This window comes from Dermacentor andersoni, chromosome 9 (assembly GCF_023375885.2).
Source record: "Dermacentor andersoni chromosome 9, qqDerAnde1_hic_scaffold, whole genome shotgun sequence".
Taxonomy (NCBI): Eukaryota; Metazoa; Arthropoda; class Arachnida; order Ixodida; family Ixodidae; genus Dermacentor; species Dermacentor andersoni.
Window position 1 is genome coordinate 76,778,106 of NC_092822.1, and position 288,358 is coordinate 77,066,463.

A 288,358-nucleotide genomic window follows, 5' to 3' on the forward strand; every position below is an offset into this window, starting at 1 on the left:
GCTGTTCGTCGTGGAAAAGTCAGGATAACGTTGGCTCATTTCACAAATCAAGGCAAAACTGGCAGAAGTCATCGCATTGTTCTTGGAACGTTCTTGACAAAGACATTACAGTGCTTTTGCGCACTCGTAGAGTTAACGGAGATTGCAGAGTGCACGAACGAAGCTGAGGTCACGACCGAGTTGGGTACCTACCCTCTTGGAAAGAAATTGCACGTTTTTTATTTAGCGGTGTGCGAGTAGGCTCAGCTTTTTAAGCACTTCTAATGACCCTCATTAGAATGTGCATTACCGCTTGTGCGCACCAGCGGAAAAGTACTTACCTCTATATTGCAGGCGACCACAACTGCTACAAGGCAGAGTTGAAGTGCGATGCGGCTGGCTACTCCACCTGCAGCAGTAATTACCCCAGCCGAGCTACGCAATGCCTTTGGTTCCAACTGACGTTGCACTACGTATATTATTGGGAAGTTGTAGTAAACCCCTCGATATTTATTAGTTAGCGCAACAATCATTGGCGCTGTTCTGTGGAGTCCTATAGACGCTTTCGTTCGCTTGCAAGCGCTGCGGATGGACGAACTTCAGAAATTCCCAAAGACACCCGAGGCTATACAATGAAACTTTGCTTTGTGGCTTGCTTTCGCATGCGCAAAGGTTAATTGAACGCTTCCGCGATAGTTCCGCAGTTTCTGAGCATGAAGCTTGTATTAAGGTTGTATCAGATAACATGGCTGAGACTTGGCGGTTAAGTTAAAAAGAGAAATTAAGAAGCAGCTAAACCAGTTGCGTGCATAATACTTCTCTTAAAAGAATGATATTGAAATTCACGACTGTTCTTTCTGAGCAAAGGATGTTTGCTGCAGCACTGGCTGTGGCGTCGTGGCTTGTAGACGGCTTCCCGTTGCTTGAAGGAATGAGAGATCAATTTGTCGGTGTAGTTTAAGGCGGCTGCACAGAAGTCCTGAGCAAGTGTAAGCTTCTCTCTAAACCTAATGTTGCTGGCTGTAGAATGAATCTATTTGTAATAATGCTGTTCAAGAATTTGTGATTTATAAACAGTGCTCCTCATGTTTCCGTTAAAAAAATTGTGAATTGTCAGGCTGAACAGGTCTTCCAGGCTTTCTCTGTTCATATTAAGAATCTGCGCTAATATTCCCAGCCGCGCAGTAGTCTGTTTCTTAATCGAGTCACTGGCCACGACGCGTGTTTAATAAACAAAATCGTAAAAAAAGATATCAAACATGCGCATGCAGCCTTGTGTGATAGAAGCACATCGATAGACTGCAAATTTGTCTTCCGTCCTCCAACAACTATACTACATTATTCGACATCCCTGTTAATCGTGTGGCCAACATCTAGAGTGCCAAGGCACCACTAGAAATGGCGATTAGCATCCATCGCACACATACAATGCGGGCACTTTAGGGCACGTTCCAGATTTTGCGGTTGTAGGTCGCTAGTTTCAGGTGGTAGCAGATGTCGGGACAACCAGAAATCCACCCAAATGATGGGCTTCGAAGTTAAATATCTTCCACCCAGCAAAGCACCAAGCAAAACAGACACACGGTGGTATAAGCACACGTGCGCACCATCGGAACATAAAGTAATGGACGTTGAAGGAATACTTGAAGTCATAATGGAATGAAGCTGGTGGGTCTCCGTTAGAGATGGTGAATGAGCCAAACTCGGCTACGTTTAGTGAACTCCGACTATGTCCATGAATGACTCCGGTGTAACATGGACTCAATGGTCTGACAAAGTTTGTTGAGAAGCGTATAAGGTGGATAGGTGCACCAAGTTTGGTATCTGTGGTAAAAGTTTTTTACAATTGCCTAGCATTTATATACGCGATCTTAATTCAGTGAAATAATATTCCTTTTCTTAAGAGCAGTGTAGCTTTAAGTAACACGCATCCAGGAATGGTTGAATGGTCAAATGTTGAAAAATATTTTTAAGTATGAGGGCGATCCTGTCTTGTTTCTGGAATGCAGATTTCAATGTGTACAAAAAGAATGTTTTCAGAGGAACACTGTTATTCTAGGCAGAGACAGATGTTAAATGGTCCATTAAAAATAGCATACCAGCAACAGAAACGTTTAGTGAAGCACGCATTCAAATATCTTCGTGAAAGCTATTAGGTAAACAACGGAATTATTACCTGCTGAACCAGGGAGGTTCTCGTTGCCTTAGACATAATTAAGCTTGCTCGGCTTGGTTACCTTTCCTTTCCCCTATAAAACAGGGCGGTGCACAAGATCTGGTAGGCTGTGGGCAAAATGTAAGCGTTGATAGAAATAAAGGGGTGCGGATCAAAGGAGCAAATATTCTAATGTGGTTGTGATTGTTGGGATATAACTCGCCTGAATGAAAACAACCAGCCCAGCCATACTGCTGCCTAACGCATGCGTGCCGTGTTGCATGCTTTGGTGCTCCTGACTACTGACATTAAATGTGAAACAGCCAAACTCTATGAAATGACTCACCCGGCTTTTAAAGCTTAAAGAAACTCGAGGAGGACTTTTGGACAGGTGGGCAAGCTTATGTGGAATTAGAACCATGCCAGCGGAGCCTAAACGAAAATAGGAGGAGGATGAAAAGGAAAAAAGGAAAGTTAGGGAGGTCAACCAGACGCACGTCCGGCTTGCTACCTTACACAGGAAAAAGGGGTTAATGGAAGAAAAGAAAGGAGAGGGAGGAGAAAGATGAAGAAAAGAGACAGGCCAGACAGAACGAAAGCAATGACAACTTTCCGTTATGTAATATTAGATTCAAATAATTTCTATTGTAGTAATCACGAACGATAAGTAGCAAAAATAGTATCTGTATGTTTACAAAAGAAAAGATGAGAACTGAGAACGCGGTGTCTTTCCTAACCTTTGCCAGAATAATTTTCAGGCATCATTTTCGTCTTCTTGAGCATAATTTTCTCGTCTGAGAACAGGAATAGCTCAAGCCACCTATAGGCACTAAAATTTCCGTAAATAGTGTAAAAAGAAATATTTCTGCGAGAGTGGAGACAATGAAACAAAAACTCCATCCAGTATTTTCAGTGCATAACACCTACTCGGCTGAACAGAAAACAAAATTTTTCAAACGTCACAAATGCTTCAAAATGTGTTCCTCGATTGCGAGTTTGTCTATGGTTTTCCAAGGTTTTTGCGTGCTGAGTTTCCACGCTAGCCCTCATACAAGACGTGCACGCGGTGTGATATAGATGTGTCGTAGCTGTGGTGCGTAGTCGATTGCCTTGCTTTTTCGCATGCACAAACAGTGCACATAGTGCATTTTTATATTATCGCGCTCACGATGCACGAACGGTAATACTATTTGTTCACCTGCGATACCGATAACAAAGGGAAAGGTCAAGGCAGAAAGTAATGAGAACGCCACGGCTCCTTCGCATAGGAGAGATAACGCATGAAGCTACGTCATTCCGTAATGGTTCGCGTATTTTCCTCGACACTGCGGGAAAGCCCGCGTAGGCTCAGTGCCTTCAAATATCTGCATAATATATATGCAAATGTGGAACTGTCCCTTTTCTGAATATATATACACTTATATATATATATATATATATATATATATATATATATATATATATATATTCAGAAAAGTGGCAGTTAGACATTTGCAGATACATTATGCAGATATTTGAACATATATATGACAGATAAATATAAATGACAGAAAAATGACGGTCTGAATATATATATATATATATAGAGGGAGATATATATATTCAGAAAAGTGGCAGTTACACATTTGGAGATATATTATGCAGATATTTGAATATATATATATATATATATATATATATATATATATATATATATTCAGAAAAGAAAGATTTACCTGTTTGCCATCAACTACACCAAAACAAAATTTACACTTTCGCCAGCACGGCGAAACACTTAGGGCAATAGCAAGGTTTAGCGTTACGCTTGAGCCTGTAGGACGGCGATATAATTATATGGGCTGGTCTAACTAACGCGGACGTGGCGTACGCGGGTGAGCCAACACTTCTGGCACAGCTAAAAGTTTGACCACGCCAAGTAGGACCTGTAATGACATCACACAGGCGCCACTACGCTGACCTTATAGAATCGTGTCAGTAAAATTGGATCACTTTCACGTTTCAGCACTGATATTCTTTTGTACTTTTATTATTGAATAGTCAGAGAAAAGTTACAGTAAAAAGCATGCGCCTCGAATGCTATATTTCGTGACATTTGTGTGTGGGCTGCCGTTCTCAATATTCTGAGAAATAAGTTAGCCAAGAGCTTCAGACCTGCTTCGAGCAACTTTGTTTGTCGAATAGTGTTTCATTTCACTTCATTGTACTCTTCAGTCAACAGGCAAAGGTGTCAATAGAGAAAATCTAAGGGGGGTGTCTCTTCCGGATGCAGTTCGACAGATGAGAAATATACCGTGCCCCGGACAAAAAATGCGGCAATAACATCAATACTCAGCACAAAAAACAAAGCATCATGTAAGATGGATGAAACACGCACGAATAAGTGAACGCAGAAGCAAGTAAAGCAACCTAGGTGACAATAATCTTCGTACTGACAATAGCCCGTACTTAGTGTTTATATTAGAAAAAAAGGCGACAATCAACTAGTGTTTGCAATGTGCGAGACTGAAATATATAAAATATGTGCACTTGATCGTTATGATGCACGTAAAACTGACCAAGCAATAAGAAATCCATTCCAAAATGCAAAGGCAAGATACAGCACCCAGTGCATGTATAGAAGAAACGCGAAAACAGCTGTAACAGATGCTATTTTGAATTAGCAAATCTTTGAACCAACTCTTCGATATTTTCGGTTTCGAACCAATCAGCTGGTCGGCGGTATTTAAAAGAAACGGCACCTGGTGGTCTGACAGCTGTCTTCCATAACATGTTCTTGTCCATGCGGCAATATAAGTTTGCTTCCTTAAAGAATACGTTTCGGATTCTAGTAAAGTTAAGGTTGCAATTTTGTATTCTTTATAAAAATTAAAGTGAGTCTAGTTGGCTTTGACCAGCGAGTATTTGTTGTACAAAGGGCTAAGAGGGAAATCTCGTGGACGTTCAGTATATCTTTCAAACATGCAACACGCAATGTACGGACACATCTTTTAGTAGCAACATAAACCACATATACGGCATGGATAAGGATAGAATTTGCGTAATACAGATATGTACTCGTTCTATTTACATATTAACTAATATAAAATTTGAGTAAAAAAAGAAAACAAAAAGAAACGGAAAAAATTCTAGCGCTAAATTCTCTTATTTTGTCTCGCACGGAAAATTGCGGAGGGCATCACGAACGTTCTTATCGCTAAAACCCAGTTCGGAATCACCAAAGGAAAGGACCACCGGGAGAGTCAAAGGCAATTGAAGCCGCAAAGGGGAACATACACAGTGCGAACGTACCGCAAATAGCAATGGTTGCTCGCGCGGGCACGTCGCGTGCACATTTGTTCGAATCCCAGGAACAATGGGGCGCAGTATTGCTTTATGCGCGCATTAAGGTAAACTCTGGACGTTTGCTCAACGTTTTTGAGCAACGCCTAGCAGGCGGACGCATCGTTGGTGTTACCCCTCCGCAATAAAAACGTTAACCATTACTTTTATTATTAAGTCATTTATGACACCATTTGTCGTTTTCTTTGGGAACTTCTAAAATGCTTCTTGTCATCCGGGGACAAACTGGCTTTTCATATTTATTCTTACCCGTCGGTACTGAACTTCTCGTCCCCGCGGATTTAAGAGCGTTAATACATTTTTCGTATTGTCAAGTCGTAGCGATGGTCACGAACACAGTAGCGGAACTGCTAATGGCTCAACTAACGCTTTATTGGGCGAACCTCTGCCCATAAAAACGGGCTACACTCAAAGCACAACGATAGCGGTGAACACAGACGGCGCTCGTCGAAAATATGATCAGCGGGTGAAGCGCGTCGGATTTTATACAACAGTCATCGAACGTTCCAGAGTAATTGATGGTGCCCGCGTGCCTCCTAAAAGATGCTACGCAATTAGCGTCGCTCATGCAATCAGACTACACAAGGATCGGCCACAACACCACCCCCAGAGAACGGATAGAACCACCGATAACACTCGCGAAACTTCCGATACATACGGGCGCATCCTGCGCTGAGCGATAACGTTTGGCCTGTTAGCTGGTGAAAAACGGTCACCCGAGAAAGATAAAGTACACGTGCCAATTCTGCAAACAACATTTAACCGTAGGAGTTTGCATACGGCTTTCTGCTTTTTTTATATATATTTCAATTCGTGTAAGGCCGTATGGTAGGTTTCAAGGTTTCAGAAGTTACGTTTTCAGGAATAGAAAAAATACCAATGTCAAAAGCCATGAGTCATCAGAATTGCACATTCGCTTTTCAAATAAATAGTATTCAAGGAAAATTTAACGCTGTCCGTATAAAAATTGTTTAGTACAATTTACAATGTCAGGTGTTGGATGCGCATGCAATATATTTATTTAAATTCACGCTGTTGGTCTGACAAAAACGTCAAAATATGCAAAACAATAAAAATCAAGTGATTAGCGGCACAAATTAGCCGAACAGTGCCACTGGTCTCCCTGAAAACTGCGCTGTCCCTACAAAAGAAAGTGGAAAAGCCCGAGGCTTGTGATACTCTAGGTATTCACAGTCGTGGGATTTCACAATAGCACTCCTTCCTGTATACATTTCCGTGTCAAACATCAGTCGGCCTCCACTGACTCAAAAAGGGCCATCTTAAGTTCCTGTCGCTATCTCTTCCCTTGGAAGCGATTCAACATCGGTATCGCTTCATGGGTGCGGTGCTCACACGTGAGTCAATTAGCAGGGAAACACCGTCTATACCGCGCGTTCCCCACAAGAACCGTGAAAAGGTCACGTTGCGTACGCCCTCTCAAGGAACTATTTGCTTAAACTCTTCTGTGACTAGATCGATTTCTTGCATATATAAGCAGGCACTTCACGGCGTTCCGCACATCTGCAGCCTTGCTTTTATTCGGAAGTAGAAGCGGAATGCTTCTTGCCCGTGGGCTCATTTGCATCCCGAACCTCGGAGCGATTATCCACACCCTGAGTGCGTACAAATTATTGCACATAATTGAAGAGCCATTGTAAGGCTTTTATCTTCTCGCACCTTGGTGCAAAGTTCGGCAACCGACACAAGGGCATCGCTGGGCAATAAGGGCAACTGCTGGACATCGACAGAAACGGGAGAGCTTGAGAAGACGGCGAAGAGTTCCATTGAGAGTAACATGGCTTCGCATTTGCCTCGAAGCCTCGCGGATGTCAGTCTCGTGATTTGCTTGGTCCTAATCACCGTGCCGAGGTCCCGTGCAGCCGCCATAGAACGCTTCGAGAAGTCGTGCGAGCCTGAGCCGACAGCGGAGCACCTGGGAGCAAGAGCAAGTTGCCCGTTCGAAAGACGTCTCGACTACGACCCGATGAGAATACCCGCTGTAATACCGACTGTCACGTGCAATTGCCCGAATAGTTTGTGCCGAGACGGGGGTGACTTCCGATGCATCGAAGTGAGGGAGAGCCTACGAGTGTTCTACATCAACGGGACTGCCCCGAGTCTACTCACGCGGGCGATACAGGTGACCACTTCTTGTGTCTGCGCCATCGGCCAGAGCACTCCGGCTGAGCCAGAAATCACGAGGCCGATGTAACTTGATCTTGACCAAGTAGTCATTTGGACGGTAGTGCGTGATGAACTGGTGATACGAGACTCGATGCGTGTTACAAGACCCACAAGGCCCGGCCAGAATGTGCGTGAAGGAAGTTGAGTGCACTAAACTGGAAACAGAAAGTGAAAGCGCACCACCTGGAAAGCGAAGAATACTCACTCAGTTCTTTGTAAATTGTCCAGTGCTAGTGCATATTTATTTGGCAGAATGTTTTGGCAGATAGTGTTGCATCCTATTGTCGCAGTTTCCCGTGAGCTTCTTATTTTTTTTTACATCTCCGTGCGGGCGCCCTCATCTAAGCATCCAGTTTCTTACATCAATGGGGATGCCAACGATATTGGCAATACCATTCTGGGTCTGATTGTTACTCGGACTTCACATAAGATACCACCACTTTACGAGAGCAGCAAATTCAAAGACAAGTAAAGCCTTTTCTGCAGCGACAAGCGGTAGTGGTACATGCAGTCAACGTTTATGATAGCATTCTGGAGGCGTCCGTGGATACCTATTCTCTTTGCTTCCTATACTGCTCTTCTGAGGCCCGATGCTAATCGTTTCCGTAATTTGCTATTTTCCTTCATGGCAGTGATACAAAAGAGGTGGGAGGCTTATGTCTCGCACAACAGGCTTAATCATTTAAGTGTGTGCCGTAATTTGCAATCTCAATTTTTTTCACCCAAGTAGTTTCTTCTATCTATTATCGCCATAAAATATGCTATTAAACTGACAACTCGCTGATATTCAGCTACCCCGCTCATTTTGCTACCAGTTGGTTAACTGTTAGGCTTACGTTGAGTTGGAAGAGTTGCAATAGTAGTTCCCGCCGTGTCAGCCATATTCGTTATGACGAAACGAGAATCAGCTACGGATTATTGTTCACATGACCCATAATGAATAAGAGAGAATAAAAATTTACCGAGCATCTTTTACGCCATGTGACATTGAATGCCTGCAGGGTGTGTTGCATTTTGCAACAAACACGTCAATCGTGAATGTTTTCTATGAAGCATATAATATATTTATTCTTGCTCAGGCTAACCTCTCTGCCTTTCTGTAAAAAAAGTTTTCCCTATATATATGCTTTCTTGTTCAGTTCTTATTTTATGCCCATAATTACTAAAAAAACGTTTAAAATAAACTAAAAAAAGTTAATAGTAGTATTGAGAAAGCCCTTTGGCAGCCTTCCATACCACTCATATTATTTATTAATGACAGTCATAGTAGACAACGCGACAACCACAGATCATTCTTACAATAAATATTGCATACCGTCTCTTCAATTGTCATTAAAGAGATGTTTGAAACTTCAATGGACTCTCGTTAAATGGAACCTCAAGCGACCAGTTAAAGAAGTTCCGCTTATCAGGATTTAGTTAGTTAGTTAAATGTGGTTTAATGGCACAAAGGCGGCTAAGGCTATGATGCGCCAAACACGAGCGGTCTTAAAATCCACACTCTAAAGACAAAGAGAGTGCCGGGCACTCTCTTTGAGGGAGTAGCGGCTTGTCCCATATTTCACTCTGTTTTCGAGAGTAGATCGACCCTCTTTGAGAGAGAGTAGGTCAACTCCTGTTGACAGAGTTTTGTTACTCCACCGCAAGGGATTGCTAGTACTCTTCTGCAGAGTGATAATACTCTTCCCACAGGGAGTGCTAGTACTCTTCCGCAGAGTGCTAATACTCTCACCGCAGGGGTAATGGCACTCCACCAGACCGAGTACTTCTACTCCCCCAAACAGATTCTTAGTACACTTCCCAATACCCTCTTAGCGAAGTCCTGGCCACGCATGCAGGCAGGAAATCAGATGAAATTAGGGTCGCTGATACACCGTTCCGTAGGCGGCTCCTCAGAGTCAGTGGCCCAATTCCAAGCGGCCTTCAGAATAGGCGTGAGCAATGTTATGCAGGATTTTAAAGTCATTTTTCCTGGCTATTTGCTGCCTACCATGAGGCGTGACTGCTCGGAATCGGCCTATGCGTATGTGTCCCGAACGCCACTGCGGAGAAAAAAAAAGCTAATTAACATTCAATCCGCAATTATCTTCGTACATTCCACAATCAGGAGACACATAATCTAATTAGAACACAATAGTCGAGGGAATGACATACTTATAGAGAACCACATTGCTCTATACATCACGTGGATTCGAACCTGCGTACACTCGCATCTATACAATCCAAAGCACACATCCTAACCATTACACCACAGAGCTACCACGCTCAGTCGTGTTCTTTTAGAGGTTATATACATAACAAATGTATTTGAGGAATCGACTGCGGTGTGTGGAGTTTCTCTGCAGTGTGCTGTGCTGTTGTGTACTGGAATACGTTTGCGTTTGCATCATTTCCATTCCTTGCTAGGACTAACGAAGGAATACAACGTAGACGACGACGTGAGAACTATTCACGGCTTGTCGTCACCCCAGGAAAATAACAAATGTGCCGTTCAGCTCACGATCGAGTGCTTTTCCAGTCCATGCATTATATGTTCTCCGAAAATACGCTGATACAAAGTATCGTGCCAACCATCCACGTATGTGAATTTAAGTCGCGCGTATACTGGTGAGCATTTCTGTTTATTTTTTCCGCCAGTTCCATTCGTATGTGGTCAACTGCGACCCCAGTACCAGGCATTTCGACGTGCCTCACGCTGCCGCGTAGGCGTTCTTTTCAAGTGCATTAGTTCAGAGTTTGGTTCAGTCCGCTGTGAGCTGTTGTCCTGCATTAGCAGAGGATCGTTAGCGTTTTGAAGAGCATGCATTCCAGCATTTGGAGACTGCTTATGCCGATAGCCGCGTCACATGCATTGGCACGCATGTTTAAATGACTAATGTGTCCACTTGTTACGCGTGCACTGCTCGTATCCTGTGGCAGTGCTCGTTCTAAAAGCTTCGAAGACCATCTACATTCATACGTGTGTTCAATATATATGCACACGATGCAATTGCCGGCTAGTTGGTTGAGCATTTTAGAAGAAACAGCGCAACACAAGGACGACGCAAAAACATGGACCACACCACGAAGCGCTGGTGTGGTTGATGCTTTTTTTCGTCTTGGTGTTTGCGCTGTTTCTTCTTCCACGATACACGCACACCACAGGTACGCGAAAGTTTAGGAGCATAGGGCGTTAACTTTGTTTTCCCCGTTTCCTCTCAGTGTCAATGGCACAATGCGTTGCCCGGAATTGCGCACGCTTACCCCCATATTCAGAAATGAATCATAACTTGAAGCCCATGCTTGGCTTGATCTAAATGACGCAAGTCGTGAACGCACAAAAAAAAAAGGCAGTGAGCGTCTGGGGGACGTTCGCACCAGGCGTCATTTATATAAAGTCAAGCATGAGCTTCGCATTAATATACATTTCTGAATACGGAGGTTAGTCATCTACTTCTCACAGAAAATGTCGAAGAAACGCCCACCAAAACCAGGCACATTCGTAAACTTAACTAGGCAACACGAAGCTCTATAGAAGAAGAGTAGTATTAAAAGCTTTCAGTATTTTTCTTTACTCCAAATTGGTTGCGCTCTCGTGGCTTCAATGTACAGAGATAGTGCAGTGTTAGCTAAAAAGCATGAATTTCCGAACTCCATGCCAAAATAAGCTTGTAAAATTATTTACGTGCTAGAATCCAGGGTTTGTAGCGATCCTTGAAAACCCTTTATTTCTAAAATGCCGTTTTCAAGGCATTGAAAACCCTGGAATTTTTAGAAGTACTGGAAAGTCCTTAAATTTGTACACTTGGCTAGACTTAGCAGACATTGCCAAGCGTTTTTTTCCCTTCTGTGACACTCTTCGCATGTCACAGAGAATTGTCTGTGGAGGTAATAGAAGGAAAGAGATATCCTTAAAGTTGAAATTACAAAGGAGCTGCAGATACCAGTTTTAGGCACATGGAACCGGCGACAAATGTACTTGGAGGAGCAGAAGCAGGAAGCTCAACAGTTGAGGCATTCAAAGAAAAGCCGTGATGAGTAAATTGAGAGCTACAGACACAATAAAAGGAAATTACAAATGACTATTGCTTATTTGGTGGTGAAAAGCTGAGGCAACAGATGACATCCCATACACTGTCAAACCAAACAGTATTCAAAAACTGCAAATGTTGCAGGTCCAAGTAGTTAATTGTGCTATTGCAGAAAAGCTTTGAGCGCTTTCTTGAAATGCTTCCTTGTGTGCGTTTAGTGATGGGCGGTGAAAGGCAAATTAGCAGTCTTTCAAATGTTGAAATCAGTGAAATGCGATTTGTTTTGTATTCTTTTGTTTGCATTAAAGTTAACGATGTTGTTGAACAAGTTATTGCCTGTCCAAACTACTAAAAAAATCGCACGAGGTCCTTGAAGTTACTGTGTCGGGGCCTCGAAAGTTCTTGAAAACCATTGCATTTTTTTCTTCAATATTGCTACGAACCCAGTAGAACAACTGTCATGGAGTAAAAACCTTGGCTGAACAGGGGCTTATACGAAGAGCACAGGAAGACTAGAAATGCAGTAGTAGGCATGGAGGGCCCTGAAAGAAATGTGCCACATCTGCTCGTCTGCCTTATGTTTCTGCATTGACTGTCACATTTTTAATAGAAGTGCACTTACTGTTCTACTCCAATAAACGCAACATTACCAACTTCAGTGTGGGGCAGTCCTTCAGCCAGTGCAAACTTTTTCTGTACATCCCTGTTAGCTCTGTCATTTTTCCAGCATTGTAGTACAAGATTTGTTAAACTAGTTTCGCCGAATATGAGCAGTATACTCTTAAATTAGTTGTTTATTTGTATGCACAAGTTCAGGTTCTCAGTTTGGTTGCATGACAAATTGCCATACCTCAATAGATACAAGAAAAAATGTTATTAGAGTTTAATAAAATCCAAACAGTAATAATCACAACAATATAATGACATACATTTCTTTTGGTACGTATACAGCCCACGTCTTGACACTGTATAAGTTCAACTGTACATCGCAAGTACTGTGTCCTGACCACTATTACTCACATGTGTAAAACCATCACAGCAATTCTTCAACAAATATCACAGTGATTAGTGACATACACTTTGTAACTGCTTTACATGAGCATAATGTATACAAATGGTCCCTGTGTACCTACACATGACTAGTGCCACCCGAGTACTATTACTCACAGGTGTAAAACCAACAAAGCAGTTCTTTAAAAATATCACAGCGCTTAGTGACGTACATGCTGTAACTCTCTTGTAAAAGCTTAATACAAACACGTGAGCACACAGAAAGCTAGCAGTGGGCCTACATGGAAATACCACCGCCTCTATACTAATTCACAAGTGTAAAACCAACCAAGCAGTTCTTTAAAGAATATCACAATGCTTAGTGACATACATTTTGTAACTAGCTTATATAAGCTTTATACAAACATGAGAACATGCGCAAAGCTATCGGTGCACCTACATAGAAGTGCGGCCACCTGAACACTATTATTTGCAAGTGTAAGCTCAACAGAACAGTTCGTTATAGTGACGCCCGTTTTGTAACTGCCTTATACAAGCTTAGTGCAAGCACAAGAATGCGGAAAAAAATAAATGAAGAACTTGCTCTATGAATACACAAACAGATCAACACAAATAGTAAACACCGCTTTGAAGACACTTGACCGTGACAAAGCGCAGTGCTGTGCCGGTTGAAACTGCCATCCACAAAAGTATTGAGCAATGCTTAAACCACACGCAATAAAGTGCAGAAAGACTGCGTCTCTAATGTACCTATTTTAATTCAAATTTCTTTAATATAGGGCTCTCTTGCAGATAAGGCATCTGATCCAACTGACCTGATTTTACACCTGCTAAATGCATACAATGCACTCAGATATAACTGGTAATAATAATTATAAAAGGCATTTAAAAACTTGATAGTATGATGAAGATGCATGACTAGAAAAGTTCTGTCCCCCTCGTACGTGTTAAAAAGGTGCAAGTACGGCACATGTTCTTTTTTTCCGCAATTTTTGCATTGATGGACACCCGGGAACCTCGAACCCACAAAAAAAGAAGATACTGCTGTGTTAATAGTGTTATGAATAATTTTTTGTGAAAGCTTTTTACAGACAAGTTGCAGTCTCGTTTCTGGAGGTTGAGCTGTATCATGCAAAATAACATGGAAAGTGGTCACATGGGAGCATGACACTATGCCATAATGTTCGTTTCAGTTGACTCTCTTGCCCTACAAGTCGCTGCTCACTGTGACCAGTGATGGAACAGCAGTGTCTGTGTGATTTTCAACACACTTCTGTCCTATGCCATCCTTACCAGAGTTGGCGGCACATAGATACCCAAATTTCGATAGTGTTGCTTTATCAGGTGGTTGTTTTTGATTTGCTCAATACCACTTGGCACTTCAGCTGCATCAAACTTCTTTTTTACCTCTTCAACAACATAAACAACAATCTTATGACACCTGTGTTGTCCTTCTAGTTGCCTACAAAGACCAGTTAATCTAACAACAACACTGACAGTCTCTACTATCTTCTAATGGAGAAGATGTGTGTCCCACCATGTGTTCCACATTGTTGTCGCTATGTGGGCTGGCTGGGGAGGCAGCAACTGTAATATGTTTTCATATCTTAAAGTAATGCTTGTACTGTGTTATAACACTTAACTTAGTCTTGCACTTGCTGCACAAAAACACTGGCTCACAGTCGTGGTGAAAAGCTTTTGTGTGTTGAGCAAATGAGTTGTATGCACTACAAAAAAAGTCACAGTGATAGCACACATGTTGCTCTACCAGGCCTGGTGCGGTTCCTTCTGACACTGCTGCTGATGCTGACACACCGCTGCTTGCCTCGTACACTGTTGCCGCTGCAGTAGACATGGCCGTCTCTGTATCTATTGCTGCCGTGCCACCTGTCATGGTAACTTCAAGTGGTATCGGGCTCACTTCTGCAACAGAGATGTCGTTTGCCCTTTGAGGGCTCTCGTCATCAGGGCCAATAATTTCGTAGGCATTGTCTCCTGCATCGAAGAACCAATAAGAACAGCCTGAATTAATAAACATAGCTCTAAAAAGTACGGACATCAAAACTTAACCACAAGCTTTGCACATCAGTGACCAGGCTTAATGAATAATACTTGCAGGAGGAGTTACACATTTGTGTGTGTACATTACAGTTAAGCCTCATTAGAAGAGATACTCAACAGGCACGGGAAACATGTCTCTCGAAACCAAAAATTTTAAAACACTGAGGAGCCAGACTAGATCACTTTATTATGCATCACCACTAAAGTATGTTTAGATATATCTGAACGAATAATTGCTCAGGGTGGCTTAAAGGGCCCCTAAACCACTTCTCGACATTTTTTGAACATTTCAGTAAACACGCGCATCAAAATCAGAATGCCGTCACAATTGACGATGCCAAACGCCACAGTGCGTAGCACTGTGGGAGCACCACAATATGAAGAAAACGAACCCGTGCGCCTCTCTGGACCTATCCTGCACCCCCCAGTTTGTCCTCGTGACATAAGGAAACAACTTGATTGCAGTAATGGCTGCATGTGATCTGAGTTGATTGAAACAAGCAATACGTAAGGTTTCCCTGTATGTAATTTTATCAGAGTGCTTTTTAGATGTCCTGCTGGCGATTCTGGCTGCACGATGTTTCTCATGCTTTTTGGCATGATTCCTTTCTTTTCCACTCCACTCTTTTTTCTGGTTTTCTCCCCTTTCCCTTCCCCTTTGCGTAATATAGCACACCTGAAGTATCAAATCTGTTGAATTATTGTGTGTATCAAACCTGTTAACATGCGGGCTTCTCTGTGGTCTGTGTTGTATTTTTGCGCTGTACAAGTCAATTCAAAATGAAAGATGGAATGTCCCTGCCTTTAGTTTAATTGTATGTGTATACATATATATATATATATATATATATATATATATATGTCTGTGTGTGTGTGTGTGTGTGTGTGTGTGTGTGTGTGTGTGTCTCATGTTTTGAAATATATGTACATTCAGGAGTGCCTACATGCTCTTCTCCCCTGCTCCAGTGACGAAAAGGAGAGCCTTTTTATGTACCATAGTAAAACATTCACAGGTTTTCGCTGTGCCCATTACATCACTTATCATATGGATCTGTCACAATACAGAGTAGCAGTGGTCCATAATACTAACCCATCCCAACATAACTATAAATTAGCACATACCGACATGCTGTGAAACAGCTGTTGCAAAGACGCTGGTGCTGGCAATTTCTGCAGCACTGCAGTGGTACAGCCGAGTGCCACCTGTATAGTGACAAATGCATATGCATGTTAGCAACTCACTAGTTGCTGATGGTTTCATAAGCTTTACACTACACAATAAAGTAATCTAGACAACTTTGTTGGAACAAATACACATAATTAGGACACCATTTAAAGACTAACACGATTAATTGCCCCCAATCTCTCACTCACTATGGCATAATACTACTGAAACATCGGTGGAGAGCTCAGATTAACATAGCCCATAAAGGACAAGCTTTCTTTGAGGAAAACAGCTATAACAGCGGTTAGTTTTCTTGATCATTTTATGTGCTAGCTTTGATTTAAATGTCATGCAGTACTATAAAATATGAAGTGCCGCATTTCTTGCAGCAGAAGGCGTCGTCAGCCTCATGGTACAACTGATTTTTGCACTGTTTGTGTCAGTGAGCCGACACATACAAAGGGAACCGAATTCACACATACATATACAGTGCCAAATGCACTCCTCCTTCTGAAAACGCAGCCGCCAGTTCCAATGCTGCTGAAAAGAAAGGTTATATAGAGTGCGAGACTCCATGGAACTACCACTTATGACTGTAAGTGTATGATCTGCTGATTGGAGAGGTAGTCACATGCTATTTCTAGTCTCTTTTAGAAGCATTACTAAAGGATGAATTAAAATCTATTCATAAGTCACGAATTTCACGCATCCACAGTTTGGTTAAATAACTTGTGAGAAAAAGACATGTTTACCTGGAATAGCAACCTTTTTTCTCGCTGCAAAATTTTCCTTCGAATTAATGAAATAACTTTACAGCGTCATAATATATTGAGTTTCTCGCAACTACTTGCCGGCAGTAGCGAGTTACAGTGTTTATATCTGACTCATTAGGCGACAATACTGCCAAACACAAATGCTTCACGAACACGAGAACACGTCCCTCGCAGAGTATAGCAACCATATATGCCTCTGTGAGACATGATCGCACCTTTGTGGTCAAAATGTACATTAGCACAACACCACCATCTCATTAAAAAAAAACGCCTCAGTACAAGGCAGCAGCCAACTGCATAATGTGAAATTGCAACTGATGTCCACTTACTGGTGGCCTGTGTTCGAGTCGCTTCTGGCAGTTGACTGGGTGCTGAGAAATGCACGTCCTGGGTTGTCCCTACAAAACATACAGGGTTATGTCAAATGTTGAAAATATATATACACCGGCATTTCATAAGTTGCAAAACAAATGAGTAAACTAATAAACAACTGTAATGTAAACAGAGTACACATGATAAGATAGGTTGTCAACTGGTAATGCATTACGCGAAAAACCTAATGCATAGGAAAGACTATATTTATACACACGAAGCTGACACACAATTTAATTCGCTCTAGGTTTTTCCGTGCAGTATATTCAATTTATTATGTCTTGTGGTTAGAGCAAAATTAGTGTAAATTACGCACTAAATTATGTACCCTGGAAAACTTTTCTTCAATATGCACCTGTGCGCGCTTCGAATGAGTAGCGTTGTAAAATTTACATACATGGCTTTAACATAGTTGCTGAACAAGGATTTCCTTTGCCCTGTGTCGTGTACAGTGAGCTACATATATCGCCCCCCCCCCCCTTTTTGTACTAGCCATACTGCGTGCCATTGCACCTATACGCACGTCAATAAACCTCACGACACAGAAATCAAAAAAAGCGCCGATCACCCATGCCTGCATGTTGTAGGGGGCCTAACCTAACCAAGCATGGGCTGTTGCTTTTTATAGTAAACACAGGCAGCGTGCTCATTGCAAGTATGTATCATGTCACTAAGCAAATATGCAATTTCATTGTACCACTATTTTTTTATCACATGGATGTATCTGCTGAGAGGCAAGACAAAAAGCAGTCACTTCTCAGAACTAATCAGCTTTTTTAAAACACATTTCTAACTTCTCAATGACACTTGCTGCTATGTGTTTGTCTCCAGAGAGCATACTTGATTTGACTTTCCAATCGGAGACATTACATAAATATAGCATGTTAAGATGACTGCCTGGAGCACGTGAGAATTTTCATCTTGGTGTAACATACTGTATCTTGATTTTGCTTACATTTGGTCAAATGGTACATCCAATATACCCACATACTAGTTTTGTTGTCCAAATTGCATGCCAATGTATTTTGATTTTTGACATTGGTTCCTCTGCACTACGTGAAGTCGCGCTGCACTGGCTCTTTCACATCCTCGTGTCCTTGCAGCTGCCTTCTTGCGTTATATAAAGCAGGTGCCTGAAAAATATCGTATGCAAAAGTCAACACAAGGGCATGGTGCAAAACAACATCAAGACAGTCAAGGCCATGGCAATAAAAGAAAGTCTTAGCTCTTAGTCTTCTTAGTGAAATGCATGCAAAACATGCAAATGACTGCAACAGTCAACTGCTAAATTAACTTCAATTTTAGATTTACACAAAAAAGAAATAACGGACAGTTCATCCTCGTTCGGCACGAATGTTCGAATACTCCAGCTAATGAATAGAATATTGGTCATTTTCAGACATCATAGGTCTGTCATGAGTCTGGTGTATCGCAAACACCACTTGTGACACATCCTAAGCACGTGCCCAGTGTGCCCCCCGCACCATCCCTGGTTGTGCCACTGCTGAAGCCATAATTTGAGGATTATAGCTGCAAACATGATGCTCAGTAGGGATTAAAATATTGTCCTTCAGTTCAATGGATATATGGATGTGCCTATAAAAAAGGGCAACAAGGCTTGTTATGGCAAGCTTACCCACATTTCAATACTAACAAGAAAGTTCACTGCGACCTGCATCTAAGCTTACTAAAAGGCATGAACTTATTTTCATGTATGAGGTGCGCAATGGAGTTCATTTTTTACAGACCCGAATTACTGCGGCAGTTTGAAATCTAGCATTTTAGATTCTTGAATGCATGTAAAAGTTGCAGTTAAACCGCAGTTATTAGTTTATTACACCAACCTATTGTTCTGTGTACGACAGACTGGTAACACGGAATTAAAGCAACATCTTATTTTGATATTTTATTTCTCTACTAAAACAGTCAAGCGATAAACACATTTTGATCTGCCATGCAATAGCAAAATGCACACATTACGCCTGTAACCCCCAGAGGAAGGCTGATTTAGCTATTCATATGACATAACTCTGACACGCCAACTCATATTAGCAAATGGAAAGGCATGTCCAAAACAATAAGCGTATGCAAAGCGCCCTTACAATTGTAATTCCACACAGCGGCCGTTATATTCGATGCCGATGCATAACAAGCTGCTCGACAATTCACCGAGTTCGTAGACATAAGCCTCCTTTCAGTTTCGCACCGTGCACGAAAACCGCAACAGGAGACAAAACCAGACGTACCTATAATCACACCATTTCAATACATGAGCAAAAACAGTTCAGTTTTAGGGATAAACACTGTGAGAGCGATTTAGTGCGCGACGGCGACGAGCGACGGCTTCGAGCGACAAAACGGGCCGTCGCTTGAACAGATGGCTCGGTTCTGGAAATCTAGAAATCGTCGCTCGTCGCCCGAAAGTGCTATGAGCGACTAGCCAATAGCGCGAAGCCGGAACTGGATGTACATCGCTCAAATACTACCGATTGTCGCGCGGAACGAGCAAATGATTCAATTTTTATACGTGCAAGGATAAGAACCTACGGCAAGACCTCCGGAAATATTTTATGCTACTTTTTATAGTAAAATACATTAACGTTAATTACTAAAGCACGCGTCACGCGTGATTGCAGCCCTCATGCCGGCAACACCGGGGAGGCGTCGCTCAATATCGTCGCTCGCACGGAGTACGACTTGAGGGCGACGAGCGAACGCGACAGCCATCTCCATCGCGTCGCTTGTAGCTGCCGCGCGCAAGGTCGCTTATATGGGGTTTATATTTTTTTCAGCATAAAACATGGATTCCTCATGCGTTTTCAGTAAGTTCAAGATAACGCGCCCAACTGACCTCTTGCAGCATGCAGCTGAATGCCTGCGGCAAAGTTTCTAACTAGCACTGGTGCTGCACGTAACTTCAGTGGTCGCAGATTCCCCCTGCGCGAGACACCGTGAAGCGCGCGGTTTATTTATAAAAAAAGCTTGCTGCCAGAAAAATGACGCCTTCTGTTATGCGATTCCTTAGTTCAACAGCGTTCCGTACACAGTATACTGCCAAACTGAATAAATTCAAACACACGAAACGCACGCTAATCACGCTCCGCATAGGCTCGGAATCACAGGCTAGTGAGCGAACCATTTTAAGCGTCCTCTCGCCTGGCGTCTTATTGAACATACCATAGTTCTGGCAGCGTTTGCGATCTTTAAACCTCTTACGAACAACGGCAAAGTGATACAATCACATGCAGTTATCGCGACGACTGGCTTTTTCGATTGACATCGAGAGACACAGCGCGTATGCCTAGTCCTTTGTCAATCGCGTCGGCTAAGCGCAGCGACGACTTCATGGCGATAGCATGACATATACGGACAATGTGCACCTAAGTTAGAATTCACTTACCGTGGAAGATTTGCTGTTATATCCAAGGCATGACGAAGGACTGTCGTGTTTTCGTGGCGACGCGAGATGGCTGACATACGATCTCCCTTGGCTGGCCTTTGCTGCTGCTGCGCTGTTCGGCGGACGGATCACCTTTCTCCGGTGCTGTGTTGTTCCGCGATCTTGAGCGCGCGCTCACGCGCGGTGGAGCAACTCCGAGTGAAAAAGTAGAGCGCTCGCTACGCGTTCCTTTGAACTGCGGCGGCCTGTTCTCTTAGAAGCAAAACGATGTGTTCTTTGCTCAGCGTGCATGAATGAAACATTGCCATGTCCGGGGCCAGCCACCTACAGTTGAAGCAGAAGATTACGCTACGTTTTGTTCTCTATTGCCGCAAGAGTAGAACGGGCATTCTACTCTCTCTCTGAAGGGGAGAGTGAAAAGCACATTTCACTCTCTCCTTGGTGAGAGAGTGAACAATGCATTTCACTCTCCTCGACATTTTGCGAGAGTAAAACGACGCTTTGAAGAGTGAACCGGCCGCTTCACTCCTGCGATACTCTTTCTAGTTTTTAGAGTGCAGTTTAGGAAGAAAAAACCTGTGTTAGTAATCTATATTTGATGTAAAAATCCAGTGTCGTCTAGAAATTTACGCACGTGAGATAATGGGATTAGCAGATCATCCCCTAAAATTAAAGCAGGGTGTAAATGTATGTGTAGTTGATCTAAGTTGTGCGAAAGGTTTAGTCTGTGTATTTCAGTGTGTGTACATGTCAGTAATATATGCATAACTGTTAGTGGCTCTTCGCATTTCTCACATGTTGGTGAGCCTTCTTTCGTAAGTAAATAACTGTGTGGGAGGTGTGTGCGCCCAATGCGTAAAAAAATTATTAAATTATGGGGTTTTACGTGCCAAAACCACTTTCTGATTATGAGGCACGCCGTAGTGGAGGACTCCGGAAATTTCGACCACCCGGGGTTCTTTAACGTGCACCTAAATCTAAGTAAACGGGTGTTTTCGCATTTCGCCCCCATCGAAATGCGGCCGCCGCGGCCGGGATTCGATCCCGCGACCTCACCATAGCCACTGAGGAACCACGGCGGGTGCCCAATGCGTAGTCCGCATGGAACTGCTTCGAAGAACCGCTCCTGATGATAACATGACTTCCACTAAAAAACAATGGGTTTAGTGATATATGTAGCTTGTTGTCGGCACAACGGTCCCATTCGTGTTGCCATTTTGACGTTAAGCCTTTCTAGTCGCACGGCTAATACCTTTATATGGAAGTGTTGGGTTTGTCGTGTCTTTGTGCACTGCCATCGATGCACCTCTATCAGCTGCTACCCGGTATCCTAACGTGGCTTGGAATTCAGCAGAAACGAATAGACCTCCCGTATTTGTTAAGCGCCACTATGTTTAAAAGGTCTCCTATCAAGGGTTCCCACTCAGATTTCAGATGTAGAGCCTTCGGTGTGCTTAAGGTATCAGTGTATATGACTGCATTTTTTGGTGTTTATCAGTGATAATCTCTTTAACAACAACCCATATAGCGTAAACTGCGGCCGTGAAAACAGAGGCGTGCTGTGATAATCGAATACTTGTTTCCCAATATAGGGTTACGGCCCCCACACCAACGTGTTTTTTTTTAGAGCTATCAGTGTAATATTTCATGCTATTTTGATATTTCTGCTGAAGAGCATGGAATTCTTGTAGAATGTGCTCGTGTGGAGTGTCTCTTCTCTTTAGATGTAATGCCTAGTCACATATCAGTGTGAAATCGTACCACGGGGACAACCGTTGTGGTTTTTTGGCAATGTGGAGGACTTCATGAGGAATGTCTTAATCGCGACAATATTGCTCCTACCGCAGGACAAGCGGCCTAATTATGTTCCGTTTATTTGTATACTGTAAGCGTGAGTTGCATTGTGTGAGGATATTGTAGCATATGTGTTGCGGTGATGACTGAATTCTGAGTACGTAGAAAAAAGTGAGCAATGAAGGTTCATTACATATAGGGAAGGTTCATTACACTCAACGTATAAACTTAGAATAGGTGATGTTCTGTAGGCACCACTTGCCAGTCGCAGCCCAGGGTTGTGTACTGCATCAAGTCGTCGGATGGAGGACTGTCTGGCTGAGCCGTAAACCACGGAGCCGTAGTCTGAAAGGTTACGCACAAGAGACCGGTAAATACGTAAAAGACAGGTTCGGTTGGAACCCCAGTGCTTATGAGATACAACTTTGAGGACATTCAATGCTTTATTTGCCTTAATCTTTAATGTTTAATGTGCACTAGGAAGTTTAGTTTTTGTCAAAGATTACTCCCAAGAATTTATATTGTTTTACGGGCAGCGCGACATCGTTTAATTTTAAAACCGGGTCTAAGTACAATCACAGTTTTAGCGACAATAGCACTGTAACAGTTCTTTGGGTAGAGAAGCGGAAGCCATTTTTCTGAGCCCACTCCATTAATTTATGTATTGTTATCTGGAACTGGGCCTTTCACATGTAGGTAACTTTGACGCGCGGAAGGCTATATTCCGATCATCGACGTATATGGAGTGTATAACAGAGGAGGGAATGACTTGTTAATAGAGTTCATTTTTACTGTAAAGAGTGTTGTGCAAAGTACGCAACCTTATGGCACGCCGTCTTCCTGGATAAATGTGCGCGAGAGCACAGTCCCTAGACGGATTTCGAATGTTCTGTTGGACATAAAATCAGCGAGACAGTTTAGCAAACGTAGTGAGGTCACGTAAGATTCCAAATCTCCAAGTGGTGTCACACGCTTTTTCTAGATCGACGAACACTGTCAGGCAGTGCTGTTTCCGTAAGAATGCTTCACGTATTTCGTGTTCAAGTCGGACGAGGTGGTCCGTCGTTGAACACCCTTTTCTATACCCGTAATGATGAAAATCAATGAAGTTCTGTATATCTAGCCTGAATGGTAAACTCGCATTTGCTACGCTTTCGTACGATTTCGCCAAACAGCTTGTCAGTGCAATGGGTCGAAAGTTGCTTGGGGATGTGGGGGATATACCTGTTTTTTAAAAAAAAGGCTTAATTATTGCATTTTCCCTACTCTTTGGCATGATTCCAGATTGAAATACCTTGTTGAAAAATTTAAATAGAGCATCTACAGAAGCTTGGGACAGATATGAAAGCATGGAATAATGGATCCGGTGAGGACCTACTGCAGTTTTTTTTGCCAGCACACGGAACCCTATTAAGTTCTTGTAAAGTGGATGGAGCGGTGTATTCGTCCCTTGACATACAAGCAGTCAGTAGTTTCTCCTTTTCTGTGGACAGTTTGTATTTTAAGGAAGTGTTTGTATAATTAGCCGATCTAGAGACGTTATAGAAATGCTCACCAAGTATATTCGCTTGTTCTTGTAGTGTTGTCTGAGTGCCTGAAGGTGTAAGTAAGGGTATCGTGTATGATGAGCAGACCCCCTTAAACTTCTTGACCTGTTCCCACATCCTTTTGGATGTGACGGTGCTATTAATGGTAGATAAATATTTCTGCCAAGAGAATGTTTCCGCCTGTCTCCGAATATATCGAGCTTTCGCTTTGGCTTGTTTGAAATTCAGAAAGCTGTTATGTGCTGGGTATCTGTGTAAGTTTCCAGTTTCTTTGCTACGGTGCATATATGTGTCCATCAAGGATGCACCTTTTTCCGAACAACACCAGAAGATTGTGGAATGGCCTTTACAGCTGCAGAAATAATAGAGTTAATAAACTTTTCATTAATTTTGTCAATGCTTAGGTCTGTTAAAATAAGCTCCTCCAGCCTGGCACTTTCTGTGAAAACAGACCAGTCTGCCATTTGTAGTTTACAATGGCACGGTTTGTGGGATATAATGGGTATTCTTGATGTGAAGTTCATTACAGCAGGTAGATGATCACTGCCATAGGAAGTCTTCAGTAAGTTCCATTTAAAATCGGTAAATATATCCGGAGAGCAAAATGCTAAATCAATGCAGCTAAAATAACGTGAGGTGAAAAATGTGTTGGCGCACCTGAATTCAAAAGACAGATGTTTGTCAAAATAGAATCTTCGATAAGTTATCCTCTTTGGTCATTCTTACCGCAGCCCCAAAGAGTGCAATGAGCATTAAAATCTCCAACTAAAACAAAAGGTTCCGGCAGCTGGTCAATTAAATTTTCCAGGTCTCGAGTTGTAAAATGGCTATGGGGAGGAATGTACAATGAAGAGATGGTGACAGTCTTAACTGACAAAACGGTGACAGATACTGCCTCGTACAGAGTATTTAATAAAACGTTCCGGGAGAGGATGCCACCTTGGACGACAATAGCGACACCTCCTGATAGACGGCTGGAGTGTTCGCGGTCCTTTCTTGCGACAGTAAAACCTTTAAGAAAATGTGTACGTTTGGATCCTAGGTTCGTTTCTTGAAGGCACAAAGCTACTGGTGATAACTTATTTATAATGTCTTTGATGTCACTTAGATTGTGAATTAGGCTTCTGCAATTTCAATGAGGAATGAAAGCCATTTTATTGGAATTGAAAAAAAAAATACTTATGTGTGTGAGCGCACAAGTTGTAGGTAACATGTATTAGAAAGCTTATTACTCTTACGAAGGGCGGTAACCGTTCATGTTACCTGTCCCTTTTATGGCGGAGTTACAAGATATTTCTCCTTCTGGGAGCGCTCCAATGAGCGGGGATCTTTTGGCGTCAGTGACGCCGGGATTTTCTTATCGACCTCTACTGCCTTCTGTGAGGCGCTGGATGATCTCGAGCCAGGCGCCGGGACGTGCGCCTTGCGCCGTGGAGTTCGGTTCAACTTTGGGCCCTGTGGCACTGCGGTCTGCCGGCCCGCCGTAGATTATGATGGAGCAGCTCTGGCTGCAACCACCAAGTGCAGTTTATACAAGGATCCAAGGCGTGGACCCTGTAGGCTCCTGAATCCGGTGTGGCGCTGTCCCATTCCACGTCACACAGGCATATGTCACTTGAGGTAAGTGTCCTAGTCTTTTCGTCGCTTCATAAAATGAAATCTTTACCTTTACAGTTATTGCGATGATTTACGTTTCTCTTTTCCCGCAAGGGCATATCCGCGAGTAAGCGGGATGATCGCCCTTGCAATTGACAGATAGTTCGGGAGCATTGCAGTTATCAGAAGCATGGTCATTGGCACTAGATTTCGTGCATGTTTCTTTGCCTGATTGCATGATTGTGATGCATGCCCGAACCTCTGGCAGTGGGAACACCGCCTCGGGTTCGGAATGTACGGTCTGACGTTCATTTTGATATATCCTGCGTCGAGTGGCACAGTGCTGCTACCAAATGTCAATATCACATGTCTCGTCGGGATCTGTTGGTCATTTCACCGTAGTGGTTTTCTTTGTACCTTAATCACGTTTTGCTCCTGAAATTCTTCAAGGAGCTCTTCGTCACTGAGGCTTAGGAAATCTTCTTCTGATATAACACCCCTGCTTGTGTTTAGTGAGCGATGTGGAGAGATTGTCCCTTTAATGTCAACAATACTGGCGAGTTTAGCGTGCTTTTCTAGTCGAATTTTCTTCGTCAGTTCAATGAGATGGTCTCCGCTAGCCATGTTTGAGGCCTTTTAACCTGGAACAATCGTCTTTGCTAGGCATTTGGAAACTAGAAATGGTGACAGTTTTCTTATGGTTGTGTTGTTTTCACTGTGGAGAACATGGTATTTTGGAAATGTGTCGTCGTTTGGTTTCAAAAAGAACTGGAAAGCTGCTTCGGTCCGACCTCTTTTCAGAGGCCGATCTGAAAGTCACGGGAATGCTTCTGCTGTTGGATGGTTTCGAAATTCGGTGGCGGCGGCAGCCACCCACCACCGAGCCCAACAAGTAGACGCTACAGGTTCCCAAGAACCTGCAGATACCAGCTATACACCGCCAGTAAAACCTAATGTATATACCGAAGGTTGAATACATTACACATGGTTAATCCTCGCCTCCCGGAAATTAGGAAGTTAGAATAAGTGAGTAGAGGACAGGAAAGATTGACAGTGAGAGAGAAACATAAAGATTGAAGAGGGGACAGGAAAAGGCCACTGCCGATTTCCTTCAAGTGGGTCGGTCCGGGGGTGCCTTCTATGTGAAGCAGAGGCCTTAGAGGTCCAAACACCCGGCATCGGCTCAACCCCCAGAATCCCCCTTTCCCCAAGCTTGGCTAAGCCGCGCACGGCTACACGCGGCAGGGTCCAACCATCGTGTGCTGGGATACGTGGTGTCGCAACACACCAACCGCGTGCTGACGCAGACACCCCTGAAGGCTTCATCAGGATTTCATTAACCGAGAGGCTGATCTTAAATGTTCACAAGATCCTCTTTCGAAAGGCCCAGACATTTTACTATCAGCAACAGATAACAGGTGTGGCGGACTGATCATAGAGATTTCTCTTAAAGAATGTCTACTCATTGCAGCCATTGACTCAAGCTCGCAGCAGAGAATTTAAATACACAAATAAAGATAGTGATCAAGTTGTAAAATGTCCCCTTTTAGTAAAGGAACCACTCTCGAAGTAATCGATACCTATAATCGTGGCAAAAGAAAAGGTATCCGAGGACACTTATGCACTTATGAGCTGTGATTGCGAAAGCATAATATCCAATTGAGCGGCGCTAAGCGGTCCTTTGAGCTTTGCGCTGCGAGTAATGGACCATAGCGGTACGTACTTTCCGAGCCAGCAAGCAGCAGCAGCCTGCCGTGCCAACGGCACGTGCCACCAATGCGGCGATGCCCTCTTTCCTTATCGATGCCCCTCTCGATCACGTTTTTCTTTTTGCACACTGTGCACAGGCCTCTTAGATAGCAGAAGGACTGTGCATTTGGATCGGTTACGTCATTCTACTTTGCCTCGGTGATTTTGACGTCACCGCTTAGTCTAGGTGCTGTTGGCTTGACAGCGGTAAGTTTGGTCCAAGTAGCACGACATTATAACTCAAAGTGCACAGGCCTACTATCAAGGAAGGGTTGGCTGTGCTCAGCACCACCTAGAAAATGTTAAGGACGCAACAGTGTTACTGTGACGCCACGAGGTGAATGCGAAATGCGCGCCGTGCAGGAGGTACTACACATGCATTTACGGTGGCAGTAACTTTGCTTAAGGAAGCGTATTGACGCTATTTGCATTTCTTGATATGAGCAAACTTTTGGTGAAAGCGTCGATCAAAAAATTACTCAAACGACGATGAACCGGTGTGCACGACATTGCCATTTTCGCTTCCTGTAGGTGATAGGTCGCCAGGTTAAATTTTGCACAGCTATCTATCTATACAAACGGGCCCGCGATCCTGTTCTCAGAAAGTAGCCTCGGCTATTCTACCAGGAATCGTTTTGCGTGGTCATTGTCCTCATCGTTCGGTGTCGTTCACAGCTTACTGGGCAAAAAAGAAATGGCTTCTGAAATATCTCCGGTTTGTCCTTTCGACGGCGAATACGTGCTAGTTCCCCAAGCCTGCAAACTATCAAGTAATTCCATTAGAGCCCTCAGCGTCTCCATGAAATGGAACGTACTCGTCAAGTGAGCTTTCGAAGCTGAGTATATTATCGAAGGCGCTTCGTATTTCCCGTTGTGGAAAAGCGGAAGATGATCATCGTCCTGAATGCGGTGCCATGAAGTTGACTTTCTGCGTTTGAAGGGGAAAGTCAAGTCTCAAATGCACAGTATTGTGCCTACCTGTTGTTCTAGGCGAGATGGCTCCGCAGATACTGCAAAAGCAACCGCGACTGTTGCTCTTCCAGCCGTTTTTGTTCGGAGTCGGGGCTTTGTCTCGTTGTACGCTCTTCTGAAAAATAAGCTGGGCAGACCGGAAATTTCGACGCAAGAACACCGGGACAAATGCATGGACTTGGAAATGATGCGATCACCGTGTGTCCTGTTTCTTCGTCAACCTACGGAGCCTTTTGAAACATGCCTTTAGATGCGAAGCATATCTCGCAAACTTACAAAAAGGAAATCGAACCCCCTTTAACCGCCATCTTTTCGCAAGACGGCCAATAATACGTTAAGTGCGCGCTACATAGGCTTCCAGTATTATGCGCTCTTTGAAGCTTGTACCTTGCATCCTTTTAACGCGAAGGCATCATATTTCCCATGAGGCAGAAAATCCGGCGTCATCAAGTGATGGCACGAAAAGTGGGCGACGGCTCAAATAGTACAAACACACGTCGAAGAATTTGGAGGGCGTTTAAGCTTCGACTTTAAGAGTGAAACGCGATAACATTCGAAGATCTCTGACTGATTGTCATGCATCCCGGCAGCCGTAGCTTTCGTTTGGATGCGCAGAGGCGAGCGCCACTTGAATGGCGTCCTTGCAAGGAAGCGAGTGGGCCGCGCAGCTCTATGAATGACAGAAACACTAGAAAATGGGTTTGTGTTTCAGTTTCCTCGCAACAGAAATATCTTTGCTGTTATGTTCAAATTACAACTTGAAGCCATCATATCTATAGGTTGTGTTCAGTTTGTACTTTAAGATTTTTCTAACGCATTTTACTTTGAGCTGTTCAATTAGTTCAGTAACGCCTCTGCGCCAAGCGCAGGGCCTGCGTAGTATGGGTTCGGAATGACTTTTCCGCGAAACGACGTCCGACGGAGCGCTTAACATTTTTGCGTTAAAAATGCTTGGAGTAATGTATAATTTAGAACCACTGAGCGGTCCTTAGCGTTATGAACTCCTGAAGGTCAAGCCAACGGGCTGAGATGGTTGGCGCGTTTAGATGTGACCTTTCCGAGGCGCAGTTAGAACGTAGCCGAGAGCTTGCACGTACAGGGTACGCCCGGAAAGAACCGTTTCACCAAAGGAACTATAACGTTTTCGCATTCCAACACGTAAGCAGTCTTAAGTGTGTCTTTCGAATTTCAATCGCACTGTGAATCACGAAGAAAATACTGCAGGATGACTCACCCTGGAATACCGTGAAGGAGTGAAGCTGGCCCGTGGAATAGCGCGCACGCATTTTCTGCACGGCTCCTCGTCTCGTGGAAATCTGAAGACGCGCGCCTTACACTTCGAATCGTAATTGCCACGGCACTGGGTGACACATCACTTGTTCGGCATGACGAATTCAATGCCCCGTCGTGGCTACAGCACGCAGGATGCCTTCACAACTTCTTAGAAACGCCACACTGAGGGGACCGATGCACCACGTGTGGCGGCAAAAAACAAACTGACGTGCCCGGTGTGCTACCGCACTACATGTCCTCCGCCGTAAAATATAGTGCGCTGACTTCAACGTTCTCCGGCTGGATGCTTAAATTGCATTCAGATATTACTGTCGCATGATTATTACAGTTTTGTTCGGACACTAGTCTTTTTTTATTCGGAGGAAGACAGCGAATTTCCAAATGACGATTACTGACGGGTCTCAGGTTGTATCCGCCCGCGCTTGACGTGTTTCCTGACGCAAACTGACATGCTTCAATGTCCTCCTCGCCCACTGCTTCGTACAGGGTGAAGACAACAACCGCCACTCTCACGCCTGCTTCGAGGGACGCCATCGAAAGGCGTTCACGTCTCGACAGGCGACCTGGGCATGGCAATGGCGGTTCTGGCGGCGAGAGCCCCGTCAAAGAATGCCTCCACCCTGTACGAGCAGCGGACGAGGAGGACGTTTAGGCACCCTAACCTAACCCTGTTAAGCGCGCCGCCGCCACTACCGGGTGGTGCCGTCATCCCTCGGCATGCGAAGAGCCCTCTGGCCTTTGGTATCTAGAAGGTGTTGCTATGCCCCGTCGAGGAGCGCTCGTGCCTAGAGCGAGTGTGAGGGTGACGTGCATCGCCGCGGTGCCCTCTCCCACCATGAAACACCTGGCGCGCTATGGCGAGCAGGTGTTCCCTTTCGCCCCCTCTGCTCCATCGAGGCGCAGCTCTTGACGTGGTATTGCAGCCAATGAGAACTCCGTCGAAGCGCGCTCGTTACGTGGCTACTAAACTCGCATGCCATTAGCAATACGAGTTTAGGAGCCATTTCGCTGCCATAAAAGGCAGACGCCGGCTTTCTCCCTCAATGGGTGATTTGACGCTTTGGCACAAAAAAACAAAAAGAGAACGCGCTAACAGCGTTTCTTGTCTCGAAATAATTTTATTTCCGTTTACGCGCAGCTTTAAAAAATAATGTTCCGTTCAAAGAGCGTAATTTTTTCTTTGGCACCGCCTTAATGCCTTAATCCAAGGCCACCCAATAAGTAGGCTGCTGTTCCGTTTTGCCGACAATTCTGTATACCGAGGCTCTACTCATTGAAAATGATTCAGGGAGCTACTTAGCGAAGGGGAAAAAAATGTATGGCGGTTATGAGCGGCAGCTTAGTGTGCTAAAAAAAAAAAAAACGTTGTGAGCAATCGACTCTTGCAGTCTTTTTTTGTCGTGTTACTTTTCCTTACGGCGTCAAAAGGAAGTGTTCCGCACGATTGCTAAGCTCTGTGTCTTGCATGAAGTGCAAAAGTAAGCGACGATGAGGGCCAAAGACGCACTTGTGTCAGCATATTAAAGTGGAGACCCACCCGGCTCGAATGACGTCGACGAGCCGATTGCAGACCAGGGCATGTCCATAGTAAGTGCTGTAGGTCTGCCACCAGTATACTGGCGCTTTGTTCTCCGTTATGCTGCAACTGTGTACAGAGGTCTGATTCAATGTTATTGAGTAAATAGCGTTCTAACATTTCGTATTTCGCGAAAATGTTCGAACTATATTGGAGTTGGAGCCGAGCATAGTGAAGTTAATTATGTTTAACTATAAAAAAAAATCGTTAGAACCAATTTTGATATACCCCAGTTTGAAATGCTTTACGAAATACACTGAAATTTCAGCTAACAGATTCCCAAATTGAGAGTCAAGCAGCTCGGTATGATAACTTTACAACGGCAATGCAATTTTTTAGCATATTTCGGAGACATATGTTCAAAAATTTACGCTAGTCTCAGGATTACTATTAAGCAAACATAATTTCACCAGTAATCGGCTTAAATTTCGCACTTGGAAAATATGCCCTAAAGTTCGTAAATAAAAGTTTGGGGTAGCTTATTTTTCACCTAGCTTAATGAAAATTGCCCTTTGTCGCGCAAATAAGCTCTGTCTCTTCAGGCAGAGTTTACTGGACAGGTTAAATTGGGTGATATGCTGTATTGAATGCTTAGAAAAAATATTCGGACTAAGAGAAACGAACGGTATATTTATGCTTTATTTATTGCGTCAATTCTCGTTCTTTAACGTTTAGACGCTGTTTCTTCCAATAAGAATTCGAGGACACCTAACCACTTCTTATAATTTGTGAATACAAAAGCAAGCTTAACCAATGCCTCCTACGTAGCACAAGGCCGGTGCACTTCAATCCGTGACGTCATGCTGCCTTGCCCGACTGCCATACAATCTAATGAGAACACTCGCCAGTAAGCCGTGGTGATTTTGAAATCACCGCTGTCGTCACAACGGGCTTGGCAACGTAAATTTCGGTCCAAGTAGCATGACGTCATAAAGCGGAGCGCACATGCCTGCTAATAAGAGGCGTTGGCTTGGCGCGTTTTGATTTCGCCTTACCGAGGCGCAGATAGAACGCAGGCGGTATATATATATATATATATATATATATATATATATATATATATATATATATATATATATATATATATATATATATATATATATATATATATATATATATCAACCCAAGGTGAAACTCCTCGAATGGCACCAACTTACTTAGCAACTGAGAATGTTCTCTTGCCGAGCACATGGCATGGCATGGCATGGCAAGAACTTTATTTTAGTCCAGGGAAACTAGGGTCCGAGGGCACAAGCCCCCAGGCTAAGTCGGTGGCTCCGCCCACGTAAGCACCGGTAGGCCAAAGGCTTTCCCGATGTCGTGAGCTCTCCGAACGGCCAGGAGTTGATCTTGGAGGACTTCGCTGGATATGCACCGACTCCAGTCCTCCTCACTGTTGAGATCCGAAGCCCTTTGGTTGGGGCACAGCCAGAACATATGATCAAATAGGCACGAAGTGTGTCCACAACTTTTACATTCCGCGGGAAAATCCCGGTCAATTTTGTTAAGCACAAAAGGTGTGGGATAAGATTTAGTTTGAAGCATTCTTAATGTGACTGCCTGAGCTCGGTTGAGCTTCTGATGGGGGGGAGGAAAAAACCTCCTGCCTTCCCTATAGTGTTAGGTGATCTCGTGAAAAGTAGTAAGTGGGTCTTTGTAGGAGCCGCAGTCATCCTGGAGCAGTTCCTGATCTGATGCGCGGCATGTGAGATCTCGCACAGCAGAGTGAGCTTGCTCGTTAGCATTGCAGCCACTGGGGCTGACCGCGTGGCCCTGATGAGCCGGAAACCAGACTAGGTGTGAGCTACCCAGTTGGTCGTAATTATGAGTATTAATACTGCGTAAAAGTAACTTGTGTGCTTCCACTGAGATGAAGCCGGCTGAGTAATTCCTAATAGCTGTACGGGAATCAGAGAAAATAGTGGAGCCTCTCCTCATTGTAATTGCAAGTGCTATGCTTGCTTCTTCGGCGGCATGAATGGAGGTCGTTCTTAGTGACGCCGCGTTTACTAATTTACCGCTCTCATCGACCACGGCAAGAGCGTAGCGGTTGCCCGATCCATAACTAGTTGCATCGACAAAAAGAGCTGAGCTGTGTTGTTGGTGCAGTTTACCCAGAATGCATTTGGCCCTGGCGTCCCTTCTGCCCTTGTTGTACACAGGATGAATATTTCTAGGTATGGGGTCTACAACTAATTGTGTCTCCACCTCCTTGGGTATTTTGAACTTAGAGACGTCTCCTCCTCGAGGCAGTATTCCGACTTCATCTAGAATTTTACACCCTGGCTTAGTGTTGGAGAGTCTTGCAATTTGTGACATCGAATGTGCCTCAATGAGTTCATCTATAGTGTTATGAAGTCCTAACTTGTTGAGGAGTTCGGTACTCGTTCCGTGCGGGAGTCCCAGAGCCCTTTTGAGTCCGGAGCGTATAAGCGCGTTTAGCTTAGCCTTCTCTCCCTTCCCCCAGTTCAGGTATGATGCAATATACGTCACATGACTGATGAAAAATGCATGATATGCTCTGATGAGATTGTCCTCCTTGAGGCCTGCATTTCGGTTTGAGACCCTGCCCAGGAGCTTTAAAGTACTGTTGGCCAGACCTGTGAGACGGTTTAGCGCCGTAGCGTTACAGCTCCTTGCGTCAATGAGAAGACCCAGAATTTTTATTTGCTCTACTCTGGGTATGACCCGTCCTGTGTTTTCTGTGTTTTTTATTGGCAGAGTTTCTAAAGGCACAAGGTTTCTAACACCTTGTCTCCCCTGTCTGAAGAGCAGCAGCTCAGATTTACTAGGTGATAGCCTGAGTCCGGTGCCCTTAAGGAAGGATTCTGTGGTGTCTATCGCTGCCTGTAATGTCTGCTCTAGTGCTGCGAGTGACCCCCTAGGGACCCACACTGTGATATCGTCAGCATATATGACGTGCCCCAAGCTCGGGATTTTGGACAATTCCTCCGAGAGCCTGTGCATGGCAATGTTAAAGAGGAGTGGAGACAGTACTGAACCTTGTGGTGTGCCGTTGTTGCCTAAATTGTATGGACCGCCTGTGACTATCCCGAGTTTGACCTGAGCTGTCCGATTAGCTAGAAAGGACCTCACGTAATTGTAAAAATTGCTTCCCAGGTTCAAGGTTGAGATTTCATGTAGGATATGTTTATGTGCAACCGTATCAAATGCTTTGTTAAGATCCAGACCTAGGAGGCCCTTTACGTCCCTGCTAGGGTCGTCAATAATAGCCCGTTTGATCATTAGCATGGCGTCCTGTGTGGATAATGCCTTCCGAAAGCCTATGAGATTGTGTCTGAAAAGCTCCTGGTTTTCTATGTGTTCTATTATCCTATTATGAATAGCATGTTCGGCTACTTTGCCAATACAGGATGTAAGTGATATGGGCCTGAGGTTCTCCATTGTTAGTGGTTTGCCGGGTTTCGGTATAAACGTCACCTTGGCCTCCCTCCATTCCGGTGGGACAGTGCCGGATCTCCAGTGACTATTAATTTTGACCGTGATAATGTCTATGGCATCATCGTCCAGGTTTCGCAAAAGTTTATTTGTGATGCCATCCGGACCCGGGGCAGATCTCCCATTTAAATTAAAAAGTACATGCCTTATCTCAGCTGCAGTGAAGTCACTGTCCAAGTCCGGTTGCGATATTCCGGAGTAAGGTTCGCTTATTTCTTCTTCGTTTTCATATTCATTTTTAAGTGGCAGGTACATGTGTGCGAGGTCGTTTGCGACCTCTGTTGCTGTCCGCCCTATAGTTATCTGTTTATTGACGAGCCTGTTTATGGCGAGGTTTGTAGTACCTCTGGAGAGCTTGTCATTAAGTAGGCTCTTCAATAGGTTCCATTTGCCTCCTCTGCGCAATCTGCCGTCTGTTTCTAAGCAAGTTTCGTCCCATTGTTGACATGAACGTTGAGTCGCGTATGTTTCGATATCACGATTAACTTCGGCGACCTTGGCTCTAAGTCTTCTATTGAGTCTGTGACTCTTCCATCTGGTTAGAAGGGCATTTTTCGCTTCCAGCATGTGAGCTAGCTTGGAGTCCATTTTTGGGACTTCGATTTCTGTTGAGACTATTTTAGTAGCTTTCTTAACCGTTGCCTTTAGCTGATCTAAAAGCTCCTCATAAGATTCGTCATCTATGCTGGTTTCCTTACGCAGCTTACGGAAGAGATCCCAGTCCACGTATTCATATTTCCTTAGTGGTGGTGGTTGGGTCTGTAAGATGATTTCAATTATGTAGTGATCACTTCCTAAATTCTCCTGCAGATTGTCCCATGAGCCTTCAATTCCCCGAAGGAATGTAAGATCGGGGGTTGTATCTCTGGTAGTGGAGGTACCAATTCTCGTGGGGAAGTTAGCATCTGTAATAAGAGCAAATTTTAATTCACTTGCCGTGGTTGCTAAAGTAGTACCCTTGACGCTCTGATGACCATAGCCCCATTCTTTGTTGGGAGCGTTGAAGTCCCCAGCCACTACGAGTGGGGCTGTATCTGCCTTACTGGAAATGCGGCCCAAGAGGGTCTTAAAATCCCTTTTCCTATCTTGCGGAGAGCTATAAACGTTAGCTATATACACGTTAGCTGCTTTTTTGTTCTTCAGAATGAGTTCGATCATTTGTGCTTCTAGACCAACCTTGTACTTGGGAAGCTCGTGAGTTTCATAGGAGGTACCCTTTCGAACCAAAGTCGCTATTCCCCGACCCCCTGGAATGGTCAAGGTTTCGGAGTTGTAACCCGGTAGAGAGATATCCTCCTTAGCTAGTGTTTCCTGTAAGAGAATAACGTGCGGCTTAACTTTGGCCGATCTAATGAGCTGCTGCAGGGGAGCCTTGCGCCTTCGGAAACTCGCACAATTCCACTGCCATATTTTAATGTTATTGTTGTCGTTTGAAGCCATTATGACACCACTGGTTGACTACCCGAACCCCTAGAGTCCGCGCTCGGGCTACCGTTTGTGCCTCCGTGGACTGCCGATGCAGCCGCTGCGCTTGCCTTTGCCTTAACTTTGGGCCTTTCTAGTTGACCCACTCGAGCATCTAGATTAGTGATGAGCTCCATGATTTTCGCCAGAGTCCTGTCTATTGTGGCTAACCTTGCGGCTGTTCTGACTTTTTTGTGTTTGGGGGGTGCCTCACTCTCTCCCATCTCCTCTGCCTCAGAGGTTTCTAAATCTTCCTCCTCTGTTTCGCTAATGGGAACGGGGTGGGGGGCTTTACGTTTAGGTTTGCCGGCCAAGGGTTTTGGAGCCGTTGTCTCCATCTGACTATGGGGTGTTTCGGACCTTTCTTTAAAGGATTTGAAAGCCTCCCTGAGCTCAGACAGCTCTTGCCTTAATTTCCGATTTTCTGATTCTAATGCCAATATTCGGGGATTTGACTCACGTTCCGGCTGTGCCCTACCATTAGTACTCCTAGACCTTGTCCTTGTCGGTTGTCCTGGTTTCCCAAGGCCTCCGTTCTTGACTCGATCGGCCCAGGTTGCTCTTGGGGTCGACTGTGAACGGGACCTCGATCTTGCCCCAGGTCCTCGGGGTTGCTGGTCAACACTAGAAGATTCGCCAGAGTTGGGTTGTCCTCTGGATCGAGAACGCCCTCTGGAGCGGGAGCGCCCTCGTGAGCTGGAGCGTTCTCTCGTGCGAGAGCGCAAGTTGGGGTCAATTTCTTGCATGATCCCTTTGCGCTGGGGATTGTCGCTGTCTTCAATGTCGTCGGCCACCTGTGTACAGCGTGCTTGCTGTCGTCGGCGCCTTCGACGTCTTTGCCTCACAATATAAGGCATCTGAAATCTTCGACTGCATTTTCGGTCCCCAGTGTGGTGTGCGCCACCGCAAATAGCGCACTTGGGATCGCAATGGTGATCTTCAGGTGGGGAAGTGATTCCACAGCCCCTACGCTTTCGAATACTTGCCGGATTGGGACACACGTCGGATCTATGTCCGATTTCACCACAGCCGTAGCACACATCTATCTGTCGTCGGTAGAGGTAACAGGGCATGAGTACGTTACCACAAATAACGTGGTTTGGCACTCTTTGTCCTTCAAAAAGTACCACCACCGTTGTAGTTTGCTTGATCCGACGTACCTCGACGAGGCCCGGATTTCGGTGACTGACGAAAAGGGTTTTCAGTTCCGCGTCGCTAATGTCCAGGTCGATACCGCGAACAACACCCTTACATGTATCTTCTCCTGCTGCGGTGTAGGCCGCCACTTCGAAGGGTCCATCCCTCGTATGGATCTTGCGTACCTTGGCGTAAGCTCTTGCGTTTTCCTCCCGCGGAGTCGATACCAACAAGATGTTTTGACAGCCGTTCGGACAGTACGTGTCCTCCGTCGTGTCTTCCGGCGCTAAGGCTGCTGCCATGGCCAGCGCTCTGGAGAGATGTACCAGGCTGAACTTTTTAACGTCGAGGCCGCCACGGGGGCGGACAATTATCTTGATGTGATCCCTCGGTAGCATCGGGATCCTAGAGGCGGTAGCGACGCGCTTAAGCACGTTCTGCGAGGTGGTCGTGCGGCGACTACCTTTCCCGCCATGGTTGGTATCCTTTATAGCCACGGATTTCCCGCCAGCGGCTAATGCGCGTCTCCTTGGGCGAGTGATGGCTGTCATCCATCCGATATCTTCCTCCGAGGTGATCTCCATGCCTTCAACAGCTACGCCGGAGGCCATGCCTACACTCCGTCGTGCGCGTGAGGCCTAGGCCTACAGCGCGAGTCAGGGGCTGGCACCTTTTCTACGTGGCACGCAGAAAACAGTTTTCAACGAGGCGAAAAATGGACCCACCGGCAAAAAATGGGCATCCACGTAATCCTTGTGACACGAGGCGTCGATCGCCACCAGGTTCTCAGGGGTGGCACAGAAATTCGGCGCAAAAACATTGATCGAAGCGGGAGCCGATGTTTGCACGACCGCACTAGTCGGCTTCTTCTTCTTCCCCCCTGCCGAGCACAGAACTACATTTTAAGACATAACTACACAGAAGCTTCTCAGTCACCAATATAAAGGCAGATCGTTGAATGACAAAGCTCTAGAGTCTTGTAATCCGTTTCCTTTCATGGAACCGTACTGCGACAGCGCCAATTGCGCCCGCATAGGTCACCACTCCTATATATATATATATATATATATATATATATATATATATATATATATATATATATAGAGAGAGAGAGAGAGAGAGAGAGAGAGAAACTCTATTTCACAGGAAGAGACTTTAAGGAGGGGTGGTCGAAGCCACCCAGTCCAGGGCCCCACTGGCCTCTGCCGCCAGCCTGGCCTAGATAATTACGGACTTTTGTCCTGCCAAGTCGGAACGGGCGAGCTGTGCCTCCCACTGCTCCATTTTGTCAATTCTGTTTGGCCTATGAAGGCACTTAGTGCACTCCCAGGTTACATGCATTAGGGTGGGTATGCCACCGCACCAAAGGTAGTTGGCCCTATATCGAGTGGGATACATGGCGGTTATCAATTTCAGATGAGGGAATACCCCAGTTTCTATCTTTCACCGATCGGCGGCCTCTCGCCGGTAAGTTGTCGGTAAGGCTTCGGGTATTTTCTGCGGACACCGCGCTGATGAGCAACGATGTCTTTCCCATTTAAATAGATGGGATTTCGATACTGATATATAGTGCGAGTGGTTTCGTTTAGAAGAGGCCACCGTCGCTCGGTTCACACACCCTATATAACGCGTTAGTCTGTTCCCTTCTACCCCCACGTGTCCCGGGCAACAGAGTAGACGATGATAGCTTTCCGATTAAAATGCAGGTGTTGTTTTGTGCATCATGCTAGAGTGACCGCCTTGAATCATTGCGGTTATTTCAATATACCTTCTTCCGAATGATGTAGGGAGGTGCGTAACGGCGGCCACATACATACTGAGGATGATTTCTGGGATACGCAAATATATATGGCAGGAACTAATTTTACGTTCGTGTGTGCGTCACAAAACATTTTTTTTATAGTCAGCTTACATTTCTTTAAAAAGTGGTCATGACTTGCCTACTAGTGCTAATCTGCGTCCTCTCATGATACAAATTGTCCTCGTGTCGCCATTACCAGCATGGAGAAAGTTTGTTTTTTCTATATTTTGCACGGTTTTTCGGCAGACATGTATTTATCTTAATAGTGCTGCTTCTTGGGCGACGTGGAATTATATATTGTGGCGGGGGGCGCTTTGAAGACAGGGACAGAGTCAGGCACAGAAATAAACAAACCGGCTATTCCTGGTTATTTCGTGTTTATTGGATAGTTTTGTACCTTATTCAGCCCCTGTTTTAAAAGCTCCCTTCAGCCCCTCCCCCCCTCGCCCCTGTATCACAGTATATTTGTCTCCTCTGCGTGTTTCTACACGTTCTACGCGTTTTACAAATCGTGGAGAAAGATATTTCCAAGGAAAACCTAATTCGCCTTGTTTGAGCCTCAGCTTAACTTGGAACACGGCTCGGGCATATAGGTATGCGCGGCTCGCGCATGAAGTATTGGGAGGCCCCTAGACATGAGCAGGGAATTTGGCTGCAAAAGCGATGAATAGGCTCGCCATCACGCTCTGCTCAATCAGCTGAATGGAATTTCAAGAAAGTACGTGAACTGTGCAAATGGGGCTCTCGCTTAACTTTGACACACCACGTGGATGGGTTCTACTGAACATTTTTCGCTTCCTCGTCGTTTTTTTTTTTTTTGTAGTAGCACGTCTTAACATCCACGCATATTAACTTTTGCTTGTCTAAGCGTTGTTGGAGTGATATTTTCGTTATTAGCGCTACCTTGCCGTATTATTGCAGCAGTTAAGCTTTAAGTTCCTGAGTTGGTTCTTTGGGATTTTTATAGTGACAGCACGTATTTCTTTATTGTTCTTTCCTGTGTCTTATCTACCATATGTGTGTTGATATAGTAAGTAAATAAAGTGACTCATCATTGCTTTATATTGCCCCGGACCACAGCAACGTGGTCATTGAGTTTGAAATTATCATTATCGTTTTAGCATTACCTATATAAGCCCTCGGCCATCATAACTTTGTCGCAATATCCACTGCGCCCGAGCCACTTCTCGACCGGGAATATGGTTCCGTCAAGCACTCACAAGGCTGTTGCAGATGTGTCAACAGCCTTGTGAGATTGTAGAAGAAACCGGCTCGGGATAAGTGCTGTGGGTGTGTTCATTCGTTGGGCCTGTTTTCTTATCGGTATCAGTTGAGCGCATTTCCACACCCACACGCACAAAGCGCAGAATTAGACCACGGCCAGTGACGTCTCAGCTGAGTAGAGTGGTTCTTCGCAAAGCTCAGCAGTTTATTGAATAACCGTGCGGCCTAGCTTTCCAATATTATTTGGAGGGGATAAGAATGCTATGCTCTTCATTGGTACCAAGGTGGGAACTGACGCAAGCGGCCTGTCTGATATTATATGCAAATGTCAAGGTTAAAATTCTGATGCATTTCCCAGCGCACTTCATTTGCAGCATTTTAAACAGACAAGTGTTTTATGGCGAATAAATAGGTTCAGTAGAGTAAATTTCTACTTAGTGTAGAGTATTTGGAGATCAGATGTTTTTACATAAAACGGGTGTCTATGCCTAGAGTATAAGTTGCAAAGAAACACCCGTCGCAATAAAATTCTCCTCCGTAGTTACCAATCTAACCACCAAGTGGCAACTGAAGTGAAATATGAAAAGCAAGGCAGAGTGAGATATATTAATTTTAATTGACGGCCCATGGCCCACAGGTGGAAGGACATAAAAGGAATTCAGCTACCTACGGCTCACTATGGAATCTTCGCATGCTAAGCTCCGTAGTGATTTATGAATAGCGTTTCTTTGACGTTGCCCCTTAGCCAGACTTTTTCCTCGAACGAGTTCTTCTCATTAAGAGGAAGCTTTACCTCAGGGCCGACTCCAATTTCCTTATTCAAATCCTTGAAAAAAGGCGCACATGCTCTCATTAGAGCACCAGTTGAATTCGAGTCAAAGTTACTTTCTAGCAGCAGGAGGTGGAAAGGAATTGATTTAGGAATCTTAATTAAGAAAGCAATAATTCTTAAAATTTGAAACGCTGAAATAAAACAGAAGCGTTAAATTCACAGTTGCGCGCCCTCCACGGCAAAATTACTCAATATTGGAGTTACGGAACTCGATGTGCTACCGTGATTAACAGTTTGTCTACCGGTGAAAAAATCCACAGGGATGCGCGCCGCATGGACATCCGGAGGACTAAGCGTTACACCGTCCATGGGGTGGCACTTAATCAGGGGACGAGCGCTATGGGTTAGCGATGCCATCAAGACGGCTGCCACGGGCTTGAAGTCTAAAAAAAGTGAAAAAACTTGCTATTGTGTATTAAAACAGAAGCGGTTGAGCATGTGGCGCTGCTTATCACTCACTTACATCTGTGGTGTCTAAACGCCGCGTTGGGCTTCCCTGCGCATTCACAACAACGCGTCTTCACTGGCTGCAAATGGCGGACATGAAGACGTCTTCGCGTCTATGGCTTCACTCTTAGAATATGAATGAATCGTTGCGCGAATCCAAGGCAGGTAAGTTATCCTAGTATGGTATGGTATGAATAACTTTATTTAGGTCCTGAGGGATCAGTCTGGGACTGATGCGCGCCGCTCCCACATCGGTACAGAGAGGCCGAGCCCCTCTGCCGTCACACGGGCCATGTTCTTTTTTTTTCCTGCAGAGACACGCTAGGCGAGTGAAATCTACCACAATAGCCGGTGGTGGTACAATCGTGTTCTGTGAGCACGCCCTGTAGGGTGCGGTCATACACAGCTTTCGCTGTTGATTTTGGTATGGCGCTCTCGCTTTTTGTGTTGTGTGGCCGGTATACTATTTCATGCGTGCGCCCCGTACGAAGTGAAGAGTCGTTCATATCACACTGCTATTTAGCTAGACTTGAAATACACTGAACTCAGTAGGCAAACATTTGCGTCATGTCGGTCTAGTGCGACCGCGCCTTTGGTTCAAGTGCGCTGGTAGCGGATGCAGAAACCACTCTTGGCTGGCCCTCCGCTAAACACAAAAATTACAGGCTCTCTCAAGATCTCTCTTAAGAGGTGAACGGCGAAAGCGTACTCTTTCTCCTCTCATCAGTCGCCTCATTAGTAAGCATCTTTAGTCATTCGTAATCAGTTGTCGTTACAATTGGTCGTTAGACATATTGCTCATTAGTAGTCATTACAAGAGATTACAGTCATTATTAGTCACTACTGCCTGACTAAGCATTTTTAGTTATTTGTAATTCATTGTGGTGATTACAAGCTTTCGTTAGACATATTGGCCATATCATAGCCATGAATAGTCACTACAACTCATTTCAGTCATTATTAGTTATAACTTGTCATTACTAGGCATTTTTAGTCATTTCTAACCAATTGCAGTCGTTAAAATTCGTTGTTAGACATATTGGTCATTTCGTAGCCATTAGTAGTCGTTACAAGTCATTTCAGTATATATTAGTCATTACTGATCATTACTAAGCATTTTTAGTTATTTCTAATCAAATGCCGCCGTTACAAGTTGTCATTAGACATACTAGTCATTTCATAGCTATTACTCCTCATTACAAGTCATTTCAGTCATTGTTATTCATTACTGCTCACTAGTAAACATTTTTAGTCATTTGTAATCAATTGTGGTCATTACAAGCCGTCGTTAGACATATTCGTCATTTCGTAGTCATTAGTAGTGATTACAAGTAATTAGTAGGGCATTTAATGATTACTACTTATTACTAGAAATTTCTGGTCATTTCTAATCGACTGTGGTCATTACAAGCCGTCGCTAGATATATTGGTCATGTCGGAGTCATAGGTAGTCATTAGAAGTTATTAGTAGTCATATTAGACATTAGTAGTCATTGTTAGCCTCTATCAATCTCTATTATAACTTTATCATTACTGTTACTATCAGTCATGTTTCATTCTTTAATCTGTGTTTAATCTGTTTCATACGGCGTGATGACGCCAATACGGACACTCGAGCGGTCAGGTCTGCTGACGCAAACTTCACCATTAAACCTAGAAAGCTTTCGCCTGAATAAATAATGGCTTTATAGGTTGATTTCGACGGCTGTCAAGGACTGGCTATATATAAAGCACGTTTGCATTCATTGTGAGAATTAATAAGTACATATAAAACACAGCTGTTTTGGGAAACGCGCTGTCAGCGCGATATTTTCGATCTGCGGCTGATTTCACGAATACTTGACCAGCGATGGTCGGCAGGCTGGTTTGGTGGGCGTCAGCAACACGAAAGCCTACCACGCTACGCAGACTCGAAGTAGTCGGTTTCGGCAACGGCGTTGTCGGCCTATACCGTGGCCAGCAGGCCCGCTATAGGTCACGACAGCGGTCCCGGGTTCGAGTAACGGACCAGAACGAATTTTTCTTCAACTGCGAGGCTTTTCTCTCGAGGAACCCGTATGGGTTTCCGTTGTAGCAATTGCTACGAACGGGTGGATGTCTGCTTTTCTTTTTATTAATTGCTTCTCTCCACCTTGCGCGTTTATGCAGAACTATTCCGTCCAATTAAAAGAATTAGTCGCGACGTTCTCTCGACGAAATGGGCCGATGCCCTGCACAGCTCCACGCTTTGTGAGAAAATCTGGCCCTCGAAGCGGCGACAAGCCAAGGCCTTGACGTCCCAACGTTGGAGACCCGAGCCCGGGTAATCGTTCTTTGGCACACCCAATCAAAGATTTTACAAACCAGATTAAGTGGTGCACGCCTTTCGCCCCGGGCTCGTGTTGCACCTTATATAGTGTTGAAAGCGTGTCTTGAATAATGCAGAAGATTTCTGTTTAAGGAGGCATCTCCTGCGTTGCTTTTTTGAGAAAGGTTTGGTTATTTGGCAAGCTATCATTTTCAGGGCGCTTTGCGTGGCCTCTCATGGAACGGTACAAAGAAAAATAAAAAAAAATGTTTTATGTCATTTGCAATCACTTTTTGACACACTTTGGTGCAATATGTCTGCCGAAGTAGTAAAGCACTTTGTAGAAATTGCTAGTAGATTTTCAGGCAAAGTGATAATAAGCTTTTAGCCCGCAGTAAAACGTGTTGTAGGACGAACTGTCAAGTATGAGGGCGTAATTTATGAAAACGAACAGTTCATCATTGGGTATAAACAGACCATCAGAATTCGGGATGACTGGATCATCCTCCTGGTGTATCTGTCTGGACAAACAGTTTGTCTAGTCAGATGCAAATTAGGGCTAAATGTTTGTCTATTGAGGTGCAGCTGCCGGGACCAACAGTTAGTTGAAGTTCGGCTTGATGGGGACCAACTGTTAAACCGGGCGCTGTTAGTTTCAAAAAGGAATAATCGTTGTCGCAGCGCTATAAATCCCTAAATGGATTAACCACACACCACTTTGATTATTTTTGCGTTACAGTGTACGTCTGCACCAAAATATATATATATATATATATATATATATATCGCGGCTCTGTAAATTATTTCTGCTCGAGTATCTTCGGTGTATAAGTTCTCCACTTACGCGAAATCGCTGCTATTTTTACGTTTACGGAGTTTTGTAATGGTCCTACTGAAACGTTAGCCGTACATTTGAGAGCTGTTAAAGATATATGGGTCATAGTTTGCATGTCTAGCGGATTAAAAAGAACACCTGTGGCAGATAGCACAATATTTCTGCTTGAGAGGGATAAATCGAAGACGCGGATATGAAAATTTCAAACATTTATTGAACTAATTAACGAAAAACCACTAAGTAGGTTTATAATAATTGATTTATGGCTCATTACTCGTAACCTAAATCTTTGAAAATTTTGCATGTTTGATAAAAAAGACATGGTGTAGTTAAAGAAGGCGCTTTCTACAATTAGTGAATTTGAGCATCTCTTACATGCAAGAAACCTCCGCGAAATTTTAGTGGTTGGCGAGAAAACGATTTTTCCGCGTACCAGTATATGTAAGAGCTCGCGTGTTAAAGCATCATCGTAAGGTGGCTACTTTTATCAGAGAATATCTTTAGCTCTTCTTATTACCACACGAAGTGATTGAGGTCACCTTGCTTACGTATGCGTAGCAGTTCACTTGCACAGGAGAATGCATGGGACCATGTATGCGTTGCCGTCGCCGCTGTCGAAAGTCGATGAATTCTCACAATGTGCAATCTGCAATTGCCTTGGCTAGAAGAACTCGTACCTCTAGGGAAGACACCTTTGGGAAGAAGTTCGTCTCAAACAGAAATCACAGCCAGCGGGTTTTCTCTACAACTTTTCTGGTAGTAGTATCGTTTCTCTGCATAACAATTCATGCAGGCTCTCCTGGGGGGTGAACCGATGCGTTAGCAGTGGTAACAACCATTCAAGGACTGGAATGGAAACGTGCGAGCCATTCTGAGTAATTCGCCGATGTCACTGGTTTACAGTTGTCCGCATGTTTTACTTCTCCAGAAGTATTCTGCGAGGACGCCTTGACCTACGAAGACTGCACAAAACCAATTACCAGCCACCCCCCCCCCCCCTCCTTTCCAACCTTGGAAAATTGCTACGAGGCCATGTTCACGCTCTTCGTAAATGTCTGTGAACAGTTAAATGAGTCACTTGCCACTAGAATTGAAAGGTTATTCGTAATCATTATGCGCCGAAAGTGTAATGTCATATTAGGATAAGAAGGAAAAGTGGGAAAGGTGCTAGCTCTGTCGACCGGAGCTGCAACAGAAAGTATTGTTGAGGCTGTATGGATTTCAACTTCACAGATAAAGTGTAAGTATAACGGCTCAAGTTACGAATTCAGAAATTGTGACAATAAATACCTGGAACTGCTCTTTCTTTGCTGTTTGGTAGTTTCAAATATGTTTTAATATCTTAAATTAGAAACATTCGGCCTTTCTTTAGGTTCTTTGCAGCTAGTACATCTTAGTCGCCACAGTATTGTTCACCTTTACATATAGTCTAGGTAGGCAAGCGATATTAACTTTTGTGTTTCTGCGCTTTCAACCGCAATTTTTCGTGAAGAAAACTCATATTATGCGGTTATAAAAACTGTAAGAGAGTACGAAGAGTGGAATCTAGATATTTAGAGCAATGTATTGGTTTTACCTATTGCTATAAAAATACTGTATTTCTTTCTTCCTGCTGTTCTTGCTAACAAACATTTAGGAAGTGTTCATAAGCGCAAGGATGATCTTATAGCTGGAGAAAAATCGAGAGAAAGAAATCCAGGCTTTAATTATCTCGGAAAATTAGAGACCCCAAGAAGAGAATGCGCATCATTGGGACTACTCACCACCTTTACGGACAGAAAAAGTGTGAGGTATATAAGAAATTCCACATAGTCCATATCTGGCATGAAGGTCAAATGTTTGAGATGCTGGTTCTTGAAGAAAGCGAAAACATAACATGTATGACTGCATTCATCCCTGGCGTGGTAGCTGCCTGATGAGTTGTGAACTGTTCGCATCAACTTGTCCTTTATTCATTTTTGTATTCCTATTTTCTTTACACATTGAAGCAGAGAAGTACCCAGCACTTGTGCCACATGCTAAGAATTCTTAAATAGAATTAAGAATACAGTTTTGATATCGACACCGAAGCTTCTTTCTGCTTTTCGAGATATGCACAACTGACAAGGAAGCGATAGGCGAGAAAAATAAGCACCATTCGATTAATGCTTTCAAGAACGTTGTTTGCCCATGCGATGGCCAGCAAAATGTGAAAACACCTTTAATCGTCTATTGCCCTTGGCTTTAAAGTTCTGTGAATGGGACAGGAACAGTTCGCTATTTGTCATATCTGTAATATTGCACAACACTACTACGTAAATAGTTGCAGGCAGATAATTTTTTGGTCAAAATATGCAGTACGCTTATAGATAGCGCGATTAAATTTCTCCAAAATTCAACACAAAGTGTGTGATTTGTTGTACTGCTTAAGAAGCAGCTACCGGTAATGTTGCATTCAATTTAAGTTTTAGTTAAACTCTTCCGTGTTCACCCCCATATATTACCTGCTCTTGGAAAGCAAACGAAACCTTCATATTAAATCAACACTTGCCATCGCTGACAGAAATTGCAGCTTACCCAGGGAAATATCTATGAACTTTTCACGGAAAGCAAGCTAACCGACGCTGCGGCGTTTTCAAGGTAAACAGAGACACATGATCCCAGCTTTCATATAGGCTGCTCACATTGTTTTCTACCAATGAAGTGCTAACAAAGTTAGCAACAAGTATTATTCTAATATGTTCTGACTCCCCGTTTGCCGGTATTGACATTCCTAAATCGGACAAAAAAATTCTGACAGACAATAAGATAGTTGATGTAGGTACCAAACTTACGTAAAACGGAGAGTATCGCTGTGATGCAGCCGAATGGATTGGAGTAAGTTATAATTAGAAGGACGTAAATTAGAGAAATTATGTTACGCTACTAGCGAGCAGGATGCCACAATTCTGAAGGCTGGAGCACGCCCCCATGCGAGGGTCTGAGAGCGTTTAAGTGGCGTTTGTCAAGCACCATAGCACTCGACTGCTGAGGGGCAATTTTGATTGGCTATAAGAGGATAAAATTTTGTTGGGCGGAAGGCTTTGCTGTCCGACAATGAACCAGGTTGTTAGGTAGCGAAGTGGCATCTAATGTTCAAGTGAGGTAAACGTGACGCAAAATAGAAGTGAGCCTAAAAGGAATGTCCCGTTTTGAACGGCTGAGAGCAGATAGACTACATTCATGCCAACCCAGGAACAACTTCTAACGTTAAATGCTCGGCTGTAATAGCTTCCAATTTATTCAGGAACGTCTGCCACAAATTACGATTAAGTTAATGTGATAGAAGCTTTACCTCCTTGGTCCAAAGAAAGCAGCCTAGCTTTACAATTAGTTGAGCAGCAACTCCTCTTGTTGTTTTTTTTTTCATAGTAAAATTGTTTAAAGAAAAAAATAAAGGTTCGCAGAGCTGGCGAAGAAACGCGTACAGGTTTCTCGGAAAAAAATCTTCGCAGCTGAAAAAATAATTCCTCCTGATTCATGGATGTGACCCCGGCACATCTTTCCAGGTGAGTCGTTCAGTCTTCTCAACTAACAAGAGGCTCCAAATTTCATCTTACATGTTTAACCTTGTTATGAAATAAGGAATGTTTCTTCGGGCAAGAAAAAGACCACGGTCTCTGTCGTTTATGAATCTGGGCTCAAAAAGACATTGTGAAAAACTACAGGCCGATGTCTGCTCTCTTGATATATCCCAACGGATGTAAAAAAAGATTGTGTTTTCGCCTATGAATTTCTATTTTATTATGCCAAAACATTGTTTTCCCTGAATGTCAGCTTATTTTTTTCTGGCAGTGACCGAAAGGACTTCGTGTTAAAATGTTAACAACTTGTCAAATTGAAATCTTGATCTCAATGAAATCGTAATAAAAGTAACCCTGCGAAAACTGTGGCGAGCTTCTTTAGACACTGGAACAAATTTTGTAATCGAAATATTTACTTTAGTTTTTGATATAGAAATTTAACTGGTGAGTGAACTTAAAATTCTTGGTGTATATTTTGTGCGTGTCATTTGAACTGGCGCATTCATGGGCCCTATAATGTAAAGCTATTTTATTTATATTTTTATTCCATTCTCTGGACGTCAAATTTGCAAAACCGCCAACGCAAGCACCGGGCAGTCACCTGCAGGGTTGTCTGAACAGACCAATCAAATGCTTCCCTCGTTCATAGGAGGTCACTCTTGTTTGCTTGAAAAACGAATAACATTGCCCAGCCTGAGCGGTTTGTCTTATCTAATTGGATGACAAGAGGCGAGGAGCACGCTCAAGTGGAGAGGGATTGGATGAGGCCGAGTCACTGCACTAAAAATCGATAACCGGAAGAAAGAGGTGGTGCAGGCGCCTGCGATTGGTCCGCTTTCCCTTACTTAGCTTGCGGTGGCTGGTCAAAAATCACGGCGGCATGCAACGGAATATTACGTTAAACGGATCCTCAGCAAAGGAGAGTTGGCAGAACGACGGCGTAAAAGTGCTGAAAGTGCTAGGAAACGTTAAACGGCCACGCAAGAAGGTTTATTGTGCGTAAATAAACCCATGCTCTCCCGCAGGTGTGACTAGCCCGTGCCTGAGCGATCGGCGGCAGCCATCTTTTATTTCTTTCTGAACGGGGCAGCCTGCGGCTACTCAGAAGAAAATTCAATTTTGATCGGCATATAAATGCATCTTAACGAGTGCGCGTCACTTTGACGCGGTGAGTTTTCGCGGTTTTGTGACGTCGCGTGACAGGCAGGTGAACTGAATGCAGCCTTAAAACTTTTGACCAATAGCCGAGGTCTAACGGCGAAATGGCGTCGAATCTGAAATAACTATTTTTCTTTTGTTCAGTCCAGTCATGCATAATCAGTGTGTACGCGTCATATCAGATGGGGAGTTATCGCGGTTTTCATGACGTCGCGTGACAGACAGGCGAAGTGGGGTGTTTCTAAAATGTTTTGGACCAATCGTGGAGGCCTGGTTGCAGAATTGCAATATAGAAGTTTAGAATAGTTTTGCGTTATAGCACCCCATGTATACCACAACAGCTCTAAGTTATTCGCCTCTGCGGCGATGCTGTCTTCTTGTCATACAATGCCCTCTGAAACTAAAATCTCGCAATTTTTTCCTTTCTTTTTATTATATATAATTTCCTGGAATCTTGTTTGGTCTATATTGACAAAGAAAAATATCAATAACGTCAAGATTCTGCACAAAGCATTTCTGAGATATGTTGATCACATTGAGCGTATATCATCAGCTAACTTAATTCCCAAATACCACCAGGCCGCGTCCAATCTCAAGTTCAACAAATCACTACACATGGCGAAAAAAATCTACCACAACGATGCTAATAAAACAACCAGAGTACCTCCACTTCAAAATATTTCCTCGTTAGCACAATATCTTCCACTAGAGGCCCAATACTGAGCACCGTTTAACCAGCAAACTTTCTTCAGCACTTATCGAAGCGTTTTAATATCATGACAGAGACCAGAAATTTATAATTCCTAATTATACAATGAACTCTCGAGTACTAACTCTTTTATTTTTGTTATCGTAAACTAAAAATAACGTTCAGCATCATGGACGGCCCTCGTTACCTCTGGCCTGGATTTTAAATTATTTACTGTAACGTTCTCTTGTACCGCAGCCACGGATTCATTGGTTCATACGCTTAAGCTGGCTGCTTATGTTGTGCTAAAACCAATTTATTGCGCTTCAATTCTTCGTGTGAAGTGAAGTGTTTGCGAGCATAGATGTAAGTCGGAAAGGTACGTTTGGGTCGTGATCCGTACAGAACGAGTTGCCATCGGAACGGGAAGCGGGCTTCTGCTGTGTCTAAGAACGGCAATACCGGTGCGTTTAACATGCCTGTCTGAATCCTTATGTAATATCCTAATCCGTGTGGAACGAGTCCGCATCGAAACGGGGAGCGGGAATCTGCTGTGTCTAAGAACGGCAATAACGGTGTGTTTAACAACCCTGTCTGAATCGTTATGTAATATTCGTCTCGTTAACGTGCAAGTGGCAACAAGTCAACAATCTCAAGCCTGAGTTATTTTCGGCAGTCAGGGCCATCGGTTATTCTCCCCGAAAAAAATAAATAAATTTTAGTTGCGAATCATCGTCAGTGTTCGACGTCTTCTAATTCTTGTCCTCCTTTTTTGCGCTGTGTGTTCACATTAGGGACACTCCGTACAACAGTTGGTGTGAGATACGCCGCACACTCGCAGCAGGCCATCGTTATACAGGCGAAAGCAATCACGTTATACAATCTCGAAAGATGGAGAGAGAGAGAGAGAGAGAGCGACATTGGAACGCATGTCACACTTTTGATCTGTTGTAGCCGTGGCCTGGGTAATTGAGTAGCTTTGTACATTTTTTGGTGTGCCTGCCGCTGGCTTCTTTCGTCCCCAAAATCAAGATATCGCTTGGGAAATTGAAGTGAAAGTACTGATCTCAATATATTCAACAGTTGCAGGCGTGTTAAATCAACCATATTTCTTACTTGTTTGTTTCAGCTGTTCTTGCTGTTCCGTTTGGTTTATTTTAGGGTATTTATAGTTGCAGTAGTGAAGCGGTGCATCACGTTGGTGCAGTGAAAATAAAAATGGTTCATTACTAGTAGCTTCATGCGTTTCACGGATTTGCTTTTCCAACTAGCAGTCTGATCACATCTGGTCTATGATGTAAATGACATGCATTGTAGTTAGGCATACTTCTGTGTTATGGACAGTAGCAATATTTACTTTTCATGCTGCTTCAAGTACCCTAGGAGAAACAGCTCACATTTGCATGTGTTCTGCAGTCAAGAACGATTACAATGACGCTTAGCTTCTTGCAATTAATATTACAAAATTGAGTGTCTTTTTGTAATTTCTGAGGCAGTTAATATTTCTGTTCCAGACATACAGTGAAGAGGATGGCACCAGTGTAAAGCAACAGACTACCCACACTAGAGAGAAGCTGCTGCCTGCTACAACAAGGACGTTATGTGTAGTTTGGCTGCTACTACAAGGTCTAGAGTGTATGAAGTTCATAATACCCCCCTCCCCCTCCGCGGGGAGGGCGGGAGATGAGGCCTGCAAAAATGACTGCTTAAGTTTGAAGACTGGGCGTGTTGGTATAGAATATTAGAGGTTGGATTGCGCAAGATTTTTCACTAGACACACAGAAGAGAAACACACACCAAAGAGTGATCTGTGGTGTGTTTTTCTCTTCTGCGTGTCTCGTCAGAAATGTTGCTCAATCCCACCTCTAAAAAGACTGCTTAAAGTCGCGCTTGGGAAATCTACCATGTCCATTTTTAGAGAAAGGGGGGCAACAAGTGTCCGCGGCCCATTAGCGACCCCCCAAACAGTAAAATAAAGGAGAGTTTGGAAAAGAGCAATTCTAAAACGCAGGGTATTCCATGTCATTGTGTTGGCTGCGGGGCAGATGCCTGTGTCACCCGATTGCTTCGCAATGCAAGTTGCCCATCTTAAGCGGTGAAGGTCGGTGCGAAAAACTGGGATCTGCTTGCGCTACTGGTTGTCGCTCTTTACACGACCGCTATGCGCGATGTCGCAGGTGAGCCATTTATGAGCTGGCTTGAATGGTTTCAGGGTGCCTGGAGATGCAAATTTTGTTTTCGCTATTGTAAGAGAAGGTGCACTACTTGTCTTCTGTCAATACAGTCACACGTACGGTTCAGTCGCGTGTCGTTTGTTTGTATGGGTATGTCTGCAGAGGCTCTTTGGTCTCCTTGCGATCAGAACGCACCACCTACGCGGTAGTGAGAGCGCTGAGGCTTGCTGCAAAGCTAGCACGGCTAGCACAGCGCGTTCCGGCGTACGCTACCGGTAAAAAGGGACCATATTGAATCTCGCTTTAAAAAAGCTTTCCTTCCGCTGTGTCTTTGCATAACACCATCTGTCGCATTTCGTCGTATGTTCCACGTGCTTTAACTGCTTATTTTCGTGTCACTGCAGAAGCTAGTTTCCTTTCTCTAATGTTGTTCCTTATTTTATGGTATCCACTATGGGGACGCCAGCCGCATGGCGGCACGTTGGTCTGCTCACCAATTATCAAGACATGGGGACCTTAAACAAAATTTAAGAACGTATTGTGCTCATCCATAGACCATTTTTTCCACATATATAAAATGCTGCTGCTTGAGTGTGCTTTATTTATAGATTCCCATTCATTCTATGCAATTTTTTTGTAGCCGCTATATTTTCTCCGCCAGCGTTCCATAATTCCAGACAGAATTATGTGCCCCAGTATCTTCTATAGTACGTTGTTCTCAGATTTATTTTATTTGTTAACAGCTCCTTTTTTATGCTATCCTTAGGTGTATTTTCTTCTTTGAAGCTAGTGAACCAAAGTGACGCATTTGCTATTTTTATTGTGTTCATTTGTTGCTGGTTGTGCAACTTCGGGTAAAATAATATGCTAAATTGTTAGGGTGCACTTTATTTGGCAGGTATTTGGAATGCATTTAAATTGCTTTCTTGACGTTAATAGTGCATTTTACCTTGGCTCCCGTACCTTTGTCAAGCTGCTGATTGCACCTACAGGCAAGGAATTCCCCTAGATGTTTGTGGAACATAAAAGTCGATTTCATTTGATATAATGTGAATGGGGCCAATTATTAGACATCTCGTAAGTGCCTGGATGCCTCGTATATGGAAATACCCTAACCTCAGTGAAAATTCGCCAGAGTTGCCAAGTTTCATAAAAGCAAAAACTGTTGTCTGCCTGACTGTAAATTGAAGATGAAAAAAAAAATACCCCAATTGACGTAACCTCATTTGCGATCCTAAAATCATCAATTTAATAGCATTGTAATGGCGCCTTTTTATCATCGCCGCTCTACGACTTGTAGTGATGTAGACGGCAAATGGCACGAGTTGTCACAAAAGACAAAAAAAGAACATTTTCAGTAGCGCTTATGGTATTAATATTGTTGCATGCATTGAAGACCAAAAATTTACGCTGCATGTTCCATCTCTGCTTAAAAGAAGGTCAGATGCAGCGAAGTCACTATGCACTGAATCACTGTGCTGGCGTCCACTCAGGCGTCCCACCGTGCGTCCGATGCTTCATCAACAGCATATAGACCACTGTAAATAGACACCTCTCATGAAAGTTATGTAAGAAGAAAAATTGAGTTCCCTGAATCTTTGGGCACTTTGCAGATGCTCTCTGTCCTTTTCAGGCAGCCGGCTCACAACACAAATCCAGGGTAGCATAGCGGTGGTTATGAGATCGATGAGAAACGTGCGTGAATTGCAGAGTTCTAGTAATGTTCCTGGTTGACAGTTGATTCAACATTTTCTCGTTCTTGTTTTTTTTTTTTGCGTCTTCGTGCTCGGAAGATACCGGCTGAGATAAAACGTGCCTTGGCGTTGAACTTGACGAGTGCGTAAGATTCGTTGATCAAGCAGTACGAGAAGTCAAGAATCCGCTAATCGGGCTGAGAATCGTGCCTTCTCAACGCCGCCCTCAGGAATCGATGTACAGGGACCAATACACGCAATTAAGCAGGATAAACGACGTCGGGAATATGACGCGGCTGATCTTGTCCACAAGCATTGCCCTTTCACGGCACTCGCTGGCGATGGCCTCTGGTGGCTTGGGAAGCTTTGTACCGTTCGGCAGGGCGGAATTTTCCTGCAACGGTAAGAAAGGGAGGCGGTTGGTCGAGAGGCAAATTAAGAAGCAATGATCTACAATTTTTTTTACGTAATATCTAACGTGCTATGCGTCATTCTAGAATATTTCATCTATCCTGCTGAATCAATGCCATAGTTAGTTCAAGAATCTTGTGTGAGAGATACTTGCTCTTCATAAAAAAAAAATATGGAAACAAATCGAGGATAGTACAGCGAAGTAGGCATAATATAGCTTGTAAAATTTGTAGAAGCAAAGAAGGATTTTCTTCGAACCCAATGTTCCTCCGAGCTACCTTGAAACACGTGATTAAGGAGGACTCAATCGTATTGCTAGCGAATTCATAGAGGCTTTTCCTTCACCACTTTGGCTGTCAGTGACCTAGGAGATCCTGCTGCAACGATCTTTTTGTTTGGCATATTGTAATGTAAAAAGGAAGCAATAACTCATCTCCTTACAATAAAAATGGAGCGGAATTTAGTTCCTATCAAAGCATTTCTTCCCATTTTCGTATAAAAGGAAGACGCTCAGCACTTCGCCCGGCTTTGTGCAAGAAAGCCCTAACTTTCAAAGAAATTTGTATTTTAACGGTGTAGCCTTTTGTAATTCAAGCGTAAAAGAAAGGACAGAATTGCCTCACATCTAGAGCGGTACTATGAGCATAACATTCCTGGTGGCTTTGACGCACTGGATGATGCATGCTTCCACCTACAAACAAGCTTTCTTCACAGTTCTCCCAGAAGCTGTAACGCACACTGAGAAGGCATCATTTCACTAGTAAGAAATTATTTGTTTAATTTTATGGCTGCTTTCGCAGATGGAATCCCACATTGGCATGCAGTATCAGAATTTTAATAAAACTATCACAGGCACTCTAAGGATTTGTAGTGGTATTTGTTAAATTTGTCCTGATAAACAATCTTTATTTCGTCCGTCTTTCCAACACACAGCTTCTCTGTTTTCATGAGTTCATCTGTTGGGGGAAAGAAGGCGTCCCCAAGGGTAATTTTCTGTTCGGAGAAGGCTCCAAAACAAACATATTGTGGGTTACATGCGCGGAGCTGCACGGGGGTTAATCAGTATTCTTTCTATTTGACTGGTGTCTTTGCTAATGGCCTACTTGCAATTTTCAGATATTCGTTTTTGCACATGACCATTCCCAACATTCCCAAGAGCCTCAGTTCATCCACAGAAATATTGCAGAAGTCAAGAGCAATCAGTAATATGCTCTCAAGAGTCTGCGCAGTGAACTAAGAAGCAGTTGTAACTGAAATCTGTGAGCATATACTTCTTGAGTTTGGATAAAGGAGCAATGACTTTGTTGCACTTGTAGATTTGACGCAAGTGTAAGGAGTATTTATAAAAGCGAGATTTAGAGTTTCTTGGGGAGTTGAGACATTCAAGCAATTGACCTCCAGTGTGGACGAAATACTAATGGCGCTAAACCTTCATCCATCGCCAAGACCGATATACAGCAGCACGTACTTTACAAAATAAACCGTGCATGGCAGAGGAGTCGCACTGGTAAATAAACAGTTCTTAAAGCGAAGAAATACAAAAATATTATTTGAATGGTAATGATAGTTATGTTATAAAAGAGGCCTTGTGGTACCCTAGCTATTTTTATTACCAGAACATCAAATTCCGCCAGCGAATCCACCATTCATAATTTCGCGTATTGTTCATCGGCTTGCACAATAATTGCACCTTTCTTCGGGTTTCCATATGTTACAAAAAAAAGGGAGATACATATTGTTCCCGAATACACTTCAGCTAAGCAAAGCTTTCAGTTAGAACATCCTCTGTTCAAAAAAGTTTCTTACTTTCGTAAATATACGGGTCCCATATAAACATATACGGGTCCCAAAGGACTAGTTCTTAATGGAAGCTCTGTTCCGCGGGAATGGTTCAAACAAGGCAATGTCGTAATGCATGCAGTACAATATAAACTGCATTTCTACAACTCGGGAAGTTATACATGTGTGCAAAAGATGGAAGTCTTCCAATAATGAACGATTTTCGTTGAAAAGCAGTACTTAGGAATAACATTAGTCCCAGTAGGGTCAGTTCAACTCATGCGTTGATAATCAGATTTGCACAAGGAATTTCGTTTGAGACCGCAAATAAAGCTGATCCGTTGAAATCTTTGTTGCTGAGCAGGAACTATCAAATCTTCAACCAAGAGATTGACTAAAGGACAAGCAAGTTCGTTCACTGCACGAGTCAATGTCATCGCCCACTTTGTAGACCTCTCTTCACATTCTACGCTTTCTCGCACTCAAAACGCTAAAGGCTCCGTGAATTCTAAAAAAAAAAAAAAAGCGACAAGACAATGACTGCAGTGCGACGTCGTAAATTAAGCGTGCAGCAACTTACAGATATTCGTGGCGACACAACCACAGCTCTGATGCTTCTCCGGCGACCGTCGTCGTCCGGTTGGGCTTCACCCATCAGTATGTTCACAAGGGCGTACTCCATGAGCGAGGCGAACACGAACACGGTGCACGAAGACATAAAGATATCGATGGCCTTTATGTAGGACACGGGTGGAAGAGATTTCTGCGACTGGGCATGCTGCGTCGAAAGAGTCAGCAGGCTGGTGACACAGAGGGTCACCCTGGCGGGCACGGCCTCGGGCTTAATCCAGAAGGAGATCCAAGACATGATGACGATCAGGCATGTCGGTATGTACGTGTGGAACATGTAGTAGCCCAACCGTCGCTTGAGCGTGAACACGAGCTGGATGCAGGTGAAGTTGCCTGTCAGAAAAGGAGACACAATTCTAGCGCCAAGAAATGTAGCGATAGATAATTGGTCTTAAAGGTCTGCCATTTTCAAACAAACTCGCACTGATATGTTCGAGGACCCATAATAAAGAAAAAAACACGTTACAAATAACTAGCTATAATGAACACGCAAGAAAAGTTGTGTATTCGATGGAGAAATATGAAGGGTAACTTTTATTCGATGACTCCTAAACATTATGTTTGGAGCGAATTTATAGGTTGCGATCATGCAGGCGGCGTGGCCAGGTATTTTGTTTGTGAACACGCAGCCGCACTCCTGACGTCAGCCTTCGCTGCAAAACAAAAACGGCCATAGAAGTCTCCCGAACAGCTTCACTGCAATACGTTTCTAAGGAAGGCTGTTCGTAAAAGAAGTCATGTAGCCATGTTCGAAATATGATTAGCGAAGGCAGTGAGCCAATACCAAAAAGCAGCTATGCACTAAATGCCATGTGAATAAAGCAAGGAGCAGCAATGTTCTGTTCCTTCGTACCACATTTATTCCTGTGGCGTCCATGGTTAAACGACTACTCCATTTTTTGTGTGTTTGGTTGAAGCTATGTGCGACACAGTGAAGTTAGAAATGGTGCAAACCACAAAAAATGCAACCTGCGCTCCGTTGACATTACGAAGATATGATCCGCACTTCTTTTCCTTCCGGATGTCCTTGACGTAATTCAATATATCGCGGAAAATATAAAAGAATGAGACAAAATAATGCAAACTGCGTTACGCGAATATTATCGGTCAAGTCGGAAAGCAAGGAGGAAGAAGGAGAATATAAACCAGTTATGAAAATTGTAAAGCATGTCATTTGAGGAACGGTTCTTTCTGGTGAAATAAAGTTGATGAAACAAGACATCGGCACTATCAGTATCGCTCACAGGGCAATTTTAATGTGAAACTTTTTCGTGCACTACTTAGGGAATTGGCACCACAGACATGTCGGAGCATTACTTTGCACCGTTGATAATGTTACAAATGAGATCCTTAACTCCTGATAGAATTCTGGATGAAGATCAGACGCGACTTCGCGGATGCTAACGTTCCTTCCTCCCCTTTCTTATTTTTTTGAGCATCGAAGCGCGCGTGCTTTTTGTCCTTCTAGCAGCAGATCTATTTCTGTCGATGCAAGCGAATGAATTTCCAGCGGACAGTGTCTGGGCAGAACGACTCAGTTGTTCTCGCTGTAACCCTGCGTTCTTGAGTCTGTGCGAGAAATGCTTCTTGTTGAAGCTGCCATTTGAGCTTGAGCAGCTGCATTTATTACAACTAATGCTTCGTCTTGTACTGTTCCTTTACCGTTACAAAGAAAATGGCGCCGCTTCGGCGCGGGCTGGCGCACATACCTGTGGAGTAGACTTGGGTGCAGTCTCCCATGGTGGTGGAGACAAGGTTGTGCTGGGGCAGCTCGATGGAGTCGTCCACCACGAGAGGCACGTCCTCTTCCCACGCGAACACCAGGTCGTCCGTCGTGTACGAGACTGCGGGAGGCAAGACACACGTGGGACTAAACCAGGCCGGAGGAAATTAGGGCCGCGTGTGTCGAGTCCCCCGAAAAAGAATGCATCCCAGAGCAGTGGAATACTGACGTCAACGTAGCTTGTCCGTCTTCGCGTAGAAATTTAAGCATCTATTAATGATCGTATTCGACGATAGTTTGCATTATTATAAATGCAAGGCGGTTATTTTCTGTATTCAGTCAAGAATGGACGCTTCCACAAAGCCTCAAGAAAGACAAGCGTTTGGACAAAGGTGGTATTATAAAGAGAACGACGCCTAGCATAATGACTAATTTGACGATTACTAAACTGTATTTTGGTCACTTATGATAGTGTAACAGTGCTGTAATCATAAAGCACTCATAAACATGCACGCAGCATTAGATGTGTAGCGCACGTTCTAGTTAGAAGGCGAGCGAAAACGACATCGCTTTGAGAAGGAATGGTAAAGTAAACGGGCCAATTTGTTTCAGTGCTCTATTGTAATAGCTTTTTCATACGTTAATCAGACGACAACTAAGCTGAAATGAAACGCCCTTTAGCTTACATTTAATTTTTTTTTGCCACGGTACGTCCACTAGTTTCAGCAATTATTCAGAAGGAAGACACGCTCAATCTGAATGTGCGAAGGTACAATCTGTGAAGGTATGACGATTAAAAGGACTGTAAACTATAAAGGTTAATAAGGATGATGACAACCGCTTGCAATAAAACAGAACTCCGATTATATTTAGTAGGGTCCTACTTGTGGTCCGTTGGCAAGATTCCATGAGGGCGGCCTTTAGCGTAAAAACAAGAAAACGAGGTAAGGAGACTCGACAAACTAAAGCGCAAGCTTTCAAGTCAATTTTATTGTCGAAAGGAGTGGAGATGCATACACAGGCAATGTGTGATCTGCTTTCTGTTGAAAAAAAAAATCAACAACAGACAAGTGGATTACGAAAACAGTATCACATGGGGAATGGATGGAAGGAGCAATGTACACGCCAAGCATACCTAGTTGATGCGAGTTCTTTAGCTGTGGATTGTGCCATTTTTAATCCAACTCTTTTTGTGACAATAGCCAGCTCTCTTGCAGCGATGCAAAAGAAGGGGATGGATCCCCCGCATGTGTTCACAAGGGTGGTGCCCTGGGCGGTTTACGTCCGTATCGGGAACACGGCGCGTGGACAGGAATGGAGACGAATAGGGGAGAAGGGAAAGAGTGTGGTGGCGGCACTGCAGCAGTGGAAACGGCTAGGGGAGAGGGGGAAGTGTGGCAACAGCGCTGAAGCAATGGAGACGGGCAGCGGGAGAGGGGGAAAGAGTGTGCTGCCGGTGTTTGTGTACGTGGCCTGCGTTGCTGTGGTTATTACGTCACGCGCATAGGAGGTGCCGGCGTGGCCGCGATAGATGCACAGGACGTGCGGCGACCGCAGCAGCACTTGTGTTGGTGTAGTGCGGTGCCGTATGGCAAAATATGCATAATTTTATATTGCATGCAGCTCATGTATGCAACCTAAGCAGCTTTGGTGATAATCCACCATAATACGAGTGTTGCAGCCCCAAGATTCTTTTTTTGTTTTTTGGTATCTTGTTTCAACAACCAGTTGCACGTCATACATGGTCGATATTTATAACTTCACCCTTCTAGCCAAGAAAATTTAGTTGGCAGTTTGCAATTGTGTGTCTCAAGACTCGATGTCTTCGTTCTTTAGTTTGTGCGTCAATTCCTGCCGTGATGGATCATTTACAATACTATAGAACTATTTTCAAAGCAAATAAATATAGAAAAGTTCACTTGGAACCAGTAAAGCTTCTATCGCTACGAAGTCTAAATGTTATGCTAGAGGCAGAATAAGTCTCCTAACAGCCGCTAGGCTGAGTGCAAGATCCGGACAGGATTCTTTGGAGAAAGAGATATGGGTGACTTGGGCTTGGTCTGAGGCACTAGTTGTAAGTGTGACTACAAACATCCTTTCTTGCATCCGGCAAGTGGAAGCATGTTTGGTCATTATTCGCAAGGAGATCCCCGTTTGCACCTAGAATCAGCGCATTTTCTCAGGCAACGGCATTTCCTTAAGCAACGGCTTATCTTTTTACAACGAATACAACACACTGAAATGCGTAATGGTTGGACAGAAAGGGCGTTACTATTTCACTGCCTCTGGAAGACAAACTATCCTCACCACCAGAAACGAGGTGGTTAGCACCAGACAGCTGGCACATTTTTATGGCAATATAATTTATAAGGGCAGTATAGGTGTATTTACGCCGTCACCGTCACGCTATGTCGGTATCAACGGCGTATGATTTGGAAGCGCGCGGAGGACTTAGCCTGACTTGGACCGGCTTTCATGCTTGGCTAGCTACTTCGGGCGTCACTGCTGGGATCTGGCGTAGACAGATTTCTGAAATGTCGAGCAAGCGTCGTCGCAGCATCACATTGTCGTTGACGACGCCGGTTGAGCGCCCGCCGGCGTCGGCGGCGAATATTTGTCAGAAAGTTATTCCTTGTGGTAGGAACCTGTTCCTCCCACCTAAGCCGGGGCCACCCCTGACAGTTGGACGTTCAGGTCACGCGCTCCACAGCACGCCCCGTACCCCGCCACGGGTGCAAGTTTTTCGCAGCTAAAGACGAGAAGCGCTCTACAAGCTCTACCAGCTGCTAAGAAATACTAGCCAATAGAGACAGCGAGCACATCACCAGCCACGTTAGCCGACCAAGGGGAAACAGCACTGATGAAAGAAAAGCTTTCTTAAATTGGGCCCCAGGTACACAACAGAATTACTTGTTTACCGATAAAAATGTAGGGTAAAGTCACAGTGGAATATGTTATCACAAATTTTTCCAGTTCCACAATAATAGAAAATAACTCCACTCACTGCTCTCAATCTTGAGCGTGCAGACTTGGGTGTCGTGGGGATAGGTCTCGAACTTCATGGCACACGACAGCAGAAGGGTTAGCCTAATAAAAAAAGACAAAAAGGTTGTTTTAGGCTAATCAGGAGACAGCATGCACCATTGACTAGATTGAATTTTTTGTTTTTTTTTGTCAGGCGACCCGCCAAGAAAGCGAACTTTCAAAAAGCGGATTTCCATTTCGTTGCTGAGTAATAGGTCGCGGGTTCGATTCAAAGCCGCCAAACACACATTTCTAAGACGGAAAAATGCGGAATATGCACTTGTACTTAAATGTAGGCGGGCGTAAAGAAACAATGTCCGCAAAATGAACCGAACCCGTCATAACAGCGTCTCTCAAAACCACTGTGCATATTCGGGAAGTTAAAGATCACAGTTAATTTTGAACTTTTACCTCACAAGTGGTCAGCTGACGCATTTTACGAAATTTATTTATTTATTTATTTAGCTTTTTAAATATATATTTATTTATTTTATATTTGAATACTGAAGCCCACAATGGAGCTATAGCAGGAACGTATGGGTAGAAGTGGATGAAGTACAAAAACTGGTAAGAAACTGATTCAGTCAGTCTGAACACAACACGTAACTTGTAGATGAACCGAATAGAATATTGAGAACAACGAAAATAACATGAAGCAGGTCCCGTGATAAGCTGATGTCATCGACATAATTACTTCAGTAGACAGCTATGCGTTAGAGCCTGCTTGTTAGAAAAAACTAACAAATTTTGTCTTAATATTTAGGGAATACCTGTTGCCTGCCCCTGCAAAATTACCCTGTTCCACCTTTCAGCAAAAAATGCTGCTTCGCAGTAGATTATCTGCATTCAGCTGCTTCTTTACACCCTCCACTCGCCACTTCTCTGTTTATTGTATCTGCGCGCAATTGTGGTGGCGAAAAAGACAAAGCTCGTTTGAGACCTGAATTTACGCGTTCTAAGTGTTTACTGTGAACATTGGCAGGAAAACATCGAAGGAAGTAGACTGACAAGAACTTTCTTTGAACTGCCATGCGTAAGATAGCTATATATATTTCTGATTGTAGAGAGAGATTATACACAAACAATGTTTATCGCATACACTCATGTGGCAGAAGTGACACGAAAATTTGATGAATCTCTCTCTATCTCTGATGAACAATCACGCAGTTAATCGCACTGGCCGCGGTGTAACAAAGGCGAACACGTAAGCTAAAATCGACCTTGAAACTTATGGCAGCTCTTAAGAACTTAAAAATACTACCATTATTTGCAACCAAATATGAAGGAAATTTGCACAATAAGAAGTGTAGCGTCACGCACTCTGGAAGGTAAATTTGAAATAATAATTGCAAATGCATTCGGCTCTATTGTGAGTAATGATTTTGAGACTGCATGACGTAGCCACAAGATTACTTGTATGTCAAATCCAAACAGCGGTGAGCTGAAATAACTCTACGTTCATTACGATAACATCACGGCTCACTAAAACGAATGTCACAAACGCAAAATTAGAATTCCAAGAAAGAAAATATTTGGTCCACATGGTCAAATCAATTTTGCGGAAGCGACAAGGTGGAGTAATATTCATGAAACAAAGAGACTGTCACCTTTGCCCGATTGTCCCGCAGGTGCAAAGAAAACCCATCGGTTTCTTCGAAATCTGCAGTTGTCACTGTCTACTCTAGATTACGGAGTCACTATCAAGAGCGCGGACAAATATTGTCAGAGAATTACAGTTATTTTTAATAACTTTTTGATGCACTGACCAAAAGTATATATTCTGCGTTGTGTGGGTTTCCTTTTTCTTTTTTCAACTAAAGATATTGTTGAAGATATCTCGACTTCTGAACGTGTACTGGCATTGTCTAGCCTTTTTTTTCCTTACTCAACTGTCCTTATTGCTCTGAGCCACCCAGATTTGGTGAACGCTTCATCGCTTAAATACGCATGCGTGGACAACGCATCGTCGCCAATGTGAGCTAAAATAGATTTAGGATCAAGTTTGACGACCACGCAGGTTATGCTATTGCATGCAGTGAGTAAAGTGAATGAAATGCTCTTTAACTTTAGCGTTACTAAAGCATGGTCATGAGAGACTCCCTGACAAGAAGTACCGTGACATCGAGTGAGAGGCAGTGTAAGTTTGACAGTATTTATCACGAAAGGGCTTTTTCTCTGTCGTCCCAATTAAAATTGTCCGCTACGGTGCCGCACACCAAACGCATGTACACCCGTGAACAAAGGTATACGGACCAGGAGATTGCACGATAAAGCCGATATTTCTTTCCCCTGCCTGAACGCAAATTGAAATTGAGGACTGCAGACCAAACTTGGCATTGCGAACTTTCCAGTGTACTCGTCAATTTCAGTTTGTGCATGGTAATCACAAAGAAATTTTTTTTTTTCGCAGACCCTGTCGTACGCATACTTTTGCTCACGGGTGTACTTCCTGCAGGCATGAATTCAACGCGGACAAATGACTGGAGCATAGTGTACCTTTCTCAGTTCATCTGCATTCATAATGGCGGCCGAAAGAGACGTCTAAACATGTGCCTAGAATTTCAATATATTTTGAAAATCGCTTGGCAAAAGCCATTGCACGTCACGCTACGCAGAAATTATAAATAACGTGAACTTTCATGAGAGTCTGCTGGTTCGCGGTTCACGTCGCGATAATGGCGCACCTTTCAGACATTTAAATCTTCCGTATCCATGGAAACCATTATGTAGAGTGGCTAACTGGACGTCACTTACTTGACCATGTAGAGGATGCGCCTGTCGGAGTAGAGCCAAATGTAGTGGTTCGGAATGGTCATCTCCTGGAACGTGACCCGCTTGGCGTTCTTGAAGAAAGAGTCCGGTCGCCACATGCGCTGAAGCCAGCTCACAGGCAGCAGGCGGTACTTGGACGTCATGTTGCGCGGAAGACGCAGCCGGTAGTCGTGCCAAGTTTGTGACATGAATATGTCCGCGACGTAAGTCTGTGCGAAAGATATCGCGCTATGTTGCGTTGTGCGCAACTTGGGAATGCCTAATATTTCTCGATTTCGCTTAGGCAAGTGTGAGCAGTGAAGAAGACCGACATTCGCAGCAAGATGAGACATAATATGAACTCAAGCGCTAGAAAAATAGCTGTCTCTGCGGCCAACGTTTCTGCAAGGAGACGTACATCCAAGACGAGTCTTGAGAAAGACTCGTCTTGGCCAGATGAACCAGATTGGCCAGATGAACCAGATTGACCAGATGAATTGTGGAACCATACTTGACTAATGGTTAAAGAGAGTAAAGGGAGGCAAACTTCCTCAGCCAGTGTGTCGATTAGGTGACTTGCCGAAAAAAGAAGCTATAAATAATATCTGTTCTTGGCAAATTAAAGATATGTATTCCAGCACCAAAATGACAAGCGCGTACGTTCGCTAATTTCCAGTGTCAGTAAGATCAAATTTTAAGAAAGACTGCCAATGACGCAAATGATTTCGAGCAAGCTTGGTATTTTTCATGACGCTCACGGCATGATTGAGGTCCTTAAGCAACGGCTTATCTTTTTACAACGAATACAACACACTGGAATGCGTAATGGTTGGGCAGAAAGGGCGTTACTATTTCACTGCCTCTGGAAGGAAAGCTATCAATGTATATTTTTTTCTTTAAAAATATGGTAGCTTTTTTCGAATCGATGAAATAACTCATGTTTCAGTACCTCCAGGAAGTGATTTATTGATATATCTAAATACTGGTTAGGCGGTCACGTGACAATGGACAATTAACTTTGGTGTGTTTGTGTTAAATATTTATGGAAAAAGAATCGTAGGCTTGACGTTAGGAATGAGGAAAAGAGCGATGTGGACTGGAGAAAAAATGGGGGCACTCAATATTGCGGGATACATTCAAAAGTAATGGAGAAGAGCTTGCCATGTAATGCGTAGCCTGGATAGCCAGTGGTCTATTAGAGCTGGAGAATCGGTGCCAGAGTGTGGGAGGCGCCGTATTGAATTGCATTGAACTAGATGTGATGAAATTGAGAAATTTGCAGGTATATTGTGTCGTCAGTGGACACAAGACAAGGGCGATTCGAGATCGCTGAGAGAGGTGTTCATCCAGAAGTGGGCGCAAGTAGTGTGATAATGATAATGAACTGTGCAGTGAAAACAAAGAAATTATCATCTTACCATTGATCCTTCGTCGATGGAATCTAGGCTGAGCACAGTGACGTGGAAGCTCACGACGGTAGGCTTGCCTTGACGAAGAAAGAAAGGCGAGAAATTCCAAGCATTTGCCGTCAATTCACGAACGCGTTCTCCATAAAAGTGCGTCAAAATGTGAATAAAACTGCCGGTCACAAATTGTAAACTGGAGGCAAAAAGATGCCTGAAAAGTGTAAGAGTGAGAAAATAGTGTATTGGTGAAGGTGAAAGTGTTCGCCAGCTCAATTCGACTTCAGCTTATATGCTTGGCATTGCGGTGACCATAAAAGGTGGTTCCTTTCTTTTGCAATATAGAGTGGACATATGTTGTATTGCGAAAGCTCTAGCTTTAAACATAACTAGCGATTCGTTCTGACCCATCGCTCTTGCTAGAACTTCTGAAGCTGACGAAGCCGAAGGGCTATATCACATTTATTAATTTATACATTTTAATGCCTATACTGCAACATGAGCTTACAATCAGCAAACCACTCGCAAAAGTTCCCAAAATTCTCGGTAACCTTGAAATTTTGCCTGAAGAAATCACGCACTTTTCTATATTCTACCGCCTCTAAACGCGGCCGCCACAGCTGTCAAGCACACGCATGATCACATCTCCTTTTCAGATTTATTGTTTTCGCCACAGTAACGCATTCGTTGAAGGCATCCAGGAGCACTACAAGCAATGTAGTTTACTGTTTATTTTTGTAAATGCAAAAAGAAGATTCTAATCCATGACGAGCAATTAAGAGACGTCATCAAACTGCATCCACCTTATTTTTGGATTTCAGACTGATTCTACCTGGAATAGGAAATTTTTATTTGCCTGGTCTTCCGAAGGTCAGCTCAATTGTAGACGGATCACAAGTTTCATTTCTAGTCAATGACATTTTAAGAATTAATTCGGAATATACCTTGATTCAGTAAAGAAAGGTGGTGTCTACATATATCCGCGAAAAACAACTTATAAATTGCAAAGTGACTGTTCGTGTGCAAGCAGCTACTGGGTGTATGTGATTAGAGTATATAGCGAATGTAACACAATCAACCGTTTTGCAGAATCACACCTGCAAAATGTGGTTATATTGAGAAAACTATCGAATAACTTTGTCATATAGCGAACGAATGCTTCACAAGCAGCACGGCTAGTGGCACAAATTTCAGGGGTCTTGCACTGCTGTGAATCAACCTGAAAGGGCCGAACTTTGGCCTCTTTGCCAGTTAGTTGGCACCATTCAGGCAAGGTGTTGTTGCAAAGATGAGTATCAACGTAAGTTTGGCAAAAATCTATCCTGCCTAAAGAAGGTAACCACATTTGTAGTGCAAGGCAAAATTTGTGGACTCTGACAGATATTACATGCAATGAATAGCCGCGAAGTTGGCAAAGAAAGCAATAAAAAGCAACAGAACAGAAATAACTATTACCATTTTCTTTTGGAGGTTCAAGACTATCGTAGTCTCCGGGATTCTCTGGGAGAATCGACTCCAAGTCCAAAGGCTCTTCTCTGGAACAAAAATGTGCACATTTGACGAAACTTGTAGTAGCCATTGGTGAAAGGCTTCAGCACTTTAGGCTCTTCTCGGAGGTCATATTATTATTAGGAACGCATGAACTTATAATAAATTAGTACATAACTATGAAGGCAGAAGTAGAACAACGATAATTCAAGCAAAAGTGAGATACATATTATGAAGCAACATTCCAAAGAGCAAAAGAAATTAATAGCCCCGAAACGAGATCAAAGAAATAGACGCATAGGGAAGGATCTCGTCCTAAAGAAAACGTGGTCACCGCGTTCTATTTAATAATGATGTGTGCCAGAAAGACAGCAGCAAATATCGTGTGATAAGGGTTTTGCAAGGTCATTAGAATAACCTCTATAGGGGTCTGATATATTTAACACGATTGTCTTACCCCTCATACTTTCTATTAATTATGGGATTGCCATAAAGTATGAATTTGAAGTAGTGTAATAGTAATAGATTTGGAAAGCAGAAATGACACGTGTCGTCATGACCTGGGTAGATGCAATAGGCATTTGTGTGTTTAACCGAAACCGTGATACCAGTCAATAATATTTTCACTCACTGGGGACCTTGCGGCAAACTCGACTGATGAGGTGCAAATAAAGGGCAAATAACACATAATGCATATAGGAAGGACATATTCAACAACTTACACAACTCAAGAATGACAGGCACGCGAGGGCATAGCTGAGGGAATGTGAGAATTACAATGTATAGATTAACAAATCAACAAGTAAGTACATGAAACATAAATAAAAAATTAAAGAAATTAATACACTAGCTTAACTCCTATATAGTAAATTGCAAGTTCTGTTAACTATAATTCACCGCAAGTGCAAAGCCTTCGTTCTGACTTCCGCCCTTTCTTTTATACCTACTTGACGTGACCCTAACCTTTTCTAAGCCCTGAACCATAACAACATACGCAGACTTGCACAGCTTTCCCCGCGCTATCATCCTGGAGAACGCAGGGAGCACCAAAGCTTCCGCCCTTTACAAAATTGCATCTCAAAATTCAATTTCTTTACTTCAAGTTCCAACAATTTACATGTTATTCAAACGCGCAGCAAAATCGACAACAACTCCATATTGGGCATTCAACATTGAACGCTATAGCAGTGACACATACTGAATCCCGCAAACATTTCATAGCTTGTTTCAAGCTTTGCCTTTTAAGCTATCAGGAATATTTGTCATCTGCAGATGCGTTACGCTGGCACTTCAAACAACTTTTCTCTATTTAGCAAATAGACGTCGCCTGGAGCGGCTCGGCTCGTACGCCTTAAACAAAGCGCAGGCAGGCAATCACTCCAGGCCAGACTCAAAGCGTCGCAAGGCAATACACGGATAAAATAAATGCTGAAGTTTTATCCTCTATAGGGAAGTGGCCCAAATTTGAATCGCTCGAAAGCGAATCAGAAATCATTCTATTCAATTTGGACCCGAATGGAAAAGTCACTATTCGCGGGCCCGAATATTTTTCGTACAAATTTCCAATATATGAATTTGTTGAGTGCGCACGTAAAAATATGAAACTGAAGCAAGAGTGACATTTTATTCTTTTATATACAAAATACTTTAGGCCAACATGTGGCCCAGGCAGTAGTGCATTTGTTTACGTTGTTGATAACTTCCGAAGTAAAAAAAAAAGAGCGTTGTCACAATTAAAAATAAAGATGTACACTCGAAGGGATTTCGTAAAGCGCAATCAAATCAAAGATAGCTTTTCCTGGAAAAACGAAGAGAGAAGGAAAAATTTCGATACAAGTAATCTAATCTTATTAAGCTTAACGCAGCTACAATAGCACTGATTACTACTTCTTTTTGCGCGCAGGCTAAGACACATCAAAGCCTGCATGTTCGTGCTCGTTTAGCACAAATGCAGTTTTACTATTGCATACAGTGGACAGGAATATTGGTGGACAGGAATACATCGGCTTGTGGGGTGTCCGATCAATTGAGCCTTCTTGGATAGATGGAAAGCCTAAATCAATTTGGGCGCGATAATAGGGGTTTAGCTTGTGTGGGTGGTGAGTAAGTCTGGCTGATATATGGGATGGAGATGGGATGAACGATCAAGGTGTAATTCACGTTTCCAGGGGAGGAAAAGCCATTTTAAGCATGCTACCTTGTTTCTAAATGACAGGGTGGAAATGTCATTTTCATTCATTAAATGAGAATGGAGATTCATAACGTCAACAAGAATGAAATATAAAGCGGCCGGTAGGTGTGTTTATGTGCTCCAGTTTGTTAATGTTTCTTTTTTCTCATGAAGTGGTCCCAGATGACTCGAGAATATTGTAATCGCGAGCTTACCAGTGTGTTGAATGCTAAAAGTTTCACGGATGTGCATGAACTTGTGCCTTAGCAGGCCGAGTTTAGACCAAGATTACGCACAAACCTTCACATGCACAGACTTGCAGCAGACGCACACACTTTCACCCAGGCCCTATAGTATACATTGTTGTATGTACATAGCGTAAATAAAGTTGTAGAATACGCAGCATCGCTCAAGAAGCCAGACATTTGCATCGAAGACAAGACCAAAGCTGATTTGAGGCGGGTTTGTCATACGTCAGAGCTGCTATAGTCTCGTAACCACTTCTGTTGGAAGAAGCCGACCGGCTACTATATCACCTGACTTGGTGTCTTGAAGATCTCACATTAACATGTAACTGGAATGGAATGATTCCTCACCATGCCAAGAACACGTGGCACTAGTACCCAATGAAAGCATAATGAATAAAGAGTGTAAGTAGTCTTAAAGACGTTATAGCTGCGGCAGAATGTGCGTGCCTGTGCCGCTGTCGTCATTTGCCGCGCAGCCGCCAACTGCCACACGCCTTATTGGGCATGTGGCAGAAACAGAAAACAGAAAAACAGAAAGTGCGAGCCATGTGTCGACGCAAGCCCTTATGAAATACTATAGAAATAAGCTGCCTAATGAGTTACCAATTCCTAATAAAAATAAACAGGAGAGACACAACGCCGACATTTAATAAAGATATAATGATCAAATCATGTGAACCGCCCTGCACGTCCGCATTGCCTTTCTTCAGCGCTGAGAGTTGGTTGAACTCTTATTTTATGCTACGCCTCGATTACTCGCACTGTAATATTCTTCAGATAAGACACGCGGAAATTGTGTTACTAGACACCATATAAGAATACAGAACTTGCGTGAACTCTTCGCATTATATCCTAGTATGCTTGCGTGCAATATTATTTCATTATAATAGTGCCATCTTCCGCAACCACTCCGACCAGTGAAAAAGTGTTCTCCACCGGCCATCACCGCAGGAGATGAGCCGTTCCAGATTAATCTCGAATATATATAGAGCTACTAACGCGTTCTTATAAATTTGTCATCTTCGTTCTCATAATACATGAGCGCGTATGCCTCGCAGATTTATGAGCACGCGAACAAGCACATTGTCTGCAATTCTCCTTATAATTTAATAAATCATTAGTCACACTGATCAATTTAACAGCAGGTGCTTTATAATGCTGTGAATACTAAGGCATGGAAACGTTTCTATACTATTTGTACAAATGGCCGTTTTTATTTTCGAGAACTTTTGCAATAAATTGAATTATACCGTCTTATGCCGCTATTCGATTCGTAATATGATTCGGTCCCAGATACGACTATTCGCGCATACCTAATTTGTGAACCTCCGCATGCCTCTGAATGAGGGCGGCGCTGAATGACGCATTTTTCTGGTAACGAACCTTCTGCTCTCATTGTGAACACATCCTCACTGTTACGACACACACACACTTTTGCATTTCACCCCCATCCAAGTGCCGCTGCCGTGGCCGGGATTCGTTTCTGCATCGTCAGGCTTAGCGTAAGTGACCCAGAAATCTGCGTTTCAGACAATATAGTTTATTTATTGCTTAGTGGATACTTGAAAGGAAAAAAAACTGGCAGCGGCTCAAATTGTAGCACGCAGATAGAAAGGAAACCCATACACGTTTCTCGAAAAGAATGCCTCGCACTTGAACAAAAATTCTTGCTGGTTGAGTAGTCGAACCCGGGACTAACGCCTTCCCTGCGCCGTCGTTCTATCATCTGAGCTAACCAGGAGGAGAAGTATGGGAGAGGCCTTTGCCCTGCAGTGGGCATAACCAGGCTGATGATGATGATGATGATGATGATGATGATGATGAACCAGGAGGATAGCCAATCGCAGACTGAAGGTGAGGCACTAGGACAATGAGCATGGTAAATTAGTTCGGCTGAAGCCCGCAAGGTGCACGGTTTTCCTCCACCTTGCGGAGTTACGCAGAACTGATTTGCCACCTTAGCCGATACTTATTTCGAAAACAGGCAATATGGCTAGTCTGAATACTTGTTTTGCGCAAGCATCTTTTTTCTCGCTAAATTAAGAGATCCGCTTTGTCAAGCCGTCTTGTCGCCACATAGTCAGAGGCTGCAAAAGCACGAAGCGCTCTTTAGGTAATAAAGGCCGAGAAGTGTACCATTTTAGCTGTAAACTAGGAGGAGGAGGAAAGAGAAAAGTAGAAGGCAGGGAGGTTAACCAGAATAACGTCCGGTTGGCTACCCTACACCGGGGGAATGGGAAAGGGAAAAACAAAGATCACAGGGAGAGAGAGGAGGGAAGGAAAGAAGGAAATTGCGGCGAGTTCGCTGACGCGTGTGGTCTTACAGAAATCGCGTTAATAGTCACAGATGGTCGCACAAAGCCGTCGTAAGCTAAGAGACATATAGGTGTACCTGTACAACAACTGCCGGTTCTAAGAGAGTTTTTTTTTTTCTGCTGAGAATGCTTGTTTCGTTATCCTTATTTTATTGTCTATATTTATGTTTTCCTTGTCACGTGCTTCATGATACGATTCACTTTGCCGTCCGAATATTTATGCGAGTTCTGGCTTCCACATGCAAGCGTTTGCTGCAGCCAGTCTTTTTAGTATGCAGCCTTCTGACGGGCATTTGAGAATTTATTCACTGATTTACTACCGTTATTTTCAATCAGGACTTTTTATATCCATGTGCTATTTCAGCTTTGTTTTCCTCACGGTGTGTATTATCGCATGTCACACTGTTCTGGAGCGCAGATCCTTGCAATACTTATAATGGCTCCTTGTCGGTTATGTTCAAGCAGTTTGCCTGATACCAATATTATTGAATGATTGCTTGATTGATTGATTGATTGATTGAGAAATGTTGAAATACCTTGTGAGGTCCACGGTGAGGCATAGCATGCAGTGAAGCAGGATGGCACGCAGGCATTTCATAGCGAGGCTAACCGTAGGCCGGTTCCATTGGCCCCACCAAAGCGTTGCCCTGCATGCATGCATTGTGGGGGAGATACACGTTAGACACTGTATTCTTTACTGCTGCGAGACATACGCTTACATTATATTCAGTCTTTCTATGTTTCGTCTTTAAGAAATTGCACGCTATTTCATGGCACCTTCATTATGCGAGAAGTGGAAGAAATTGTATAGAACGTGCTTGCAAATGCTTGTGTGAAAGCGCAAACAAGCAATTTGCTTAAGAAAAACTAATACTTCGCCATTTCGCTCGTGAAGAAAAAGTATGCTCGTGGCAAAAAACAGAAAGCTAATTGAGAAAAATATTACTCTTCCCTAATATGGCACCTTGTCTCAGTTAAATCACGCTAAACATAACCGTGGAGGACTTGTTTAGGATACTAGTATACGAGATGATTTTCGTGCTATCCAAGAAAGCCTTTGACAAGAATGTGAAAAACGCGTGCAAATTACTCAATAGCGCAGAAAACGTTTGTAATCACTCATGCTCCTAACGCCTTGTTGATTTTTCTCAATAACATTTAAACTTTTGTAGGGGCGGCTGTAAGGTAATGCAATATACTCGTACTATATTATGCGCGCTCGATGAGCTACATTTGAGGGCGATCTAGCCATACCGTAAACAGTCAAGAAAGATTGGAGCCATTGGCCAGTACGGTATAGTCTAAAACTGGATCTTACTCGCTTGTTTTAACAATCATCTTCGATTGCTTCGGCGAAATTTCTCGCATTGACTCTTGCATTTCTGCATCTCGAATGTGGAACTAATCGCAACAAGTGCAGTCTTTCAGAATTCAACCAGAGAAAACATTCAGCTTTCGTATATTTTAGGTAACATTGTGCGCCAATACGTATTGATTCCATCTTTAAAACTTGCGCTTCTAAAAGACACCTTATCTCGTAGAAATTACAAAGAGTAAAATATATCTGCTACTCGAACTGAGACGCGTGCTTATATGCAAAGCACGAAGACGATCGATTTTTATTCGACCTCACGCTTACTTTAAAATGAAGTGCGCTTCAACCAAACTGGCAAGCTGAGCCTGAATATGAAAAAAAGAACAATGCTTCCTTCAACTTATAAGGAACCAAACTGCTTGCGTAAATCTCTAAAGCTGCCGGGAATCACAAAAATGTATTCGTTCTTGTAGGCTTATTTGGCGTCGTATCTCTGAATAAATGCGCAATCAAAAATGAACGAAAAAAATCTGAATTACAAAACCAGTCTTCTGCTTTGTTTGCCCCAAACTTGGAAATACTAAGATTTGTTCAGAAGGCTCGACAACAACGATCTGCTCAAAGGCGGGAAAAAGAAACTCAAGTAAAGGCAGCCAAGCCTTCGAAGCAATAGTGCCTAACTTCGTTGTAGTGCGCAAATAGGCTGACAAGGAGTACCAGCGAAGGCTGCATTAGATCACCAGCCGAAAAAGGAATGTTGCATTGGTGGTCTCAAAAAAAGACGATGCGCCGGAGATGTACATGCCGACAATCGCGTCGTTTGCAAACACTTCTGAAAGAGTGTTTGGGGAGGAGAAGGAGAAACAATGTTTATTCGGGAAAAGAATGCGAAATAAGAACGAAGGCAGACTTGGTTCTTCCTGCTTGCACGCACGAGGAGGGGGGGGGAGGGGAGGGGCTTGCTCCGAGACTTCGGCAGCCTCAGCAGCCTCCCGGATTCGTGACATCAATCTGCGCTTGTAACGCGGGCTTGCATTGATCAGCCAGGATTTCCACGGTTGAGAGTATTTCGGGACTCAGCACGCTCCTAGACTCCTGCCCATGTGCAAACAATTCTGCAGATTGCCTCAGATCTCACTCTGGAAAACGAAAAAAAATGGACAATTTATTTTTCTTTCGGAAACGCCTGCTCGCGGAGCTGAGCATAAGGGGATGAACATGACAACGGCACCTGTGAAGGGTTTTTGTGTTTCTTTTCTTCACGCATACGAGGACTCTGTTACTGGGAAGTTCCTCTTTAGGCGAGTATAGGAACTCAGATGAAAAAAAAAATTACAGCAGCACTCGTCTAACGATGGCTGTTAACGGTAATGCGATTAGAATTCTAGGAATATGGTGGCACGCCGGATTCCCAAAGTCACGTTTATATAACATCCCCCGAGTTCATTCTAAGGCTTCCGATGCTTCGACTTTATCAGACATAATAATTGTCGCACTTTGCTGTTGCACTCACTTGGTAAGGTCGCCCATGAGCAAGGCAGCACGACGACGACGGTATGACGCTGGCGTTGTGACAACGATGGAATGAAGAAAAAGGAACGACGTCGAAGGAGCGACAAAGGCAGTATGACCCCGACATGAAGACAATGAGATAAAATTCTTAAATAATGGCGATCGTATAATGGCGAAAGCGCGATGACGAGGACATCAGGACGGTTGGATGAGGACGAAGGCTTGACGAAGACGTTATTATATATGCCGGATAGCGGAGCTGAAAGAACGATAGCGTCACAACGACGGAATGGCGTCAACGTTATCACAACGGATGTACGATAGCAACTGTACGACGACGCAAGGAAAACCATGGGACGCCAACGGCGGCCTGGATTAGAATAACGAAAAATAAATTAAGTGGATGAAGGCAGTACGTCGACAACGATGGAATTACGGTGATGGGATCAAGTTACTAAAGTGATGTCGATACTAAAACTACGACATGACGAAGATGGCATCGCGACAACGGTATGACGCCTACTGTGTGACAACCATGGCTGACGGCGACGGCTTAACAAGGGTCCGATATCGTAGGCAGAACGAAGATATTGGAGTCATCACGACGGCATCAAGGTGACGGTAGGACAATGAATACATGATGGCAAAACTCTGATGATGACGCTTTGGTGTGACAATCACGGGATGAAAATGTTACGGCGACGAGTGTAGGAGAAATATCGTGTGACGACGACTCTATCCTGCAGCCAGTGGGACGACGATGGTGTGAAGACAACGGCATGACCAGAGTCGAATTTTATTGCTCGAACGAGATCGATGGCACGATCGCGAAGTCACGACAACGGTGGCGCAATCGCGTTTGAATGATTACGGTATGATTACGACTGAATGAAGAACTGACGTTGATGGATAAACGAAGAGCGTATGATGACACTGGGATGACGTTACTGAAGAGACGACGACGGCACGATGACAGTTGTGCGACGATGACTACGCGGCAGCCATGCTCTGATGACGGCATGAGGAGAGTCAGATGAAGGACTTAGAATGACGACAACGGCATGACCGCGAGAGCATTGCGACGACGGCATGACAACGTAGCATGACGACGACTGTATGACGACGATTACATGACAACCATGTGAGGAGGATGGGATGACGACGAGTGAAGGACGGCGATAGCGTGACGACTGTATCACGAAGCCTGCACATGACGATGGCATCACGACGACGGCATCGCGACCTTGAGCACATACCTATTGACCCAAGCTGGCACAGATAGATAGATAGATAGATAGATAGATAGATAGATAGATAGATAGATAGATAGATAGATAGATAGATAGATAGATAGATAGATAGATAGATAGATAGATAGATAGGCTGAAAATGGCAGAAGTAGGCAAAGAATAGCAATCGCATTAATATACGAGTTGTAATTGACATTATTTAACTGCTTGAAATAATGACGGTCCTGTGCAATTACAATTGAAATGCAAGCATAGGAATAATTTCTTTTCTGGCTTGCCCGTTACTTAATAGAATTTAGCGCGACAGCCAAACGAGACCGTAGAACAAGTCAATTTCCCCATTTAAGAAATGTTCGTTGCTGCACACTCTCTTTGGCCATTCCAGTTCCTAGCTAAGGTGTTTAAAGAGTGATCCTAATTATTGATTTATGTCACTAAACTCTAAAGTAATTGCTGTACTGGATATGATATTTTCACGAGGGTAGAATGGGTAATGGAGTTGTTGCAGACAAAAAGAAATATATTGCAGTGGCCAACTAATAATTTCAACAAATGCACAGCACCGAACAACGCCTACAACATGAAAATGGGAAACGAAATTATACGTTAAAAAGTATTTCGGCACTGACGGTAGCCCGAAGATGTGCGATTCGCAAATATGAGACCCGCCACAGCTCGGAGGCATTTGGGTTCTGCTTATTTTTCACAAAAACGTTACGACTTCGGCAACACTCATTCGTGTTCAAAATTTAATTAAAGCAGGATTAGAATATGTTAGAAATATTACAACATAATTTCTCAAAACCAGTGGACTCAGTAGTTATTCAGCTCCTAATTCCCCTTATGATGTGAAATGGCGCGAATTTTGTCCGAACTGAAATGTGACCTTAACTGTACTTCAATATTTGAGGAACAAAACTTTTCGTAAAGGAGCCGGAACATTTAGCGTTCCATCATGCTTTGTTAGTTTAACCCACATCTCTCACTCAAACCAGGTGTAATGTAAAATGTCAGTAAATTTTGGTATGTAGCAACTATAACTCGTAAATAATTATTGTTTACAGCATACAAATATTTTTTACGCTGAACAGCACAAATAACCACAGTTTCAAATGTATTTTAATATTTCCGCATTTTCTGTTTGACAACTTACAATTTTATGCATATTCTCAACCCAGAAGTGACATTTGCACGTCTGCTGCTTGCTTGACTGATAAGCAGAGACTACATTTAAAGAAATCACGATGGTGGTTATTATATAGAAGAAAGCGCGCTCTAACATTGTCTGAGCCGATGACCATAATGAAGGGGACAAGTTGATCAAGTTTCTCCGTCAAGTACCATCGAGCAAATATTCCACGAGCGAATCAATCCCAATTCAATCGATATCATCGTACCATCAGAGACAATCGAAAGCAAGCATGAAGGACATTTCCAATACTGTGAGATAACAAATCAATAGGGAATTTACCATCACCTAGGCAACTGAAGACATACCAACGTCACAGCAGTTTTACAATGAAATTCAGATTTCACAATTAGAAACATCTGTAGATGAATGTTCTGTCCTCGCACATGCAGAGGTTGTTTTTGATGCGCAACCGTGATACCTTTAGAGAGGTTTTTTTTCTACTTTCATTGCGTACCGTTCGGTAAACCAAATCGACTTGAAAAAGGACTTTGTCCTTGAGCTGTCATAGGGGTTTAGGAGGATGGGGCGCAATGAAAACTAATCATTGAAGGCATCGCGCCATCTTTTTCGCAACTGTCCAGTCATTTAGACGTTTCCTGAACCAAATCAAACGCATTTGATTCGTTTGCAGAAAAGTCTCCTTAGAGATAATAGGCACGCTCTGAACTTAGCTTAATGTAATCGAGACTCCCGCTATACGCGTCCCACAGGAACTAGTCTCACAATGGGAGCCAATTAAGGGTGGCCTGCTGTGACGGACGCTCATTAGAACAGGGAGCTAAGAGAATGGACTAACTAGGTCACCCCAGCGGTCTTTCAGTCTTGCTTAAGGGATGAATAAACAAATGTGGAAGGAAAGAAAACGTGCTATGGGGGCCTCGTTGTCTCTGCAAACGTTTGAAAATCAGTGAAACGGTCAGCGCTTGGAGCGAAGGCAAAGAACGGCCACAGTGTGCAAAAGGAGAGAGAATGATTTCCTTATATGACGCATCTTATCTCGTTTGGCAAATGGATAAGAGAAAGGGAGATTGAGCTAAGTATGCTCATTATAAAGGCTTCACCTGCCAATATCCACAACGAGGTTAATGCTTCATTAATGTCACGCTGTAATCTGAGCAAGTCATCGAAGGTCGTCACTGCTATTTTTTCGTCCAACTACAGCCGGGAAGTGCAGAAAATCTTGGAGCCTACAGTTAACAATACTCCCCTGCACATAAGAGATACCAAGCAGTGCTCCTACTGAAAAAAGAGATGGTCATGTCCGTGTGGCAAGACGACGGTAAAATCAATACGGATGTTCAAAGAAGGTGCTGAAGCTGCCATCGAACAGATAATCTTTTCATCTCACAACTGACAATGCGAATAAATAGAACACTTCGCGCTGCAGGGGACGTGATCCTTAAGTCAGCAACGTTTGTTAAAAGCAATGTACACCCGTGAGCAAAAGTATCCGGACCAGGGTTTCCGCAATAAAATTCATTGTCTCATTTGTCTTTGAATGCAACTTGAAATCAAAGGCGGCAATCTAAGCTTGGTATTACAAATTTTCTAGTGCACTGGTGAGTTTTTGTTCACGCATGTTAACTACGAAGAAATTATGTTTCTTCGGTGACTCTGTGGTCCGTATACTTTTGCTCACAGGTGTAAAACGTAGATGCAACATTGACGTCTATGGCAGTCGCCCAATGGCATCGCTGACGCAGACAGAACAAGGTGGTACGTAAAAGACGAAGTATAACAGTCTTAGAACGGGGGACGCGTCAACGAAGAATATTGTGACCGTATAAGCACAAAGAAGTGAGGATGGATGGATGTGTGATGGAAGGAAAACTTTATTGAGAGTCCTGAGATAGGTGATTATCGCGCAGCGGGCCACTCCTACGTTGAGACGGGCAGGCCGAATCTGGCCGCCGCATCGTGGGCTCTCTGGACGGCCCAGATTTGGTCCCCGTAGTCGGGGCTACGCAGTGAGGTATTCCATCTTGACTGGTCGGTTTGATCTGTGCCCCGTAACGAGCGGTATCGCCAGAGCATGCGCTCTAAGTTAGGTGAATGGCCGCACTGAGGGCAGGTATTGCTAATATGGATGCCTGGTAGATCGAGTGTAATAAAAATGGGTGATGTCCATGAAACTATTATTAACAATAAACAACGTACGTGGACCTAAACAGCAAAAGAAAAGCGCAATTCTTTTCCCTTGCCTATTTGATTTTTCAGCGTATCCTGTTTCAGCCGATCCAATACGTGCATATTCCCGACGCAAAAGTGACATTTGCATCACTGCAGCTTGCTTAATTGATAAGCAGAGAATACTTTTAAAGAATACGCGACGGTGCCTATTTTATAAAATAAACGCGCTCCAACATTGTCTGAGCCGATGGCCATAATGAATGGGACAAGTTCATCAAGTTTTTCCATCAGAGTTCCATCGAGAAAGCTTGCCGCAGTCAATAAATAAACAATACTATCGGGCGCTGACATCAAAATCGAGAACTAAGCCAAATACTTCTGAGGCCCTTCATTTGTTACATTGGGCGTTCAGTCAATTCGTCAGAAAATTGCTTAGGAAACAATTTCACAATGCATTCATCTCGCATATAAAACCACAGCATGTGGAACTGTATGAAACTGGTTTCACGTTATTCCACGAGCAAATCAATCCGAATTGAATCGTCATCATCTCGTCGTCAAAAACGATCGAATGCAACCGTGAAGGAGATTTCCAATACGGTGAGATAACAACCAAATTTAGCATCGTCTAGGCAACACAGAACAAACCCACGTCACAGCATTTCTAACATGAAATTCAGATTTCACAATTTGAAACATTTGTAGATGCATATTCTGTCCTCACACACCGAGAGATTACCTTTTTTAGGCGCAACCGTGATACTCAAAGATTTTTTTTTCTACGTTCATTGCTTACCACTCGGTAAACAAAACTGACTTGAAAAACGACTTGGTCCCAAAGCTGTCGTCGGGTTTTAGGAGGATGGGGCGCAATAAAAATGAATAATGTGGAGGTGACACGCCATCTTTTTCGCAACCATACAGACACTTACACGTTTGCTGCACCCAATCAAGCGCATGTGCTTGGTTTGCAGAAAGGTCCCGTTAGAGATGATAAGAACGCTCTGAACTTAGCTTAATGTAGTCGAGACTCCCGCCTGACGCGTCACACAATAACTTGTCACACAATGGGACCCAATTAAGGCTGGCCTACTGTGATGGACGCTCAGTACAACTGGGTGCCAAGTGAATTCGCTAACTAGGTAACGCTAGCGGTCTTTCAGTCGCCCTTAAGCGATGAGTGCACAAATATGCCAGGAAAGTAAACGTGGTATAGCCTCGTTGTCTCTGCAAACTTTTGAAACTGCGTTAAATGGTCCGCGTTTCTGGACTCTCGTGCATTTGTTCTTATTGGGAGCGAAGGCAAAGAACGGTGAGAGTATGCAATACTGCAGAGAATGATTTATTTAGGCGACGGCTGTTGTCTCGCTTGGAGAAATGGATAAGAGAAAGGTAGATTGAGCTAAGCACGATCATTAGAAAAGCTTCACGTGCCAAGCTTCACAGCGAGGTTAATGCATCGTTAACGACACCCTGTAATGAGAGCTTGTCATCGAAGGATGTCGTTGCTTTGTTTTGGTGCGACTACAGCCGGAAAGTGCAGAAAATCTGGGATCCTACAGTTGACAATACCCCAGTGCGCATGAGCGGCGGAGGCAAACGCTTACGTCAACAGTTCCCGCGGCACTCCCGCGCTTCGCGATACATCGGTGAGCCAAATCAGCGTTGGGATATTCGGCGCGGTCGCGTCTGCTCCGTCGCCGTTGCCGATGCGAGGGCTTCTCTGGCCGCGCTGTCATCCGTTATCGTGCGAATGCCAGCTGCGAAGTGATCGCCTTCACGTCAGATATCGTGAGACTCATTCGTCCGACCTGTCACTCCAGCTTTCTCGGCACGGTGGAAGAAAGGGGGAGCAGAACCTCGGCCGTAGATACGGCGTAGACAAGTCGCGCATTCGGAAATGGAGACTGTTCTTGCAAAGGTTTGAGAAATGTTGTATGCAGCTACTTCCTCGGATTAAAAACATGTTTTTTGCCGAAATTAAAAACACACACAAAAGGAAGACACATAAAGACAACACGAGCGGGACTGCCATAAGTGATTCCTTATGTTCATATGGTATCCCATAACCTCAAGGAGGTGACAGGCCGGTATGGCATACCCATTGCTTTTTCTGGCCCCGTCAAACTGGGTCGACTCTGTTCGAGAACCACTCGCGAGGAGACGGGTTCGCAAGGCTGTGGCAAGAAACATGGCACGTCCTACAGGAGTTGAGCTACGGGCTTGGTGTATGAAATTCCCCTTGAGTGTGACAAGTCCTACATAGGACAGTCTGGACGCTGCATAAGTGAACGAGCCAGGGAACACGAACCAAATCTAATGAAAGAAGGCGTGGCACATTTGCCAGCGCACTGCAAGGCCTGCATGTGCAAACAACGTTTTTCTGAGATCAGGATTCTTGGCAGAAGCAGAAATCATACAGAACGTGAGCTATTGGAAGCTTACTATAAAAAAAGAAAGGTTCAAATTGCATTAGCGATACATCTATCGTGCTCTAAAAATCGGAAACAAGATTGTTTGACCGCTGGGTAACGTAAGTTTGTGAACAGCCTGCGCATGCATGTATGCGTATATATATTTTCATGGGTCACAGCCTAAATTAAACCAGTTGTAAGTGCCGGCCGTGTTCTCTTTATGTGCCTTCCTTTTGTGTGTATTTTAACTTGCGGCAAAAAAAAAAACATGTTTTTTAGCAAGCACCAACTAGGCCAACAAGCAGTTCTGTTGCAACATATTCCTCGGATTATACGCGGTGTGTATTTTTTTCCCGGGATGTTGTGATTCGGGGTGCGGATTATACGGGGTGGGGAGTTATACGCACAAGAATGCGATATTTATAATAAAATGGACGTTGCGCGATTCGGGCTACAAGTAAACAAGGCAGCCTACAGGCGCAGTGACCAAGCCTGGGACAGTGTCGCGTGCAACAGATGCCGGAGACATGTGAGTTATACCTGTGCGCTGAGCAGACGAGAAGAGACGAAGTGTCACCTTTCGTCGCAGTGCTTTGCACGCTCCACGCCGCGTGAAGTTGGCACTTGCGCAAGCTGACGCCAAATTTACTGACACCAGACACTTGACACAAGCCACGTATACAACCTGCCACCACTACCTTCTTGACTAAAGTCCGGAGCGATTTCGTGCACCTCAAATACGTTTTCATTGCTTTTACTGTGCTTGTTTGAATCTTTCTGGTGTGAAAACAAGTTGTACGCCAGCAGGTGAAGTATTTCTAGGCAAGTCGCTCGAATGCGTAGGCACACTTGCGATTTGAGAATACCTCCTAGAGCAACTCTCCGGTTTCAACCGCTTTCTGCAAGCATAGGACATTAAAGAATACGACACACATCTAACACTTTCAGTATGTCGATAAAAATACACATTTTTTTGAACAGCTTTTGCAGAGGACTGCAATGGCGTATATATGGTAAATATTTAACAAGCGAGAAGAAGAAGAAGAGCAGCAGGAGGAGGAGGAGGAGAGAAACATGGTGCAATCTCCAGGTGGAGCTAGCCTTGAAAAAGCATGCCGCCTGAGCGTCTCTTACCGTGTGGGGACGAACAAAGGACAGGGGGGGAAAATCACCCTATGGCTGCGTTGTTTTCACTGTCCAAAGAGCCACGGCTACATGATAATACAAGGGCAAACTGTAAACGCCAATGAGACATTGCGAACTCGATAAGTTGAACGCACGTCGTTTTGATGCCGTCGCACTGTGCAACCTTCCGCCAGGGATTCACAACGATAGGGAAGGTCAGCTCATCGCTTGATTGCTCGCATAACAAATTACTGCAACAATTACGTCGCTTTAAGTTTTGTGACTATTTTACCCGCCAAACGGCCCCAGCCACAAAGAACGCTGACGAAGGACAAAATGTAAAAAACGTAATAATCATATCACGTGTCCTATTAGGTTACTTCCTAGGAAGAGGCTGTCAACCAGGCAATTCTCGTCAGGAACACCGGTGACAGGGCCCGAACGCGAGTGATAGTAGCCATTTATATTTTCGCGCCATCGGGCCGGCCACATTATCTTCTTTTCGCGGCTCGAGTAAATGACTGCCGGCCGGCAAAGCGTGACAGGCACTCTTATTTGGTGTCGCTTCTCATTATCCCCTTTTATCGTTCCCGCAGCCTCCAGATTCTGCTCCTTGATGTGTATTTATTTTATCGTTTGTCCATCCAACGACCTGTCAAAGAGCAAAAAGTGCTTTTACGCCTTCGTCAGAAGCTCCACTGCAAGCGAAATATTTATCCTTTCGATTACCGTTCTACCTCAGGCATATTTGTGAGCGACAAATTATACTCGCTCTCTTCGGATGACCCGCGGTCGATACAGCTGCCGACCGATAAGTCTCTAAGCAGCTCTGCTAAAGAAATGCCGCTACGCAAGAATAAGAACAAACTGAGCTATTCAATTACGCTCTTCTTGGTAATGAATTTGCAAGGCTTTTTATTATTTCTGCCGTTTTGTGACAGCCGCTAGCGTCACAAATAATCCAGGGACTGTTCTCCATTTTGCTTCTCCGATCCCGTAAATTCTCGACCACATTGATGTTAAGTGTGAATTGTTTTCCCATAGCATGACCCGTTCATGTAGTAGCAGTTGATGCAGGAACGGCAAGAATGAATGCTTTAAGGCCCCCGCGATTTCATGGTATGACAATACAACAGAGGAAGCTAATTTGCACATACGAAGTACTTTATGTAGTCGAAGTAATGAAGAGTTGAAAGCATGGGAGATAGAATGTGGTCACTTTGTTAGGGTCGACACTCCCCGCGGAGTACTTAGTTGGGAAAAAAACGCCACTACTAGCTCCTGTTTCTGGCGTATGCAACAAAACATCACATATGAAACTCCTTCCGGAAGACGCAGTACATAGACAAATAAATGATTTAGCTCGAGCAACCCAGATCCACGGCTAATTGTCATAATTATTGTGACCTAGAAATAGCAAGATATAGGCCCACTAAGCTGCTTTCAGATGTACGTAATCTTCAATCAAGTAATTTTCAGGGGAATCACGGCAGCCGTTCATCTCAATCAACACAAAAAACACATCGTCCTTAGAAAGGGATGTGAAGCAGTGGATCAGATTCACATCAATAAGGTAATCGAGAATTATGAGGAATATGCACGGCTTTTATAGTATACCTAACTCTCAAATTACAAAAAAGCGCCTTGAAATTTGAAAAGATAACAACGATCACGAAGGCCTTGCGTAGTGAATATTTCAAATAATGTTTGCAGAAATGCGACCGACAACATCACTGTTTCAGAAAAGTGCGGAAGATATTTGATTAAGAACGATGTGAGACAAATAGACACAATCGCTTATTCATATTAGGTGCCTAATTTAAATAAATATTCAAGAGTAAATTTGGAGGAATTAGGTGCGAGCATCCATGAGAAATTTCGTTTATACATGCTCTTGAACTAACATAGAGCTGTTATCAAGGCGTGTTGTGATTTAAAAGAAATCAATTAGAGTTTCAACCGGCAAAGGGTGCCCGTAGGTTTAATGATTGAACAGCAACATCAAAGGCAATGTTAAAAATACTTGCCAAGGCACAGGAGCTCGGGCTCGGTAGTCAACCTATAGAAGCTCTGTGAGAGAACATGCATCTAGACCATGTAATCACGGAGGACTCAGAAAAGAAAAAAGAAATTGCAAGAAAAAAATAGGTAGTTTTAAATGTAGGTTGGAAGCACTTTTTTATTGCGGCTGGCAGCTTCTCCTTGAATACATATCTAATATCTGTGCAACGCATAATATAGTTGAGATTGGAAGAAGGTGTGTCTTTTGGCAGGTCACATGGTGCATTCACCAAATAACCTAAAAGCAGACATCTGGACTACTTAGAATGTCGCCATTTCATGTATTTCCAGCACTTTAACGAAATAGGAAAATTAAGAGAAGAAGAAAGACATTGAGAGAAAGGCTTCTTATTACTCCAGCATACTGCCTGTCCGTTCTTCTTCCTTCTTCTCTTAATTTTACTGTTTTCTTAGAGCACTAGAGATCCATGAAAGACCAAGTAAACGCTAGCGTATGAGAATAATATTGTCGGTGCGACCTTAAAGGAAAGGCAATCAAGCACGATGGAGGATTAGGTGGAAGGATGACTTAAGGATTGACAGTACTGCACTGCACACTAGACAGTAGCCAAATCCTGTCACGCACGAAAGAAGAAACGGCCATGCGTGCAGTACGGGCGTGAGTGCAGCACCAGATAGACACGTCTTATGAGAATTTATAAAAAAATATGCGGGTCCCATGGGGGCGCTGTGGGGATTGGTTTATGCAAAACTTTAATTATTGTTTGCAAAAAAAGATGCTCTTTTTAGCAACTATTTGCAGCCACAAAGCAAAAGAGAGTGTTGGACATATCTTCCCCGAGGTACGCCTAACTCACCCTTAAGATGGGACACTCCGACAAGCGGGTGCAACAAGAGCATGATGTTGCGATGTTCCATGATGACCAAAGGACGAAGACGGTGTATTACCGTGGCTTTATGACGGCAGCAACATGGCGATGAAGCGACGACGACGGAATAACAATGACGGAGTGAAGGCATTGGAATGACAACAACGGCATTACGACGTAGGCAAGATGACTGTGAAATAATGACGATAAATTGACGATGAAGATGTACTGAGAAAGGGATGAATACGGTGGACTCACAACAGTCGAAGGATTACGCCAGAGCAACAATGATGCAATGGTGACCTGGTATGCCGAGGAAGGAACGACGGCCACGGACTGACAATGACGGCCTACAGAACAAACGCATAACGACAATGAAATACTAACGACGGTGGACTGAGAACGAAGGTGTGACAAAGACGCGTCACCTAAGGTGGCATCTTGACGAAGCCATAACGGTTACGAAATGCCGACGACTGCCTGATGACGATGGCGTGAGCACGAAAAAATTACGACGACGGCGCAATGATGAAAATATGACAACAGCGGAACGACGATGCTGGAGTTTCTACGACGAAACAATGACGACGCCGTGGCAACGAAAGAAGGATGCCAGAGTAATGACAACCGAATGACAATGAAGGCATAGTGACAGAACAATGACGACGACGCAATGAAGAAAACATGACGCCAAAGAAGAGGCAACGCGACAGTAAAGACAACGGGAAAAAAACAAGATAGTTTGCCAACGCGTGAAGCAGGACTGCAAAATGAAGGCGAAGAAATGGCGACGTAATGGTGATGGCATAATGACGAAGACATGACGACGATGGAGTGAAAAAGACTGATTGGGAATAACACCGCAACGACGATGCAGCGATGATGACGACATACGCATTTGGAGCACATCGCTATTCAGTTAAACGCCTAAAGACAGCAGGATTTTCGCAACGATTTTCTGAATTAGCTGATTCACAAGCTCACAATTCACAATTTGGGCCTAGGCCAAATCCTCGGCTCTCAAATCGGTGGTGCAGACGGTAGTGTACATTGTTGACTATATTCTATATCTAGTAATTCCAACAAGATTTTGCATTCACGTTGTTTAATTTTACGTCGAGCGTGCATTTCGGTGTGCTATATATGGACCGGAGACTATATTCAGCAACACTAGGACCAAAAAGTGTCCGACGATTACGACGCTCCCTACTGGGAAGTTTGAGCGCAGCTCGATACGTGTTTTCACTTCGCGTATATTGTGGCAACAATTTGAGACCGAAGCCACTGCACCGACAAGCAGTGGGCCAGTACCATCAGCGCCATCGCAGAGGGCGGGAGGGGGTGCGGGCAGTGTGGGAACGCTAGCATGATGAGCGGCAACAGAGCCAGCTGTGGAAGAGGACGACGATGAACGCGCGAGAAGTGGCACGACCGCGATCGCACCGTTACGCCGAACGACGTCGACGCTCAACGCAACAACGGGCGCCTAACAACTGCGCTCTAAAGCATCTGAGAGGAAGAGACGATGGAACATGCAATGCCCGTGTCGCTTTTGTGTTCTCTTCCTCCGTCCCCGTCTTTATTTGCGGTCAATATTATGAGCACTAAACACCAACTAGGCCAAACTAAAGTTCTTCTGTGCACTTGCTTGTGTCTGAAGTTATTGTGATGCACACATGTGAAAGCAACATTTCAGGTTTCTGTACCTCTTGTTTCAGTGTGGTACGTACTCCTTCTGGAGAATTGACCAAGAATGGGCAGTCTCCCGGTGGCACATATCGAATGGCTAAATCAAATCGAATCCCATATAACCCAAGAGTGCGCCAAATATATCACCATTTTATGCATCGCTGTCCTTTACAGATGCCTGTCAGCCGACATTACATGCAGAAGTGTGTGCATTTGGGCTGGTTGGTTCATGGTTACGAGCAGACAACAAAACTAAACAACAGGACGAAGAGAGGGACACAGACCACAGCGCTGTTGTCTGCTCGTGACATTACATGTTCAGGCTTGGTGTAGGAATCATAGCGGGAGACGCCTTTTCTGCAGGTTTGACCAAGAATGGGAGCGCACCCAGTGATAGGTATTGGTTGAGTAAATAAAGAAGTGCGTAACTACATATAGTATTCTGCTAAATATTATTCAGCACTTCATCAACAGATTGGTGCGCTTTAGAGATGACTGTGAGCTGAAATTACGTCTTCAGGCTTCATGTAGGAATTATATCCTAGTTTTTGCCGGTACCTTCGTTCGGCGAAAATATAACCTTTCGATATACATCCGCAAACATATCCGGCGAGATAATGACTGACCCAACAGCACCCAGCGGCCAGACGGGCATAACTAACTCGAGAAAAAAGGGAAAGAAAGCTTCATTTCGAGAACACTTTTCTTGAGAGATTGCTAAGCAAACACGCCTGTCGAATTTCCTTAGCTTCCGCACTGTAGATGTTGGAGGATCACGCGAAGATCCCATCGGCATAATTTTTTCGCCGTAGTGAACGTGAGACTATTCGTTTACTTAGGTGTGCATACTAACCTCGGTGAATTCAACTCATCATCATCATCAGCCTGGCTATGCCCACTGCAGGGCAAAGGCCTCTCCCATACTTCTCCAACTACCCCGGTGATGTACTAATTGTGGCCATGTTGTCCCTGCAAACTTCTTAATCTCGTCCGCCCACCTAACTTTCTGCCGCCCTCTGCTACGCTTCCCTTCCCTTGGAATCCATTCCGTAACTCTTAATGACCATCGGTTATCTTCCCTCCTCATTACGTGTCCTGCCCATGCCCAATTCTTTTTCTTGATTTCAACTAAGATATCATTAACTCGCGTTTGTTCCCTCACCCAATGTGCTCTTTTCTTATCCCTTAACGTTACACCTATCATTCTTCTTTCCATAGCTCGTTGCGTCGTCCTCAATTTAAGTAGAACCCTTTCGTAAGCCTCAAGGTTTCTGCCCCGTACGTGAGTACTGGTAAGACACAGCTGTTATAAACTTTTCTCTTGAGGGATAATGGCAACCTGCTGTTCACGATCTAATAATGCCTGCCAAACGCACCCCAGCCCATTCTTATTCTTCTGATTATTTCAGTCTCATTATCCGGATCCGCAGTCACTACCTGTCCTAAGTAGATGTATTCTCTTACCACTTCCAGTGCCTCACTACCTATTGTAAACTGTTGTTCTCTTCCGAGACTGTTAAACATTACTTTAGTTTTCTGCAGATTAATTTTTAGACCCACCCTTCGGCTTTGCCTCTTCAGATCAGTGAGCATGCATTGCAGTTGGTCCCCTGAGTTACTAAGCAAGGCAATATCATCAGCGAATCGCAAGTTACTAAGGTATTCTCCATTAACTCTTATCCCCTATTCTTCCCAATCCGGGTCTCTGAACACCTCCTGTAAACACGCTGTCAATAGCATTGAAGAGAGGTTTCCTTTGTAGCAATTGCTACGAATGGGTGGATGTCTGATTTTCCCTTTATTCATTGAAGAGATCATATCTCCCTGCCTGACGCCTTTCTTTATTGGTATTTTGTTGCTTTCTTTATGGAGGACTACGGTGGCTGTGGAGCCGCTATAGATATCTTTCAGTATTTTTACATACGGCTCGTCTACACCCTGATTCCGCAATGCCTCCATGACTGCTGAGGTTTCGACTGAATCAAACGCTTTCTCGTGATCAATGAAAGCTATATGTAAAGGTTGGTAATATTCCGCACACTTTTCTATCACCTGATTGATAGTGTGAATATGGTCGATTGTTGAGTAGCCTTTACGGAATCCTGCCTGGTCCTTTGGTTGACGGAAGTCTAAGGTGTTCCTGATTCTATTTGCAATTACCTTAGTAAATACTTTGTAGGCAGCGGACAGTAAACTGATCGGTCTATAATTTTTCAACTCTTTGGCGTCCCCTTTCTTATGGATTAGGATTATGTTAGCGTTCTTCCAAGATTCCGGTACGCTCGAGGTTATGAGGCATTGCGTATACAGGGTGGCCAGTTTCTCTAGAACAATCTGACCACCATCCTTCAACAAATCTGCTGTTACCTGATCCTCCCCAGCTGCCTTCCCCCTTTGCATAGCTCCCAAGGATTTCTTTACTTCTTCCGGCGTTACCTGTGGGATTTCGAATTCCTCTAGACTATTCTCTCTTCCATTATCATCGTGGGTGTCACTGGTGCTGTATAAATCTCTATAGAACTCCTCAGCCACTCAACTAACTAAGACGAGTTAACGCATTTCACGAGCCTGACCAGTCCGAGGACTCGCGCTCCCTGAACAGCAAAACGCTGTGGCCGTGTTCTCAAATGAGAAATCTTTCTCTTGTTTCGAAGATCTCGAAGCTTGTTAGGGCTTGACAAATCTTTCCGGAAACTTGCTGCAACGCCTGGTTCTCGGACGAAATTACTCGAAGCTGGCACTACTTGAGTGCTTACCTGAAAAGACGTTCATCAGCTTTTTTTTTTCCCTTCTCTGTCGCTTTGGCTCAACTGCTTTAAAACGTGGGCGTATTACTTCTGAATGTGTGTCTCAATCAAGTGCGAACCTTTAAGAAGGCAGTAGTTGTATTTGTTTTATTTCAGAGCTGACTCGAGGTAAAAGAGCGGTAAAATTGCGCGACGGCCACTATCACCTGAGCGCCTTAATTAATATCGCGATAGCACGCGCAGCGTACTGCTGACAACGTTTGCATACCGAGAAGGCAGACGTGCGCTCGGTTCTATAACGTGTGCCTTGTGCAACGGAAACTGCAATTTTCGGAGAGAGGCAATCTGCGTCGAAACCTTCGAGCACAATCGAAATGGCCCTGTGACATGATTTATTAAAATCCTACGATGAAAAGTTGCTTGTGTAGTTGACGTGCGGGTGACGTCTGAAACTGAAGGCCCATATAAAAAAGAAATGAGGCCTCTATAAGGGAAAATAAAAGTTGAAAAACATTTTTTATTTAAATTCGGGAAGAAGGTGTTGCATTTGTTTAGTCGTAAGTGGAGCGTAAGCAACCTTCGATCGATGCGTACTGTGTTATAGCTTTCAAGCATGCGCTTCCGAATTTATACACTATAATTGGGAAAGAAGGTACGCCCCTGAAATGGTTTCACATGGGTTTCACTAACTAGGTACAACATATATGGAAATAAATTTCTTGAGGATTGGCTCTTCGTTAGGTGTTGCTTCTTGCCACGTATATAGAGTCGAGTCTAGTTATTCAGACCATTGAGGGACCACCAGACTTGGCCGAGTTATACTGAAAAATCGATGTAGTACACGACTGCAAACAGAAAGAATTCAAATCATTTTCATTGATAGAAGTAGCACACCATGTGTCTTTGCTTCTTGCCCTTGAAGCACGCCTCAACGAGCATTCGGTGATGAGCGACGACATGGTAAAACACTGCCTCGGTGTGACACGACTTAAAACAAGCGGGAATGGATGGATTCAAGGGAGGGAAGAGCATCGGCCAGAAAAAAGTAAAATAAGAAACTCAGCGCCCTTCCACTCTGTGAAGAAGGATGACCAGCGAAGCTGTGTATGTGGGCCCCTTAATGCTCAACTGCACCCCCGCCGCGGGTCGGCCCGGCATTGCACTATCTTCACGATTTTGTGTCTACACAAGGCCAGATCGTGAGGAAACTAGCCCTTAACACCTTCGCTGTAAAAAATCAAAAAAATCACGCTTAGTGAAGTAATAGTGCCAGCTGCTCACTTTCTTGTCTTTTCAAGCTTGCGGTTATTGCTGTGCTCATGAGGGGGCTGCCGGCGGAGGACGAATTACCTTATGCGGCTTGCTTCACGCTTGAGCTGTACCAGTATTTACTTTCATAGGTATCTATGGCTTCTCACCGGGACTATCGAATACATTCAAATTAGACGAAACGTTGAATTAACTGAGGTCCAATCAACAAGATCACCCTTAAAGCTCATTACGTGTAGGTTAAGATAAGAAAATGCGATATCGTAATCTTTCGCAACATAGATTCCGGTGTAAGAAAGTGGAACATAGTATTCTATTCGCATATAGGTTGCAATGAGTAAGTGCAAGATATTTGCGAAAATGCCACACTAAGTGGAATTTACGTTACGCGTAAGTTTCTTTCCATTTGTCAGGTAAATTTCTGCTCAAATATTTTAAAGCGAAGCTTTCTTGTCGAATCCTACCCATTTTCCTGACCTTTGGTGCTTGCCGGGTAGGCCCTGCTGCTGTCTTACCAAAGAGCTACCATGCACTACCATGTTTAGCACCCTTATACGTGCCCAGGCTGCTGGCCTTCTTTCCTGGGAGATTACTCACTGATAAAAAAGAACGAGGTCTAAATACCCTCATTGCAACAAATATACGCCACTAAGAGCATACTTTCTTCCAAACGCAAACATTTATTATCTTTCTACGCCTAGTTTCCTAACCTCTGTGCGACAATCGCAAGTATACTTTCATTGTGTCGACGCCAACTAGCAGTTGATGATGATCGCCGCACGTTGATGAAGATGATGATGATAATGAAGATATCCATATTATCGCCTATACACACAACCGGACACTGACCAAGAAGCAGGTGGTATATTTAAAATAAATAAACAGCAATGAAGAAACCCAAAGCACTACAAGAGTTGTCACATCACGTAGTACGGGTGTACGAGTACTCGTGCGCGCTCTTAGGTTTTCATCGCCCCATAGAATAATGATGGGTAAATTTTGCAGCAGTTTATTAAGCGCTTCAGGAAAGGTTCGCTTCACAAATACTCCAAAATGTTCCTGGTAAGTGCGTAATCTTCGTTCCTGGTACCTGACTGCACTTGAGTGAACCCAGGGCGGCCGCACATCACGTTAGATAATTTGTACCGTTATCGAATAAGCGTCATTGATTAAGAAAGGATGGAAGGCAAAGGTGCGAGGAAATATAACACTGTCGAATTGCTCCATATACATCAAATCTAATTTACATTGGTCAAGTGTGCCCAGAACTGCACTTGCGGCGAGCGTATTCAAAACTATGACAGTAGCAGTTGGAATTGTACCCTGCGCTGTTAGTGAGTTATTACGAGCACTTAACAAGAAGACGAAACGAGACATCCATGAAGCGATATCAAGTTACCCAATTTCACCTTCTTATTTCTGGATTTTCTTCAACGGCAGCGCTGATTTGTAATACACTCCCCATCTTCAACATCTGCGTTATTCGCCGTTCGCACCACTTTTATATCGCAAGCGCTGCATTTAGCGAGTTACTTGCTGCTTCAGTATCTTAAGAACCATTGAGTCCGAGGGCCAGCAGCTTCTCTGTCGAGGTGTTGGCCGGCAGGTGAAGCGCTGTTTTGAACGCTTTCCTTATGATGGCGTCGGCCTGGTCCCGTTCGCCTTTGTTTGTGTTGTAATATGGGAGGGCGTACGTAATCCGGCTGATTATGAGGCTCTTAACCAACTTGACTGTATCTTCCTCCTTCATGCCACTTCTTTTTTGCGAGACGCGGGTGATCATACGTGCCACCTGTGCCGTCGCTTGCTTGAGTAGGTTTATGGTGTGTGTGCAGCGTTGATTGCTCTGCACCCACATTCCTAGAATCCTGATGGCTTCTTTTTCTGGTATTTTTTGTCCTTCTAGGGTGACGCTCATTTGTTCTTCCGAGAGTTTTCCTCTTCTGACTCGCAGGAGCTCTGACTTCTCCGTCGAGCAGGCAAGGCCTCTTTCCCTAACACATTCTTCCACGCATGTTGCTGCGGCTTGTAGTCGTTCTTCTTTTTGGCTGAGCGAGCCTTGGTTAGTCCAGATGGTGATATCGTCGGCATAAATGGCGTGATGTATGCCGTCGATCTCTTCCAGCTTCCGTGCTATCCCAGTCATTGCAATGTTGAAAAGGATCGCAGCTACTCAGACTCCAGCAGACTACCACGGGCAGAGAGCTCCTAAAAAAACTGGGGCATAAAGAAATTGAAAGGGAAGAACAAAGAACGGCAAACCTACCCGATGTGTATCGCAGTACCATCAAGGTAGGGTCCCTGCCAAGAAACATGGACCCGAATTTACACACAGCCAGGCGGAACGCTAGGGCAAAGTATGTAGAAAAATACCTAGCAATCAAGGCGAACACGGTATACACGGACGCCGCGGTATATCCCCGAGAACGAAGGGAAAAAGAACAAAGAGTCGTCGCGGCAGTAATAGGCTCGGACTATAGGGAAATCGCTTGCGCGTCGGCACGGGATTGTACGGTAACCGAGGGAGAGGAAATGGCTGTTGCTCTAGCAGCTGTGGAGGGCTACCGCACAAATAGATCCCTTATAATTCTAACAGACTCCAAGGAAGCATGCCGAAACTACATTAACGGCAGAATCGGTCTAAAAGCGCTCCAAATCTTCCTCCGCGCAGGCCAACAGAATAAACCCATTAGACACACCATCTTTTGGGTACCGGGGCACACTGAAATTGAGGGCAACCAAAGGGTAGATAGGATCGCTCGCGAGCATACAAACCGAGCGGACCTGAACAGAGATCCTGAGGACTTCATGACAGTGATCCCAACGTACTCTGACTTACTAAATTACCATAGAGGGACGAGGATCAGATATCCCCCGCCTCACAATACACTCACTCAAGAACAGGCAGTTTACTGGCGAAAGCTGCAGACAGGAACTTTCCCAAATTTACATAAACTATACAAAATGTTCCCAGGTCAATACAGGGACACATGCCCGTGGTGTGGCGCAATACCCACACTTTATCACGTCACATGGGAGTGCAATACGAATAAGGCATTCCACAAAATAGAAAATCCGAGTGCGGAGCAGTGGGAGAGCGTGCTCTCCAGCGGCGACCCTAGCCTCCAGCGGAGGCTGGTGGATCATGCCCGACGAGCAGCCACGCTCAGTGGTGCCCTGGAATAGGGGCGCCAACCATGCAGGCCGGAGATCGGCATCAACCAATAGAAGATGAAGACATCCGGCCCGACCACTGAATTACTCTTTCTAGGGCAATAAAGTTTACTTCCTCCTCCTCCTCCTTAAGAACCATTGAAAGACGACGAAGTATCTTCTTGGCAGAACACTTGTTTCTGTGCTCTGTGAATTTTTGGTGAAATCGTCGCTATTCGAGGCGCCGCGCCTCCCCGTCTTGCGGCCATGGACGCAGAGCATGCCAGAGGCCCACCTGGCCAGAAGTCATCACGGCCGTCAACCACAAGGAAGCGAGTTGGCTCCCCCAGTGACACCGAAGACACCGAGCTGTACTCTATGTCGGAAGACGACTCATCCGACGACGGCTTCATAACCGTCCGGAGTAAGAGGGCGAGGAGAAAAATCGCCAACACAGCGCCGTCAACTCCTGCGAGCACAACGACTGTGAAGTCAAGGCCTGCGCGCTGGCCACACGTCATCATCTTTATGCCGGAAGAACCGTCAAGCAACCTACGATTGCTGAACAGGCAAGCCCTATCCATTTCCCTGGAATGTGCGGTGCCGGATCAAATTAAAGACATAAGAATCAATCCACGCAAGAATATACTCGCCATAGACGTGTACAACGCGAGTGCGCTTAGAAAACTTCAAGAAATCACAGAACTAGACGGAATCAAAATGCGCCCCTTTATCCCGATCGACGACACATCCATAGCCGGTGTGATTTACGACATTGACATTGCCATTCCCAATGATGACTTACCTAGCCTCATCAAGCCGGCATACGAAGGCACGATCATTACACAAGTGCGCCGTCTTGGGAATACGCGCTGCGCAAAAGTAATCTTCAAGGGGGATTGTATCCCATCCCACGTTAAAGTCAAACATTTCCGACATCCGGTTCGACCATTCATCCAGAAGCCGCTTCAATGCCATAGTGTTTCAGGCTAGGACACGTCAAAGGCCTGTGTCCCAACTCGCTACTGTGTCCCCGTTGCGCTGAACCTCATGCAGAACAGACCTGCGGTGCCACGGTCCTGAAGTGCGTCAACTGTAGCGGCCCTCACGCGGCCTCGTCGAAGGACTGTCCCCGCATCAAGAGGGAGCGCGCCGTTCTCAAGCAAATGGCGTGAGACAATTCGGCCCACAGGGAGGCAGCCGAAGTAGTCCGGCGTCGGCGTCGACGTAGGCGCCATCGTACGTCTTCGAAGAAGGCGCATGCGCGAAGTGACAGTACCCACTCCACTGCCGTGCCAGTTAGTCACGCCGTGAAAAGGCCCACCACTTCCACGAAGGAAGCAGAAAAGACTATCTTTAGAGGAGTGGCCTACGCTACCGAGCCGCTCCCTTGCGAAGGAACCTCAGAAGGTCGGGGCCCCACCTGATCCTTCTCCGGCCATGGATGATTCACCTAAAACAGACCGCCAAGTCTTCTCGATGCTACGTTCTCTCATGGAGGCCATTCGAGCAATTTTAGTGGACATCGGGACACCCTGTGCTCAAAACGCACTTAAAGTGCTGGACGCCTTAAGCCCAGTGCTTGCATCCCTCAACTAGAAAGATGGCTACCCATACCCCATCCTTTCGGAAAGAAGTCAAGGCAGCGTCCGTCATCCAGTGGAACGCCAGAGGGCTAAAATCACGAATTTCAGATTTTCGTCAGTTTGTGTACACCAATCTGTTTCCACTCATCGTCATTTGTGAGCCCAACTTGTCGAAATCAATAAGACTGTCAGGATACGAATTTATCATGTCATCAACAAATGGTGCATGCAGCAAAATCATCATTTTTGTTCGTCGTGAACTCACCTATGTTTTGCAACCAATTGCGCCCCACGACGACAATCAATATTTATGCATCACAGTTAAAAAGAACAAGCTCTTGTTTACTCTCATAGGCGTGTATATATCGCCTTCCAGCAATTTCGATACCAAAAGATTTGCGGATATCTTGAGTGTTTGTCCCGCCTCATGGGTCATCATAGGAGATTTCAATGCACACCATCCAGCATGGGGAAGTACAAGGACAAATGCAAGAGGACGAAGATTAGCAAGCATCGCCCACAACTATGGCCTTACTGTCCTGAACGATGGTAGCCCCACCTTTCTTCGAGGCGTGACATACAGCAGCTGCCTCGACCTTGCTTTCGTCTCCAACTCTCTCGCCAGATGTGTGAAGTGGTTTCCAGACATTGAGACACATGGGAGTGACCACATTCCCACCTATCTGAACATCAAAGGCTTGTTGTCTAGATCAGGCTTACGGAGTACCATTCGGACGATTCATTGGGCCAACTTCAAATCTGAGATGGAAGATGCTTGCCGCGAGGGCCTACCATCTGGGTTAGAGCAAACGATTAAAATTACGATGCAAAACGCCACTCGCATGATGACGATCTCTTCCACGCGAAATGACTTCGACATAGAATTAGAGTGACTTCGAGCGCTTCGTCGCCGGGCGGAACGTCGATATCGGCGTACAAAATCGATGCATGACCTTAGGGCAGCCAGGAGGATGCAAAAGAAGATTCAGCGTCGTATGGATAGATTAGCGTCGGAACGTTTGGCGACGTTTTGCCAGAAACTCGACCCCCGCAAGCCACTGTCTCACATTTGGAAAACGGTGCAAGGTCTGCGTTGCCTTCCGGAACGGCGTTTCCCATTCAAGGCGCTAGCGCTTTTCCAAGGACGGCAATACATCGACGTCGCAGAAGACTTTTGTGCACGGATCGCAGACCAAGCGACTCGTCCAGATCCTCCAGCCCGAGCTGACGTCCCCCATTCCCGTGATTGCCGCATGGACCTTCCTTTTAGAATGGAGGAGCTCGAAGCGGCTCTAGCTCTCTGCAGGCGCTCATCATCTCCGGGTCCGGATGGTATATCATACCGGGCCTTGTGCCATCTCGGAGAGTCCGCACGGATAGAGTTGTTGAGCCTTTACAACTCCTCATGGCAGGAGGGAAATGTTCCTGACGAATGGAAAGTGAGCCGCCTGGTGCCACTCTTAAAGCAGGGCAAATCCCCATTAGAACTCACCACTTACCGCCCAATAGCGCTGGCCAGCTGTGTAGGAAAGATAATGGAACGGATGATCCTTGGCCGCCTGGAATGGTACCTTGAATACTACAAGATTTATCCGATTTCCATGGCTGGTTTCCGACGTGACCGCTCTTCCATCGACAATGTAGTTGATCTCGTTTCATATGTCCAGCACGAAAGGTCCCGTAAGCGTATATCTGCAGCTTTATTCTTAGATGTGAAAGAGGCATACGATAACGTATTACATGAGGCCATTCTCGACGCCCTTGCGACGGTTGGCCTAGGTGGTCAAGTTTTTTTGTGGATTGCAAGTTACCTATCTACAAGATCATTCTTTGTGTTAACTGACGATGGCCCAACTACGCGACGCTATACCAGCAGGGGCGTTCCTCAAGGCGGTGCTCTCAGCCCGACGCTATTCAACCTCGCTCTTGTTGGACTTGCTGAATACTTGCCAACTACCATCAAAATTTCAATATACGCTGACGACATCTGTGTCTGGACTTCGGCAGTCACACGTCCTCAGATACGTGCGCGACTTCAAAGAGCGGCCACTTTGACAGCGAACTACTTGTGTAAGCAGGGTCTCAGCATATCACCAGAAAAATGCGCACTAGTAGCATTTACTCGCAAACCGATGACGCCTTATATCATCTCAATCAATGGGCGGACCATTTCCTATGTCCGAACCCACAGATTCCTTGGCGTAATTATTGACCGAGACCTCTGTTGGAGCCCGCACGTGGCCTACATGAAACGGCGCCTGACAGCAACTTCCCAGGTGTTTAAATACTTGACAGGAAAGACGTGGGGGATGTCAGTAGACGCAATGCCGAAACTCTACAGAGCTCTCTTTCTCGGTTTTCGAAGATATAGTCTACCTGTACTGACCAACACCTGCAAGACAAATATTCGTGTTCTGCAGGCAGCACAAGCTCAAGCACTCAGAGTCTGCCTTGGTTTGCCCAGATGCACGTCAACAGAGGCAACTCTTGCGATTGCTCGGGACCACCCAATGCGAACTCACATTACGGTGGAAGCCCTGAGAATGCACATCAGACATTTTGCACGTGCCACGTATCACCACCTTGCAGCACTACCTTCAGACAGGCACCAATCGTCATGCTCTAAAACTATCATCAAATACAACGACAAACTTCCATCGGGCTTCACCGCTGCATCTAAACCATCGATACCCCCTTGGTGTCTTATCAGCCCCACAGTCCATCTCAGTGTACCAGGAATCGGGAAAAAGTCTGAACTGTCGTCGGCTTTGCTGAAACAACTGTCTCTGCTTCTTCTGCACGAGAGGTACGCGGACAGTGAACACATTTATACTGATGGTTCCACAAACATGCAGTGTTCGTCCGGTGCTGTGGTTGTCCCAGCAAAAGCTATTACCATCAGCTTTAGGACTGACCACCAAACATCATCGACATCTGCTGAACTAGCTGCTCTTCGCGCTGCACTTCGGTTCGTCAATCGGGAGCCACCTCGACAATGGTCAATCTTCAGCGACTCAAGGGCAGCCCTACAATCTGTACTATCAGCTCTGCGTCACGGGCCATTCGAACAGCTCGTATTCGATATTAGATGCCTACTCCATACATCACAGGAGAAAGGACACCACGTGACGTTTCAGTGGCTGCCAAGTCACTGCGGCGTCACTGGAAACGAAGATGCCGATAATGCCGCTCGGGCAGCTCTTGAAGACGCACAAGAAGAGGCCATACCGCTTTCACGATCCGACGCAGCTAGCAGACTTCGAGTGCTTGCACAGGAGATCACGCTATCTCTATGGTGCACACCAAACAGCCAGACCAACCAGAGCAACCGTCAATACCATCTGCCCTCGTTGATGCATCTCTATATGCCAACTGGACTCCGCCGAAGAGTGGCGACTCTGCTTTATCGCTTATGGCTAGGGGTGGCTTTCACGAAATCTTACTCCTTCCGCATTGGAATGGCCGACAACGCTCTCTGTAATGCCTGTCTTTGCGAGGAGACGCTGGAACATATTCTGTGCGACTCTCCTGAATATAATGTTCAGCGACAGTCCCTGGCATCTGTTATAGCGCACCTTGACAGTAGACCATTGTCCCTCGACACGATTTTCACATGCCGCCGACAGAAGACATCGCAGGTGAAGGCGACAAAGGGACTACTTCGGTTTTTGAAAGAGACTGGATTGGACAAGCGGCTGTGAGAGTGATGTCACGTACCATGCCAGATTGATGGACTCCAACGGACGATGTGTGTGTGCTGTGCTATGTGCTCTCTCTCCCTCTCCCCCTTCCCCATCTTTAATCTCCCCCATCCCTCTCCCATGTGTAGGGTAGCAAACCGGTTAAGCTAAACTGGTTAACCTCCCTACCTTTCCTTCTCCACTTTTTCCTTCCTTAAGAACCATTCTTATAGCGGCGCACGCCTACATAATGAACAAAATAGTATGATTGACCCTTTAACTGGCAGCTCAACAATATTGCTGACCTTAAGAAATGACTGCAGAAACTATACAAACGCAAATATTAGTCTGTGGCTTTTAACCTACCCTAATTAATGTACCTGCTCAACAGTGCTAATCATAAAAATTTCGACCGTGAGCCGCAGCATATGTTTTGGTGACAAAACTTGAAGAGCTCATTGGTGTTGTTTTAGCGGATGTGGTGGCCATATCGCTAATGCGAAATTTGTTTCCCTTGTATAAGAAACCTATTTTTTTCCCTTTGAGGTGGATCTCAAGAACGCGCATTTACCTTGTCAAAGCATGTACCAAACAAAATCTTTGGACCATACATTTGTCTCTAATCGACTGCTCAAAAATATTTTCGACCCGCTGTATGTCGCTTAGTTTTCAGAGAGAGAGATAAAACTTTAGTGTGTCCTTGATGGGGTTAAGGGGTGGCGGGGGTCGGGAGACTAACCCCCATTCCCCCCCTTCCTCAGACGGCGGCCAGTCCTTGCTTTCTGGCGGCGTCTTCGGCCATCCGGACGGCCCAGAGCTGCTCCTCGAGAAACCCTTTTATATTTCATTCGACATGTATTTGAACAATATCGAAAAGAAAAAAAAACATTCTAGGTAAGGTCTTTCTGATCTTGCCAGTTAAAGGTTTGATTGCAATGGGCAGTTTCCTTGCAGCCTACATGTTCCGGTTCGCATTGCTAGCTGCTGAGAATTTATTGGAGGGATAGATTTTACGTGTACCATCAAAGCTTACGTCAATTCCGCTTGCGTAGGCTTCTACGCCTATGTTTTTTATGAAAACCGCCCTACAATGCACACTTACGCTGCCGTCACTCCGAAATCACGAGCGCTTTTTTTTTTCTGCTGACTCACTGATTTCTTAGTCTGGGAGGCGAACCTCTCTATACACCACAGCGGTCCGCCCATAGACCAGTTGACTCTGCCTGCCTACAGATATATGTATTGGTGGATACAGTGTTTAACAATTTATTTAGTGACAATATCTCAATGATTCTATACAAAGGATATTACATAAGTAGTGGGTGAAAAAACAAATTAGTTTGTCTTGACTTAAAGGGACTCATTGGGGGCTTCGAAGTCAGCAGCCTTGATATGAAGGACGCGTTGACTGAAGGTGCCTGGCGGTGCGATCTCTGGCAGGGAGTACAGTTGTAACAAAAGCTGATGCGCTGAGAGATACAGTGAGCTGGTTTGGTGGGAGAACAGTTGGCCAAGGCATGAAAAAATATATTTTGGAGTTAAAGCATTAAGATTTGGAAACGTACTTCAAGAGCTGGTAGACGTAGACGCGCTAGGGGCGTGGCTGGCAGCCTAAGCCACTGCAGTACGCAGGGCAAGCAGCTTCTGATTGCGTTTCCCTCGAAAGCCGAAGATAGTTATCGGCCTGCGAGAATGGGCTGCTTTTACAGACGAGTGACTTGCTAACCACCCACGATTACCATTGATAACTGCATGCACGGCAGTGGTCGCTGTGATTCCCTGTTTTGACATTCCGTGGTCAGGAAGTTACTTCAATCTTTAAATTCATACTCCCAGCAAAGTTAACAGTGCCTTTGTTAGTATGTTATACGGACTATAGAAGTCTTTTGTAACAATTGTGCACTTTCCAGACTTCGTTCTTTGCTGGATCCCCTTGTTATGATCACGTGCTCGGGTCAGCGGCGATTTACGCACGTGCCAAGCAAGCGTCGAGTGTGGCTCGTTAAACGCAGGCGCCTGTGCATTGCTCCCGCGTACTACCCTTTACTTGCAGCACAAGCTTGAGCCTCGCTACAGGCATATGAAGTAGTGGTGAGCACTAAAACTGATGCCGGGCACCTTTGGCATGACAAAACTGTGCAAGTGTACTTTCCCAATCTTGGCTTTTTGAACACTGAAGTGAAAGTGGAGTATTAGTGTAGTCATTCTCGTATTACATGTACAACTTGCGTCACTTTCGTTTGACTTGTGACTTGTACGTATGCTGTCATTTTTGTTTGTACGCCTCCATTTACATAACACGTACTTAACTCTTAATTAGATTCCAGTCACCCGAGATCACTCCCTGCGCTGGGGTATTACTATCTATAAACAAAACTGAACTAATCCACGAGTCAAACAATATAGTTGCCATGACCAAGGAAGCAGTATTTAGGAGACTGTGGAACTTCATATTCATCAACAGAATAATCGGTTGAACGTTGAACTGCACCACTGTCAATGTGTTCCTCCTCTCACGCGAGATAAAGGAATGAAACCACACTGAAAACACACATGCCTGTCGATGGTATTTTCCACGTAATTATGCGAAGCATTTGGATTGACACAACAACATGCAAGCAAGCGGCTGCACAGCTTACTTCTCAGAGAATACCCCATAGCCGCAGAAGTCTATACACGTGCCATTTGAAGGGTGCTTAATAAAGCTGGCATGTGTGGATTTGTGCTGAAACAATAGAATCAGATCAAGCTCCTTGTGTTTCTTTTTCTTTGGTTGAATTATAAACCTAAGTGATTCGAATGGAAGTGCCAAGACAACCGTCGTGGTCGTTCAATGGCTGTGGCGTGCGGCTGATGATTGCGAGGTCGCGGATTCAATTGTCAGCCGTGGCGGTCGCGTTTCGACCAGGCCGAAATGCAGAAACCCTCTCGTACTTAGATTAAGGTGCAATTGAAGGATGCATGAAGGATGAATTAATCTGGGGCGCTCCCCAAAGGCTTCTGTCATAGCACCAGAGATCTTTTGGGGCGTCGAACCACCTGAATAAATAAACTTACTTTGTAGTCTCAAAGACGCCTAGGGCGTAGCGCACGTGTCCGTTTCCCAGGCGCTGAGGCCTGGACAACATATGCCCAAGTGCTTGGGCAAACGCCAGCCAGTGTTTGTTCCAGCCCATGAGCTACTTCCTGGGGCTCTGCTAGAGTAGGCGTGTAAACACAAACAACAAGATGAATGAATGAATCAATCAATCAATGAAGAAGTGAATGAGGAATCAAGAGAGCAAACAAAGCCCACAGAAACAGATTTCCAGCATGCAACTTATGAGCCAAACGCAACAGCAAGTCCTGTTGCTGTGCACAAAAACACGAGCGCTCTTTATACGGCGCCACAAACACCTGATTTCTCATTATCTTCCTGGCAACTCGACGTTCGATCGCTGCTCGCAGTTCCCGATCTAGTTACGCGTGTACACCTGGGACAGGAAAGCCTTTGTGCGCTTACATCTTAAGTGCGGTCAAAGGCAAAGTGACGGAAGCCGCAATTTGCGGATGCTGTTTGCCGTGGCAATCAGCAATGCGGGAGTCTGACTTGTCCTCGTAGTACTGACTAGACGTCGGAGCGTTCTTTTTGTCGGCAAAGGAAACATTCTCGAGCAGACTGGGTAGTGTTTTTTATGCCAATGTCGCCTTGCAGCCAAGCCATTACTCCACCAAAGATGCTTTCTCTCTCTCCCTCTCCCATTATTCCATCGTGTTTGCCGTCGGCTACACACAGGGTACCAAAGGAACGCTGCCATACTTGAGGCAGCAGATAGTCAAAAAAGGAGTCGCCACAAACCAAGAGCAATGGCGAGCACCAAAGAAGAGTTAGCACCTCCACCTCCTTTGTGCTGATTCAGTGCGGTATTATTCTATTTGCACGCTAATCAGGGACCCTAAAGCAATCAGATTATAGCGCGGGCCAGCAATTTCCACCCTACGCAGTAAAAAGCAGTTTGCGATGAGGAAGGTGTAGCGTGGCGCACCATACCGTCACGATGAATCATTTGGCAAAGTGATTCCACAAACTCAGGAATAGCGGAGGTTTGTCAGGATTCTTCGGAATCTCAATGGAGAATCAAAAAGTTTATATTTGTGCCATGCCCGCATGTATAGGGCTACTGGGATTCTGCGCTCATAAGCTGCCGTCAGGTTTTCTTGGTGTTATAAACTTTCTGTAAACGCCAAATAAACTGATCACTTTGGCAAATGGGACCTCCACAGAAGGTAATGTTTTGTTTACGAGTCTGCTATTATATGATGACTCTGGAAGAGAAGTGTTTATTGAAATTAATGCACGCCACAACATCGCGCTATGATATGCAATTGGCCGACAAACCGACGTCCAATGGCAACGAAATACGGAAGATATACAAAGTAACGTTGGTGCAACTTTCCTTCGAAATCTGTGTAATTATACGATTCGCCATACACTTCAGCCTTATTTGGCCATGTATTGTGATCTAACTGGTCAAGAAGGCAGCATTGGTTAAATGTGAACGTACGTTCTTGCACAAACATCATAAGAGTCATTCGCAACGTGGTTTCATTTATTAAGAGCCTCAGCTTCCTACAGCGGTCCACCGAGACCCATCGTGCCATCATAATTGCACGCGTGAACCAGGCTTTAGTAAGATTTGGTCATGGTTCAGACTTACAGTCAATAGCCTCAGAGGGTTTGGCGCGAGAGGGATGCATGCTGTCTAGAGCACTTAGCTTTACTCGTGGCAGACACGAAGGAAAATTATTACGGTTTCCTAAGCCTTATTAAGGTTTAGAGAACCTTAATGAGGTTTTGCAAGGCACGTTGCTCTAGCCAACTATCCTGCGCTTGGAACAGATGAAAATAGCGGGGAACAAAATGGCCAAACATGATAATCAAGGAAGCTGTCAACGGACACAACAGCACTCCTACTCTCAACTTAAAGAATCCACGACCGCACCTTTTTGAAAGTCATGTACGACCTCTTAACGATTTATTATAGGCAGCTAAGCCAGCGGGCCAAACATCCTCCGACCCCGGTTCGCTGTCGGAACATGCATGTGTACTAGCCAACCTCAGTGAATCTCATAGAGTGCAGTTGCGTAATTGAGGGCAGTAGCAAGGCACATGCCCTACATGTTTATTCACATGGCACGGCTCACAGTCTGGAAGCTCAGTGCGCTGAAATAAGCACGACGTGTGGATGGTATTCTAAACTTCAACGAGTGCTGAAGACTGGCACTACTACTTTGAATGTTTGGTTCCACCACGGTGACCTACATGCATTCTACCCTGTAGTATCAAATAGGCGCATAACCGAGGCCGGGGCAAATTGAAGATACAGGTGAAGAAACATCTCTTTCGAACAACGTAGCACGCATACGTGGAACCTGTACTAATATCGGGAACTCCATAAATTGCTTCGATATTAATAACAGCGACGTTCCGCTTATGGAGAAGATAGTCTACAGAGCTGACCATTTAAGAAAAGCGAGCTACCATTGGGGAATCGAAATCTCTCAAAGCGTACAACTATGCAAGAGACGTAGGTTTATGCACTGTGTTATAGCCTCAGTAAATGGGTCTTACTTATAGAATAATAATCTTAGTTAATTTAATTTTTGCCATGTTGTGTGATCGAAATTTAAAAAAAAAATCTGTGGTGACGGTATGCGTGGTCCAATGTGTGATTAGATGGCTGGAGGGATCGTAGGATAACTAAAGTGTTTACAGAAGCCGAATGCACTCCTAAATATAAAAGAACGCATGTTGCGAGACATAAGCGAGGCTTTCTACTTTTTTTTTATAAACTAGGATGATGAGAATATGCCCTCTCGATGAAGGCCGATAGCATGTTAGGCGTATTTTGTTTTGCAATCGAATTTCACCTATCGGTTTAGTAATGGAAGGTTCGTTTTTTTCCCTCTCTCTCGTGTCTCTACAGAGAGCTTGAAGAAAAGTGTGGCAAAAGCTTAAATGTTTCATAAAAAAAACAATCACGGTCGAAATATGTTGACAGCAAAAATCATTCCTGCATTTCATATTTGCTTCCGTTTACGCGGCATCCCGCTTTCGGATTTCGTCGGTAATTCCAGACAAACGGAGATAGCGTTACAGAGAAATTGCGGGACGCGGTGGGTTGCATTCGCTGCTGTAAAGTGAAATAGCTGCAGACTCTTGGTCAACATCGCTCGCAACGCGTACGAGTAACGCTCGCGCACAACCACGCACATAAGTACGGGTTTTGGATGTATACCTAAGAATGGCAGTTGTTACGGGTATCAGTTTAAGAGCACAGAACACGGGCGCTAGATACTCACCGCGTGGCATTCAGTTCCACTTCCACACCAAGTAAACTGAACAACAAGACAGCCGGACCTGACACCAAGATTCCTATACTCCATGGGCGCAGCGTTCACTATGAATGTCTCGCTTTTATTTGTATTTTCCGTCCCTTTCTCTTTGCGTAAGGCATGAGATGCCAGCCAAAACGAAATGCCTGACGCATTCACGTGTGGGATTGCCGTTAACGTCATGATTATTTCTTTTTTTTTCATGAACGTCAATAAAGCCGCGCTGCGCAAGTCGTATCCATGAAGTTGAGAGCCTCTTCGATCGCGCAAGCTGAGAAGTTTGCGAGACAGCGACATGTCACCAACAGCGAGAATCCGCCTCGATTCTGGTTCTTTTTGCATTTGTGCAGAGTGTTTGTCTCTTTCAGTTGTGCAACGAATGGTGTAAGCGATCATATATATTTTGGTGCAGTCATGTTATGTATGCATGTGGCATGCGAGTGTGCGCTTGCTTTTGTGTGTGAGCATTATGCCAGAAAAAAAAAGAAAAAGAAAAATATAATCAGTTGAACCGTGTAAACCGCAAACGTACTCTATAATATACAGCAAGGAGGCGACGTTTACTGATTCCCATGTGTGTTCACCGATGCTTAGTAGAGCAAAACCCCTACTGTAGGCATACATATTATCTTATGTGTCCCGCTTTCAAAGCTGGATTACTGGAATCGTCTGAACCAAAATAAGAATCTGGAAGACAAGCTGATACTCAGAGAAAAAAAGAAGCATTATATTATGGGATTTTGCGTACCAAAACCAGGATCTGATTATGAAACACGTCGTAGTGGAGGGCTCAGGAAATTTAGACCATCTGGGGTTTTTTAACGTTCCCCTAAATATAAATACGCGGGTGTTTTTCGCATTTAGCCCACATCGAGATGTGGCCGCCGTGGCCCGTATTTGATCCCACGATGTTGTGCTTAGCAGCCGAACACCATAGCTGCTAAGCAGCGATGGCGGGTTTACTCAGAGAGAGAGTGACAATAGGGGGGGGGGGGGGGGGCAAATTCTGGAAATACGCTCAGGCACACGGCTCCCTTAACTGAACCAAGATGGCGCACGTCAGCTCACAGAAATAGACAAAAAGCATGTGTGCCCATGCTGTTGCCACTATCCTTGATATGATGGCTTTTTTAGAAAATCCTCGCGTTTTGTGAGCCACCCTCATCTAAATGGGGCCATGAGTGGTATATCGGCACCTTGTGTAAGTCAGGCTAGCGTAAAAGCTTACTTTGAGTGTTTTACATATTCTTTACTCACGTGTCCGTATTAACCATCACCAGGACGACTTTCAGGTATAGTATTTTTCAGACAGTGGCAGCAACAGACGCACGTACTTCCAATTATAGGCGAGAACTTATGTTTGACTTCGTGTGCGAGGAATCGTCGACTTCTCCAAGTACGTTACGCATAAAGAAAAGCTATCTCGGTGTAAAGTCAATCCAAGATCACAATAGATTTTTTTTTTAAAGTCCACAAAGGCAGACGCCAACAACCTCTCTTTCATGCGAGCGCTTTGTCCAATGAATCGATAGGACAGACATCGTCTTTCAGTCATTTCGTTTTCCTTCATATGATATGTTTACTTCCGAGTCGCTGTAAAATCCAATGACGTGGTGCTTACCCAAGGCACTCAATACTGAACCTCTGAAGAGAAAAAGCCTTTGCGGAAGGTAAGAAAGACAGAAGCTCTTTGTTGGAATGCAGATATTTGTTTGCGACGTGTTCGGGACCGTCGACATATTGTACTCTGCATAGAAAAGTGGATAAAAATAATGCGTCAGAGATAGAGAAAAACCTCAGGTATAGCTGGGGTGTATGACACCAGCGTCTGCGCTCCGCGTCTTGTAGACGTAAAGGTCCTGTTGAGGAGCAAAGGTTTCTACAGAGAAGGGGTGGAGGCGTCCGGTACCGCGTGCAAGCTAGGGCAAATCATGCGTGAGCGAAGCATCGATTTCTTTGTTTAGCAACGAGGAGAGGCTACGGCGCGGCATGGTTGCAGTTGGGCGTCCATTCCAGTAACTTTGTTACTCTTATTTTTCCGCGTTTGTGTTCGCTGCCGCAGCGACTACTTCGTTCCTGAATACGCACGTGTAAAAAGTGACTTAAGCTGAAGGCTTGTAAGAGAAATAAAGCACTTGAAAACTCATTACAGCCTAGATGTGTTCCTTCGTTTGTTCTTGTTCAGCCATATCTTAAATAAAAAGTTATTATATTTATTTCCCTGAAATAAAGACACGATTACCACCTCGTGAACAAAAAAAAGAAAGAGAAAAAATATTCTGTAGTTTTGCGCGCCGAAATCACGATGCGATTACGATGCACGTAGTTGTGATGCCTGATGTCTCCGGAATGGTTTCGACCATCTGGACTTTTCTAACGAGCCCTCCAAGCATGTATACGCGAGCGCGTGTGCATTACGCCCGCCATGGAATGCGGTCGCCGTGGCCGGGTTCGAACCCGTTACCGCGAGCTGAGCAGGGCAACGCCACAGTCACTGGGCTGCCGCGGCGGCTATATATAACATACCGTCCTGGTATGGTCGCAGAGTAACATGGATAACATGCTTAGATGTATAACATGTATAACATGTATGAACCGCGTGGAGTGAAGACGCGACCTGCATGAATGGTAAGCGCCTATGCCGACCACGAACGAATCAGACAAATAAGAATAAGATTCCTGGCTAATACCGCTTAACCTAAAGAAATGCAAACTATTGGTGTTATCCTGCCGACGTATTTTACTATATACAGCTTACCCATACGCAATAAATACTGTACACATACAAACTGAACAGTGCAAATACCTTGGTTTTATATTTGCTATTGACACGTCTTGTATCGCACGCATTCTTATCGTTATCTCAGCTCCTAATGAGTATTTCGGCTTCTTAAAACGTAATCTGAAGGAAGCCCCGAAGCGTGCGAAACTGCTAGCCTATCAAACCATAATAACACCTGAAATCAAATTCGCATATGCCGTATGGAGCCCACATCAAGCATATCTTGTCAACGCGGTCGTATAAGTGCACAACTACGCCATAGGGTCGATCCACTCAAGATATTCCAGTGGTGTCCACTTGTCATCAGCGGAAAAATAATCCGGTCTACTTACAATCGCTAAACGCCGCCGTATCTCAACCATCTCTCTTCTTCCTAAGTTGTTCCATACCTCCCTTAACCAACCAGCGTAAATTATTGCCGCTGCCAGCATGTCACACTGCACTTAGCGCCGTACTGAAACTACAATTTTTTAGGGTCATTCGCTTCTCGGGCAGCGGCAAACGGAACAACCTGACCCCCCCCCCCCTCCCTCCCCTCCACTTCGGAGTTGCCTCCATAGCCTGTGCACCAATATTCACATAGAGACAACGTGCGCTATCCAAGCGTGTAGAAGTCGCACGTTGACACAATTAACAGCGAGAGCTAGCATGTGCTATCTCGTTTCATTGTGAAGTATTCAGATAGCATTGGGCCTACTTCCCAGCTTCGTTACGTTTCCAACACGTAGGGTACGTGCCCGCCCACATCAATTAAGAAAAAGGTCATCGTGATGGGCAGTGAAGGGACAATAGCGACAAACGTGACTCGGGCAGTCCGCTTTTTAGCTCGTATAAAGCTACTTCCCCTTGACCAAATGCGAAAACCAAGTCGCACTATTGGGCGATACTGACGTATGACATAATCGTACCGTCTCACACAGCCAGCATTGTCGCCAATGCTGGTGGGGTGGTATTTGTGACCCCCCGCTATGGACAACGACCAGTGTCCCTGGCATCCAAAGCACATGCGCGTCCCTCTCAACGTAGGCTATGCCGAATCGCCGATGAAGCTTCGTGCCTCTGCAGGTCAGTTCTCTGACGCAAGAGCGGACGAAATTGTGGGGCCCGATTCCCGATGGCGAAACAAACCACCGAACAAAAAATGCGGCCAACACACCAATGAAAGCTGTCTTAATGGATGCGAAACAAGATCTTAGCAGTAGATAAATATCTCGTCCGTGTTTCGTCCGTGCTAACACGGACGTAAGTATCAATGCGTGTTCCGAGAAAAGGCGACGCTGTTACAGACATCCCGCAGTGGCCCGTAGGCAAAATTAACAAGTGCAACAAGTTAACAAGTGCAAGCGTAGAGCCTAAGCAACGTATCCCAATTCGCATAATCGCGCTTCTTACTTATGCTAGCTCCAAGGTATCGCGCCTGCGCAGCTGGTCCTTGAGTATGAGGCAACCGTTCCCTAAGCAAGGCACCAATTCTAGCACTGCACTCTCACGAATTACGCATAACAGCAAGCAAGGGCCCGACGAGGCATGCGGAGTCACGTTTCGAGTGAGTAGGTGGCAGCTCCGCCTACACTCTTGATATTGAGAGCCTAAGTGGGCCGCTATTACATGCGTGCTATAACAAATGGAAGAAGCACGTGCTCACACGGGTGCGTTACTTGGCGAAATGTCACCGCGCGCTACGGTCGAGAGGGTGTACATTTGCATTTGAGAGAGGTGGCACAGCATATAAAAGAACTTTGAATAACGAGTCGTTGGGATTACGGGCGAAGTGCTTCTGTAGTGCACTTTGAAGTAGCGACTTTAAAGACTACGTGAGAACCTAGTCTGTTATTTTCGCAGTGTAATGCCACACACCGAAAGGCCGCACTACGAAGTCAGATCACTCTGTTGAAATGCAAAAGAAAAAAAAAATGCTTTGAGAATTGTGGCTTTTGACTTGATGTGTTTTATAGAAATTTCAGAACTCAAGCGCGTTGATTTTCTTTAAACAATGGCTGAAAAGCTTATGACACGCACGTGCACACGCAAGAAGTTACTAAGAAGAGTGGTTCTATTTTTTTATCTGTTCGATGGTTAGTGTTCTTAATTATATTCATGTGCGGGATCATTCTAATTATGGCTGGGCCCTAGCTACTGGCCTTCACTGTGAATTGTTTCAATAAACTGAATTGTCCCTGACGAAGAGAGCACTTGCTATTGAAATATATTTGTCCTAAGCCACAATGCCTGCCATATCCTTTTATCTCAAGAGTGAATGGCATTATTCTTTTTCTTTAGAGTTTGGCATTGAAGATACGAGCGCGGTACAGTAAACACAACGAATGTTCAACAATTGGCAACGAACACAGCCAGCCTCATAAAATTCAGCGGTGACCTTCAGCCGAGTAATGTGTTACTTGGGGGGGGGGGGGGCATAAAGTTTGAAATCTGTAGTTTAATTAGGGGCGTTCTGATAAGTTACTATAATTTTGTTATTTCGACTTGAAGCCCAACTTGGTACTACACAATGCGCCGTTTAAGAACTACCAAGGAATTCGACAATGAAGCTTGATGAGATTCCAGTTCCTCTTCCAACTAGGAAACTTCGCAAATGTCAACGTTGTATAGGTGCTTTAGAAGTGCCGCAGTACTGAATGAAATATTCATTAATCAGGATTCTTCTTGATACTATAGGTAAAATACGCTCGCATTTCGAAATGTTGGACCGTGAGATTATTCGCATGAACTGAGTGTCTGCGACGAGAAATTAGTTTTCAAATCTTCAGAGCCATCGGTGCATTGTGGGCTCCGTATGAGTGCCCTAAGCGCACTCGTAGCCGTTACAATAGCCGCAACTTCATTTGGAGATAATTAAAGTGCGTGTTGTTCGAACTCTACATTCGGCTAACTCGCATGTATGTATCACAGCCAAAAGCAACGAATTGGTTAGAATGGGTATTTGGTTTCTTATAATCGGCAATGAACACTCTGTTTACAATAACTAATTAACGGCCTTGCTGTGTTAGAAAGCGGACATAAAGGTGAACTTAAGTCGCGCGGAATCAATATCAAGATTAATTATACCAAGGACCCAAACCAACCTTGCATGCGCTAAAGTGTATTCTTTTGCATTCTTTGACTGCAGCCTGACCCTGTTGTTATTAAATAAGCAGTAAGCTCTAAGAAATAGTGATGGGAATGCTCTTGAGTGCTTTCTATAGACTGAAAGACCAAAATACGCGGAATAAGCATTGTACTTTCAACCGAAGAGATCTAAAGCCTTTACGGGATTTTTGCGTATACAGTGGTCTAATACACTCTCCGTCAGTAGAACTTTATGCTCATTCTTCATTTGCCATATGGTCACATGACGTGCCCATGCCTGTTTCTTGTTATTATACTCGCTTTTTCTCTTTCTCCCAATTTTATTGCTGATGCACTAACTTTGTTTGTAACCGTTTTGTTATTTCGCAACAGACTCATTTTGACGGTTCTTCACAATTTCACTTCTTTTCATGTTCATTCGTCACCACCGATATTGGAATTGCCGACACATTTTTGCAGCCAAACTTGCCGCGTTTCACATCAAATAACGGTGTTGAGCTCAAGCGCATGCGTCTACTTTCACCAAGCGCCCAATTCCGGCGAGTCTGTCGGCGTGATAATGTGCCGTCGCGCATGGTTGTTATCGTGAGGAGGGTTGTGTTTCCCTCTCCCTTCGTGAAGGCGAGGCTCTTAAAAAGGATAGCGGAGCCACGCCGAGAGATGCTGTGTATCTACCGCAGCAGTTATGCCGGATTAAAATAACGTTGTTCGTCGTGCGGCCTCGTGTTCCTGTCTCGGCTTGGAGCCCTGCTCGTCCAAACGTAACAGCTGGTGGCAGCGGTGGGATGGGGGATTCCCGGAGGCTCTGCGGCAGCAGTCGGTGAGGAATTTGGCCTAGTACTCTGGCATGCCGAGCGTTATAATTTCTTGGCATAAGCAGGAAATAGGAAAGGCGGCTAGAGGGGACTTTCGTCGCAGTTGTGGGCAGCCATGGATCAGAAAAGCTTGCCAAATTTATATTTGTTAGCCGTAGCAGAATAACTCGGTGTGGAATGTAGCAAAGCTATTCGGAAACGCGAAATCGTGGGCAAAATTTTAGTTTGCGGGACCAGATACGACGAAATTGCTGAAGCAGTGGATGAAATACAGACGAAACGCCGAGCCAGAGAAAGAGACGTGGAACTTAGGGATTGTCAACTAGAACAAATAAAACAGGCACTGGCAAAGAAGACAGAACCGAGACCCGTCAACTATGACATGAGAAGTTTTCTTCAGGCTTTTTCCATCGGTAGTGAATTGGGGCTGTTTTTGACAAACTTCGAGCGCACTTGCACAAGAATGGGCTTTGAGCTGTCTTCCTGGCCACAGAGGTTTCTGAGTTTGTTGCCGGCGGAAGCCGCCAAATTTCTATCCAGGCTGGGCCACGAAGAGGCGGAGGATTACATGGACTGAAAGGAGCGTTGTTAGCAAAGTATAACTTGTCGCCAGAAGCTTTCCGGTTAAAGTTTAGAAAAACAGCCTAACAGCCAGACAAAAGCTACTAAGAGTTTGCATACAAGCTAGCAAGCTTTTGGCAAAACTGGCTGAAAGGAGCTGAAGCGTTTAATAACAAGGTGAAAATGTTTGAGGAAATTTGCCTAAAGCAGTTTTATTCCACGCTTCTAAGTTGAGGGAATGGGTGCTCGAAAGGCCAGACGTGAAAACTGCACGAAAGGCAGCGCAGTATGCCCATGACTACTGCGCCAAACACCGTTCTGCTAATACCGAAAAAAAACGAACGGGTAGCAGGGGTCTCCACAGCACAGCCGGGATTATTTCGTAAGCCAGAGAACAAAGATGACCATGGACTAAAGGAATCCTTTAATTTACGGTTCAAGTCGTATGAGGCGCAGAAACAAATTGTCGGCTTTAACTGCCAGACATCGGGACACGTAGCCGCGGGATGCCGGGTTCCGAAAGTGTCCCCATTCCAGTTCGTTCTTGAGCCAAACGAAGACCTTGTGATGTGTGTAGTGCGCGACACGGTGCGGTGGTCGGAGAGGACAAGAAGCAGACGACAAGTAGTGCACGCGCCGAGGCGACTTATGTGCTGGATGGAAAACGACAACGCCGAAGAGAGTTCCGCACGTGAACGCGCAGTGCAGGAAAAGAAACAAAAAGAGAAAAAGCCAATCTAATCAGAAGACACCACGGAGCTTCAAGCAGCCAATAAGCAAACGACAAATCGGCCATCCGATTACTGGTATCCTGCCTAACGGAGTTAGGCAGGATACCAGTAAACTATCGCAGGAGACGAAAGATCTGATCGAGAAACACCAATGTATGAAAGCCTCTAACCCTACAGCTAGAATAAAACTGGCAGAACTTTCGAAGTTAATCTACAAGCGTAAGACAGCTGACGTAAGGAAGTATAATATGGATAGAATTGAACATGCTCTCAGCAACAGAGGAAGCCTAAAAGCAATGAAGAAGAAACTAGGAATTGGCGAGAATCAGATGTATGCGTTAAGAGACAAAGCCGGCAATATCATTACTAATATGGATGAGATAGTTCAAGTGGCTGAGGAGTTCTATAGAGATTTATACAGTACCAGTGGCACCCACGACGATAATGGAAGAGAAAATAGTGTAGAGGAATTCGAAATCCCACAAGTAACGCCGGAAGAAGTAAGGAAAGCCTTGGGAGATATGCAAAGGGGGAAGGCAGCTGGGGAGGATCAGGTAACAGCGGGTTTGTTGAAGGATGGTGGGAAGATTGTTCTAGAGAAACTGGCCACCCTGTATACGCAATGCCTCATGACCTCGAGCGTACCGGAATCTTGGAAGAACGCTAACATAATCCTAATCCACAATAAAGGGGATGCCAAAGACTTGAAAAATTATAGACCGATCAGCTTACTGTCAGTTGCCTACAAACTATTAAGTAAGGTAATTGCAAATAGAATCAGGAACACCTTAGACTTCTGTCAAGCAAAGGACCAGACAGGATTCCGTAAAGGCTACTCAACAATAGACCATATTCACATTATCAATCAGGTGATAGAGAAATCTGCGGAATATAACCAACCCTTATATACAGCTTTCATTGATTACGAGAAAGCGTTTGATTCTGTGGAAACCTCAGCAGTCATGGAGGCACTACGGAACCAGGGTGTAGACGAGCCGTATGTAAAAATACTGAAAGATATCTATAGCGGCTCCACAGCAACAAAATCCCAATAAAGAAAGGCGTCAGGCAGGGAGATACGATCTCTCCAATGCTATTCACAGCGTGTTTACAGGAGGTATTCAGAGACCTGGATTGGGAAGAATTGGGGATAAAAGTTAATTGAGAATACCTTAGTAACTTGCGATTCGCTGATGATATTGCCTTGCTTAGTAACTCAAGGGACCAATTGCAATGCATGCTCACTGACCTGGAGACGCAAAACAGAAGAGTGGGTCTAAAAATTAATCTGCAGAAAACTAAGGTAATGTTTAACAGTCTCGGAAGAAAACAACAATTTACAATAGGTAGCGAGGCACTGGCAGTGGTAAGGACAGGTAGAGACGGCGGATCCGTATCATCAGACAAATAATCAGAAGAATAAGAATGGGCTGGGGTGCGTTTGGCAGGCATTCTGAGATCATGAACAGCAGGTTGCCATTATCCCTCAAGAGTAAAGTGTATAATAGCTGTGTCTTACCAGTACTCACCTACGGGGCTGAAACCTGGAGGCTTACGAAAAGGGTTCTACTCCAATTGAGGACGACGCAACGAGCTATGGAAAGGAGAATGATGGGTGTAACGTTAAGGGATAAGAAAAGAGCAGATTGGGTGAGGGAACAACGCGAGTTAATGACATCTTAGTTGATATCAAGAAAAAGAAATGGGCATGGGCAGGACATGTAATGAGGAGGGAAGATAACCGATAGTCAATAAGGGTTACGGACTGGATTCCAAGGGAAGGGAAGCGTAGCAGGGGGCGGCAGAAAGTTAGGTGGGCGGATGAGATTAAGAAGTTTGCAGGGACGACATGGCCACAATTAGTACATGACCGGGGTTTTTGGAGAAGTATGGGAGAGGCCTTTGCCCTGCAGTGGGCGTAACCAGGCTGATGATAATGATGAAATTGGCCAGAGCGGGAGAAAAAGGGAGGCGCGCTGGCAGAAGGGGGAGACGCAGGGAGAGTTCCAGGAAGCGACCCCAGGAGAAGGTCGGCCACCGGACCGGGAGTTGAAGACAGGCCGTCGGGTTCCGGACCCAAGCTACCAGGACTTCACCCAACCGGGGCCTCCTGCCAACGCGCCCCTGTGCGTCGCCTCTCCACCCGATCAACTGCTGCCCGAGGCCGGCGAGCTTCTTTGCCCGTGGGCAGGACGAGAGCAGTCGGGCTACGGGCCTGAGTTCTACGCCCTGCTGCCTGGCCAGAACGCCACCGCCATCTGCTCGTGCCGCCAATCCGCGGACCTTCCCTCTCTAATCTCTGCTCCCGTGGGCAGGACGAGAGCACTCGGGCTACGGGCCCAAGTTCTACGCCAAGCTGCCCGGCCAGAAAGACACCGCCATCTGCTCGTGCCGCCAAACCGCCTGCCTTCCCTCTCCAAGCCAGAGCTGTCGCGCTCTGGTCACCCGATCAACAGTCCAACGCCCCGATCTTGGCGAGACCGGCACTTCTTCTCTCGTCATCTTGTCGCCATTTCTCCACGTTGAGACTACTATTCGCCCTTGCCGTCGTGGTCAGCCTGGACTCGAGTACTGTTAACACCACCCTTCCCCTAAGTGCGTTTCTCACCGTGATGTATCGTAGAGTGTTTATGTTTGATCCTCTTTCTAGCTTTATTAAAAGTTTGTGTGTGTGTTTTTGAAACAAACTGCTTTGTCTTCAAGAGAACCGTCTGAACCCTTAAACAAAAGAACCTGCATCACAGACCTACTGCATCTGTGCCTTCATGACATGGCTGTTAACGGAAAAATGTTAAGCATTGCGTGACACAGGTGCAAGGAATGACGTGGTGCACTCGTACCTCATAAAGGCAGCAGATTTCACGGGGGATTACGTGCGCTTACGGCAAGCCTCGGAAAAATGTACGCTGAGCCTACCAGTAGCCAAAGTAACTTTGAAAGGTTGGTTTGGTGAAATTGAGACCGAAGCAGCCAAGCAGTGCCAAGGCGTCCATATTTGTTATCACACAGAACGGCAAAAGAGCAGCTCGACGGAAACCCTGTTATGACGGTTACTACGTCGATGGCGAAAAAAGCTGACACGTAACCGTAGCTTCTTCCACGCGCTATCGCTCGCCGCGCTGCGGACCAACACCGCAGCCTGGCAAATAACAACGGTGGCCCAAGTTTAGGCTCTCAGGGATGCTTCGACGAAGAAAGCGAACTTGAAACCAGTTGCATCCCCCCCCCCCCCCCCGAGAGCCACCATTTTCAGGAGTTGTCTTCCGTTGGTAAGGGTACGTTGATCGAGGAACAAAAGAAAAATTCAACTCTCGCAAAATACCGTGAAAGCGTCTTCAAGCAAGAAACAGGCAGCGGCTCGTTCGACGAAAGAAGTGGCATAATGCACCGTGTATTTCACACAAGAAAAGGTATCAACGTTGACCAACTTCTGGTTCCTCTTAAGTACCGCGAGAGAATTCTGGAGCTTTCCCATCGGGCAGGCTGGTCCGGTCATCTCGGCATTCAAAGAACAAAAGCAAGGTTGCTATGCGAATATTGCTGGTCCGGCTGCTTTAAAGATGTAGAACAGTTTGTTCGTAGTCGTGACGCTTGTCAGAGTACAAGTAACCGAACGAGAAACGAAAGGCGCCCATGGCCACCGTACCCATTATTACGGAGCAGTTACGCTGAGCCGTGGCAGACGTCGTCGGGCCTTTGCCTGTAACAAAGTCTGGGTTTAAATATCTCTTGACCGTGGTGTGCCACGCAAATAAATTTGCTGAGGCGGTGCCATTGCGTGGCCAGACGTCTGCAGAAATAGTTGATGCACTCCTCTAGATTTTTTCCCGCGTTGGTTTTCCGAGTGAATCCAGTCGGATCTTGGCAGCGTCTATACGAGCGAGTTGACCACCACGTTTCATAACAAGTGTGGCATCAAGGTACACCACAGCTCCGTTCACCATCCACAAAGCAACAGTGTAGAAAAGGTTCCTTCAATAATTAAGAGCGTATTACGGGCCTTCTATTACGAATAGAAAAAGGAATGGGACACTGCGTTGCGAGCTATGCTGTTTTCTTTACGTTCTGTGTCCCATGAGTCTACAGGTTTCCGTCCAGCAGAGCTCGTGTATGGGAGGGCATTGCGCTCGCCGCTTAAGCTAGTTCGTGAGAAGTGGGAAGATAAGGGAAGTGATCCAACGGTAGTCAATACATTTTCAGCCTGCTGCAGTGCTTGTACGACACGCAGATTCTTGTAGAGACTAACATGCTCGCAGCACAGGCAAAACCGAAAAAGCGTTATGACAGAAACAGCAGTATACGCCAATTCTATGAAGGGCAAAAAGTGATTATGCTACGCACTTCAAACACGAACAGTTTGGAAGTACACTGAGAAGACCCCGGGACTGTACAACAAAAGCTTTCAGACACTAACTACGTTATCAAACAACCGGGTCATAAGAAGGAAGTGCGCATCTATCACTGTAACCTCATGAAGCCGTATGTAGAACGAGTGCATATCGTGAACTTGTTGCTAACTGAACTGAAAGAAGTGATAGCCGAACTTCCAGATATCCCACGTAACCTAATTTGTTTTTCTGTTGAGTAGATCCTTGCTTTACCAGTTAACAGAACTGTTCTCACCGAAAGTCAGCTTGCAGATGTGACAGATTTGATAACTGACTGTAAACAAGTGTTCTCAAAGGTGCCCGCTCGAACCACTCTGATGACTCATGACGTTGAGTTAGCCTTTCCTGGCAGAACGAAATGTAAAGCTGACCGAGGTTCACTTCGGCAAGAAACTGATGAGGGGGGCCGTCGAACAGATGTTGACGCTTAAAGTGGCTAAACCGGGTGAAGGAGAATTCATGTCCCCAATGATAATAGTGAAAACTAGCAGTAAAGAGCCCCGCCCGTGTATCTATCACCATAAGCTTAACGCGGCGACTGTTACCAAAGTGTACCCCATACTGCACGTAGAAGATCGTCTTGAAAATGTGAGCAGAGCGAAGTGTATTTCCACGCTCGACTTAGTGCGAGGGTACTGACAAGTGCCGCTGAGTGAACGAACGGGCCACTTAGTGACGCCTTTCGGCACCTTCCGACTTTTGGTTTTAGTTTTGGGCTCACCAATGCCCCCTTTGCATTTTCAAGGCTAATGAACCAAATCCTTGCTGGAGCGGAGGCATTCGCACTACCCTACCTAGACGACATCGTTGTATTTTCAGATTCTTGGTGTTAGCACTTGAACCAACAGCGCGAAGTGCTAGATAGGCTCCGAAAGGCTGGCTTAATTTTAAAAGCTCGGAAATGTAGGTTATGTTGTTCTGAAATTGACTACGTTGCACACAGATTAGGCCACGGCCACCGTAGCCCACTTGAGTTCAAGATTCTGGCGATCAGAGTTTCCCCAGCCGGAAACGAAAACAGACATTCGCACGTATTTAGGGATGGTAGGTTATTACGAACACTACATCAAGGGTTTCTCGGAGGTTGCTATGACTTACAGACGCACTAAAGACGCACTAATCGGGTAGCATGGGAAGAAGCCAAGCAGACGGCATCTGCTTCTTTGGATGCTGACTTCGCAGAAAAGCCTGTCCTCGCAAGCCCGGACTACTCAAGGCCCATTCTTGTGCACTGTGACGCAAGCGAAAAGGAGGTGGGTGTAGTATTAAGGCAGCAAAACGAGCACGGGCACGAACATCCGATTCTGTACGTGAGCCGAAAGATGACTGCGCGCGAACAAGCCGGCACTGCCATAGAAAAAGAATGCGCGTGCCTGCAGTGGACTGTAGAGACGCTCTCGTGTTACTTGTCGGATTCAGAATTTATTTTTATTACAGATGATAGGCCGCTCACATGGCTTCAACATATGTCGAACAAAAACGGTAGATTACTACGTTGGAGCCTCGGTTTGCCATCGTACGCCTTCACGGTTAAACACAGGAAAGGATCTCTGCATGCAAATGCAGATGGCCTGAGCAGGGCCTTCTCTCACTCGGCGTCACTCGGCAGTAATGCAGCAAAGCATTCATTCTGAATTCATTATCGAGCCTGTGCCTGTCAAGGGTCCTCACCAGTCGTCAGTTCTGTTCCTTTAAGAAAGATTCCAAAACCCTCTGTGTATCGCGGTAGGACCGTGTCACATTTGGCGGTTGTTGTGGTGCTTGCGGGGGCTTGCCTTCTTGCCTATGCCCAGGATCGTGGCCATGGACGCCTCCACGAGCAGCCCTCTGACATCTGCGGTCACCTGAGAACCCGGTGGCCGATCCGTCTGCGCTACAGTAGCTCAATTCCAGAACCACTTCACTCCACGGCCTCATCTGTCAAAAATGAGCCCGATTTTGCCATGGACCCCTCCACGAGCAACCCTGAGGTCACCAGAGGTTTTGGCACCCGATCCATTTACGCATCAGTAGCGGCCAGTATACCGGAATCACTCCGTACCCTGGGCCCGCCTGCCGAGACTTCCCCGATTTAACTGCTTAAAAGGAAGCACGAATGTGCTTTTCTGTCAACCTCGACGAACTTTCGAAAGTGCGTTTGTGTTACAGTGTGGACCTTCTTTGAGCCCCCCCCCCCCCTATTTTTCCGTGGGGAGAAGCTGTTACGCTCACGCGCATGCGTGTACCTTCACGAAGCGCCGAAGCGCCGAAGCCTGTCAGCGTGATGTGCCGTCGCGCATGTTTGTTATTGTGAGGAGGGTTGTACTTCCATCTCTCTTCGTGAAGGCGAGGCTATTAGTAAAACGGACAGCGGAGCCACGCCGAGGGATGCTGTGCATCTACCGGCGGCAGTTATGCCGAATTAAAATAACATTGTTCGTCGTCCGGCGCTTCTTCTTCCTGTCACGGCTCGGAGCCATGCTCGGCCAAACGTAACAAAAGCTAGGGCGAACACAGTTAGGACAGACAAAAACAAATCTCTAGAGCTGCTAGATCGCAGCGGAATGTCACAAGTCTTCTTGCCTCAAATCCCGAAGGGACATAAGCATGCGGTCTGCTGCCTAGCGCTTTAATAAAAATGGAAAGCAATCACACTAAAAACAATAGCAAGGTTTGAGCGTATCGCTATAGCTCCTTACAGGGTGTTCTAAAATACTTGAAGACGACATGACACGGCACAGGCTAGAAATGCAGAAACAGTGTCCTGACAGACACCACTCGTGTCACAATCAAGGAGCTTTCAAAACAAAATTCTTTTAATGCGAGAGCACTACTTGGCTCATTATGCTAACCGCACCTTCTTCAGAAGGCCGTGGTAGTAAAACGGCACCAAGCTTACATCATCTAACTAAATTAAAGAAGGCGCCACGGTGAGGATTCAGTCTCTTCCCCACAGCCACTGCTACTGCTGCATAGACGAGCGTGATGGCTACTGCGCTACCACTGCATGCGTCCACCGTTGCAACAGTCGAGAGTGATAAATATCGTTGACGCCATGCAGGTGGTTGGGTGCTTGTCCAGCGTACGAGTCACTAGATGGCGCAGTGCAAGCGCATGGCATATATATATATATATATATATATATATATATATATATAAGCAGTGAAGCATAGAATCACAGGATTCGGCACATAAATAGTTCAAGGAATAGAAGCAGGTAGAAAAGATAACAGGATTTTACTGATGTTTCGGCCGGAGTCTGGAACTCTTGATGAAGGCCGGACCGCGGCCGAATCGTCAGTAAAAGCATGTTAATTTTCCAACGCGCTTGTATTCCTCGAAGTAAGATATATATATATATATATATATATATATATATATATATATATATATATATATATATATATATATATATATATATCGCACCTTGGTTTATCAGGTTTTCAGCAGACATGTTTTATTGTTTGAGCTCATCAGAAACAAAACAAGCATGCTTGATTTCTTTTGTCCTAGCTCCCATGTCGTCCCGAAGCGCAACGTATAAACTATTTCTTTCTTGCGCGCGCGTTTTCCATAGCATCTAGGAAGTGCCCAGAATGGCTAAGTGCGCTTTCATGTTATCAGAAAGCACAGCATTGCCATCTCGCTTTCTGAATTCACAAGTCGTGTTGCTGGAGTCAAATTGCCCATTGAGCGAGAAAGCCGGCGTTTGTCGTATGTACCAGCGAAACGACACCTATACTACATCTCGCAAGCTAGTTGCAGGTGAAGTTACGAGGCGTACACCGGCAATATTCTTGCGAAGCGGTATATAGTTCCAGGCATAACTACCTGGTTATTGGCTACACTAGATAGTTTTATCTTTGCTCAGTGCATGATACGTTACAGCGATACGTGACATGTTAGGAACTTTGAGCATACACATCGTATGCCGAAAATTACTGGGGCAGTTCCCACCGGTAACCGTAATAGCCATCCTAACCGTGGCAACACGGCAGCGCCCATGCACTGCCGACTACACGCTTTGATCCGAAGTCGCGCTTGTTACTGGCTCTGAGCCCTGAGCTCTCAGAGAAAGAAGTGGCAAAATCTGTCATCGCCGGGTCTCATCTCAAGCTGAGGTGAAATCAGTAACCCCCGTATTCAGAAATGCAGCTTAAGTTGAAGCCCATGCTTGACTTGATTGAAATGGCGCCTGGAGTTAACGTGCCCGAAGACGCTCACTGCGTTTCCTTCGGCGCGTTCACGATAGGCGTCATTTATATCAAGTCAAGCATGGGCTTCAACTTAAGTTGCATTTCTAAATACGGGGGTAGGTATGTTTTGTCGTAATTATAGAGTTCGGCTGTTTGTTCTCATGCTGCTAGGAACTGCAGGCTCGGCAGCAAGCCGTAAAACTAATTTGATTTCTAGTTAGCAGATGGCGCCACAGCATTAGCAGTGGTTATGCTTTGACGATGCGGAAAGCTTTAAAAGCCTAATTGTTCACTGCATCATTAAATTATTACCCCGCTTTGGCATTGTAGGCGATGACGGTAGCGAGAAAACACCAAGTCGAGGCCGAGCAGATGCTGTGGCGCAGACATGCATGTAAACGCCGCTCATGGCCACGGAGTATAAACATTTCTTGCGGCAATTATCCACCAATGCAGCATGTAACCGGATGGCAAGCTGACACTGAGAACACGACGTGGAGCGAATTAACACTTCTCGAGTGGTATTCGGCCTACCTATTCGCTAAGAATTCGCGTAGCTTCCATAGTGATACAACCAGATTGTCAGATTGAGCCCAAAATCGCATTGCCATTGGCTGCAACGCCATGGTGCACGTCACGGGCGCGCCTCGACGGAATTCACATTGTCTGCGACGCCACGTCTCCAGCGCGCCTCGATCGAGTTCACATTGTCTGCGACGCCACGCCTCAAGCGCGCCTCGATGGAATTCACATTGTCTGCGACGCCACGTCTCCAGCACGCCTCGATCGAGTTCACATTGTCTGCGACGCCGTCTCGAGCGCGCCTCGATCGAATTCACATTGTCTGCCACGCAACGCCTCAAGCGTGCCTTGATGGAAATCACATTGTCTGCGACGCCACGTCTCCAGCACGCTTCGATCGAGTTCACATTGTCTGCGACGCCGTCTCGAGCGCGCCTCAATCGAGTTCACATTGTCTGCGACGCCACGCCTCGAGCGCGCCTCGATGGAATTCACATTGTCTGCGACGCCACGTCTCCACACGCCTCGATCGAGTTCACGTTGTCTGCGACGCCGTCTCAAGCGCGCCTCGATCGAGTTCACATTGTCTGCGATGCCACATCTCAAGCGCACCTCGACACAGTTCACATTGTTTGCGGCGCCACGTCTCGAGCCTACCATGACGGAGTTCACATTGTCTGCGACGCCAGGTCTTGAGCGTGCCTCGACGGAGTTCACATTGTCCGCGACGCCACGTCTCGAGCGCGCCTCGACACAGTTCACATTGTCTGCGGCGCCACGTTTCGAGCCTACGATGACGGAGTTCACTTTGTCTGCGACGCCGTCTCGAGCGCGCCTCGATCGAGTTCACATTGTCTGCGATGCCACATCTCGAGCGCGCCTCGACACAGTTCACATTGTCTGCGGCGCCTCGTCTCGAGCCTACCATGACGGAGTTCACATTGTCTGCGACGCCAGGTCTTGAGCGTGCCTCGACGGAGTTCACATTGTCTGCGACGCCAGGTCTCGAGCGCGCCTCGACACAGTTCACATTGTCTGCGGCGCCACGTCTCGAGCCTACCATGACGGAGTTCACATTGTCTGCGACGCCACGTCTTGAGCGTGCCTCGACGGAGTTCACATTGTCTGCGACGCCACGTCTCGAGCGCACCTCGACACAGTTCACATTGTCTGCGGCGCCACGTCTTGAGCGTGCCTCGACGGAGTTCACATTGTCTGCGACGCAACGCCTCGAGAGCACCCCGATGGAATTCACATTGTCTGCGACGCCACGTCTCCAGCACGCCTCGATCGAGTTCACATTGTCTGCGACGCCACGTCTCGAGCGCGCCTCGACGGAGTTGTGGGTTCTGGCGCGTCAGGTTGGGCAAATCAATACGCGTGAAGCGTCTGATTGCGCTCGCTTGTCCGCGATGAGTTCGTAACTCGAAGGACCGCTCATCCGCGTTCAGTGGGACAATATTGTTTTTGCATTGACAACTTATGAGTGCTTAAGTGGCCTCGGATTTTCGCTAAACCTCCTTGGTCACAACTCTAGAGCGATGAGAAATGGCGACTTCAGCGTTACCGGTGGAACACATTGATTGACGGAAACCCATTGGCGTATTTCTTATTCATGAATCCTAAAGACTCTTTTACAGGCATAACATAGGGGGTTACGTAACTATACGTAACATATCACGCTGAATAAATAATGAAAATATAGAATCAAAAGGAACGCTATTTACTGAGAACATGATAAAACATACTGAAAAATACACTGCAAACATTGACAATATACTGTAAAAAGTAGAACTACGATGGTAGTCATAACAATAGAGAATAATACGATTCGAAGAGTCGGCACGAAATAAGCACTTCACTTTGCTAACAAAAGCGTCGTTGTTGTAGACAGAAACGACTCCCGCAGGCAGCTTATTCCAATGGTAAACGGAAAGGAACAATCGTGAATGACGCATAAGCTTAGTACGTGCGATCTTTGGTTGTACCTTACAGCCGTGCTCTAATCGGGGTAAGATGCGATGGGCCTGTTTGATATGAGATTCTGTGAAGGCTGCAGGATTGTAATAAAGTCGGTGAAAATAAGATAACAAGGTAACAAGTCATCGCGTTTCCAGTGAACATACGTGCGATTTCATATCAGTAATGCTAGAGTAGCGAGAGTGCTTCCTTGTGACAAACCTAGCGGCCTTATTCTGCAATGATTTGAGTTTCCCGGCAAGGTATGTTTGATGCGAGTTCCAGATGATGGCGGCGTATCCTAGTTGCGATCTGGCTAAAGTTGTGTATGCTAATAGTTTGGTTTCCTGATTTGCGGAATGTGACGCCCAATAAAACCCAGGGTCTCCGACGCTTTGATGGTGATGTAAGCAATGTGTTTATGCCATGTCAGGTCTGAAAAAAACACATTCTATGCGAATGCCAGGGACTAATACAGGACAATGAGAGCGAAGACTCCATAGACAGCTTCAGCGCGCCATGGCAGGCCACGCTGCTCAGCTCAAATCTGGAAGACCAACTCTGGGCAGTTCAGCGTGCCAAGGAAGCCACCGAGACGCAAGAACTCTTCGCCGTAATCTCGGCGGGTGCCCCAGTCCACTAACTCGCCGGACGCGAATCGTTCTGATTCGAAATAAAGGTTTTTCACTCACTCACTCACTCACTCACTCACTCACTCACTCACTCACTCACTCACTCACTCACTCACTCACCTTCACAATGGCCACATTATTGATAGAATAAAAAGAGGACACCGTGAGTTTAGCCGTGGTAATCGTTGCAGCATTTGTTTCGGAAACATTAATCTCCATCTGCCATTGTTCACACCACTTAACGATTTCGTCAAGATAGGACTGCAAGGCATTAGTATCGATAGGGTCAGTGATATTTCTGTAAATACCTAAGTCGTCGGCAAATAGGGTAATAGTAGAAGTAAGGTGGCTGCCTATAACATTAATGTAGATAAGGCAGAGAATCGGCCCAAGCATATAACCTTGCGGAGCACCATACTTTCCACGGCTTAGTGCAGAACAAGGTCCATTTGCAGAAACTAACTAGTGTCGTTTAGTTAAAAAATTAAGGATCAAGTTCAGGACATTCCTGTTTATATTAAGATTTGCTTTGCACTGGTGTCAGTGCCATTGTGCTCACACCAGTGTACGCAGCACTGCGTGCTATGCGTCTGGCTCCTAGCTCAGCAGGAACGATAATATGAAGTTGCGCAAAGGCCATGCCAGCAGCGGAAGCAAGAACACTGACCTAGATCCGGTAGAGACAATTAGGCAGTGTCTGATAGTGCGTCCACTTCGTCGTTTTTGCAGCCGGACCTCCAGGGTGGTTATGGAGGTTTTCTAAATATCCACGCGTGGGCCACGCATGAGCCGTTCATTCCTGGACAGCACGACGACTGTGGCAGCTATGGTAAGAACGCACCCCGATTGCAATTACAACGCCATGTAAAGAAGTATGGCTAACAAACTTTAGAAAACATCTGTGACTGAAGTTTTTATACTAAGTGCCTCTACGAAGACTAAGTAACCGTCATAGAAACACTTGGTATAAGCTCTTCAGTCGCAGATGTTTTCTAGACTTCGTTGGCAGCAGGCCAGCAGATAACCCTTTGCAGATGTCCTGCAAAAGATTATCTGCTGCCGAGTTTCTGACTGTTAAAGGAGCGTACGATAACGTAAAGCACGAAGCAATTTTCAGCGCGTTACAGGCAGTAGGACTAAGCGACAAGATCTATTTCTCGATTATTAGATACCTACATAAGAAATCCTTTTTCATGTTTATCAAGAATAGCCCGACCACCCAGCATAACAGTAACCGTGGGGTGCCTCAGGGCGGAGCACTGAGAATAACTCTTCAATCTAACACTCATTGGACTCACCGACATCCTACCATGCACCCTTAGGCTCTCCATCTATGCCGACGACATCTGTATTTGGACGTCGGGCGTGACGCGACTACAGCTGCGCGCGCGACATGAGAAGGCAGCTACTTTAACATCATCCTACCTTCGAGAACAAGGACTTCATTTATCACGTGATAAGTGTGCAGTGGTGGCGTTTACCAGGAAATCAATGTCTCTATACGTGATATCCGCCTACGGACGGCTGATCTCGTACAGCACAAGTCACAGATTGTTGGGGGTGGTCATTGACAGAAATCTCACCTGGACACCTCATGGGAATCATGTGAGAAAACATCTGACGGGAACTTGCCATATGTTTAAGTTCCTAGCAGGAAAGACCTGGGGAATACCAATACAATGTATGCTGCCACTGTAGAGGGTTCTCTTTATTGGATTCCTGCGGTACAGCCTACCGGTCATCCCCAACATTTGCAGAACTAACCTGAATATAATCCAAAGCATCCAAGCCCAAGCCCTCAAGATATGCTTTGGTCTATCGCGGAGTGCGTCAACAACTGAAGTTATGGCAGTCGCTCAGGATTGCACTATTAAAACGCACCATCTCGCAAGTCTCCCAGTAGAAAGGCCCCAGACGACATTCAGTGCGACTGTCCTCGCGCCCCGCGCCTGTCTCAGGTCAGGTTACGCACCTGCGGCAAGACCTTCGATCCCTCCATGATATGTGAGCCGTAGTCAAGTAAACCTTACAATCCTAGAACTTCAGAAAAAGTTGGACTTGCTGTCATCAGCACTCAAGCAACTAACTTTACTTCTCTTGTGCGAGAAATACAGCCACTGCACGTGCGTCTATACTGATGGGTCAACAACATCAACCAGTTCCGGGGGCGCTCTAGTTATACCAACAATGAGAATAACCCAGTGGCTCAAGACTTCCCATGTCACTACGTCTACAGCTGCAGAGCTCGCGGCTCTCCGCGACGCGCTTCATGTGATAAATGCTGAAAGTCCTCGAAAACGGGCAGTGTTCTGTTATTCAAGGCCGGCCTTGTAATGTGTGCACTCATTTCTCCAACACCAAACTCACGATCAGCTCACGTGCGAAATCGTGTAACTTGTCCATCACTTCAGAGAAAAAGGTCATGATATCTCTTTTCAATGTTCATTGCAGGTATCATTGGAAATTATAACGCAGATTGGGCAGCTCGGACGTCAAATCAAGAAGACCGCTTCCCCCTTCCTCTCTCAAGGACTGACGCTGCGAGACAACTTCGCATTCTAGCACGCACGCTCTCGTTAGCAGAGTGGAATACCGCACATACAAGACGCACAAGACTGCACAGACTAAGGCCCAAACAATGAAGCGTTCCTTTCCTCCCAGCGCTTCCTAACCTTACGTGAGGCATCCTTACAGCGAAGGACCGATGGAGAAAGCAAGCGTACTCTGAAAGCTCCCTTCACCCGTCCTCACGTAAGGAGCGGTTGCCGCATGCCTGGGTTCAAGATTATCTCTTAAAAGCTTAACGCGAACACCATTATTCAATAAAAAAATGTTGTATCGTCGCACAATCTTTAAATCGAAGAGCTAATATAGAGAAGCGGGGACGCTCTCTTCTAGTTTGGTTTACTAAACTTAAAGAAAGTAGCGCATTACAGTGCAAAACTTTATGTGCTCCAGCAACGCTGGCACGCCGGCGTCGTGCAACGCCTAGCAACGCCTAGCAACGCTTCCATGCCGCACGCGTGACTGAAACGAACATGCCTGGCAAGACGTACCCTGCTCGCGCTTCTCCGCAGGTGGGCGACAGCGCGTATGCGGAAGCAAACGTCACGTGTTTAAGCAGTGAGGTGAAGCGCTCGTTCAGGGCCAGGAGCGGCGTAAGGACGCATGAAGGTAGCGTTGGAGCTACCTTATGCTGAGGAAGCACCAAGGAATCCTTCACCGAAGGCCGCTCAGTAAGGAAGCTTTCAGAGTGACATAAGGTAGCCTCACCACAATGAAGGCTTCCTTACTGAGGTAAGGAAGATTTCATTGTTTGGCCCTAAACCTTTCACTGCAACTCAGACTTGCGACCGGACTTCTCCGACGCGAAGCGTCTCTTCGGTGTCGGTTGTGACTTGAAGTTGCTTTTACGAAAGGCTAATCAGTACTAATTGGAATGGCTGATAGCTCTGCATGTGTTGTTTGCGGATGTGAGGAGAATATTGACCCCTTATTGTGCCATTTCCCTCAGTTTCAAGCACATAGACAATATTTGTCCAACACATTGAGGAAATTGGATGATCGTCTTCTGAGTGAACAGACGTTACCAGAACACCATCCCTGCCGCTCGTCGGCTCAGAAGGCAGTGAGAGCACTTTTGTGCTTTCTCAGAACGTCTGCTTTGCGCGAGCGGCTTAAACTCAAGTAATGTCGGTGCACTTCTCTATTCCTTCTCTCTATCCCCCTTCTCTCTTCCACCAGCGTAGGGTAGCCAACCAGACTTTCGACTGGTTAACATCCCTGCCTTCCTGTGTTTCTCTCTCTCTCTCTTTAGGTAATATTTTAAAAATTCACCGAAGATTACCGTGCTCCCTAATACGAAATTTAGGCGCCGCTATATTCTGCGATATATGAGGCCTTGCATCGATGACCGCACCGATTTGCAGAGCCACGACGCACGGCGTTACTTACAGACAGGTAACACAGTCGCCGCTTCCCAGCAAGTGCAGCTTATGCAACAGTAATCTTCACCGGGAAACACTTGCCGCGAACGCTATGCACGAAGGCGAGCTTTCTGGTTTTTTTTCCTTCTCCCGCACAGCATGGTCCACAATCGTCTCTCGCCCTATCTGGAAGAAGGTGGGCACCTGCCGAACACTATGTTCGGTTTCCGGCCTAACCTCTCCACCCAGGACATTCTACTTCAGCTGAAAGAAGAAGTCATCGACGGCCTCAGCACATTCCACAAGAGTGCCATCCTGGCACTCGACGTGAAGGAAGCCTTCGACAACGTCTCACACGAAGCAGTGCTAAACAGCCTACAACATACCAACTGCGGACGGCGGACATACAACTACGTCCGGGACTTCCTGACGGGTAGAACGGTGACCATAGGCCTGGGGAATCTCAGGACCGAGATGTTCCAAATACCGCAGAAAGGAACCCCCCAGGGGTCAGTGATCTCCCCGTTGCTGTTCAATATAGCGATGAGGGGATTGCCGAACCTCTTGGAGAACATCAGGGGTATCCGTCACGCAATGTATGCAGACGACCTGACCATGTGGACGTGCACGGGATCGGCGGGCGAACAACAAGACGCCCTGCAGGAAGCCATCGACAGGACCGAGCGTTATCTGCACCGCTGCGGTCTTTCATGCGCGCCGGAAAAGTCGGAGCTCCTGATCCTCAAAAAGAGGACAAGAGGGCGGCCTCCGCAGGAGACACCTGACCCAACGTTGACACTAAATGGAGTCAACATACCCAAGGTGGACACACTCTGTATTCTGGGCCTCACTCTCCAGAAGGACGGTGCCGGTCTCGCCGCCATTAAAAAACTGCAAGCGACAGTTACCCAAGTCGCGCACTTGGTGCGAAGAGTGACAAACAAAAAGCACGGCCTGAAAGAGCAGGACACAATCAGATTAATACAAGCCCTGGTAATCAGCAGAGTCCCTTACGGCACCCCGTACCTGGGTCTCAAGAACAGCGAGAGAGACAAATTGAACACCTTAATACGAAAGACCTACAAGCTGGCACTGGGGCTTCCACCGACGACGTCGACGGAGAAGCTACTCAGCCTGGGCATCCACAATACTTGGGAGGAACTAGTAGAGGCCCACAAGACGAGTCAGATAGAGCGACTCAAGCTCACCAGCACGGGCAGGGACACGCTAATAAGACTGGGCTACCCAGTCGAATATGAGTCCAGAAAACAGCGGGTTCCTCTACCCCTGAGGGAGAAGATCACGGTGGCCAGCATCCCGAGAAACATGCACCCTGAATACCACAGAGAAAGGAGGCGAGCGAGAGTGAAAGCTCTGCGTAAGGCCTACGAAGGACCAAAACAAGGAGAAGTCCGATACACCGACGCGGCAAAGTACAACAGATCGGCCCACGCTATCAGCGTGATCAACGGCCAAGGACAAGAGGTAGCAGCGGCCTCGGTAAGCACTCCAGACATCGACTGCGCGGAAGAAACGGCGATAGCCCTGGCGGCCACTACGGGCCAGCGAGAGGAATATCTAATCACGATCATCACCGACTCACAAACAGCATGTAGAAATTACCAAAAGGGCCGCATTTCCAAACAAGCCCTGAGCATCCTCGAAAAGCGAGACAATTTTCCAGAGGTGTACATTGTCTGGGCCCCGGGACACGAGTCCCTGGCGGGTAATGTAGCGGCTAATGCCGCTGCCCGAGATCACATTCTCCGGGCTATCCCACCAGGTTCACGAGCACCGGTAGACCAACAAGATAGCGTCCCGAAAAGATACGCCGATATCCTGAGCCACTACAGACTGGGTAGAAGGATCTATCCACCCCCGCATCCCCAGCTGACAAGAGAAGAGGCGGTGATCTTCCGAAAACTACAGACCGGCACATTCCCGCACGGCACCCTGCTACACGCAATGCACCCTACGACCTATACTCACAAATGCGCCTTCTGCTCTACGCCCAATACCCTCTACCACATGGTATGGGAATGTCAACAAAATCCATCGACACCGCCCATCACCGGACCAACCGTCGAGCAGTGGGAGGCCCAACTGATAAGCTCGAGCCCTGAAGACCAGCATCGCCTGGTGAGCAGGGCCAAGTTATCAGCTCAAGCCCACGGCATCCTGGACTAGGGACGCCACCCACCTCGGACGATTTTACCGTCGGCTCATTTCAACTAATAAAGTTTATTCCTCCTCCTCCTCCCGCACAGCCGGTATTTGCGTCGTCGCGCATGCGCGGACGTGAGGGCCATCTCGTGATGCTTGAAGTTGGCTTCCTCCGCTTTCCTTCTCATGCTTTCGCTGCACCCTCCGCCTCTGTTTTCCTTCTCGCGCTCTCTACGCTCTCGCCGTATTTGATCTCCTACCCCGGTGCACTCCGCACTCGCACTTTCATTTTTCATTGTACTCATTCGCTCTATTACGCCGCCGAAGCGCGCCGACGCTAAACGCAGGAACGGGTGCCTAAGAGCTGCGCTCCAATTAAAAGCGCCGTTTTGAAAAAAATTGCCGACCGTCTCGTAATCGAGAGTAGATGTAAGCATGAAATGGCAACCGGCAAAGCCGATTGGGTGGAGATGATAGCCACAATTTTGAAATGGGGTGTAGTGCATGCTCGCAACTGCACACCCCACCACACCACACTGCACCACGCGATACTGTGCACTGGTCTATATGGACGCAATAGTTTCCTGTCACAGACAGAACCGAATTGCAAGTGTCGTCTCGGTCAAACAGCCACCGGCCGTGCGCCGGGCGCTACCGGCGTGCCGCACGCGCCGCGGGCCTCACGTTCCACTGGCGTTGAAAAGAGCACAGGCAACTCTCAGTGCCAAAAGCTGACAACCAAGCGTATAGGACCCCGTATCTGCCTTTTGAAACATCGGTATTGGAAATTACATGAAACTTCAGCGTACTAGAAGTTACAGCTTCAGTGATATTGTGAACAAACATTAGAAAAAAACACGGAAGCAATATTTTTTGTAATTTGTTTGGCAGTAACTAAAGTATGCAATATGTGCTGTAGTGCTGCGGCAATATGTCTGTCGCCTTGAAAAAGACAAGTCCACTTGTCGAAACGCAGGCTTCCGTTTTCGCCTTGTTCTCGTTTTGCTCATCGTCTACAGTATGTAATGCAGTCCTGTACAAAGGATGGGGGGAAGTCATTTTGTTCTCGCAACTTGCCCGGATGTTCTTGTTTGAGTTCCCAGATGTTCTCATTTCAGTGCTCAGATGATGTCTTCTGACTTTTCGCTGAAGGTCCCTTGAAGGTCGCTGACAACAAGAACTAAAAACATTTCATGCTTAAAAATCCGAGGGCACGTAAGCACTTCGCATGAGCTGTGAATGCGAAAGCAGTGATGTCCAAGTGAACGCCGCTGAGAGGTCCTTTAAGTTAAGAACTGCTTGCGGGCCAGCAAGGGCGCTGAGACGCTTGGCGCGTTTTTATTTGGCCTTACCGAGGCGAAGTTAGAACGCAGGCGAGAGGTTGAGCAGACAAGAAACGCGCGAATAACACAGGCGTCCGAGAGCGAGAACAAGTGTGACGTGGTGTCGCGGCCATGCCCTCTCCCCTCAAGCAGTACCGCTGCAGCAGGTGTTGCCTTTCGCCCGCTCTGCTCCACCGAGACCTGAGCCTTGAGCAAGCACGAGCAATGCCTCCTGCCGCGTCGCTACCTTGCCCATTAGAGCGGAGGTTCCTGTAGTTCGGGGTAGTCGCGAGAGACGACGCTCGCTGCCGACCCTACTTCCTGTTGCGGAGGAAGTGACGATTACAAGGCTGGCGCGCGCTCGACTAATGACTTGACGAGATACCTTGGGTCCTGCCTCCGGTATTGCAACAGACGCCGCTAAAATCTCGGGGGCAGGGGTACGTGATTCAAGTAGGGAGCAGCCGCCGCAACTAGCACTCGCAGCCCACCCTTGTGAAGCGCACTGAAGAGGACAGGGCCCGGAACCGGCTGCTCAGCTCACGCGGCAGGCATCTTGTAAAGGAAGCATTGACACAAGCCAGCGTCACATGAGCGCGCGAGGCACGTTCGTGACGTGGCTTTGCAGGCAATGGAAACCCGCCAGCCCGTCAGCCTAGACCCCGCCAGCCTTTTTGATCAATGGGCCATTTGACACTGTCGCATCAATAGGAGAGTGGTTTCTTCAGTGACATGCTGCCAGCGATGGTGACCACAGGTTGATGGGTGATAGTGGTAATTATTCGGTTATAACCAATGATCCAAAACTTTTCCTTTAAATATTTACCTTCAGCGGGCTTATTGTAATTAGAAAATTGAGGCGAATTTTATGTAGAGAGAGAGAGAGAGAGAGAAAGGCAAAGGAAAGACAGGAAGGATAACCAGAGATTATCTCCGGTTGGCTACCCTGTACTGGGGGAGGGGCAAGGGGATGCAATAGGTGAGAAAGAAACAAGGATAAAAAAAAGGAAAAAAAACTTAAGCACACACACACACGTACACACGAACTATTTCTGTGGGCACTGTCACGCAGCCCGCAAAGGCGTTCCTAGTCTTACGCAGTGTCACCGTACAGTCCTAGGTCACACAGTGTACAGTCACAATTTGTCAGAAAGTCCCGTGTCTTCCAGGTATCGCAGCAGTGCCTTCATAGCAGATCGCGCTGATGTTCGCGTAGGCCAGGTTCCAAGGATCTGGTTTTGTATCGTTTGGCGCTTGTGCAGTTTGTCTAAGGCGGCTGAGAGGACAGTTCTTTGTGGGTTAAAACGAGAGCACTGACAAAGAAGATGCTCGATCGTTTCGTTGCACCCGCAGAAGTCACACAGTGGGCTGTTGGCCATTCCGATAAGGAAAGAGTAGGCATTTGAATATGCTACTCCAAGCCATACACGGACAAGAAGGGTGCAGTCACGTCGTGGAAGCTCGGGCGGAATATGGAGCTGTAAATTAGGGTTCAGGGTATGGAGGCGTGCACTTGGGAAGTCGGATTAATTCCATTGGGCTAATGTCAGGTCACGCGCAAGTGCGGAAAGTTTTTTCGCTGTGTCGGCTCTCGAAAGAGGAATGGCAACGCAGTTGACGCCGTCATTTAGGCTATCAGAGGGCGCGAAACTGAAACTGCACGGCAGCAGCGAGCGCAGTGCCGCGCCCGTTGTGCTTACGTCATCCAGCAGCAGGCAGCTAGCGTGATGTGGCTCCGTGCTCCACGTATCACGCGTCACTCCGTGGTCGTCACTGCTGATGGCATGGTTCCGAAGGAACCGTCCTTTCTTTTTTATTCCAAAAGCATTATATGGCACATGAAACGGGAAATACGGCGTCCTTCGTTATCGTTCTATGGTACTAAAACCCATGTGACCAAGTGATGACGTCAAGTTCCCGGCTCGCACTGCGAAATGCCTCGGCGTCGTACGAACGCCGTGGCCCACATACTGAAGAACAGACCTGGCCCACTCCAAAAATTGGATTAAGGTGGATTAAAGTGGATTACGCTGCATTGAGTTGTATTAAGGTGGATTGAGGTGGATCAATGTGCATTGAAGTTGATCAAGGTGGATTAAGATGGACTTTAATTTAATGTGATAACTTATACAAGTCCTCGTACTTTCGCTTCCAAATCAAATAAGGATACTTAATGGCTCAGGTTTTCTTATAACGGCAATATTAAATAATAATTAGTCTTCGTAGAAACACCGGTTGTATGATAAAGAAGTTAAGAACAAAGGATTTACCACTTATTTCGCGAAATGCGGCAAACTCCTGTTTTTTATAACGTCATGCTTAGAGATATGCCGCTTCCCTAGAAAACCTGTATTAAAAGCTCCGCGCACTACGCTTATTCAGGTTCAAGGGCGTACTAAATAATTATATTATCAATTGCGGCTGATGTCATGAGACAAAGCAGCGCATTTCGCTCTTAGCAGGATTAATTATCCACAATGCTGCTCTTGGAAAAGTTGGCCTGTGATCGATTGCCGTAGGCACAATATGTCGAAAAGAAAAGCGGATTAAGCTCTTAGTGGGCTTCATAACGGGGACTGAAGAACTACATAGTATGGCTAAGTCTTTAATACGCAGGCTGTTTAATTAAACAGATTATGTGGAACTATGAACAAAATACCCATTTTTTATGCCTTAAAGTGGATATTCGCGTCACTTATGCTCCTAAAACAAGTTCTGAACAATCTTGCAAAGCATGAAGTCATAGAGGGCCTTACAGAGCCCGCGGGCAACATGTTCTGGAGAACCTTTCGCTCAACAGAGCAGCGGGTCGGAGGATCGCAGGGCTGCTTTGAAATTGTTGGTAGTGAATAATTATTAGGAGCATGTGGATAGTAACGTTTCAGAACGAACTAGGAATAAAATGGCGCAATGAAATCTTGAACATATCAAATATGCTTATCAGTTTTTTTCGTATACCAAGTAATATTTGGAACATGCGAATGATTACTGTTTGACCTCTAACCACTGTCTCCACTTCGCCACTTCATACATTGTATATTTACTAAGGCCGTCAGGATACAATTTATCGCAGCCTACCTCCAATCTGACTTTTGACTGAGCAAAGCTGACAATTCTAGAATATTCTGGGAAGCATTCGAATATTTTTGTACTAACAAATAGTGTTTACTCGATTAGAACACCCACACGAAACAGGCAATAGCTTATTCTTCATTTGAAAGCTTCAAATACATCTTGCTTGTTGCGTTTGTGCACTTTTCGACAAGTGACCACGAGTCAATGTGCCAAAAAGTCTGCTGGATTTCTTGATTCTTAGTTTTTTCGCACTTCGTTGTCTTGGATATGTTTGGAAGTACTTTTATCTCCAAGCCAAAGCGGGACGCCAAAGCGCGACGTAAAGAAAGCACGCTTTCGGCTTTATTAGCTTACTTTGCACGTACACGGCCTTTCATTCAAATGCTATATGACGTTCAACCTTTAACGAAATACCGCTGTTAACATTTTCTGGGTCGTACCAACGTGTTGTTCGCGTTACAGTCTATTTTGTATTGTTCTGCAACTATATGATTCTTTCTCGACCTTTCATGTCCAGAAACAGTACAAGGAAATATCTGATGGCTCTGGTAAAATATTTAGATCTTCAGTGCAGGAGCAAGAACGAGCAGTCCTGATGTCGCCTGCAGTGTGCCTAGTATTTCATTGCACTGTTATTGAGAGATAGGATAGGGAATTGTTGCGCCTCATATATGGCTGCTTCATAATACAGAAATATTTCAAGTTTAAATTGCTCATGTATTTCTAACGGCCTTCTACAGCGGGCGCCAGCACGTAAGTTTAGAGAGACAGCATTTTTGGTAATAAATCATGGTTAATCATAATGTGTCTCAAACCTCCTAAATGTCATTCTTTAAAAAGCAGAAACCTTGCTTGGCTTGGTGCTTTCTTTGTGAACAGCTGGCAGCATACTGCAATCATTTGTAGCATGCCAGTAGCGATTAATTATTAATGCGACAGCGTGAAATGGCCCACTGAGCGAAAACGCCGGCGTCTGTTGTCTGTATCAGCGAAGCCGCACCCAAAATTCCATTCGCTGCGATGCCACGACACGAATGCCCCTCGACGAAGCATAGCAGACGACAGGAAACAACTGTGGCCGCGAAAGCGCGCCAGGTGTTGTGTGAGGGGAAAGGACATCGGCGTGACGCCACGTCACCATCCTTCTCGCTCTCGGAATCCTGTGTTATCCACGCGTTCCTCGTCAGCGCAAGCTCTCGCCTGAGTTCTAACAGCGCCTCGGTAAAGTCAAATCGAAACGCGCCACGCGTCTCAACGCGCTCGCTTGCCCACCAGGAGTTCATAGCTAGAACGACGGCTCAGAGGCGTTCAATTGCAAATTCCTTGTTTCACATTTACAACGTGCTAGAAGTGCGTATGTATCCTCGGATTTTATTTTATCGCATTTACCATGCGTACTACTGCTGAACTCAGCCGGAGGACCTCTGAGCACGTCGAACATCCACCCGATCGACGTCGCCCGATGAAGCCTGCACGACGAGCACACGAAGTCTGAATAGGTCTCAGAACGGCAGAGATCTTATTTTCTCTTCTCAGAAGCCTCCGACTCTATGGGATTAGCTTGCATTACAGGCGGGATCGTCATTTCAGAATCATGAATTAATTTTACGCCCTACAGTCAACGACACATCAAATCCTCCTTCTTCAAGCCTCCTTCTGAATCAAAGACTCTCTTTGATTCAGCAGCAAGAAGACAAGCATGCGCAACCTTCGCTGCGGCGTCCCCAACTTCGGCGTTAACAAATAGATGCGTATATCACAGTAAAGGTGAAAGCGGTTAGTGAGAAGTGAAGTCCACCAAATACATTTCCCGCTCCACGACACTCGTTCCGCAACCTAATATTAAGCGAGGTCGTCTTCTCAGGACTTTCCATTTATGTTTCACGATGCAGCAAACAACTTTCGTTTTCAGGCCCTGAATGAGCAGCTGCTACTACAGCAACCGCTGAACGGACTGGCCTTTACGCAGTTGCTCAAAGGTCACTCCTTTTTTATCCAAACGGGAGCACTTTCGAGTTTGCTTCGGGGACATAAGTATATTTCCTTTCATGGATTAGTGGAGTGCTCATCGTCTGAATTATATGGTTAAGGTCCAATACTGCAAGGACGAGCAAATTAAGGTTACGAATACTGGAAACCACACTATGACTCCACAGAATTTTTTAAAAGCTATTATTAGTGCTTCAAGAAATGTTGGTGCTTCATTGACGGCGCCGGCTACGCCTTTCATTCTCCTTTAAGCAAGTGTTATTCTGCTTGCCCATCGAGCGCATCGTGTACGTCTTGCTCGTGGCCAGTTCAGAAAAAAATATAAAAATTTTGGTTTACGCGCAACGGCACTCCACTAAAAACCAGATGAAAGTTATCAGGGTATCATGAAGCCAAATGAACATTGTCAGTTGTGTCAAGTTACCATAGACGTCATTGGACCTTTTGATTCTGTCCATCAGGGCTGCTACTGTCACGTAGTTTTCGCGTGCTACTTTTCCAAGCGGCCTCAGGTACCTTTCAAACCCCACGCCACCAGTCGGTCGGCAAACAGTTTTTGGTTTTCGATCTTTTATTATGGAGATATTCTCCGTGGTAATGGTAAACTGCTGTTCTTAATTAACTTATCTGAGATTTGAAACATATCATGCCACACATGAATTCGAAGGCGTGCTAGCACAGTCACATTATTTTTGTCAGCCAAAAGAAGTCAGGAAGCTTGGCGCCGTACCTAAATCTATCATTTAGTGTGTCTACATTTAACGACAACCTCTAAAAAAAAAGCAGCTCATGGCCTAAATGTTTTGGAAGACCCCCAGTAGCTGGCCTATGTTGAGTCCTTTTATCTATTGCATACACAAAAGCGTACAACACGTTAAAACAATATTAGAATGTCAGCACAAATACTTACATTCGATACGACCAAAGAAGCTGCCGCCCAAGTATTTTGCTATATTTTTTGTCAAGGTAGCAGATTAACGTTCATCACCTTTGAGCCTGTGCGAGATCACGTGGACCCGAATTGTTATGGAGCGAACAATACAACGGCACATCGCATCATTCAGTACAACGGGGTACCAAAGTCGACACTCATTAAACTTATTTATCCCAACGACCCCGTACATCATCAGCACACAGATGGGAACACCAACTCCGTCCACATATTTCAGTATTTCGTCTTTTCCATGACTGCAAGACCTATCGCCACATTCACTTACGCCCTCAGCAGAACTCACCACGTGGTCACGTGCATATTCGGGTGCAACCAGCATGCACTCACTACCCGCGAACTCTGACAAAAGCAGAACATGCAGAATGCATGCAATGGTTGCATCTTAAGATGGACCCCACTTGCCTAGCACCTGACGCACATGAGAATTAGGCGAAATTCGTAGCCCTTCTACGAGTTGCGCAAGGGTAATTAGTGACTCTTGAACATGCTATTAGTTCAATATTGCCAGAGCAAACTACATCCACGTCATTCTGCCCAATTGTTCAGTACCATACTATAAATTCATTAGCGATTCATTACCGCTCAGGTTCAATAAAATCGGAAAGAGGGCGAGTTGGTGAAGCTTCGTGGTAGCTACACAGGGACAGATGCGGATGAAAGGAGTAGAAGTGGGTGCAATACGGCGCAGTTCAGGTTTTGGTTGCTGTGGCGGCCTTTTAACTTTTGGAAACGACTGCAAAGCTCCTTCTTGGTTTGAATTTTGAACCATGCTACTATTTTGTCTGTCTACATTGCATAATCTTTCTATATTGTTTACATATTCTTCTTTATTATTTAGGCTATGAACTTGTTTTAATAATGTATGGTTAGTTATTGACTTCTGGTGTTTCGTTTTTCTTTGCTTTATTTGCGGAAGCTCTAACTGCCCGACAGTTCTTTCCGAGCATCTGGCAGGCTATTTGCTTACTCTTAGAATAAACTGTACTTAGCAAATTATTGTAGGCAAACACTTAGCACTTTGCGCGCTTACTGCGTAGGTTTTTGTCAAGAGCTTAGTGTTGAAACAGATCTTTTGATAGGACAAACCTCCTCAGATAGCAAAAGTTCTAAATTGAAGAGGGGTACTTATGAGCAACATGTACTGTACAAATTTGCAGAAAGTTCGCGCAAAAATATGCAATTGCTTTCTTTCCATATACATATTTGTTTTGGCAACAGAGACAACGTTATGAGAAGTCACTTAGCAGGATTGGTTGCTTGACAGGTCCTGAGGCTTTTCGACTTCTTAGCATGGTTGAATTAATCAAACAAAAACAAAAGAACTTACATAGACCCGAAGAAACAAAGTGTTGAACTAACTATGAAAAGAAGAAAGACAGGTTCTCACCTGTGGAAAGTGGAATACGGTTTGACAATACTGCTTCAGCTGCTCCAGGCGGCCGTTCTTTATCCCATGTGACAGATGGCTCACGCCTTTCTTCCGGTCCTACGGTCACCGTTCGCGCAACACGTCACGGCCGCAAGCTACTTCACTTGCACGAACGAAGCAGCTGCAGCATTCTAGCAGCTGTTTTCTTCCTTTTCTATATTTATAGAGGCCTGAATTACGAAACGCGCAAAGTGTCCCGCACGAGCAGCTGTAGACTACGCAACTCGCGACGCGCGCAACTCGTCAATCATGGTGGAGGACGGCGCTGCGGGGTGAAATGCTTAACGAAGAGAAGCTGCGGACCCTAACGGCATCGCAAGCTCTCCAACTAGCTTCGGAGGAAGCGATCGCTAATTTCCGAGAGTTTCCCAGCGCCACGCGGAGGTGCGGTCGCGGGGCCACGGAGCGGCGCGAGAAATGCGCGCGGCTGAGAGGATCGCGAACGAATGCTACCGCTAAGCATCCGCCGCGGGAACCTGAGGCGCAGCTCATCCCACTCTCCCTCGTCTTTCTCCTCTTTCCCCGCCTCCTTCCTTTTCCTCACCCTTTCGGCCAGCGCTGCCTTCCCCACAATTTGACCGGCGCGCGCGTCGACAGATGTCGCCACGATTCAGGGAGCGCTTCACGCACTGCGCGGTGGTGGAGGCTTCGAGATCTACGAAAGGGAACGCTCCGTTTTTCTCTTTGTAAGCTCTATAGAGTTTGTAATTCGTATAGCTTGCTGTGCGCGGAGTCATTGAGAACGAATTTCGGGAAATATACTATGGAAACAATGGACCAATGCATCAGAAATTGTTTTTTCTCTTTAGAGTCCCTTTAGCACCGCCAGAACGGGCAATATATTTCATGGCGCCCAATGTGAAGCCCATTCCTATAGCATCATAATCACTGTGCGTTATTGCGATTAGCATTCTTTGAGAACTTACTCAGCTTGCAGCATGTTCGTCCTATGCTAAACTTTTTTCACGCCAACTTGTTCGACGGGGCAGTCAATGGTCTAATGGGCACAGCACCTGCCGGCTCCTGTGCTGAGGGAACCAGGGATCATAACCAACCGTCGGACCAAATTGGGTCACTAAGCAAGTCACACAGGTTCTGCGCTGTTCTCCAATGAACCTGTTTCACGCCACCTTTGGTCATTGCGCATGTGCCACTTTGTATGTGCAGGTGTTCAATGAACCTCTTACGCACCAGCTTCGGTCCCTTGGAACTAGGGCCCGTACGAGTTCTCGTTAGTGGACGAAGAACTCGCTTCCTAGCCCGCTTCTTGGAACAGCTTATATGCTGCTTGGTATGTGTCACTGGATAGTTGCCACTGGTAATAGCAAATAACTAGGCGTGCTATTTACACCAAATTCACACCCACCATAATATAGACTGCTAATTCTCTATTGAAATTCGCATTCAACAGAAAATGATATTGCGGCGTGGTGCTGTCTTTATATCTCTGGTTTGTGAGGGTGCTAACTATATCCCAGCTTTAATTCTGTGTTTCCGTTTCCAACCACTGGTATATTGCTGTTATATCTCAGAAGTCATTCCTTGCATTTAGCCATGTCGGAATCAATAAAGGTTGAATAAGATATGAAATATAAAGACGTATAAATAAAAGTAGCGGGATTACTTATATGGCGAAGTCAAGCAAACGCCAAAGGAAAAGAATGCCTGCGAACACTTCAAAACGCTGAGAAAAGCTGAGCTGGATTGACAGAATGGCAGGATCGTCAATACCACAGGAAATAACAAATAAGGGCTTGCATTGCAGCGGAGAGGTAGAGCATTACATATCTAAAAAATAAAATATTGGATGATTCGATTTGTGTCTAGCCTACGAACACTCGCACGAGATAAGTCTCAGTACAGTAGGCTACGAACTGTCAAAGAAATATTTTAGCTTGAATTGCCACAAAAATGGGTGGTGCGCTTTTTGTGCAGAGAGCTTCGCTGCAACAGCTTCCTTGAAAAAAATCTCCATTCCTCTTTCCGAAAGCTCTGATAAACGGAATTTTGTTTGAGGAAAGAAAATGGCCAAGAGACTTTGTGAAATAAAATACCAAGCTTACATAAACGGGTGCCCGTAGTTTGAAGCTCCGTATCCCCGACCTCGTCTCGCTTGAACCTCGTGTACGCGCGAGAGCAAAATGCTGTAAATATCACAGGGCCAGACACGAAAGCCCGAACTTGCTCCCCTGGAGCGAAGAGAAATTGTACGCCACATCAGCTGGCGCAAACCACCAAGGAAAACCTGCTTTGGCACACGTCGAAACAAAAGGCCGAAGGAGAACCATCCTATGGGAGTTAAGAATTGCATGCGAATGAAAACGGAAGGAAGCCACACAAAAAATGTCTGAACACTGAAGTCCATGTTGAATGGTAGGCCAAGCGAGACCGAAGTACTGACGGGTAAAGGCAAAATCGTTGTGAGATCCAAACAGTATTTGCGAGCGTATTTCTTCCATTGAACCGGCTCGACCAAACGAGAAAGGAAGGCGTAAGCAACGCAGGCTTCCAGGCGGCGTCTCTGGAGAGTCTAAACAAGCGCGGCAAAACGCTAAACCGTTACTTGTTATTGTAAGGTACCTCGTCACGCTTGGCCTATTTTTTCAGCCATCTTGTCTCATGTGAGCAGCCGGCAGCAGGGAAGCTTGCGTGGCTGAGTGATTCCCGAGCTACATAGGAAGGAAAAAAAAAGGACTGTCCTCCTTCTATCTTGACCTGTACGCAAGTGTGAGCTTGGTTCATTGTGACTGACTTGTGTAACTTATACGTGCCCTCATTTCGGGAATGGCTTTAGGTCGTTTTATTGCGACGGGTTCTTTGACAATCGTGCACTTTCTAGCAAGTAGATTGTGTACACGGTGCTGCCTTCGCAATTTCCCTAATTTCTAGATCTCCCGGGCGCAATCTTGGGGGTCACGTGCAAGCCTGTGCGAGTCGCGCCATGCTGCGCGGCTTTGCTCGGCAGTGCGAAATATAAGTACGTTCCCCACGTTCCCTTTTATCTTTCTATGTGGCGCGCCGCGCAGACAGCCTCCGTTGCGCTTGGCCTCAGAGATCTCCCACGGCGCAATCTCCGGGGTCACACAGGCTGCTGCAATCTCGGAAGCCACGAACAAGCCCAGCCAAGCCCGTGCGGCGAAGTTCGCTTGCCTTCTCGATCGCAACGATGTGTTGTGTGCCACGTAGTACGTTCTGCTTGACCGCGACGAGCCAAGAGGAAACCAGGCGCGAATAACCATCACACTGTAACAGAAAGAATCTATATAAAGGTTGTTGCGTCAGGTGCTAGTGGCGTGTTGCCCACGCCGAAGAATCTTTTAGTTATTTATGTTTTTACTTTTAGTGTGGCGCATGGCCATGTAAGCGGTTCGGCGGGTCGCAATGTTGTCTTCTTATTTCCCCGTTTACAATTGTGCACTCCATCAAGTATATATACCAGTAAGTCACAACTATGGATATAACGAAGTAACGCATATAACGAAGTAATTTTGGCTACCCTTAAGCTTCGTTTTACCGTTTTAACGAGGTTCGATTGCAGCTAGTTGAGAGGATTGCCACGTATTGACGATGGTTATAATTTCTGTACTATGGCACATACCAAATACATGGAATTTACCAAGAAATAGCCAGTTAAACTAAATAAATCAGCAGAAATCAAGAAACGGAAGTCCATACGAAATTTGTCACGTTCAACAGTTCCCGTAGTGCTCGGGTGCGCGGGAATACAGGCGTGCGCCATTTTCTAAACGCCGATGACGCATGAAGGAAATGGGCCAATTTATAGCAATTCATTAGCCGCTACAGGAAAGCTTCGCTTCATTGTCTAACATGTGCATTGGATCTGCACGATTTCCTATTTACTCAATTACTCTGAATATCACAGATAATTACCAAGTAAGCGAGCACAACGCTAATAGAGAGAATACCGTAAAAACAAACGTAGAACAAAATACGACAACTGACGACCACACAACGCAAATATGCAAGATTCATGCTCAATTTGAGGTATTGTTTGCAACAGCACTTGTACAAGAGTTAATGCAAATGACGGAACGCCATGTGGAAGGTGACTACAATGCAAATAGGTGCTAGGGATAACGAAGTAATAAACTATTACTGATAACCCTTAGAGTTCTCAATTGGAACTGCTACTTTATGCTGGTGATCAATGTGTGTGGAAATATAAGGGACGGATTTGTGACGAGCTCATCCTTAAGCAATGGAATTCGGAGCTTTTAAGTGCCAAAGTCACGACTATATTATGAGGTACGCCGTAGGGAGGACTACCGATTAATTTTGACCACCAGAGAATCTTTAACCTGCCGTTAATGCACGGGATAGGGGTGTTTTTTGCTTATTGCCCCTATTATATTGCGGCCTCCGCCACTGGAATTCCATCTCACGATCTTAGAATTATTGCTTAATTCTGTCTAAAGATCCCAAAATAGTACCTTTTCGGCTACTTCTAAGGTTATTTTCTAAAAAGGTACTGCTTTTCATTGTGCAATTGTTTTAAGCAGAAATTATGCCTACAGGGGCCCTATAACGTAAAGCTATTCCAATATGTTTCTATTCCAATCTCCTGACGTCAAATTTGCGTAACCGCCAACGCAAGCACCGGGCGGTCACCCGCAGGGTTGTCTGAACAGACCACTCAAACGCTCTCCTCGTTCATAGGAGGTCACTTTTGCTTGCTTGAAAAACCAATAACATTGCCTACACTGAGCGGCTTGTCGTATCTAATTGGCTGACAAGAGGCGAGGAGAACGCTCAAGTGGAGAGGGGTTCGATGGGGCCGAGCCACTGCACTGAAAGTCGATAACCAGATGAAGAGGGTGGTGCCGGCGTCTACGATTGGTCGGCTTTCCCTTACTTAGCTTGCGGTGGCTGGTCGAAAATCGCGGCGGCATGCAACGGAAGCTCAAGAATGACGGTAAAGCGGACCCTCAGCAAAGAAGAGTTGGCAGAATGAGGGAGTAAACCTGCCGAAAGTGCTCGAAGACGTTACACGGCCACGGAAGAAGTTTTATTCTACGTAAATACACCCATGCTCTCCGGCAGGTGCGAGTAGCCAGCGTCTGAGCGATCGGCGGCAGCCATCTTCTATTCCTTTCGGAACGGGGCAGCCTGCGGCTATTCCGAAGAAAATTCAGTTTTGTTCGGCATATTAATGCATCTTTATCGCGTATACGTCACTTTGACGCGGTGAGTTCTTGCGGTTTTGTGAAGTCGCGTGACAGGCAGGTGAAGTGGGTGCAGCCCGAAAACTTTTTACCAATAGCCGAGGGCTAATGGCGAAAAGGGGTCGAATAAGAAATAACTGTTTTTCTTTTTTCTGTCAGTTTATGCATAATCAGTGTGTACACATCATATGAGATGGGGAGGTATCGCGGTTTTCGTGACGCCGCGTGACAGACAGGTGAATTGGGGGTGGTCGAAAAAAGTTTTTGACCAATCGTGGAGGGCTGATAGCAGAATTGGAATAGAAAAGTTTGGAATAGTTTTACGTTATAGCGCCCCAGGAACAAGGATCAATATAGTGCGGCTTAAGCACTGCCAAAATTTATGCAAAATATTCGGAACATGCACAATTCATTGCTCATATATTCTTCTTATAAATCTTCCTCGCAAGGAAGATTTATAAATGCGTGCACCAATGAAGCAAAATGAAAGGGCCGCGCCAGCAGAATATTCCAAAATAAGGGTTATCATATTGCACTATAGTTTAACACTTGAGCTTAACATATTTACTTCTCAGCGGCATATGCTTCTTCACGGAAACTTCAAAGTGCGCTTATGTCACCAAAAACTTTTGTTTCACATAAGAAATACTTGGTAAAGAGCTCGTTCACACAATAACCATGGGAATGTGCTAAATTTTTCGAAGAGAAACGGCGATCGTCATTTTACGGGCCTGGTACGTTTCGCGTGGAATGAGACAGCTGGGGAACGAGCGTTGAGACGACGGTTGGAAAGAATGACAGGTGATGCACGCTTCTGAATTGAATTAATTTGAATTGTTGGATTTTACGTGCCAAAACCATGATTTCATTATAAAGCACACCAGATTGGGTGACTCCGGATTAATTTTCACCACCAGGGGATTTTTAACGCGGCCCCAATGCACTGGACACGAATGTTTTTGTATTTCGCTCCCCATCAAAATGCGGCAGCCGCGGCCGGGATTCGATCCCGCGACCTTGTGTTTAGCTGCGCGACACTGTAGCCGCTAAATCACCGTGGCGGCTGATGCGTGGTTTCACCCCTCTTTAAGTCTGCCATGAGTGATTCGAGACTAGCATCTCTTATATAATACTGATACTACGTTACCTCCAGTGTTGCATAGTGATATAAATTGAGTGAGACGTGGTGTGAGCAAAATTTGAATTCTATTGATCCCTTTCCACAAAACCCCGAAAACACTGCTATACCTTTTCTAAATAATGAAAAAAATCTGCCTAATGCGTCGATTTGACTGTGGGCTGGCAACACAAGTATAACTTCTGGCGTCGTGAAGCGACCCCGTCATTCCCAGTACAGCCTTTGCCGTAACTTCAATTCGTCTCTCTCGTGTAAAACAGTCACATTCATTTGCTTTCACTGCTCGTTAGAACAATGTCTAGGCACGTATCTGTCCAACGTCACTGCTGCATATCCTTCGAGATGACCTTCAAACCTGGTCTGCTTACAGAAGTTTTAAACCCAGTGCTTTTTCTGTAAATCCATATTTAGAACACAGCTAATCACGCAGTTGTTGCGTTAAAGGCTCAATGCTTTTAGGCTTGACGGTTCGATTGTTGAAAACGTCTGCTGCAACTAATGTCACGAGAAAAATCGGGCAGTGCTCTCTGCGAGATTTGAGCTATTTCTTTTTTTTTTTGGTTCCCGGCGCTTTTGCAGTGCTGCTTTATAGGGCACTTAGCGACTGTCAATCCAGTGAGTTTCTGTGTAAACAATTTAGCGTTGCCGCTGCTTCGTCGCTGTTGGCATTGGCGTTGTCGATGGTTTCGACGTTGTTTTCCACCAAGCACCTTACTTTTGGGGCGACCTCCACTGTGGGCATGTGCCATGTTTGAGGCTTGTCATTATCAATATGCGCCTGCTTTGTGCAGGTGACGAGCGTGGCAACGGAGAATCGCACGCAAACACACCGCCGCCTTGTCAAGAACAATTCCTGTACAATACCACATTATGTGACTCTCGCCCACCACAGTATACTGCTTGCTCCGGCCTGCGACTTACACGCACATATTCCATGGCTCTCAGGAGCGTCTATGTGGAGCCTAATGCCTTGCACTCATTGCCCAGCACTGCTGTTGCGCGGCAGCGCAGTTATCCGTCCGCTCGGCTCCCCAATGCACATGGCTTCACTGCCGTGGGTTCAAGTCCCCATGGTTGTGGATAAGTTTAACTTTTCTTACCGCTCACGAAATGGCGATGCATGTGGTGACAGAGTGGCTTGATAACGACAGAATGGTTATTATGTATTGTCGATGACTACAAACGTCATCATCAGCGTAAGACAATAGACGGATAGTCGGTCCGTCTGTTGATGTAGTCAACCTTCTTTCCGGCACCCAGCTACTGCAGCAGTAAATATCGTCCGTGGGTAATTCAGTGCATTACCATTCGGAGATCCACGCCATCCCTGCTTTTACTCGGCGACCAACGTGTGGTCGTTAAGAGGAAATAACGACTGAGCGCCCGGGTTCGCCTGTCCGAGCATAGGCATTTGCAAAACTGATGCGCGGCACAGCCACATGTGTTATGTATTAGTTTGTACCAAACTGAGGCACGCCGCATTGCCTGTTAACAGATTGCCTTGTCAGTGACATAGCTGGTTCCATGTCATCGACAAGTGAAAAGGGTAACTGAAATAAAAGGTTGATGGGATTCGCCTTCAGTTTCTTAACTAGTTCACGAGCTGCGGCACTTCGTCATTCCATTCGCTCAGTGTACACTTGGTGAAGGGCGAGTTGCACTCGTCAGAAAGGTAGCGCAGCGTTCGGGCAGCAGGTGCCGTGCCGCATCTGCGCGCACAAAAATCTAGCACCGAACTGGCAGGAATTAGTTCACTAAGTCCAAGGTGAATCGAAGGGACCCAGAGTGAGCATTATCGAGCAAAAAAAAAAAAAAAGAAGAATATCCGGTCAGCTACGAAATTGCAACAAATGTAATTGTATACATGCCATCATCATCATCAACATCAGCCTGGTTACGCCCACTGCAGGGCAAAGGTCTTTCCCATACTTCTCCAACTACCCCGGCCATGTACTAATTGTGGCCATGTTGTCCCTGCAAACTTCTTAATCACATCCGCCCACCTAACTTTCTGCCGTCCCCTGCTACGCTTCCCTTCCATTGGAATCCAGTCTGTAACCCTTAGTGACCATCGGTTATCTTCCCTCCTCATTACATGTCCTGCCCATGCCCTTTTCTTCTTGGTTTCAACTAAGATGTCATTAACTGGCGTTTGTTCCCTCAGCCAATCTGCTCTTTTCTTATCCCTTAACGTTACACCTATCATTCTTGTTTCCATAGCTCGTTGCGTCGTCCTCAATTCAAGTAACTCCACTCAATGTACTCAACTACAAGTAAGTTGTTGCTTGTACAAGTCTGGAAGACAGTGAAGGAAATGTGGAGTCGGGAAGTCATAGGAGGCCTGAGGAGAGGAAGCTGTGGCAGAGGTAGCGTGCACAACCGAGGAGTACGTGCAGCGCGTGCAGTCGACTGATTGGTGTTGCCAGTGAAGATGCCATCTTCACCGCGGCAGATATACACCTGCACTCAGTCTGTGCAAAAGCGATGCGCCCCTGCGGCATTTGTTATGCCAGCACTCTGCGTTGCCGCGTTTCTCCACACTACAGAGATGGCTACGAATGGAGCGATTCCATGTACGTCTTAGGAGTTGGGCGCCCCGATAAGCTGCTTCATCCAAAACACGACAAGTACGACCACCGACCACAGGCAAGCAAGACATTCCAACAACAAAACGCTTTGGTCCCTTCGGGACAATCATATTCCATGGTTTCCCGCTTAATCCTGATCTCACTTGGTCGGGGTGACAGTAATAGCCAATAAAACAGAAGAGCGCAATTCGACTTTACTTAATTGACATTCTCAATGAGAAATGCATCGGATACGCCTCAAGACACCTCCATCCTGTAGAGTTGAACGTGAAGGCCAAAGCTGTACATGTAGCTTTATTGTGTGTCCGCATAAAAATTAAAGGGTCCCTAAGGCAAATATTAAGTCAAGCTAGAGCGATAGATTAGTGCTCGAGAATATAAGGCGTAAACATTATCGCAAACAGAGCCTTAATAATCGAGAAATTGAAGTGAATGCAGGGCATGATTAGAGACTCCCTCGGGATATCCAAGTACTCGCTCGATGACGAAACCACTCCTCAGTTAAATTCTGTCACTAGTACTCTACCCATTGTTGAAAAAAACAAATAAACAAACAAAAAACACTTGTATTACAAGACAAAATAAAATGCTACTTGTCCATTTCTTTATCTATTTCATTTCTTGAGAAAAAGAACTCATTGAAATTTCCCTTGACAACGACGCGGGCGGTCGAAAAGTTTCGTTTTCGCTCGACTCCCGCCGTCCATGCTTTCGCGTTTCAGTAGTTTCCTTATCGCGTAGTGCTGTGCTGGTTTTGCTGGCTCGCGAAACTCGCACAAACTGCAAGTAGCAGAGAATTCAACTTCCACGTGATGTCACGGGATGCCCGAATGGTCTACGCCGCTTTACCAATAAGCAGCTACAGCGGTGAATCCACCGCTCTGTCTTGGCTCGGTACGGCCGTTTGTCGTGCACCGTTTTAGTCACAGACGGCAGCAAAGGGTGGTGATGGCGTATGCATCGTCACCGCTCCCCCAGTCAGGTGGCGGGTTGTTTGAATTTTGAAAAAGGTATCCGGGCCCTTGACATTGCAATTTTCTGGTAAACTAAGCTTTTTCTTGGCACGAAACAAGCATTGTTACGTTTCTGGAAGGGCATTTAAACCGCCCACGTCGACTCAGTATTTGCCTTTAGTGTCCGTTTAAAAGAGGCACAAGTTTAGGGATACGCGGAGTCAAAGATGCAGCAATATTGCACTGATTTTACAGTTACTTAAAATAAAGGCTGTTTTCTGCGTTGAAGTGCCAAAGTAGCTACAGCCTGAATGTATTTCCTTAGAAATTTGTAAATGAATATCGCAAAACTGATGTCCTGAAAATTCGTTTCGGCTACACATGCTTTGCGTACTCACCACTTACAATTCGTAAATTGCTGTAAGTGCCTGAAATGATTGGTTAAATACGGAATTAATAGATTTGTGGTAATTAGTCGTTTACGCATGTTGATTGTTCATGCATGTAATGGTCGCGCTAATCAGGGTCCAACGTTAAGATTGTGCTATTTGGGACAGCCGATTTCTAGAAATTCTGCGCAACCTAAAAAAAGACACCCTGTATATTTATCGAACTCGCTCGCCTGGATGTTTCTGATGACTAAGCAATTTCTGCTTTTATTATCTCCCGACTAAATTAACCATTTAATATGGAGTGAACCAAATAAACAATTTATCAGACAAGGTCATCTAAAAAGATCGTGCGAATAGTTGAAGAGGGCACTGAACAGGATTACGTCAGCCGCGTTTCTGTAGAATGCCAACATTTTTCAAGCATGCTCAATTGACTGCAAAAAAAATTATATTACTGTAATGTGTAGACGGAGTGATTCAGGCTCCGACTACAGGAATATTCTGATTCTGATATTCTGAATGCTCTGATTCAGGAATATTTCGGCACGGGAGCACATGCTATCTGCAAATGGCAATCCACTTTTCGGTTTCTTCTCCCTCTCCCTCGTTCTTATTGCAGAAGGCGGGACATACCTGGCAACCGCCACGGCAACAGTTGCTCCCGAAGCCATTGCGCGCTATTCCCGCATGTGTAGACGAACACCAGAAAAGGAGAAGAATCTTCCGAAGACAGCCTGAAGTCACGTACATCTACAGTGCGCCCGCTTACGAGCGTAATGAACATTTTTTTTTTTTTACCTATCGCCTCTGGTTCGGCGACTACTGAAAGTGAGCACTGCGCCAGTGCTGGGGTGCGAAAGCAATTTCTCCTTTGAGGGAATGCCGCTGCTAAGGCGCCCTTTATTGGGAAAGGTCACCGACCGCGCTGAATGGAAGCACGGGAGTGGGGCCAAACGCATCTCGGTGCGTGACTTGTCGGCTGAGCAGACAAAAGCGGCGGATCGTGCCGAAAACAATTTAACACGTTACAAATGCGTGCGCGATTAAGTGAAATGTACATTTCGCAAGCTCCACTGCGAGGCGCTCCTGGCCAAACGAATTTCCCGTAGAACGCCGCGTGCATATGAGCGTTATCATTAAGTAACAGCGCAGCTGCCGTTTGCCAGTGTTAGCAAGAGTGGTATTATCCAGGACTTTGCTATAAGTCAGGTGCGAATGCGCACCGGGAAATGACGCGTGTGAAAATACTTAGTTATTCGCGAGTAATTTCCCTTTCGGTTACATCGGCGATGGTGCAGGAGACACCCAATGTTTAACTGCTACACGTAGTCGCAATAAATATGTCGAAACAAGAAAAAAGAAAGCTTGCGCGTGAGCTAAGTGTCCGGCAACCGACACCATTGCTTTAGAAACTTCTAAGTGCCTTTTTGTGTATTTTTACGTATAGAACTTTCCCAAAGTACTTTAGATGGTTGGGCCAGCTTTCATTGCAGCGTTTCGAACTAAATGTCTCGGAACATCATATATCATAAACGATTATATTTAATTCTTAGTTGGTTTACTTATTTGTGCCTATACACGTAATTTATTATATTTTCGGACGGAAGCTAAATACGAGCTCAGAATGAAGACAGGATTGTCTTCAATTACAGTACAAAACAACCTTGGTACACAACTGCCAAAAAAGAGTAGCACAATCTTTGCTTGACTTAATAGTGGAAGAAGGACGACGACCCGAGAGAAAACGACAGGACAAGTGCCTTACTTGCGCTATAAGCCAGACGTGCATGCAAAGTTTCCACATAGACAAACTGACTGCGTCGGTCTATTGTTACAGTCGTTGCCTTTAGCATACGGGGCATGCGTACGAGTGAGGGTTGGCCCAGGTATGCATATGAAACATAAATATTACGCCAGAACTCATCTCACGATGTCTGTCGATTATAATGCGATTAGCATTCGGGCAATTTATCAACACACTGTATTTCTGAAGTCTTGTTTATTTAACATCTGAAGTGGTCATTGTGAAACTCCCTTTGCTTCTGCTATATGCAACATGCTTTGGTGTTCTCTCACTTTGTTATGACACTCGTTCGCCAAGGTCGCCCATGAGCATGGCGGCATGTCAGCGACTGCGTGGTGTGGAAGCAGTGGGAAACGATGGAACGACGAAGAAGGGATGACGTCGATAGAACGACAAAGGCGATATGGCGACGACGGTACGATTACTATGAGATGACGATTCCAAATGATGCCAACCGTTTAAAGGCGACAGCGTGACGGTGACCACAACAGAATGGCAACCGAATGACGACGAGTGCATTACGATGACGTGAGGACAACGGTTTGACGAAGACTGGGTTAAAAATTTCGAACGACGCCGCCGGCACGACCACGATGGCACGACGACGAAGGTAACAACGGATAGCGACTGTCTGACTACGACGCACGGATTATGATGGCATGCCAACGGTGTCACAATTGCTAGTGTATGACGACAGCATGAGTACAATACCATGACGAAGAAGAAATGACGTGTATGAATTGACGAAGGCGGCATGACAAACACGGCATAGTGTCAATGCGATGACCTTATTAAAATGGTGACGATGATAAAATGGCAGCATGAGATAGCATGGCGACAATGGTATGAAGACGACGGCACGACGAGAGTCAGCTGGTGAAGTTAGATTTACGAGAGAGGAACGACCACAATAGCACTGCGACGAAGACGTGACAACGGATGTTCGACGGCAACTGTGAGACGATGACGGCATGACGAGAGGCCGATGACCGAGCTTGAGTGACGGCGATAAAGTGACCGCGACGGCATCACGACGGTGGCCGTGTAGGTCTTTCTTTGCCTTTGCTTGACCACCTTCGATGGATATGTTCACAGTCAAGGCTGTCTACAATTTCACCTTACCAAAAGCTCTGTCCCAGCGGAGTACTTTGTCCCAGCAGAGCACTCTGAGTGCGCGTGTCTCAACTTAGCCAGATCGTTCTGTCTCGCATCTTTAATTTTGATGTATCGCAAGTAATCGTCACGAACACATGGCGACTGTACGACGACGATCGCGTGGCGATGACGGCGTTATGAGAGTGCGATGACAACGCTCGAGTGACGACAATAAATGGAGTATGACCGCATTACGGCCATGAGCACGTGCCTGGCGACCTCATCTGTCAGACAACTTGGGTCACTAGCTCTAGCCTAATAGGATTAATTTTATTGCGGTCCCAGATTATTTACAGAGAAAACAGTGTGCCAGCAGAGTACTCTTGACGGTGCCTGTCTGAAATTTTTCAGATCATTATCTCTCGAATCTCTTATTTTGATGAATTGCAAGTAATTGTCAGTGACATACGCAGTATCTAGCTATGTGTGTGCGCGGGTGCGACAAACAAAGGTTTTCCGACTTTCTGTAAAAAAAAAAAAAAGAAACAACAACCTACGGCCTTCTTTGATCAATAGGTTTGAAGAATAAGTTGTACCAACTGCTTCCTACTCCCGCATTTTCCACAAAATAAAAGCGTGACTTCACGTAAAAGAAGATATCATGAAGCACTAACCGTGTAGAGATGTAAGCGGTGAAAAGAAAACATTGAAAATTACGAAAAAGAAACGGTTCCTTTTTGCGTTTTTTGTCAAGCAGAATAAAATTGGAAAGAAAAGAAGAATTAAAACTCAGCCTTCCACGCCGAATTCTGCAGTTGCGATGCGACTCCTTTCGATGTATCTAAAAGTGTGGTCAAAAGAAGGAATTTGGGAGTCTGCGAAGCCCCTTGGTCCATCCACGTGGTGGCAAGGACTTTGCTTCAACCAACCCTTTAGCCCCCTCGCCTGTCCTGTAAGGCAGATTCCCCCTTCTTCTGCGGTACGTGAAAGAAACTGGTCCGACTCTAGGAATCTGCACACCCTATACCGTAAAACTGACCCAATATTTTTTATTACAATCTCCTGATGTCAAATTTGCGTCACCTCTGACGCAAGCATCGGGCAGTGACCCGCAACGTTGCCTGAGCAGCCCAATCAAACGCTCTCCTAGATTATATGAGCTGACTTTGCTTTCAAAATGAATAATATTGCCTACATTGAGAGGTTTTTCATTTGAAATTGGCTGCCATGAGGTGTTAAGCCCATTGAAGTGGGGAGGGTTTCCATGGGGCCGAGCCAGCGCACTGAAAATCGATAACCTTTGTCGGCGTCTGCGATTCGCCCGCTTTCTGTTGCTTAGCTTGCGGTGGCTCGTCGAAAATCGCAACGGCATGCAATGAAAGGTTAAAAATGCCGCTAAAACGCATCCTCAGCAAATAGTTGGCAGAGCGAGGTGGTAAACGTGCCGAAAGTGCTCGAAAACGTTACACGGCCACACACAAAAGGTTTATTATACGCTGATAAGCCCAAGCTCTCGGGCACGTGCGAGTAGCCAGAGCCTGAGCGATCGGCAGCCGGCATCTTTTATTCCTTTCAGAGAGGGGCAGCGTGCGGCTATTCAGAAAAAATGCATTTTTTTGCATAATAAGACATCTTTAACGCGTACACGTCACATTGAGGCAGTGAGTTTTCGCGGTTTTGAGACGTCACGTGACAGGCAGGTGAAACGGACGGAACCGGAAAACTTTTTCACAAATAGCACAGGGCTAAGGGCAAAAAGGCGCTGAATCAGAAGTAACTATTTTTCTTTTGTTGACTCAAATCATGCATAATCGGTGCCTACACATGATATCACATGGGGAGCTATCACGGTTTTCGTGACGTCGCGTGACAGAAAGGAGAATTTGGGGTGGTGCAAAAAAGTTTTTGACAAATGGCGGAGCGCTCATTGCAGAGTTGCAATAGAAAACTTTGGAATAGCCTTACGTCGTATCGCCCCAAGTTACGCATCAGGCTCGCAGAGAATCGCGTGCAAAAACTTGCGTACGTGCACTTGCACCTCAATATCTGGAAGTTTTTGTCTGCTGTTCAGCGAAGCCTTCACGTGTCGAGCTAAAATAAATGAACGCAGGTTGATAGAAATGTTTTTTCGTGACGTTTTGAGGTTAAATCAATGCCTAGATTTTGAACCCGGAAGCTGTGCTGGGACATTTGTGATGCAATAATGTAACGCTTATATTATTTTCAGTGCTAGAAAAATAAATGTGTTAGGTTTGTAATACCTCTCTGCTCAATCGTCATTTTTTTCAATTTTTAATATACTTCTAAAAAAAATACATGAAAGGAATCAGTTCTTTTTCACGTCCTTATAAGATTATGAAATTTTACATCTCTATAACCGCGTCGTTAATTGAAGTGTAAGCGTGGGAGGTAATCCGGAAAGAACGTCTTTCGAGGGGATTACGCGGTGAGTCCTGCTTCATTTTTTTTTTCGACATGCATGTTTAGGACTGGCGCTTCTATCTGTTAGGGAGAACAAACCTACGAGACTGAGATACGATGTTGAAAGACAGATTGTAAAAACCTAAAAAAAAAGCGCCAATATTCCTCACATCATTAAATTCTGCGGGAAAGAAGAAACTTTCGATTAGTTCGTTGGATTACGAAAAGCAGATGCGCTCCCGGTGGCAAAATCTTTCCCTGAACGACACGTGATAATGAAAATTAGCCAACCAGCCCAGTTTTAGCCGTTTCGGACGCCGGTCATGACTAAGCTTACGATGCGAGTGGGAAGCGGACTAACATGCAAAAAATCCATCAAAGGGCTTCTCGCACTCCGTTTGTGAAAATAAGCACACGGAAAACACAGTTTAATGTGCGCTATCAAACCGTACTTCCATTCTGTGTTAAAACACCTAGAGCTTTACGTGTCTTATCAAAAGTAGCAAGAAAAGGAAATATAACACATATAATGTAGAAAAGATAATAAGACAACATGGATATTCATATTTACAATGCAGGCTTCGATATATCAAGTATGCAGTCATCTTACCAAACAAGCACCCCTACTCACACGGATTCTCGATAAACATACTCTTTGGTTAATATAGACTAACATTTCCGAATTGTGCAAGGATTTTTCAGACATTCATGAAAAACCAAGTAAATTATGCAGTGGAAATTCAGTGTTATGAAGAACCTAAAGCTCGCGCATACGCAGTATTACTTTGTTCTGTTTGTAAATAATCTAACGGCAAAAAAAAATGATTCACTCTATGACGAACATATCAATCTGGAGCTCCTGTAGCCTTACTTTATATTCGACAAGCAACGTCCTAACCTATGGCAAGGCTTCCATGGTTTCGCTAGGTAGAAAGAAAACCTCTCACAGCCAGGCTCCAAGACATGCAGTGGATTGACAACTCGCAATTAGCATAAGCAAACCCTCTCTCTCATAGAAAACTTACTTACTCTATAGAGCGCTTGTGCGCTTCATGCGCTGTCATAGGAGTCTGCAATTTGTAGGACAGGGTAGCGCGCAGCAAAAAACAAAAAGAAAAAAAAATAAGATGGGCGCATACCCACATTGTTCTCTGTCTGTCGTTTTGTTGTGCACTTGACTAAGTCATAGATCCCCAACTAGCACAAACTTGTGCGTTCCGATGTTTACAGTGTCGCGGAGGAAATGAATGCCACTTCAATAAACGTTGTTAGTAGCAAAGTTATTAGCTGAAAATACAAGGACCATGCGCGTTCCTGAAAGCAGGTTTATATACATGTGGCATCGGCTGGGCTCGCCGGATTGATGCGGTCGGTTACGTCGGCGGGATGACTTCACGAAAACTGGGGGCAGCAGTGAGCGCTGGAAGACGAAATAATAAACAAACTCTCTTGAAGGGTGCATGTCTATATGCGGATAACTACACGGTTATTGGCGCGTTATAAACACTAAACTTGCACATTTTGCGCTGCTCTGCGAAATTTTAACATCATGTGGGTCCAGGTAAACTAACGGTGCCCCAGCAAAGTAATTATCAGAAATTGTATCTGCGACTTACGCTATGCAAATATATTCCGCAATTTCCCCGGCCAATATTTTGCACCTGTGGTTCAACCAATCACTGACATTGCCCTGTTAACTACTCATCAGCAGTAGACAGTAAAGTATCTCATCGCAAACTACGCATATGAGCATTGCACGGCATAACAACATAAATGTAAAGTACCCGCTGTGCGAGCAACATTAGTTAGGCAGGATCCACTCGCCTTTATGAACCTCGGATGGCGAGACGCCGTTTTTAGAGCTCTTTATAAAGTCTCAGGAGAAGGGTGTGCAGAAGAAGGGGGCATATCGTGGACAAGGTTAGGTTAGAGGAAGCGAAAGGTGCCACTGGGTTTGCTGTTCCCTCCGACCATTAGGCCCTGCAAGTGCGCTCCTGTTCTCTGGAGGCACCAAGCAGTGTAGGAGGGCTGATTGCCGTGCTATCGTTTGCTAACGAAACTTTCCCTCAAGTCTAAATATTTTAAGGCAGTTTGTCGTGTGCGTATCATGGCCACGCACGCTTATATCGCCTTCCGTTTCTCTACCACGGTTGCGCTTTAAAACCACGACGCTGCAAGTTTGCTTCAGAGACTATCCTTTCCTTCCCACTTCTCCGCCCTTAAACTGGCTCTCTCAACTACTACACGCAGAGACAAAGCAACAGCGCGCGCATTAGATCCCAGAGATGAGATGAATATTTACAATTATTATTAGGGTTATAATTATATTCGAGTGCTGATTGCCGTGCTATCGTTTGCTAACGAAACTTTCCCTCAAGTCTAAATATTTTAAGGCAGTTTGTCGTGTGCGTATCATGGCCACGCACGCTTATATCGCCTTCCGTTTCTCTACCACGGTTGCGCTTTAAAACCACGACGCTGCAAGTTTGCTTCAGAGACTATCCTTTCCTTCCCACTTCTCCGCCCTTAAACTGGCTCTCTCAACTACTACACACAGAACAAAGCAACAGCGCGCGCATTAGATCCCATAGATGAGATGAATTTTTACAATTAGTATTAGGGTTATAATTATATTCGAGTGCTGATTGCTGTGCTATCGTTTGTTACCGAAGCTTTCCCTCAAGTCTAAATATTTTAAGGCAGTTTGTCGTGTGCGTATCATGGCTACGCACGCTTATATCGCATTCCGTTTCTCTACCACGGGTGCGCTTTAAAACCACGGCGCTGCAGTTTTTGCTTTTCTTTTCTTTCTTCTTCTCCGCCCTTAAACTGGCTCTCTTAACTATACTACACGCAGAGACAAAGCAACAGCGCGCGCATGCGATCCCATAGATGAGATGAATATATATATATATATATATATATATATATATAGAAAACTATCAGTCATAGCTCTCGTAGTATAGCCCTCTGGGCCGTTTCCCTTTTTTTTTTTTTTCGAAAGTAGTCCTATTAGGGTTATTATAATTACACGAAGGTATTTCGCCCTCATCAGCAGCAGTCCTTGGTATAGTTATTCTGGCGGCTAGCTTCCCACGCTATGCGTGCCGCCATCGCACCTGGTTAAGCTTTTCCTAGACGCTAGAGTTATGCTTTGTCCGCGCAACCTTGAACGATCGGAAAGCGCGTTTCCCCCTCTTGGCCGGCGGAGAAGGGAGGCTTCGTTCCGGCCGCGAAGCTCTCCACATCTCTGTAAGGTGCCTTGTGGATGTCTCGTGCTGACGATGCCTTCTCAGTGAGCGCATATTCCCCCCCCCCCTCATCTTTTAAGAGGTTCAATACATACAAGCATTTGTCTCGCAAACCAGATTTTTTTTTCAAGGGAATTTTCCACGTCTCAGTAATTTCTCTCGTCGTATTCGAGTGCTGATTGCCGTGTTATAGTTTGTTAACGAAGCTTTCCCTCAAGTCTAAATATTTTAAGGCAGTTTGTCGTGTGCGTATCCTGGCCACGCACGCTTATATCGCCTTCCGTTTCTCTACCACGGTTGCGCTTTAAAACCACGACGCTGCAAGTTTGCTTCAGAGACTATCCTTTCCTTCCCACTTCTCCGCCCTTAAACTGGCTCTCTCAACTACTACACGCAGAGACAAAGCAACAGCGCGCGCATTAGATCCCAGAGATGAGATGAATATTTGCAATTATTATTAGGGTTATAATTATATTCGAGTGCTGATTGCCGTGCTATCGTTTGCTAACGAAACTTTCCCTCAAGTCTAAATATTTTAAGGCAGTTTGTCGTGTGCGTATCATGGCCACGCACGCTTATATCGCCTTCCGTTTCTCTACCACGGTTGCGCTTTAAAACCACGACGCTGCAAGTTTGCTTCAGAGACTATCCTTTCCTTCCCACTTCTCCGCCCTTAAACTGGCTCTCTCAACTACTACACACAGAATAAAGCAACAGCGCGCGCATTAGATCCCATAGATGAGATGAATATTTACAATTAGTATTAGGGTTATAATTATATTCGAGTGCTGATTGCTGTGCTATCGTTTGTTACCGAAGCTTTCCCTCAAGTCTAAATATTTTAAGGCAGTTTGTCGTGTGCGTATCATGGCTACGCACGCTTATATCGCATTCCGTTTCTCTACCACGGGTGCGCTTTAAAACCACGGCGCTGCAGTTTTTGCTTTTCTTTTCTTTCTTCTTCTCCGCCCTTAAACTGGCTCTCTTAACTATACTACACGCAGAGACAAAGCAACAGCGCGTGCATGCGATCCCATAGATGAGATGAATATATATATATATATATATATATATAGAAAACTATCAGTCATAGCTCTCGTAGTATAGCCCTCTGGGCCGTTTCCCTTTTTTTTTTTTTCGAAAGTAGTCCTATTAGGGTTATTATAATTACACGAAGGTATTTCGCCCTCATCAGCAGCAGTCCTTGGTATAGTTATTCTGGCGGCTAGCTTCCCACGCTATGCGTGCCGCCATCGCACCTGGTTAAGCTTTTCCTAGACGCTAGAGTTATGCTTTGTCCGCGCAACCTTGAGCGATCGGAAACCGCGTTTCCCCCTCTTGGCCGGCGGAGAAGGGAGGCTTCGTTCCGGCCGCGAAGCTCTCCACATCTCTGTAAGGTGCCTTGTGGATGTCTCGTACTGACGATGCCTTCTCGGTGAGCGCATATTTCCCCCCCCCCCCCTCATCTTTTAAGAGGTTCAATACATACAAGCATTTGTCTCGCAAACCAGATTTTTTTTCAAGGGAATTTTCCACGTCTCAGTAATTTCTCTCGTCGTATTCGAGTGCTGATTGCCGTGTTATAGTTTGTTAACGAAGCTTTCCCTCAAGTCTAAATATTTTAAGGCAGTTTTCCTAGCCTCTAAAGCCGCTCGAGTTCGCTCTTCTCCTCGAGCGGCCATTTTTCCTAGAACCGACTATCGCGGACAACATGAGTCTCTTTCCACGTAAGTGTGAGGCTCGGAGCAGGAGCTGTGGCGCTTGAAAGTAGCTTGGGGCCTGACGAACCAACCGAGTGAGCTATCTTTCCGGGCAACATCGAAGGGTCACGAGCTCAAATCACCTGTTATGTTCCTTTTTTTTTCGCCCCTTTTTCTTTTTTTTTCTTTCTTTAATGTCTTTTCCTTTATTTTATCACTGTACGGAACCCTCCTAAAAAAAAAAAAAAGAACGATATATATCTTCAAATATGTATGACCTCACACTCACATGTGCAGGTCATAAATACCAGGTTCTGTAGCCGAGTGCCATCCATGCGGTATAACCGAGCTCAGATTGGTCCACCTTGACTGACCAAATAGGGCACCACTGTAGGTTAAATGAGGCGTACAACTCCTGCGGGACACGCCGTGGTTGCTCAGTGGTTATGGTGTTAGACTGCTGAGCACGAGGTCGCGGGATCGGACCCCGACCACGGCGGCCGCATTTCGATGGGGGCGAAATGCGAAAACACCCGTGTACTTAGAATTGGGTGCACGTTAAAGAACCCCAGGTGGTCGAAATTTTCGGAGTCCTCCACTACGGCGTGCATAATCAGAAAGTGGTTTTGTCACGTACAACCCCATAAATCAATTTTTAATTTAACTCCTACGGGGACGGTAGAGTATCCGTCTCCAGTGCAAGAGGACCGTGATTCAAATCCCGGTGCCGCGCTATTCTCCACCGGAAAATACAAAAAAAAAACCGTGTGTTGAGAAAATTGCACAAACAGGCCTGGAGTGCGGCCTGATCCCGGTGACCAGAACCGGTAACGCACTCTCTCACCAGAGCAGGATTGGCCACCCTGGTGCAGTACTTGGCCACAACCTCCTATATGAATACAACAATCGAACCCCGGCCCTCAGTCCCCAGCAGCCGCGAAGCAACTGACCACGGCGGCGGTCAGATCTGTGACGCTGCAGAGGGTGCTAAGAATACCTGGCTCCGGACAGGCCGCCATTGGAATCTGAACCTGGCAACGTTTAACGTTAGAACGCTATCTAGTGAGGTGAGTCTAGCAGTGTTATTGGAGGAATTAAAGGGTAGTAAATGGGATATAATAGGGCTCAGTGAGGTTAGGAGGACAAAAGAAGCATATACAGTGCTAAAAAGCGGGCATGTACTGTGTTACCGGGGCTTAGCGGAGAGACGAGAACTACGAGTCGGATTCCTGATTAATAAGGAAATAGCTGGTAACATACAGGAATTCTATAGCATTAACGAGAGGGTGGCATGTCTTGTTGTGAAACTTAATAAGAGGTACAAAATGAAGGTTGTACAGGTCTACGCTCCTACATCTAGTCATGATGACCAGGAAGTCGAAAGCTTTTATGAAGACGTAGAATCGGCGATGAGTAAAGTCAAAACAAAATACACTATACTGATGGGCGACTTCAATGCCAGGGTAGGCAAGAAGCAGGCTGGAGACAAGTCAGTGGGGGAATATGGCATAGGCTCTAGGAATAGCAGAGGAGAATTATTAGTAGAGTTTGCAGAACAGAATAATATGCGGATAATGAATACCTTTTTCCGCAAGCGGGTTAGCCGAAAGTGGACGTGGAGGAGCCCGAATGGTGAGACTAGAAATGAAATCGACTTCATACTCTGCGCGAACCCTGGCATCATTCAAGATGTAGACGTGCTCGGCAAGGTACGCTGCAGTGACCACAGGATGGTAAGAACTCGAATTAGCCTAGATTTGAGGAGGGAACGAAAGAAACTGGTACACAAGAAGCCAATCAATGAGTTAGCGGTAAGAGGGAAACTAGAGGAATTCCGGATCAAACTACAGAGCAGGTATTCGGCTTTAACTCAGGAAGAGGACCTTAGTGTTGAAGCAATGAACGACAACCTCATGAGCATCATTAAGGAGTGCGCAATAGAAGTCGGTGGTAACGCCGTTAGACAGGAAACCAGTAAGCTATCGCAGGAGACGAAAGATCTGATCAAGAAACGCCAATGTATGAAAGCCTCTAATCCTACAGCTAGAATAGAACTAGCAGAACTTTCTAAGTTAATCAACAAGCGTAAGACAGCGGACATCAGGAACTATAATATGGATAGAATTGAACAGGCTCTCAGGAACGGAGGAAGCCTAAAAACAGTGAAGAAGAAACTAGGAATAGGCAAGAATCAGATGTGTGCGTTAAGAGACAAAGCCGGCAATATCGTTACTAATATGGATGAGATAGTTCAAGTGGCTGAGGAGTTCTATAGAGATTTATACAGTACCAGTGGCACCCACGACGATAGTGGAAGAGAGAATAGCCTAGAGGAATTCGAAATCCCACAGGTAACGCCAGAAGAAGTAAAGAAAGCCTTAGGAGCTATGCAAAGGGGGAAGGCAGCTGGTGAGGATCAGGTAACAGCAGATTTGTTGAAGGATGGTGGTCAGATTGTTCTAGAGAAACTGGCCACCCTGTATACGCAATGCCTCATAACCTCGAGCGTACCGGAATCTTGGAAGAACGCTAACATAATCCTAATCCATAAGAAAGGGGACGCCAAAGACTTGAAAAATTATAGACCGATCAGCTTACTGTCCGTTGCCTACAAAGTATTTACTAAGGTAATCGCAAATAGAGTCAGGAACACCTTAGACTTCTGTCAACCAAAGGACCAGGCAGGATTCCGTAAAGGCTACTCAACAATAGACCATATTCACACTATCAATCAAGTGATAGAGAAATGTGCAGAATATAACCAACCCTTATATATAGGTTTCATTGATTACGAGAAAGCGTTTGATTCAGTCGAAACCTCAGCAGTCATGGAGGCATTACGGAATCAGGGTGTAGATGAGCCATATGTAAAAATACTGGAAGATATCTATAGCGGCTCCACAGCCACCGTAGTCCTCCACAAAGAAAGCAACAAAATCCCTATAAAGAAAGGCGTCAGACAGGGAGATACGATATCTCCAATGCTATTCACAGCATGTTTACAGGAGGTATTCAGAGGCCTGGAGTGGGAAGAATTGGGGATAAAAGTTGATGGAGAATACCTTAGCAACTTGCGATTCGCTGATGATATTGCCTTGCTTAGTAACTCAGGAGACCAATTGCAATGCATGCTCACTGACCTGGAGAGGCGCAGCAGAAGGGTGGGTCTGAAAATTAATCTGCAGAAAACTAAAGTACTGTTTAACAGTCTCGGAAGAGAACAGCAGTTTACGATAGGTAGCGAAACACTGGAAGTGGTAAGGGAATACATCTACTTAGGGCAGGTAGTGACCATGGATCCGGATCACGAGACTGAAATAACCAGAAGAATAAGAATGGGTTGGGGTGCGTTTGGCAGGCATTCTCAAATCATGAACAGTAGGTTGCCACTATCCCTCAAAAGGAAAGTGTACAACAGCTGTGTGTTACCAGTACTCACATATGGGGCAGAAACCTGGAGGCTTACGAAAAGGGTTCTGCTGAAATTGAGGACGACGCAACGAGCTATGGAAAGAAGAATGATGGGTGTAACGCTAAGGGGTAAGAAAAGAGCAGATTGGGTGAGGCAACAAACGCGGGTAAACGACATCTTAGTTGAAATCAAGAAAAAGAAATGGGCATGGGCCGGACATGTAATGAGGAGGGAAGATAACCGATGGTCACTAAGAGCTACGGACTGGATTCCAAGGGAAGGGAAGCGTAGCAGGGGGCGGCAGAAAGTTAGGTGGGCAGATGACATTAAGACGTTTGCAGGGACAACATGGCCACAATTAGTACATGACCGGGGTAGTTGGAGAAGTATGGGAGAGGCCTTTGCCCTGCAGTGGGCGTAACTAGGCTGATGATGATGATGATGATGATAAAGTCTCTTCTCTAGGCACTCGCATTCGATGATCAGACTGCATGGAAATGGCTCCATGCAGCTATTCTTTGGCCTTATTTCTTTTCATGGGTTTGTTTAGGCGGTTTTTTTGCAAGGCCCTGACGTGCGTTCCCAGCATGTCTGGGCACAAATGGTTACAGCCGTAGACACAGGTCTTTCATGTGCGTATCTAACAATTCGACAAGTTGCCGTATAGTTTATTTCTCTGTCAGCGCAGGAAGCGAGGACACGTGTAGGTTGGATGCGAAAGAAAACGACATCTTACATTACGAATAACCTAACTTCGCACAGCGATCTAATGGAATAGTCAAGCACCGAGAGCGCCAAAAGATCCCATTTGCAGCTTTGAATTATCCAGAAGACCTGTTTTCTCGACCTGTTTGAATTACTGAAAGGAGCGTTCTGTGCCCTGCAAAACGTAAAAACGTTTCCGACGTCGGCTGCAATAAAGTATATTCAAAGCAAGGCAAGCACTGCCAGTTTATATCAATGCCTAGGGATTCAAGCAAAAAATGAGTGCCTCAATTACGGACTTACTATTCAATAAAGAAACCTCATCTAATACATATGTTAAACATCTTACAAGAAAAAAGAGCACTAGGCTTTCGTCAGTACCTAAGGAACCCCGCAGCCTTCTTTTAATGTGTGAATGTGTAGGAAGTTGCTGTGTCGAACGTTATTTTTTTATCCTTCGCTATCTTTGGAATACATTATTGCCATTCAGCCAACCGGAATATTTCACTTGAGGACACCCATCCACATTAGTGCAAGCGCTTTTGTCCCACGTTCTGATGGCACAGTTAGGAAGACTGACAATGTCGACGGCAAAATTTCTTTTTTTTACTCGGTTAAGGGCTACGCAGTGCATTCAGCGAGTCGGCGTTAGGCGAATGCCATGCAATAAATTTAGGTTCAAGAGCGGGGAACTTTGGACCAGTTGGTCGGACATGTTTAAAGAGGAAAAGAACAGTGACTTCAGATGGGGCGCGACGAAGGAGTGAACAGGACGAGCGGTAATTAGCAATAGAGGTTTATTACCATGATACACATAGCAGCAAAATGTCACATCTGCGTGCAGCCTGCCTGTACATACTTATGAACAAAATAAAAATAAAAAAAACGTGGCAGAAAGCACCCTAGATGACTGTGAAAAGTGCCAAGGGGCAAAAAATCAACTATCATAGGTTAATAAAAACCGGGTTTCTTTATCTAGGAGAGCCACCGAAGGCCCACTTACGCACGCGTCTAGGCCAAGTCTGCGCATGTGTGCCGCTTCCATAATTTCTCGCTCAAGTCTAGAGCCTCCCCGTCCTACAGCGATGGCTTGACTGAATTTGCGGTACCAACCTTTGCCTTCCCTAGTGGGTCGCTCGTCGCTACCGCTCGTCCTGTCCACTCCTTCGTCACGTACCGTCGGAAGTCGCGGTTCTTTTCCTCTTTAAAAAGAAGTTTAGACAAAAAGAAAAACGTTCATTTTTTTTTATATCGCCCTTTATTTCATTCTCAGGGTTTCATGCCAAAACTGTATTTAATATGTGGTTGCCAACATTTGCCAGACCGAACGTGGAATGTAAAAAATAAGGACAGGTTTTGCACAATGCCTATGTGAGTCTTAGCACACCGATTGTGTCAGTGCAATTTACTCTACGCATTGCAGAGTGAGAACAAAATTAAGTTTTTTTTTTTACTTTACTAGAATTTACTATGCAGCGTGGGGGATATTATTCACTATGGGGGCTATAGTCAACTTGATATCTACGGTGTGTTTCCCAGCGTCTATTTCTGTGCGCACATTGCCTAGAAAAAAATTTGGCAGTGACATTTAGGACTGCTTCTTTTTTTTTTTAATGCGAGGATAAATGCCTCAGGGCATACAAGGGTATGTGATGGGGGTGAATAAGGATGATTAAATGAATGAAAAAGATTTGCTGACTTAATGAAGTCCAAGAGGGATCGATAATGCGGTCCCTGCGTCCAAGCAGTGTAATGGCTCAGATTATGCGGCGAGAGTCCCGCTGCTGCGAGGTGCCGGAGCCTCGTCGGTTTCAGTGCAGGGCAAACCCACAGCAGGTGGTGGATGTCGGCTTCAACATTTCGCGACTTGCAGAGTGGACACTCAGGACGAGGATATAGCGGGCGAAAGTGCGGCCACTTCCTAGTCACGGCAGGAGTGAGGGCTACCCCGACCCGGATCCTCCGAAGCGCAACCTCCTCTGCACGGGTAAGACCACGGGGGAGATTTACCGCACACGGAGGTATGAGAGGACGTGTGCGGCGCCGGAGGTGCTCCTTTCTTGTTAAAAGGAGGGTGGCATCATCTAGGTGAAAGAGTTGAGGCTGTTGAGTTGAGGTTGCAGAATCCGCACGGCTTTGGAAGCTTAGAAGGTCGCGTGGGATCCACTCGACAGATATTGGCTGCGGGATGCGTGCCGCCAGAAGATGGATCTGTTGGCATATGTCAGGGCTGCGACTGACGCGTCGCAGAAGCCGCGTCGCCTGGAGGGCATCAGTGCGGATGACGATGCGGGCCGTGGGGACCATGGGAAAGGCGGCTACAGAGCACAACGCTTCTCGGACAGCAAGGAGCTCAGCACAAAAGGAGGAAGGAGGTTCTTGGACTTGAAACCGGGTCGTCTTATTAAGGGCAGGTGCGCATGGGCAATAAATTGCAGTGGTTGTTTCACAGCCCTTAATGCTTGCATCAACGTAAAGGACGATGGAGCCAAGCGGCAGGTGGGCATCTTGAGCTACAATTCGGTCACGAAGCGACGCCGCCGCGTGAGTTGATGTCGGATGATGTATATCAGTTGGCTTGTTATCACTAAGCTGTACAAAACTCCAGGGAGGAAGAACTGGCGATGGTGGTGGTAGAAGCGAGTTCGAGAAAGCGTAAGCCCTGAGAGCACACGGTGCGTGTGAAAGGCTGGTCTTAAGCTTGCGAGCATCACGTCGCTCCTGCTCCAGCTCATCTAGTGTGTTGAGCTGTGCATTTTCTTGGAGAGCCACGATCGGGGTGATGCGGGGAAGGCAAGTGATGACCCTCATTGCCTCGCGATTAACAGCCTCAAGGCGATCCCATTGTGCCCTCGTCAAATGCTGGAATTGGGATTGATAAATAAGGCGTGGTTGCACTACCGCCTTCACCAATTGTCGCGCAACATATGAGCGGGCGCCGCCCATTTTAGGAGCAATGCGCCTAATCAGACCCAACGTCTGAATTGCCTGCTTTTTAGCGCTGGAGAGCCAAGCAGTTCCGGTTCCCGACTCGTGTACCATCAGACCCAGAATTTTTATAGTTGAACATTGTTGAAGAGGGGTTCCGGACAGATGAAGACGAATGGGTGTTCCAGAGAGTTTAAGCCGGCCCCAGCGATTCGCGACTGACATGTAAGCAGATTTGCTGACGGAAAGCCTAAGGCCGACCGAAGAGGCGTAAGTCGCCGTGATATCTAAAGCTGATTGAAGGGCAGCGGCTTGAGTCTGCCGGTCGTGATGAGTGCTCCATACCGTGATGTCATCAGCGTACAACAAGAACTTTATGTCGGGTACATCGTGCAAGCGCCATGCAAGCGGGATAAAAGCAATATTGAATAATGTGGGTGATAATACAGATCCCTGGGGTACGCCACGAAGAGGGACAAATGAGCCGACGGCGTCACCACTGAGGCGAATTGCAAAATGTCGGTCTTCAAGGAAAGATTTCACAAAATTCCGTACTCGAGGGGGAAAATGCAGCATGTCAATTGAAGCCAAGATGGCAGCATGACTGATGTTATCATACGCCTTTTCGACGTCCATAGCGAGGACAGTACGGACACTGTGGCTACGAGTTGACGATAAAACCGAGGATGCCAAGACAGCCAGCCCATCTTCAGTACCTATGGATGGACGGAAGCCAATTTGAGCAGAGTGGTAGAAACCGTGGTGCTCTAGCCACCACGACATTCGTGTGGCTAGCATTTTCTCAGTAAGCTTGCACAACGTTGACGTTAGGAAAATGGGTCGGAAGTTGCCAAGGTCAGTCGGTGGCTTGCTTGGTTTCGGAATCGGGATCACAATAGCTGACTTCCAGCCTGGATGGACAACGCCATCTAGCCATACCTTGTTAATGGTGTCGAGGAGTTGAGGCAGCACAGCGGAACTCAGGTTCTTGTAGGCCTCATAAGTTATAGAGTCTGGACCTGGTGCTGTCTTGCGACTGGTACCATCTATCGCTGCAAGCAACTCAGGCATGGTGAAAGAGCTTGCAATCCCCTCGGAGTCTGCTGTAGATGATAACCTGTCGATATGTGTCGGAATGCCTGCCAAGGGAGCACCATTGGCTGTTTGAGGCAACACGTCGTACTGCGGGAAAAACTTCCGGGCTGCTTCTCTGGCGAAATCATCCGGCGACAAGCCAGCAGCGAAGCAGGCTGTGGCTGCCGCGTCTGGACGGCGGCCACCGTGTTCCATGGCACGGAAGGTTCGCCAGAGAGAAGCATTCGATGTCTTGGATGAAAACCGCTCACACCACGTATGCCAGTGCCTCCGCGAGAGGTCGCGTTCATATCTGCGGGCCTTAGCAGTAAGGAAATTCAGTCTTGTACGTGCTTGTGCAGAAGTGGGGTCTCGGGATGCTGCCAGCTCAGCTTGTCTGCGAGCAGCCCACAAGTTGAGCAGGCCGATATCCGGTGCCGGTCGATCGACGTCTACCCAGCTGATGGTTGTAGCTTCATTGAGCGCGCTTTGTATGCGGTCAACAAGTAGTGGTGACGAGTCCACAGAGGTATCTTGGAGAACGGTGCGAAATTTGTCCCAGTTGACCACAGAACACTTGCGGCGCAATCGGCGGGCCTGCGACGGATGAAGGCCGATGATGATAGGGTGGTGGTCACTACTCCAGCAGTCGGGCTCCAGGTGCCAAGTGGGAGTGCCGGGACCCGACCACCACGTAAGATCCGGTGCGTATGTTGTACGTCGAGCTTGAGGCACAGCTCGCGTTGCTGAATCGGGATGGTTGAGTAGAGCAAACAATGCATCCGCGAAGGCGTCCCGCACACGCCTACCTCGAGGGCTAGAAGTAGGGTACCCCCAATCTGGGTGAGGGGCGTTGAAATCACCACCAACTAAAATAGGACACGCTGGGTATTGGCGACGGACATTCATCAACCAGCCCAGATTAATTCTTGAAGAAGAGCCACCGGCTGGTCTTATGTAGTATGACACTACCACAACAGTTGCCTTGGGTAACTTCACAGCTACTGCCACTACCTCCTGATATGAATTACACCAGTTTTCAAGAGAAAGGCAGACCTGAGGATAGCGCGTATCCACATACACTGCCGCCTTTCCTGGAGGGGCAACTGTGTGCACGCGATGGTCACTCATCGAAGGAGACACGTATCCACTGAAGCCCGGAATGGCAGGCAAGGCGTTGGTCTCCTGTAGTAACAGGGCCCACACCTGCAGCTTGTTCATACGTAGACGGGATTTAAGCTCCCCCACTTTCGTGGAGAGCCCTCTACAGTTGCATTGAAGCACGCCACAAACACCTGTGCCCGCCATTTTGATTACGAGTCCAGACGTTGCAAAATCACAGATGTCAGGTTGGATAACTGGCTGACCATGAACCGCAAAAGGGATGTTGTAGAGTTATCCGGCAACGGAGCTGAAGGTCTGGTAGACTCTGCGACCGATACAGCGGGGCGTGACAGAGACGATGATGCAGCGGAATCGATACTTGTAGTGGTGTGAGATTCCACTGCACGTCGCCGACGCGCAAGTAGTTCACGGTGTTGTCGGAGCTTGGATACCTCCGCTAAAAGGCGGGCAATTTGATTCTCAACTGCTGCCATATCATCACGCGGATGTTCCGGCCCGCTCTGCTTCTGTATAACCAGCGGGCGACGGCGGTCTTTGCGAACTTTGTCACTGTAAGTCTGTTGGGAATGGGGTGCAGGCGGGTCGGGCTCGGAAAGCTCTGGCCAGTCGTCGTCATCCCACTGGAGCGCCGCAAATCTGTTAGATGTCAGCACTGGTTGTGTTGCAGCATGCTGAGGCCATTGCTTAGGAATCTCGCGACGAACCTTCTGAGTGGCCTTTTGCTTTGTGGGACAAGTTGGAGAAGTGATCTCGTGGTCGTCGGTTTTGCAGAGTCCACATCGATAAGACACTGCGCCAGCTAATACAGCTTCATCTGGCGCTGTAAATGGACAGGATCGGCGCATGTGGCCCGGTCGGAAACATTTGTAACAATAGACGACACTGGGTTTATATGGCCGATGTCGTAGAATGCAGCCATAGTAGTACAGGCGGGCTGGGGGAGTTGGTGGGCCCTGCAAGGTGACGATGCAAGAGCGCCCCTTTCCCATGTAACGCGCTTGAATGACACGGTGAGTAGGACAATAGAGCTCACGCTGGAGAGCAGTCTGGTCCTCGCCAACGTCAACATTGTAAACGACACAGCGCTGTAGATCCGAGCCCTCTACCAGGTACACCTGGACCGGCACGGTGACCTCGCTCGTTATCGAGAGACGTTGAAGCGTTTGCAAACGCTCGACAGCAGCCCATGTCGGGAGCCACACAGGGATGGTATTTGACTTCTTCCAGGCCGTGAAGCCGCGGAAGCCTGTGGTGCCAAGACAAGCGTCTAGGTTCGCCTGAATAATCCTGTTCGGAATCTCCGTGAGGCTTGTGGGGGCCAGAGCTTTAATGGTTGCTTTATAGCAAACTGAGCCCGGTGTCGACACAACTGGGTGGTCAGTCGTTAGACAGGAACGCTTGCCTTGGGAGCCGCTGTTCCCCGAACACGAATCTGGTGCAGATTGCTCCGAAGGACGCTTCTGAGAACCACGGGGGGCCGACGGCACAGATGGTAGCCCAGAAGACAAGCCCATAGGAGTACTCGTTTCATCATGCACAACAACTGGAGTCCCATTCCCGATCGGTGTCTGGGAAGCCATCGCCGGGCTCCGCCCTGAGGGCAGGTCACTCACGGTCTGATGTGCATTTTGGGAAGGCGATGGGTGGGCTGTAGCCGAAGGACTTGGAGCAGGAACCAGGAGCTGGGATCCAGGCTCAGGTGTCAATTGTGCGGCCGGTAACGCCGTCGTGACGAGCGGCGCCGGCGAATCTACCGCCGCCAGCGCGTCACCGGAGGCACTAGGCCTAGTCCCAGTGTACAACTCAGCTGCAGGGCCGATGGAGTGACATTCGCTGAATGTCAAAAAACCGGACTGCGCATGAGCATCCGGGGCGTCCTCAGATGTCTTGGGGTCCAATCTCTTGATGTATGGAACGTATTTACGCGGAAGGCGAGATTTTTCACAGGAGCGGTGAGCAGCCACCTTAGCAGGGAAACTTCGTCGTCGTCACCCGTCCTAGGACTGCTTACATGTGGGAATGCGAAAACATTTTATTCCCTTTGGTAAAATAGGCCTCACCTTTAGTCAGCGGTGTGGCGGCAGCATGACGTGTGCAATGACGCACTCACTAGGCACACATTTAGTAAGCCCGCACCTTGATTTGACAAATATAACCGCGCTAACACATGCAACAACAAAGGAACAAGGAGGAGAGACAAGCGCTGCCAAATCAAGTGTGCGCCAACTCGCTCGCAAAGGAGTTTTAACGAAGTACCTTTCTCGTTGAGTGGGCCCATCCTTCTGCGTTCTTCCCTCTTCTCCAACAGCGCTTGTGTCTCGTCCTTGTTCCTTTGTGGTTGCATGCGTTAGCGCTGTTATATTTGTCAAATCGAGTATGTGCCAATTCGTCCAGAAAGAAGTTTTAATAAGCCACTACCGTGGAGCCGCCGCAGCGTCGGGGAAAGCGTTCTCCTCTCACACCCCGGGGGCCCGGGTTCCATGCCCACCCAGATCGAAACGTGCCAAATTTTCTTTCCAGATGCATTAATTTCCCTTATTTACTGGGATCTTCACGAGAAATTTGACGTCAATTCGAGCATTTTGACGTATTTTTGTGCCATCCGCTATTTTAGGTGCCATCGCTCGGCCACACTGCCGCCGCCGCCGATGACGACGACGCAGGATTTTTGCGTAATGAAGCATATAATGCTGGGGCATTAAATGTCGAAACTGAATGCCGTGCGGCGGCATGTCTAAATTTTCACCATTGGATGACATTCGTGCCATCATTTCAACGTAAACACTGCACATTTGCAATGTAGTTGCAACGAGGGCAGATTGAAATTACGCCGAATATGCGTTCTAGCATGCTGGCACAAGCAAACATTTTTAAAATAATCCCTGTTCGCTGAACAAGATATCAGCCTTATGCTTTAATGGCTCCGAATAATGACAGTACGGCCACTGAAAACGTCGGCTATGTTAATAACGTAACCGGAACAAAAGAAAAAAAGTTAGAAAACACAAAATAACAGGGCACTATAGAAAAGTTTTCATCGACTACGATAGAATTTTTGAAAGCTACGATGAAAACCCTCCTTACATCCCTTGTACCCACGAACTTTACCAGAAAGGGCAGAGCTCTCCCCTGCCCAACTCCCCCGGCTTCGGCGACGCTTAAGACCCTGCCCCCCAACTGCGATGATGAAACAAAGTAAAACGATCATCAAAAATTTTATTATATGACACTCAGGACTCTAGCATGTATGTGTGGCTCAATATGCAAGCCAAAACCCTTCTGCACTCCTACTGAAAGATGAGAAGTGCGCTGAAATTCAGCTAGCCGGAACAAGTTATAATACATGCTAAGAAAACTAGGTATATATACTGCTCTTCAGAAAAATTTATTCACACCACTGTGCGTTAAAAGGTTTCGTGGAGCTAGGAGCGCTAAGCTCCTTTCGTTAAGAAACGATGACTTCTGCTTTAATTGACGCATACAGGAAAAGAAGATAGGCCACCTCGCTTTGAGTTTCCTTGGGGAAGTATTCGACGTCAGAGACCAAAACGCATATGTTCGTCATGACTATGCCATTTCAAGCGGCCTTCTACACGTAAAAGCAGGCGCATTTGAGCGACTACTGCAACCAGAAAAGTAAATCAATTAGACGCAATTAAATACAAAGCCTACCTGCTAAGGGATAATTTTTACTTACCGAAGCTGATAGGAGGGGGGATTCAGAATTTGTGAAAATATTGCTCGAAACGCAATACGGTGGCAATTTATGACTACTACGCTGTATAATTCACAAAATTCTGTACATTTCTAGGACGCAAGGAGTTCACAGCGCTTAGACGTAAAGGAGTATCGATGAAAACTATCAGTCACGTGAAAGAATTCCCGCAACCGTCGAAATACATAAACGTTTTATCTGAGACTGGACTCCTGTTAAAAAGAAAGAAAAACCAAAGGAGATCATGCAGATAATTGTTTTTTACCATAAAGTATTCGTAGCAGTGCTGGTCAGAAAAAAAACCAACATGGCACTCGCCTTGTTCCTTTCCGTCCTTCCTTGTTTGCATACTCTGCATACTCTGCATTAATTGGAATGACTGACAGTGCAGCTCTGCATACTCTGCATTAATTGGAATCACTGACAGTGCAGCTTGCGAGGTCTGTGGCACCGAAGAAAACATCGACCACCTGCTGTGCCACTGTCCAAGATATGCCTCAGAGAGACAAGAACTTGCCAAAGCTTTCCAAAAACTGGACAATCGGCCGCTTTCTGTGCAGGTGCTGCTAGAACACCGCCCCCATCGCCCGTCGGCCCATAAAGCGGTGAAGGCGCTTTTGTGTTTCTTAAGGACGACGGGTTTGTGCGACCATCTGTGACTATTAACGCGATTTCTGTAATACCACACGCGTCAGCGAACTCGCCGCAATTTCCTTCTTTCCTTCCCTCCTCTCTCTCCCTGTGATCTTTGTTTTCCCCTTTCCCATTCCCCCGGTGTAGGGTAGCCAACCGGACGTTATTCTGGTTAACCTCCCTGCCTTCTACTTTTCTCTTTCCTCCTTTCCTTGTTTGCGCCAAGAAATCATATTTATCGTCTACTCAGCAATATTAACCGACTAGCGCAGCAACATTCACTTCTGTTGAAGTTCGGCATAACTAAATTAGTGGTTCGCGGTAACCGTTCTTGTACTTTTTTTTAATTTTTCGCATTGGATTGGTGAAAAAACAAGAAAATATACATTCATTGTTCCTGATATTCAAAAATTTCGCCTATCCTTGTTTTATGTACTGCATTTTGCTAGAGGACATCCTTTACGCCCTTCGGGACCACACTGTGTAGAACATCAGGGAATATCGCACGAATTATTTCCTGAACAATTGTGTGCAAAGTGATGATGGTGATAAGACTATTAGCAATTGGAGGTGTTTTCATCTCTGAGCAATCTTCAAAGTAAAACATCCAGCCGGAAGTAACTAGCAGACAGGCACGCACACCGAAAAAGCCGGTTCGAAAATTGCATGTCGATTTGAAAGACATAATGTGTCGACAATGTTTTGTGCATTTTACAACCCCTCACCTCTGCATTCGCGTAATACGTATTGAGAAAGGAAACGCTATGCTTCCGACCTTTTCTAGAAAAATATCTTTCCATTCCGCGTTTATGAATGCACAAATAAAAAGAAAATATGGCAGTGGTGTTGAAAATGAAAAAAGAAAGAAAAGGTGCTGCAAGATAAGTCAGCAATTGATTGGAAAAGATAGCTGCGAGTTCCTAATATATAGTCTAGGGGTATTTTACAGTTAGCAATTAGAATTCAGAACGCACGACGGCGCGTATTAACCTCAATTAAAAAACTGAGGTTTGTCAGCAAAACAATTCAGGAAGGCGTCTTACCTACATTGCGCTGCTCTTTGAAGTTGCTTTCTCATACAGACTGTATGTCCGGCGCTTCGTCACTGGCTAGTAATTGGGTCCAAGAATATTAACATCTTTCAGTTTGTACAGTAATGCTTACATACGGGGGGCTGTTTGTACAGCACTGCACTTTTACACACGTTTGCTGACATAAGATGGGACACGAGCGAATGAAATATCCTGCCGCATTTTTTTCGAAACGAAGGCGCCATTGTATAGCAGGTAATAGCATTCACGGACCGGGCTTAACATAATATGCACTGCGTGCATACAAAAATAAGGGAGAGCACGTCCGTGCTTTCTTACCGTTGGGCCTTAGGGGAAAACCAAACGACAGCAGCCCGACGAACAATGTTATCCTTTTAAGACCATTCATTTTCGTTTTCGTATCTGAAAATGAAAATAAAGGCATTGTTAGTGCACTGGTACAGGCATTCGAAAGAAGTGGGCAAGTGGAGAACGAAATAACGGAACAAGCGGAGACTCTGTAGCCCTCGACGAGAAAATGAAGACAGAGTTGAATGGGAAAAAAAACGACGTGACCAGTCCACACAACCGCGGTTGCCGCCTCGGGTTCTAACTTGTGCCACTTCCGCGCATTCCTCCAAGTAAACGCTATATTTGGGTGTGAAAGAGAGGCAGACACACGCTAGAGTAACAACACACAAAAGCGATGTGTACGTGTAGATCAAGTGTCTCCCATTGCGTCGGAAATGAATTTCTATCAAACGCCGACAACATGCCCAGGACGGTTTCCTTGGAGTAATGTACTATCGAGCAAGAAAGTATACTGTATATTCGTATTTGGTATCTGGGTCGCACACACGCACATACACACAAACACAGAGAGGAGAGCACACACGCGAGAAGTGTCGTCCTAAAAAACCGCGTGAAACATCCAAGAGCTCTGGGTTACCAACTATAGTCCGAAGCAATATGCCTTGTTATGTAAACAGCGTGTTAAAATGCAAATGCGCTTCATGCAACACGTCGCGATCGCATCATGCCTCCGTTTCCCTGTATCGCTTTTCGGTCTGTATCTTCTTTCACAGGAGTTTCTGTGTCACTGAAAACGTAGGTCGCGGGTTTCAATCACCTATCGTTGCCACGAAAATTTGATGATGGCACAGCGAAAACGCTCTCGGTGCTTAAATTTGTCTGCACCATCAAGGACGAAAAGTTAGAATATAAAAAAATAAAAGCATATTCAAAGAATTCGTCACAAGTACAGCTAATATACAGTCTTTGTCATGTAATGTGCGGACTACGTTGCCTGAGACGCCCGCGCTGCCATGCTTGAGGTCACAGGCCGGAAATTGCTATTGATAGTGCTACTGCGGTATGCCACAAGTCCCGAAATCTTGAGTGCAATGAATTCCCGTATTCACCACGCAAGCGTATGGAGTGTCGGGACTGCCACTAGATCCGCACCACACAATCGAGCGGCATACGTTGCGACGACACCGACTAGACCACGCAGTTTGGACAAAGGATGTACGTACGCAGGCAGTCGAAATCAATGCAATAATGCAAAGCACTGCACAACACCGCTTGAGAATCTACGCGCTACTTTAAAGCGGTATAACCTCATAGCTTGAGTAGTGAGAGTTTATATTTCTGGAACGCCATAATGATGTTATATTGGAGTTGTATGTTGATAGACACACTATTCGTTTCCGTGCTCAATAAGGCAATTCGCATATGGCAGTGATCATTCTGTGCTGTACATTTCTGTCTTCAAACTGTTGCAATTAATTTTTTTCTGTCAATTATGGTACGAGTCTTTTATCAAATGAACCTTCATATAAGAACGAATGCGTTCGCGTTGAATACCTACGATATGTATTGGGAAAGAAGTGCCTTATAATGGTCTTGTTATGTGCGCGTGCAGTTCTATTTGCCTCTCTTCAGGCGGTGAAGATCTATAGGTAAGCAAGACTGCCTACACTTGAGGTCTATTAGCGAATAGTTAGCGTCTAGATCCTGAAGCTCAAGTTCTCCTGAAATATGGCGAAAATATTTTTGCATCAACCATATGCAAATAATTTTGTAGTATTCACTAGATCACTCCGATGCAGAACAGAATGCCTCAAACCAGACAGGATTATAGCGCCGAGTGCAGGCCAAAGCTAGTGGTTGGTCTACATATATAGTTTTAATACATGGTCGTTATAGATCTCTATGATCCTGATAGATAGAGAATACTATATTAAAGGATAAAGGCCCACTTCCTTCACACAAGCGAGAACATCCACCCTAGTGCTCTAACGAGTTGAATTGCACCAACACCGAAAGCACGCAGGCTCAGTGCTTGACATGGATTGAAGATATTAAACCTGCAGTTGCCAGGACAAAAAAGAAAGATGGACTCTCTGTATGTTACGTCGGCACCACCATGGGCACCTAAGTAGTCTCGTTGGCTTAGTATTTACTTCTTCTGGGAATTATGATTGTGCGAGACTTCTCCTGAGATGTCATCCGTAAAGATGATTTCGAAACCACGTCTGCCTAGACATTCTGCATCGCGATCGAGAATAGGCGTGACCGTCAGTGAAAAAGAGGCCGAGAACGTATTTTTACCTCCGATCACGTCAAACGAATTGTTCTCTTCTCATTCATGCTTTTACCTCTGCGCATGCGCTAACTCTAGAGAGTTACTAGGACTGTATATACTAGGACTCCCGGCTGCCTGATGAACACGCTTCTAGCAAAAATTTACCGCTTCCCTTTTGCTCTATCGCCTAATAGAGGCACAGGTGGTGTTTTCGCTAGCGCGAATCCTTTTAGGCACGGTGTCGCAATACTGAAGGCAATGCGTGGCTGGTAGACATGACTGGCATTAAAAGGAAACGCGGTTGCGCTTGTTTAGCGAAACGTCCAACTTGCCAAATGATTCGCGAAGCTATGTCTGACGCCTGATCAGCTCTCTATCCCACGTTGTCATATCAATACTGACGCTGTCATTGAGGCTTACGGTTTGCTGCTTACATCAATGTTAATGATCAAAGGCTGAACTGAACCCTCCATTTTTTTACTCAAAGAGCATGGGCGAAGAAAAGTGCTAAGCGTTAGTGGTTGTGTACGAGCCCAAGAGGAGCATATGGCGTAAGAGGTCCCTAAAAGGTTAGGCTTTCTTCCCACGTCCTCTTTAGGTGCAATGTCTTTCACTGCAAATATATGGAAGAATGTCATTTCCGAAGCATTAGGAGCTATATTATAAAGGTGGCTGAAGATAAGTAAGCTGTGGTTTGCTAACATGTCTACATTGCTGATCACGCCCCCCCCCCCCCCCCATCCTTCCGTACTAATCTCCATCATTTCGTTTTTGATATCCCACCCTGGGATTGGTATTTCGCTAGAATAGCAGCTTGGTGTTGTTGGTTTTCCATCCCGGTGTTAAGAGCGCAAAACGTAGAAGGGACACGAGACCAGAAGACGAGACCACAGACACTGTTAATGTTGAGTTAATGCTGTGCTCCCTGCACCGGAAAAACTGAAAAAGCTTGTGCCGGCGCGTCAATGCTAAAGAACCTATAAAGCAGCAATGGTGCACGATATATCACAAGAGCCGCTTTGAGGACTGCGCACAAGCCGTGGTGTGTTCTATACCTTTGAAATGTGGAAAAAGTACGTAGGGCGAACTGGAATGTGCTCAAACGAAAGACGAAAAGAATATAAACTTAACGTTGAGGAGGCGAAAAAAAAAGGAATCTAGGTATCCACGTTAGAGATTACCCCTCTAAAGCTTGTGCCGCAGAATTCAGACGCTGTGAACTGCTGAAAAAACACAATGACCAGCTGGTTCGGGAGATTATTGAGGCAGCCGAGATAGCGAGACTTCGTGAGCAGTGTGTGAGCCCGTCGACCTTGTTGCCAAAAAAATACAGAAAAAGAACTTCAGCTTTTGCAAGTGGAATCATTCTCTTGATTGTGACAAAGTGCGTGTGTCACATGATGTGGAATGACGTGCCTGTGACACGTCTAGGCAAATGTATAGGAATCCGTGTTTCTTTCAAATAAACGTTGTTTAAAGTCTAAGCATGTGGTGTCGTGTTCTCGTCTCGTGTCCCTCCTGCATTTTGCTCTGTTAACACTAGCCTGGGAATGGATGCATCGCAGCAACTAAGAACTGGAACCACCGTTGACGTTTAGGTGAACTGAGGCGCACAATTGAATTGCTGCATGTGCAAAACAATTCCGAAGATATAGCAAGACGGGTGTAACGCTCGTGACAAGTTAAACACGAGTGTCATCTCCTATATACATCGCATACGATAGAAAAAAAACGTCGCACTGCGGGTAGGAGTATAAGTGGTGCTTTCAGTCGCAAACAAACTAGGCCGGCTTTGCAGACGTCTTAACTAATAATGGGACAAGAGGGACGACAGTGTCATCACGCGTATAAAGCCGCACGGGAAGTCTGCCGTCTGCGTTGTTTACTAAACTTTCTTTCTGAAAGGCGCACATCGGCCATATCTCACGCTGCCTCAATGCTTTTCTTCGCGAACATCGCAAAAGCGGTGCCACATGTGTGAGTATGCCTTCAATACTTTAAGGTCAAAACAATTAAACAGGTGAAAAAAGGTTGTGTACTTTGCTAATGACCCTATAGAATGGATGCGCGAAAATTGCTTTCAAGGGTGTAGGGGTTGGTGGGGGGAAAACGCTGTTTTTGAAAATTGACGAGTGGACTTTTGAGCGTTCTTTCCACTCTGATATGCAGTTATTTTTCACTGACGCTACAGCATTCTATAAAGATGACATGCAGGTATGCAGGTATGCGCGGGGCAGTTCTCGGTGCATATTGCGTTGCAGCACTAAATAAACTCTTATTCAGCGCTTGTGTTTTCTCCTTAAATATAATCTAGGTGCGCAATCTCAAACTTCTGAAGCAAGAAACTTCACCGAAGGAAGACCCGCTGCTCATTGACAATGGTGACACGTATATTCCACTTATAACCTGCAACACCTGCGAAAATATATTTCACCTTTGAAGTGGCACTGATGTAGAACAAGTTTGTGATTGTAGAGCTGATGTGTCTGCCATTAAGCAATGTCCCTGCTATTCCCACTTTCTGTTTTGTGTATGTTCTTCGCCGTGTTTCACAAACATGCTTTTTGTTATTCTCAGCCATATTAGCCGCATACCTTGCCTTGAATATGCGTTTATTCGCTAAATCGCAGGGTGGTGAAACCAACCTTGCAGATGTACTCACCTTCAACATTGAGTCATTTAACTATTTCCTTGTTTTTAGCGTTCACATATTACCCCCCCCCCCCCCCCTATATGTATTCATGCTCTCTCTCGGGGCGTATTATGTTCTTCTGCGTACGACTCCGTATATTTTACCCTTTATCTTGGACTCGTTAGAAATCCCCCACAGCTAGATCAGGAATGTGGACCGCTAAATTATCTAACGTACGCTCAACAGCCTTATCGTTTTCTTACTGTCAAAAGCAACCCCATACTGAAAGATTAAAGGTTGAGAGGGCCAGCCGGGAGTTTAGTTTTGTGGTTAGAAGTGTCTGTGGAGGCAACCAAGAAACAAATTTCCTGCTAGCTGCACAGCGTTCGTTTTCTCTGCACGTACTCTGTCTTTTGTGCATATGGATTTCCTTACAATTAGTTATGCGCGGTAACCAACCTATGCGTGACGTTGTTAGGCCTGCTTATAGACCACGTTCATTACCGTTCGATAGAGACATACTGTTTTTGTTATTTTTAATCTCTTTCAGTAATCACAATTTGCGGCGTTGATCTTAACGACAGGCGCTCAGAACAGTTATGGTGGATGCAATAGAAAAGCCTTGAGCGAAATAATTTCTGTAATGGTTCTTGTTAACGTTGTCTTTGCACAAACATTGATAGTTATACATAAAGCTCTCAGTAATAAGGAAATTTAAACCAACCGTTTCCCCTAATAGACTCCCTATTTCTTATGCAAGAGTCGCACAAGCATCAACAGAGCCCGTCAACTGTGGAAAACAATTCTGTGTGCACCCACATGTAACCACTGCACCAGATTTGTTATCGTGTTGTTCACCTTGCAGATTACACTTCGCGAATTCTTTAAATACTCGCTGCTGCTGCTTGAAAGCTGAGAAAAAAGTAATTTGTTGTTGACGGAAGTTGGCTACTGTGTTTTTTATTTATGTGCGTCATCATTCGATGCGCCCACATTTTGAGAACTTCATGTGGGCATTTTTTAAAGGTATCCTTACGCAACACTGACAAAACTGCTCGAATGATTCATGCAAGCTTTTAACGATTATTTTAATTATGGAGCAATACGTGCCAAAATCACCATACAAAAACGAGGCACGCCACAGTTTGGGACGCATGATTTATTTTCATCCCTGGAGTTGCTTAAAGGTCACCGAACGCACGGTACACGATTGTTGCTTTTTTACTTTCAATCCCGTAGCTCGTTAATCCAGTGAAGGCATTACATGTTCCCTCTGCCCAGTCACATATAAACTGCGTCAATGACGCACTTCTATCGAACATAACGTAGGCATGCACACAACACACCGAACACAAGCAACACGCTCGAGCAGCCAAGAGATATCTACATATTGTCACGTTGTGACACTGAAGAAGGCGACCGTCGCACGACCGCGAGTCACAATAGCAACTTTTCGTTGAACGAAGCAGCGCCCACTAAAAAACAAGTTACACTCGTGCAGAACCGTGGCGACGAGACATGCGTCGACCGTCGGAATATGATGTGCGGTGTTACGTTTCGCCTACGACGCGCGGTATAGCCGGCGCGGATGCAACGGACGCCGGGGCTTCGTCCAAAGCGGCGGACATTTTGGCCCGTTCAGCGCCGCCGATACGCCTCCCCGCCACGCGCGTCCAGGCATGTTTCAAAGCCACGTGTCTTCAAGTGTGCGTGTGTGTGTGTGTGCATGTTGGTGCCCACGCTTGTCAAAGCGCGGCAGCCGGGGAGAGGAGCTCCCCAAGTGTGAAGCGAGGAGGTCTGACCGGCGCCGGCCCGGCGGATGCGTCACTACACTCGTCTCAACGTGTCTCTCAGCCTGTCCGTGCCCCGCCGTCACGTGGCCTCGTCACGAGGCCTTCCTCTTGCCCTCAACTCCGAGAGTATAAGAGCAGCTGCTCCCGGATGCCGAGAGAGGCTCCGATTTCATCCGTTGAGTTACGTGCTCTCCCGTCTCTCCACTTCGGTCGACCTGACCGCCCGCTCTTTTGCGATGCTAGAATAAACAAGTTGTTCTGTTACCAGTCGACTCATGCTTTGCTGGGACCGTCGGATGCTTCCAGCTGTGCCCCAGGCCGCCAGGCCAACGCTACCCTTGGGGCTTGCGACCCATTTGCAACAACGGGCGTCAGAGCTCAGATTCCAACAACTGGCTGCCAGCGGTGAGATCGCGACAACGGAGGCCAGCAGCGAAGATATGCGGTTGACTGTATGCTGAGCAGCACAACGACCATCCGGGAGCAGTGCAACGAGCCCTGTGTGATGACTGGTTGCCTGCAGCGGAACGACTGCGCTGAATTCTTGGCTGCGAGGTTTGGTGAATGCGGGACTTTCTTCTTCTGAGTTTTGCCAGGCTTTTGTTAGTGTCAGAAACAGAGCTGGTAATTGTGGTTGTCGTTGCTGCCGGGTTAGTTTGCGGCAAGACAATAGTAGGCAGTAGAGAAAGCAGCATTCAGAGCAGCCATGGATTTGAGGTCGTTGCGCAAACCGAAATTGCTGGAGCTTGCAAGAGAGTTGGGTCTGGATCTCTCAGACAAACTCAGAAAACCAGAACTGCTGAGGGCTATTCTTGAGTTAGAAGCTGAGGATGACGAGCTGTCGGAATGCCTTGAGACCATTGAGGAGAGGAAGACTCAAAAAGAGCAAAAACAGAAACAGGAGCGCGAACTTAAAGAGCAAAAAGAGAAACAGGAGCGCGAACTTAAAGAGCAGAAAGATGAGCGCGAACGAAAAGAACAAAAAGAAAAAAGAAGAGCGCGACCGTCAACACACTTTGGAAATGAAGCGTCTCGAGGTAGAGATGGAACGCGCTCGTAATGGAAGTCAGGCACACGGTGCAGGAGAACGAGTATCGTTCAAAATGACTGCCCTGATGCGGCCGTTTAAGCTTGGAGAGGACATTGGTTTGTTCCTGGTTAAGTTTGTGCGAACGTGCGAGAAGCAGGGGTTCTCTCGGGAAACGTGGCCACAGCGCTTGCTTGCTCACTTTGTTACCCGGCGAGGCGGCCGACGTAGTCGCTCGCTTGAAGAGAGAGGAGGCAGAGCACTTCGACAAAGTGAAATCGAGTCTGCTAAAAAAGTACAGGCTCAGTGACGAACAGGAAAGACACCGATCAAGTCATTAGTGACTTAATCAGTAAAGCATCGCTGTCGCCTGAGCAGAAAACCGAACTACACCAGCTCTTACAAGAGTTTCAAGGTCTGTTCTCTGAGAGGCCTGGTAGGACTTCTGTCCTTACTCATGACATAGAACTTACCTCCCCAGAGCCAGTACGATCCAAGGCGTACCGGGTGTCACCCCGCCAGAGCGATAATATGGAGGCTGAGGTAAAGAAAATGCTACAGCTCGGAGTTATTGAGGCGGGTGAGAGTGATTATACCTCCCCTTTGATTTTAGTTGAGGTACCGGGCAAGGAACCTCGTCCTTGCGTCGACTACCGCAGGCTTAATTCCATCACTAAGGATCAAATTTATCCGATCCCTAACATCGAGGAGCGCCTTGAGAAAGTTAGTAGCGCTCAGTTTATTTCCACCCTAGATCTTGTCAGGGGTTATTGGCAGGTTCCACTTACAGAAGAGGCTAGTAGGTATGCGGCGTTCATTTCACCAATGGGAACATTCCGTCCTAAAGTGTTGAGTTTTGGTTTGAAGAACGCGCCATACTGCTTTTCAAGCCTCGTGGATAAAGTGTTGCGGGGAAAGCAAGAATTCGCTTTACCGTATCTAGACGACGTAGCGATATTCTCCGCATCCTGGCCTGAGCATATGGCCCACTTGCGGGCAGTGCTAACCCGCCTGCGCGATGCGGGCTTGACAGTCAAGGCTCCCAAGTGCCAGTTAGCACAGGCCGAGGTTGTCTACCTCGGTCACGTGATTGGACGGGGTCGTCGCCACCCCTCTGAAATAAAGGTGGCCGCTGTGCGAGACTTCCCGCAACCGCGCACGAAGGCCGATATTCGGTCGTTCTTAGGTGTCGCCGGCTACTATCAGAGGTACATCCCCAGGTACTCTGATATCGCGGCTCCCCTGACGGATGCTCTAAGAAAAACAGAGCCCCAAACAGTCGTCTGGGACGAGACAAAGGAAATAGCTTTTAGCGCCCTAAAGAGCGCCCTAACAAGCCAGCCTGTGCTACGATCGCCAGACTACACAAAAGGGTTCGTTGTTCAGTGCGATGCTAGTGAGCGAGGCATGGGCGTTGTACTGTGCCAACGGGAAAATGGAGAAGTGGAACACCCCGTCCTGTATGCTAGTCGCAAGCTGACCAGTCGTGAGCAGGCGTACAGCGCCACCGAGAAAGAGTGTGCGTGTCTCGTGTGGGCCGTTCAAAAAATTGTCATGCTACCTAGCCGGCTCGAGGTTTATCATTGAGATGGATCACTGCCCTCTCCAATGGCTGCAGACCATCTCTCCCAAAAATGGCCGCCTCCTGCGCTGGAGCCTCGCTTTGCAACAACATTCCTTTGAGGTGCGTTACAAAAAGGGGAGTCTCAACGGTAACGCCGATGGCTTAAGTCGAAGCCCCTAACGTAGGAATCAGCCTCAGAGTTGTTTGTTACTGGTGTTTTTCTTCCTGAGGCAGGATATTTAACATATTGCTACTGTTTAGTGTTTCAAAGTGATGACGTGCTTTCTAGTGCAATTTTCCAATTTGTGGAAGCGTTTTGAGTGCTGCTAGACTACTGTAAGGAACTAGGCAGTGGCATAAAAGGGGAAAGAGCCTGGCAGGGCTTAGTGAGGATTGTGTCGTACTTGCTGACTGAGCGGTTGAGTTTCGGCGTAGTTCTAACGCTTGCTGGGAACGAGAACAAAAATGTCAACTCTCCCGAAGTCACTTTGCAGTGTCCTGTGTGAACCTGAACGAGAGAACGAGGCCTTCTCTGTGCGCTGCGCTCAAGAAACGCCGACGGACGCCCGACTTCGGTTATGAGCATCATCGAGCGACATCCCTCCGGACAGCGGATGCAGTCCCCTGACCATCGGGATCTCCTTCCCCCGGCGGGGCGGTCTGTTACGTTTCGCCTACGACGCGCGGTATAGCCGGCACGGATGCAACGGACGCCGGGGCTTCGTCCAAAGCGGCGGACATTTTGGCCGGTTCAGCGCCACCGATACGCCTCCCCGCCACGCGCGCCCAGGCATGTTTCAGTGCCACGTGTCTTCAAGTGTGCGTGTGTGTGTGTGTGCATGGTGGTGCCCACGCTTGTCAAAGCGCGGCAGCCGGGGAGAGGAGCTCCCCAAGTGTGAAGCGAGGAGGTCTGACCGGCGCCGGCCCGGCGGATGCGTCACTACACTCGTCTCAACGTGTCTCTCAGCCTGTCCGTGCCCCGCCGTCACGTGGCCTCGTCACGAGGCCTTCCTCTTGCCCTCAACTCCGAGAGTATAAGAGCAGCTGCTCCCGGACGCCGAGAGAGGCTCCGATTTCATCCGTTGAGTTACGTGCTCTCCCGTCTCTCCACTTCGGTCGACCTGACCGCCCGCTCTTTTGCGATGCTAGAATAAACAAGTTGTTCTGTTACCAGTCGACTCATGCTTTGCCGGGACCTTCGGATGCTTCCAGTTGTGCCCCAGGCCGCCAGGCCAACGCTACCCTTGGGGCTTGCGACCCATTTGCAACAACGGGCGTCAGCGCTGAGATTCCAACAGCGGTAAGAAGTGTCGGAAGTAACGCCAACCCATGACTCACTCAACCACCTAGCGCAAACGCTGGTGATCGCGTGTGTTATAAAATTTACACCACTGTTCTCGTCGTGCAGACATCCTGCTGACGCAAGGCTCGGCGCCAGCGTTCCTAGCAGACGGAGCAGCGACAACGTACTCATCTGCAAAAAACTTTCGAACGCATTTTACCTGAACTATGATGCTGCTAACTTTCTTTTCCTGCCGCAGCAACGACGACAGAATCAAAAACAAAACAAACGTTCATGATCCCTAATGCTACTGTCATGGGACCTTCTTACCTTAAGACAAGCAAAAGTGAAACTTGATTTCAGATGTTAGGGCAATTTCCCAAGCCGTAGCTGCAACTTTGCTTTTTCTATCTTGCAGCGACAGCATTTATTAACCGGTGAAAGACGTTCACCGGCAAAGATTATTAAGTCCCCGAGCAACATGTCCATCAGCGAAAACCTTTTGAATGCATTTTACCTGAAATATAAGGCTGATAAATTTCTTTCCATACCGGATAGACGACGAAAGAATCAAAAACAAAACCGACGTTGACGATCCCTAATTGCAGTTGCCAGTTGACCTTCTTGCCTTCAGGCAAGCAAAAACGAAACTTGATGTCAGAAGTTGGGGAAGTTTCCCAAGCCATAGCTGCAACTTCCATTCTTCTGTCTTGCAATGTCACAAGAAAAGTTTATATACATGCACACTTCGTTAGACAATGCGTGCGCGCCACAGGAAATTGAACCTTAATTGACAACGGCTTCGGACAAACAAAGGGAGCAAAGGGCTTTAAAGAGTGTGTCGGAAAACGCAATGTCTTTCGAAACTCCTCCGCGCCCTCTTGCGCCAAAAAAACGCATCAGCAGGAAAGTATAACGTTTCACACGAGACCTTTAGGCTCCCAATCAACCTGGTCCTCGGGCAGTGAAAATACTCCGAGGGGACACCACCGACGAAAAATAGAAACATTCCCATGGAAGAGTAAAGCAATGCTCAACGCTCTGTCGAAAGGAGACACATCTTTACGCGGCTAAGTCGAGGTATAAGGTACTGGCACAGAAAGATGATGAAGCTTGGGACTCGCAGTATGATGCAAGTGCATTACAGCTACCAAGAGATTTAAATAAAAAAAATGATGCTTGCTCTGTAAAAGAAAGAAATAAAATACAAAAATAGTGAGAGAACAAATTTTTGTAATTACTGTCTGGAGGTGCACGATCAGAAGTATCCTTAAGTAGTCACCAAAGTTTTGTAGTTAACACACAAGTATATACTTTGTTTAGGATTTGACGGTGTGGTACTGCATTACAAGCATTGAATTCAGCCAATCAATGTGTGGTTTTTATTGGCGCAAGGGCCAGGTATGACAAAACGGCGCCATGCCATCTAACATCTAACATTGAATTATGGCATACACTCGTAATTTTGTTCGATTGCGAAGATATGCTATTTTTAAGCGACCCCTCACCTGGTTTACCAACGCCATAGAATGTCAGCCAGCGTAAAGATAGCTAGCTCGTGCGTCTTCGACAAGCAGTGCATAGAAAGCCTCAAACATTAACCATTGTTACTATCGTCAATTATACAGAGTAAAAATGAGCACGGTACTCTAAAGCCTAACATTTGATGCTCGAGGCTGGTAACGTTTCCTGTGCTGAAGTTGTGCTAGCGGTCCCCTGCACATGATTGGCGTATATATGTACACTACGCACTAACCCTAAAGGGAATTCCTATCCTGCGCTGCTATCACTGTATTCGGTGTCGTGTAAGTTGAAACCTCATTTTTTTACAGCGTAGTTATATTAGTGAATCTTACCAGTTCCTTGATTTCGGCGCACAGCTATAAAAATTTTCCGGACGTGAAGGCGAATCTACCATTTCTTTTTTTTATACCGTTGCACTGTGGAGACATGGTAGACCCGGGCCATGAGCACAATTTGGCGCAACAGAAGTCTTTAATTAGTCTATGCCACAAAGTCTTGTTTCCTGAGGGCAGCAACATAACATATTGGCAGGCGAAACTTTGCGTGCTTGATTTATGCAGACGAAATCGCGTCACTAGAAAACGAAACAGTGTGCAATTTTTATTCATGAAATCTGAAAACAGATACCGGGGATAAGTCTTTTTAATATTCCACGTTGAACCACATTTATACAGTATAGCGCAAAAAATTGTTGCTTTGGCAATTCATCTGCACAATTTTAGCCAAGTATCTCGTCGCATAGCTCAACTTTTGCATTGTCGCAGCTTTTTTATAAAGCGCCAGCACACTGATTCAACTGTTGAAGTTTCGTGAAAATAATGAATTCGTGCGTCCTGAGGGGCAACATACCCAAGGCCCACATTTATTAGGCTCTTTCGCAGTAGAATATTATTTTAATTTTCAACATCGAAATAAACTAAACAAAGAAACCTTGCTAAGAATATTTTAACCTGCAGATGTTAGGCACAACATATAGAACACAAAATTGAAGAGTCTTCAAAGACGGGGGCCTCACAATTATGAATAATTTGATTTATAAAAGCAGTCAGGGCACATTGACAGGCAGCATTACTGACCAGTCTTCGGAATATTATTATGGAGAAACCTGATGTGGATTTCTTGAAAAATTCTGCAGGAGGCTTTACTGTCTGTGCTCTTTACCTAGAGACAACAAAAGGAATAGAATTACGTCTTATAATGAGCCATCGATATATCTGTGCTGCGAACTTCACGCATCTATTTTTCCTGAATTAACTTCGCTGTAGTTCTTTATTAAGGCGCAAAAGAACCGCCAATTGTTAGTGGCCGACCAAATGCGCTACGAGAAAAGGTCTGCCCATGAAGACAAAAGAGCGAATTAGAAAAACACCAGATGACTGCCTTAGGCAATGCCGTTAGAAAACGGTGTTCTCCTAAGCCTAGAAAAATAAAACGCACTTAAATACCCCTCCATCAAATTTCAGGGGTCTGGACAGCACCTAAGTGAGCGCTGTCAGACAGACTTTGAGTGACGCGGTCTGGCTCCTTTAATCTCGCGGCGTAATCTTGCTTGTTTCTGTGCTGAGTGGTGGAAGGAAAGTTAAGTTCACGTTTATTTCTCAGTTTTGTAAAGTAGGCTTTTCTTTGATTGCGCCAGTGACACGATGGCATTGTTTCCATCCCAAGGGAACCCACGGTGAGGAAATCCACAGGAACCCACGGTGAGGAAATCCACACTCCTTGTGGAAAAAAGGATACCACCTGCTTCAGCCCGTTGGCATTGCCGTATCAAGAAATGGTGCCAGCTTAGCGAATCGCCCAATGAAAATAAAAACGAAAGCATCACAAAGTCGACAGGACGTCGCTGTCGCAACGAAGTTTGTCTTTGCCCTGCTCAACAAACGAACAGCTGGTTGCGCCATGGGCAGATGGAGAACGACGTGCTAGGCGTTCAGACCCTAGAGTTGCGGCTCCCCGTCTAGACAAGAATACCGCCTGCCCTAACAAGGCTTGTTGCTTACAGAATGATTCGTTGCCCACAAGCAAAAGAAGACAAGAAACTGCGATAATACTGAACACATTTTCATGCAAAGGTTTCAACGACTTTGAATGCATCCAGCATCGATTCATGATTGTTTAAAGAATATATGTCCGTATTGGTGCATTTCATAGATTCCACATGTCCGCTGTGTAATTGCTTTTCTTTACTACATTGCAGCAATTGTACAGTAGCTAACGGGGCATAATGACGGGCCCGCGGCTATGACATAATAATGCATTTATGTGCATTATCTAGTAAACTACAACGGAGCTTTGATGAAAGTAATAGTGAATATTTGCACCTGAACGCGATATCTATTGCAAAATAATGAATAATGCGCCACCCTTGCTTGAGCCACTCGAACGGCCTCACGTGAATTGGGGAAACTTCTGTCCTACCAGAGGGGCAGTTTTGGCACATTGATATTCCACGAGGATGACTAAACAAGCGCTCACTGTACACAGTTATAAAAAGGCACATCGACACACACGCCGACGCATATTTTCTGCTTGTACGTGTGCGCATGAGCGTTTTGGGCACTGGAGACTACAAGCGCACTAATATTCCTGCTGAGGTGCTTTGTGAACGAAGTGTTCTTGGGGAAACGTGCGGCAATTGTCAACCGAATACCGACCAATATTTCACTGTGCACTGCGACTAACGCCGAGGGATTACCGTCGGTCTCACGTAGCGAAACATTGTAGTGCAACGCTACAACTCCACCGGCGATCTCCTTCAGATCAGACGCCTGGTAGCTGCCAAGGGCTTGGTAACTACCAACTCCCAGCAGGAGTTGCTAGCCTGCTGCGTCGATCGAACATGTCGCACAAGCGTATAGTTCGGACATTGTGTGAGAAGCTCAAGCGCCACCATGAAGCTCGCTATTTGCTCCGATGCTTTGCCCTTCGGGCAAAACTCCCCCACTTTTTTTCCTTTCATTCTTTGATCAACGCACAAAGGCGTGTCAATAACAGCGTCTAATATCTATTCTATTCCGCATGCGTTTGTTCTTGTAGATACAATGCCGCTCTTCTGCTTCTCTTATATCTCTTTGCGATATTGCTTCGTACATTCATCGCATTCTTGTTGACTCCCCTTGACGCTCCATGGCACTTCGTTTCCAGCGCTGCCAAAGCCTAAAACTGGAACACGACCATGTTGTCGCGCAATATTGTGCTGCCTCATTAACCTTAGACGCATTTTTCCAATTTTGTAACGCCACCAACAAACGCTAGATGCGTTGCCATCCTGGCACGGCATGATACAATGCCGCCGAAGCACTCCAACACTCCTCCACGCATTACCGGTCGATGCACTGGGCTGTAGCGATTCGGAGCTCATATCGCCCTGTACGCAGTTTCACCTATCAGGCGCCTCCTTCCCACTTGCTATGTTATCCAGGAGCTCCGCCTTCGCTGTTCTGCTTGACAGCTGGTACTTTACACGTCATTGCTGGAGTGGCATACATAAGGCTGTAGAGATCAACGTTGACCAATAAATCTGTTGTATTGCTTAATAAGACAAAATATTTATATTTAAACGTCCCTCTGCTCAACCTAATGCCGTGAAGAAACTGTTTGGTGTTATGAAATGTGTCGTATTTCTTCAGCTACACCGGTGATGTTCCCGCTCGATAATGTAAATGTGCGATTATAAGCTAGGAATTTTTACCAGTAATTTCAGGCTACTATTCCTCTTAATGTGCCCCGAATATTCTAGCAGTAAGTAAATAAACTGACGATTTTGAGAGATGCAGTGTCCTTGTCATTACATCAGTGTGTAGGATGAAAAACGAGACAGAAGGAGTTTAGGGGAAGCTGACGTTGTAGGCACTCGTATATGCGGACTTGCGGTTTCGGGTCATGTGTAAAGCGCCCTCATACATCTAAATGCCTTGCAATAAATATGAAATTGCCACGCGACTGGCCGCTCGAGGCATCTTGGGCGCATTCGCAGGCTGCTTTCACGCTCGGAAAAAAAAACTTATATGTAGCACGTATTCAGCAACAGAAAGTTGTATCATGAGTTTTTTCATGTTGCTCTACAATTTGCTTATTGACACTTTTCGTCTAAACATAATAATGAGGAAGTAGAATATTTATTTCATACTAATTATCGAATTGAGCGGAATGCAAAAATATAATCTAAGGATCTTGAAGCGACGGCAAACATATTACCTTGGTTCGGTCCACCTACGTAGCAGTTGCACATTTTTAAAGTTTGGCTCAAGTTACGTGGGTCACTTGGTATATTCACGCCCAACGTTTAAGGCACATAGAAGTTCACTAAAAAATTAGGTTAAAAATTATTTTCCTTTATGATGCACGCCTACACAAGTGCATGACATTTGCACGCACATGTGGAGCTCACACTATAACAAAAAATATTTTATACACGGCTCCTGCTGAATAAACGAGCACTTCAGTGTAATAATGGCTCTATAAATAGTGCGTCATAGAAGAGAAACGTGTCTAGGAGAAAACGGGATTTTTTATTTTATGCGCATCTTGGTGGGAAAGTCCTCTTAAGAGCGTTTCGAAAAGCACTTCGCTATGGCATGTTGTAGTCAAGAAAACGATAATATTCCGACACCTCCACTTGAGTTAAGCACATTGCGTTCTTCTATTCCAGAAAACGCGTCTGGCACAGTTTTACTTCCATTTATCTGTTCTTCTATGACTATGGTATAGAAAACGTAAAATGATAAGCGCTAACTAATTGTTATTATATGATAGAACAATTATGATAATCTCCAAACTTTTTCCTGCTGAGTGATTTCACCATGCGAATCAGCCAGTCATAGTTCATTCAGTTGGCTAGAGTCATTTATCGCCGTACGCTGACGATGAAAGAAACAGTACGTTCCTCTGCATAACAGATACCGGCAAAGATTTCCTCATGTACAACAGCGCAAGATACTATAAATGGCCGTGTTACATGCCATCTTATATTACCGTGTTCATTATATCAAATCAAACGCCCTAAGCCTTCGTATGATTACGTCATCAAGCAAGATGCACACGCGATGTAAGAGTGTTCGGACAGTAGGTGCAGAGATGGTCCTATCTGTTTAGGGCTTCCGAGTGAGGACTGATTAATTCAGCACGTTGCCGAAATTGTGCGTACATCTCGAGGTAACACATAATGCACCAAACGACTGCTGCTGTATGAAATAGCGTAAATAAATAATAACACGACAAATAACACATGTAATACACCCTAATACAATAAGTATATAATATGGAAATATTATATATATATATATAGCTTTCCCTCAAGTCTAAATATTTTAAGGCAGATTGTCGTGTGCGTATCATGGCTACGCACGCTTATATCGCACTCCGTTTCTCTACCACGGGTACGCTTTAAAACCACGGCGCTGCAGTTTTTGCTTTTCTTTCCTTTCATCTTCTCCACCCTTAAACTGGCCCTCTTAAATACTACACGCAGAGACAAAGCAACAGCGCGCGCATGCGATCCCATACATCTATATATATATAGAAAACTATCAGTCATAGCTCTCGTAGTATAGCCCTCTGGGCCGTTTCCTTTTTTTTTTTCTTTCGAAAGTAGTCCTATTAGGGTTATTATAATTACACGAAGGTATTTCGCCCTCGTCAGCAGCAGTCCTTGGTAAAGATATTCTGGCGGCTAGCTTCCCACGCTATGCGTGCCGCTATTGCACCTGGTTAAGCTTTTCCTAGACGCTAGAGTTATGCTTTGTCCGCGCAACCTTGAGCGATCGGAAAGCGCGTTTTCCCCTCTTGGCCGGCGGAGAGTGGAGGCTTCGTTCCGGCCGCGAAGCTCTCCACATCTCTGTAAGGTGCCTTGTGATGGTCTCGTGCTGACGATGCCCTCTCGGTGAGCGCATATTTCCCCCCTCATCTTTTAAGAGGTTCAATACATACAACCATTTGTCTCGCAAACCAGATTTTTTTTCAAGGGAATTTTCCACGTCTCAGTAATTTCTCTCGTCGTATTCGAGTGCTGATTGCCGTGTTATAGTTTGTTTACGAAGCTTTCCCTCAAGTCTAAATATTTTAAGGCAGTTTGTCGTGTGCGTATCATGGCCACGCACGCTTATATCGCCTTCCGTTTCTCTACCACGCTTGCGCTTTAAAACCACAGCGCTGCAAGTTTGCTTCAGAGACTTTCCTTTCGTTCCCACTTCTCCGCCCTAAAACTGGCTCTCTCAACTACTACACGCAGAGACAATGCAACAGCGCGTGCATTAGATCCCATAGATGAGATGAATATTTACAATTATTATTAGGGTTATAATTATATTCGAGTGCTGATTGCCGTGCTATCGTTTGCTAACGAAGCTCTCCCCCAAGTCTAAATATTTTAAGGCAGATTGTCGTGTGCGTATCATGGCTACGCACGCTTATATCGCACTCCGTTTCTCTACCACGGGTACGCTTTAAAACCACGGCGCTGCAGTTTTTGCTTTTCTTTCCTTTCTTCTTCTCCACCCTTAAACTGGCCCTCTTAAATACTACACGCAGAGACAAAGCAACAGCGCGCGCATGCGATCCCATACATCTATATATATATAGAAAACTATCAGTCATAGCTCTCGTAGTATAGCCCTCTGGGCCGTTTCCTTTTTTTTTCTTTCGAAAGTAGTCCTATTAGAATTATTATAATTACACGAAGGTATTTCGCCCTCGTCAGCACCAGTCCTTGGTATAGTTATTCTGGCGGCTAGCTTCCCACGCTATGCGTGCCGCCATTGCACCTGGTTAAGCTTTTCCTAGACGCTAGAGTTATGCTTTGTCCGCGCAACCTTGAGCGATCGGATAGTGCGTTTTACCCTCTTGGCCGGCTGAGAGTGGAGGCTTCGTTCCGGCCGCGAAGCTCTCCACATCTCTGTAAGGTGCCTTGTGATGGTCTCGTGCTGACGATGCCCTCTCGGTGAGCGCATATTTCCCCCCTCATCTTTTAAGAGGTTCAATACATACAAGCATTTGTCTCGCAAACCAGATTTTTTTCAAGGGAATTTTCCACGTCTCAGTAATTTCTCTCGTCGTATTCGAGTGCTGATTGCCGTGTTATAGTTTGTTTACGAAGCTTTCCCTCAAGTCTAAATATTTTAAGGCAGTTTTCCTAGCCTTTAAAGCCGCTCGAGTTCGCTCTTCTCCTCGAGCGGCAATTTTTCCTAGAAAGTATGCCTTCCAACCACACGGAATCACCAAAAACTGACTATCGCGGACAACTTGAGTCTCTTTCCACGTAAGTGTGAGGCTCGGAGCAGGAGCTATGGCGCTTGAAAGTAGCCTGGGGCCTGACGAACCAACCGACTGAGCTATCTTTCCGGGCAACATCGAAGGGTCACGAGTTCAAATCACCTGTTAAGTTTCTTTTTTTTTCGCCCCTTTTTCTTTCTTTTTTTTTCTTTCTTTTAATGTCTTTTCCTTTATTTTATCACTGTACGGGAACCCTCCTAAAAAAGAAAGAAAGATATATATCTTCAAATATGTATGGCCTCACATGTGCAGGTCATAAATACCAGGTTCTCTAGCCGAGTGCCATCCATGCGGTATAACCGAGCTCAGATTGGTCCACCTTGACTGATCAAATAGGGCACCACTGTAGGTTAAATGAGGCGTACAACTCCTGCGGGGCCCGCCGTGGTTGCTCAGTGGTTATGGTGTTAGACTGCTCAGCACGAGGTCACGGGATCGGACCCCGACCACGGCGGCCGCATTTCAATGGGGGCGAAATGCGAAAACACCTGTGTACTTAGAATTAGGTGCACGTTAAAGAACCCCAGGTGGTCGAAATTTTCGGAGTCCTCCACTACGGCGTGCATAATCAGAAAGTGGTTTTGTCACGTAAAACCCCATAAATTAATTTTTAATTTAACTCCTACGGGGACGGTAGAGTATCCGTCTCCAGTGCAAGAGGACCGTGATCCAAATCCCGGTGCCGTGCAATTCTCCACCGGAAAATACAAAAAAAAAACCGTGTGTTGAGAAAATTGCACAAACAGGCCTGGAGTGCGGCCTGATCCCGGTGACCAGAACCGGTAACGCACTCTCTCACCAGAGCAGGATTGGCCACCCTGGTGCAGTACTTGGCCACAACCTCCTATATGAATACAACAATCGAACCCCGGCCCTCAGTCCCCAGCAGCCGCGAAGCAACTGACCACGGCGGCGGTCAGATCTGTGACGCTGCAGAGGGTTCTAAGAATACCTGGCTCCGGACAGGCCGCCATTGGAATCTGAACCTGGCAACGTTTAACGTTAGAACGCTATCTAGTGAGGCGAGTCTAGCAGTGTTATTGGAGAAATTAGAGGGTGGTAAATGGGATATAATAGGGCTCAGTGAGGTTAGGAGGACAAAAGAAGCATATACAGTGCTAAAAAGCGGGCATGTACTGTGTTACCGGGGCTTAGCGGGGAGACGAGAACTAGGAGTCGGATTCCTGATTAATAAAGAAATAGCTGGTAACATACAGGAATTCTATAGCATTAACGAGAGGGTGGCATGTCTTGTTGTGAAACTTAATAAGAGGTACAAAATGAAGGTTGTACAGGTCTACGCTCCTACATCTAGTCATGATGACCAGGAAGTCGAAAGCTTTTATGAAGACGTAGAATCGGCGATGGGTAAAGTCAAAACAAAATACACTATACTGATGGGCGACTTCAATGCCAGGGTAGGTAAGAAGCAGGCTGGAGACAAGTCAGTGGGGGAATATGGCATAGGCTCTAGGAATAGCAGAGGAGAATTATTAGTAGAGTTTGCAGAACAGAATAATATGCGGATAATGAATACCTTTTTCCGCAAGCGGGTTAGTCGAAAGTGGACGTGGAGGAGCCCGAATGGTGAGACTAGAAATGAAATCGACTTCATACTCTGCGCGAACCCTGGCATCATTCAAGATGTAGACGTGCTCGGCAAGGTACGCTGCAGTGACCACAGGATGGTAAGCACTCGAATTAGCCTAGACTTGAAGAGGGAACGAAAGAAACTGGTACACAAGAAGCCAATCAATGAGTTAGCGGTAAGAGGGAAACTAGAGGAATTCCGGATCAAACTACAGAACAGGTATTCGGCTTTAACTCAGGAAGAGGACCTTAGTGTTAAAGCAATGAAAGACAATCTCATGGGCATCATTAAGGTGTGCGCAATAGAAGTCGGTGGTAACGCCGTTAGACAGGAAACCAGTAAGCTATCGCAGGAGACGAAAGATCTGATCAAGAAACGCCAATGTATGAAAGCCTCTAATCCTACAGCTAGAATAGAACTGGCAGAACTTTCTAAGTTAATCAACAAGCGTAAGACAGCGGACATCAGGAACTATAATATGGATAGAATTGAACAGGCTCTGAGGAACGGAGGAAGCCTAAAAACAGTGAAGAAGAAACTCGGAATAGGCAAGAATCAGATGTGTGCGTTAAGAGACAAAGCCGGCAATATCGTTACTAATATGGATGAGATAGTTCAAGTGGCTGAGGAGTTCTATAGAGATTTATACAGTACCAGTGGCACCCACGACGATAGTGGAAGAGAGAATAGCCTAGAGGAATTCGAAATCCCACAGGTAACGCCTGAAGAAGTAAAGAAAGCCTTAGGAGCTATGCAAAGGGGGAAGGCAGCTGGGGAGGATCAGGTAACAGCAGATTTGTTGAAGGATGGTGGTCAGATTGTTCTAGAGAAACTGGCCACCCTGTATACGCAATGCCTCATAACCTCGAGCGTACCGGAATCTTGGAAGAACGCTAACATAATCCTAATCCATAAGAAAGGGGACGCCAAAGACTTGAAAAATTATAGACCGATCAGCTTACTGTCGGTTGCCTACAAAGTATTTACTAAGGTAATCGCAAATAGAATCAGGAACACCTTAGACTTCTGTCAACCAAAGGACCAGGCAGGATTCCGTAAAGGCTACTCAACAATAGACCATATTCACACTATCAATCAAGTGATAGAGAAATGCGCAGAATATAACCAACCCTTATATATAGCTTTCATTGATTACGAGAAAGCGTTTGATTCAGTCGAAACCTCAGCAGTCATGGAGGCATTACGGAATCAGGGTGTAGATGAGCCATATGTAAAAATACTGGAAGATATCTATAGCGGCTCCACAGCCACCGTAGTCCTCCACAAAGAAAGCAACAAAATCCCTATAAAGAAAGGCGTCAGACAGGGAGATACGATATCTCCAATGCTATTCACAGCATGTTTACAGGAGGTATTCAGAGGCCTGGAGTGGGAAGAATTGGGGATAAAAGTAGATGGAGAATACCTTAGCAACTTGCGATTCGCTGATGATATTGCCTTGCTTAGTAACTCAGGAGACCAATTGCAATGCATGCTCACTGACCTGGAGAGGCAAAGCAGAAGGGTGGGTCTGAAAATTAATCTGCAGAAAACTAAAGTATTGTTTAACAGTCTCGGAAAAGAACAGCAGTTTACGATAGGTAGCGAAGCACTGTAAGTGCTAAGGGAATACATCTACTTAGGGCAGGTAGTGACCACGGATCCGGATCATGAGACTGAAATAACCAGAAGAATAAGAATGGGTTGGGGTGCGTTTGGCAGGCATTCTCAAATCATGAACAGCAGGTTGCCACTATCCCTCAAAAGGAAAGTGTACAACAGCTGTGTGTTACCAGTACTCACATATGGAGCAGAAACCTGGAGGCTTACGAAAAGGGTTCTGCTGAAATTGAGGACGACGCAACGAGCTATGGAAAGAAGAACGATGGGTGTAACGTTAAGGGATAAGAAAAGAGCAGATTGGGTGAGGCAACAAACGCGGGTAAACGACATCTTAGTTGAAATCAAGAAAAATAAATGGGCATGGGCCGGACATGTAATGAGGAGGGAAGATAACCGATGGTCACTAAGAGTTACGGACTGGATTCCAAGGGAAGGGAAGCGTAGCAGGGGGCGGCAGAAAGTTAGGTGGGCGGATGACATTAAGACGTTTGCAGGGACAACATGGCCACAATTAGTACATGACCGGGGTAGTTGGAGAAGTATGGTAGAGGCCTTTGCCCTGCAGTGGGCGTAACTAGGCTGATGATGATGATGATGATGATGATTATATATATATATATATATATATATATATATATATATATATATATGGAGGTAGCAAAGCGCCAGGTTGCCATGTAATGTATCCAACGGCGTGGTTGGCTTTGTTAGCGATATTAGTGACAAGAGAGGGCCAAGAAAAATTACATGAAAGTGTAGAGGTCAAGCAATTTTTTTATATTTCGGCATTACAGAGAGTATGGTTCAGCGGACAGGAAAGGTTTCGGCGAGTAATTCGAAGTTGCAGTGTTCAGTCGCATGGGCGTTGGTTACACCAAGCAGTAATTTTGCTTAGATCGTGTTCAATAGCGATCCAAAATCGTCATCATTGTTGATGAGGCAATAAATGAAACAATTGCATGAGTACAAACAGATGCTAGAACAGTTATTCGCGGGAAGATTTTTAATACCAATTAGAAAATGAAAGAGTCCCAAGAAAGTGCATCGCTGTTAGTGCTCGCATAGCAAAGTTTTGTCAGAGCAATGAGTGTTAGCATTAACGAGGTACTTCATATTCAGGAAATACTATTCCAGCCTAAGACAATATGATGAAGGTTTCAGCGAGAGAGAAAGCTCAAGTAGGAGCCGTTAAATTTTCACGTCAAGCGACCTTTTCATAGTAAACAAAGGAGGTTAAATGGAAAGTTTAGGTCAAGGTTAGAGCTGATGTGGTTAAGGAATGGCAATTGTGTCACACGTTACACTTTGTCTGTGAGTACATTTTGGGAGTTTGTCTGTTTATGAGTACACTGCATGGTCCGTTAGTTTAAAACTCACACTCGTTAAGAAGACAAGATGTTAAATGTGGTTTGAACATGGCCGACCTTTCTTTGGGACTGGAAGTCGCTTTGTACTTTCCAATTATTCGGCGCCACTTTCAGTGATCACGACTGCTACCAAATATTATCACATAATTCAATTCACCTGAACTTATTTTTACAGAGAAGCTATCTATGGCTAGGATCTGGAAAAGAAGTGTGTCCGAGAAGTTGACAAAAATCATGCATGACGATCCTTGTCACAGTGCAGAAAGGTCCAACATCAATGGCACATACCCCTGTGGTCTAGGATACATGTAATGCGCTCTCGAACTACCTTTGTCACACGTGGCACTCAGAGAGGTCCCAAGCACGGGGTAAGACCAAATGTTTTTGGAAAGAATATTTTCTACAACTGTTTTCGAAAAGGACTATTGAAAATTCTCGGCGGCAACTAGGTAAACTCGTTAGTGCCACTACTCCCGCGTTCGTCGTCGTCTTGCACAGCTGGTTCCGTTGCCACTCATTATTCCAGCGTAGAATTTCATTTCTCTTCTGTCGTCGTTCGATCTGTCTTGATAGGTAATTTTCTACTTTTGGAGAAGCAAGGTTGCTCTGGAATCTTTCTACATATTTCTAAAGATAAACACGCATGCTTCTTGTACTTCTTGATTACGCAAGGCTTCCATAGCAGCTGATATCATTGTTGTATCAAATGCTTTTTCAAAATCTATGAGAACAATTTAGGTTGATCGTTCTCCGCAGATTTCTCAATTGTCTGATTGGTGACATGGACGCGATCCATTGTGGGATAGCCCTTCCTGAAACCTAAATCAAGCCTGTGGCATGTTGCCTGTTTCGCGCCCAAGCCTTGGGCTGGCGCGACCATCGAAACGACGACAGCGCTCCGCCGGCAGCGGTAATCGAAACGCCAGCTAAGCCTTTATTATGTAAACTTTACTTGCAACGCATCAAACTAGCACGAATAGAAAATCATATCTATTTGAAATTACAAACTTTTCGAAGCTAATCCACCTTAAACGTTGAAAATTTTGATAACGTGACTTCTCGAATGGTTAACTACAAGAGAGAGAGAGCAGGCACTATATATATATATATATATATATATCTGGGGATATACCTTGCCAAAACAAGCAGGCAGCGCAACAGCAATAGCAGAAGCAGACGACGCCGGCGTCGGTCGTCTGTTGTGCGGGACTCCTCGCAAGCGTCATTGCGCTGTCTATACACATTTAACTTTCTCAGTAACTAGAAATTATTCAGATGTCGCCTGTCATTTTTAAATTTCGATAGTAATTGAATAATGTTCCCAACATTATCTATTATTAGTAAGTAAACATTTTTCTGGTATCAGTGCAGCTACCGTTAGAATCCTGGCGGCGCTAGCATCGGCTGCGAAAATCGGCCCCATTGGCCCAATGGGAAAGTCACGGGCTTGCCTCAATATTCCCTTAGTTGATGGAAGTTTAGTGTTGCCTAAGTTCTATCGGATGTCATCCTGGAGAATATTTGACACAATATTGAAACCAAGCTGGCGGGCTTTCAAATCTTCAATTTCTTAAGTCTCGCTTCATATAGATTAGTAGACTATCGGCTTTCTTTAAGCTCCATTATACACTTGAAGTAATGAGCTATTGTGCAGTAAGGGCAGCGAGCTTCTGACACAAAATATCTCCTCCATTTTTTATTAAATCAAATGTAATTTCATCTTCTCCTGCAGCTTTTCCCCAGGATATGTCCTACAGGGCTCTTCTAATTTCATCCTTGGTTATAGAAAGAGCCTCTGTATTCTTTTCACCATTACTTGCAATGAAGGTTGCATGGCGGCTCTGGGAACCGTACAGCATAGTATAAAAGAATTCTCCTGCTTTTCATCCTCAAAATTGGTGATGACATTACGCTGCTTATCTTTCGCTGGATACATGTTGCCCTCTCATATGCCAAGTTTTTTTTATTCAATAATTGCATACTGCAGCTATTTTTTACTGCTTTGTCAATCTCTCTGAAGTTATAGTTTAAAATATCGTTTACAGTGTCGATATGAGCTTGGACAGTTAAGCGAATTAAGTATGATATACTGAGTTAGGAACTTTTATGCTTATGCTTATATTGACGCCACTACCAATCTTCTTGCACCTATGCTATACATGACGGGCGTAAAAAATAACTGCCTTTTTTTCTTGGCGTATGAGGAGAGAGAACGAGGATAACCTAAATTCTGAAGGTGGGGAGGTCAACCCGCAAGATAAATATCGGGTTTGCTGCTACTCTTCGCCGGTGAAGTGGTAAGGGGAGACATAAAGGCAGATAAAGAAAATACAAAAATAAGAAGAGCATATTTGCGAGTAAGGCGCCGTCCATTATTGAACACTGTGGGCATGTCTGTAGATAAATATTTATATTTGTTGTCGCTTTATTTATGCAACTTTCCTCGCGGCTTGGGATGTTGATACTTTCTCTGGAAAGAAGAAAGGTGCATTGCTTTCCCAGTATAGTGGTAATTTAAGTTAACATTACGTTTGCAATTAATCACAAAGTGTCACAAAAGAACGGAAGGTTGGAATGCCGACTTCAGCAAAGTTACGTGCTCAAAGATATTGCCCGGTATTCCAGAACGTCCCTGCACTCAACGCTATACCGGTGCTCAAACAAGTATATGTTAACGTCAACCCTCGACGAAAACAGTAACTGTGCTTCAATGACGCTTTACTGTCATTCTTGATAATCGTAACGCTTTCCATGGACGGCGAGGGGCGCTTATTTCGGCTCTGTGTAGCGCAGAAAGAGCTTCGAGTCAAGAATCGCTTGAGGAAACAAGCGATTACCCCGTGTCGCGGTTTAAATTTTTGTTTGTTTGTTTTTGGTGGACGATTATTCGGTTATTATTTACTACTTATTAATAATTACTTATTGAGCTCGGTGGAAGACGTCGCTCAAGAGCAATCAAAATAATTTGGAGGCTGTGGCGAGCTTGTGCTTTGCAAAAATGATTATTGATTTGCCATTTATATGTTGCTGCGTAATTGTTGAATCAACGAACTTTCAACCAAATTTCAAGTCATTGAGTTCGATCAACAGTTGCACAGCAATAATACCATTGAGCGCTTCCCAATAAATACATTGTTGGGTAATTTGCATTGATTTTTGCAGTTGTTTTATTGTGCAGCAGTTGAGTCCAGCATGTAATGATTGGGACTCGCATATGAAGACGACTTTTCACTTTTCAAGCGAAGCATTATTAGCCGCTTTCTTGTCACTTCGGAGTAGGTAAGTAGGTTCTTGTTTCGCTTCGTTTGCAAAAAGGGAAATAATGTTTGACCGATGGTGGCATCGAACATCGTCCTTTGAGCACGGTGCGCTAACCGTTAGGTCACAAGCGCATGCATCCTCCGAAAGCTAGTAAGTTCTTTAAAATGATTGACGTATACGCCCCGCGTCACTTCCTTGCCCAATCATCCAATCTGCCGTTCTTCCGTTGTGCGCACGCTTGGTGCAAGGCTTCAAAAAGAAAACGTGTTTTACCAAAACACGCAGTTGCAAATCAGCACCGTGTGCATCCCATCCTCCTTTCCCTGTTTTGTGCCATTAGCGCTGTTTTTCAACTCTGTAACAGTTGCCACATGGACACTATGAAAGCTTACTTTCGATTAGCCCTGCCTTTTAGTCCTAAAAGATGGGCTACCATTTGATGGGAAGTGCTTTATTTTTCTTGCAAGAATGTTTATTAGCATAACCAAGCGATACGTGCGTACTTCAAACGGCAGCGCAAGCAGACAAGGACGATGAAATAGGTAGGAACACGCACGAGCGCCGACTTAACCAGCAGTTTATTCTTGATGACACAGGTATTAAACACACTGGTGAACTTGACAAAGATAAAAAGACATGCATGCGTGCAAGAAAAGCCAGGTCATGTGGAATAAACATGCATCAAAAATGAAAATTAAGAGATTTGTCCTATAAGTGACACTACCTAACGAGAAATGCCTTTTTAGCAGCTGCAACTATTTCCCACTAAGGGCAACAGATGGCTTGATTGTGCTCATGATATCTAGGCCGGCCTCTTTTCTCTTCATTAAAGTATACTCTTCCTCCTTCGTTTGTGATCAATAAGTAATGCTTCCGTAATTTCTCTTGCGTTCTCGACTTTGATAAAACACAATTCTTTTCCCTGCTGTAAGGAGCCGAAAGAACAATTATTTTATTAAAAGGAACAAAACACAAGAGAAATGCATAAGGAAACTTTTTGTTACCCTTAGGGGGAAAAAGTTGCTGTAGCATTTTTCGTTATGTTGTATCGCTCATAGGACGAATATATGAGCTTTCATCTGTTCTTGACGCACTTGTTTATCCTACTGGACATGTACTTCATTCTGTTTTTCTCGTCGCACCGGGCTGTTTCTGCCGGGCATGCACGACTTTTTCTTTGTAAAGTTGATCATCGTGCTTAATATCTTGGCCATCACAAATAAAGTTTTAGGTGAGTTAGCGTTCGCGTGTGTTCCTACCTTAATTATTCCTTGTCTTCTTCGTTTGGGTGGATTGTCAAATATGTATGTGCACCAAATTGCCACCCGCCGTGGTTACATAGTGGCTGTGGTGTTGAGATCCTAAACCCGAGGTCGATAAGTCGTATCCCAGCCATGGCGGCCGCATTTCGATAGGGAACAATTGCGAAAACAACCGTGTGCTTAGATTCAGGTGCAAGTTAAAGAACCCAATGTGGTCCAAATTTCTGGAGTTCCCCATTACCGCGTGCCTCATGATAAGGTCGTGGTTTTAGCGAGTAAAACCTCATAATTTATGTTTCTTTAACACTAAATTGCCGAAGTATACGTAGAATTGATATATGAATTAATGTGAGTTGTTTATTTCTGCAAGAACGCTATAGGTTGTCATCTGCTTTCAGCATAAATGTATATTTTTGTAGTTCAGCTTAAGTCGTCCCCTGAGGCAGCCAATAAGAGTGATGTTAACTTTATTTGTGCGTAACATTTATCAATTTCATCCATGGAAGGTATGACATGTCACATACCTGCTTGTAGACATGTTTGCATTTGTAGGTTGTAAACACAATAAACTTTACTTTCGTGTTTTCATGATGCTGCTTCTGATTTGCAGTATTCTCGAGACCAAGGAAGGTTTTTGTGCTTTAAGTGCATGCGTCCTTTTTTTTATAGGAGAAAAGTTTGTCGCGATCTTATACATGCATGTACATCGCTTTCGTTCAATTATTTTTTTTCAGCACGGGTGCTGTACTGTCTGTGTATTTCAGTTAAATGCTTTTCCTAACTTTTACACAATGTTTATACATTTTATGCGGTGAATTCTTGCGTATTTTTAAATACTTTACCTGAGCAAGTGAGGCAAATGGTGTTTTGTATGCGCATTCATTTGCGTTTTTCACTATTTCACCAATCTGGGTGTCCAGTCACTGGAACCTTTTCTCATTCTTTATAATGATTATTTCTAGGCTATGTAATGCTGCAAGTGCAAGTGACAATTTATTTGGCTGTTGGGAATTGTGTTAGGCGTGTGTTAGTACCAGTTTTCTGTGCTAAATAAGCACTTTTTTCTCTTATAGCATTGAAACTATAAGCATGTATAAGCATAGGTGTTACTTAGTTGCTGAGTATGCTAAAAAAGGTCCACAGAAGTGCTTTCATCACCTTTGTGCAATCCGGAAAAATTACGCGAAAATGACCTCACTAAATTGAGGAAGTGCCACAAGTAAGCCCCTTTGTACCTCTAATTAGCATAAGAAATTAAATGGCGTGCAGCTATTTCCTGACTTCTCCCAGGGAGATAAGCTGCATTCTGTATACAAAAGCTGTAAAAGTTAACTTCTGAAGAAAGCAAACCTTGCCAATAATAAACACATGATTCAGGTGTTTCTCACCCTGCCGAACAACTTTATAAATGACTCCTCGTCAAATAATTACTAAGTAGAGTGATGTAAATATGTAGAATAATTGGGCAACAGAAAATATATACATCTCGAGGACAAAAACCTCAAAGCAACAAACAAGTCTACTCTGGTGCTTTGTTAGATTTTAATTGTGGCAAAAGTGTATGCTGAAGCTTGTATATATTTACGTGAACACGTTTGTTTCCAATCTATTTCTTATTTTTCCTTCTCACAGGCAGCCTTAAGTCCTCCTGTGATGTGTTGGTGTCTTAAACATCTTAATGTAAGGTATTCAGAGGTCTTTTTTCTTTACACGTGCAAGCCAGCTTCAAGAATTCATGCGTTCAAAGTTAGTTGTTGTGAGGGTGTGCTTAAGCCTTGCCTTCTAGTCATAAACATAGATCACACGCGAAGACCACATTGATCGTTATGATTTAGTTCAAATGTATAGTATTTTAAAATATATTTACACTGTTAAAGGAGTGCATGGGCACAAGACTGTGTCCAGGTTCCATGCAGCTGTGCTTTATATTTTGTAATAATGTTTCACGTGCACGCATTATAGTGCAAAAGAAGGTGCCTGAAATATGTCGGTCTTTCCTTTGCTTTTGTTCGTGCTAGGAAAGGTTAGGAACAGGCACAGGGGCATGCAGTGTGAATAGCAAAGCAATTTCAAAAGTAAATGAATAAAAATCCACTAGTTCATCGAAATAGCAATCATATTTCAGTGGTGACATTTGAAATCTCAATGCCATCTCAACTAGGCCCCAATTTACTTTCAGTGATGTGGCAATGGTGACTCAACAACCGGTCAACAGAACTACCATGCCAGCATTTCAATGCCGCATCAATGGTAGCTCAACAACAATAGAGCAAACAAATTCAAGTGTCTAAGCACAATTATTCTTCAATGGAAACTTAACCATTATTCAACACAGAGGCACTCTATAGTGTTTAAATAAAATTTCAAAGGCGACTACTGAAGAGCCCATAATATTTCACTCAATGACATGCGAACTAACTCAAAATGAGTTTTGAATACAATATTCAACATTTATCAGTGTCACTTTAATGCCTCCTCAATATTTTCTTTTTCTAACGGCTTAGCAAAGTAAGCACGCCAATTCACATTGTCCGAGTGTTGCGATTGGAGTTGTTCATTCTCAATTGTACAGAAAACTTGCAATTACTCTATGAATAATACTGTACGAATAAGAGACGCACTTGATCGATGATTCGTGACATGACTACAGATGACTGTGCTGAGAGATATTCCCCGCGATTCTGGAACATTCCCGCACTCAACACTGCACCGATACTCGAATTGCAATGCAGCAACCGTTTTGATTTTGATTGTTGTTCGTCTTTCCTAATATGCGCTTCCTCACGCGTCCCGCGTCAACGCACCACGAGACCTTGAAGTGACACCTAGTCCACCCAGTCGCCAAGCAAACGCATAGGAGCATGTACGAATGCGACTGCCGTCTAACCTGGAACAAGCGCTCGAGCGACTTACCAGGTCAGCTTCGTCGAGGAACACAGAAGTGTGAGTTTGCTGCGCCAGCAGAAACGCTTTGCAAGGAAGCTTCGCTATTGTCCTTCTTTATCCATATTATTTGTGTTCTTGTTATTGCCTTTCTTGGGTTTCAATATATGTTTGTGTGCCGTGCCTCTCAGCTTTTGTTTCGTGCTTCCTTCAGAGGCGCTTCCGGCTCGCACCATCAGCCTGCTGCACAAAACAAATCAACAAAGTGGTCATCAAAGTGCTGTCACGGACGCCATTGTTGTGATTTTGTTCGGGAGCATTGACGAAGATAAGCATTGTGCTTAACCTGTTAAGACTGCTGACATGGCAGAGCATTACTTACTAGTCCTCAATATTCACAATGCCAGTGAACTTCACCAGGTAGACAGCTGCCGACGAAACCGCAGTTTTCTTTCGCTAGATGGCTTATCATTGATGTAAATGGGGCGCACATGAAAATAAATTAAAAAGCAAGAAGACCGATATCATCAAAAGGCGCGTTGGGACCACGTCAGTCTCCTTGCTTGTTCTGCGCGTTTCTCGCGGCATTTGCAGTTATGAAGAACCAATGCAGAACCCGCTACGTATATTGTGTCCTGTATACATGCGAACGCTTCCCATATCTCTTCAATTTGTTATGCGAAGAATGTTCTAAGAAAAAAAAAAGCATTTGTAAACATGGGTAGGACGAAAAAGTACTGTAGCATGTGCTACGGTCAACACGAGTGACTGCTGGTCTGTTGTCGCCTTCATCGTCACGCAAAGCAAGCATCCCTCTTAATACACTGAATATTGCGAAAGGTATGAAGAATGCCTAGAATGAGAAAGGATATGCAGTTGGAAGGGTCCCTGAACCACTTCTTTTTTAAGTGGATAAATGCATATAAACGTAAAGCAGGTTATTTCGAAATAATTTGCGACAAAATATAGTTCAGTGCATTCAGCAGAAGTGGAGTTATTGATCATCAAACACGCCCTTCGCGGTATTTCCGCCCCTTCTTCAATGCCTTGACTGCGAAGGCAACGGAGAAGCGAAGAGCGCCCAGAACGTTCCGCCTACTGAAGGTCAGCGTGGCGCGCAGTTCAAATGTGATTTTGGATTGTAACGCAGACACCACCACTTTCAGTTTTGGCGTCTACGAAATTAACTCCACGCTCCAAACGTAAGCCAAACGCGGTTGCTCTCAGCGAGCCAGAGTGCGCTTACCCAGTGGATTCGTCACGGTAACCTGCGGCGGCTGCGTCATCTGCGCTACGCATCGGACCGCAGATACACACAATTTTAGTGCGCATGCGCAGCGTTTGCTTTGCGCATGACAGGGCTTGAGTGCGGTGCTCGCGTTCATATGCTCGTCTTGCCGTGCACATGATGCCGACCGGCTTTGTCCAGCACGAGCTTCACCGACGGATAGTAGGCACATCCAGCTTGCGTATCTTGAGGCGCTACCATCAAGTCTGCCAGGGCGTCTATGCGGAAGCGGCCAGGAATGAGCGCGCGCTTTGAAGCGTGAGTCTCGTCTGGCCTTAATTTTCGCGGGGTTCGAGGATAGCCGAGCGTTCAAGACTGGATAAGGTTAGACAGACCCGACGGCTACGACCCCGATAAGTCGTGTGGCCAAAGTTTAATTGCTGCGCTGGCGGTTTCCACCGAGCGCGAGCAGCCGATAGACGGCTTTTTTCCGGAAGTACGCAATTATTTTTGAAATTTTAAAGCAGATGTTGGCTTACTTCAGCTTGTGCATTACATTTCGTCAATAAATACACACTGCAACCGCAGGAAGAAGCATGCCGATACAAACACCCTTCTCGATTGACGTGAGCTGTCGGTCAGTAGCCGCTGCGTATCGCAGTCCGCTATATTATGAAATAAAGTGCCCAGAAAAGAATGAGGAGCAGGCGCCTGTTGAAAAGAGAGCGTTCGAGAGAAAGGTCACTTTTTGCGCCACTTGCGAACTCGACGTGACACGCACGACTGCAACATTTGGCAGAGATGTTCGCAGCATTGTATGCTATCCGCGGACTAGGTTTTTTCACCAAGCCCGGGGGGTGGTTCAGCATCCCTTTAAGGTGTCGCTGCACTTAAAACGCGACAAAACAACGATTCCGCACGTCGCTTGTGGAGTCAGAGGCAAAGTATTTTGCGCAAACGCTTTCGTGCGATTTCGCCGTAAGATGAGAGGAAGGAGTGTCAAGTGGTTGCATGCAGACGTGTGGCGGTCTGACATCGAAAATTATTTCTAGAGAGCTAGCGTTCGCGCGATCTTGAGAATAATGACACACTAAGTGGACATTTTGAGAGGTCAGTGAGAATTCGATATAACCACGCGTATTACATGCATGAAAATAATGAAAAACCACTGACTCTATCCGGCTTGATATGTCACCTATATGTATTTTCTTGCGCAAGAGCCGGAATATTGCTTGTAGCACAACTGTAAGACAATATGACTTCCACAAGGGCAGAGAAAGCGAAAACACGATGACTGATAAGAACGTGAAAATATAGAGAAAAAGAAATAACGAATGAAAGTTCACTATGAAAAAGAATTAGGGCAAGTACAGCTTCCAAGAAATTACAGAGCGGTCTGACCGGCATTGGAAAGTGACATTACAGTATTTAGAGCAAATGTTCTTTATTGCTGAAACGTAGACGTTAGTGGATTCACTTACCGTAGTGCCTAAACGTATATTTAGACCCAAATAAAAACCACAACACAAAGTGGACTGCTAAAAACAAGCGGGTCTACCGTAGTACTTAAGAGTGGCAGTCTCGTGCTTTCTGCTGTCAGTGACAAAATTCGGGATTGCGGTAATGAGGTCTCAAGAGCCCGCTTTTGTTCTTTCGCTCATACACAAACCAATTATGGAATTTTTCTTGATGCTCAACCGAGGCGAGCGTTTTAACGGCATAGCAACAGTTTCAAGTTTCTCAACTGGGAAAATTCTTTTTGTATTACATAGAAACCAGCCTTATTGTTTAGCCAAGCCGCATGAATGCAGCGTACGGTTGCACCAACTATTCTACAAGAGGAGGAAAAACACGAAAGTGAAGGCTGCAGCAGTATTTCTGACACGTCTAATTCTCATCCGTGCTGACAGCTTAACTGCTGTTATGACTCTATGTTTCCATCTTATTGGCAGTCTCCCCCACTGTGTTTATGAACAGTTGGAGTTTGCAGTAGAAGACGCCTGCAGCGCACATGTTCTAAAGTGCCCTAACTGCAGAGGTCCTCACAAGGCCTCATCAAAGGATTGCCCGCGGATGCGGAAGGAATTCACGATTCTAAAACGCATGGTGCGCGACAATTCAACGCATCGAGAGGCTGCTACCGCTGTTCGGCGACGTCGGCATCGGCACCGAAAACGTTCAAGAAATTCCGCTACTGCAGATAGGTACACGCCAGCTACAGTCAGAAGGGCTGCCGCATCTCCACACTGCGCCACCAAGACAGATACAAGGAAAGCGAACAAAGAGGAGAGGCTCGCCCGTCCTGAAGAATGGCCTGAGCTACCGAGGGCACAACTCCCTGCTAAGTTACCTCAAAACGCACCGACTTCAACGGCTTCTGCAACTGTTGAAGCGACGCTGGCTGATGATCTCCAGGTCATCAACATTCTGCGGTCGCTCATGAGTGCCATTCGCGTTATACTTACCAACATGAAGTCTTCGTCTGCGCAAAGCGCACTACAGGTGCTGGACACTTTGAGTCCAGTACTTGCAGCTCTTGGTTAAAATCATGGCTCTCCAGAAGCCGTCGTTTCGTGACGAAGTCCGAAACGCGTCGATATTTCAGTGGAACGCCAGAGGACTGAAGTCACGCATGTCGGACTTTCGACAGTGTGTGTTCACGAATAAGTTCCCAGTCATCGTCATCTGCGAGCCCCTATCAGATAACATCAGACTGTCCGGGTATGAATGTTTCATGTCTGCCACCCTCGGAGAATGCAGCAAGATCATCGTATTCATGCGACGTGATCTTACGTATGTCCATCACCCAGTGTCGCCTGACCAAGAAAACCAATACGTCTGTCTGACAGTGAAGAAAGGCAAGCTCACTTTCACATTAATTGGAGCCTACATATCGCCCTCAAGTCGGTTGGACTGCGAGAGATTACGGCGAATCACCACAGCGACTCCGCAGCCTTTGGTGATTACTGGAGATTTTAATGCCCACCACCATCTCTGGGGAAGTTCTAAGATAAACTCGAGAGGCAGAAGATTAGTGTCATTTGCCTCCGAACAAGAACTGTGCTTGTTAAATGATGGAAGCCCCACCTTTCTACGTGGAACTGCCTACTGTAGCTGCCTGGACCTGACCTTTGTTTCACGCTCCTTCACTAGAAAGGTCAGGTGGTTTCCGGATATTGAAACGCGGGGAAGTGACCACCTACCCACTTATCTTAGGGTTGAAGGGTTGACGGACTCCAGGTTAGCCGCCGTCACACAATGTATCGACTGGCCAATGTTCAAGTCAATTGTCGAAGACGGCTGTCGTGATGACTTGTCCACTAGCCTAGAGGACATCATAAAAGGTGCCCTAGAGGCTACGAAACATTCGCTTCTGAGAACGTCTACACGCACCGAATACGACATTGAGCTAGGGAAGCTTCGCGCAATTCGTCGTCGTGCAGAGCGAAGATACAGGCGCACGAAGTCTGTACATGACTTGAGGTTGGCCAGAAGAACTCAAAAGAAGATTCAGCGTCGTATGGACAAACTTGCATCACAAAGATGGAAATCATTCTGCGAATCTTTGGATCCACGAAAACCATTGTCTCACATATGGAGAACTGTTCGTGGTCTCCGTGGAACCCCTCAGCAGCGCCACCCTTTCAAGTCTTTGGCCCTTCACCAACAATGCAGCGAGATTGACGTAGCGGAAGCTTTCTGCAGGAGGATTGCTGGTGAAACTAGTTGCGCTGGAACATCGACGCTCCGCCACTCACCGATTTCACGCGACTCCCGCATGGATAGTCCTTTCTCCATGGACGAGCTCGAAGCTGCACTGGCCTTGTGCAAGCGTTCATCTTCACCAGGACCCGACGGTATAACCTACCGTGCCCTGTGTAATCTTGGCGATGAGGCTCGAAAAGTGCTCCTGCTCCTGTTCAACAGCTCCTGGCAGACAGGTACGGTTCCCCAAGAATGGAAGACCAGTCGCCTAATTCCACTGCTCAAGCCTGGCAAGTCGCCTGTAGACATTGCATCATACCGACCAATTGCGCTTGCCAGTTGCATCGGAAAACTAATGGAGAGGATGGTTATAGCACGGCTAGAATGGTACCTCGAACATTACCAGGTATATCCACATGCAGTGTCCGGCTTCAGGCGTGGCCGTTCTTCCATAGACAACGTTATCGACTTGGTGACGTACGTCGAGCACCAGAAGTCCTGCAAAAGATTATCTGCTGCCCTGTTTCTGGATATTAAAGGAGCGTACGATAACGTAACGCACGAAGCGATTGTCAACGCGTTAGAGGCAGTAGGACTTGGCGGCAAAGTATATTTTTGGATAAGTAGCTATCTACATGAGAGATCCTTTTTCGTACTTACCGAGGATGGCCCGACCTCCCAGCATTACAGTAACCGTGGGGTGCCTCAGGGCGGAGTACTCAGCCCAACGCTCTTCAGTCTAACACTCCTTGGACTCACCGACATCCTGCCAGGCACCGTTAGGCTCTCCATCTATGCCGACGACATTTGCATTTGGACGTCAGCTGTGACGCGACTGCAGCTTCGCGCGCGGCTTCAAAAGTCAGCTACTTTAACATCATCCTACCTTCGAGAACAAGGACTTCGTATATCATACGAGAAGTGCGCAGTGGTGGCATTTACCAGGAAATCAATGTCTCCATACGTGATATCCGTCGACAGACACATCATCTCGTACAGCACGAGTCACAGATTTTTGGGGGTGGTCCTTGACAAAAATCTCTCCTGGACCCCTCATGTGAATTATGTGAAAAAACGCCTGACAGGAATTTGCCATATGTTTAAGTTCCTTGCAGGAAAGACCTGGGGAGTGCCAATACACTCTATGCTGCAACTGTACAGGGTCCTCTTTATTGGATTCCTGCGGTACAGCCTACCTGTCATGTCCAATACCTGCAGAACTAACCTGAACACAATCCAAAGCATCCAAGCCCAAGCACTCAAGATATGTCTCGGTCTACCGCGGAGTGCGTCAACGACTGAAGTCATCGCAGTCGCTCAAGATTTCACTATTAGAACGCACATTAACATTGAAACAATGCGTGTGCACATAAGACACGTCGCCCGGACCCCTACCCACCACCTAGCAAGTCTCCCAGTAGATAGGCCCCACACGACATTCAGTGCGACTGTCTTCGCGCACCGTGCCTCTTTCAGGTCAAGTTACACACCTGCGGCAAGGCCTTCTATTCCTCCATGGTGTATGCGCCGTACTCAAGTGAACCTTACAGTCCCAGGACTTCAGAAAAAGTCGGACTTGCCATCATCAGCGCTCAAGCAACTAACTTTATTTCTGTTGTACGAGAAATACAGCGACTGCACACACGTCTACACTGATGGATCAACTACACCAACCAGTTCCGGCGGCGCTGTAGTTATACCAGCAATGAGAATAACCAAGCGATTCAAGACTTCCCATGTCACTACGTCTACAGCTTCAGAGCTCGCGGCTCTCCGCGAGGCGCTTCAAGTGATAAATACTGAAAGTCCTAGAAAATGGGCAGTCTTCTGCGATTCAAGGCCGGCCTTGCAATGTGTGCATTCATTTCTCCGACATGGGAATCACGATCAGCTCACGTGCGAAATCGCGGAACTTGTCCATCACTTAGGAGAAAAAGGCCATGATATCTCTTTTCAGTGGATACCAGGTCATTGCGGTATCATTGGTAATGATGACGCCGATAAGGCAGCTCGGACGTCAAACCAAGAAGACCGCTGCGTCCCCATTCCGCTCTCAAGGACCGACGCCGCGAGACAACTTGGCATTCTGGCACGCACGATCTCCTTAGCAGAGTGGAATACCGTACATACAAGGCGCACAAGACTGCACCGACTAAACCCATCACTTCAACTCAGACCTCCAGCCGGTGTGCACCGGCGTGAAGCGTCTCTTCTGTGTCGGTTATGGCTTGGAGTGGCCTTCACGAATGCCTACTCAGCCCTAATTGGAATGGCTGATAATCCTGCATGTGATGTTTGCGCATGCGAGGAGAACATTGACCACATATTGTGCCATTGTCCTCAATTTCAAGCACAAAGACAGTATTTGTCCGACACATTGAGGAGACTAGACCATCGTCCTCTGAGTGAACAGACAATATTAGAGCACCGTCCCGACCGATCATCGGCTCAGAAGGCAGTGAAGGCACTTTTGTGTTTTCTCAGAACTTCTGGTTTGCTCGAGCGACTTTAACTGAAGTGCTGTCCGTACACGTACCTACACCTTCTCTCTCCCTTCTTTCTCTTCCCCTTCTCCCTTCCCCCAGTGTAGGGTAGCCAACCAGACTATTGACTGGTTAACATCCCTGCCTTCCTGTATTCTTCTCTCTCTGGAGTTTGCACTTCAGCACTAACGTCGTGCGAAGTTTCTGCTAGGCTATTCGCGCTAATTGTGTCCATAGCAAGTGACGAGTCAATAGCGTTAGCGATATACTGATGCGTAGGCAGCTGTGTACCGCAACGGACTGATCCGAAACGTAACCATTCGACAAAAGCGGATGACTGGTAATCGGGTTCGGTTTATCTCACACATTTGGGTTTACAACAAAACCCATCACGAACTCAGCAAAAATATCTGGCTTGTCGAAAACAACTCGCTGATTGGATTACGGTTCATTCTCACGATCCACCCTCATTGCGACCATCTATCTTCTCCTCTTGCCCTTCTCTTGCGCAGAGTAGCAGGCCAGAGACTTTACTTTCCGGCCGACCTCTCTGCCTTTTCCAGTCAATAAAATTTTTCTCCTTCTTATGCACGAAAAAGTTCCAATGTCGCAAGTGATAAATGCAATAGAGAAAAAGGAATATCGATAAAAAAACCTGTAAAAAGACACAAAGCTCTTGCTTTGCGTCAGTGTCTTCTGAAAGCCTATTACCGTAAAAGCGATCATCCCAGCCATAGTGTCATGGCAAAGGCGACGCTCTATTCAGGAGACCTTCATCCTGGGTAATGACCTCCACGTTGCGAGTGTTCAATGTTTCCACGTACATTCTCTTCTGTTGTAATGGCTTGCGCGCGACAAAGAAAAGGGGACTTCGCTCGGCTTTATCGAGCTGGGGTGCCCTGGAAGTCTTGCTGCCGAAAGAGGCATTATCTAAATACCGAACTTTTCAATCTTCTCTTCTTATCAATAATGCAAGTAGCCCGGCGCAAAACGCACTGTGGAGAACAGCACCTTAGTGGCTACCACAATGTGAAGAGAGAGGCGAGGCCGGAATTTGTCGTCCTCGGCGCCTCACTACGGGAAATGGGCTTCTACTGCCTTTGGAAAGCACGGAAAAGAAGCCGTTAGGCCATCCCTTTCTTCGCCTCCGCCTTTGAATTTGGGAGTGTGCGCCGGCGGAAATCTTCTGTCTTATTGGATTTAAAAAACGCGGAAGACTGCTTCTGAACGGTAAGCATCAAACAATGGTGTTATCCCATGTTTATATGGAACGAAAAGCATGTTGTGCCGCAAGCCGTTTAGCGCCCTAGAGTCGGCTAAAGACGTTGTCTAATGGGAAAGTATTGTTAATCCTTGCGTTTTGAGGGAGCAAATAATGGCACCTATGACGTAAGGCTATTCCAATATCCTGATGACAAATTTACGTAACAACCTGCGCAAGCACCGGGCGGTAACGCACGGCGTTGTTTGAAAAGACCAATCAAATGCGCTCCTCGTTTATAGGATGGCAAGTTTTCTCGTTTTTGTTTGTTTGTTTTTTTCAAGTTTCTTTTTTACTTTAGAAGCGAATAGCATCGCCTACATTGAGCTGTCTTCCTTATCTAATTGGATGAAAAGAGGCGAGGTGCACGTTGAAGTAGAAAGAGTTCCGATGGGGCCAAGGCAGCGCAGCGACAATAGATAACAGGATAAGGTGGGTAGTGCCGGTAGAGTAAATATACATGCGAGCGAAGGCTCCATAGAAGCCGATACGTTCAAAACATAGTGGTTCTTCGGCGGTTTATAGGGCTTAGCGCCATCTGTGTGACGAGGCGACACCTCCGAGGGAAGGAATAACGACGTGACGCCATTTTAGTTAAAAACAGACGCGACGACATTTTGTCTTCAAAGGCCCGAAATTTTTTTGGTGGCCTACCATTAGAGCTGGATATTCAAATGGCCCGCCATACGACTTCATGGGCGTTTCGAGCTTTCAGCACAAACATACACACAGAGAGAGTGAGAGAGAGCGACCGCATTTATTGTTAATAAGGTGAGGTGACTTCCTCGTGGAGTGGGCCCCTTAGTTCAAGGCCCCATTGGCTCGCGCCACACCACGTGCCCGCTGGATGAGCAGTCGCTGCTTTTGCGGGCCTAAGCTGCTCAGTGCAGTCTCTCAGGAGGAAGGTAAAGGTGAGGGAATAAGGGAAAGCGATAAAGCAGAAGGTCAGCCATATGGGTGTCGGAATCGCACCCTTGCACAGAACATACTTTCTTTAGAGGCCGACGAAAGCTCTGGGTGTAGATTGCTGGTCCCGTCGTCGGACGCCCAAACCATCGGCGAGCGCTGCCGCAAGAAAACAGCTAAAGTAAGCAATTATCTGGCGGTCGCGACTCATTACTTTTGACTGAACAAGTCAAGCAACAATGAAACTACCCACGGCACCGAATTCAGACGAATGTCGACAAGCAAAACAACGCAACGTGTGCAGAGGTGGGGGGTGGAGGGGAGGGCGTATAGTAAAAGGTGAACTTTACGAGCGCGCATTTCTGCTCGCTTGAAGAAATTTAGTGCATTGCAATTGATAGCGGCGTTACCACCGCCTCTTATGGTTAGCGCTGAAAAATTGCGTGTATTGACAATAATAACATAAAATACTTGTCTTCTCTTTTCTCGCGACGTGTATATAAAATTGATTGGGCATTCTATTTTCGTTGAATGATTCAAGCTTTATGTCTGGTTTCAATTAAACACTTTTTTTTCTTTCTCAACGTTTGTTGCCTCCTCACATAGTCGCGCTTCAATCGCTGCTTCCATACCCATCCTTCCATGATGTCGGTAACGATTTGTTCTAAACCACTTTTCGACCGAAGCTTCGCGACCAATTTGGACCAAGCTTGGTGCTGGCGTGTGTGATTGGTCAACTTTCCCTTAATTTATCTTTCTTTTGGGGGGGGGGGGGGGGTGTTAATGCCTCAGGGCATACATACAGGCGTATGGGATGTGGGCGAATAAGAATGAATAAATGAAGCTTCCAGTGGCTGGTCGGAAATCCCGACGACGTACAACGTAAGGTTGAAAATGTCGCTAAAAGGCGCCCCCCGCTAAGAATAGTGGAAAAAGGGGTGTGGTATGCGTGGCAAAAGGTCTCGATAACGTTATACGGAAAACGTTTTATTTTACGCGAATAAATCCATGCCCTCTGGCAGGTCCAAGTAGCCAGTGCCAGAGCGATCGGCGGGCAGCCATCTTTATTCCTTTCGGAACGGGGAAGTCGTCGGCTATTCAGAAAAAGAATTCAGCTTTGTTCGGCACATTGATGCGTCTTTAAACCGTACACGTCACTTTGGCACGGTGAGTTGTCGCGTTTTTGTGATGTCGCGCGAAAGACAGGCAAATTGCGCGCAGCCTGGAAACATTTGACCAATAGTTATTGGCCATACGACGCCTTTGTCGCTCCTGGCAAAAAAGTCGTCGAATCGAAACTTATTATTATTATTATTATTATTATTATTATTATCATTATTATTATTATTATTATTATTTTGCTATACTGCTCAGTGAATGCCCAGAAGACCAGCTTTGGGCTGTCCGGCTGGCTGAGGATGCAGCTACGGTTCAAGGACTGGCCTGCGTCTGACCGAATGTGGAGCTTTACGGGGCCGGCCTCCCAGCCTCTCCGTTCCCTTTTCGAACCCAGCAAGGACTTTTCAATAAAAATGTTTTATCTCTCTCTCTCTCTTTCGTTCCGTCTAATCGCGCATAGACAGCGTGCCCATATCACATCAGATTGGGCGTTTTTGCTCTTTTCATAACGCCGCGTGACAGAGACGCGCAGTGGAATGGCCAGAAAATGCTTTGAGAAGTCGTGGAGGGCTAATTCTAATAGAAACGTTTGTAATGGCTCTACGTTATAGCACCCTTTGCGAGATCTATACTCTGTTTTCTACTGAACCATAGTCGTTTCATGCGCCTTTAGTACGACAGGCTAATAAACTTCGCTTTGAATGGCAATTGCTGAAAGCATTCATCTTTTATGAACATACAACCCCTAATATGTCCTTCGGGCCACCTTCTCTTTTATTCGATCCCATCTTCAGCACCACACTAAATTCCCTTCCGCAAGGAGTATTCATTTTCAGTTTCCTAGACGTATAAAAATACGCTGAACAATGAACAACATAAAGCCTAACGTACGGCGAGGCTAAGGTAATCTAATGACCAAAGAAATAATTCCGGAACGGCGGAAGCTGTGCCAGACTAACACGAAAATAATAGTAAAAGAATTAGTATGGGTTCGCAAATGCTTCTCATATGTTCCTGCAAGTACAATGCATTACTGATAGATTGCAACTCCCTAGATGCATCAATGTGAGTGCAAGGCAACCTATCTGCAAGTACGATGCATTACTGATAGATTGCAACTCTCTACATACATTAATGTGAGTGCAAGACAACCTATCCCATTATGTACGTTGACGTGCCTCACGGGCACGTCAACGCACATAGCGAGCAGTACATAAATTCTAGAGTTCGTTCAACCCTATTTTAGAGTCTAAGAGTATTTCTTATTTTGCACTTTTGCTTCAAACAGTAAATGTAACAGTATTTGTGTTCCGCCGTGCATGTATTGTTCAAACGCCTACCACCACTGGTTTATTTCCAACTTGCTCAAGCGTGTACTTGGCAAAGTGCGCTGTCACTCATTATCGATTAGCATTCGTAGCTTACTCCAGGGCACGCGTCGTTTATCTGTATACCTACGCTCTTTACACCACTCTGCAATGAAAAAGAGGCTTAAAGCTTTGCACGGTGGTGGGTGGATTCGAGCATGCATCACGCGGGTTCCTCACGCACAGCAGCAGACGCTTCGGCGCCCGCGCGCAACGAATTCACCGCTTTACGAACAATTGTCAGCGTTAGCACAAAGCTGTGCGATCTCGGAGGCAATGGGGACTTGGCGCGTGCCATTAGGTGGTGCAGCGTGTCCATAGGAATGCGTGAGGGCAGAGCCGGCTTGCATTACACGGCGCATACGTGAACCGTTTCACAGGTGGCATTGAGGTGCGTCGCAACGTTGCTTCAACGATGATTGCATTACAATGGGCATCCATCGTGAGATGGTTTCTTCGGTTTTGTCGTTGCAACTGCGTGTCATTGCTGTACCATTTTTCGCTTGTTTAACACTTACACGCGGTACTATGTGCCGCGTGAGATTGAAGCAGTCCTCCACATCCGTCGGCATAGAAGTAAGTCGCACTTTCTACCGCACCTACCAATGCTGTTATTGTATGCATACAAATACTGCAGGCAGTGGACGAAGGGACAAGCAGTGCCATAGCTCATATTCGTGGTGGTGCGCACGCTTCAGGTGGAGGTTGTGCGTTCACTTCTCAACGGCTGCGAGCCTGTCCGTTTCCTCGCTACCATTTTCCTCTTGTTGACTACTACAACGATTTCAAATTTGCGGACCACAATCGCGATGGCATATAAAAAGTCACCGTGGTACACTGTTTCTCAGAATTGTTGCTCGACTGATTAATAATGCAGCAAGCATGTCGCTTCTCTTTATGCTCACCAAGGGCCAAATTCACAAAGCCTTTCATTCGTGAATGCTTTTTGCCATTGGCCGGCCGCCTTCGCTAATAACATGTCCACCGTCAGGATTGGCTGAAATGTCCTCTTACGAACAATTATAGCGTAAGAACGTTTTGTGAATACCGGCCCAGAATTTCTTTAATATTTTCGTTTCTGGCCATAGATTTGCGTAAGTAAATGCGTACTTTTCTTCAGTAGCTGATAGCGATGACTAAGTTGTAGCTGTAAAAATGGTGTAGTTGCGAAAGCGAGGAGGTCCCATTTTATTCCATCACATTTTGTGCGCACAAAGCAGGATTAGTCGCTGGCTTGCAGGGGTCAATAGGGTCCACGTACTTGGTCGGTCACTTCGCGATGCGCCTTCATTGCTCTATTTTGCCAGCGTCACTACGGCGAGCGCCTCGATCGTCGGCCACAGGCACGCCAACAAAGCAGCCGCGCTATCGAACCATAAGAAAAATGCGACGAAGTTTCCAAGTGAACGTCGTGATCAGTAGTGGCAATTAAGTGGTGTTAAGAGGAAGCTTTTGCTCGGGTGCTCCTATCTAAACACATGTAAAAAGAGAATTCGTTTTTCTCGGCAACCAAAGCACCACATTTGACGATGTTTGTTGCATTTAAAAGGAAACCTCAACACCTAGTGACTGTTTGTTTGGAATTTTTGATTTAGGTCTTCAACCATTTATTAAAAATTGGCAAAAATCAGAAATTTTCATAAGACGAAACTATCAACTATATAACTCCGTCGCGCAGCAACAGAAAATGATAACACAATTCTGTGAAATGTATCTAATGGTACACCTAAAGCGAACAAAATTGATTTCTTACATATGAATTTTAAAAAAATATTGTAACATGGGAATACAGCTTTTGCAGAACCCTTGTAAACAAAGTTAGAAATTCACGTAAGATATCAAATGACATATTGAATATTTCCGCTTTCAATGATCTAATGGCTGCCGTTCACAGAACCGCAATATCTTTTCTTGATGCAGAGCTATGAATTTGTAAACTTCGTGGTTCGATTATTTTCAAACTTTCGAATTTTTGAAAACTTTTGTAACAAAGTTCAGGCCCTAAATTGAAATTCCGCTGCCAGCATGTCACTATAATTTCACTTTATCTCTCAAATGTAACAAATTTCATTAACGTCGGTCCAGCGGTTATCTCAGAAAACCGTTTTTGCGTTCTACATGTATTTGAATAGGCCGCGTTGGAGTTGAGCCCGAGCTAAAGCTTCCTCTTAAAGGCCGGTGTTGGCTGGCGAACATGGGCGGCTGTGTGCCCTGTCACGATGTTAGCTGCGAGATTACGTCAACCGAACTTTACCCCGCACTTATTTACGGTGCGTTGTCGTTGAACGTAGCAGCGGAGCACGCTCGTTTTTAATGTTGTCTAGACTGAGCATTGAAATTAGAGTTATGTATCCTAATGTATTATGTAAATTACCTATGGTGCATCTTCTTTTTCTTTTATGAAATTCTCCCCCCCCCCAATGTAATGCCTATTGTAGGCGCTGTGGCTACTCCGGTCAATAAATAAATACACATAAATATTTGAATTAGGTGCGAATCTAAAGATTTGTGAGAAATGCCGTTGCATTAACCAAGGTACTAAAAAAACGTTACTGAATTTTTGATAATGATTCTTCTAAAGTTAACGTTCGCGGCAATATATCTCCGCCTCACCTATACCTCACTTGCAGAAACCTTCCTTCTCGGTTTTGTTCCTATAAACATACTAGGAACCTGTATTATAATGCAATCCCGCTCTAACGAAAGTCTCGCAACATCGAAACATTTCCGTATCCCTGGCGAACGCCGTTATATGATTCAATGCATTTCGTGCCTCTGGACAACACCATGTCGCTGCAGAAGAGCAAGCCCGCATCCGCATAATTTGTATCCACATACCCGCGCGCGCATTGCAAGCAGACTAATAAAGGTGCTCAAATGCGTTTGCTCTGCATTTAAATTGCCTAAAGTAACACCGCATTACGCATGCGTGGGCACCTCCATTTTTGTTTACAAAAAACAACCGAGCGCCGAAAGCGATCGGATGCGCGGGATCACGACATGGCGGACATCTTGCTTGTTCATCGCCCATTTCAAAAAGCACGCATGTCGCTACCGGCTTGTCGTTACCGGCATGTCGCTACGACGTCTACCTGGCGTCTACCTGGCGCAGCGCATATTGTGCGTTTTGGTCAGAAAAGTGCAGCAATAACAAAGGAATGCACGTCCCGTCGACTTAGACTTGTTCATGGCGCTTGAGATGGCGGCTGCAGCGTGGGCTGTCACGCATCCGGCCGCGATCGAGCGATGATCCGAGAATAGGCGTCACATGCTTCAACAATGCTAGTTTCTGTGCCCCCCAGCAGGAATCGCGTGCTGATTCGACGCAAACCTACGTCTTGCGTCGCCGGACGTAGATTTGCCGCAAAGGGGCCGTAATCTCCATCGATCTCAGTCGATCTCCATCGCTCAGCACCGGAAGCGTCGGCGTGTACGGGCGATAGCGTGCGCCGGAGAAACGCTGCGGCGTGCGCTAAGCGCTGTTGCTCCGCGTCCGGTGCCGAGTTAGGCGAAATATCGTAGTATAGTCATCGTATCTGCGGAAGCGATCACCCGAGAATACCGCTCCACGGCAATGCCGCCAGCGCTGATCGACGCATGTGTAGCAATTTATGCTGCCGGCAACGCAGTTCTATAGTCTCGAGCGAGGCTTGCCGAAGCAGGCGAAAGGAATTTTGACAATAAAGTCTCCGTTGTGCGACGCATTCTGTGTCTCTGCTGTCTTAGCTCGCAACAGCTAAATTGTCGCGAAAGCGAATTTTTCCATGTTACCCGCTGATTTACTTACTGCTAGGTTCAACCTAGTGTAAAAAAAAACTAACTATGTTCGAAGAAGTTCACGCTGAAAAAGAGGCTTATTTTGAACCTTTCGGCCATGGACCGGCAAACATCAAGAATTTAAAACAACTGAATTATTGGGTTTTACATGCTAAAACCACAATTTGATAACGAGGCACGCCGTAGTGGGGGACTCCGGAAATTTCGACCACCTGGGGTTATTTAATGTGCATCTAAGTACACAGGTGTCCTCACACTTGGCCTCCATCGAAATGCGGATGTTGTGGCCGGGCTTCGATCCCGCGACCTCGTGCTTAGCAGCCCAACAGCGTAGCCACTAAGCAACCACGGCGGGTGATCATCAACAATGGTTACAGACATGAGGACAGATGGCTTATAGACTCTGAGCAAAGTCTTAATGCAACATTGCACAACTAGTTCGCAACGGAGAAGTGATAAAAATAATAACAAGAAAAGAAAGACTAATGAGGAAACAGGCTACAATATAGAGGTAAAATAAATTGTGAGGATAAAGAGTGCAGTACAATGTCATCATGAGCGAAGGCATCAACGTAGGACGTGTGATAACAGGTACAAATGATCGTTTATATTACTTTATGAACAATTTATGTGCCCGCACTGGTACATTATTTTTCTTTCTGGAAATATATCGACTCTACGGTTTAATTTACATCCAGTTGTACGGCCTATGTAATGCCTCTGCAGACGGCGTTTGGGGGTAGGTTGAACAACTATATGCTTCTGCAAGTGAAAAAAAGAAAAACATATTTTCCCGACGCTTTCCTTAGCTTCATTCTTCTATCATATATATACAGTTATTTACTTGGTAATAACAAAAAAATGGGGCTTCTCGTATCCTTTGACCCTTCTTGCCATTGGCACCATACTGGGAAAACAGGCAGCCACTCTCACAATTACAGCGCCTCCTCTGCTTCAGGAGTGGTAATATCGGAAAGCAGAACCCAGCTTCGCGTGCATAAAAGAGAACTAGTAGGCTTTTTCTGCCGCTGCCAACCCTAGCTGGAGCTCGGACATATGATCACAAAATGCGCGAACCTTTTTGCATGACGAAGTTATCGAATCTCATAACTGTCCTCATTCACTTCCAATATAACATTGCGCTGTAATAGCGTTATCTTAAACCCCTCGAACTATTTCCTGATCCTACATTTCCATAGCCATAACCTAACCGCGCCACTACTTGTTTTTCATATCCTACTACCCTCAGGCGTTCATTGAGTTTTAGGTTAATGTATGGCTACAATGCCCTGCAGGGTCTTTAGAGAATTCGAAATTCAAAACAGAATAAGTAGGCCGTCATTCTTGGTTCTTTACACTTGAAACGTTTGCGTGATTATCACCATTAAAGTGAAGAAGTTGGCGCTTCACAACTTACTCCACCAAAACTGCTAGTGAGCAACGAGTATTGTTGTAGCACTGTAGGGTATTACGTGCGCCACGTGGACGCTATGTGGAATTGGGAAAGCACCGCCTAGCGCACGTGTGAGGAGTTCGAGTAAATATACAAGTTAGAAAAAAATTGAGCACAAGTGCAGTAGGTGTGCTTAATTCGAGCCGTTTAGTCAGAGGCGCGCGAAATGAACAGTGCGGTCATGTTGATTACGCGACAATTACGCCGGTAATTAACCCTAGGGACTGCAGATTATTCTGAATGCCGACAGCTGCTTAGGCGACGCCGTAGGTCATGACTTTTCACTTCACGAGTCAATTGGCCAACATATGTCAGATAGCAGGGCACTAACATTTAACGAGAGTTTCCTCCTCCTCATCCCCCTCCCCCTCTTTTCACACGAGCCCTCGTTTCGCTGCAAACTGCAAAAAGCAGCTTCTGCACTTGCTGGCCCTTGAGATCACAGTAATTGCGTTGTTTTAGGGAATTCCTGGGTGCCTTAGGCGGTCATTAGTGGAACGGGGCTCGCGTCTTCCTAATAGGCGCAACCATGTCAAAGCCCAGAGGGAGAAACGTCTGCTTCAAATGCAGCTTTTTCATTCTGTTTTTCGTTTCTTTTCTTTTTTTCTTTGTGGGAAAAAGGGGGAGGTGCGTTGAACTGCATAGCTGCACACCTTCTCTCTCTGGACATTCACTTGGCAACCTGATCTAGGAGCAAGGCACGGTTACTTGCTTAGAAAGAGGAGCTACTGCGCTCAGATTTCGGTTTCGAAATAACGGTATACCCGCTCGACTGTTAGACGTCTGATCTTTTGTCCCATCTTGTGTCTTGCAGTTTGAATCCGTTCATCCGTACTACCTAACACAGCTTTCAATACATTTAACGGTACGTCGTTAACTGAAAAAAAAGAAGGAAAGCCTGAACGTGCTACAAGTTCGACCTGCGCTGAGCTCTCAGGTTCTTCATGTTTCCCTGCTGCGTACGTGGAGTCAGAGAGAAACCTGGCACCCCATTTGCGCAAGACGTGGGCACAAACACAGCGCGTGCGCAGAAAAAAAGCAAATTTAGGCATTGGATTCATGTGACTCTTTCATCAAAGGCCGCGGATACCCGGCAGAAGAATTTAAAAGTCTTTTAGCTAGCAAATGTGCTCATTGGCATTGGCTGGTTGCACTCGCTAATTATGTATTCTCAATCGCCATTCGCTTATGTCTGCACTAGCGGACAGTTCCAGAGCAAGTAATCGTTCTGAATATCGGGCTCCGTTTAGTTGCTGCTTGGACGCCCGTTCCTAAAAGCGCAGACCCGGGTTGTAGCGTCTATGTCTGACCTACTGAAGCATGCGCCATGGAAGGTTCGATCCAATGACGCGCTTGAAGTGCTTCTTTAGGGTATAATTCTACCTGTAATCAAATGCATAATAGTGCGATAACACTAGATGCTACATTGCAACTGTGCCTGTAATTGACAAGCAGCAAAAGATTACTACATTCTTCCAATCTGAACCCACTCCCGCTAAAACAAAAATGTGGTAGCGCGGAACACCCTTTCCGTTTGAGATTTTGTGCCTACAATATTGCCATTATTCCTGTAATCTTGCCATTATAGCTGCAGTTATGGTCCCACTATCAAGGGAAGTTTGCTTTTTGTCCCGCTTGCGGGTTGGCTGGCGAGTGCAGCCGTGTTCCCGGTACAGAACCAGGCTTTGTGCGTGTGTGCGCGTGAAATGAATGGAAAATGAATCCAGCGATAGCACAGGATAACTAGATTTGGTTTTAATTGAAATGGAGCAGTAATAATATAAAAATGAAACGATAAGTGACGAAAACAGGTGGTATACCAGAACCCAGCGCTTTTCGCAGTGACCGGACCAGCTTCGGGTCGACCCGCTGCTGTAGCCTTGTGGATAGTGGCTATGGCATTGTGGTACTCAGCTCGAGGTTGCGGTTTGGATGCTGGCCGCAGCGGCCAGATTTCGATGTGGGCGGAATGCAAATTCCCTGGTGTACCGCCTGCATTGGGCGCAGGTCAATGAATAAAGAGTTTTCAAAATAATCAAAAGCCCTCCCCCCCCCCCTCTACGCCGCCCCTCCCCTATTAGCTTGCACCGAAATCATATCGTGGCACGTCAAACCCCAGAATCCATCTATTTTTCGGAAGTAAGCATAGGAGATAGTAGTTATTGTTTGATTGCAGAGCGTGTACTTAGTTATTCAAGCTACCACAAAAAGCCACCTAGCATACCGCATAATCATATAGAGGTTCGGCCACCTGAAACCCCAAAAGTCTTTTTCTTCTATTTTATGTCCCGGTCCATTGCCGGGAACTGCAATTCTCGTCATTTTTTCGCTTTTCATGTCTTTATAATCTATACAGGCATTACAATATTTATAAAGCTAATCTATGAGCTTATATATACATACATATGTATATATATGAGTATATTCGCGGAGTATCACTTTTTTATGGTTTGAAAAGCAAGACAAAATGCTCTGTACAAAACTCTAATATGAAAGCATAATGAATAGGCTTGGCAATATTTGCAAAGTGTTGCGTAACAAGGCCCATATGAGACTTCCCAAATGTGTGAGAATTTCTTTTTATATCGATGTTTTTAATGTAGCATAGCAGTTGCTAAAATTGGAGTACACTTGCAAATGTTTTTTTAAATTTCCAATTGTATTGTAGCGTGGCACATTTACTGAGATCTTGCCCGCTTTGCGTTTCTCGCGAATCCTGCATTTGTTCCCTCTGACACTAACCATTTGTCCACTGTAAGCGACATACGTGTGATGCGAAAGCATCGTTCATGTGAAATCATCTCTTACGGCCAGAGTGGCTTCGTTGATAAAAAGGGCGCGCGCTCTTTTTCAATCATTTTTGAATTTTCAACTCTCTTCGAGACATACATTGACCTAATATTTTGAGACACAATCATCGTGATGTTATCTACACACCCCAACAATACATTTGATATGCCATAACTTGGTGAAGGACCTAGCTGTTAAGAAGTGAAGACAGGAAAAGCATTTTTGACGTCCGCCAACACAGAACCATCGTAGAGATTATTTCTCTTAGAGCTTATTTTCTCTCGGAGCTGCAGCCAGAGTTGCCCTACTGCACAAACACAGTTAACCACTATTTCGCGATAAAGAGTGCACGCCATGGAAAAAAGAGAAATGGGCGATTCATAGGACAGTTCACTGATAAAGCGATTGTAGTGATGGCATTTGTGGACTGTTTTATGCTTGGTTCAACATGAAATAATTGCAAAAATATTGCCTTAACTGCTGGAAATGTACGCGCAACAAATGTCCTTGAATGCAAGTTCCTTTTTCGGTAGGCCTTTCGTTTCCTACTGCACAACTCAACTAATTTCTTTCTACATAGTATTATCCCCTAAGTAGAATATGCATACGTGTGTACGTGTGTATGCGTTTGTGTACTCGCGTGTGCGTGCTTTTGCGTGTCTGCGTGTGTTCGTGCTATAATCTTCGTTTCCTTCAGCGAATAATACTCGATCTAGAGGAGCGAGGTCACTGTCCTTGATCGATCGGGTAACTTCACTTCGGAGGAGAGCGGTCGTGCCATGCTTGCGCGTTGAGACAGCAGCTTGTTTTGTGGTACATACGACCGAGAGCGCAGCTGAACACGAAAAGCTTGTTCACGCGGGGGAATTGGCGAAGCCCGTCGTGTCGAGGCGTAACAGATTGCTTGTGCAAGCTAGCCAGAAATGTCGTCTGTCTTGCGGCAGCATGGTGGGTCGATAGAAAGAGTCCAGCGGACGGCTTAAAGGGCAGCGCGTGTGATCGCCTTCGGTGATATCACCACACTAAGATCTTAATTAAACTTAAAAGCAGTGCTATGCAACCTAATGAATGTCCTCTCTGATTGCCCATCCTTGGCAAAGCCATTTCAGCTTGCACATGGAACAGGCATAATTTATGTTATTAATTCTTTCACCGAAATGTTCACTAGAATCTAGTTAGAGCTTCGAAACGTCCAAAAAAATTTAGGCCTACTTTGGCGATACAAATAGAATGAAAAAAAAAGGTCATGTCAGAAATAGTTGTTCAACGAGCGCAGCTTTTTTGAAAGACCAAAGATAGGAATGCAGAAATAATGAACGAATTTGCTCTTGAAGGACGCCTCACCAAGTCTGGCCATCTTGAGCTGACAAGAGCCGTGCATACAATGCACGCTAACGATCGCGTCTGCCAAGTATTGCATCGCTACGTGCTTCGAAAAGAGCTGAAATTTCAACCCGAGCGCCGTTTACCCTTCTCCTCGCTGGTGTCGTGCTGCAAGCCGGAGAGTCGACGTATATCGAGCAAGTGCGCCTACGTACATCGCACTGCTGTGACGTCATTCGTAATGACACGTGACTTAGATAATTATTCAAGGCAACATCTGTTATTTGTGCCGTCTGTTGCTTCAATATACGAATTGAAGTTTAGAGAAATATTAAAATACACAAAATGTCGGCATGTTCTTGTTTTTACTTCGCACTGCAGAAAGAGAGATGTACTTCCGTTTTGTGTACTTGTTCCCACGTCGTGCAGTTGCGCGCGCAGACGACGAAAACACGTCACTTTATACCGTGTTCCAGTGAGCGATCTTGCTCTATGAACCGCTTGTGTCTGCCTCAGTATTCGCGTAGCACTGCCTTATACCGGTAGTCAGGTGTTCCCAGATAGAGAGCGCATGCTGCGCGAAACGAGAGACGCAACATCCCGCGCGCAACGCCGTCAGCGCAAATGCGCCACGCAGCAATAAAAAAAAAAAAAAAAACAAGCGAGGGAAAAAAAATGAAGGTGGGACCCGTGACGAATCCGTCACGCGATCCTCGAACTCCGTATGGGAGACCGGAGCCAAGGAATTTTGCTTGCGGAGGGTAAACGGGGCAAGTGGAGAGAGTGTCTCTCTTGGCTGTGGTCGTCGCCTCCTGAAAGCATGGGTTCACGAATATGAAACATTTCTTTCTCGGCTATTAATGAACCGATACCAAAAATTTTCTTCTGCAGACCGTTCCCCAGAGGGCATGTAACAACTTCCAGCGTAGAACCAAAATTTGCTAGGTGGCTTGGGTAAGGGCCCTTTCATGATTAAGCGAGCTTTCAGTTCCGTCATTAGTACCTATATATAGTGTAATTAACTTTTGTGCACGGAAATGAATAGTTTTATTAAAGCCAGAGAAAGTCGCAGTGACTAAGGTATAATGATTTCAAGTGGTTGGTGAAAGCTCGTCTGGTTGGCATTAATTACAGTCAAAAGGAAAAGTGGACGCCAAACCCACACACAAATGAATAAAACCAGGGTGTTTCGGTTCCCTCCCGGCAGTCTTGTTCAAATGCAGCGACAAATCTCTGTCACGATAGCTATGGTCTCATATTTATTTAATTCACACAAAAAATCGCATTGCTTTCGGATTCGCAAAAGCTGCCCATAATTTCTGCAGCCTAATGGGTTTCAGCCTTTCGCCCCTAGAAAAGCGAAAGGGAACTGAGGAAGAGCGCAACTATCATGCTTTTGGCAGACGGTCATGAGCAACGTGACTACGTTTCACCATCTGGCGAGCATGAATCGATCATCCTCATCAAGCCGTGACATCACTCAATTAAAATTTTGATTAGGCTAAATCGTATAATGAATTACTCATTTACTAGTTGATGTTAATTTAGAAGCTAAGCCTCTGTAATAAGAACACTACTGAGGAAGTCCCTTTCTCTTCGCATCTTCCCTTAGTTCTCATAATTTCAAACGCATTTTCTGAATCACGTCTAGGCTGCTTGATTAGACTGAATTTTCAAAATTGCGTGAGGCAAATAGCGTAATTGTATCCCCAGAGCTGTGGAACTCGAATCGACTGACATCATATACTCACACTGATTGCAATGCGTGATAGACTAATAAACAAAATATGTCATTGACATCTAAATTATTTAATTTACGGCACATACTGAAATTCGCGAATTGCAGGCGGTGAGGTTGTGGCGAATATGTTTGGTGAACTGCTGAGGATGTTACTCTTTTTGAGAGATGCGCCAGAAGTCTTGCGGTACGAATAATTTTTTGTACAATTTAGATTACAAAAAACGTAGTTTCATGCATTGAAGCATAATTGCAACTAGCACACCCATTTATTTGGCCATCTACTTCAGGAAATGATATTTCGAACACGGTGTCACCCTGAAAATTTGGCTCAAGTGGACACGCTTTGGGAACCAATCGTCTACCCTCCACAAGTCACAATATGTGTTTTTAAGTAGTTATTAAAAATGTAATAACAAATTTTTCTGATCAACGATTTTTCTTTTGGATGTCTCGCGCAAATAAGGTCCAACTTTATGGATAATTAGCCCAATAACCACAATTGTGCTCTCCGCCACACGCAAATTTTTGGAATGTTGGATGATCTAAAAGAACAATAAAAACACCTGGGGCCCTATAACGTAAAACTATTCCAATATGTTTCTATTCCAATCTCCTGACGTCAAATTTGCGTAACCACCGACGCAAGCACCGGGCGATCACCCGCAGGGTTGTCTGAACAGACCAATCAAATGCTCTCCTCGTTCATAGGAGGTCACTTTTGTTTGCTTGAAAAACGAATAACGTTGCCTACACTGAGCGGCTTGTCGTATCTAATTGGCTGACAAGAGGCGAGGAGAACGCTCAAGTGGAGAGAGATTCGCTGGGGCAGAGCCAGTGCACTGAAAATAGATAACCGGATGAAGAGGGTGGTGCCGGCGTCTGCGATTGGTCGGCTTTTCCTTACTTAGCTTGTGGTGGCTGGTCGAAAATCGCGGTGGCATGCAACGGAAGCTTAAGAATGACGCTAAAACTGACCCTCAGCAAAGAAGAGTTGGCAGAATGAGGTGGTAAGCGTGCCGAAAGTGCTTGACAACGTTACACGGCCACGCAAAAACATTTATTATACGCAAATACACCCATGCTCTCCGGCAGGTGCGAGTAGCCAGCGTCTCAACGATCGGCGGCTGCCAGCTTTTATTCCTTTCGGAACGGGACAGCCTGCGGCTATTCCGAAGAAAATTCAGTTTTGTTCGGCATATTAATGCATCTTTGTCGTGTATACGTCACTTTGACGCGGTGAGTTTGTGCGGTTTTGTGACGTCGCGTGACAAGCAGGTGAAGTGGGTGCAGCCCGAAAACGTTTTACCAATAGCCGAGAACTAATGGCAAAAGGGGTCGAATCAGAAATAACTGTTTTTCTTTTTTCTGTCAAATCATGCATAATCAGTTTGTAAACATCATATCAGATGGGGAGGTATCGCGGTTTACGTGACGTCGCGTGACAGACAGGTGAAGTGGGGGTGGTCGAAAAAAGTTTTTGACCAATCGTGGAGGGCTGATAGCAGAATTGGAATAGAAAAGTTTGGAATAGTTTTACGTTATAGCGCCGCTGCTATATCTAAAATATAGCTACAGTCGGGAACTTCAAACCAAACCGCACTATTATGCTGCACAACGCGTCTTTTTGGACCTTACTATGGACACCTTAAATCCAGTTACCGCATTTTTTTTACCGTGTTGAGATATCGCTTTAGCAGTCGCTAACGAACAAATAAAGACAGATTGTTTTATTTATTCTGGTAATGAAAAGTTAACTTATTGTTGAATGTTCATTCGGAAGTGATAAAGAAGTTCGTGTTCATGGCGTGGCCGAGCTCCATAAGTCGAGCGGGCAGAGGTGGCCCGTACTGTAAAGGTCGCGCCCCGCGTACCACACGTACGGTGCGACAGACAAAACACGCCGCATGTTCGGCGGCGAAGTGAAACTCTACAAGCAAATACTGCCGAGGAATGGCCATGATATTATTTTATTATGGTATTGTAATAGCGGCATCCGAAGCATCAGAGAAGCTTATAAAAGAAAACAAAATAAGAAAGAAGCGCTTTTGCAATGAAGTTTGCCTATCCTGTAAGGCAACGGCAGCGTGAAATGCATAACGGAATCAAGAGCTATCTTGAAGAAGCCATAAATGAGACCGCTTTTGTTAGCCTCATAGCAGTTCCCATATCGCTATAGCTTACGTCTGTAGCTATTGCTCATTTAATGCGGCATACTTGACCGCAGCGCAATGACATTTTCAGCGACCGTGAGCTGACATCCAGTCGTGAAACAGGAGCGCCAATATGTCTGAGGTGTTTCACTGGCAAAAGGCAATTTCCAGAGAGTTGAGTAACATTTTCAACTTGCCCAAGTCTATCCCTCCATAGTTGTTTAGTGGCTATGGTGTTGGCCAGCTAAGCACGAGTTCGCGGGATCGAAACCCGACCACGGCGGCCGCGTTTCGATGGGGGCGAAATGCAAAAACACCCGTGTACTTAGATTTAGGTGCACGGTAAAGAACCCCAGGTGGTCAAATTAATGTGGAGTCCCCCACTATGGCGTGCCTCAGAATCATATTGTGGTTTTGATGCCTAAACCCCATAAGTGTTATTTAACTGCCCAGCTCTCCAATTAACGAACAGGGCTAGTATTAACCGAAAATGCAGAATGAGTGATACTGTATTTGATACACACTTAAATAGCGGAAAATTTTTTCTCATTTCAATGTCCCTCTACCACGTAGCATCAGCACCGATTCATCCCAAAGAGTAGCCATGCGAACTATCTGAAATAGATAGATGGTTCAAGAACTCATTCAGGTGCACTTTGTTTTTTTTTTTTTTCGGAACCATCTCTTCAAACCGTTCGCCAATACCGAACCGCGCTGCGTGGAAGCAATTGTGTGGCATAGACACGAGTTTGGGGTAAATAAGGAAAACGCAAAATTAATATTGTAATTTCCAAAAATATCAACCAAGCTATCACCGAAACAACGTACCAATCACCCTTACGCAAAATAAAGAGAACAACTTCATCCCTGGGTGTATCGCGGCTACAGGAAAGGGTCTTGGGGGGAAGGGGTCCTGACGAATGCGTTCCCAAATTGCTCATCGGCAAACTTTTTTTACCGCACTGCTCATGCCATAAGTCATCTAAGAGCATTTTGCCAATTTGGTTTCAGGTGTCATTTCCTTCAACTAGATAAAGGAACTGATGCCTTCACATGGCGCTACTGAAGCCGATATTTATCTGCTCTGTTTTGTTCATCGTCAATTATTTGCGAAGTTCAGCACATGTTACCAATGGGTTACCATAAGAAAACATATGAAACGTCATAAAACGAGAACGGTCCAAACTAGCCTCGCTACCGCCATCTTCAACCAGCGGCCTTCATCAATGTCAGGAGCTACGCTCTCTAAAAACTTCCAGGCTTGGACAAATGATATCTAGCCATGGGGAACTCTCCACATAAGAAAAAAAAGCTGGACACGAGGCTAAATTGACCACGACGGAGGTTCGTTTCAAATTGCGAACCATTTCGTGCAGCTTTTCGTTTTGTGATAGCATCAATACGACGTAACCTACGCGTCTCAAGTAAAATATCCCCTCCAATCAATTGCACACTGGGGGGAGCTCTACCAATCTAGATCCCTCATCTGTATCCCTCGACATAGCAATCCGTTTAGGCTGTATGTCAAAAAAAATGCGAACGGTGAAAGGTGGCATCACAAAATATACACATTAAGAGCCACAAGGACAAAACAAAATAGACACTATTGTCATCTACGTTATGGCATGAAAAAGGCTACCGCGATTGAGAGGCGAAAGAACACTATAGGACAAGGAAACCTTAAATATAAATTCGTTTTTTATGGTCTTTAAAACTCAGGAGCCTTGTTCTGGTTAAGTATTTCAGCACTCCCTACATAAATATAATATACTGATGTATGGCGATAGGGAAAAAAAGCCACTTAGCAGAATATGCATAGTCCTGGTATTATTACCTCATATTTTGCTTTGAAGCCCCGGCAACTATGTTATGAATGAATACGCCCGCATTTATTTGTACCTGCATTACGTGCAAAATTTTTCAAAGTTTGGCTAGCTGGATAACAAAGTAAGGCGTGGTATGAACGCAAAAAGCTAGAAAAAAGACAGGGAGAACTCAGCGTGAGCGCTAACAAGTCTAATGTTTTTATTTCTTCGCGCAATATATAAGTTGCGTGATTGAGAATACGTACTTGGCATTTGACGGCAGGTTATGAAAGCACTGCTTAAGCAAGACGGACAAAGAAAGAAAGACATGGAGAAGATTACTTTAAGTTAGCACAAGAAAAATACTCTTGCCAACGTGGCACAGGCACAGTTTAGTCGATGAGCCATGTTATTTCTATGCATGGGTAAAAAGTTCGATTAGGCTAATAAAACACATGCTAGCACTATACTAAAATTCACAACTGCAGCTTCCAATACTGTACACTTTCCTTTTTTGACACCTTCGCCATTAGATATGAACTTCCGTGTATTTTCCGTCTGAGAGTCCTGCCCGTAAAACAAGTCGCTAGATGAATTTTATGGTCCTAATTTTAGGGCGCAGTATAACTAATGGTGGCATAACTACGCCATTTTATCTGCGGAGCCAATTTTAATAGCTTCGTTAGTTGAGGACTGTGTTGTGCGTGCAAAATTATGGCCCAAGCTAACCGTAAACTGTAGCCGTCAGGCCATTTCGCTTCTATTGTCAACACGTAGCGCGGAAATTGAGCTAAGTCGCCTTCGGGCAGTACTAAATATTGTAACGTGGGCGGTACTAAATATTGAAAAGAGCTGAAATATATAGTATCGCGTGATAGAAATTCACTGCTCCCGAATACTGTTCTGTAAGACCAAATGAATGAAACGCGAACTCATCTTTGCCACCGAAATTCTGCTTTGGACCACGGTATCGATAAGTCTTACCAGTACTCACGTACGGGGCAGAAACCTGGAGGCTTGCGAAAACGGTTCTACTTAAATTGAGGGCCACGCAACTAGCTATGGAAATAAGAATGACGGGTGTAACGTTAAGGGATAAGAAAAGAACAGATTGGGTGAGGGAACAAACCCGACCTAATGAGATCTTAGTTGAAACCAAGAAAAAGAAATGGGCATGGGCAGGACATATAATGAGGAGGGAAGATAACCGATTGTCATTAAGTGTTACGGACTGGATTCCTAGGGAAGGGAAGCGTAGCAGGGGGCGGCAGAAAGTTAGGTGGGTGGATGAGATTAAGAAGTTTACAGGGACAACATGGCCACAATTAGTACATGACCGGGGTAGTTGGAGAAGTATGGGAGAGGGGTCTGCCCTGCAGTGGGCGTAACCAGGCTAATCATGATGGTTATGATGATGATGGTGACCGATAAGTCTCGCGGGCTAAAAAAAAAAAAAAGAAACGCAGTGCCCCTCCACTCTGCGAAGAAGGATAACCAGCGAAGCCGTATTATTGGGATGACTATTGCGCTAAATATCTTGATTTATATAGTTATCGTTATATTGATTGAGTAAAGACACATGCACGTAACTTTGTGGTTGTTACCGTATTCTTTTATTTTCTCTCATTCGTTTCCACAGTGACCGTAGCTTTGTGGTTGCTGTGGTACACCCACGAAGAGGTACTACAGAGGGCCCAGCCCGTCTGCAGCGTCGGCTGCAGGAGCAGCGAGAATGTGTGCCCCGACGGCGAGCAAATACGACCGACGAGGAGCGGGCCGCGGCCGCCAAGTGCAAGCGTCGTGCCCGTCCGGACCTCGAGTGCACACACTTGCCGCAAAGCCACCGCTGCACGTCCAGGCTGATGTCAACCACGCACGTCACCGACGGTGCTCATGTCCTCCGCAAACCAACAGTCGATCACACACCACACACGTGGCGCAGACGGCTTGCCCACAAACTCCCCCTCGAACGTCGCCGTCAAACCGGGGAAACTTTTCCAACGGATCGTAGCCACGTCGACGCCTTGAGTTGTCCAACTCACGGTACTCGGGGTCCTGACGGGCGCCACGCTTGCGCTTGGAATTCGCGGCTCTGCTCCTCGGTGGATCGTATTCGCCCGCCGTCGCGGCACATGTTTTCGCTGCTGCTGTAGCCGGCGCTCTAGGGAAGCCCTCTGTACTTCGTCGGTAAGAGAGCAGCTACTGGATGGTACCGACCCGCTGTGCCGCTGACCCGATGGCCGCTGTGCGTTTGGCAGAAGCGGTTTCTCCGTCTGTTTCCCTCTCACGCGTGCGTTTGTTCACGTCGGCGCTCTTTGACGGCACGTTCTTCTTGTTCAGTGCGAACTACGCGCTTCGTGCCCATAACACGTACTATGTGCCACAGCTGATAACGTTGCAAGGGTGATGAGGATAGGTCAGAAGAAAACAGGGCACCAATACTGCTCCATGGCTAGACTATGACGTTTTATTTTCTCTGTCGATGCGACTGGATAGACGAACGCTGAAAGTTTGAGAACCTAGACACACAGCATGACAGTAAAAATAACCAGTGCGCATCCCAAGGAAAATAAATTAGGCCCATCCCACCTGTTATGCAGCGACTATAGTCCGTGTTCATGTTGGAATAGATGCGGACATAAAGTTATATATATTGACTTGAGCAAGATAAACATTTTAGCGCATGACTAAACTTCTTCAAGAGCTCGAATTATGCCGAATGTTATACGATGCTTTAGTTTAAGGCTGCCGGTGTGGGCTGTCAAATTTTCCCCTTAGGACTGTGCTGGTCAATGTTTTCTACAAGCATGCGGTTTTTTAGAATATAGCAATACACTCCTATTGTGTGACTTGGTTTCAATTTACAAACATTCTCATTATGTTATAAGAAACGATCAAATTTCTCCACGACTGTTTGAGAACGATGACTGATTATATTGTGAGGTCGGTCCTGTATACACATGTGATCTCAACGCAAAGCTGATAAAAAAAATTAAATTCGGTGATTTTACGTGCAAAAACGACGCTTTTATTAAGAGGCAAGCCGTACTGGGGAGCTCGGGATTAATTTAGACCACGTGGGGTTCCTTAACGTGCACCCAAAGCAAGGTACAGGGACGTTTTTTTTTTATAATTCGCTCAATTGGAAACGCGGCCACCGTGGCCGCGATTTGATCCCGCAATCTTGTACTGAGCAGCGTAACGCAAAATCCCCTAAGCAACCGCGGTGAGCAGATGATAAAAGGATGTGTATGGCCGTTGTCCTGAGGTGACGGTGACGGCGCGCTCGGCATCAAATACTAATAGAACAGCCAACAACACGGCGTCGTCGAAGTTCTTCGATATTTGACACTTAGTTATCAACGCATTTAAAATAAAAGTTAACCTGAGTAAATATCGCTCAATGGACGAAAGCCTAATAGCGCCGCGTGTTTAGCCCGTGATTAGAGATTTCTTTTCTTGTCTGATATTGTGTTGCACCGGCTTCACGTTTAAGGTCAGCCAGGATTCTATACAGCTGTGGCGGTGACATATGTCAGCGCGCACCCAACACGGCTCACGTGGTAGTGCTGAAGCGACGGTACGGCCATGGGACACAGGCGATCGACGAGGAATCATTACTATAAGGACATCCAGCAAAGACCCACTTACAGCCTTCAGAAGAACTTCAGTTCGGCCTATAGTTGGTATTTACTGCATATCATATTTACCACAAATAAAGACGGGGACAGCGGAAGAGGACACAAAAACGACACGGGCGGTCACAAAAACGACATACCGCCCGTGTCGTCTTTGTGTTCTCTTTCGCAGTCCCCCTGTTTAGTTGCGGTCAATATGATATGCACTTACAGTCGGTGACAACCTATGAATGAAATGTTTATGTACGCGAACGCGAACATAATTTTCATATATCACAAAGAATTTCATTCGACCGCAGGCCGAGTTTTTCTGAATGACCCCACACTATCACACATAGTTTGCGCAGTAAGGCGTAATTCGATTTACTTGATTTCCGACATCGTTCTGCATTGTTGCGGAAGCCCCACAAAACGTAGCTAGTGCTGTAGTAGACGAGACTTGCAAACCAACTACACCGCCGAGGTGGCCGCACGATGGATAGTGCAAACATTCTTGCAATGAGGGGCCCTATGACGTAAAACTATTCCCACCTGTTTTGGTTCGTATCTCCTGACGTCAAATTTACGTGATCGCTGACGCGAGTCTGGACCGTTGAGCCGCAGCGTTGCCTAAACAGCCCAATTAAACGCTCTTCTCGGTCATAGGAAGTCACTTTTGTTCGCTTTCAAAACAAACAGCGTTACTTACGCACGAATACGATACGAAGAACTTTGTTAAAATGATCTTGAGAAGCGCCGCCTCTTAGGGCGGCAACGCGGGCCGCTCCCACGTGGTCACAGTTAGGCCTAACCTAACTGCCGCATCGCAGGCTCTCTGGACGGTTCAAAGCTGACGATGATATTCCGAGCTCATGATGGCCGAGTTACATTTCTATTCAATGATGTTCTTATCCTCTCGTAACGAGAGACACTGCCAGAGCATGTGTTTGAAATTGCATGTCCCCCTGCCTACATGCAGCGATTTATTTTATCTGATTAGCTGACAAAAGACGAGAAGCACGCTCAAGTGGAGAGGGCTTCGATGGGGCCGAGCCAGCGCAGTGAATATAGATAACCGGATGAAAAGGGTGGTGCAGGCGTCTGCGATTGGCCCCCTACCCTCATATAGCTCGTAGTGGCTGGCCGTAAATTCCGGTGGCGTGCAATAAAAGGAAGCCGCAAAAATGGATCGTCAACAAGAAAACGTTGGCATAGCGAGGTCGTATATGTGCCGAATGAGCTCGATAACGTTTTAGTGCCACGCAGAAATGTTTATAATACGGAAAAAAATCTGTGCTCACTTACAACGATCTCATCCAGCATTATAAGTTATTCAAGAGAACCATGCCGCTACCGCACAAAGCACTCAATAAAGCACAAGAAGTCACGTACAGGCGCCTTCAGACGGGCACCTACCCTTGCCCGGCCTTCCTGCACAAAATCTTTCGCGGCGCGCACCCTCGCAATGCGTGTCGCTACTGTAAGGATATAGCTAGCCTTGCTCACATGCTCTGGGGTTGCCCCCTGGCGCCGGGGGCCAGGACCACCCAGAAAGAGTTGGACCGAGCTCTACGCAGCTCGGACGTTGAAGCACAGCTCCGGGCTGTCCATCGGGCCTGCGACGTGGGCGGAGGGGCATGGCCTCTCTGTCCCGACGTGGGAGCGGCCCGCTGCGCACTAATCGCGAGCACCGATGGACCACAAGAAAGTTATTCATCCATCCATCAACGGCAGCTGAGAGTACCGAGTGCGTTAGCAATCGGGCGGGCAGCCATGTTCTATTTCTTTCGGAACGGGACAGTCTTTCGCTATTAAGAAAAAAAAAAACCTGCTTTGTTCGGCATAATAACGCGCATGTAACGCGTATACATCAGGTTGACTGCGAGTTTTCGCGGTTTTGCGACGTTGCATGACAGAGGTGCGAAGCGGGCGGAGCCCAAAACTTTTGACCAGAACCAGAGGGCTAATAGTAAAAGGCCGTCGAATGACGAATTATAACTTTTTTGCTCGGTTTAGACATGCATATTCCGAGTGTACACGTCACATCTGATGGGGAGCTATTGCGCTTTTCGTGATGTTGCATGATAGACAGGGGAAGTGGGGAGGGCAGCCCGAAATCTTTTCGACCGATCGTTTAGGGCTGACTGCAGAATCGGAATAGGAAAGTTTGGAATAGATTTACATTCTAGCACCCTAAACTTCCTTACAACCTGTGCGTTGATCTAAGTTTCTGCGCTGAGCTTGCGTTTGTCATTCGGTACCATTTCCCAGCGTTCTGGCCTCTCTGTAGGTACAGCACCTCACCGATATTCCCAATCAAAATCCTTCACTTGAGATGAAAAATCCGGTGAAAGCGCGGTTGTTCGTGTTTGTGCAGTAGCTGTGCCTCGAGGTGCAGCTGTCGCATTTTTTTTTTTTTACTTGTGCAAGCTGCCTTTGTAAGTGCGCAGCCGCTGGTGCTGGCGATACGGTAGTCGGAAGCAAGTCACAAGTTGACGGTAATAGCTCAGCCAATAAAGAAGCAGCGACCCACCCGTGTACTCATTATCAAAAAGGTCACATGTAATCTCAGTGCACTGCAGGCTACTAAATGTAACTATGCACGGAAGGCTCCATCCTCCGTTCACTGTCGGCAGGTGCAAAAATTTCAATGATACGTTATTACGACTTGTTTAGCCAGAACGATGAGAATATCAGTGTATTGAAAATACGCTTACTGCTGGTGATGATCGGAGAGCTGCGCAGCAATACGCAGTTTACTGCGTGCGCCAGTCAATTAGGCACGCTTATTTTCCCCGCATCAAGGACCTTCTCGATGGACGGCTATTTTCAGCGCCAATATGTGCCTTAGTTTCACAGCTTTTAGGATAAAACTTGAACGCCTGGGAAAATATTACTGATGATCCTGATATTACTGTACAACCAGAGGTAATATTTTAGCTCGAAACAACGAGCTCTTACTATCCAATTAGCTTAGGAATTATTTTAGGGCACGTATTCTGTAAGAGTCCATCTAGTGGACTGTCCATTTCGGCCGCTGCTGATTGGATGCAGCTGTACGGGTGAGGAATATACGAGCGGCCCAAGCCAATCACGAACGGCCGAAATGGACAGTCCACTAGGTGGAATCTTCCAGAATAGCTCCCTAGCAGAGCATGGTCATGAGGCTGTCAGCGGTCTACAGCTGGCTCGACTCTCTCTCAGAGGGGAAGAGTAGGCGCATTGCATTTTTTGTGGGAGCAGCTTACTCGCAGGCGGCAATCCGCGGCTTCGCGCGCGGTCGTGTCTCGCGGGAAGCGGCCCGCATACTCCAAATTTCTGACGACGGCGACTCGTCATCGCCCTCGCAACCCCAAAATTCTACGGTCTTCCTCCTCTGGACCCCGGCACACACTGATGTTCCGCTCGCGGGAAACGAGGCGGCCCACGCCACGGCTCGAGGTCTCACACGCCGAGCCGCCGCTGATTATGTGGCCGCCTCCGCGCCCGAGAGCGGGGCATCGGATCTGCCGGATCGGGGCACTACAACAGAAACACAGCAACAAGAAACACACTGGGCGTGGGGCGATCGCCTAACCACGTTCAGAGACCTCACCCAACACTACAGACTCGAAAGACGCACATTCCCGCCACTGCACGATAAATTGAACAGGAACGAGGCCGTAACATTACGCTTGCTCCAGACACACACCTACCCTAGCCCCGCTATCTTACACCACTGCTATCCGCGTTTGTATCCAACAGACGCGTGTAAAACATGCGGGCACAGAGCAGCGCTGCGACACATGCTCTGGGAGTGTGCCGGCAACAACGGTAATCAAAGTAGCTCCATTGGCGACGCGTCCATAATCGCGGCTGTTGCCAGAGTAGGAGAAGGCTCGAGCTCCGTTCTTCCCGACGCCGCCGCGGATGCGGGAGCCGCCGGGGACCTTCTCCGTAGGCGTCGCCGCCCCTGGGAGGCGGCTATCAGAAGTTCGGAGCTGGCAGACCAGCTCTGGGCCGTCCGGCAAGCCGAAGATGCCGCTCGAGTCCAAGAACTTCGAGCCGTCACCTGAGGCCACGACATCAAGAACTGCCGGACTATTCTTTACTAAAGTTTCTTCTTCTTCTTACAGTGTATTCTAAGGTTGTATTCTACTATAGCACTTCCTATGGGGACAAAACGTCGCTTCTACACACTCTTAAAAAGGACCGTGCTAGTTACATGTATCTACAGCAGTAACGAATTCCTACAAAGTTTACTAAGATCCTAGTAACCGCAGGGAGTAACGACGCAGGTTGTGGCATATAATACGCAAGGAAATTGGTACATATGACTAGTACAGAGAGCTACATGTTACGAAGCGTATACAGTAATGGCACCGGCATAGTAGCATTTGCTACATTTGCAATGGGATAGCCCAAAACTATTATTTTTACATAATGAAATAATCGATAGTTTTTCTAATGTGCCATTACGACCACCGCTAAGGAGCATTTTAGGCGTTAATCGTGAGTCAAGGTAGTTGTCTTTACGATCTTCACCGCCGTGCATCCGCGGATCTCTTGTATTAGTATTTAGCTAGTAAGAGTTTTCAAACGGTCTCTGAAAGCCATAGCAACTTATTGTTAAAAGCACCACTTACTAAGTCTGAATTAGTGAAGGCAGTAAGCCGCTAGCAAAGACGTCCTAATGAATGGTGAAGTGGTTAACTCGACCGCCTACAGCTTTTTTCTAAGTGTACCGCTTCACTTTTTTTTTTTTATTTATGAGTTGCTGACATTCAAACCCACCCACGAGTTACCTTTTGTTAAGCGGTTCAGAGAACACGTTCTTGGTTAGACGGTCACGTTTCTGTCTCTTCAAGTGCCTTCATTGGCTTTGTTGCTTCCAGACAGAAAAGAAAATAGGCGGCTTGGAGAAAAAAATTCATGATAACTTTACGCGCAAGTTTACAGGAAAATACACGAAAAATACCATCACTCATTCCAAGGTGCTTAAGTGAAACATCCACTTTTTTGTAGCTTTTTTCTTCAGTTTTACTAAAGGTGCAGGGACTCACGCTTTCAGATTCTTGGTGAAGTTTACAAGCGGTGCCCTTATTTTTACCTTCAGTCACCAGCACCCACCAAATATCGTCCCACATATGGCACACTAAGTAAGCGTATCATGTTTCCAAATTGTTTCACTGACTGAATCGACCTTCAGTGGGACAAATAATCTAGAGCGTCCACTCGTCCTCTGGTCGATCTTCTTGCCTCTGACGTTGCATCACATCCGCAATATCATTCCAAGCGCGCTTCGATAAGTAAGCCGAAACATTGAACCTGGTTGTACAAAGGTACAGCCAACAAACCGGAACTAATTTGCAAATTCGAAGAGCACAACTTAGTAGAGCGGGAGTACGAGTGCACCTACGTAAGGCCTCCAGTGGAGCAGAGTGTAAGTTGAGTTCGACGCCAGCTAAGGGAGGTTATCCCAGCAGAAATAGATCGATTTACTGCGACAAACTTCGCTCCAACGAACTTTCGTTAGGAGAGCGCAAAAAAAGGCACTGTGTTTTTTTACTCCTTTGTTTCTATAACCTTTAAGAGGAGGACCAACGAAAGGTAAAGCTAGCCGTTCCCGGCAACGTGAGCCTGACCGCGCCGCTCTTAACAAAGATTACGTAGCGCGAAGCGAGCGCTCGAAATTAGGATGCTCTCTATGCCGTTGGAAATAAGTCATCGGTGAAGAAGTAATAACGGGCACCCTATTTGCATTCCACAAAGTGCGGGACCATCTATGCTTCTTTTGTCAATGAAAACATATTTGGACTTAAAGTGAGAAGATAGGAAGGAAATTCTGCCCCAAGGGCAAGTTGCTCGAGGCCGCTAATGTTACTGGTTAGCAATACAGCGCTTCTTAACTAAACCTTATGCAGTGCAAAGTCTGAAGCTGCATCACAGTATTTGCACTTCGCGAAGGGTTCGCAATGCCAAAGACGCCACCCTCAGCGCGATTTGCATGAGGGCAATATATTTAAAAAAAATGAAGCAACCGCGCAGCTGGGTTTCTGAAAGCATCGAAAAGCCTGTAACCAGAGTGGTTAGCTGAATACTAAGTGCCGGCATCTTTATATACTTGCGGTTCGTACGAATACTAAACAATGTTATTATGTGTTTTTTATCGATCTCTTCGCAAACCACTTTTTTTTCTACTTCGGGCGCTCGTAAACGGAATCTATCGTAATATTCCGGTGTACTTAGGCCTGGTTAACGCAGCTGCTGCGACAATGCTCTCGCGCAACCACCACAGTCTGGAAAAACAGTCGCAATTATGGCGGGCGACCTTGACGGGCGTGTCCAAGCTGAGTCCAAACACTCGGTACGGCAGCAACTTCTATATACAAGTTTTGCCAAGCAGTCAACAGCGACCAAGATGAATCGGTCCCCAGCTGCATTAATTGCTACACTCTAAATACTAAGGGAGTGCCGGGCACTCTCTTTGAGGGAGTAGCTGCTTGTCCCATATTTCACTCTCTTTTCGAGAGTAGATCGACCCTCTTTGAGAGAAAGTAGGTCAACTCCTCCTGACAGTTTTGTTACTCGACCGCAAGGGATTGCTAGTACTCTTCCGCAGAGTGATAATACTCTTCCCACAGGGAGTGCTCGTACTCTTCCGCAGAGTGCTAATACTCTCCCCGCAGGGTTAATAGTACACCGCCAGACCGAGTACTTCTACTCCCCCAAACAGAGTGCTTGTACTCCTTCAGAACAGAGTGCTAGTACTCTTCCCAATACCCTCTTAGCCAAGTCCTGGTCACGCATGCAGGCAGGAAATAAGATCAAATTAGGGCCGCTGATATACTGTTCCCTAGGCGGCTCCTCAGAGACACTGGCCCGATTCCAAGCGGCCTTCAGAATAGGCGTGAGCAAAGTTATGCAGGATTTTAAAGTCATTTTTTCCTGGCTATTTGCTGCCTACCGTGAGGCGTGACTGCTCTGAAGCGGCCTATGCGTATGCGTCACGAACGCCACTGAGGAGAAAAAAAAGCGAATTAACATTTAATCTGCAAATTTCTCCGCAGATTTCACAATCAGGAGTCACACAATCTAATTAGAACACAATTGTCAATGAAATCACATACTTATCAAGAATCACGATGCTCTATACATCACGCGAATTCGAACCCGCGTACACTCGCGTTTGTACAATTCCAAGCACACATCATAACCATTACACCGCAGCGCCGCCATGCCCAGTCGTGTTCTTTTAGAGGTTATATATATACCAAACGTATCTGATGAATCGGCTGTGGTGGGTGGGGTTTCTCTGCAGTGTGCTGTGCTGTTGTGTACTGGAATACGTGTGCGTTTGCATCATTTCCATTCCTTGCTACGACTAACGAAGGAAGACAACGTAGACGAAAACGTGAGAACTATTCACGGCTTGTCGTCACCGCAGGAAAATAACAAATGTGCCGTTCAGCTCATGATCGAGTGCTTCTCCAGTCCATGTTCTCCAAAATACGCGGATACAAAGTATTGCGCCAACCATCCACGTATGTGAATTTAATTCGCGCGTATACTGGTGAGCAACTGCGACGCCAGTACTGGCATTTCGACGTGCCTCACGCTGCCGTGTAGGCGTTCTTTTCAAGTGCATTAGTTTAGAGTTTGGTTCAGTCCGCTGTGAGCTGTTGTCCTGCATTAGCAGCGGATCGTTAGCGTTTTGAAGCGCATGCATTCGAGCATTTGGAGACTGCTTATGCCGATAGCCGCTTCAAATGCATTGGGACGCATGTTTAAATGACTAATGTGTCCACTTGTTACGCGTGCACTGCTCGTATCCTGTGGCAGTGCTCGTTCTAAAAGCTTCGAAGACCATCTACACTCATGCGTGTGTTCAATTTATATATGCACAGGATGGACTTCCCGGCTAGTTGGTTGAGCATTTTAGAAGACACAGCGCAACACAAGGACGACGCAAAAACATGCCACACCACGAAGCGCTGGTGTGGTTGATGCTTTTTTTCGTCCTTGTGTTTGCGCTGTTTCTTCTTCCACGATACACGCACACCACAGGTACGCGAAAATTTAGGGGCATAAGTGGTTAACTCTGTTTTCCCCGTTTTCTCTCAGTGTCAATGGCACAGTGCGTTGCCCGGAATTGTGCACGCTTACCCCCATATGCAGAAATGCATCATAACTTGTAGCCCATGCTTGACTTGATCTAAACGACGCAAGTCGTGAACGCACCAAAAGAAAGGCAGTGAGCGTCTTGGGGGACGTTCGCACCAGGCGTCATTTATATCAAGTCAAGCATGAGCTCTGCATTAAGATACATTTCTGAATACGGGGGCTAGACATCTGCTTCTTCCAGAAAATGTCGAAGAAACGCCCGCCAAAACCAGGCACATTCGTAAACTTAACTAGGCAATGCGAAGCTCCATAGAAAAAAAAGAGGAGTGGCATTAAAAGCTTTCTGTATTTTTCTTTACTCCAAAATAGTTGCGCTCTCGTGGCTTCACTTTACAGAGATAGTGCAGCGTTAGCTAGAAAGCATGAATTTCCTAACTCCATGCCAAAATAAGCTTGTAAAATTATTTAGGTGCTAGAATCCAGGGTTTGTAGCGATCCTTGAAAATCCTTTATTTCTAAAATGCCATTTTCAAGGCATTGAAAACCCTTGAATTTTTAGAAGTACTGGAAAGACCTTAAACTTGTACACTTGGCTAGACTTAGCAGACATTGCCAAGCGCTTTTTTTTCCCTTCTGTGACACTCTTTCGCATGTCACAGAAAATTGTCTCTGGAGGTAATAGAAGGAAAGCGACATCCTTAAAGTTGAAATTACAAAGGAGCTGCAGATACCAGTTTTATGCACATGGAACCGGCGACAAATGTGCTTGGAGGAGCAGAAGCAGGAAGCTCAACAGTTGAGGCATTCGAAGAGAAGCCGTGAAGAGTAAATTGAGAGCGACAGACACAATAAAAAGAAATTAGAAATGACTATTGCTTATTTGATGGTGAAAAAAGCTGAGGCAACAGATGACATCACATACACTGTCAAACCAAACAGTATTCAAAAACTGCAAATGTTGCAGGTCCAAGTAGTTAATTGTGCTATTGCAGAAAAACTTTGAGCGCTTTCTTGAAATGCTTCCTTCCATACGCACTACTCAACGAGACGGAACTGAAGAAAATCAACACAATGATCAGAAAGGCATATAAGCAGGCGATGGGCCTGCCAACCAGTACGTCCACAGAACGCCTACTACGACTAGGTGTGCACAACACGGCCGAGGAGCTGATCGAGGCACATTTATCCAGTCAGCGAACAAGGCTGGCGGTTACGGAAGCAGGGAGGTCCATTCTCTTACGCCTGGGGCTCTCTGCCCCTCTGAGCCATCCGCCGCCTCAGACTGTGAGCTTACCCCATGCCATCCGGAGAAACATCACCGTACGTCCTCTACCTCGCAATATGCACCCAGTGCACCACGCAGAGCGAAGGGAGGCCCGCGCCCTGGCCATACACAAGCGATACGGGACTTTACCCTCTACAGCCTACACGGACGCGGCTTCTTACTCCAGACGCGCAGCCACAACAGCCACTGTAGTCGTCAACACAGAACATCGGAGCAGCATTTCGCTCACACGAAACAATCCCCTCCAAGCCGAGGAAGCGGCCATAGCCCTCGCACTCTCCCAAACAGAGGTTGAAGTCAGTGACCGACTCCCAACAGGCGTGCCGCAACTTTGCTAGTGGCAGAATTCATAGCACTACGCTCCGGATCATCAATCAAAAGCCGCCAACGAGATCAGTCATGATCATCTGGGCGCCAGCTCATCAAGGCATTCCTGGCAACGAGGTCGCCAACCACGTGGCTCGAGATCTGACCCACCGAGCCGACGCCGAGGAATCTGAACCCGAGCGCATGCACCCTCTGGTCTCTTACCAAGACATCACACAACACTACAAGCTAACCCGCAGAACATATGCACCCCCACACAAGTCACTACCTAGAGAGCAGGAGCGATTCCTCCGAGCTCTACAGGTTAATACATTCCCCCACCCAACCAGAAATCACCTCATAGACCCTACAAAATTCTCTCCGCAATGCCGCTTCTGCGCAGAGCCCGGGTCCCTCTGGCACATAGTAGGGGGTTGCAGAGCGGCACCATTAAATCCTCCGAACCCTTACCCCACTAACGAGCTTTGGGAGAGAGCCTTGGCCAGCTCCGACCTCGAGGATCAGCAACGGCTGATTGCGAGGGCCCAGGACGCGGCCCGAGCTCAAGGCATTCTGGAATGAGGACGCCTCTCCGAAGCTTCATTCACCGAATAAAAATGTTTATTCTCTCTCTCTCTCTCCTTGTGTGCGGTTAGTGGTGGGCGGTGAAAGGCAAATTAGCAGTCTTTCAAATGTTTGAAATCACTGAAATGCGATTTGTTTTGTTTTCTTTTGTTTGAATTAAAGTTAACGGTGTTCTTGAACAAGTTATTGCCTGTCCAAACTACTGCACACATTGCACAAGGTCCTTGAAGTTACTGTGTCGGGGCCTCGAAAGTCCTTGAAAACCATTGAATTTTTTTCTTCAATATTGCTACGAACCCAGTAGAACAACTGTCATGGAGTAAAAACCTTGGCTGAACAGGGGCTTATACGCAGAGCACAGGAAGACTAGAAATGCAGTAGTAGGCACGGAGGGCCCTGAAAAAAATGTGCCACATCCGCACGTCTGCCTTATGTTTCTGTACCGACTGTCGCATTTTTAATAGAAGTGCACTTTCTGTTCTACTCCAATAAACGCAACATTACGAACTCCAGTGTGGGGCAGTCCTTCAGCCAGTGCAGAACTTTTTCTGTACATCCGAGTCAGCTCTGTCATTTTTCCAGCATTGTAGTACAAGATTTGTTAAACTGGTTCAGCAGAATATGAGCAGTATACTCTTAAATTAGCTGTTTATTTGTATGCACAAGTTCAGGTCCTCAGTTTGGTTGCATGACAAATTGCCATACCTCAATAGATACAAGAAACAATTTTATTACAGTTTAATAAAATCCAAACAGTAATAATCACAACAATATAATGACATACATTTCTTTTGGTACGTATACAGCCCATGTCTTGGCAGTGTATAAATTCAACTATACACCGCAAGTACTGTGTCCTGACCACTATTATTCACATGTGTAAAACCATCACAGCAATTCAACAATTATCACAGTAATTAGTGACATACACTTTGTAACTGCTTTACATGAGCATAATGTATACAAATGGTCCCTGTGTACCTACACATGACTAGTGCCACCCGAGTACTATTACTCACAGGTGTAAAACCAACAAAGCAGTTCCTTAGAAATATCACAGCGCTTAGTGACGTACATGCTGTAACTCCCTTGTAGAAACTTAATACAAACACGTGAGGACACAGAAAGCTAGCAGTGGGCATACATGGGAATGCCACCGCCTCAATACTAATTCACAAGTGTAAAACCAACCAAGCAGTTCTTTAAAGAATATCACAATGCTTAGTGACATACATTTTCTAACTAGCTTATATAAGCTTTATACAAACATGAGAACATACACAAAGCTAGCGGTGCACCCGCATAGAAGTGCGGCCATCTGAACACGATTATTTGCAAGTGTAAGCTCAACAGAACAGTTCGTTATAGTGACCCACATTTTGTAACTGCAAATTAATAATAAATAATAAATTAAAAACTTGCTCTATGCATACACAAACAGATCAACACAAATGGTAAACACCGCTTTGAAGACAAATGTGACTGTGTCAAAGCGCAGTGCTGTGCCGGTTGAAATTGCCACCCACAAAACTATTGAGCAATACTTAAAACACAGGCGATAAAGTGGGGAAAGACTGCGTCTCTAACGTAACTATTTTAATTCAAATTTCTTGAATATAGGGCTCGCTTGCAGATAAGGCATCTGATCCAACTGACCTTATTTTACACCTGCTACATGCATACAATGCACTCAGATATAACTGGTAATAATAATTATAAAAGGCATTTAAAAACTTGATAGTATGATGAAGATGCATGACTAGAAAAGTTCTGTCCCCCTCGTACTTGTTAAAAAGGTGTAAGTACGACACATGTTCTTTTTTTCCTCAATTTTTGCATTAATGGACAGCCGGGAACCTCGAACCGACACAAAAAAAGAGATACTGTTATGTTAATAGTGTTATGAATAATTTTTTGTGAAAGCTTTTTTACAGACAAGTTGCAGTCTCGTTTCTGGAGGTTGAGCTGTATCTTGCAAAATAACTTGAAAAGTGGTCACATGGGAGCATGACACTATATCATAATGTTAGTTTCAGTTGACTCTCTTGCCCTACAAGTCGCTGCTCACTGTGGCCAGTGATGCAACAGCAGTGTCTGTGTGATTTTCATCACTCTTCTGTCCTATGCCATTCTTACCAGAGTTCGCGGCACATAGATACCCAAATTTCGATAGTGTTGCTTTCTCAGGTGGTTGCTTTTGATTTGCTCAATATCAGTTGGCACTTCAGCTGCATCAAACTTCTTTTTTACCTCTTCAACAACAACATCAACAACAATCTTATCACACCTGTGTTGTCCTTCTAGTTGCCCACAAAGACCAGTCAATCTAGCAACAACACTGATAGTCTCTACTATCTTGTAATGGGGGAGAGGTGTGTCCCACCATGTGTTCCACATTGTTGTCACTATGTGGGCTGGCTGGGGAGGCAACAACTGTAATACGTTTGCATTTGCATATATTAAAGTGATGCTTGTACTGTGTTATAACACCTAACTTAGTCTTGCACTTGCTGCACAATAACACTGGCTCACAGTCGTGGTGAAAAGCTTTTGTATGTTGAGCAAATGAGTTGTATCCACTACAAAAAAAGTCAGTGATAGCACACATGTTGCTCTACCAGGCCTGGTGTGGTTCCTTCTGACACTGCTGCTGATGCTGACGCGCTGCTGCTTGCCTCGTACACTGTTGCAGCTGCAGTAGACATGGCAGTCTCTGTATCTATTGCTGCCGTGTCATCTGTCATGGTAACTTCCAAGTGGTATTGGGCTCACTTCTGCAACAGAGATGTTGTTTGCCCCTTGAGGGCTCTCATGATCAGGGCCAATAATTTCGTAGGCATTGTCTCCTGCATCGAAGAACCAATAAGAACAGCATGAATTAATAAACATAGCTCTAAAAAGTACGGACATCAAGACATAACCACAAGCTTTGCACATAAGTGACCGGGCTTAATGAATAATACTTGCAGGAGGAGTTACACAATTGTTTGTGTATATTACAGTAAAGCCTCATCAGAAGATATTCAAGAGGCACGGGAAACATGTCTCTCGAAACCAAAAATATTGAGACACTGAGGAGCCAGACTAGATCACTTTATTATGCATCATCACTAAAGTATGTTTTGATATATCTGAAGGAATAAATGCTCAGGGTGGCTTAAAGGGCCCCTAAACCACTTCTCGACATTTTTTGAGCATTTCAAGTAAACACGCGTATCGAAATCAGAATGCCGTCACGATCGACGAAGCCAAAAGCCAGAGTGCGTAGCACTGCCGGAGCACCACAATATGAATAAAATGACCCCGTGCGCCTCTCTGGACCTATCCTGCACCCCCCAGTTTGTCCTGACGTCACCAGGCTGTCTCTGATGATGTCACCAGTTTCCGGTGCTGTCGATTGGTCGAACGAAAGTGTACGACTGCCGGCAAGGCCTGCAAGCAAATACACACACTCCTTCTTCCTCGTCGCGTTGCGCACGATGCCATTGTGGGCAGCCAATGGGGGCAAAGAACAGAAACGTCAACAGAAGGGTCTCCCTATGAGGCTCTTCAACACGAGTCACCATACAGTTCCTTTGTATTAGCGCCACCCCTCGCAGAACGACGGGCCAGCGCGGCAGCAACAGAGCTCGTTGGTGTTGGCCTGTCCCGTAACATTTGGAGGTGTACTAGGCAAGGAAAAGACGATACTGTCCATATGGCGTGTACCAGATGAAAGAGTAAAAGGAGTGGGGACTACTTTTCGATAATCAAACACACGTAGCTCCACTATTACTGCACCGTTTCGAAAAATTCTCGTGGCTACCTGTTCATTGCCTTATTGTGTAGAACTGCAACACCGCAACTAAATTTCAACCTCGGTGGTTTAGGGGCCCTTTAAAGAAGACATTCGCAGCTTTTTAGTGACTGTAGATTGTGTTAGCTTCCTTCCCAACTTCTGGAATTTAAACACTTCACTTTGCAAGCCTTGTTGCTCGCAGTACCTTTGAGGTGCTCTTAGACGCTCGTCAGCTTCAACTGCCGACACTTTCTGCCCTGCACTGTCCTCGTTGCCCTCCTTTTCTGGTTCATGCTAAAAGAGACATGCGCGATTGACTTGTGTAAGGATTGTGTGATCTTTACGCCCTTCGGAGCACATAAGGTGCACAAAGTGAATGTGTCTGGGTTGTGTCCCTTCGAAGTAGTGAATACTTAAAAAGTCATCCTTAGTAACAAAGGTGTCTCTTGTATACAGTATTGTTAACGTGGCAAACATCGGAAAACCAACCAAACCATTTTCAGATGTCTCTTACAACCAAGTGCATCTTGTAATGAGATTCTACTGTACTGAATATTTTTCAACTATGGATCATCTGCATGTACATATAGTCACAAAGACATGTTGTGTGGAATGGCGAATCGGGAAAGAGTTCGTACTCTTACTTTTTGTCCCTAACATAAGCAGCTGATAACAATATGATAAAAAAGCAGGCAATGAGGCTAGAATGGAACATAATCCTTCAGCTCTAAACAGTTTTTTGGGCCCACATCATTCCCTCATATGACATAAGGAAAGAACTTGATTGCAGTAATGGCTGCATGTGATCTGAGTTGATTGAAACAAACTATACGTAAGGTTGTCCTGTATGTAATTTTATCAGAGTGCTTTCTAGATGTCCTGCTGGTGATCCTGGCTGCGCGATGCTTCTCATGCTTTTTGGCACGATTCCTTTTTTTCCCCTCCACTTTTTTTTTCAGATTTTCTCCCCTTTCCCTTCCCCCTTGTGTAAAATAGCACACTTGAAGTATCAAATCTGTTGAACTAACGTGTGTATCAAACCTGTTAACATGTGTGCTTCTCTGTGGTCTGTGTTGTATTTTTGCGCTGCACAATTCAATTCAAGATGAAAGATGGAACGTCCCTGCCTTTGGTTTAATTGTGTGTGTGTGTGTGTGTGTATGTCTCTCTCATGTTTTGAAATATATATACATTTAGGAGTGCCTGCATGCCCTTCTCTCCTGCTCCAGTGACGAAAAGGAGAGCCTGTTTATTACCATAGTAAAAAATTCAAAGGTTTTCGCTGTGCCCATTACATCCCTTATCATATGGATCTGTCACAATACAGAGTAGCAGTGGTCTATAATACTAGCCCATCCCAACATAATTATAAATTAACACATACCGACATGCTGCGAAACAGCTTTTGCAAAGCCGCTGGTGAAGGCAATTTCCGCAGCACTGCAGTGGTACAGCCGAGTTCCACCTGTATAGTGACAAATCCATATGCGTGTTAGCACCTCAGTAGTTGCTGATGGTTTCATAAGCTTTACACTACACAATAAAGTAATCTAGACAACTTTGTTGGAACAAATGCACATAATTAGGACACCACTTAAACACTAACACGATTAATTGCCCCCAATCTCTCACTCACTAAGGGATAATACTACTGAAACATCGGTGGAGAGCTCAGATTAACACAGCCCATAAAGGACAAGCGTTCTTTGAGGAAAACAGCTATAACAGCGGTTAGTTTTCTTGATCATTTATGTGGTAGCTTTGATTTAAATGTCATGCAGTACTATAAAATACGAAGTGCCGCATTTCTAGCAGCAGAAGGCGTCGTCAGGCTCATGGTACAACAGATTTTTGCACTGTTTGTCAGTGAGCCGACACATACAAAGAAAACCGAATTCACACATTCATATACAGTGTCAAGTGCACTTCTCCTTCTGAAAACGCAGCCACCAGTTCCAATGTCGCTGAAAGGAAAGGTTATATAAAGTGCCAGACTGCATGGAACTGCCACTTATGACTGTAAATGTATGGTCTGCTGATTGCAGAGGTAGTCACATGCTATTTCTAGTCTCTTTTAGAAGCATTACTAAAGAATAAATTAAAATCTATTATTCATAAGTCACGAATTTCATGCATCCACAGTTTGGCTAAATAACCTGTGAGAAAAAGACATGTTTACCTGGAATAGCAACCTTTTTTCCTGCTGCAAAACTTTCCTTCGAATTAATGAAATAACTTTACAGCGTCATAATGCGTTTCTTGCAACTACTTGCCGGCAGTGGCGAGTTAGTGTTTATATCCGACTCATTGGGCGACAATACTGCCAAACACAAATGCTTCACGAACACGAGAACACGTCCCTCGCAGAGAATAGCAACCATATATGCCTCTGTGAGACATGATCGCACCTTTGTGGTCAAAATGTACATTAGAACGACATCACCATCTCATTAAAAAAAAAAAGCCTCCGTACAAGGCAGCCGCCAACTGCATAATGTGAAATTGCAACTGATGTCCACTTACTGGTGGCCTGTGTTTGAGTCACTTTTGGCAGTTGACTGGGTGCTGAGAAATGCACTTGCTGGGTTGTCCCTGCAAAACATACAGGGTTATGTCAAATGTTGAAAATATATATATGCCGGCATTTCATCAGTCGCAAAACAAACGAGTAAACTAATAAACAACTGTAATGTAAACAGAGTACACATCATAAGATAGGCTGTCAACTGTTATTGCATTACGCAAAAAACCTAATGCATAGGAAAGACTATATGTATACACACGAAGCTGACAAACAATTTAATTCGCTCTAGGTTTTTCCGTGCAGTATATTCAAATTATTATGTGTCGTGGTTAGAGCAAAATTAGTGTAAATTACGAACTAAATTATCTACCCTGGAAACTTTTCTTCAATATGCACCTGTGCGCGCTTCGAACGAGTAGCGTTGTAAAATTTACGTACATATGGCATTTAACATAGTTACTGAACACGGATTTCCTTTGCCCTGTGTCGTGTACAGTGAGCTACATACATCTGCCCCCCCCCTTTTTTTTGTACTAGCCATACTGCGTGCCACTGCGCCTATACGCACGTCAATAAACGTCACGACACAGAAATAAAAAAAGCGCCAATCACCCATGCCTGCATGTTGTAGTGGGCCTAGCCTAACCAAGCATGGGCTGTTGCTTTTTATAGTAAACACAGGCACCGTGCTCATTGCAAGTATGTATCATGTCGCTAAGCAAATATGCAATTTCATTGTACCACTATTTTTTTATCACATGGATATATCTGTTGAGAGGCAAGACAAAAAGCAGTCACTTCTCAGGACTAATCAGCTTTCTTAAAACACATTTTTAACTTTTCAATGACACTTGCTGCTATGTGTTTGTCTCCAGAGAGCATACTTGATTTGACTTTCCAATCAGAGACATTACATAAATATACCATGTTAAGATGACTGCCTGGAGCACGTGAAAATTTTCATCTTCGTGTAACATACTGTATCTTGATTTTGTTGACATTTGGTCAAATGGTACACCCAATATACCCACATACTAGTTTTCTTGTCCAAATAACATGCCAATGTATTTTGATTTTTTGGCATTGGCTCCTCTGCACTACGTGAAGTCGCGCTGCACTGGCTCTTTCACATCCTCGGGTCCTTGCAGCTGCCTTGCGTTATATAAAGCGGGTGCCTGAAAAATATCGTATGCAAAAGTCAACACAAGGGCATGGTGCAAAACAACATCAAGACAGTCAAGGCCATGGCAATAAAAAAGTCTTAGCTCTTAGTCTTCCTAGTGAAATGCATGCAAAACATCCAAATGACTGCAACTGTCAACTGCTAAACTAACTTCAATTTTTAGATTTAAGCAATAAAACAAATAAACCACAGTTCATCCTTGTTTTTCATGAATGTTAGAATACTCCTGCTAATGAATAGAATATTGGTCATTTTCAGACGTCATAGGTCTGTCATGAGCCTGGTGTATTGCAAACACCACTTGTGACACATCCTAAGCACGTGCCCAGTGTGCCCCCCCCCCCCCCCCCCCCCGCACCACCCCTGGTTGTGCCACTGCTGAAGCCATAATTTGAGGATTATAGCTGCAAACATGATGCTCAGTAGGGATGAAAATATTGTCCTTCAGCTCAATGGATATATGGATGTGCCTATAAAAAAGGGCAACAAGGCTTGTTATGGCAAGCTTACCCACATTTCAATACTAACAAGTTCACTGCGGCCTGCATCTAAGCTTACTAAAAGGCATGAACTTATTTTCATGCATGAGGTGCGCAGTGGAGTTCATTTTTGACAGACCCGACTACTGCTGCAGTTTGAAATCTAGCATTTTAGATTCTTGTAGGCATGTAAAAGTTGCAGTTAAACCGCAGTTATTAGTTCATTATACCAACCTATTGTTCTGTGTACGACAGACTGGTAACACTGAATTAAAGCAACATTTTATTTTGATATTTTATTTCTCTACTAAAAATATTCAAGCGATAAACAAATCTTGATCTGCCATGCTATAGCAAAATGCACACATTACGCTTGTAACCCCCAGAGGAAGGCTGATTTAGCTGTTCATATGACATAACTCTGACACGCCAACTCATATTAGCAAATGCACAGGCATGTTCAAAACAATAAGCGTACGCAAAGCGCCCCTGCAATTGTAATTCCACACAGCAGCCGTTATATTCGATGCCGATGCGTAACTAGCTGCTCGACAATTCACCGAGTTCGTAGACCATAAGCATCCTTTCAGTTTCGCACCGTGCACGAAAACCGCAACAGGAGACAAAACCAGACCTATAATCACACCATTTCAACATGAGCGAAAACAGTTCAGTCCTAGGGATAAACACTGTGAGAGAGATTTAGTGCGCGACGGCGACGAGCGACGGCTTCGAGCGACAAAACGGGCCGTCGCTTGGACAGATGACTCGTTTCTGGAAATCTAGAAATCGTCGCTCGTCGCCCAGAAGTGCTATGAGCGACTAGCCAATAGCGCGAAGCCGCAACTGGATGCACATACATCGCTCAAATACTACCGATTGTCGCGCGGAACGAGCAAATGATTCAATTTTTATACGTGCAAGGATAAGAACGTACTGCAAGACCTCCGGAAATATTTTATGCTACTTTTTATAGTAAAATACATCAACGTAAATTACTAAAGCACGCGTCACGCGTGACTGCAGCCCTCATGCCGGCAACACCGGGGAGGCGTCGCTCAAAATCGTCGCTCGCACGGAGTACGACTTGTAGGCGACGAGCGAACGCGACAGCCATCTCCGTCGCGTCGCTTGTAGCTGCCGCGCGCAAGATCGCTTATATGGGGTTTATACTTTTTTCAGCATAAAACATGGATTCCTCATGCGTTTTCAGTAAGTTCAAGATAACGCGCCCAACTGACCTCTTGCAGCATGCAGCTGAATGCCTGCGGCAAAGTTTCTAACTAGCACTGGTGCTGCACGTAACTTCAGTGGTCGCAGATTCCCCCTGCGCGAGACACCGTCAAGCGCGCGGTTTATTTATAAAAAAAAAGCATGCTGCAAGCAAAATGACGCCTTCTGTTATGTGATTCCTTAGTTCAACAGCGTTCCGTACACAGTAGACTGCCAAACTGAATAAATTCAAACACACAAAACGCACGCTAATCACGCTCCGCATAGGCTCGGAATCACGGGCTGGTGAACTAACCATTTTAAGCGTCCTCTCGCCTGGCGTCTTATTGAACATACCATAGTTCTGGCAGCGTTTGCGATTTTTAAAGCTCTTACAGACAACGGCAAAGTGATAAAATCACATGTAGTTATCGCGACGACTGGCTTTTTCGATTGACATCGAGAGACAGCGCGTACGCCTAGTCCTTTGTCAATCGCGTCGGCTAAGCGCAGCGACGACTTCCTGGCGATAGCATGACATATACGGACAATGTGCACCTAAGTTAGAATTCACTTACCGTGGAGGATTTGCTGTTATATCCAAGGCATGACGAACGACTGTCGTGTTTTCGTGGCGACGCGAGATGGCCGACACACGATCTCCCTCGGCTGGCCTTTGCTCGCTGAACGGATCAGCTTTCTCCGGTGCTGTGTTGTTCCGCGATCTTGAGCGCGCGCGCGCGCGGTGGAGCCACTCCGAGTGAAAAAGTAGAGCGCTCGCTACGCGTTCCTTTGAACTGCGGCGGCCTGTTCTCTTAGAAGCAAAACGACGTGTTCTTTGCTCAGCGTGCATGAATGATACATTGCCATGTTCGGGGCCAGCCACCTACAGTTGAAGCAGAAGTTTACGCTACGTTTTGTTTTCTATTGCCGCAAGAGTCTCTCTTTTCTATTGTCGCAAGAGTCTTTTCACTCCCTCTCTCTGAAGGGGAGAGTGAAAAGCACATTTCACTCTCTCCTTGGCGACAGAGTGAACAATGCATTTCACTGTCCTCGACATTTTGCGAGAGTAAAACGACGCTTTGAAGAGTGAACCGGCAGCTTCACTCCTGCGATACCCTTCCTAGTTTTTAGAGTTTAAAGGAGCGACGCGATCTATTCCGACCGTGTGAAATACAGCCTCAGAAGGCAGAATAGGCGTGAGCAGCCAATATTTGCACCCTGGAAGCTTGTGCTGCAGTCACTGAGCATGTGCTGGTGGGCTAGTTGGTTAAGCATCATTACAAAGACGGCGCCGAATAAAACAACACACGAAGAAAGGAGACACGAGACTAGCACGTAGGCGCCTACGTGCTTGTCTCGTGTCTCCTTTCTTCGTGTGTTGTTTTATTCGGTGCCGTCTTTGTAATTGTGCTGCAGGCAGAGTTCGCCGTTCACGACATGCGAGCGCACACTATTCTCCATTCTCGGGCACCAAAAGCGTACTTCGACCATAGGTAGCGTGTATTGGGGACCCATGCGCCCTCCAGTGTGTCGTGCATAGCGGGCGCAATATGCGAACGCAGTGAGACGAAAATAAGTAATAATTGCTGTTTTCTCGCTGATTCTTCCTTTCATTTACGGCGTTATATAACGCGCCTCCTCGCATGAAAAAATTTAGAATAGTGCCCTCCATCCTCGTGTGAATGCGCGATAGTTGACAAATCGCTGTCCTCCTCTTGTGCCTCAGATAGGTGCTGCTGAGAAAACAGTATCCAGCACTCGCTATTTCTAGGCGTGTAATCGCCTGTATATTTCCCGATAGAAGGTAAGCAACTCGATTCAGAGCTCCAGGGTGGTCTCGCACGCTGTAGTTATATTCTCGTATTCTTATAATCCACGAGGCGAACATAAGAAGCCAACAAACAAAGACATCGAGGACGACACAGGGGAAATTACTTGTGCTTACTAATAGAAATAAAGAAATTGTAAATTAATATCTGAAAGTGGTTGAAAGAAGAACTTGCCGCAAGTAGGGAACGATCCCACGTCTTCGCATTACGCGTGCGCGAGCATCGTACGCGAACATATTTATACAAGAACTTTCAGATAACGGGCTTAGTGACAGGCAGCTCAAATGATTTCGTTTATATATAACCAACAGGAATCAGTGTGTGTGTATTGGCAATTGGCGTGCCCCAATGCGGTATTTTAGGTCGTCTTTTGTTTAATGTATACGTAAACGGTGTTGTCAATATTGACACAAGCTCAAAATTCATTCTGTATGCGGATGACAGCCCTACTTGCTGTCTGGCCCTAATGAAAGCGATCTAGTGTCAGCATATAATCACGTCCTTGAGAAACTAGCATTTTAGTCCCATTCTGTCTTAAAGTTAACCCAACTAAAACACAAGTACTTTTTTTCCGCGCCCGAAATAGAGTAAATAAATTGGAAGAGGACATATACTGGGACACACACAAAATTGAAATTGTCAAGGAGCATAAACTTATTGGCGGCATCTTTAGCTCGTATTTCACTTGGGCTACCATCGTTAACAATTTGCGTAAAAAAACATTCAATCAGTACAGGAGCGCTGTCGCGTTGTCGTGCAATTATTTCAGCGCAAGCAAAATTACAAATCTATTCCGCGCCGTTTGCTTCACATATTAATCATTGCAGCTTGGTATGGCTGGCTACTACGCGAAGAAATATGAGAAAGGTTTATTTATTACAAAAGAAATTTATGCTTAACACTGCAAATATTCATTACTAATTTTTTATAGAACGTCATTTCCCGTCATACAACATTATGAAAGTGCAGCGTATGTATTAATTTCCTGCTTTGCGCTCATTCTATATATCTTCACCCACTTGAAGCGTTTCATGACTTCAGTTGCAGTACTTCAAAAGTATAGTGATATTGGCACATGTAGCAGTAATGTATGGCTAATGCCACGTTTCCGTAATTTCTATAAATTACAGTCCTGGAAACATAACCTACCTTTAAACCCCAATAGTTACAGTTGTCGTAGCATTACATTACTACGACAACTAGTTTATTTTTAAATTATTTTTGCGTACATTGATATATGTTATTTATTTCAGGTACATTTTGGGACATGGGCAAATTTATGCTGCTATATTTGTGCTTCACGCTGTAGTGTTCTATACTGTGAATAATTTCACATTGAATTTTTTAATGCCTAATGTTTTTCGAATGCATTTGTGTTGATCTGTCAGTTTAATGCTCTGTTTAATATTGATACGTCTCTTCTCTATGCTAGTATTTGTGCTAGTATTTTTTTACAATTCACTTGCATAGATATCTATTTTTGCACACTTTAGTACTCGAATACATTTACTCTATTCTTCGTGTTATCATTTCTTAGCATTTCGTTCAACGTATTACACTATTTTTATTTCGGATAATTTGTTATGTTTTATGCTATGTTACATACTAATATGTTTCTGTTCATGATTTGGCATGGACATCAAGGTCGGGCCGCACGTGCGCATGAAGCAGAACCCGACCTCGTCTTTGGTGCCTGGGCCTCTGTCAAGTTGCTCACCGCAGCTTTTTGCCCTGTAAACCATTCCAAACATGTTTAGAAAAATAAATAAATAAACGAAAATTGACAAAGCAATGACGCGGATGCTGCACGCGCATCTGCGGCATACCTTCCCCCACCGTTGTCGTGCTATTTAACTAACGGCGCATGCGCGGTCTGGGTGCGCAGTGTTGAAGTCTCCCCAAAGAACCGGAGTGCCTTTTGGCTGCAAAGACAACGTAGGGCAATAGCAACACCGCGAAGGCTGTGCTCAAGTGTGTCGGCACCGCAGCCAGGACCGCATTTTGCATATATTCTGCTGCTGGTATGAGCGCTTCGCGCATGCGTACCATAGGCACGCTAGCGCCCCTGCTGATGGGCTGGGTGCGTTTACGCTCTGGTCCTTAGCAGCAAACGCCAAGATAACGTTGTCTAATATTGCATTAGGCAGTGACCAATGTCCCGTTTTTCTCATCACGTGCGCAATTAACGTGTGACGCCTCAAAGCACCGATAGGGGCGCTCATCACGAAGGCAAATATTTTAAGTGCCAGCTGTTGAATTTAAGTGTAACGTTGTACCATGCCATAGCTGTCAATCGGCTCGCGCATGAGCGAAAACGTCGATTTTTTTTCTACTTTGTCCCTGCATTCTTTCACATCATGCAAAAATGTATGACCAAGCTGCTGAAGGTAGGTTTCAATCACGGTCGCAAAAGTGAAAAGAGGAAAAATTTTTGAAGAATTGGCCAGGACATTCATCGTCGCATTAACGCGCGTTTCGATATAGGAATGCATATTCTATTATTCTTCATTTCTGACATATTACATAGCTTCAGCTGTTCTAGCCAAGGTCGCCACTTTTACCCGCCGTTGTTTCTTAGTGGCTATGGTGTTGGTCTGCTAAGCAGGAGGTAGCGGGATCGAATGCCCGCCACGGCGTCCACATTTCGACGGGGGCAAGTTGCCAAAACACCCGTGTACTTCGATTTAGGTGCACATTAAAGAACCTCAGGTGGTCGAAATTTGCGGACTCCCCCACTATGGCGTGCTTCATTATCATAAAGTGGTTTTGGCACGTAAAACCTCCCCTTCCACCCCCCACCCCCCCCCCCAAAAAAAAAGACAGGTCGCAAATTTCAAGCCTACCGTAACCGCAAAAATAAATCTTCGATGGTTCTGACTACATTGTTCACCTTATTACCGTATAAGGTTGTTTAAAGCACCTGCGTTTACCATCCATGCACGCTCAATCTATAGCACGTGTTGCTATTTATAACCAGAACTTCTTTTTGAAACTCTCATGTCTTGCAGCCGATGAATATCCCGGAATATGTGTAGCGTTCTTCGTTTGCTAGATTTATATTTTTTCTTGAACTTCGTAGGGTGATATTTGGTTACTGTTTTAAAACAATAAAACTGATGAAAGGCCGTAGGTTTTATTGTTTGGCTGCCCAATGTTAGGAATGTGTCTGTTAATTCTTATTGAAAGAAATCTCAAGCAATTCTCGCTTTTGGACAGAAAGGTTCTATGAAGCAAGCAGGAACACTCACACGAGCATCTCATGAGAAAGCGAGCAGCTCTGAAATCATCTGACGAAACTACATCTAAAATGCTCGTTGTATGCCATAATTAATGTGCTTAAAAACCGCACATTGCCGCTGGGTTAATTCGTCCGCAATGGATTATCGTCGCTTGCATGTATGTGACGTGCTGGAAATGCAGAGTGTTGTATTCATATGTAAACGCGGCTACTAAAAGCGCCACAAGCTGTTTGTTCAACGGTGGCGTGTGCTAAACACGTTGTATTTTTGTATACAGCAGTTTCCCCCTCAGTGTTAAGCGACATGGAGGCGTGCTTCTTTGTAATATGATATGACTGCTTGCTCACAAAAGGCGGGCTGCGTTGCCATCTTTTGTAATGCCTACATATATTCATATGTATTAGATAGAGGCACACTTCCGGTAGAATACGGGTTTAAACCGTATACGGGTTTAAACCGATTTAATTACATTTTGCTTGTGGTGCAAAAGTAAGAAATAATTTAATTTTCCTTTAAAATGACTGACCCTAAATATGTGTGACCAAGTGACTGAACCTAAGGTTCTATCAGCGCCCTAAAAGCGGAAATATCAAACATTTTTTAAGAATTTGCCACGATATGTAGGGGCGCACAAATTTGCGTTTCGGTATTAGAATGTGTTTTGTTTTCAAATGCAATCAACTAAATTTATTTGGAATTCGATTCAGCGCCAACATCTAATAGGGGTATGCGAATATTCGAATCTTTTGAATAACGTATTGAATATTGTCCTATTCTATTCGGTCTTCCAAACAAATATTTACTATTCATAAATGGTAGTATTTTTCGAATACTTTTCGAAATTTCACTATGTTGACTGTGCCCAAACAAACGTAAACTTGGAGCAAAAAAACCCTAAGTTTTCATCCCCGCGGGCATAGTATAGACATAAACCATGTAAATTTGCCTAGTGGAGCATGCTACGTTCCTTCGATAGCCATGCTTTGCAGGCTGTGGAGCTATAATTCCGACTCTCTGACGAGCCCTATTCATGCGAAGAGACTACTCGTTTGTTCCTAATGCGTCATTTGTTTTTTTTAATAAACAATGCTTCGTTACGTACTGCGTAATGAACGAAACTTATTAACCTTAAGAATATTGGGATGTGAACATCGCTTTATAATAATCGTTATAACGGCTGTGCATTATTCGAAAGGTATTCGAAATTCACTTCGGTTCGCTTCTGGCAGTAATCGATGCGTGTTCGATTCGGCGTCAAAACTCACTATTCGCAAACCTTAGCATCTAACGAATGTGAGGACGAGAACAAAATAACTGACTCGCCATTCCGGCCCTGCGAAAGTGAATGTCCAGCGAAGCTGTTGAAAACCACCATTACAACTGCTAACGGGGATGTGCAATGCTTTTGGTTTTAGAGTAATTGTAGTAATGCTATTTTGGAGTAATGGGTGGCAATGGGATTAATGGTAACTTTGACAGCATGCCGCCGCCCAGATCGGTGCTGCGACAACATTAAAATCAGCATATAGGCCTGTTATATTATATAGGATAGGCTAGGGACGTCACTTCCCACGTCAGAAGCTGCCGTCGCCACGGCAGCTCACACAGCAGTAATCTTTACGGAGAGCGCTACGTGCTCCGCATTGCTATCATGCACGGGCGCCTTATCATCAATTACCACATTTGCACGATTCTACAGTGCCACTGATTGTAACGCGCAGATGTATTAACGCACAAATATTAAAAAAATGACATGGTGCCGCATCTACCGCCCACATCAAGTAACGAAAGCTGAGTCGATGGGTACCATGTTGAAACAATATTATGAAACATTCAAAGGCACATAGAGACGTACACAGCAGACTCTTAAGAGATAGTGGCTATCGCAGTCAGACGATACCTCCTTTTCGCTGTCTATCGACCAAAAAAAGTCGCTTTCAGTTCAATTTAACGCATTAGAAATGTCACACTTTTGGATGCTCGCGCTACCGTTGTCGACGGGAGGGCATTCCACGTACAAGTGACCCACCTTGCGGTGTCTCCGAGCGTCGCTTTCTAGATAGCAGTGGGGTTAGCTATTTAGCATGGAGCGTCTTTTTTTATGAAGTATTGGTTAAAATTTTTAGTTCGAGTATAACTGGTTACGATTGTAACGCGAATGCCAGTTTGGACGCACTTTCTAAAAACACGTGTGCGCTAGAATTGTGCAAATACCTGTGGTTGGGACGCTTGTTTTGTAAGCTTCTTGTTTATTGAAACGTATGCTTATACAAATGTATGCTGTTCTGTAGGTTGTATGTGCGATTCTAAATATTGTATGCTCTGTTGGCTACACTTTTCCGAGTGCTTGTAGCCTCTGCGTTACGGGGGTACATGCCATTGATTACGATAGTTTTATGTCGATGCTACGCCACGAAGAAATGCCGGGATCATAGCTATACGCAGCTTCGCTGTAAAAGCTGCTGTGCAGCAGCTAGACAAAAGTTATTTCCCCTCTCCTTGACATTGAAACAGATGCGTGCAGATACAGTGCAAAAATACACAGTTATTGTGTATATGTTCGTGATTTTCTATCAAGAAGAAAAGGACATGGATAAAAAAAAAGGAACAGGACAGATAGGTACTACAGATGATACTATATACCAATAGTATCTGTGATCTACAAGATACTTATGTTGCTGTAAACAGCGTTACCTCATGTACATATATATAACAATGCAATAGGTTTACTCCCAACCCCCTCCCTGCACATGAAAAGGAAAAATAAAACACTTTTCTAAGCAATTTTCGCATAACCATATAGCAAAGATAAATTATACTAATTGTGAACGTTTACATATAGTAACATTACGCCGGTGCCCTAATATGTATACCAAAATATATATTTTACCGTCATAGTCAGTGTTGCCTGTTATCTGTACACAGAAACAGATGTAAAATAAGTAATACAAGGTGATAATTTTACGCATACAAGAATGTTTCACGACTCCATTATATAAAACTCACAAATGCAGCTACAAATCACCTTACAATTGAAACGGCAAAATGAGGAAGGAAAGAAAGAGTTGCTTAAGTCAGTCTCGATGCATTGTCTTGAATAAAAGAGTTAGGCATGTTTAGTCGTTAAAGCTCTTTAGCTCTTAAAGCTCTACCGTTAACAATCTTTACCTCAATGAATTCTTTATTTGCGATGCATTACAATGTAGCCGCGGTTTTGCCAGAGGTGCTAACAGTTCCTTCGCCGCCCGATTCATGGCCCAGCCCCCAGAATGGGTTGCACCGTTTCACTAGAGAACAAATACAAGAACCGCACGGATAAATGTACGATGTTGTTGACTTCTTCATTCCCCTTTCTGCCACGCAACCTTATTTAAACCACCAGCGTTTAGGCTCGAGGCTGTTACATTTATATAGAGCATTTTCGAACTCTTATATGTTGTTGTTGAATATCCTGGAATATATGTACGACAATGTAGCTCCCATAGTAAGGTTCTATAATCTCCCTAAAAGCGGAAAAATTCGAAATGTTTGGAGTGTTTGCCTTGACATGTGTGCTTGTAGAAAATGCGCATTTGGATACCGAAGCGCTTAATAAAGTGCCGTTAATTTGTATACCATTCAATGGTTTCACCTGGGTCGGTCAGTGGGTCAGTTCGCTGACGCTGTTTCGATGACATTACCTTCAGTAGGGCCCATGCATGCGGGAAGAGTTGCCACGATTCTCCTTATATAGCCGGTGTTGCTTTGCGCTATGTCCGGTATCGGCTACTCGTACAAGGCTGTAGCGGAGGACCAGCAAACGTGACATAGGCGCGACGATGACTTCCTCATGTTGACATTCCGTTGAATGTAAACCATGTATTCGGACAAGAACGACAGTGGGTTGGTAAGAACAACGACAACAACAGCAGCAGCAGTAGCTCTAGAAAAAACAGCAGCATCAGGAGCAGCAAATTCGAAGGAAAAGGCAAACAAATTTCCCTTTAAAATTTTCTAGCATGACATATTCTGAGAAATGTTCCTTTCACAGCATCACATTACATGTCACCCATTTTGTGTGTTATCTGAATCTAGGTGTGGAACCTTTGAAAAAAAATGTAAGCAATTAAACGCAGGAAACCATGGCGTTGCTCGGTTAACACTTTAAAATATGACCTGCCGATGTAGTGGAGAAATACCGTGCTAATCATGAATGCAACGGGCCAAAATCGCTGTTTTGCGCAGCATCGCCACGGTCGTTTGTTGCCAATCCCAAAAACTGACTTGGCGTACAACATCGTAGTCTATTGACAACATCGAAAAACAATCGGCAGTTATACCCGAAGGCGGAAAACACTGAAAGCGATAGCAAGGTTTGCCACTGCTACAAAGCACCTCGGATGTTGTCCTGCAATATGGAGAAGCCACATGTTGACATGCTGCAGAAAGCGAGGCAACTTCTGTTGCGCAGCATAGAAAGAGCACCATGGAACAACTACTAGGCGACTCAAAGCTCGGAAGTAATGAGGGACGCTTGTACAGGCGTTCCATACACCGCACCTCCACAGTGCACAATATAGATATACGAGACCGAATGAAAACGGCTGGCATGCATAGCTTCAAGTTTACTTTGTGTTACGCTGACACCGCTATATCGAGCGTGCGAAGATGGCCGTTCTGGAAAGGGAGCGCTAGCGTTCCCGCGCAGCCGTGGTGGGGTAGGCCAACACCCTCTCAATATTGAGAGGATGTTGGCATACCCCACCGCGGCTGCGCCAGAAGCCTAGCGCTCGCTTTACGCTCTTGAGAGGGTGCTGGGTACGCACATAGTTGCTTGGCGAGAACGCTAGTGTTTGCGTTCACAATGATCACGCCAGCAGCGGCATAGTGCTGCCCAGGCTCAGCTGCAGAGCCGGCTGAGCGGAACACCGGTGGTGCGTCAGCATGGCTTCACCACTTTTGGAGCCAAACGCACTCCGCGTCTCCAGCCCTCTGTGCACGCCATACAGTTTCCCACAAAAATTTTTGTAGGAAACTCTACGGTGCATGCGTCGTCGAATTATGGCACAACTCGACGGTGGTGTCGCGGACAGCGGGAATGTGCCTCATGCTTCCGCATTATTGCTATCGCTATAAAGGCGCGCGACATTTCGAGAGGGCGAGAGAAGTGTAACCTGAACAAGGCATCATGTAGCGTGTTGCGTGGGCACGACATAAATAAAGTAGGAGGAAAGAACAAGAACACCACACTGCTTGTCATATTTGTTTCTTTTCCCTTTGTGTGTCGTATAGGGCGTATGCACATGACGTCATCCGCTAGGAACGTTAGCGGCGGCCACGGCGGTCGCCATAAATTCTTTCGCCAGTTTGCGCTCCCTACGGGTGAGGGCCTGCGTCGCCAAGCAGCTGCCAGTACGCACGAACCACCCAACGTTATTTCACATCGAAGCTGATGATGATGATGATGTATGGGGTTTTATGGCGCAAGGGCCAGGAATGGCCAAAGAGCGCCATGTCTGTGGTAGTGGGTGTGCAGTGTAACTATGATTACTATGAAATTGGTGTGACGTGGCTGTAAAGGGGCCTTAAAATATACGCTCTACATTGCGTAAAATCTGTGTAATAAAATTATGGCGATGACATATGACCTGTACTATGAGCATTTCGATGCATTTAAAAAGAATGATACAATAGGTAAAATATATCAGATTATAATAAATGCTAGAGCACTACTGCCTCCTTAGAGCCCTTGAAACACAAGGGTCTGGAGGCATGTGCTATACCGTACAACTATCCCAGCGGCATCCTCTAAAGAGAGGAAGCGCTAGGAATGCATGGGGCTAATAACATGTAGGACCACATCTCTCAGAAAACCTAGGACTGTGTCTGTGTTAAAAAGCGGTTCTGGGCCGAGGAACATTACTGGATGGAGAGGGATGTGCTGTCTGTAAGCTAAGGAAAAATGTTTCGTTCTTTCAAATTCGGCTTCGCGACACTCCAGACGGACGTGGAGCACGGTCAGCCTCTCCCCGCATCTACCACAGGTTGGAGGCTCACTTCCGGTTAGTAGAAAATTATGGGTGCCAAACGTGTGTCCTATTCTGAGCCGACAGAATAGGACATTTGTTCGGCGCGATTTTGTAGTAGAGGGCCAGAATCCTAACTGTGGTTTTATCAGGTGGAGCTTATTATTCGTTTCCGCGTCCCACATGCGTTGCCAGTGGTCCCGCAATCTCCTTCGCAAGAAAGGCCTCAGATCTGTGACAGGCACCGCAGCGGTAGGGTTAACAGTTTGCAATGCGATTGACGTGGCCCTCTCGTCCGCCAGAACATTACCCTCAATGCTCCTGTGGCCAGGCACCCAGCATATAATGATACGCTGGTTAGATATGTACGCTTTACACAAGACGGTGTAGAGTTCACTAAGTACAGGATTTTTGTGTGTATAGACTGACATCAAGGCCTTCACGACGCTTAGGGAGTCTGTATAGATCGCTGCTTTTGAAAGTTTTGATCTTCTTATATGTTTCACGGCAGAGAGTAATGCGTAGGCCTCGGCCGTAAAGATGCTTGTTTCGGGATGCAGTACGTCGGATTGCGAGAAGGATGGGCCGACTGCTGCATAGGATACCCCGGCATTTGACTTCGAAGCGTCTGTGTAGAAATCTGCACAGGAGTGCTTGTGCTGTAGTTCTAGGAAATGCATTCTGATTTCAGCCTCAGGAGCGTGCTTTGTGACTTTTATAAAGGATATGTCACATTGTATCACCTGCCACTCCCAGGGAGGTAAGAGCTTGATTGTGTGCATTAGGCGATGCTCGAGGAGTGGGACATGCATTTCATTGCTAAGCTCCTTCACACGCAGCGAAAAAGGCTGTCTTATGGAGGGACGGTTGCTGAAAAGTGTAGCGCACGTCATATCGGTAACGGTATCAAAACATGGATGTTCAGGATTAGAGCGTACTTTAAGGAAATATGTAAAGCTGTTGTATGATCTCTGTAGGTGGAGAGACCATTCATTCGATTCGGCATATAAGCTTTCAATTGGGCTTGTTCTGAAAGCGCCCGTGGCTAAACGGATGCCTAGATGGTGAACCGGGTCTAGCATCTTTAGCGCGCTTGGGGCGGCAGAGTTATATACCACGGCACCATAATCTAATCGTGACCGGATGAGGCTCTTATACAGATTCATTAGGCACTTCCTGTCACTACCCCACGTAGTCTGGGATAGAAGTTTCATTAGGTTCATTGTTTTCAGACACTTTTCTTTGAGTTGTTTAATGTGTGGGACGAAAGTGAGTCTATTGTCGAGTATAATACCTAGAAATTTGTGCTCTTTGTTTACAGGAATCTGTTGTCCACACATTTGTAAGCAAGGATCCGGAACTAGGCCTCTCTTCCTTGTAAACAGCACACAAGAACTTTTTTGAGGATTGATTTTAAAACCATTTTTATCTGCCCACCCTGACACCTTGTTCAAGCCATGCTGTACCTGTCTCTCGCATACTGCGAGGTTACAGGATTTGAAGCCTATTTGAATGTCGTCCACATAGACGGAATACAAGATGGCTGGTGGTAAGGACGCACGAAGCGTTGTCATTTTAACAATAAAAAGTGTGCAACTGAGCACGCCTCCCTGGGGTACACCAGTTTCTTGTGTAAAAGGACGTGACAGCACGTTGCCGACTTTCACCCGGAAGGTACGACTGGACAAGTAGCTTTTTATTACGTTTAGCATATTACCATGAATGCCCATTTCTGACAAATCTCTCACGATTCCGTAGCGCCAGGTCGTATCGTACGCCTTCTCCATATCGAGGAATATCGATACGAAGAACTGTTTGTGTACAAGCGCGTCACGAATATGTCCTTCAATACGTACAAGATGGTCGGTTGTGCAGCGCCCTTCTCGGAAGCCACACTGAAAGGGATCGAGCATTTTGTTTTGTTCAAGAAAATGGATGAGTCGCCGATTTATCATTTTTTCAAATACCTTACACATGCAGCTTGTGAGGGCTATCGGGCGGTAACTTGCCACTGAAGAAGGGTCTTTCCCTTCTTTCAAAACAGGGACCACAATGGCTTCTTTCCATGCCGTTGGAAGGTACCCTGCGTCCCAGATAGTGTTGAAAAGTGTAAGTAGTGTTCCTTGCGTGTCATTGTGTAAGTTTTTGAGCATTTCATACATGATTCTATCGGATCCCGGTGCAGAGCTCTTGCATGTGCTCAAGGCAGCTTTCAGCTCAGCAGCACTAAAAGGGCAATTGTACGGTTCATTCTGTAGGCATTTCTTGACGAGTGGCTTGCATTCTTCTATTTGTTCATATTTTAGGAAGGATTGCGAATAATGTTTTGAGCTTGATACACTCTCAAAGTGCTCCCCAAGTGAGTCGGCCTGATCTTTCAGTGTACCACCCTGTGTATTTACTAGAGGGAGTGAATAAGTTTGTCGTCCTTTTATCCTGTTAACCCTGTTCCAGACTTTCCCCTCCTCAGTATAAGAGTTGATACCCGATAAAAACTTCTGCCAGCTCTCTCTTCTGGCCTGTCGGCGCGTTCTCCTTCCTCAGATTTTGCTTTTTTAAAGTTAATAAGATTCTCCGCAGTGGGAGAGGTGCGTAGCAACCCCCACGCTTTGTTTTGTTTCTTACGGGCGGTCCTACACTCGTCGTTCCACCACGGGACGCGCCGTTTGCATGCGAAACCACTTACTTGAGATATGCATTTAGACGCGGCATCTATAATGAAGGCTGTAAAATACTGAACGGCAGCATCAATTTCTAAAGAGGACATGTCATCCCATGAGATCCTCGTGAGAGTTCGGAATTTCTCCCAGTCGGCTGTATCGATTTTCCACCTGGGAGCCTGTGGTAGACATTCGTGTTCTTTATATGTTCTTAGTAGTATAGGGAAGTGGTCGCTTCCGTAAGGATTGTCGTTTACTTCCCATTCAAGTTCAGACAGTAGTGACGGGGAGACTAGGCTAAGATCTATTGAAGAAAATGTTTTGTTTGCGAGAGAATAGTATGTCGCTTCCTTCTTATTCAGAAGACAAGCACCAGAAGAGAAAAGGAACTGTTCAACGAGACGACCTCGCGCGTCTGTACGAGAGTCGCCCCACAGGCAGCTGTGCGCATTGAAATCGCCAAGAACAACATAAGGTTCTGGCAATTCGTCTATAAATGACTGAAATTCATGTTTCTTTAATTTGTAGTGCGGGGGTACGTAAAGCGAGCAAATGGTGACGAGTTTATTAAGGAAAACAGCTCGAACCGCCACTGCCTCAAGGGCCGTTCGTAGCTGTAAACGTTGGCACGCTACGCTTTTTTGAATTATAATTGCGACACCGCCCGATGATGCGACAGCATCATCGCGATCTTTCCGAAAAGTAACATATTGTCGAAGAAAGTTTGTGTATTTTGATTTTAAGTGTGTTTCCTGTAAACACAGCACTTTTGGATTATGTGTGTGGATGAGTTCTTGCAAATCATCAAGGTTTCTAACGAGACCTCTGACGTTCCATTGTATGATTTGTGTATCCATATTTAATGTAAATTAGTGCTGTGTGTACGGAAACGGAAAGATGCCTTAGATTACAGAGCCCTTTCGAGGCCCTGTAATAGGTGTTTTGTTCTTTTTGAAGCGTTCAAGCGATTCTCGACGCTCCTTAGGCGTTTGGTGCGCCTTGGGGACAGGTGTAGTGTCCATTGCCTCGTGTGAGACGCCGGAGAAGAGCTCTTGCGAGCGAGAGGTTTTCAGAGGGAGTCCCGCCTTGGAGAGCAAGACCCCTGCGCCCACCAGCCCGGAGGTCGATGGGACTCCCTGAGGGATTTGGCTGCGCTGGCCGTTGCCAGCGCTGGAAGGGGCCTCGGAGGTTGGGGCAGCCTCGGCTGCACCCACCTTCGGGGTGGATGGTCCCTTCTCCTCGGTTGACGGAGCAGCGCTAGCTGCAACCGCCGCGGGGGCAGATGGCGTGACTGCCGACTCACTGCTTGTGGGTCGGACAGCCGCCGGAGGCCGTTGTGACGCTGCCCCCTGACGCGCCACTTCGGCAAAGCTGGCCTTAGGAAGGTATGCAACCCGCCTGCGTGTCTCTTTGAATGATATGTTTTCTTTTACTTTGATAGTGACTATTTCTTTTTCTTTTTTCCAAGACGGGCATGACCGCGAGTATGCGGCATGCTCGCCATCACAGTTCACGCAGTGTGGAGCGTTTTCGCACGTTTCAGAGGCATGGTCATGGGAACTACATTTTGCACATGTCTGGCGGCCTCGGCAGTTCTGTGAGCTGTGGCCGAATCGCTGGCACTTAAAGCATCGTAGGGGATTTGGAATGTACGGTCTCACTCGGATTTTCACATAGCCTGTCTCGATAGTGTCTGGTAGGTTGCTTGAGCCAAATGTAAGTGTTAGGTGCATGGTATTGATTTCTTTTCCGTCACGTCTTATTTTAATTCTCTTAACATTGATCACGTTCTGATCATTCCAACCCTCTAGAAGTTCAGCTTCAGACAATTCAAGCAGATCAGCATCCGATACAACGCCACGGGTAGTATTCATGGTACGGTGTGGGGTCACTGTGACTGGAACACCCCCAAAAGATACAAGTTTGGACAGTTTTTCAAATTGTTTCTGATCGCGGAGCTCTAGGAGAAGATCACCGCTAGCCATTTTCGATGCTTTGTATCCGGGACCAAAAACTTCTGTCAGAGATTTCGAGACAATGAAAGGTGAGATCATTCTTACAGTCTTCTCAGGCTTATCGGAGTGGATGACATGAAAGCGGGGAAAGTTCTGTGTACGATTGCCAAAAAACTTAAAGACATCTTCGGTGCGCCCTCGCTTCTGAGGGCGATCAGGAAGTTTGGGGAAACCAGTTTCCATGAAGATATATAAAAATTCGGCAACAGCGCCGACCGCCCACCACGGAGCCCAACGCGGGGACGCGGCAGAGCTTGCATACAAGTCTGCACGACGCCAGTCGTACGCCGCCACTATAACCAAATATGGTGTACCCAAGGTTGGATAGCCACACAGGGTTAACCCTTGCCACCAAGAAGAAGGAAGTAAATAGAAGAGAGAAGGAGACAGGAAAGGTGGAAAGTAAGGGAAAGACGAAGGTTGTAGGAAGAGAGAGACAGGAAAAGGCGACTGCCGATTTCCCCCGGGTGGGTCAGTCCGGGGGTGCCGTCTACGTGAAGCAGAGACCAAAGAGGTGTGTTGCCTCCGCCGGGGGGCCTTAAGGGTCCGAACACCCGGCATCGGCTCAACCTCCAGGATCCCCCTTTCCCCGGACACGGCTAAGCCGCGCACGGCTACACGCGGGAGGCTCCAACCCTCGTGTGCTCGGGTACGTGGTGGCGCAACACACCAAACGCCTGCTTACGCAGACGCCCCTGCGGGGCACATCGAAGCTGTTTATGGCTAGGGTTCCATGGATATTTCCTGTCCATCAACAAATATGCGTGTGCAGAAATTCAGCTCCCAAATTGGACTCAAGATGGCTTCATTCTATGCGAAAGCTTCTACGGCTTATCACTTGTATATGCATGTTCAGTAAATTAGCTATCAATAGGCACCATTTTCAAGATCCGTAGACTGTCAGGTAGAATGCATTTTTTTTTTGCTTGCTTACGGTTGTGCGAACTGTTGCTTAAGGGGCTATGAGCCATTCACCGTCTTACCTGACGGACAAATTTCTCGTTGGGTAGGCATAGGAATGGTTACGCATTTAATAACAAAGGTGATACGAGAATGTGTACGCATATGCCTATCGTCACTCTTGCTTTACCAAAACTATGCCCACAAAATTATATTACAAATGCCGTTAAGAAGGCAATCATTGCGTAGAGTTTCATTCATTTTTCATAATTAGGTAGTTCAAGATGAAGTTGTAAAGGTTGTGGAATTCCAGTCTGCTGTAAATTTATGGGCTTCTACCGGACGGAAACGGGCAGCCCCAAGTTTGCCTGCGAGGATAAAATTCTAGTCCATCGAAGTTTCATTAAGCTAATTACTAAGAAGTATGCTTAATGCAAATTACAAATAAACGCACTTTGGTTGGCGCATTCCTTTGGACTTTGTCTCGGTCAATTGTGTTTTCTTTAGTGCACTCGTTTGGCTTCGCTCTCCAACCATGTTCACATCATGAATTCGGAGCAAGTTTGGGAGCGCAACGACACCTTCGCCGGCATTCCACTTGCACAGATTGGATTGGCCCCCAATTTTGCACAGTGTCTCTCTGGCTTGGCTATCGAGTGTTACGTCTTCCGTCAAAGATGCGCTTAAGTGCGTACGTGTATGGGTTGAAGAAACCAGAAAAATTACGCTATGAAAATAAAGTGCGCTCGAGTCTGTGTCGACTCGCTCGAACGCAAAGATGATGAGCTTCGGCACGATGTCGGAACACTGTCTCGCGTGGGTCTCGCAGACATCAAGGATCACCTTGTGAATGTAACGAACTTCCTGACCCGGGAGCGACTGAAAGCCTACAAATCGATGGAAGGCTAAAACTATCTGATGAGCGCCTGGGTGCAACAGCCGCGCGTCAAAGTGCTGGCGTAACATGATCGCCATCATTACGTAATTTACTTCGAGTAGTCCACTTGCGTCGTTAAAGGTAGCGTTAACGTCGCTTCATTGAGAATAAATGAAGAAGAACTGAGCACTCTAGTTACAGACCGTCTTCGTAAGGTTTATGTTGCATCAATTGTGGTGGTGTTGCTCAGTCACAATCACTCAATGAAGAACCACTCACAACGTGGGTTTTCGTAAAAGAAGCCGGGGACATGCTGGCTGCATACTGCCCCTGCAAGAAGGGCCTTGCTGAGGCATGCTCGCACACAGCTGCTGTGCTCTTTCACACTAAGGCTGTAGTGAAGAAGAGAGATAACCAGGTATTGAGAAGAACCGAATTAGGAAACATTCCTATCGCCGGGCTTCTTTCTTCTGTGATTGCTGCAGCCACAGTACAGTTCACCCTGGCACCGAAGCGCAGTTGACGCACGGCCATGGCGCGTAGTCTGTCCGGATACGCAGACATTGTACGTAGACCGGTTCAATAAACAAACACCAACACCATTATGCACAAAACATGGAAACGTTCGTGCTTATAAATCAGCGACTGGTTAAGTCCACAAGGCGAAGGGCGGGCGCAAAAATAGGGCTGAGATGTTCACGCGAGGAAGACCGCAGGAATTTTTCCTACGCTCCGCGATCAAGGCCGCCGTAAACGTGGCGCGGCAGTAGCGGCGACGCGGTCGCCGCCTAGCGGATTGAGCTCAGTGCATATCCCGTATGCTTTGCCTTGTTTCCTATACGTTTTATGATGAGTAGTCATGTGGCTTTACATGGAACAGCTTTTTTTTACTTCTGTCAACAGTTTCGTTGGTCGACGGCGGGTTTTATTTGCCTGTGGAAACAGCAGGTGGCCCCGCGCAACGAAATAGGGGCGCGTTCGTCGCCAAAAGGCAAGTCTATAGGCTTGAGACACTTGCGGTACTGCGTGAAAATGTTTAAGTGACTGAAGTTTTGCAAATGACGCTGTGGTCGGTAGTGGCGGCTGTGTCGTGTTTCTCCACCGCTTGGGCGGACGGTCGCAATATGCGTTCGTCAACCTTCCGAGATCCACCGTTCCCTCTCGCCGGCTCGCTACGGCCTCAACTATACCGATTTTGGCAGGCCGCAGAATTTGCGTGATATGAAGAAAATTAGCGCAGGTGTATTCGGAATCCCTGGAGATTACGCAGAAGGAGCAGGTGCGCTGCTGTTTTGACGCGGTCGTGATCACACTGTCGTCGTTCCGTTGTCGCCGTGCTGCCTTACTAACGCTGCAATCGTCGTAGCACCGTCATCATCTGCGTCACATTGACGTCGTACTCGTAGCACCACTGCCGCCGCTGCCTTTGTTGTCACTCTGTCATGTTGTGTACCAAAATCTGTCGACCATAACTTGCGCCGCCATCATTAAACACCGTTGTCGACCCCAACAGTATACTTCGGAAGTGTTTCTAGTGTGCATATTTAGTTGTGCAGATTCACTTACTTTGACAAACACCTTCGATGGTTTCTGCAACAGTTTTTACCGCGAAGGCATCATGCCATAAGTGAACTTGCCGTCACCTTTACTGCGCCGACGCCCAACGTCTACGCTGAGCTGCAGCCGCACTAATTAGTCTAGGCGCACACGCTGTCCGAAAGCCTACGAATCGGGACGAACGCTTACGCTGCGCTCACGCAGTCCAAGCCCTGCTGTCACTTGTCACTCAGCAGTGACATGTCTAAATTTAGTCTCAAACGACTGGCACCTCTGGCTATTCATCCTCGAATAATCCGTATAGTCAATTCGCTAATTCAAGACAACGTTGGCGTAGTTCTTTTAATGTACCTGGGTTGAAATAAAATTTATATTTTCCGACGGAGCTTTGTTCTTTTTGACTACGGAGGAGAAATCGCTTAAAAAATCGCAAACGTCGCCGCAAAGGATGCCGCATTGTCCTCGCCATGTATTGTCCTCTTTGTCATGCTGACTTAGTCATCGTCTTCATCAAGTCATCCTCGTTGTCGTCGTTACCATGACATTGGCATTACCGTAGTCCTCATGCGAGCGTCGAGTCATAGTATTTGCTGAAATCTTGATTTACTAGTTGTCGACATCACCTTCACGCCACCGCTGTCCCGGTCACTGTCATGCCATTGTCATCGTCATCTTCAAGCCATAATTGCTGTCATCGTGATAAAATCAGGACTGTTGCATGTCGCCATGACAATGTTGCCGCAAAGCCACAGGCGTTACCACCGTTAAGTAATCGTCATCATAGCCATCTTCGTGCTATCTTCGACATGAAGTCGACGTTTTCTTGAAGCCACAGCCTTCGCTTTGTTCTTCTAGTCATCGCCATTGCCTTAATTGTAATTGCATCGGAGACTCCATCGTCATCAGGTCACCGCCAAACCGTAGTCATTTCTGTCATCTTCATGCAATCGTTGTGCAGCCGTCGTCTTCGTGTCACCTTCATCGCTATGACAGTATTGATTAAATCTCGGATGTTTAGGCACTAAAAATGCAGTTTTAGAAATCTCAGGCACTAAAGCTCACATGTAAGTCATATATCGATTGTCTCAGCTAACTTGAAGCAAGTATTAAAAAAAGAAATAACAAAGCTCTTGAGAAGTCTCATCAACTGCATATTTGGGGCAGTAATGTGTACGTGCGTCCAATATTTTTCATCATGAAATATTAAGCAAATTATTATTTTATTTGGTCAATTTCTTATTTATTGCTTGAATATCGAACACGTCAACTATAATGTTATATCATGTCTCAAATAGCCCCCTCCTCCTCCCCCCCCTCTCTTCTGTTCCAGCATTTTTTTTTCGTGCTAAAATTTGCCTAGTTCGTTTCGCCGAGAAAAGCAAAAGCCCGCGAAATATGAAAAAGACCGTGTGATGGGCCGCTGACGAGACTGCTTTTATTTTGTGCTCGAGTGTGCAATGTGTGAACAAGCGCTCGATAGCCAAGCTAAAAAAAGAAGCAGCGGGAAATTGTTCGCTGGTAAGGCCGATAGAGAAACAATGCGCTACAACTTGTGAAATAATGATGCTGAAATGTTCAAGAATTTAGAAGGAAAAAAAACTATTGAATCGTCGCGACGGCAAGTCACAATTCTCCTTAGGCGTCGAAGTAGCTAGCTGTGCCGAAATTGATTTGTAACAGCTCCGATATCATCCACACAACAATGATTGCTTTTTTTTACTGCTTCATGCTCATATGCTGCAGCGTAAAGCTCACGGGACGGTGCGAAAACTCGCTCGTAGCGAAAGCGAAACATTGTGCGCGGGCATACATGCAGACACGCATTCGGTCACTACGAACCCGTGAGATCGCAGCATTGAGGCTTCATTCTGTTATGCGCCATTTGGTTATACAGACCGCTCACTATAAGAGCATATTTCACATAGTTTTCTCTGACTGATTGCCGACCCTTCACACAAGAACCCAGTTCGGGCACTCCATCGCAGTGACTAGGCGCAGTGGGCTTTCACTGTACATATTCGGTGAAGAGATGGTGTCTGTGTGCATTGTGTGCTTTCTATTTGCCCAATACTTGTTTTGACAGTAAATAACTTAATTTCTTTCGAGAGCACTTACTGAAATGTGTAGGAGGGCTCCCGCGCGGTGTTTTTACCGAGCGTTGACAGCCAAGCCTATGAGGAGTGCGCCGCGTAATCCCCCCTCCCATTACGCAAGCGAGGCGCTTGCGACAGATAACGACTCCGCAAGTCCTCACCGCCAATACAGAAGATAAACACGATCAACATCCACCAAAGTTAGGAGCGCATATTTGAACTGACGAGCCTTCAATAGCCCAATGCCCTGTGGAATTCCACAATGTCCTCCGATCAGAACTTTCACCAGTTCTCCCAGTTGCAAAAGCCTTAGATTTTTGTTTGAGGTAGTAAAGTTCCGAACTAACTCTCATCGATAGGCACAATACGTTTCGGGACGAACGCTTCTTGAGCGCCTGAGATGAGCCCCAGATTCCAGGTCAAAGTAGTTCTCTTACATTTAACTTTGTCGATGGTGTCAGTCAAACACGTGAAACGAGCATACTAGTATTGTAGGTAACTTTCAAGTGTATCATCATGTAGAGCACTTTGAGCCCTTCTCGCAACGATTCTCCAGTCTGCTGCGAAGCTGTTAACAACAGCCTTTACACCAGCAGTGTTCGTTTAATACTGCGCTGCCTTCGTCAGCCATATTCTGCAATGCGTGATAGCATTCTGAACATGAGGGTTGTGCAAAACACGGATGTGGCTATTTATAGGTCCTGAAAATCCAGTATAGGGACTGAAATCAACATGTGCATTTACAGGTAAATATGGACGGATGGAAAAAACTTTAATGGAAAAAGGACCTGCGAGGTTGCCAGCCCGGGCTCAGGCCACCCGGGCATTGTGTGCGGTGAGGCATAGCCTTTCCACCGCTGCGCGGGCCCGCTGGATAGTCCATAATTGGTCGTGTAGTTCTGAGCTAGTCAGATCGCTTAGCCATCGCTCCTCGAGAAGGTCCGGTTCTATGTTGTCCTCTACGTATACTGAACTGATCTGTGTGCACTTCCACAAGATGTGTGCCATGTCTGCGTGTTCGTGTTTGCAGAGCTTGCAGCTTGCGTCTGGATATTGTGTTGAATTTATTCTGTTTAAGTGTACTGGGTTTCGGAACGTTCTGGTTTGCAATCTTCTCCAATCTGTTTCTTGAGACCTGTCGAGTTGTTTGTGGGGTTGTGGGTATGCTTCTCTTTGTTTCGTGTAGTGTGTCAGTATGTCGTGGTACGTGACCAGTCTGTCCCTGTCGTCTTTTATCGCTTCTTCGTCGTCGTCGCCTCCTCCGTCTTCTCCATCGCCTCCGCCGCAGTCCTTCCCCCTTCCCCGGGGGTTGCGGGGTGTTGGGCCGTCACTGGCCGTGCCGCGGTGGGTTAGCTTTCGCGCGACTCGGTGGGCCTTCTCGTTGAGGTTGGGAGGGGCACTCATGGTAACTTCTCCCATATGTGCCGGGATCCATTTGAGGTATTTGGGTGTAATTGTGCCATTCCTAAAGTCTTCTGCTCTGTGGTTCAGGATTTTGGCCGCCTCGGTGGAGACCCAGCCCTTTGTGAAATTCCTAATAGCCGTCTTGGAGTCGCTGATTATTGTTCTGTATTGTTGCCGACCGCTGATTATAGCCAATGCGATTGCCGTTTCTTCCGCTGCCTCCGACGATCTAGTCCTTACGGAGCCCGCAGTCACGGTCTTTCCTTTCGTGCATACGACCGCCATTGCGAAGAGGGAGTTACCTTTGTCAGCGCCGACACCACCATTGTCGTCCCTGTTTCGGGGGTACCGCGCGGCGTCTACGAAGAGCACCCCCTCCTGCGCGCCGTGGTTTTTGAGAATCGTTTTCGTGCGGCATTTCCTTCTCTCGACGTTGTGCACGGGGTGCATGTTCTTCGGGATATTTTCCGTGTTAATTGCGGCTCGGACGTCTGGGTGAATCTGCATCTTGGGGCCGTTCATTCCGTGGTAGTTTATGCCGATCTTTTCCATGATTTCTCTGCCCGCCTTGGTTCCGGAGAGTCTTTCGAGTTGCGCTATTCTCTGTTCTTCTGCGATCTCCTCCAGCGTGTTATGCACCCCGAGTTGTAGTAACCTTTCGTTTCTTGTGTATTGGGGGAGACCCAGTGCTGTTCTGTACGCTTTTCTAATGAGCGCGTCGATCCTGTCTTTCTCGGCCTTGTTCCAGTGGACGAATGCCGCCACGTACGCGACGTGGCTGATCGCGAAGGCCTGAACGAGCCGTACGACGTTTCTTTCTTTAATGCCCCTCCTGTTGTTGGAGACTCTCTGTATTAGGCGAATGGCCGCCGTGACTTTCTTTTCCAGGCGTGTTATAGTTTCCGTGTTTGTTCCCCTGGCTTCGATCCAGAGACCCAGGACTCTAATCTTTTGGACCATGGGTATCTCCGTGCCTTTCCTCGTAGTTAATCTGATTCCCCTTTTGTGTAGTTCCGCTACGTCTCTGGACGGTTTGCCGAACCTCCTGGGGCGGTAGAGCAGCAATTCCGATTTTTCCGGTGAGCATTCAAGTCCGGTGCCCTCTAGGAGATTTTCAATTGCCTCCACCGCCCCTTGAAGCCTGTTCTCCATATCGCCTTCGCTTGCGTCTTTCGTGGTCCAAATCGTAATGTCGTCTGCATAAACGGTGTGATTATTGCCGTCTATTCGGTCCAGTTTTTCCGATAGTCCGATCATGACGAGGTTGAAGAGCATCGGTGACACGACGGACCCTTGCGGCGTGCCAGCGCTGCCCATGTCCACCTGGATACTCTCCTCCTCGTCCAGTCTGATTCTGGCTTTTCTTCCCGTAAGGAAATTTCGGATACTTTCACAGACCTCTAGTATGTGCTGAAATAAATAAATTATACAGAAGTAACTAACTAGATGAACAAATAAGTATATAAATAAATAAATAGGCACATTATGGCATCATGAGAAAAATAGGCACTTTGCCTGCAGTTCGTGTCATGACATCGTTGTAGTCGCTTTCGTCATACCATTGTTATTGAAGTGAGTGGTATGCCACCATTATCATCATCGCCATCAACCAGTCGCCGTTGTTACAGTCGTCGTCATGCCGCTCTCATCGTAATTTTCATGCCATCATCATCGACATTATCGTCAAGTATGGCTCGACGATGCTGTCAACGATGAGGTCCCCATCGTCACGCGCTCGTAGTAGCCATCTTTGTCGATGTCTTTGCTTTGTCAGTGTAATGTCATTGCCGCTATCATCATACTTCGAATGCCGCTGTAGTCATCTCATCTTCGTCGCCATCGCTATGTAATCCTTGTCCTTTCGGCCGTTGTCATGGAATCGTCATCGCTGGCGTCGTTACGTCACTGTCATCACATGGTTAAGGGCATACTCATTGCTATGGTTTGCAAGCAGTGGTCATTGCCACCGTCACGACAGTGTTATGTCAGTCATCGTTGTATCCGTCATTATTATGCCGCCTTCGTCACTGTCGTCATCATTCTATTGCCACTGTAGTCATTACATTCATTGATGTTTTTTGTCTATTTTAGAGCGCAGCTCTGAGGCGCCCGTTTTTGCGTTGAGCGTCGGCGTGTCTCGGCGTCGTACATCGGCGTAACCGAGCGAAAGAGCACCGTGAAAGATGAAAACGAACGTAGAGCAGCGGGAGATAAAAGAAAAGAGCGAGAGGAAGAAAGTGAAGGAAGAATGAAGGAGAAAGGACCTGCGCATGCGCTGAGTTGCCAGCCACCACGGCATCCGCCGCCGTGTGGGCGATCTCATCTACGCTCCCGAGGGGGGCCAAGGAGGTCTGAGGTTAGGGGGCTACGCTCGTCCGCGGCGCCCGCTGCTGAACTCATCCCGCAGTACAAGCGTGCGAGACGTGGATCACTGCTCTTACAAAGGGCCGATGGAGAGAGACTACGAGAAAGGCTCGATTTGACGCTCCTTCGGGTGTTGTCACCGCTGGCGCTCGTGGCACGATTCTTTGCGACGAAGGGCCGCTCTCGTCGTTGGTGGAATAAAAGCACAAAAAGAAAAGCGTAGTGCCGCGCAAGATGGGCTGTGCGACGTCGATGGCTATACGATATGGTGCCATAGTAGCGCGCATCGTCTGTATTGACGATGCGCGAATTGTTCTTGTCGGGGTGGTACTGGAGCGCGAGTTTTCTGTAAGCTTTCTTGATGCTGTCCTCGCTGGCGCCCTGGCTGAGGCCGAGGACCTTGTAGTAATCATTCGCCATCTATTGTTCAGGGCGTCGGCATTTGCACGCGCCACTACTCACAGCGCTCTCGTCCTGCTACAAACCATGTACCCATATAATCATAATACAAAATATGGACATACAGAACGAAAACATGCATGGAGCTGCGCTCAAATTTCGCACTAGGGAGTATCGTAATGGTCGATGAATTTTTAGGACTGGTAAATTTAATTGGGCTTTCTGACTCTGAGTGATTTTATTGGATTCACAATGGCGTACTTCAGGCTCATATTTGTGACGCAGCACAATCTAAGAGCTGCACACATATGACACACGGAGAATCACAATATATATATTTTCTATGTGCAAATGAAATAAAGCGATGCCAACGTACTCGAACGCATTTTCTGTTTCTCTAGTGCACGTATTTTTCATCAGCGGCCACCCGTATTTGTTGTAGAAAAGTAATTCACTGTCGTTTACTGCGAATTCGATGTGTGAAATTTAATACGATGTTGAGAACCAACATGGTACAAGGAATTCTTGAAACACAAAGAAATTTATTTCACTCTCTTTTTTGTTGCCGGTGGCGCGTGACTTGCAGATTTCATCGATTTTGCCATCGCTGCGCCTGTTTGATCTTCTACCGGCATTGGATGTCAGATTTCAGGCAAACGGGAACCGTACGTCGAATATGACAACAAGGTCTCCCCGCTTCGTTGGATCTTCACAATCAGGCAAGCCATGGCCGTGAATGCGTCTGATGGCACCAGACCGAATGACTCCTTTTAGCGGTAGCGAGATCTTGCTTGCAGTCAGCGTTGGAACCTCTATGTTCGCCCCCCAGTGAGTCTGCCCGATCGTGACCTTCGCAACGTAATAAATGTCGACCCCTTCTCTCTTAAAAAATGGATGAGGCTTGTAGCGGATGACAAACACGACGTTCCCGGGGGTGTTTTGCTGCGAATCGCCGCCTTCGCACGAGAACGCCACCTTCGATCCCTCCGGCAAACCAGGCTTCACGCTCACCTTCAGTAGCCTCTCTTCGACCCTTGAATTTCTGGCGTCTACGCTCCCCACGAGCCAGGTCGTTTTTATCTTCTTGTTGCAGCCCTGTAGAACTTCTTCCAGAGTCAGGTACAGATCTCGTTCAACAGGTGTGCTGTGCCTCTTCGGGGTTTGGCTTGTCGAGCTGTCACTACCGCACCTCACCGACCGCCGCGAGTTGGAAGCATGTGGGCCGCCATGCGTATCTTGTTCGAAATGACGTGCGCCTGAACCCGCTTGCATGGGATGCGTCGTGCCTTGGTAGTGCACGCTTCCAGAACTCTGATACGTCTGTGTACGGCTGAAAGAACTGTAAAACCGTCGAAATAAGCTACCTTGACTGGAGCTTTGCTGAAAGCTGTAGCTGGCCCGAAAGGTCCACTGGCAGGAGCTGTCGGCGCAGAAGTTCCACGAGAAGTTCCTGCTATATGCGTAGCCGTGGCTAGCATAGGCGTCACCTGGCCAAAAGGGTCCGCTGTTTTCGCTGTTGCTCCTGTGGAAATGCCAGCCTCGCCAGTCGCCGACCTGCTTCTTCCCGCTGACAATCTCATAAGCCTCACCGATCTCCTTGAACTTATCTTCAGCGTCCGGCGACTTGTTCTTGTCGGGGTGGTACTGGAGCGCGAGTTTTCTGTAAGCTTTCTTGATGCTGTCCTCGCTGGCGCCCTGGCGGAGGCCGAGCACCTTGTAGTAATCCTTCGCCATCTCTTGTTCACGGCGTCGGTGTTTGCAGGCGGGAAACACTAGGCCCTCTTCCGCGACAAAGCAATTCTTCTTCGTCTTCTGCTTCGAAACGCTGTATAATAATCGTCCTCCGTGCTTGAAATGTTTTTGACCGGAGTGCAAAAACACAGCAATAGGTGTGCAACCGAGAAGAATGTTTCTAACGCTATAAAGTTTGCTTCTCCCGCGTGCAGCAATGCATCCGTATTCTTGCGATAACTACGATGCATTCATTATTGTATTCCACTTTTTCGCCAACAGGAGCCTGTAGAGCAATGAGAAAGAAGTGAAAATGAAATACCAAAACAAAATCGAAAGTAGGTATCAATCCATGCTTAGTATATTTTAGTGCGCTCAAGAGAAAGATGTAGCTCGGAAAAAGCTTCCGTTTTTCCTCTTGAAAAGCATAATAGTAGACGTCTTTATAACCAATATGAATTCAGTTAGTGGAATTGGTGAAAAGTAAATTGTAATAATTTTGAGATTAATAATTTAAATGTAAAGTGTTCAATTCCTAAAGCAAGTTTTTGACAATTGCGAAGTTTCATAAGAGATCAAAGCGAGAAGTTTATATATCCCTAACTGCACAAAAAAAAGAAACATCGCAATAGTGTGAACTGTACCTGTTAGAGCATTTGAAGTGCACAAATGTGTAACGGAGTATACAACTTACGGGAGTGAATTAGAATGCTTACGAGTGTTTGGCGAAAGTCTAATTCACAAATCAGGGGTGATATTTCAGAACAGTATAACACCAATTTTGCCCCCTTCATATGCGTCATTTGGAGTGGCTTACAGAATTGTAACATCGCTTTTTATCGCAGCACTAGAGAGTCGTACAGCTTTATTTTACTGTGTTGAACCTTTGTAATGTTCGAAAATTCTTTCTGAACAATTATCAACCCAAATACGAAATCCGACAAAATGCATTTCATGATGACTGTGGAGGGTGACAAGACTAGCATGCAAGCAATGAAGCGACAAACCGTATTGCTGAAGACTGCCTAATTTACTATCTGTACTTGTCATTATGAGATTTCATGGGGATAGCAATTATACGGACACTCCAGGCGCATTTCTAGCATCGGCGTCACCATGATGTTCGGAATAAAGTTCAGGCACGATAACATGGTTACCGCGCGCCGTATGCTGAATGTGCGAGTGAAAGCGTGCGAGGCTCCGCCGATGATCGTGGCTCAATCTCGCACGTGCAAGGGAGGAAAGCGGAGAGGAAGCGCGACATCTTTTGTCGTGCGTTAGGCTCTGGGGGAGGGGAGGAGGGTGGGGGGAGGGTGTTCTACTCGTGCTGCTGCTGCGTACGCTGCGGCCACGCGGGCGCGCCATCTTGAAAGCAATCTGCAATGTGGACAAAACGCGCCGGGTGCTGGTAGCTTCGTATGCGTTGCGCTTTCGACGCTTATTTCGCGCTGAAGCGAGAGGCGGCACGAAGGTCAAATCGCTCGCTGCTGCCTCGCTTCCTCACTCCAGCGTTTTGACAGCGAGTTACAGCGGTCATAGAGTGAGATGTACTCATGTCTATACATGTCTATATTTGCACGCGTGACACCTTCCTTGTTAATTTAGTTAGTAAGCGAATGTTCACATGTTTATGAGGCCGATAAAACTACTATCCTTACCTCGTATAGCTGTCTAGTAATTCGTCACTGCAATCCATGCTTCGTACTTCGAGAGAAATTGGGAGTTTTTTTTTATTACCCTAACCAATGTACTACAGATTTATTCTTCATAACTCTTGTCGGACGTGCGGGAAGTCCCAAGTGCGAATTCTGCCAGGCGTTAAATGCTCTACAACATCCATTTTGTGACTGCGTCCTCTGTGTGTCACTGATGAAGACGCTCACGTTTAGCTGGCAAAGGAGCAGGCTAGTGTATACTAGCTCATGCCGATCTCTCTGGCCTTCTTCAAATCTATTCTCCTCTCTTGCAATCGACAAAATATTCTGTTAGTGCTTAGAATCTTATAAGGTTTTAGGCCAAGTCGTCTTTGCGGCGCACAGCGTGAAGTCAGAACGATGACTGACAATCTTCCTGCTGTAGCGTCTAGTATGGGCTGTGGGCTCCAAGCGCCAGGTCGGTCGACAGCATCCCAACATCTGGACACAAAGCGGCCGATGTACTCATGATGATGATGATGATGTATGGGGTTTTATGGCGCAAGGGCCAGGAATGGCCAAAGAGCGCCATGTCTGTGGTAGTGGGAGTGCAGTGTAACTATGATTACTATGAAATTGGTGTGACGTGGCTGTAAAGGGGCCTTAAAATATACGCTCTAAAGTGCGCAAAATCTGTGTAATAAAATTATGGCGATGACATATGACTTGTACTATGAACATTTCGATGCATTTAAAAAGAATGATACGATAGGTAAAATATATCAGATTATAAGAAATGCTAGAGCACTACTGCCTCCTTAGAGCCCTTGAAAACACAACGGCCTGGAGGCATGTGCTATGCAAAACAATTATCGCAGTGGCATCCTCTGGAGAGAGGAGGCGCTACGAATGCATGGGACTAATAACATGTAAGACCACATCTCTGAGAAAACCTAGGACTGTGTCTGTATTAAAAAGCGGTTCTGGACCAAGAAACATCGCAGGATGAAGGGGAATGTGCTGTCGGTATGCTAAGGAAAAATGTCTCTTTCTCTCAGATTCGGCTTCCCGACACTCCAGGAGGACGTGGAGTACGGTCAGCCTCTCCCCGCATCTACCACAGGTTGGAGGCTCACTTCCGGTGAGCAGAAAGTTATGGGTGCCAAATGTGTGTCCTATTTTTAGACGACACCATAGGACATCTGTTCGGCGCGATTTTGTAGTAGAGGGCAAGAATCCTAACTATGGCTTTATCAGGTGGAGCTTATTATCCGTTTCCGCATCCCACATGTGTTGCCAGTGGGCTCGCAGCTTCCTTCGCAAGAAAGGCCTCAAATTTGTGACAGGCACCTCAGCGGTAGGGTTAGCGGCTCGCGATGCGATCGACGTGGCCATCTCGTCCGCCAGAACGTTGCCTTCAATTCCCCTATGGCCAGGTACCCAGCATATTATGATATGCTGCTTAGATGAGTACGCTTTACACAAGACGGAAAAGAGTTCATTAAATACGGGATTTTTATATTTGCTGAATGTGATTAAGGCCTTCACGACGCTTAGGGAGTCTGTATAGATCGCGGCCTTTGGAAGTTTCGATTTTCTTATATGCTTCACAGCAGAGAGTAATGCGTAGGCCTCGGCCGTAAATATGCTTGTTTCCGGATGCAGTACGTCGGATTCCGAGAAGGATGGGCCGACGGCTGCATAGGATACCCCGGCATTTGACTTCGAAGCGTCTGTGTAGAACTCTGCACTGGAATGCTTGTGCTGGAGTTCTAGGAAATGCAATCTGATTTCGGCCTCAGGAGCGTGCTTTGTAACTTGAATGAAAGATGTGTCGCATTGTATCAGCTGCCACTCCCAAGGAGGTAGCAGCTTGGCTGGATGCATAGGCGAAGCTCGAGGAGTGGAACATGCATTCCTTCACTAAGCTCCCTCACACGCAGCGAGAAAGGCTGTCTTACGGAGGGACAATTGCGAAGGAGTGTAGCATATGTCATGCCATTAACGGTATTAAAACACGGATGTTGAGGATTTGAGTGGACTTTCAGAAAATATGTTTGGCTGATGTATGTTTACTGCAGATGAAGTGACCACTCATTTGATTCTACATATAGACTTTGTATGGGACTCGTTCTGAAAGCGCCAGTGGCCAGTCTGAT

At 45.6% G+C, this 288,358-nt stretch overlaps 2 protein-coding genes and 1 long non-coding RNA gene across 5 annotated transcripts; all 3 read right to left on the reverse strand.

The window, feature by feature from the left end:
• Window positions 1-53,249: 53,249 nt before the first annotated feature.
• On the reverse strand, window positions 53,250-207,540 carry LOC126528280 (glycine receptor subunit alpha-2-like). 3 transcript variants are annotated; one of them, XM_055069240.2, is made up of 10 exons: window positions 207,340-207,540; window positions 175,984-176,067; window positions 72,197-72,307; window positions 66,895-66,974; window positions 65,455-65,522; window positions 64,040-64,266; window positions 61,266-61,348; window positions 58,248-58,382; window positions 56,489-56,871; window positions 53,250-54,112 (listed from the first exon to the last, which is right to left on the reverse strand). In XM_055069240.2, exons 3-10 carry the CDS (start codon window positions 72,256-72,258, stop codon window positions 53,945-53,947), a joined length of 1,206 nt encoding a protein of 401 aa, XP_054925215.1. In that variant the 5' UTR covers window positions 72,259-72,307; window positions 175,984-176,067; window positions 207,340-207,540; the 3' UTR covers window positions 53,250-53,944. The 3 variants fall into 3 exon arrangements, with proteins under 3 accessions (XP_054925215.1, XP_054925216.1, XP_050032130.1); XM_055069241.2 differs by lacking the exon at window positions 207,340-207,540 and having other exon boundaries at window positions 175,984-176,188; XM_050176173.2 differs by lacking the exons at window positions 175,984-176,067; window positions 207,340-207,540 and adding an exon at window positions 140,455-140,929.
• Window positions 207,541-249,723: 42,183 nt separating this feature from the next.
• Window positions 249,724-255,043, reverse strand: LOC140213219 (uncharacterized). Its single transcript, XR_011890159.1, has 3 exons — window positions 254,615-255,043; window positions 253,476-253,556; window positions 249,724-251,159 (listed from the first exon to the last, which is right to left on the reverse strand). It is a non-coding gene; the product is annotated as an uncharacterized lncRNA (long non-coding RNA).
• Window positions 255,044-283,321: 28,278 nt separating this feature from the next.
• LOC126528282 (dnaJ protein homolog 1-like) lies at window positions 283,322-284,696 on the reverse strand. Its single transcript, XM_050176174.3, has one exon. It carries the CDS (start codon window positions 284,566-284,568, stop codon window positions 283,483-283,485), a length of 1,086 nt encoding a protein of 361 aa, XP_050032131.1. The 5' UTR covers window positions 284,569-284,696; the 3' UTR covers window positions 283,322-283,482.
• Between the last annotated feature and the right edge of the window lie 3,662 nt (window positions 284,697-288,358).

What these genes read in the sequence shown, in the direction of transcription:
- LOC126528280 (XM_055069240.2), bottom strand. Translation starts at nt 72,258, where the DNA reads ATGAAATGCCTGCGTGCCATCCTGCTTCACTGCATGCTATGCCTCACC. An exon ending in CTCACCGTGGACCTCACAAG is followed by an intron (nt 66,975 to 72,196) that starts GTATTTCAACAT and finishes TTTTTGTTCCAG; the next exon opens with AGAAGAGCCTTTGGACTTGG. An exon ending in TGAACCTCCAAAAGAAAATG is followed by an intron (nt 65,523 to 66,894) that starts GTAATAGTTATT and finishes TTCTTCGTCAAG; the next exon opens with GCAAGCCTACCGTCGTGAGC.
- LOC126528282 (XM_050176174.3), bottom strand. Translation starts at nt 284,568, where the DNA reads ATGGCGAAGGATTACTACAAGGTGCTCGGCCTCCGCCAGGGCGCCAGC.